The 220,038-nt window shown below is 45.7% G+C and overlaps 12 protein-coding genes across 16 annotated transcripts; 6 read left to right on the top strand and 6 right to left on the bottom strand.

The window, feature by feature from the left end:
- Nucleotides 1-889: 889 nt before the first annotated feature.
- Nucleotides 890-2,256, top strand: LOC143423467 (proteasome subunit alpha type-6). The gene is made up of 5 exons (XM_076894828.1): nt 890-1,042; nt 1,203-1,297; nt 1,451-1,532; nt 1,632-2,061; nt 2,152-2,256. Exons 1-5 carry the CDS (start codon nt 967-969, stop codon nt 2,207-2,209), a joined length of 741 nt encoding a protein of 246 aa, XP_076750943.1. The 5' UTR covers nt 890-966; the 3' UTR covers nt 2,210-2,256.
- Nucleotides 2,257-2,340: 84 nt separating this feature from the next.
- Smd2 (small ribonucleoprotein particle protein SmD2) lies at nt 2,341-3,220 on the bottom strand. Its single transcript, XM_076894829.1, has 3 exons — nt 3,060-3,220; nt 2,607-2,862; nt 2,341-2,530 (listed from the first exon to the last, which is right to left on the bottom strand). Coding segments are annotated over exons 1-3 (363 nt in total). The 5' UTR covers nt 3,062-3,220; the 3' UTR covers nt 2,341-2,425.
- On the top strand, nt 2,809-4,438 carry LOC143423466 (rRNA-processing protein UTP23 homolog). 2 transcript variants are annotated; one of them, XM_076894827.1, is made up of 4 exons: nt 2,809-2,929; nt 3,333-3,505; nt 3,603-3,835; nt 3,916-4,438. In XM_076894827.1, exons 2-4 carry the CDS (start codon nt 3,386-3,388, stop codon nt 4,349-4,351), a joined length of 789 nt encoding a protein of 262 aa, XP_076750942.1. In that variant the 5' UTR covers nt 2,809-2,929; nt 3,333-3,385; the 3' UTR covers nt 4,352-4,438. The 2 variants fall into 2 exon arrangements, with proteins under 2 accessions (XP_076750942.1, XP_076750941.1); XM_076894826.1 differs by lacking the exon at nt 2,809-2,929 and having other exon boundaries at nt 3,294-3,505.
- A 1,276-nt stretch (nt 4,439-5,714) lies between these two features.
- On the bottom strand, nt 5,715-10,423 carry Ge-1 (Enhancer of mRNA-decapping protein 4 homolog Ge-1). Its single transcript, XM_076894892.1, has 9 exons — nt 10,224-10,423; nt 10,030-10,105; nt 9,561-9,766; nt 9,107-9,483; nt 8,761-9,029; nt 7,043-8,682; nt 6,765-6,972; nt 6,418-6,702; nt 5,715-6,278 (listed from the first exon to the last, which is right to left on the bottom strand). The coding sequence occupies exons 2-9, from the start codon at nt 10,080-10,082 to the stop codon at nt 6,089-6,091; spliced, it is 3,228 nt and encodes a 1,075-aa protein (XP_076751007.1). The 5' UTR covers nt 10,083-10,105; nt 10,224-10,423; the 3' UTR covers nt 5,715-6,088.
- A 648-nt stretch (nt 10,424-11,071) lies between these two features.
- Galt (Galactose-1-phosphate uridylyltransferase) lies at nt 11,072-13,451 on the top strand. The gene is made up of 7 exons (XM_076896014.1): nt 11,072-11,245; nt 11,846-11,905; nt 11,986-12,155; nt 12,240-12,445; nt 12,518-12,746; nt 12,822-13,038; nt 13,124-13,451. Exons 1-7 carry the CDS (start codon nt 11,230-11,232, stop codon nt 13,369-13,371), a joined length of 1,146 nt encoding a protein of 381 aa, XP_076752129.1. The 5' UTR covers nt 11,072-11,229; the 3' UTR covers nt 13,372-13,451.
- Nucleotides 12,441-15,176, bottom strand: Uba4 (Ubiquitin-like activating enzyme 4). Of its 2 annotated transcripts, XM_076896012.1 has the most exons (6): nt 14,969-15,176; nt 14,676-14,889; nt 14,306-14,604; nt 13,756-14,223; nt 13,572-13,688; nt 12,441-13,210 (listed from the first exon to the last, which is right to left on the bottom strand). In XM_076896012.1, exons 1-6 carry the CDS (start codon nt 15,144-15,146, stop codon nt 13,182-13,184), a joined length of 1,305 nt encoding a protein of 434 aa, XP_076752127.1. In that variant the 5' UTR covers nt 15,147-15,176; the 3' UTR covers nt 12,441-13,181. The 2 variants fall into 2 exon arrangements, with proteins under 2 accessions (XP_076752127.1, XP_076752126.1); XM_076896011.1 differs by having other exon boundaries at nt 12,441-13,688.
- Nucleotides 15,177-15,860: 684 nt separating this feature from the next.
- Nucleotides 15,861-17,936, top strand: LOC143424127 (ras-related protein Rab-39B-like). Its single transcript, XM_076896020.1, has 3 exons — nt 15,861-16,263; nt 16,643-16,752; nt 16,923-17,936. Exons 1-3 carry the CDS (start codon nt 16,156-16,158, stop codon nt 17,359-17,361), a joined length of 657 nt encoding a protein of 218 aa, XP_076752135.1. The 5' UTR covers nt 15,861-16,155; the 3' UTR covers nt 17,362-17,936.
- A 445-nt stretch (nt 17,937-18,381) lies between these two features.
- LOC143424114 (actin-related protein 6-like) lies at nt 18,382-22,279 on the bottom strand. 2 transcript variants are annotated; one of them, XR_013101885.1, is made up of 6 exons: nt 21,918-22,278; nt 20,897-21,721; nt 20,471-20,831; nt 20,078-20,381; nt 19,696-19,999; nt 18,382-19,566 (listed from the first exon to the last, which is right to left on the bottom strand). XR_013101885.1 is itself a non-coding variant. In XM_076895980.1 (6 exons), the coding sequence occupies exons 1-5, from the start codon at nt 22,043-22,045 to the stop codon at nt 19,908-19,910; spliced, it is 1,710 nt and encodes a 569-aa protein (XP_076752095.1). In that variant the 5' UTR covers nt 22,046-22,279; the 3' UTR covers nt 18,382-19,566; nt 19,904-19,907. The 2 variants fall into 2 exon arrangements, 1 of the variants encoding a protein (XP_076752095.1); XM_076895980.1 differs by having other exon boundaries at nt 19,904-19,999; nt 21,918-22,279.
- Nucleotides 22,280-22,691: 412 nt separating this feature from the next.
- On the bottom strand, nt 22,692-34,056 carry Spel1 (DNA mismatch repair protein spel1). Its single transcript, XM_076895145.1, has 15 exons — nt 33,880-34,056; nt 33,763-33,812; nt 26,372-26,495; nt 26,026-26,282; nt 25,778-25,945; nt 25,497-25,685; nt 25,035-25,429; nt 24,751-24,962; nt 24,339-24,656; nt 24,012-24,233; nt 23,702-23,934; nt 23,541-23,632; nt 23,237-23,459; nt 23,062-23,154; nt 22,692-22,999 (listed from the first exon to the last, which is right to left on the bottom strand). The coding sequence occupies exons 1-15, from the start codon at nt 33,911-33,913 to the stop codon at nt 22,847-22,849; spliced, it is 2,763 nt and encodes a 920-aa protein (XP_076751260.1). The 5' UTR covers nt 33,914-34,056; the 3' UTR covers nt 22,692-22,846.
- On the top strand, nt 27,843-33,543 carry LOC143423814 (uncharacterized). The gene is made up of 6 exons (XM_076895395.1): nt 27,843-27,972; nt 28,127-30,297; nt 30,427-30,623; nt 30,753-31,282; nt 31,541-31,587; nt 31,726-33,543. The coding sequence occupies exons 2-6, from the start codon at nt 28,143-28,145 to the stop codon at nt 33,423-33,425; spliced, it is 4,629 nt and encodes a 1,542-aa protein (XP_076751510.1). The 5' UTR covers nt 27,843-27,972; nt 28,127-28,142; the 3' UTR covers nt 33,426-33,543.
- Nucleotides 34,057-35,612: 1,556 nt separating the features above from the next.
- Nucleotides 35,613-37,049, top strand: LOC143423659 (hydroxylysine kinase). Its single transcript, XM_076895149.1, has one exon. The coding sequence runs from the start codon at nt 35,667-35,669 to the stop codon at nt 36,753-36,755; it is 1,089 nt and encodes a 362-aa protein (XP_076751264.1). The 5' UTR covers nt 35,613-35,666; the 3' UTR covers nt 36,756-37,049.
- Nucleotides 36,950-206,091, bottom strand: Nolo (ADAMTS-like no long nerve cord). 2 transcript variants are annotated; one of them, XM_076895142.1, is made up of 24 exons: nt 205,682-206,091; nt 118,062-118,175; nt 98,670-98,722; nt 96,757-96,856; nt 71,835-72,161; nt 64,268-64,409; nt 63,294-63,426; nt 56,916-57,018; nt 54,645-54,743; nt 47,255-47,396; nt 46,973-47,063; nt 43,949-44,319; nt 43,142-43,271; nt 42,857-43,067; nt 42,331-42,641; nt 42,130-42,257; nt 41,864-42,031; nt 41,585-41,754; nt 41,320-41,415; nt 40,122-41,145; nt 39,971-40,053; nt 39,430-39,816; nt 39,193-39,346; nt 36,950-39,131 (listed from the first exon to the last, which is right to left on the bottom strand). In XM_076895142.1, the coding sequence occupies exons 1-24, from the start codon at nt 205,703-205,705 to the stop codon at nt 39,031-39,033; spliced, it is 4,662 nt and encodes a 1,553-aa protein (XP_076751257.1). In that variant the 5' UTR covers nt 205,706-206,091; the 3' UTR covers nt 36,950-39,030. The 2 variants fall into 2 exon arrangements, with proteins under 2 accessions (XP_076751257.1, XP_076751258.1); XM_076895143.1 differs by lacking the exon at nt 41,320-41,415.
- Nucleotides 206,092-220,038: the final 13,947 nt, after the last annotated feature.

Below are 220,038 nucleotides of genomic sequence, written 5' to 3'. Positions count from 1 at the left end.
CCAGGGCTATTCACGTTTTGAAATGCACCAGAACAGTACGCGGTGCTGTTTCAGTGCTGATACCGCCTGCCAATGCTTTTTAGCTCTCTCAGCACTGGCATAGGGTGATATTTTTCCATCCACATCATAAACGAATATTAAAAATAACGAAACTAAACAGTTTATTTATTTTGATTCTAAAACAGAGTGACATGAAATAAAGTTATAAGACTATACTTGCTTTTATTATTTTTTACAAACTAACTCGATTGATATAGCGATTATTGGCTGCACGTGAGAATGTAAAATAACGTATGAAAATATAAATAATAAATACTACATATTGTGTTGTCTTAATAGGAAAAGAACTTTTAAACCTCCATTGCATATCATCGTATTATATATCATTCTTATATTTCCCGCTTTAGATGTAAGAGAGAGAAAGATATATAAGAAAGCAATAAGAAAGAGTGAGACAGATGTTATCGACTTTACTGTAGAACCCCTGGCGCCATCTCTGTGAAAAGTGCTCAAACTGGTCGCACAGCGTTATCGACAGTGAAGTGAACTCAGTTAACTAGTGGCGCCATCTCTATGGAAAGTACTGAAACTAATGCCCGACCAGTTTCAGCACTTCTACAAGAGATGGCGCTACTAGTAGTATAAATAATTGCAGCGTTTGATTGTAGTAGTTACTAATGCGTGTAAACTCCACAAACGTGGATTCCGTTTTTAATAGATATTTCTGTACATACGAAATAATAAATATTAAGTGACTGTAATTATTTGTAGAATAAGAATTTTCAAATTTAATTTGAAAATTATTTGTTTGAATCGAATAAAAAAATAAAGAAGAAGAGAATATACTCTTTTAACAATTTTTGTCGTTCAATGTAAACTGGTTTAATACAGGTCTTGCATGATTTGACGTTTCGAAAAGGTGCCTGTAACTTTTAAACGCGACCATTACAGTTATTGTTTGCTAATATGGCGCGAGGTAGTAGTGCTGGTTTTGATAGACATATTACTATATTTTCGCCTGAGGGGCGACTTTACCAAGTAGGTAAGATTCGTAAAAATATTTCACGTTAAAGTACACGTTATCTTTTATAGTCGAATCGATGTTTTAACAACTTATACATGAATTCTCTAAGCGAGTATCGTGACACGGCGTGATCTGCAATTTTCAACTATTTTATACGTGATTGTCGAATATTTTGCAGAGTATGCGTTTAAAGCGATAAATCAGGGTGGTTTGACTTCTGTCGCTGTGAAAGGAGTCGACACAGCTGTGTTTGCGACACAAAAGAAAGTGCCTGTAAGATAACCTCTATTAATTTTGTTATTTTTTATATTCCTCGATAATGTCGTTCTATCTATTCTTTTACATATAACAATAATTTTAAGTAATATTTGAAGACTACTGCAAATACAATGTAAGCAAAATTTACCAGAAGATATTCATTTTTAGGATAAACTGCTTGACGCTTCGAGTGTTACTCATATCTTTCAACTCACTGAACATATTGGTTGTCTTATGACAGGCATGATAGGTGAGTAGAAAATTTCTGAGAAAAGAAGATTCAATAAAAAGCTACATTACACATCATTTTAATTACCGATAGTATAGTAACAAATGTCATCTCCTTTAGCTGATAGCAGGTCTCAAGTTCAGCGTGCAAGATACGAAGCAGCTCATTTTAAATATAAATACGACTATGAAATTCCTGTGGATGCATTATGTAGACGTATTGCAGATATCAGTCAAGTATATACACAGAATGCTGAGATGCGGCCTCTTGGTTGCTCTATGATGCTTATTTCATATGATAAAGAAAAGGGCCCATGTATTTATAAAGCTGATCCTGCTGGATATTATTGTGGTTATAGAGCCATTTCTGTTGGTGCAAAACAAACCGAAGCTAATTCTTATCTTGAGAAAAAGTTAAAGAAAAAACAAAATTATGATTACGATGAAACAATACAGTTAGCAATTACATGTTTATCTACTGTATTGTCAGTAGACTTCAAGCCAACAGAAATAGAAGTTGGTGTAGTATCAAAGGACAATCAAAAATTTCGGTAAATATATTACACTATTTCTAAGGTTCTGTAGTTACATTTCATATATAAAATTCGCACAAACAATCCATATGACATTTCTCATTTCAGAACTTTGACGGAACAAGAAATTGATAAGCACCTTACTGCAATTGCTGAGAAAGATTAATGATTTCATGTATAATTCATTACAAATAAATGTCATATCTTGCTTAATATTGTTTCATTTTAATGCCTACGATATAAAAGAGCAACGACAAGTTATTAAATATAATTGCTAATTTGAATAAACTGTACTCATTTATAGCTTAAACAAAAAAAAATTTATTTCAAATCCATTTTTTTTCATTTGTATGTTATAAAATGATAAACTTATCCGAAGTAATTATTTCCCTGATGCTGTTGCCAATGGGTTTCGTACAACTAAAATTACAGAATCCCCTCTTAAGAACATTTTTGTTACAAATCTGTCCATGTTTACTGGTTTTGCCTAGCCAGAAGTAGAATGTTGATTAAATTTTTAAGTATAAATTTTCTACAAATTTTAATAAGCACGTTATGTTTACCTTCTTTTTCCCTTTCCCAGTACGTGGGAGTTCGGTCCACATTTCTTTTACATTTTCTAAAACCATGTTACAATGTCTATCAAATGCCTTCACTCTGCCTAACAATTTCTTATTATTTCTACAGTTAATTAAAACTTGCGTATTATTTTTCACAGACTGTGTTAATACTGAAAGTGGTCCGGTGTTAAATTCTTCCTCCTCTCTTTTCGCCAGCTCCTCTGGTGTCATTTCAGACTTTGGCTTAGTTAGAGATGACCTGGAAATAAAAATTATTCAGTTAGAAGAGCAACGATAATAGTTTAGAATAATTTTACTACGAATTGGTAGACGAGCAATTCATTTAGTGGTTAAAATTTATGTATGTTAAATATATACAAACCGGTTGAGGTTATACTTTGATGTTTTAGTGCGTGAATCAATTAATATTATAGAAAATATAGTTTATATACTTACATTGTGATAAATATTTATTATAAGTGAAATTGGTAAGAAAAATTACTTTCTTAAAAGTAGTATTATCATCAAATGTTGTAACCAAGTATTGAAATCGGCGCAACGATCCGTATAACGCTACTGTTTTGGTTTGCTCCTAACTTCTGCAACAGGTTAGGTTTCCAATGTTAACTTTAAGGACAAGTTATGTGTGTACAGTGACTAATTAATAATATATACATAATACCATATACCTGTCTATTATTTATGAAATACGTATGCCTTAATGTGTAGAAAAAATAAAATTAATACAAAATATAACAGCGACACGTTTTTAAATACGTAAGATGAAGACAGTTCGCCAGAAGAAGGCAAGAAGAAATTTAAACTTCTTCATTAATAATTTTAAATTCCGATCGCCGTTTCAAGTTCTCATCGACGGTACATTTGCTTTGGCTGCATTAGAGGTATGCATGTGAACATTGTATCTTGAGTTATTGTGGTTGAAATGTACAATTTTATTTGTTTTTGTCATACGTGACGATTTTATGACCTTTGTTTTAGAATAAATTTAATATACAAGATCAATTATCAAAGTACTTTCAGTCGGAGGTAAAGTTGTTAACTACACCATGTATCATTCTGGAAACAGAAAAGTTAGCTTCATTTTCAAAAGCAGTTAGCGGTGCTATGCAAATAGTTAAGCAATATCCTATACATAAATGTGGGCATGAAAAACATTCCATTGGTGGCACAAAATGTTTGAAATCTATGGTTGGAAAGAATAATTCATCTAGGTATAATACAAATTTCAATATTTGAATAGAAACTAAAATGTTAATGACATGTATATATATTTATGTCTTACATTCTTTAGATATATTGTAGCTACACAAGATAGAGAACTTCAGGATAGTTTGAGAAAAATCCCAGGTGTTCCAATAATTTACTTACATGGTAAGGCTCCCACTTTGGAAACACCTTCACATGTAAGCCGTGAATATGCAGAAGATATTCGTAAGAGATTAGGAATGACCGAGTGGGAGAAGGAAAATATTAAAACGCTAAAGCAAGTAGCTGGTATAGCTGAAGAAACACAAGTAAAATTGAAGAAGAGAAAGAAGGGTGGTCCAAATCCTCTTAGTTGCCTAAAGAGAAAGAAGAAGCGACAAATAGAAGTAAAAAAGAATGTTAAAGGAAACAACTCTGGTAAAGTTAAAAAGAGAAAGAAAATGAAAATAGCAGCACATATTAAAGAAGCATTGGTTGCTGAAGTAAAGAATAAACAACTGGAAAAGAATACATCCAGTTAAAAATACAGATGTATGTTTCAAGAAATATGTACATGTACTAAATATTGAAATTTATGCAAATAAATTTCACTTTTATTTATGATACAACTGTCTCTTTTCTCTTTTAGTTTGCAAAATTAAAATAACTTAAATTTTAATGTATTTTTACAAGATGAGTTAATTCATGAATATAAGGAAAAATACTAACTTTATAGCTAAAAATGTTATTTGGAAATGTGTAGAGCATTTTAAAATTGTTATTTATATTTATCAAAGAACACATTGAAAGTTCGGATAGAAGATTCTCATATTCATGAAATATACATGGTAAAATTATTTTCATAACTTTTATACACATGTTGAATAGTTTACAAGACCTTTAAATAGATGATTTTATTGATGAATGATGTTCTATAATTATTGTAACATTTTGAAATATTCTACCATTCTTTATATACCTTTATATTATGAAAATAGTATTACATTTAACAAGAGTACGAAAAATAAGTAAATGGAATCACGGCTTTTAAAAAAGATGTACCGACATTCATTAAATATATTACATTTTCACTTTAACATCTAATCCTGTATAATAAACGCTACGTAAATTTTGAACTAGGAACTTCCGCATGTAGGAAATACAAAAACGTGAAAGGAATATAAGTGCATATAGATTGCACATTATTTATATTCTTTTAAGAATCCTTAAAAGAATTAGTAAAATAATAATACTGAAAATATACATTTGTCACATGATACAAATCAATATATTATTTATATATCGATTATATGCTCATGCATTGTGTTCCAATAAACAAGGTGCTTTAATATTTTCTCACTAGTGTGTACATTACAAAACTTAATGTACAATTTATTATTCATTTTAAAGTGTTTATTTTTTTTTTTTTTTTTAGTAAGAAATATAGAATATTTTGTTTTATTACATTACAGTTATCAGCGTATTAAGTAAGAAAAAGCATGTGCATGTAATAAAGTAAAATACCGAATAGAAATATTTCAAAGTATATGCAGGTTTTAAACACAAAATTTATGGAAAAAATCTCTCTTAAAGGAGTAATTATTAAAATATATAACTTAAATTCTAAATACAAATTTCATTGACTCTTCATGCTTGTGAGAAGTTTAATGTGTATTATACAATTGTCATGAAATGCACTATAATTAAAGATTTATGTAAAGTCAACGTTCACGAGAATTAAGAGAGCATATGTTAATTATATTAGAAGGTATATAAAAGTATTATATAGATCACAAATTTTACAAAAAACATGTTACCTAATCAATAATTAAGAATAAATTTTTTTATATTTATCGTAAAAATTATTACAGAACGATTTTTTATATTTATTGGTAGAATAATATCAATAATTACTGCAAATAATTAATGATTTAAATTAATCAAATAGTTTCTATTTTAATGTCTAAGTTTTATTTATATCGCGTTTTTTAATCGTATTGTATAATACATCTCTTTATTTCTTTAACAATAAGAAAATAATTCTGTTTAGTAAACTCTCGAATATTCTGTAAACGTACATACTTTGTAAAGAATCGAATTCTAGGAGCGGATAAATGAATAAGTCCGTACAATATTTGTCCATACCGTATGCAAATTACTGCCAGTCTTAAACGTGAAGATAATGTGGATACTATTTTCAAATTAAACTACTCTTTTTTAAACATAACGTATAAAATCTGACGTCAATTAGCTTTTCTCTATTCCATACGTATGTGGCATCAAGGATGTTGATTTAATAATGCACTCGCGGCCATAGCTAACATTTTCATGCGCCGAGCGGAACCATGATTTGGATTTGCTGCTACAAAAGCAGCCAACTGAGTTTGTAAGGTCATTAACACAGTACCCATGTGCTCTCGTGTCACTGGATCAATAGGATCTAAATTTAATATTGCCTCTTCAAGCCACCTGCGTTAAATAATTGTGAATGATTTCGGTAATTCCTTCTAGCTTTTAGTGAGTGAGAATTTACTGCGTTTGATATACTTCAATTCGACGGTATATACGTGCGTCTATACTACCACCGAAGCGGTTAAGTATTTATTACCTGTGTTTAAGTTCTGTACGATGTCCTAGGTCAGCAGATAATTGCTGCACAAGTGACAAAATAACAGGTTGTTGTAAAATACATCTTGTGCCTTGAGGGCCTACAGAAGAAAATACTCTGGAAGGTTCTGTCCTTTCACAAACCAGTACTACCAGGCCTAAATCACTAGCACTTAAAGCTTGTTGGAAGGCAGCATTAAATTGTCCTCTCTGAAGAAGGGACAGAACACGTGCTTGAGCATCAGCTACAGCGGGTACTGGTATAGCAGGTGTAGTGGCTCGTGAACTATAATACATGTTAGAGGTTAAGTTTATTGTTCGATTTGTGCAACATTTATATCCACCTACCGTGCATTTGTAATCTCGGTAAGTTGTTGACTTAAATTATCCCTAATAGAGTCACGAATTATACGTATCGTTCCCTCTTGAAGTGTAGTTAAACCTCTGTTCAGTTCTGTTTGTAATTCTTCACGTACTAATGCGGACAACGCTTCGCGTTGTTGTTCGTTTCGTTGTTGATACTGTTTATCCGCGATCGTTTCAACATGTTGAAGATCTAAAAAATAAAAATTTGTTATAAAATTACGTAACTTGATATTTTTCTTAGAATGTATCAAATGTCTTACATTCACAAGTACCCCTAACAAAAGCATCTTGTACTTGATTAAATATCGTTTGACATGCTTTCTCCATGCCGGGTAAAAGAACGTTTGTAAAAGCTTCTTTAAATGCCGCGTCTAATGCTGGTTTTACCGAATTCGCCACCACCGTAGCTAACGTATCTTTGATATGAATGCTATTAATTAATTCTGTCAAATTCTCTTTCAAGAGTTCGTCCATTCGAGCGGAATCTAATCTCAGCTGATACTTTAATGGTTCTACCGTGGCTTGAACAACACAAGGTAAAGCACCTTCAATTTTATCTTTGATTGTTGCTTCAAGTGTATTGAGGAACTCGTGTTGTCGTGTCACTTGGTCGTACAATGTTTGTTCTAAAGTTGCATTCTGTTGTTGTGAAGCTCTAGTTAAAGCAGACTCTATTCGCGACGAAATCGGTGTTTCTTGCCTTAATCTAGTCACCTCGGTTCGCAGTTCCCTTAATTCGTCTCGTTGGTCTTGAATTATTTCTAATATTGACTCCACTTTATTTACTACATCGAGAACATTTATATCGTTTGTCGTTTGCCAAAGGTTAACATTTTCCGCAGAATGCGTCGTCGGATTTGGTTCTTTCTTTATTTTTTTCCTTTTCTCTTCCTCGTTTGTAAATTCATCAGCTTCTTGCATCGCATTCCTACTTACATCTTTCAACAATACCATAGGAATATTAGGCCAATCCTCGTCAACAGTGTCAGTAACTTCTGGCTTATTTTCAGTTTCTGGCTCTTCATCCGGTTTTGTGAGAGACAAAATTTCTCTCACTTCCCTAGACGGACTACTACCGCTACTGGCAGGTGCCTGTTCTTCTAACTCACTTGTAGCTAATGGTGGGTCTGTTGCGTTCAAGGCTTGTACTGCTTGTGCAAGGGAGGGACTAGCAGACAATACTTTACCCAATTCTGGACTACTTGGCCGAGAATCTAATTCATTATTTTCTTTTTTGGCAGGTGAACTAAATGCATCAGGTGTCATTAGATTTAAACCAGTATTGTGATTCGTAGCTGTTTCAATTGTTGCAGATAATGAACGATCTTCCTCGCAATTTTCTCCTGAAATTCCATTGTGATTAACAGTTCCTATGTCTGGTAAGTCTTCTGAATAGTCCAATGAATCTTGAGTCAGTGTGTTCATGAGGCAGTTGGTGCTTGCTTCTGAAGCGGGCTTGAAAGCAATATGACATTCTTGTAACGATTTTGGCTGGACCAAATACATTCGGATAACAAGCTGTTCCTCAGTTTCTTCTTCGCAAGGGCATAAATCTTCCAACGATTCACCAGTAGGACGTATTTTACGTATACCAGCGTCGACAATCCCGAAGCTTAGTATTGGATACGGTAGGAGGAACTCTGATATTGTACTTACTGATGCTAATGCTTCTCCACTGTCTTTTCTTAGACTTAATATATACAGAACTTTATTGTATATATCTGATAACAAAAGATAGCCTGCGCTAAAATCTAAACCTGCTTTTAACACTGGTAGTTTACCAGTGGAGGGTGCTGGTGCAAATGTAATGGTTTGCAAACAGCTCCACAATTCACAAGACCATACTTTTAATTCTGTGTTATTGTCACATCCTGTTATAGCAAATCTCCAGAATTGAACGCTATTGGAACAAAACATTATCAAAACAATTATTTTATTTTGGTAGCAATATTATAACAATGTTGTAAAGCTTCCTTACTCAGGATGGTATGTTTTATGGTCATCGAGGAAGAACAAGCAGGAAATAGGTCTTCCGCCATGCGGCCTCCATTGATGTAAACAACGCGGTGGTGACTGATTACCATGGGAATTGCCATGCACGTAAACTTGAAAGAATTTCACTTCACCGTCAAAACTAGCCGTAGCTAAAGCTGTGCCATCAGGACTGAACGTTGCCTCGATTATTGTGTCAGAATGTTGATCAATTTCCAACATGCCACCTTTTTCCTTTACAGCTGGATCAGTTGCCTATCATTTAGTCAAACAGTTGGATACTTGTTCATTTTGTATGGATTTAACAATCTGTAAGTAAGGTATACATTCACCTCTATTACTCTGTATCTTGACGAAACAGTATTAACTGACCACAATTCTACTTTGGAACCACGAGTTAGAACTAAAAGTTTTGAAACTTCATCTCCATCTGATGGTACATCTTCAGGAATATATGGACACCATATTACACGATGGCTTGTAACAGAATCTTGCGCATCTACTTGTAGTAATAAACTACATAACAATTCAGATGGTGTTGATTCAATGTTATGTATGAAAAGGTTTCCCAAATAATCAACGCATGCTAAAATTGCATTCGATACATGTGCGAAAGCCAGATCTTGTATACCAGCGCGCATTCCTCTCAGTAGAGCTCTTTGTTCCAATTCTATGTATACAACTCTTACCATACCGCCGTTGCTACCTACTAAACAACATTAATCTATTAAACTTAAGGAGGCACTTTAGTAATTGTATCGCAATTTGAGTACAAGTTTAATTTACCTTTTATGCCATAAGCTAAATATTTTCCAGACATATGAACAGCCAATAATTGGCCAGAATAAAAATTATGCTCCCATGTGAAGTCAACAATATTTTTTAGTTTCACCTTTGAACTACCATGATTATGTCCTCCTGGTGAAGGAATAACAGTAACATTGGCACTATATAATTCAGCTGAATGCTGATCCTCTTGTCCATTGAATTCTCTAAACGTAAAGTATAACATGTAATTAAGAAATATATGCTAAAAAAAAAAGAAAGGATTAAAATATAAGAATTGCATTAAATAAACGAATCTAGTTTCTTTGTATTTATATAATGTAATACGAAGAAAAAGCAGAGGGAAAGCTTGAAATGTCGAACGTTGCACGTATGAAAGAAGGATTAAAAGAGTGTATAAGAAATATTAACGATAACAATTTTCTTCGTTCACAATTGAAACGACAACGAAGCTTTAATAAGTATTTACACTGTTTGCGGATAGTGGAGATGCCTTAGGTTATCCTCTGCCGTTTTGATCATTTTGTCGAAATTTAGAGCGTATCCTGAAAAACAGCACGATTAATAAAATTTCAGCAACTAGCATGCCGGAATTCAGATGATTTCTAACCCCAGCCGGTGGCACGCCTGATAACGATATTTTCTGTAGTAGATAACTCTTACCCTTCGTGCATATATTTGCCGGATTTTCAGAGCACCTTTACGATTACGCGTTCTCTATTTTAACACACCATACTATAGAGCTATTATTATCTCATTAATGGAAATAAGTAAAGTGTCTCATGTGTGCGTGAACATAGTTTAATGAAATTATCAAAAAATGAAGTGTCAGGCAGCCATCGGCCACTTGTCAGAAAAACGAACCGGAAATGCATTGACGGTATTTTATATACTCTGTGCTATGTGGCGCTTTACGCGACTTTGAGTTTCCAACCATTTCAACCACTATGTAATTAATTGTTTCAGGCCGCATACAAAAGACGCGCGGAGAATTTATATATTCCTCTTCTCGTTTGAAATTAATTTTCAAACAATTATTAAACTACGTGGTAGTAACTTCAGTTTCTGTTTATTACTTTATATTTCCCGCTTTAGAAGTACGAGAGAGAAAGATATATAAGAAAGCAATAAAAAAGAGTGAGACACATGTTACGGGCTTTACTGTAGAACCCCTGACGCCATCTCTGTGAAAAGTGCTCAAACTGGTCGCACATCGTTATCGACAGCGAAGTAAACTACTGAAAACTACTAGCGCCATCTCTGTGGAAAGTACTGAAACTATTACCCGACCAGTTTGAGCACTTTTTACAGAGATGACGCCACAGGTGATATCAGTATTATAGATAGTTGACTGTAATGGTGATACGTCCGTGTTAACTTCCGTGTATGTATTTGCGCTTGGCGTAGATTACTTTGTAGGCCTATCTATATTAAGTACCATCGTATGTACAGAGGTGTATATATATGTATCATGCTTACGCTTACTCTGTACAGCACATTTCGTAAGCATAAGCAATGTAAACGTTTCACAAATTACCTTACTACATGTGTTACGTGAGTGTACGTTATCTGACAAAAAATGTTGGGTTCGCGTTAAATTAGTGTTAATAATAGAAATTTTACAGCACGGCAGTATACCTTTTAAGTGATACTTCTTACTATAGTACAAATGTCTGTATCAACAGGTAACAGTATTTTAAATGCAATTAAATGTTTATAAGGGGAATGTCATTAAGAAAAGGCGGGCGTAATTAATTTATTTTAGTCAAATGTAAAATGTTACACGCGATCGTATACAATTTTCGTATAAATTTCTCGAGGACAAGTCGTGGATCATATGGTCTTCTAAAAATTTATCTTTTTTCTTTTCTCCACTAATATTAAACTAACAGTAATCTTTGTAGTTTATTATACATTTTACAACCGTTTTACTCATTTATTGAAACCAAAGTGAAGTTCGTGTTAGTCTATTTTTTTTACAATTCTCTACTAGCTTTTTACGATTAAAATTAAAATGAAATCCACGTGACTGTTCACGCTTTTCTTGCGAGTTCTAGCATTCGAAAGGTGTAAATATAGTACGTGCATACATGTATTGTTTAAACAATTCATGTCTAGTAATGTACTCTAGCATATCACCAACTTTTAATTATATAATATATGACAAACATGTTACAACAAATATGTTATACCTTGTATTTATAATTAGTTTAGCATGACATAATAAAGTAGACATAATATGTTTAAATTCCTTGTATGTATAAATATTTAATATTAATTTGTAGGTGATAAAGACAGCCAGAAAAATGGCAGTGATGCATTGAAGGAAGAATTTGATCCTACTGGTTAGAGTTTCTGTTCTTTTGTGAAGAAAGTATTCCAAATTAAAATTCTATGTTTCAACTATTAGATCAATATTTTATAGAACACCAACATATACGATATAATCCCTTGAAGGGAGAATGGGTACTGGTGTCGCCACATCGAATGAAACGTCCATGGGGAGGACAAATCGAATCAAATACAGAGGAAGATCCCCCAGATTACGATCCTGATAATCCGCTTTGCCCAGGCAATATCAGGGCCAGTGGAGAGGTGATGTTTTCAAATATGCACGTGCCCTTAAAACTGTCATTTGTAATTTATTATTTATCTTGAACATTTTTTTATCTCTTCTAGATAACTCCAATATATGAAAATACATATTCATTTGTTAATGACTTTCCTGCATTACTGGAATCAGTTCCTAGTCCATCCAATTCGGAAGATGAATTATTTCAGATGAGTGCTGCCAGAGGTACTTGTAAAGTTATGTGTTTCCATCCAAAATCAAATGTAACAATAGCAATTATGAAAATTTCTGAGATTAAAGAAGTGGTGAAACGGTATGTTAGTACTGTATGCGTTTATGCTACGACATCATAGTTCTTTGTATAATTAGTACAGTCCTAATTTAGATGGATTTTTGAGATGCTTGAATTGGGGGAAAAATGGACATGGGTACAAATATTTGAAAATCGTGGTGCTTTAATGGGGTGTAGTAATGCACACCCTCATTGTCAAATTTGGGCTAGCTCTTTCTTACCAAATGAGGCCAAAATAAAGGATGGATTTCTCAGCGATTATTACAACCGTAATAAAAAACCACTTCTCATAGATTATATGCAAAAGGAGCTTTTGAAAAAGGTGGAATGTCATTTCAAGACGAACTTCGATTTGACGTTTTAAACTTTTTAACTCGAATGTAATGTTACATTCTAGGAACGCATTGTACTAGAAAATCGAGATTGGGTAGTTTTAGTACCATTCTGGGCAGTATGGCCATATGAAACTATGGTGCTGCCCAAAAAGCAAATATCCAGAATGCAAGATTTAACAGAAAATCAGCAGGAGTCGTTGGCAGTTATTATGAAAAGATTGTGTACTAAATATGATAACTTATTTCATTGCTCATTTCCCTATTCCATGGGTTGGCATGGTAGTACTGAATATTCCTAATATATACGTGAACTAAGAAAGTATAATTATAATTAATCATGATATTTAATCTGTTTTGCATAAAGGTGCACCAACTGGTCCATATTCAAAACAAGATTATCCTTACTGGACTTTTCACGGAATTTATTTACCTCCTTTGTTGCGTTCAGCAACTATAAAAAAACATATGGTTGGTTATGAACTTTTTGCACAAGCACAAAGAGACTTAACACCAGAACAAGCAGCGGAAAAATTAAGAAATTTATCAGATTCCCATTATAAATACCCGGAAACAAGTTTAACTAGTTGCGAAATAGAGAAATATTCTAAATGAATTAATTTACTTTACATACCACGATATATTTTTCTAGATGTACATGTTATACGCATGTACATTATTTATGAAAAAATATAGCGTCGAGCATGGCTTAATCATACACAGATTAATTTTGATGAATAAAAAAATTAATAAAAAAATGTCAGTTACAATTCTGTATAATTAATATACAGGTAATGTACAATCGATTTTCTTACTCCAAGCATGAATTCCGCCAATTATGTCTTTTATGTCTAAATTGCTATCACTGAATGTTTTCTGAAGGCTTTTCACAGCTTTCTGTGAGTCATTCCCTCTTCTGCATATAACATACACTGTAACAAAAATACATATAACTAGTACATCGACAACTCTATCAAATTTCGATACATGTGTACTTACAGTTAGGTTCATTGTGCTGTTTCTGTACCTCTTGTATTTTATTTTTTATTATACTTATTTCTTCGTTATTATTTATATCATTTAATGGTATATTTATAGAGTTTGTTAAATGACAAATTTCGAACTCTTCAGGAGAGCGCACATCGATTAATACGTGAGCCTTCGTGTTTGATTTCAATGCTGTGTTGTACTCTTCTACACTTATTCTTTCTTCCCTCTTTAATAAATTCAATTTTGGATCTTTATCATTTGCTTTTGCACCACAAAATTGCTCGTAATCAATCAGTTTACGTATAGTTGAACGTTTGCTGCACACAACGCAACTTTCATTGTTGACACGCAAATTGATATTGCGAAATTGCATTTCTAGTCCATCAAATAGTAGAAGTTTACCGGTTAGTACATGCTGGAGGCGAAGTACAATCTTTACAGCTTCTAGTGCTTGTAGGACTCCAATGGTGCCAACGACTGCGATTAAATCAAGTAATAAATAATTATCCATTTAAAACGCATAGAATACATTGTATGAAAGAAATGAATTTCTAACTACCTGGACCAAAAACACCAGCGTCACCACAGTTCGTTACTGTCTCTGGCGGTGGAGGTACAGGAAATATACATCTGTAGCAAGGTCCAGCGTAATTAAATACAGACAGCTGACCCTCAAACCTTAGCGCAGATCCAAATACTAAAGGTTTTTTACTTAATACACACGCATCGTTCAATAAGTAATGTGTAGCTACATTATCAGTGGCATCTATTACTACATCATAACACTTTATTATTTCCAGAGCATTAGTACTATCTAGTTGAATTTTATATGGGGTAATTTTAATGTCACTGTTTAAGCTGAAATTGGTACAACATATAACATTCAGTACATGTTAATTATAAAAATCTATGTATCGATATACTAGTACCGGTTAAGACTTTCCACAGCTGCATCTACTTTCGGTGTTCCAATATTTATTTCTGCATATAATAATTGTCTGTGAAGATTATTAATCTCAACATCATCATAGTCAATTATACCAATATGTCCAACACCAGCAGATGCCAAATATAATGCAGCGGGACATCCAAGACCACCTGCTCCAACAATTAGTATTGCACTATTTTTCAATTTTACTTGTCCTGCAATTAAGTAACATAATATATTATTTGTCTAGAAATCTCAAATGATTTGGTCTTTTATTTTATAAATGTAATTCACCTTTAACTCCAATTTCTGGCAAAAAGATTTGTCTGCTGTACCTCGATATCTCATTGTTGCTCAAACCGTAATCTTGTAAAATTTGTTTTTCGCGCCTTTGAGCAGCTAATTGAGCTTCTTTCATGCGTAACAATTCACGCAATTCAGCAATTTCATCGATCAATTTTTTCTCATTCATCTTTATCGAATTGTTGTTATCGTATTGTTTAAAATATGCCCTTATTCTATTAGGAAAGTTGAAGAGAAAAATTAAATAGAAAAAAAAATTATTCTCTGTTTTTGTGTGACTAACAGACGACGTAATCAAGTGCGCGTATGTTACACCTAGTTTCATGTTTGACATAATAACAGTTTTTTGTATTAGTATACACGTAAAAATGGTCAATTAAATTATCTCTCGATTAACCTTTAATCATCTTGGTAGATAAAAAAGAACGCATCAATGTTTTCTAAGATCTTGAAACATTTACGTTTCAAGTCTAGTCACCTGTTAGGTGATTAAATAAGAAATCAATTTTTCATTTCAGTATTTATTACGACTCTTAATACGCATACACGTTAATAACAACTAAGAGGGAGTATAAATGCTAGAGTTTACAAATTAAATTACGGTGGTTAAATTACTCTGTATCGATGCGTGTAAAACGATGTCTTCCGAGTGTATACTATGATCACAGTATATAAGTAACAAAACTTTTTGTCTTTCTGCACATGCTTTTGCCCGCTAAGAATGAAAGAGAAAGAAGAACTAAAGAGCAAGTGAGGCAAAAGTTCAGATGGCTCTGCGAACCGGAATTTATTGACGCGCATGCGCATTAAATTTTGTGCAGTACAAAATCGTGCTAGTTGCGTTACTGTGTACTGTGCTATGATCGCGTGGTTTCATGAATGCTTGAAGAAATTGAAGAAAAAAAGAACCAGCGGAAGCCGAGGCAATTAGAAACAATTCGTTCGTCGAGAGAATTATAATGTATTTGACCACGATAATCCTAGCGAATTCTGCGTGTTTATTCGCACAGTGTCGTGCGCAATAAGCATAGTACAGTCTTGGCCAAAGGTAGCCTGATGATTAATGTCACGGTCAGCAAGATTCTCATTCCTGACAAGTGCGGATAGGAAAATCATGATTTTATAAGTGACAACGCAAATATTGTTTGTGAGGAAATTCGATCGTAATAGACGCCAAGATGGTGGAACCAATTTTTGATTACCAGTTCCGTCTGATACTAATCGGTGATAGTACAGTCGGGAAAAGTTCATTGCTGAAGTATTTTACCGATGGGAAGTTCGCAGAGGTACGCACCGATTTTAACCGTGTCGTCAACAATGACGAATGAATGTAGAAATTGTTTTAAAAAGATTATGAAACTGTCATGCAACGCTTCTACGTCATGTTTCACGATACAAATAAGTCAAATTTTAATCGATCTTGAAATCTTCTATGATTTCAAAATTTTACATTGATAGAATATATATACATATATGGTTTCCAATGTTATTTATATAATTATTTAGTATGCTTTCAAAATAAGAATCCTAGGATGATATAGTACACTTATGTTGCTATGCAACGCAAGTTGTACAGTTGTGTTTTCTTCAAAAGTAATTACTGATAGAAGTACCAATGATATGCGATATGTTTTTAATTTTCATCCTAAGCTTTTTAATGTTTAGCTTTCAGATCCTACGGTTGGAGTAGATTTTTTTGCTAGATTGATCGAAGTAAAGGATGGAACCAGAATAAAATTGCAATTATGGGACACAGCTGGCCAAGAAAGATTTAGGTTTGTATTTGATTTTTGTGTTGCCTGTTTTCATTAATTATTAACATATCAGTAGATTGCAGATATAATTGAACAGATATAAACATAATCTACAGATAGAAATTTATTTTAATAGAGATTTGCTTTCATTTCCTAAATAATATCATCTATACATATGTTGTTTACCTTAGGTCAATTACTAAATCCTACTATAGAAATTCTGTTGGAGCATTACTCGTGTATGATGTTTGTAATAGAGCAAGTTTTGAACATATTCCTCAGTGGATGATGGATGCTCGTAGACATATCGAACCACACCGCCCTGTATTCGCATTGGTAGGTTGTAAATTAGATTTGGTTACAAATGGAGGTATTCGAGAAGTTTCAAAGGAAGAAGCAAGAGCTTTTGCTGATGAACATGGAGTACATCATATTGAAACCAGTGCAAAGACTGGGGTTAATGTTGAAGAGGCATTTAGAACAGTTACAGAAGAAGTTTATAACAGAATACAAACGGGTGAATATAAAGTAGAAGATGGTTGGGATGGTATAAAAACTGGATTTGCTAGGCCTGGTGGTTTAGATTTTAATCTAGTCGAAGCAGAACCAGCAAAATCTTCTTGCTGTTAAGTTTAAAATTAATTTCTTACAAAGATTAACAAACTTTAGAATGCAGTGATGTTATGAAATTTTAATGTCTTGAATCTATCTTGTATATTAATTTATGTACATACATTAAGTTCAATTTGAATTTGTACAATATTAATTGTAACTGATAAAAAGAAAAGAATCAAAATTCAGTTGTATAATAATTACATTGCACTGCATTCTTATTTTAGAAGCAAGATTTACAATGAATTTAAAATGTGTAAGAAGTCGTGATTAGACATTTTTGTACATAGCTTGTATAAACAAATGAGTATATATATATATATATATATATACATTGAAGCATATAGGCACTGAACTAGGACTGTTTTCTATCTCATTTTTAAGGGACAGAATACATGGAGTATGAGAAAATTTCGTATTCATAATATAAATTTAGTCAGAGCGTTTTTTCATATATTCTGTTGTACAAATTAATTGTTTTGTTGTACGAAGAAAATAACGGCTGTGCTTCTCTATCGAAATTTATTTTTCATATGCTGTAATAAAGGTTTATCGTAAAATACACGAGAAGAGACGTAAAAACTCCACTACAATACCGGATATTTATTTACAATTGATATAATATATATTTAATGGTAATGTTTTCAAAATAAAAGGCATACATTGTATAATTTAGAGAAACAAGCAAAGAAACGCTTATGCCAGTTATGTTGATCTATTATTCTTTAAACTTAATGAATTATCTTTTCTTTTTAATGCCACAGTTTGTGATAATATTATGTATACACAAAGAGCCAAATTAATATATATACCAATATTACTATTGTTTATATTTAATTAAAGCCAATATAATGCATTACTAATTATAACATAGTTCACTTTACAAAATAACAAACTATTGTCTATGTGTTCTGATTTTAGAAATATCATACAATTATTTTGTACATACTTCGCATGATTATGCGTTATCTCGTTAAAAAATCTTGTTATGGAATGTTAAGTAATGCATCTTAATTTACATAAGTTAATGAAATAAGGTGTAAAAATGTCAGTTCGAATGTAACACAAGAAAATTTTATATAATCTAATACAATATTTTTAATATAACCATTTTTTACTGGATGGTATGTTTTACACTTTTTCATATATCTATCTCTTCAAAAGAAAAAAAGAAAGTAAAATTGACTTTCAAGGCATACATAAGTTATAGGAACGAAAAGATTTGCATATTTGTAAGACAGGAACAAATTAGTCAAAATACATTTAAGTAAATGTTATTTATGTGACTTGCATTTTTTTATGGCAAGTCTATTTAAGTAGAAGAGTATTTATTTCTAAAATCTACATTTATATTAATGTTGCAAGTAAGTGCAACATGGATAGAATATATTTGTGAAGTTTTGTACTCATTAACTGTGGCATAAAATGAATCTTATAGTAGATATTTTAAAAAGGAGGAAACAAACGTGATGCGATAACTAATATCTTGTCACTAAATTTGTACAGTTATACATATAAAATATTTACCTTTTTGTCAATATAGTAATAGAATATATGTGCAGTGCTGCAAAGTGCTGGTTAACAACATAATCTTTTTATTTCTCATTTATGAGTAATGTAAAACGTAATTTGACATTAATGTTATCCAAAGTTGTAATAAGTTCCTTTTTGTTTTAGAATATTTTTCTTGTACATAGACATTATCGACATGACATTAAGATTAAAAATTATTAGAAACTTCTCTGTAACATTGTTTTACTATATATATACAAGAACAAATATACATATACCTTGGGATGAATATTTTGTAAGAATTGTTTACTCATAAAACGTATTATTTTATGTATAAATTGACAAATTTAGAAATTTACATATCTTTGTGCACTACACATTTATATATAATAATGTTGGAAAATAAATAGTATGTCATAGAATTATATATTATTTTTTCATAATTTAATTGATGTATGCACATTAATTGACATTAATTATTTTTGTAATGGATTAGCAAGTTATTTATCCTCTACTAATAGTTTTAAAAAGTTAGGGAACTGATAGATTGATCATGAGGTGGTGGGAAAAAAGAAAAGTGTTTAGGTGTAGTGTAAGTATAGGAATATATGTGCAAAGTGGTATGCCTACCCAAGTGTGTTCATTAGATATATGATTGGGTGAGATTATATTTTTTGCCTTATTGTTGAGTATGATGGGCTCCAAAAGTGTCTGCAACATAATATATACATACATATTTAGATGATGTTTTAATAGCATGACATGATCGTTTAAATTGTCGAACTCCATCAAACTAACTTGTCAAATTTGTTATACGATGAAATATGATTGATTACCAACCAATATTTATGTTTGTCTGAGCACTTTATCTTGGAATGTTCCTCCAAATATCTACAATTATATTTTGCATCTAATTTAAAGGCAATTCACGAAAGAGTTCTCTTCATGTGATGGCTTTCTCTTTACTTTTTCGTTATTTTTACATGCAAAAATATTTTGCACTTATATAATAAGTGTGGTACTGATATTGTAAGAAATCACTTATTACAGTTTTATTGCTCCAACGATTCACACCCAAATAAAACATATTCTTCTCTTGACAGCCAGAATGGATTACCTTCTATATATTCTGGTGGGGTTTTATCTAGAATAGTGCATTATAAATTGGTTAATTAGTATTATTTTATGTAAATAAATATATTTTATTGTAATCTATCTATACCAGGATGCACAGCTAAAGGCACATATGTAGAACCCACTGCAACATTCCAACTATGGGTATCAGGGTAATTTCTTACTTCCAATATTTTACTATATTCTGGTAATAATTCTTGTAAATCTTTGGTTAATCTTAATTCAAAACCTGAAAGTTGTGTATTACCCCCAGTGAGTAATATGTGTGAAAGACAATCGTGTAATATTTCTTCTGATAATCCAGATGTTACATCTTTTATAACTTGTGGCAAACCAAGGTTGAGGTACATCATTTCAGGAGCAATATATAATTCAGAACCCAAGAAAACTGTCTGGAAACCATCCATAACTTTCATTGAACATGATAAATTTTATAAAATATTTTTGAATTCATACAAATGCAAATGTGAAATATACTAACCAAAAATTTTTCGCTATCAGCATATTTTCGGCCTGTAAAAATACACTCTCTAGTTTTTTGACCTACCCTCCTCTCTTCATTTTTAATATTGTAACTTAATCTACATCTTTCTTTAACGGGTAACGTATCCAAATATGATATAGGAATATGATAACATTCTTTTTGGTACCAATGCATAGCTTGTTTTAAATGATAAGCCACATGCCAACCACCAACAGGTAACAATCTCCAACGTTGCGGTATAACACGTCCCCCAATTACAACGGCTACTGTTGTACTTAAAGCACCGCTATCAACAACCACACAGGTTTCCACGTCACGCATTGCGCATGCTGCTAACGGTTTAGGTACTAAACATACTCTGAAAATTTTATTATTTAATTATTATAAGAATCGTCTACTGTCTTTAGTTTATTTTTATCGTACCTTGATACTTTAACCTCTTGAAATAAGTAATGTAATAATTGCTTCCTAAGTGTCGGATGTATAGCTAGCGGTTCGCAAAACATAAGCACCGCGTTAGGTTCTCGTAATGTCGAAGTTAATGTCATTTGATGAAATAAATGATCAACAAACGTTTTAAGAACAGAAAACGTTCCGTCGCTTAATAATGCTTCTGCTGGACTAACAAGATCGACATTTGGAATCCCAAGTATTTCAGCAGTATCTGTACAATATCCATTTATAAGTTTTTCATAAATTGGATTTCGTTTGGCATAACATGTTGGATCGTTTTGGTGTGTAACTAATCTTTTCTTTTCTCTGTATAATTTTACAGGGTTACAAAAAACACAGAATGGACCACTAGGTCTTGGGATTTTAGTGGTTGTTAATTCAGATAATTTCAATAGTTTCAACTTTTTTGCCAGTGATTTACCATCACACTTTGAACGTGTACTGCTACTTGGAGCATTTTGTGTTTGTGTTTGTTCCAAATATGTTTCATTGTTATATTTTGGTACGCCAAACATTGAAAAGTGCCGTCTTAATTCAAAATCAGGTGTAATAATCCATGTATATTTATTTCCAATTTCAATAGCTGCTTTCGCACTGGAACCTTCTACACAATTTCTTTGGCAGGTATAACCACTGCAATAATGACATTTTCGAAAGTGAACATTTTCTCCTAGTGTTATTACCATGTATAATCTATAACACATTGCTTTAAAGTTGACATTAAGTAGTTGCAGACACTTTATGTCTGGAAACCTAAAGTGAACTTTTGAACTCAATTGGAGCCATTTCATTTTCCTGAAAATATATGAATGATTTTTAGAAATAGTTGATACTAAGTAGTTCCTTTTTGTGTGTCAATTAGAAAATTGATAGAATGTGAATCTGTTATCCGTTTTATTATTGTCATATTTACAATAATGTATTTATCAAGTGTGTGCGTGAGTTATTGAACTTCAATGTAATTTTGACATAAACTTAACCTTAAACTTACCACAGGTAATCAGTATTAGATGTTTTCCTCAAGTGTTTGCACGTATTACCGAAAGCAATAATGTCAGGTACATCACAATATAATAAAATCTTTATCCAAATTTCTTCGGGGAAGATCAAAGGATCCATAATTATTAATACAAATTATACGAAAAGTATAATTAACAGTTACTAATACAAGATTACAGACACTCCCCAGAAGTAGCGAATACGTTAGTCAAGTTCAAGGTTACAATAGTGAAAATAGTGAATCAATATGTTATCAATGAATGATATATCAAGAAAAATTATTATGATGATAATACCAGCAATGAGCTGTAGAATAGAGACCATTCATCCAGTATATTTTTATGTCCCCGGAACTCGAGGGTTTTTGGAGTCTTCCATATTATTTTAGTGTCATTCGCAATGTTACCGATTCGACACAATCTGGTCGGAATAATGCTTTATCATTTGGCGGGATGCTTCACACAATAAATACACTAAAATGATATGTTGATTAATTAATTTTGTTCTTTTTTTCTGTTATGGGTGTAATGAGAGAGGAGATGTACAAGATATTTGATGAATCAATGAAATTTAAGGAATCTCTTCAGTCCATTTAAATTAGTTTAAAATTAGATTAAGAAGAGAGAAAGAGAAGGAAAAAGATGGAGAAAAAAAGGGCAATAGATCCAGTTTGAGTATTCTTGAAAGAGATGGCGACATAGTAATAACATAAAATGTTATATCTTCATACATATATAAATATTGTTGGAAAATTTATTCGACATCGTGATTGTAAAAAAGTCTGTCATTTATTTGTATAAAAATTAACTATTCAAAACGAAGTTAATAAAACAACGTTGTACACCTCCTTCATATTTGAATTAATATCGTAATACTGTTAATTTTTCACCGACAATGCTGGTTTCCTCTTATTTTAAATTGTCAAGCTGCAAGAAGTGTTTTTATGTATGGATTTTCATGCAACAATACTTCTTTTTTAAGTGACAAGATTTTATGTTTTAAATCCGCATCGGATAATGATTTATCTAAATTCCTACATTTCTGAACAAATTCTGCGATAAGAACTTCAGCTTCCTGTAAAAATGTTAACAATGAAGTAATTACAGAGTATTAATATATACAGCAAGTAGTCTTACCTTAATAATCTTTTGCTTTTTCTGTGGACTATCTGACCCTTCAAAAACTGAGTCTTGGTAATCTTCAAGTTCTGCTTGTTTACGCTTAGCAAACTAGCAGAAGTACTTGTTTTTTAACATTATTATGGCAAAAAAAATATAAGTTTCACGTATACAGTAAGAAAAATTGTATTACCTCGATAACATCTTCTGGAAAATTAGCCATTTTAGCAACATGTATACCGAAGCTTTGGTCGCATATACCTGGTTTCACTTTATACAGAAGGGTTAATTTATTATCATTAACAAGAGCTGTAACATGTTGATTTTTAACTGCACACAGTTCTTCTTCTAATTTAGTTATTTCATGAAAATGTGTTGCAAAAAGGCAGAAGCATTTAATTTCTTTTGCTAAGTATCTACAAATAATTACATAATTGTATATTATTTTAAAAAACAAAGGACTGTATGAATTTTTTAGAATAATGTCCATATCTTACTCGGCAATTGACCATGCTATACCGCAACCTTCATAGGTAGACGTTCCTCTGCCTAATTCATCAATTAGTACGAGAGAATTGCATGTTGCTGTCTATATAAAATAACATACACATTTTTAATTTAATATATTATTTCGTAAATGCAAGTTATTTAGCTTTACCTTTAATATCGCTGCTGTTTCTATCATTTCCATCATAAATGTAGAAAGTCCTTTTAATTGAGAGTCGTCCGCGCCAACACGGGCTAATATACAATCCAATAATGATATTTTTGCTTGATCACAAGGAACAAAGCTTCCAATATGAGCCATTAAAGCAGTAACGCCAGCAGATCTTATGTAAGTGCTTTTACCACCCATGTTCGGACCAGTTATAATACAAAAGTGAGATTCTCCTAGAATTTTAGTATATATTGTGTGAAATTTATACTGGTCTATTTCGTACTTATGTAAAATAATGTAAAAATATCACCTCGTTTGAAATTTACATCATTAGCTATGAAATCCACACCTTCTTGAACTTCTAGACACGGATGCCGAACTTGGGTAAGATTAAATTCACCTGTTTCGCTAGGTAGCATTTCAGGGCGAATGTATGGTTTATTAGCACTTACAGCAGTAGAAGCAAAGGCAGTGAGTACATCGAGACAGGCCATTATATTTCCAGTAGCTTTTAGTGGACTACTATAACCAGCTACGTAATTATTATAATATAGTAAAATATAAATTATATATTTTTTACTGTCAATTATTTTACAATTCAATGCGTTGTATGTATGTATATGTTATATATACAAACCTGCAATTTCCATTATTTCTGTAACAACTTTCTTTTGCTCCATTGTATATTTATGTCTGGCAGCAACGTACTCATCATTTAAATCGTTTAACTTATTACTTCGAAATCGTACTCCGCTTTTATTGGAATCCAAAATTGTGTACTGCTTTTTATTTCTCAATACTTTTTCTTCCTTTAATGTTACGCGAAAATAATAGCCGAGTTGTTGATTCGATTCTAGCTTTAGCGTTTTACCAGCTTCGATCGAAAGATCATTGGCGACTTTACTTAACTGTGCTTGTAATTTTTCCTCTATTTCATCCATGGTATTTTTTAATTCTAATAGTAAGTACCAATAGGTATAAATTTACATATAAGAATTTACATATAAATTTACTCGATTAATTGCTAAACCGAAAAATTGTACGTGTACCTTTTAATTCATCATCAAATTCCGGACGTACTAAAAAGTCTCCCTTTTCAGCAGCATCTAAATCGATAGTTTGTTCGACCATCTGTTGAAATTTGTCCATGTCTTTAATAAGTTCAGTTAAAGGATCAGTGAACATTGTTTTCAATGCTACTGTATTTAAATCAGAAATCTGTTCCAGTAATCTTGGCAAGTGTGACATACACGTATAAATCCTAAAACAAAAGTAAAATGTGTGCAATTATGAAAGTATATAATTAATATAAAAAAATATATAACTTACTTACTTGTAACAATCTTGTAAGGTTGCTTTTTTTCGAGCTAATTTTTTTGCAAGCACTTGCAAATCCGGTATACGTCTTAAGTGATCTTCGCTAAGGCTAGATCGCACTTCATTATCGTTTACCAATGCTTCAACGATATCATGTCTTTCTTTTATAAGAGATAAATCCTTTAACGGTTGCCTAACCCATTGTGCGAGAAGTCTGTGCCCCTGCGGTGTTCTACATTTATCCAAAAGGCTCAGAATGCTTGCAGGTGCACTTCCGTTTAAAAGAGACGGTGTATCGTAGCGAGGTTCAATGTTCAGTGCTTTTATAGCAGCCGCATCTAATTTTAAATAACGCGACTGATTTATCTGATTTATACTGAACTGATTCAAGTTTCCTTCATCAGATGTTAACTAACAAAAAATTATTATTGCATTTGAATCCAAATCTCCCGTTTCTATTAGTGAGTATGGTACTTACATCCAAATACTTGATAAGGGCGGAAGTAGCCGACATAGCGAAGTTCAAATTGGTTTCAGGTAGAGATTGCGCATTTTGCTGTTGAGCTTTGCCAAATTTGATTAAAGTATTTAAATCTTGTACAATTGATTCATTGGAAAACTCATTTTTCTTCCTTGTAGTGACCATAACATTATTTCGCTCCATTACCTGGAAAAGATAAAAAACTGTTAGTTATTGTGTTATATTGAAGTTGGTCGTTAAGTTATTTTGTATAAAGGAAATATATTTTAGTCATTTACTTGTTTTAGGGTTTGAAACTCATAGCTGCCTTCGCCTTGAATTAATAAACATTCTTTTGGAGCAAGTGTAACAACAAGAGATTCTAAATTAGAGAACGATTCGTTATCTTGAAATTCACAAACAGAAAACGATGTAGCCGTAGTATCTACACAGCTTAAACCAACAATCTAAAAAATATTGTAAAACATAGTAATGCGGTTTTTCGATAGAAAATATGTACATTATAAAGTCGTTCAGGACTACTCACTCTGGATTTTCCCTGCATTCCTAATTTTACTGCTATTACGCGTACGCTAACAGCAACGTCATTATTACCAAACAGTATGTCTTCAAACTGTGTTAAATTCCCAGGAGAGCCCTTGTATTCTAGCATCCAATTTTGATTTTTTGCAGATCCTTGATTAACATACACTTCTATTCTGTATTGCTTAACTAGTAATAAATCGCGTATGAACGATTCAAAATGATTTTTATTAAGAATAACACCCTCAGTTTTGTATGGATCTGTTAAGAAAAGAAACATGTTATGTTTGTGATTTTTCATATCATTAAAGATAAATTTACATGTCTAAAAATTGAATTTGTAATCATACCTGCTCCAATTATTTTACAAACAGAAGTGGTTTTGAAAATTTCCTGTGCAGCAAATAAAGCATCACTTCCATGCAATGTATAATAATCTGATCTATTGAAGAATCGAATAGTGGTGTTCAATTTCTGAAATCAAATATTATTTCATTATATATAAAATTGATTCAGTATAAGCTTGTTGAAGCATGAATAACACATCAGATTATTACCAAACCATAGTCATTACGCTTACTTCCAAGAAACTGAACATTCTTATTATATATCTGTAGGTCAATGTCTATCTAGGGTCAAAGCATCGTGAACTGATATTAATGTGTAATACATATGAGCTGAAGAAAATCTGTTATATCGTATGAAATACATGACAATTTAGAAATGCAAGATATAAAATAATAAGTAACAATTATTTAAATTGTTATTAAACAATATTTTAATTAATTTGCTTTAATTATTAATAAGATGAACTATAAAGGGATTTAACACTTATTGACCTATACAACAATTGATATAGTAACAATATGTAACACATTAAATATCAATATCATATTATTATATGATAATATTTCACTGTAATCAACTTAAATCAATCACAATTAATTGGAAAATCCAGAAATTATAATAATGATATTATCCTGGAAATATTAGTCATTCTTGTTATGATAAAAGATCACAGTTCATATTCCGAGAAGGTCAGTAATATATAAGTAGGTCATTATGACCACACATCATAAACTGTTTCATTTTGTTATATATTGTTGTTTTGTATTAAAGTTGAAATAATATTTTATCAAATATACTGTAGTGTGTGTATATAAATACATAAAATATATAATATATATAACATAAGTTAAAATGTATATTCCTTTTAAATAATATTAGACTCATTGACACATCTCAGTGGTCATTTCAGTGGTCACCTTGGGATTATACCTATTATGAAATGGAAATACATTAAAACGCCACAACAAGGATGTTACACATTGAGAATGACATCACTGATGACACACTGAATAGAATTTATACCTGTTACGTGAAACATTCATAACTATAATTAGGATATAAAAAACATGTAATGTGAAAGAATCGTGTACCATATAAATAAAATGATCAATTCAATAACAATTTCTGTTTTCTTAAAGAAGTCTGTCTTTTTTTTAAATCTTCTGATCTTATTCTAATTTAGAGATGTTAATTAGAAGCTGTTTTTAAACACAGATAATTTAAAAAAAATTTGTACAAAGCATTTGACTTGCAGTCTGTTCATAATGTTCAAATAAAAATCAAACAAAACTTTTCAATGTCAATATAAGATTCAAGCTACAAATATTTGTGAGCTTTTCTCATCACAGTAGTTAATACTGTTACTGTGAGTTATTGATAGTGATAAGGGCATACATCAACTGAAATAAATATATAAGAAACATTATCATCATGCAAGAATGAAGGAGAATGTTTTCAAAGAACTCATTGAAAAGAAGGGGGAGCTAACATAAATAGAATTGCTCGAACTTGCATGTACCACATATCAATATATACTGCTACTGAGATCATCTCAAACATTAGTTCTGTTCTTTTCAAGTGGATTCTGGTCTCCTACAGGACGGTAATAGAATTTTGTATTCTAATTAGAAATATAACAATTTAAGTGCAATTACATCTTTTATAAACTACATCTTATAATGTGCACATGTGATATATGAAAATTTATTTATTAGAAAATAATTAAATATTTTTTATGTGCATATATAACATTGCAGAGACCAACTAAGTAAGATGGTGGTGGAAAAGATTATTGTTCTATCTTTATTAATAACGCAAGCATTATCTGCACCAAGTGGATGTATAGAATCTTGCGGTTCCTATCTCAATCAACATCAAACTCAAATTTCGGGTAATATTCTCAATCGAGACGATATATCACAAATTGCATCGCAATTACAAGGCCCTGATTATTCAAGGCCTGGTACATGGACTGAACGTAATAGCTATAATGTAGATAATGGTCATGGAAAAGTGCACGAAGAGAAAGGTCAATATGTTGAAGGTCCTAAAACAGTAAGATACTACAAAAAAAATTATACATCTTTCAGTACAAGGTATCCCAATGGTGAAGGGATATCAGACCTTACATATCAGAATAACAGATATAACATGCATATACCTAATATAGAAGAGAGTTCTAATTCTCAAAATGTTTACAATCAGATAAGCACTTCAAAATCAACTGCACAGCAACACAATTATAATAGATTACAGAGTCAACAGCATACTAAATCATTGTTTGAAGAAACTAATAGTCAAAATGGAAGACTTCAAGATCTTGGAAAATATAGTGGAAATTCACAAGTTATTCAACAAGGTAGATCTCAAGGGGATTGGAATACTCAAATCTCACAAGAACCTTACAGTACTGATGGAAATTGGAGAACAGTGGATTCGTATAAAACAGATGGAGGGCGCGGTCGTGTATTTTCAGAAGAGGGTCAATATGTATCGGGAGGTAACAAAATTCGTTATTACAAAAGAAACTATACTACTAATTACAGTTCATCTGATGGAGTTCCCATTCCTAATGTTGTTAAACCTGGGGTAGTAGACTTACAAAGGGAAATGGAAAATCTTCACAGAAAAATTGGAACAGGATTTACTCCTATACCAACAGGAGAAACTATAGAATCCACCAATATTGCACAAACACATCGTAATACACATGACCTGATTGCGGATAGTCTTCGTAATGCACACAGTAACAGCTATGGAAGCCAAATTAATTATGGGAGTACTTCATCTGGAACACATCACAAAGAAGGACAACAGTTCTTAGATATAACTAATGAGCATTTACCATATAGAAATCCCACTCCAAGTAGTTATGGTGCAAAAAGTTACAGTGTATATGAAAAACATGAAGGACATGTAGTAAAACATCAACCAACTTATCAAGTTACTCATCCTACACCAGGATACACTAATATAATTGGTACTGAACACAGTGCATACAATAAAAATACATTGAGTGGATCAACATTGCAGCAACAAGATAATAATTATCAACAGTCAGGAATCCTAGATACATATCAATCAAGACATAATCAAAATCAAATGTCATTTGACAATTTGGATACTAATGCACATAGATTAAACAGTGCACTCCATTCAAGCAACCCAGGACAACTAACTCATTACAAACAACACTGGAGTTCCAGTCGTACTCAAGAAACATCTGTCCCTCATTACTCCACGGACATTTCACATATGAATCAGCACAAACCACAGTACAATAATAACCAGTATGGAAATGTACATAATACACATCACGAATCACAGGAGAGTTATACACGTCATGGTGTCACAACAGGCCCAAAAACACATTTAGGGAAACTTGTAACTGGAGCAATCGATTTAGGAATGGGAGATACAGTAGATTGTGCATTAGACTCACAACAAACCTATAGTGATTTACAACATCAAAGAAAATACAAACGTAGTGTAAATTATAATAAACGTGATACAGAATTTGATCAACTTTTTTCACAAACACATCAACTATGGAAACCAAATAATGTCGACCAACAGTTACAAGTTTTGAAAGAACAAATGGCTGCACTTGATTATATTACTCAACTAGCAAGTGGAAAATTAATGTATGGTGAAGAATTACAAAACCCATCCTGGAAGCATAATAATGGTCATCAACAATTAGAAGATTTAATAAAACAAGCACATGGATTTGATGATCTTACTCAACAAACTTCTGGAAAACTAGAATTTGGTCAAGAATTACAGCAGTCCTATCAAGCTAGGAAACCACATGGTGCCAGTCAAATATCAGATGATTTTACACAACAGACAGATGGATTTGATGACCTTACTCAACAAACTTCTGGAAAACTAGAATTTGGTCAAGAATCACAACAGACATATCAATCTACGAAACCACATGATGCCAGTCAATTGTCAGATGATTTTACACAACAGACAGACGGATTTGATGACCTAACTCAACAAACTTCTGGGAAACTTGAATTTGGTCAAGAATCACAACAAACTAATCAACCTAGGAAACCACATGGTGCCAGTCAAGTGACAGATGATCTTACACAACAGACAGGTGGATTTGATGACTTCACTCAACAAACTTCTGGGAAACTAGAGTTTGGTCAAGAATCACAACATACCTATCAACCTAGGAAACCACATAGTGCCAGTCAAGTAGCAGATGATTTTACACAACAGACAGGTGGATTTGATGACCTTAGTCAACAAACTTCTGGGAAACTTGAATTTGGTGAAGAATCACAACAGACCTACCAACCTAGGAAACCACATGATGCCCGTCAATTGTCAGATGATTTTACACAACAGACAGATGGGTTTGATGACCTCACTCAACAAACTTCTGGGAAACTTGAATTTGGTCAAGAATCACAACAGACCTATCAACCTAGGAAACCACATAGTGCCAGTCAAGTAGCAGATGATCTTACACAACAAACAGATGGATTTGATGACTTCACTCAACAAACTTCTGGGAAACTAGAATTTGGTCAAGAATCACAACAGACCTATCAACCTAGGAAACCACATAGTGCCAGTCAAGTAGCAGATGATCTTACACAGCAAACAGATGGATTTGATGACCTCACTCAACAAACTTCTGGGAAACTAGAATTTGGTCAAGAATCACAACAGACCGATCAACCTAGGAAACCACATAGTGCCAGTCAAATGACAGATGATCTTACACAACAGACAGATAAATTTGATGACCTTACTCAACAAACTTCTGGGAAACTTGAATTTGGTCAAGAATCACAACAGACTGATCAACCTAGGAAACCACATAGTGCCAGTCAAGTGACAGATGATCTTACACAACAGACAGATGGATTTGATGACCTTACTCAACAAACCTCTGGCAAACTAGAATTTGGTCAAGAATTACAACAGACATATCAACCTAGGAAACCACATAGTGCCAGTCAAGTAGCAGATGATCTTGCACAACAAACAGATGGATTTGATGACCCCACTCAACAAACTTCTGGGAAACTTGAATTTGGTCAAGAATCACAACAGACTGATCAACCTAGGAAACCACATAGTACCAGTCAAGTGACAGATGATCTTACACAACAGACAGGTGGATTTGATGACTTCACTCAACAAACTTCTGGGAAACTAGAATTTGGTCAAGAATCACAACAGACCGATCAACCTAGGAAACCACATAGTGCCAGTCAAGTGACAGATGATCTTACACAACAGACAGGTGGATTTGATGACTTCACTCAACAAACTTCTGGGAAACTAGAATTTGGTCAAGAATCACAACAGACCGATCAACCTAAGAAACCACATGGTGCCAGTCAAGTGTCAGATGATCTTACACAACAGACAGGTGGATTTGATGACTTTGCTCAACGAACTTCTGGGAAACTTGAGTTTGGTCAAGAATCACAACAAACCTATCAACCTAGGAAACCACATGGTGCCAGTCAAGTGTTAGATGATCTTACACAACAGACAGGTGGATTTGATGACTTTACTCAACAAACTTCTGGGAAACTTGAATTTGGTCAAGAACCACAACAGACCTATCAACCTAGGATACCACATGGTGCCAGTCAAGTATCAGATGATTTTACACAACAAACAGGTGGATTTGATGACTTTGCTCAACAAACTTCTGGAAAACTAGAATTTGATCAAGAATCACAACAGACCTATCAACCTAGAAAACCACATGGTGCCAGTCAAGTGTTAGATGATCTTACACAACAGACAGGTGGATTTGATGACTTCACTCAACAAACTTCTGGAAAACTAGAATTTGATCAAGAATCACAACAGACCTATCAACCTAGAAAACCACATGGTGCCAGTCAAGTGTTAGATGATCTTACACAACAGACAGGTGGATTTGATGACTTCACTCAACAAACTTCTGGGAAACTAGAATTTGATCAAGAATCACAACAGACTTTTCAACCATGGAAGCCAAATCGTAATCAAGAGCCTGGGGACATGTCTTTAAAACCAGATCCTTTTTCACATATTTATGTACAAGCAGAGAAACCTAAACTAAGGAAACCAAATTTGAGTCTAAGACCAGCAGGTAATGTACAAGTACCAAACCAAAATATTCAAGATACTAGTAATCAGAAACAAATAAATCTTCACGGTGAAAATGCAGATGCATTACATGTTTATGAGGTACCTCCAGTAGTTGACATAGATGCTGATACAGTTAATAGAAGAAGTCAAGCCATGAGAGGAGATCAGAACGTGGAAAGTACCACCACTGAATATGTTCCTACAAAGTTTAGTCAACAAACTATAGGTAGTGGATATGATGTGGAAGGTGGAAATTTGGATCCAGTGAATTTGTTACATAAATCCAATGATGCAACTGTAGGTTTACAATGGCATTATACATACCATCCAAGTGATCATAGACAATTTGTACAACAAACAGATCAAAAGGATAAGGAAGACTTGCCAAGATCAACCCAAAGAAATTTAAATGAAGGAACTCCAAATGAGTATACAGTCATTGGTTTGCATCAACAATCTCCTAATTATGTATTTACACCAGGTGTTAAATCTGGGAAGAGAATGTTTGGTCACACTCAGAAGCAGAACAAATTGATATCTGATCAACAAATAAGTAATGTTGGAACTGGTGTACCAGAACCTAAGCTAGAGCCAAGGATTTTACAAGTTTATGGTGGTGCACAATATAATCCAAATCATAGTGATGACATATATTCAGGAGTAACATTAAACCCCAGTGCTACATTTGCGCCTAATAGTAACATGGACTTATGGGATATTAGAGAAAAATTAGACAAGGATACAGTAACAGCAACGACGACAACAACAACAACAACAACAACAACAACAGAATCACTTCCACCATTACCCGTAGAACCACTAGATGTAAGTGATAATAAGGACAATTCAGAACCAACACCTTTTTGGTCAAGAGTTGGTCATAAAGTAACAACTACTTTTGACAAAGCTAAAGAAAAATTTAAGAACATATTTGGATAAATATAACTTTTCGTTTTGTCAATAAAAACATCTATTTATAAATGATTCTTTAATAATAAGTTTTTAACATATATAAAATAAGATTTGTTATTGTGAATACTATTGTTAATAAAATTGTTAATTTAATGATTCAATGGAACAAATGTAGTATTATAAAACACCTCTATTATAAGGTTATAATACATTCTGTGCTGTTATTTAAATAAAAAAAATGTATTTTGTAAATTACATTTCTTATATCTTTCCCTGAGAGCAGTAAAAAATGTCATGTAAATACAAGTAAATTCTGTAATAATTAAAGTGACAATTCAAAGTATAATACAATACAATTACTTACTTCTGGTAGACTCTTAAAAAATCTAACAAAGCTTTGTTGACTTGGTGGATCTGAAATGTATTTTATATATGATTACAAATATAAATATGTATTTGCAATTTCAAGCAGTTTACTAACCCATGTTAAATTGTTGATTTGGTTGTACAGCCATGGTTCTGTGTAGAAAACGAAACTGAAAGATTTAAGTTTCAAATATATTAAATACTTTTACAAAATAAGAAAATATTTTATGATATTATACAAATATTCCGAATAAGACTTTTGCAGCATTTACATACTTTCCCACAAAAATGTATAACACCATATACTTAATAAATTGTAGAATACGCACTCTACGTTATTCGTTGCCTACTGTTTGTACTTCTATTGGTTAAATGACATCTTTAATGACTGTAATTTACGTTCATACGTCCTTCTGAAATTTATATAATCTATGTAATTAATTATAGTGAATAATTCGTTTTCGTTAAAATCTGAATATCAAAAACAATCATTGAGTTAAATAATTGTAAATGCATGTACACGTTCTTACATGTTCTACTGTTTTGTATGTAAGTTAAAAAGTGTTATATGCGTTCTAAAACTTTTTATGTAGGGTGATTCACTACTACTGTAACAAATTTTTACAGCTGATAGTACACCTCAAAAGCAACAAAAAGTTCATACAAACCTAGGTCCGATTTGCAAAAGTGGCAGAGAAAATTGAGATTTTTGTCGTTATCGACAGCGAAGTAAACTACTGAAGAATTACTACTGCTATCTCTGCGAAAAGTACTGAAACTAATGCCCAACTAGTTTCAGCACTTCTCCAAGAGATGGAGAACAAACATTTTTTAAATATTCAAATTTCTTTTTGTGCATTTAAGCCTTACAAGGGTGAGGAAGTTTCTGGCTTGGGCTGGGGTGCAGAGAGTATTGGGTAAAGGTGATACTTTGGCTGTAGTAAAGTTAATACTGATGCAAAGTAATATTTTGCATAGCCAATTTTTGTAAGAATGTTACGCACGAGCGAATACATGCCAATCATTTAAGTTGTATATCGATTAATAATTTAATTTAAGCATTTAATATTTATTATATTTATTTAGTGTTTTATAAGTGTTTTAAAATCTCGGAAAGGGAATTTAATTTGTTTCACAAAAAATTTCACTCCTTGATATTATCAATATGATAAGACGTTGTTATCTTACGATATCAGAGTTAGTATGTACACAGAAGACATATTTTTAGTCTTTGTGCTACATCGCGAACTATATAACAAGCAATAATAAATTTCAATCACGGTACATTTACACCCTGCTGTGGAATTGATTGAGCGTCAAGTGTACTTATTGCGCATATTATCGTACAATTCACTTCTTGAACGCTTTCTATCGTGAGCACATCGTACACTTCTTACAGCATCTCTATTTTTATAGTTCAGTTTATTAAAGAAAACATAGATAATATTCAAATATTAAAAGTACCATTGGTGAGGATTACTTGTATCCTTTTATTTAAATTCATTCTTGTTTGTGTGCTTAGATGTGTATTTACGTGTAATTTTAACACGAAACGACTACTCTGCGTCTGAAACAAATGATCATCTCTGGAGTAAGTAGTTTGCATTTTTTATGTGTTTGACTGTTTGTTTTACTGTATTTGAAATTAATATCAAATCGATGGCATTAGAAATAACATGTATCATCATTGGCAAGTTTCAGGTGGTCTCCTCAGAATGTAAGCCGAATAAAGATTGTGTTAGTAAAGTAGTGTTAGTAAGGTGGTAGTACTAAATTCGTTTAACACATTGACCATTCATTTCAAGCTTTGCGTATAAAAGTTATTTTGCAAAATAAATGAGTGTGCATTAATCCATACTTAATTCGGGTAACTTGACAATTTTAATCATTTTTAAAAATAAAATGGAAACTGAGAGTAAAAATGCTGTATTGATACCGGGTCAACGGATTCGTCCGCCTGGAAGCAAGCAAATAGTCTCGCAGCTCCTAAAAGAGCTTTACAGTTTGAATGTAACGAGCATTACCGAATTAAACGCATACGACGACAGGAACTATCGTGTCCTTTGCGAGGAGTCGCATACGAATCCTCACATAACGACTGTGAGCAAGGACGGCTACGTCTTGAAGATCGTCAATTCTTTGGATTCAAAGAAACAGCATGTGATCAAGGCACAGACCGACATGCTGATCTTTCTAAATCAACGAGGTATTAATTGTCCTCTACCAGTGAAAGACGTACACGGACAGTATTATACACTAGTCAAATTGAACGTCGATGGATGCACCGAAAGTTACGCCGTGAGGCTGTTGCTTTATTTACCTGGCAAAATATTACACCGTGTACCGATCACTGGTGAACTGTTTCGAAGTGTCGGTAGGTTTACGGCGAAACTCGACAATGTTTTAATGACCTTTTCTCATCCGGCTTATGATGATCATAAGACTTTATGGATGTTGAGCGCTGTACCGAAATTGCGCCAATTTATATACGCTGTGAAGAACGCGCTTGAAAGAGACCTGGCTCACGAGGTGATACTTGCGTTCGAAGAGAACGTGCTCAAAGTCACCGAGCAACTCGAGCAAAGTATAATACACGGTGATTTAAACGAGCAAAATTTGGTGATGAGCCCGAACGGGAAAGAGATAGTTGCTGTGATTGACTTTGGAGATTCCCACCGAACGTGTTTAATCTTCGATCTTGCTATCACGCTGTGCTACATGATCTTGCAGGCAGCCGACATCGGTATGGGTAAACACGTCGTCGAAGGTTATCAGGATATTAGAAAACTGACGGACCTTGAAAAGAAAATTCTTAAGGTTACTGTTTGCGCGAGGATCTGCCAGAGTTTGGTCATGGGTGCTTATTCGCACCTTCACGATCCGCAGAATGAATATCTGCTTAGCACGCAGAAATCGGGATGGACGTTGTTGAAGAAATTGTGGCCTCTTAGACAGGATGAGGTACTTCGAAGTTGGGGTTTGATGGATTGAATTTTTTTTTTACATATCAATTACCTGCAAATTTAATATAACGTTAGTGCATAAATTTCTTAATGCTGTCATATTGTTCAGATTATCATAGTCAATTCTAAGGTCAATTATATTTAGATACATTTTTATAGCACCTATTGTCAATTACAAAAGCAATAAACACGAATTTGCATCTCAATTGAGTTGAATTGAGGTACTGTGCAGTGATATATCCTCTGGTTTTATTCGTATTTAGGCAATTACATATGTACATAGATATAATGAATAATAATGCTCTTCGTACAATAGTGTAGAGTCACTTTACATAACTAGATCATGGTATATACAAAAAATGCAGGTATCAGAAATCAGTTCACGGGAGGAATGTGTGTTACTGCTAGAAGAAAGGAACGCATATATATTTCTCGTAATTAGTTGAATCAAATAACAATTATACCGTGGATTTAACACATTAACTAAATAATCATTGTGAAATATATCGGTAATGTACAGAATTTGTTTATAAATATACTGTAGGACAATATATTTCAATTTTTTGCATAATACACTCATACCTGCGCTTAAGGTGGTGAAGTCATTTTTATCCGCGTGCGCTTTCAGATTACTTACGTAGCTTGTAATATATATATTTATATTAATATATATATATATATATATATATATATATCTTTTTTATCTCAATTTCAATAATATACTAATTTATTTATATCTCATTTCATTCACGTCAGTTCGTTTTGGCAAACTGTCTAGCTGTGTTGAGGCAAATTCGTTGATAGCGAAAATCTGTTCACAGTATTATAGAGAAAAGAAAAGTTGACGTAGATTAGAGCAGTGACGAATATTTTATGCGATGATTTTCATTAAAAAAGACTCACATATATATATTATAAAAATAAAATTAGAAGTATCATAAGAATCAGATTACAATAATTGGGTTACAAGTAAAAAAACGATCATCCTTTTTATGATCGCGTGATCAGAGGCACACAAGTAAATTTTGTTTGAGCCGTCTCGACCTAACGATGGAACGTCATGTTAACGAATTTTCGCCAGAGGTTATTAACAAAATAGTATATTACAGTACCTATATATTTTATTGCTTAGAATCTATTGGCTTACGTACGCCCGATGAGGCGCTTATAGGCGCGTAATAATTCATTTTATAACTTATACCGTTAGTAACTTTTATATTTTTATCATTCGTTAACTTAACATCTTCCGTTTAATAATTTATATATCGTGTATCGTCGAACCTAGAGGTAACGTTGCAATAAATACAGATATATTCAATATGGAAACATAACAGAACGCCTGTAACACACCTCTATTCGGAAGGGTACAGCGGAATGTGTGTGTTTGTGTTTGTGTGACGATTCTTTGGAGTGTATGCAACGGAAACGAACATCTCGATTCTCGCTAATGTCCGATGGGAATACGGTGAACTTTGCTATGTTGTACAGAAGAAACGTATAGCACTTTTTTCAGTCTTCGATAGAAATGACGAAAACCGCGTGCGTTTTCGATATGCGAACCGAGAGGGTCGATCGTGCGTTATTCAAGAGGTACGCGTAAAAAAATAAAGCCTCGAAGAATTAAATTTTTCTGCCGCACTTTTACAGCGCGATCGATATTACTGTTCCGTTCACCTCTTCCCACCCGTAAGTAACGTTGTCTGTCTAAAATTTGGAGAGCTTCGTGGAGCTCGTCTTTCGTAACATCAACGTTCGACGAGCTTCAACGATACATCGTTCCACTGCGAATACGACGCGTCGCAGTAGTTCCTTCCAGAATACAGAGTATCCTTCTTTACTATTCCGCTCTCATTGAACTTCAACAATATAATTTCTCAATTTTTTTGGACGAATGCCGGGATCTCCTCGTTCTTCCCTTGGAGTATGAGCGTGCGCAATTAGGAGTCGTGCCAAACTACACGTGATACACGTTCGGAAAGTTATAGCTTTAATTAGCACACAATTAGGAATCAGATTCTTAGCGGGTGCAAGAAGAATCCTGTGCTCGAATATACGAACATTAGTTCTGCTCGAAGTCACGGACAAAAAAGTTGGATGGGGAAACAATTACTAGCAGCAGTAATTTGGTCGACACCGTTTCTTCAATATTTTTTAGGGAGCGTTTCGTCGAACGTTCGCAAAGATAACCTTTGACTACGTTCTCCCGACTGTAACATCCTCTTCCCGCGCACCTTTTATTAAATCATTTTTTACCTAGAACATTTCTTTTTTCGTACTAGCAATTGCTATCCGATTCCTTGCGTCTAATGACACGATTGACAACATTGCTTCTCATAAAGGGGCACCTTGCACATGTTCATCGTTTTCACTCTGCTACACAGCTGCGAGTGATCCTTGCAATCATCTAAAATGATAATAATTACTTAGATTGAATACTTGGAAACTTCACATCAAGTGTATTTTACCAGGTGTTTGAGGACAGGGTGGACCTCTACACGTCTTCATAACAGGAGGTCGTGGTATATCTCTGCACGCATTACCAGCTGGTTTCTTTGTACCATACCAAACGCACTGTAAGATTCTGTATTTGATGCCATCTTCCTCGCACGATGCTGTACACTACGAACAGATGATCAAATAACAGTTCTTGATAAATTGTTGCAAGAGATGAAGAAAAACATATTGATTAATTATATCGATACCTCGGACCATTCCCCGACTCTCCAAACTCCCTTGCAGGCGTCGTTATAACACTCTTGCCTTTGAAGGGGCCTAATAGTGTCGTCACATTTGTTAGGATCAAGTAATGTAACATTCTGTTGGCCATTTTCTGTATCTTCGAGCAAACGACAAGTAACGTCGCGCCTCTGCATCGCAGTCTTCCAATTGAAGCATCTGGACGTCTCGCATGGAGTCCATTCGGTCGTGTGCCACTGTGGACATTTACCAAATCCGCAAGGTCTCACTTTTTGAGGCACTGGATGCCCGCCGTCTTCGCATAACGTCGCTCCTATAACTGTCCGAGGTGGTGTACGAGTTGTGTTCCCAATTGGTTTTGCTGCGCGAACTGTACACTGAGCTCCTCGCATCTTAGTGAGTAAAAGAAAATATTGTAATAGGATATTTATCATTTATTTGCATGTTTTTCAACTCCTTGCCTTATGATGATCATCTGCTTTACGGATCAGACAACTGATCGTTAATCTCAAGGCAAGAGATCAAAATCCAAATTTATTAAGTTACCTGAAATCCGCTTCCACCGCAGGTTTGGGAACATTTTGACCAATCTGTTGTTACCCACTCGAAAATCAGGTCGTCTGTGGTATCTACACATTTTATTTATTTAAAAAACAATATATTTTCTTATTATTTAAAGAAAGCGAGTTTTTTTTACCTAAAATACTAAGGGACGCGATTGTAGAATCGATGGTGACATTTGATCCAACGAAAGTGGTGGTCGCATCTGAAGACTTGTTTGGTTTTTTCAACTCTTCACTAACGGAAGTTGCGTTTTCGGACGAATTTTTCCGGTCTTCTCCATTTCGCAACAGAAGCTTTACATCCTTCTTCATTTCATCGGATCTTCGGTTTTCTGTTAGCGCTAGATCTATCAGATCTTCCTCTAGATCTCTAACGGTTGTGACGCGAGTGACACCGTCTTCAACTGTGTCATTGTTAACGTAAACCCTTCGTTTCTGTATTTCTTCCTCAAAACTTTCTCCGTATTCTTCCGTTCTATTCGAAACTTCTGTTTTCTTGTCACCACTGTCTGGTTTTGTCGAAACTACGTCCGTTTCTTTAAGCGACATAGTAGGAGAAATCTGCTCGGTTCCTAAACTGTCGTAATCATTCCGGTCAGTCCTTTTGTCGTGAGATTTTTCAAGCTTCTCTGTATTGTGACCAACACTCGAGTCTGGAATATAGTACACCTCTAAATCAACGTTATCCGAGGTGGTAGCAATGTTTCCGGGTTCTTTATTTTGATTTTTCGGTGTGGAACTCCAATGGTTCTTAGCCTTCGACGTATCCTGCCATTGTCTCTTAACATTCTTCAGGGATTCTTCAACGTAATCTACATCGGATTTTGCAGGGGTTACTGGACTATCTTTTCTTGCAGCAGTAGTGATTCTCACTGGATCACTGTGCTGCATTCCAAATATGGACTCGTCCAGATCATACGGGTCAACGTCGATGAATATCCTTTCTTCGTCTGGGCCAAAGGTTTCGTCCGGGATGGCGGTGTTACGGTATAGGGTATCCAATTTGTCTTCGACATTTTGATACCGGAGACCGGGATTCCCATCGGGCACGGTCCGTTTTGTCGCTACTGCTTCTTTTTTCACGTCATCGATAAACGCTACTGGGGCTGTCCTGTGAGATCTTCCCACAGAGCTTTCACTTTGGAATGGCCAGTATTCCTGTAGAAAAGTTTTTTAGGTTTTCGTTGTAGTAAGTTAAAGTCTCTAGAAGATGAATCGAACTGAGCAAAGCTACGTAGAGCTCACGTAGAGAGAAACTCAACTTTCAAGTAAGGAAATTGTACAGGGAGGGGTGTATTAATCTTTTGTGAACAGCTATTCAGAGCATCTCACCTTTAATGTCGTTATAAAGTAAGTTAAGTGCGGTACAAGAGTAGAGGCACCTGAAGTTGCGGGTGCAGTTGATTCTACGGATTCGTGGTAACCTGGCTGATATATTAGACCCCAAATATCCAACACCACATTAAGATAATCCATGTATAGAAAGCAGCAAGGTAAAAAATCATCGACGAGTTATTAGTTCATCATGCAGCTACTTGTACAGATATGAGTGATTACGGAAAAATTTTAACTTTGATCCCTCATCCGATGATTTTACCTGATTTAACGAAGTTACACTGTGTTCCTTATGGATCATCGTAGAATCCGGTGGTGTCGAACTGGTCCGCTGCTTCTTCGGATGCGGTTTTCTCGTCGGTTTGCTCGGAACCGTTCGTTCGTGACTCAAATCTTCACTGTCGATGGGAACAAATCGGTTTCCGTACGCGGCTATCGGAGGATTCATACAGATTACTTACTCTCGCGAAACAAAGTACAGGATGACATGATTAGTCGTAAACATGGAACCTTTGCTATAGGGCGCGAAAATGATTTTTACCTGCTCGATCGGTGTAAAGGCTCTCGCCGGAATTCGCTGGCGCGGAATCCAGAGGCACGATTTGTTGTCGGTGGACGGAATTGCTCAGTCGCAGATACTCTTCGCTGCTGATCTGTTCCTTCGAACGAAACTTCACGAACAAATGTGTCTCTGCTTGGGAATTTCCGGCTGCAACGCGCAAGTTCACGTTGTATTCTGTCATTTACAATGGCGAGCACTATGCTCCCGGTAGCTAGTACGATTCGAAGATGAATCATTTCATTTACCTTTGCACGCGTATATGCCAGCATCTGAGGACGTTATATCGTTTATTTTCAATGCCCCTTTCCTGCTGATCTTGTATTTTCGCGATTTTCTTAATTCCCTGTTGTCTTTGGTCCATACGATTTGTGCTCTGCAAGCATTTTGATCTCAATGCAAATTCTTCATTGAGATTTTGAAAAGTATATAACCAACGTGGAACTTACGTGTGAAATTTTCTAACGGGGCAACGAATTTTGATGGATGACGTGCCCTGAAACACTTTCGCGATACCGCCAATCCTCAAGTCCACTTTCGCGGTCAAGTCTGTCTGGTTGTACGTTGTGTTCTGACTGGTAATTATAGGCAGAGAACTGGCGTCCATGTCGTGACACGCTCTGGTGTTGCAAGGCTTCTCCGTGGCGGGCTTTTGAGACTGGCATTCACGATCTTCTCGACTCTGTTTACGGCCCTGGGCCATTATTTGTTGGCAGGAAACATCGCGCTTTTTCACGCCCCCTCCGCAAGATTTTGAGCACTGAAACCACCGTCGACTAATCTTAACTCTAATTCGCGTGTTTTTAACGCTGTAATAGATTAAATTAATTTCCATAACGCCGCCGTCAGGATCTCTGAACAACTTCAGTTTAACTCGATTAATGCGGAGAACCAGGATTAATTGCGGCGAGCCATGGAGAATCGAGTTCTCGGTGTCGTTTAATTTATTTAATTTACTGCGCAAAGGTGGATTACCTTGCTCCATTCGCCGACGTTCCATTTCACCGGGCAATCCAATACGTTGCAGTATTGTCTGTCCGCCGGTGGTGGCTGCGGGCACATGTAGTTCGGCACGGGTACCAATTTACCTGTGCCACGCGTCACCTCGTGTATGCATATGACATCACGTGTCTGAATGCCGATCCCACACGGGCTCATGCACGGCGAGAATTCGCTGAAATTCCATCTGCGGACAAAATCCAATCATAATGACAAATAGATTATTACTATTTGTTTAACTACATCGCCTGAATATTTTACCTCGGCGGGCAAGGGTGGTCATTACAGACTCTTATCCTAGCTTCCGGTCTCGTCTCAGAGGAGCAGAGAAAAGGCACCGCAGTTTTACCATTGTCATCCCTCACGCAATTGATTATCAGTTCCTGAACGCCTGAAAGACAATTACAAACAGGAGTAACATAAAATTAATGGAATCGATCAGCGGAGCGAATATGTGCGTAGCTTGTCAATCGACGCGAATCGTATGACTTTAATCTATCGGCAGAACGCACGATTCAGTCACTAACGAATTATCCTGGCTAATTAAGCCTACTATGCGGAACGGGCCTAGGATTCGTTCCGTTAATCCTTGCTGATCTGATCGCCGATAATTCCCTGACTTACGTTTGTGACTGATTAGAGCTGGCTAAATATAGTATTTACCGAACGTGGGACAGATAATTCCATTAAAAGGAATTTTCCAGCATCGAAATACTTTGATCGAATTAACAAGGACGTTTAATTATCGCTCGGTCCATTCACTTTAACGAACAACTATGTTTGCGTGTCGAACGCGATTAAGAAACTTGTCTACCTTTCCATCCCCCTTTGCCTACCCTTCCGTTCGTCGTCACTTTTGAAGTTTCTTGTTTCCCCAGCGAATTTGCATTCTATTTTCATCGCGTTGTCCCGTTAAATTTCGAGCCCTCGCGAATTCGCTCCAGTTTTCGTTTGCACGATTCAGAAAATTCTACTTAGAACAACCCTCCGCCCATACGGTAGTTACAGGTTCAGTCTTCGTACGCGTTTAATTTTCACCGAATTTGTCTTGGACCGAATGTGTCTTACCTCCGAGGCAGGTGGCACTGCAAGGGGTGTAACCAGTCTCTTTCCACGAGTAGGTGGTCTGCACGTCGCTACCCGGGGCGACCTTAATCCCACCGTCGTAGCCGCCTCCGCTGGAGCCACCAGCGGGCGATCTGTAGACGTCCGGCTCGGCGTATCCGCTGTCGTCACCATAAGTAAGGCTGTTCTCGATCATGCTGCACGGTTTCATTACGCACGTCTCCTTCTCGATCGGCTTCGGGCCTGAGCACTGTCTGTCGGGCAGACTGGCGATCGTTCGACTGAACTCGAGGAATATCGTGCAACGGACCTCGCGGTGTCTGACGCCCTCGCCACAGGTTACGCTGCACGGTGACCATTTGTCGGCGACGAACCTGGAGGGTCGTTCGATCGTTGATTTCTCGGTTCGATATCGATCCGTTCTTTTCGATGTCCGCGAGTTTTCGCTCGAGGACCCTGGTTGTGCTTACGTCTGCAGTACTTTATAGCTATTAGCGCGGTTTCGCGTTCGGCCGTGCTCGAGCTTGAATATTCCGCGTGTTCAATAGAAATTCGAAGTATTAAATTTGATGAAATTCCCGGAGGCTAAGCAAGTCATCGCAGCAGACTTTTTCTATACAAAAGCGAGATCCTTCAACGCGTCGGATATCCGCGCTTCTTTTTCCCCTTTCTGCCTCGAGTCAAACGACACGAATCTCGCGAAGCAGAATTTTATCGGTTTTCCCGTTATTCACGGTTCACGAAGCGAACCGCGTGTCTGTCCTGTCATCGATTAGATCGGGTAAATAACTGCCGGTTGTTAGAGGATTACGATTTAAAACCGCGACGTTCACTGGCCTTCCCTTCCTCTATTCGACGCGATTCAATTCGGTGGCCCATTGAAATTCATCCGCGAGTACCTACTTTAATCCATCGATCAATGACTCCTCTCGCTGAGAACTTTCTCAATTTGTTTTCAGTGTAGCAGCGAACCTTTATCACGTTCGTATGGCACGTGTCGCGATACGTGCGATCGATGTACGTAAAATGGAAAAGGAAAGAAACGCCGTACGCATGATATAACGACAATCGTGTATCTCCCTAAAAGGTGTATCTTTTTCAACGCGATACGTTTCTTTCGTCCCTGGAAACGGCGACTACTTTGCGAATCAGAATGTGTTTTCATTTAATTCCCTTGAAAAGGAACCGGCTAGCGTGTGCCTTTCTGTGAAGGGAAGGCGCGATTTTTGTTCCCGAAGTGGAGCCTGGGTTGAAACTCTTGTAAAATTCGTCCGACAAGCACGGAGACAGTCGGACAAAAAGTGAGAGAGAGATAGAGACAGAGGACAGTTCTACGCTCTAAATTATGCATGCTACTGGGGTAACAATGGAATAACGCAAGCCAAAAAACGAGAGAAAAAAGCAACACAGACAGACACGCAAGCGCGCACACACACACACGCGCACCACTCGGCATAGAAGGAGCAAAGGGAACGAACGTGATAGTCTACGTAATATCATCGTCGTAAGTCTATGCTAATGCTTGTTCTACGGCATTCGCGGTATGCGCTAATTAAATCACGGTAAATCTCGTAATCTCCATAAATGCATTAGGGGCAACAGCCAGGAAAAAGTTAGCGAAAAAACAGGGGAGATTAAGCTCCCCGGAATTTAAAGCGAAGAAGAGAGATCCAAGTTGGGAAACTGTTGCGCGTCAGGTAGGAAACGGGGCCTGTCGCGGGGTTGTTGTACCATTTTATCCCTCGTGGACAATAGAAATTTCACTATACCACGATATGGGTCGAGAGAGAGAGAGAAAAAAGAGACATCCAAGTACACGTACGATGCGCAGATACGTCGTAACCGTACAGATGTACGCGACAGACGTCGTTTTCCTGTCTACTGCTGCCGCGAAAAAGATATTTCCGCTGACGCATCTAATGTAAGCAATGCCAAGAGGGAGGAAAATTATACACTAAAAATATGCCAAGAGACCCAGAACAAAACTAATCCGAAAGAGAGTTCGTCTACCTTAAAGTTGGTTAAGAGAGGGGTCGATAAACGAGAAGGGGGTAAAGGGAGTGGAGCGATGCATTCGGTGGAAAGTCATCGTGCAGAGGCGGAGAGGCTCGGCGAGAGGACGAGGACGCCAAATGCTTCTAAAACTCGCTTAGCCTTGATTTCGTTCCAAAAAGGAGAACAGCGTCCCCGGACTTCGCAGCTTTGCGGTGAGTTACAAAAGCGTGCGAGGAATCTACCAGAGTGGGATAGAGGGTGTCTTGGCAGTGGTGGTTAACAAAGGGGAGCAGAGAAAAATCCAGAAGTGGGGAAGAAGAAGGAGTAGGTAAACATCGGTTTGCTTTGCTCTATCCTGGAAGCAAGAAGCGACGGAAGCTCTTGGGATACGGGGAGGGTTAAGGCAAGGAGTCCGAGGTAAAAAGAACTTTGAAAGAACAAAGAGGGAGAGAAGAGAGGCAGGAAAATTGTAAGAGATAAAGAGAGAGAAAGAGAGAGAAAGAGAGAGATAGAGAGAAAGAGAAAGAAAGAAGGGTGGAGTGGGGTGGATGGAAAGAGGGCGGGTGGATGCAAGTGGGATGGGAATCGAAGAAGTTAGAAGAAGAAGAAAAAGTAAAAAAGAAAAAGGAAGGGAAGAGAGGCAGAGAAGTAGTAGAGTTAAAGTGATAGAGAGTAGAAAGAGACACAGTAATGGGATACCTCAGATACAACCAGCCACAGGCAAAGTAGATCGTATATCTGTCGGGACAGAGCAATTGACGTCAAGAAATGAATGCTTTTAAGAAGGAAGATTTTCTATCTAGCTTGTAAGAGTTTTGTTATTCTGTACGGTGGGGAGGAACAGCGCAACGAGAAGCACTACGAGACGATCTGTGTTCGTGTGTGATCGTGTGCGCGCGTGTAACATTGTAAATATCCAGCTACGGATCGAACCGACTGAATATATAATATATTACCATATCGGGTGTATATATATATATGCCGTGTATTCGCATATGTGTGTGTTTATCAATTTTCAGAGCGGTTACTTACGTGGATTCCGAGGGCACCGGCTGGCTCAATTTCTCCGACACCGGCGGAGGTGGATACGGCTGCATCAGGGGCTGCGTCATTTCTTCGCCGTCTACAATAAAACAGTTCACCGATCGCATAATCTCCTTTCGACGAGCTCGTGGCAGCCATCGTGACGAGAATCGTCGTCGCGGCGTCTCGAATCGCGCACGCGAGAAATCAGAAAGGCTTCGCGAACATGTCTCGGATGTCACCGAGGTGCCGGTGTGCCGGTGCATAGGAATGCTGCTCGGTAACACTTACATATCGGACAGGGGATGTTTGTTTTGCACTCTTGCTCGGTGTGCGGTCGTTCGACGGGATCGCAGTCCTTGGAAATGGAACCAACGGCGTCCCTGCACTCGATCGTCCTGGTCCTGACTCCGTTACCGCAGGTCACGGAACACTATCGATCAGATCCAGAAAAATAAGTTTCACGTCGCTGGCGAATCGTTGCGAAACGAGGCTAATGACTGTTCGATAATCTGAGCATTTTATATTCGGTAGGTATACTATGCACTAAGCTACGGAGTTTCGTTCTACTGTGGAAATTATACGGTGTTACATCGAACTGCAGAAGAGGATCGTACTTGTAATGCAAACGAACGCACAATATGGGCAAAAAGTTTTACGAAATTCTGAACACCTCTGGATCATTGCAGTCAAAGAGACACGAAACGCTCATGCGAACGCCAACTTCCTTCCATTTTACACTTCCCTTCATTTTCGACCTTTTATTTCGTCGAATGTGAACAGCTTTAGCCGGAGCACGCTTTTCATGGCAAGCAGGGAATACGAGAGTGAGATAATAATGAAGTCGGTACAGGATAATTCCATGGAAACGGGGATGAAACGGGAAAACGCGAAGGAAAGCTACAACGAAGGAACAATAAAGTTCCGCGACGTCACCGTGGAATCTAATTTCGCATACTAAGAGGTATTTGCAATGTTCTATTCGAACGTTCAAACGATTTCAATGCTCCTTTCAGAGCGACTGAAATCCTTCAAGATTATTATCGCGTTCGGGTCGACTGGCAAATTTTGACCCGGAACAATTTTCATCGCTACGCGTCCACTTTTTAATCGGGCCTTTATTCTCGAGAGGCAAAGTTTAACGAATAGAGTATATCATAATTGGAAGAAATATCGCGGGACATTTTTCCATTTCCGAGAAGCGGTTTTTTTGCTTCATTATCCATCGAATGTGTGTGCCTCTCGTACACGCGACGTGACATACAGAAATATCGAATAAATTTCCTCCCGCCGTGTTGCAAATCCGGAAACAAAGCACAGAGCCTTTGCTTCCTGTCACGGAAGACATGAAGTAATTGCTTTCGTTGATCGCTTTTGACGTAGAAACTCTTCTTTCCAGTCTTTTCGTTACGGGTTTGCGAGTTCCAAGAAACACGATACAACACAGATATAATAGGACGATGAGTTATCGATTGAATATTTCTTAGGCACAAAACGAACCAATCTCTGTTATTAAATTACGTGCATTACCGTAATGGATCCGATCTTCGAGTTTCTTGCCTCGATGGAGGAGGAGTCCGATTAGAAGGAACGTCCGTAGGCTCTGCGGGAATTGATTAACGCGAGGGTAAGGTGATTGAAATCTCATTTCTCGACATACTGACTTCCGTATTGCGCGCTCTTTTACCCGGACCGATCAGATTCGCTTTTACGCCGTACCAAATCGCAGAGCCGAATCTCAAGTGGCAGGTACCATTTCCAGCGCGTCGTCTCTTTCACTGAGAAAGGGGACTGGCGAAAGGAGCCAGAAAGAGCAGGACGTCTCGTTCAAGCTGGCACGATGGCCTCAAACTTCTCTCAGCCAGAATAAAGTCTGCTGATCGGGTAGGTAAGAACCGGGAACGGTTCTGAGCGGTTTAGAAGCGCGAGCGAGAAGGAGGATGAACAAAAAGCCCGAATGCCGGAGCTATCGTTCAAGACGTCGAAGGTGGAAAGGTGACATGAACGGGAAAAGTGGAAACCCACTCGACTTAGCCACTCTACCTTCTACTTTGCCCCCGCTGTTTGCTCCTCTGTCCTCGTTTTATCGTTTCTCGCACCTACACAACTTCCCCTTTTTTGTTTCTTATTTATTTTTAATTTTTTTGCCCGTTTCTCCGCACCCCTTCCCAATCTTTTATCCGTTCAACTAGTTCAACTCGTCTCCATCGTTTACTTTATCTAGTCGCCTTCATTTCCGTTCCCTTCACTTGCACTTCTTTGCTATACCTTGCGATTCACCCTCGTCTTGGAAATCGCTGTTTTCGCTTTCTTTCCCTCGCCTCCTTTTTGCTCCGGTTTGTTTTCGCTTCATCCCCTTTTCCCGCGACCTCCTTCTCGTTTTTTCTCTTATTTCCTCCCTCTGTTTTTTAACCCACCACCTCCCTGGTCCCGGCATATATTTCCCGTGTCCCCTCCCTCTCAATCCTTCGTCCCTCCACCCTTTATTCTTCGGGAGCATCGAGAAGGAGGTCCGATATCGCGGGAGTACTTTAAGGAGCCCTGTGCTTTCAGTTCAATATTTGCATGGCTCCTGAGCTCACAAAAGAGAGAAATCTATCAATTCCTGTCTTCCGGTGGTGGCTCTTTCACCCTCTCCACCCTCTTCTCCTCCTCCGTTCTCCTCCTTTTCCCTTCTACAGCCTCGGACGAAATCATTACCGTGCTGACGGGTATAAGAGAGGCTGCCTTTATGTATCGCTGGCAAAAGGATGCCGAAGCCATCTCCTCGCTCCCTGGCATCGTGCACCGTTTCCTTCGTCAGCCGTAGCGAGACTATTGTGTATCGATCAAGCATGAGATGAGCCGTAAATCATGCCGCGCACACTTTTCCTTACACGTGACTAGGGATATTTTCGTATCCGCTTTCGAAAGCGTGCTGTTTACCGCCTTTGTTATCGAGCCTGATAACCACGAGATAGCCCCGTATCGTACGCCGCCTGTCGTTCTTCTATTTTTTAAGATCGACGACAAGATGCAGCCCGTCAAGCGTTCCGCCAGCCACCGCTCGATAAAACTTGTTGTATATAAATTTTCTTCTGACCGGATTTTACGAATAGCGGAGGATAACCAGTAAAGTACAGGAGGCGTAGTCTCTTTAAGTAAATATCATTCTAATATATTCGTTTTACGGCTACTTTATTCTGTTTTGAGTGCACACGTAGCAACGAGGGCGGCGGACGGGGGGTGAGCGCGATCGTTGTCTCCTGTATTGATCGGGGAATGAAACGTCGTAAATCACACGAACCCCTTTCCTCATATACGTGACTAGATTCCTCGCCCCCGCGAACCGTATTGCGCGTAATAAACCCCCTCGACGGTTCATTCAGCGGTACCGACGTGTAGAATCCTCCAGCACCGTTCGCCCCTGGCCAAATGAAATTTTCTCAAATCATCGAACATCTACATTTCCCAATCTTTCGAGCACATTGCAAATCATCCAACAGTATCAAATGTATAATACTCGGCCCTACAATTCATCGGTACGTAAATACTAAGACAAACGTAGCAGTGGACGATTACTTATTCTACCCGATTGTATACACTGCCCCGATGGCGGAAATAGACTGCAAAAGGCACGGAAGCAAACCGGTAATCTCCAAGCGGAAGGGAAACGAAATTTAACTTTCAATTTGCAGCTGGGAATTCTTTCGCTCTTCGTCCTGCTTTTCCCTCTCTCTCTCTCTCCCTTTCTTTCTATTTCCTTTCCTCTTCGTCGAGGACGCGGATCTTAAAATATTCCAGAGGAGCGAAAAACCACGCAGCGACCCGTCGTTACCGGCCGCGGTTATTATGAGTCCGCACGATCCGCGAAATACCAGCGTGCTCTCCGCTACGTATCGAGGAGTAACAGTAATAAATACGTATCTGGGATGCGCGAGTGCATTTAGCGGCCCTCATGAATAAGGTATAACTCCGCTCCGGCGTATCCCGTCGGGAATTCCCCCGTTGATTTTTCCCACTTCGCGTGTACCAGTTGAAAAGTTTCGCCTCGTCCTCGGCGGACAGACGCGAAAGAGAGCGGAAAACGGTTGAACGGGGAGAGATAGAGAAGGAGAGGTTGTTCTCACTGGGAAGCATGGGCTTCTCGAACAACTTGTCCCTTATTGTTGCGTCTCTTTGCACCTCTTATTGCAGCCTCGTTCTTGGTTCACGAGGCTCGCCATCAGCCGGATAATCGGGAACCGCGCGCGAACCCGACTTCACTTTTCTGCCCGGGCCGAATGCATTCGGGAACGGTCGCTTCCCTTGTTTCGCGCGCGGCAGTCTTGAGATACGATGCTGTAAAATTTTATCGTTCCCAGAACTTTCTTAGCGTTTCCAGTTTGTCTCTGAATATAAACGGAACGGTCTCCCGCGTCGAGTTTAACAGCAAAGTTACTTTAATTTCACCCCCATCGAGAGAACGCCGTCATACCCCGTCCGCGTCTCCGGCGGTGTTTTTGTCCTTATACCGAACGTGCGGCGTTCCCAAAAAGCGACAGGCTATAATTGCCATGCGAAGTTGTATAAATCGCTCCTTTGTGCTCGTTTCCTACGCACCTCTCCCCCGTTAGGCGGAACGTTGCAACCCCAACGACGGTGGCTCTAGCTGGGAAATTGCAGGACGAACGGAGCCAAAGTTTCACAATTATCGTGCCCTCGTATATAACCGCGACAATCGTATAATACGAAAACTTTTCAATGCATCGAGCTGAAACAGAATCGGAATGAAATCCAAGGGGCCGGTGGAAACGGGGACTTAAATTTCCATAAACGCATGAAATCGGACGTCCCCGGGACCAAATGTCTGGAATGCTTCCAGCAGATATCGCGATTTTCAGAGCGGCACAGTTGCCCGACCGGAGAAAGAAATGGCAGCACGAGAATATGAGAAGGAAAGGGGACAGGAGGAGGGACGAGAAGAGTCGGTCATCGAGCATCGTGCCAAAACGAGCCCTGTAACTCCCATGGGTACCATCGGGTCGTTCGAACCTTCCCGGCACAGTATGCCATCTTCTGTATCTGAATCGCATTTATTACGCGAGGAACGCGTTACGAATTCCGTGGAAACATCGACGCGAACACGTGGATAACGTGGTGCATGCTGCAAGCCGTAACGCTGCGACGCACTTGGCGGCGAGCCTCTTGATGCCGTGTCTCGAATCGATTTGCACTCGCGTTTGTACGCGTGTCTGTGTACGTGTTTATATCGGATTGGTGTACCGTTTCCGCGTGACACAGTCAGTGTACGTGCAGGCCCACCACAAACGCAATCGGCAACGATGAATTCGTCGAGCAACGCGAGGCATTTTCCGCGAGAATGCACCCTCTTATCCCCTGTTCTTCGTGCACCTTTCTCGCGGTTTCTTCCGTCTCTCCTCTCGAACCTCTTATCGCGACACTATTTTTTTCCCTCCTCCGTTTGTCTCCACAGTTCTGGCTTCTTGCCTTTCAGCTCTTGCAAAATGTCCCGCTAAACGTCCCACAAAACCGCGATTCCTCCTCTTCAAGTACCTTTAACTTTATTTCCCATTTTACTCGCCGGTATTAAAATTCCAAGCATATAACGTGCTACGCGGTGATATTGAATTACTCGTATTTACGACTCGTGCATTTTTCAAAGATGCACATGCATCCTCTTTAGTATGGTTTGCTTATATGGCGTTCCATCTTACTCACCGCAGTTACGATAGATATATGTTCGTATTATCGAAAACACATCGAGCATTCTGTTCTCCGCCTCTCTTATAATCATACTCTTCTTCCCCGCCGTGTTTCCACTCGATCTCGAAACGATACTCGGACAGTGCGCGGTTTTTCATCCTTTTTGTACAGACGAACCTGTCAAGAGAGTCCTTCAAGCGAGGCGCGCTGCGCTTTTTGCGGAATCACTTTGTGGAAACGACATGCGTACGAACGTACGAAATACGCGCAGGGAAAACTTGTAGAGGGCAGTATACCAACGAAATAGAAGATGGGGCTTATTTGACGACTGAATTGTCCTGTTTGATGTCAGTGCTTGATGCGGCCTGGAACTTCTTCAAAGAGCCTCGAAAGATTCGAAGCCTGGGAGACGGGGAAGGGTACCAGGAGGGGTGAAACGAGGGAAAGAGAAATTTCACGTGGAAACACTCGAAAAAGAGACGGAGGGTATGGGGCAAGTGTAACCAGGTTGCGCATTTATCGCGCAGAGGAGCTTAGACGCCTGTAACGGCGGGGCATCGGCGCGAAGGTGAAAATCTACCACCGTCTGCTTCCACTTTTACGCGTTGAAACGTGTCGTCTTTTCCGCGGGTTATTGGCGGCTTCGCGGTGGCGGTTATGCTCGGTCGAGTTCCTCCGGGTTTCGAGGAAATCGGATTTTAGCGAATTTCTGGCGCTCGTTCGACGCCAGACGGCGAGGAGTTCTTTGGGTTTGCCCGCGACACGCTTTACCGGGGCGCTAATGTCGTTAGACGCGAGGGGGTGGTACGGAGGGTGCAAAAATGTTTGTGCAAATTAAGTGCTTTCCGACCACTGAACGACGGGACCGGATATGAAATTACTGGCGCAAAGGAAACTGTTTCGCGGCTCGTTTCGTCATTCGCCAAGGGAAGGGCGAGAAAAAGTTCCACGGAACTTAGAACGATGGTCCCTCGAACAGCTAATTTTGCCGCATTCTTTTTCTCCCTTTTCCCGCTCTTTGCCTTCGACGGCGTTCCCGGTTCGAAAACTTCTTTTTATGAATCAGACGGTTGAGAAGTTGGTAATTTCGAAGTTTATCTCGCGATCTGCGCAGTCAAGTTTTGCACAAGTACAGACATTTGCGTTGTAATTAATATCTTGATTACAGTTTTATGGAAACGGTGTTATTCGGTTCGTTTCGACGCGCGCTTTCAACATTCATTGGTACACCATAAAGCACTTGCACGAAGAATAAAGAAGATTAAACGGTTTTTTACGAACGATTCGGTTGGGGCGATTCAAAATTTTACGCTGATCAAAGAAACGTGAAACAGTATCCTGTGGCTGCTTCAGATAACGTTAACCCACAGCGAAACGCGATAACAAAATATCCGGCTCGCACAAAGCAAATTGTAGAACGAGTTTCATTTCCCTTTGCAACAATCAGCGTGACCTGTTTACTGTTCCCGGAGGAAATCGGATTTTCTGATGCGAATAGACAGATATAACCGGATAGAGGAAGGTTACACGTTCGTACGCCTCATCTTCGAAGCCTGTTAACGTCCTTTTAAGAGACAAAAGGTCCGTCTAACTTGCATAACGATTTTAACCTCGCCAGATAGAAATTATTCCCCCGATGTTTATTCCACGCAAAATTACGCACGTTTATCGTGTGCTCTGAAATCGGACAATTTTGTCACGTGGAAATAATCAGCTTTTATCGATGCGCGAAAGAAGAGCGATTCAACGTCTGTACCCTACTCATCTTGAAAGGGTATTTAATATTTCTCTGGCTCAACCGACTGTAGGTCGAAATACCGTCACACTAGGTGGCAATAAATACTCTTCTAGTTTCTAGAGTCTCGTAGAGCCCTAATTCCGGACGGAACATTCTGGCCTGTCTGCACGGACACCAGTTCTTGTGCTCGTTTCGCATACTCACGAGCTGTGCGAGATGGTCGCGAAGTTCCGGTACCAGAGATCGCCTCGTACTTACCTCGCTCCATTTATCGGTCTCCCACATAGGGCACGAGACGGTGTTGCAAGTCTCCTGATTACGGGGCCTGTGCGAGCTGTTGCACTTGTGGTCGGGTAGCTGGAACAATGGAAATTTAAAATTCTTATCAAATTCAATTTGCGAAGGACATTTCGATCCTATCGTCGGCTATGTACAAGGAGAGCGTAAGAACGAAGAAGGGAAGAGAGAAAGGAATGAGCGTTTCGTCCGGCGCCTGTTAGTGGACTCATCGGTACTTAGCCAACCCTCGTTGGGTTATTGTTAGATGCGCGGGTAGTGGAATCGGGTCAGAAGGTTCTTTTATACTAACTGAATGCTTAGGCGAGGATTCGCGGGAAAGTTGTAGCGTTGTACGATTCTCTCAGGGACGAGTGTAGAAGGCTATATTATTATTACACGAAAAGTAGTACGTTCCCTTTCTCGCTACAATACTTGGCACGTTCGAATGCATTATCACCCGGAATGTCGTCTGTAACAAGGAAAAGAAGCATGCCCGGACGGTTGAAATATATTTTCGTACACGACAAACCGATTTCGTACAATTTCAGTATTATATTCCAGATATTATATGCTCGGAAAAACATATGTCAGGCGTATTACATCCTCTTATCGCGGCCATTACATCTGCTATTACCGTCAGGAGAACCATCTACCCGTTGCTCGGTAGAGGCACAGAGGGGCCATCATAGAAGAAAATGCAAATCCTCGCGGTGCACGATACACGATGTCTAACCGTACGTATTTCCAGCGGTACGTGTGTTCCCGACCGTCCTCCGCCTCGGCTCTCGGATGAGAGGATTTTACGGTGGTTGACAGAGAACCGCGAGCGGTCCTTGCAGTTTAAACGAACCGAACTGGGTTAGGGTTCGTCGGTTTTCCCAGGTTGTCGTAGGAATGGACGGATGGACGGACGGATGGATGGATGGATAGACACGTATCCGCGCGACAGCTCCATGGCAGGCGGCGGGCGTGCTCCGAGCACGTCGTAAAGCCTCAAAGACGAAGGAAATTATTAACCTATTTATGCCGCGAGTTACCGCCGTGGATCCGTCCGGATTTATACGAAGCGAATTCAAGCCGGGGCCAGCGGATTACGAGCCGTAAAAGATTCTATGCACCGACGGGAACGAAACTCCGGCGATAAACCGGGACGAATTTTCGATTACGTTATCGTTATCGTGGCTCGCACGATCGGACCGCGGAAGTACACTTCGTGGCCGTAAATTTCGCAGACGAGTCTAGGCGAACCATTGAACTTTCGCTAAACCGAACGAAGCCACGTATTATACAGTGAAAATAAAATCTGATCGATTTCGCCGCCACGATGTCTTACTTTCTTCCGGTGCCGCTTGAAAAGCAATTTTCAGTCGCGCCTTTCTTGCGAAAAGTCAGTCGCACGCTCGGATTCGCGGTAAGATTGTTGAATTTTCTCATTCCGAGATGAATATAAACAGAATTATTATTGATACGTGTCCTGTTTTAATTTTATGAAGAAAGTTTGCTTTGCTTAACCCCTTGCGCTCGAATGGCGATTCTCACTCGCCACGATGTTTCGCGTGGCAACTCGAGCGGCTGTATTTATGTTGACTTTCGTTATCTTCAATTGATAGATGCGAAGTATTGGTTCGAGAATGTGGTCCCTTAGGCTGTTTATGTCTTCGGTTGGAAAGTGACATTGTGACGTAAAATTCTACGACTGTAGTCCTGAATACGATGTGTCTAGCGTTAGTACAGCTTCGACGGTCGTAGGAAGCACACGTATCGCGAAATTTTCCACCACCCGTTTTTAATTTCGAGCAAGTGTAAACAGTGTATATGACGTATCGGATGTGAGAAATAGAAAAATTAATGTAATAGACAGTGAATCCGGAAGTAGCAGCGATGACCCACAAGATCTTCAGACTACCTTGACTACCATCAAGACTTCAGAATACCTTGGTAAGTGTTTTCTAAAATATTACAATTACACAGAACTTGAACTCCGATAATTATCTTTTTCAAGAATGTAAACACAGATAATATATCAATATATAACACTTTCGTATGTTAATTCTTCTGTAAATTCATTTACGCGCGAAATTGTCTCGAGTTGCAACGCCGCCGACCAAAAAAGTCGTCGAGCACAAAGGGTTAAAATTGGGAAACTTTTCTTGGAGGTACGATTGTATCGGAAACTCCTCGAGGAACGTGGTTAATATAAAGGGATTCCGCGTGTTTAAATTACCCATATCCGAGCTCTTATCTGCCTACCTTGGTAGTCTCATTGCCGTTCTCCTCGGTACAGAAAATGGTTCTGGTTCTCGATCCACCTCCGCAGCTAGCGCTGCACATGCTCCACTCGCCGGCTACCCATCTAGAAATGTAAAAAAGAATCAATTGAAACGCGGGTCGCCTAGCTGGCAAGAAGCTCGGTTGTTACATAATATTCCGCGTTTACGAGTTCAAGCTCGATATCGCTGTTCCTTCTGCTAAACATTACTCTCGGCTGATACGAAGCACTTTTTCTCCCGCGCGAGGAGGGATACGGGGTGTTAACTACCAGTGGTACACGTCACGCTAAACAAGGGTTAGAGATATTATTCATCGAGAAGGATTTTCTTTTAACGATATACATAAATCATTAACTTATTATTCGAAGAGATGTATGAGGTCGTTTAAAATTCGTGCATCGCCCTCGATAATCCTAACATTTGCATTCCCTTTTTCCAGAGAGGCGAACACTTTTGTCGACGAGTAGAAAGGGCCGGGAAATGGCCAACGCGGACGGCAGGTCGGTGATATTTTTAATATTTTCAGAGGTCTCTGGCTTGGAAATCCGAATTACACGGTTTCCACGAGCACTTTGAAACCGTTTGAAAAGCCCCGACAGTTGAATTAAAATCGAGAGCTTTTCCTTCGACGAGGCTCTCGTTCAGTCGGAAGTCATCTTTGATACCGTCGGGGTGATCGGGTCTCGGGATTTTCGTCGTTAAAAGCGCGCATATACAAATCGCGGACGAGAGCGTTTCAATCGAGGATCGATATTTACAACGCGAAGCTAATTGGTAGCTATTTTCGCAAGGGAACCTCTTTCCTGGTCAAAGTTGCTTTCGACACGTTCGACGGAATTTCCGATCGAAAGCGGAAGTTCGCAGCAAGCAACCGATTGACGTCGAATCACTACATCGTGAGCTTAAATTAAAACGGTGTACGAATACGGGCGTACATTTTTAAACGTTCGAAATTACCAAATGACCGTTGATCGAAACTCGTCAGGACCAGGTTTGGTTCGATTCTAACTCGACGGCGAGTGCTCGTCTATTTCGGAAGCGATAATCAACGGGAACTGGAAACGGCTTCTTGAAGCAATTGAATCGACATTAATCGCCGTGGGCTTATTCAACTTCCGTTGTATCGCGTGTCGAGTAAGTAAAAGTGTTCGCAAGTAGTCAGACAAAGCCATCGATCACCGCTAACGTGAAACTTTTGCTCGATACGCGGCGAGTCGTGTCGCTTTCGTTCGCATGAAACACGTGTACAGCCGCCTCGATTATCCTTCTGTGTCTACGTGTTTACCACATATATTATAATCATGTCTCGCGTCTGTAGTGGCTGCGTCTAAAATTGGATGCTTTCTGATTACGGAAAAGTTGCATATGCGCGAACAGATTGTCCTTTTATTCCTCCAGACTACTAAAGAGAAACTGTCCCTCTTTTTAATTCGCGTTACCCGGCCGATTGGACGTCTCTGGTATTTTTCCTCGCGAACCGCAATATCCGTTCGTGATTCCCCTCTGTTTGTCGTGTACAACTGTCAACCAGATGTTTAATTACCCTCTCTGTAGAGATTATATGCCCAGACGGTGTACACGGTTCTGGCCGATCGATGTTAGCGGCCGGATCGCGAGATTAATCGTCAAATGTACCGGAAAACGCTTAATGGAATTTAATTGGGCCTGTATCCCTGGCACGACATGGAATAATAGCCGTTGAAGTATTCAGTGGCTTAATACACAGTTGCGGTGGTAGGCAGCGGTTTAGGATCCCCGGTACTCCTGGGGGATGGCTGAAACGCCGACCACTTGCCTGGCCTGGCTGAACCGAATTAAACTAAATTCTCGGCCGGGCCAATTAGCACCAATTTAACGTTGACAAGGCCTGCTCCACTCGCGATTTATTAACCATCGTTGCCTGTTAACGTCGCAAAATCGCACCGCCATTTCTACCGTGCGTTCCTCTCGATTTTTCACCTCCGATCGAACGATCGTCGCGTCCCGCCGTTTCGCCGCAGAAATATTTGCGATTAACGAAGAAGGTCGCCCGTTGAATTATTCATAGCCAATTACGATGATTGCAACCTCGCTTCGGAAACCATTCTATCGAACGCTGCTTTATATTGGCAGTGGAGTAATATATATTGTTTTCTTTTTACTATAAAATTATTCTAAAAATCTCGGTAGAGTATTTGAAGGGAGACGGGGTTCTTCGATGTTAAGAGTAATAAGAGGGGTGGGCAGATAGTTAGAGTTTGCATAAAAGAATGGAAACATGAAATTCAGGCGAATCGAGTGGCACGTTCGAAAGGTAGCATCGTAGGAGGAGCAGTCTCTTCCTCGCAAAGCATCCTCGTAAGATCGGACAAGGCCAAAAAAGAGAAGACTCACGTGACTCGTCTTTTGCGAGAAGTTCGAGAGTTCTGGTAACTCGAGCCACTCGAGATTCTAGTTGGCGCAGCGTTAACCGCGGAGTTCCTACGGCTACGTGGATCGTCCAACCGGCGAAGTTTCCCCGTTCTGACTGTATATAATAACGTTAAACAGCGACCAGGGCACAACAGAGGATAGAATGCTTGACGGAGTTTTCATAAACTGTCTAACAAACGTCCTCTGTTTGTCGAGCATCTCGCGCGTGTCTCTTGGAATCGAGCGAAATTACACACGAAACTGGACAAATTCGTCGAGCATTAGAACAGGTTCGTTTCGCCGCCGAGGGAAATAAAGGGCCCCTTTTCCATCTCCGTTCAAGACGGCTGGACGTTTTGAAAATGGCGAATTCACGCTTGAAACGAGAAATATTGTGGCGCCGGAGACGAAAGCATTCGCTTCCATTTATAGGATGGCAACGTATTTTTCTTCAGCCACTGAGCTTCAGTCGGCTATTGTGGTATTTTGTTCTCGGTATTTGAATGAAAATAGATAAAGAATTACCGCGATATTTCTTATTCGAGCGTGTCCAAAGGAACGAAAATTTTAATAGTTTCCCGCCTTGAAAAATGTTTCCACAGTCAGGAATTGCGTCAATACGTTAATATTTTTTCTATAAATTCATAATCTCAATATACAGAGTCGAAGAGCGAATGACACATGATTATTGACCGATTCAGTTTAACGATAACATTGTTATCCAGTTTGACAATAATATTGTTAGCTTGCATCGATGCTTCAACGGCAATCCTTTAATATCAGCGATATAGTCAATATTTGTCGGTATTAACAACGTTATTGATTGGGCACGGTCGTCGGGGAGCTTACATTTCATCGCTAGATCGCAGATGTTTATGCGTTTGCGCGATATTTGAATGTACAGGAACCATATAACATGGAGGAATACGCAAATAACTCCAAATAAAATACAATTGACAATATTTAAAGGAAGGAATCTTTAATTGAGAGATCTATTCATTGGACCTTGGTAATATCGATTTCGCAGCCGTTCTATTAACAAAATGGAACGAGTTCACCGCTAATGGCGAATTCGATCCCCGCGATAGTCGAATAAGTTCGAATTGAAACAGAGACAGAGGGCGAGCCAGCGGAAAGGCGAGGCAAATTCAACGAGGATAAACGTCGATTGACAAGAGATCCACTTTCGTGGATATCGAGCCATAATTTCGATCACAAAGGAGCGGGTCCGATACGTGCACGCCTCTGCACGTTTCAACGACGTGCTATGTTTCCATCCGGTGCTGTATATCCAGTAAGAATGGTTCGCGGCGAGTTTTTTGTTCGGACTTGGTCGTGGACGGTAGTGTCTCCCCGTACGGAGAACGATTCTCATCGGGAGCGAGCTTTAAAGCGCCGTTTTTATCCCCCTTTCCTTTATCCGGACAAAGAACAGGCCGTATCATCCCGAGAACTAAGATTGTTTCTTCGAAAAAATATCCTCGGGACGTCTTCCCCCTCCAGCCCCCTGTTTCCTTCTCGTTATCCTCGCTCGATCGTTACGCTTTATCGCGAGCAGTTTCAGCCCCGTCTGGACGTCCGCGGTATGAATCAGAGAAATAAGTTTGTCTTTCTGTGTCCAGTACGTCCTCCGAAAGGAATCAAATTTGACGATTGAAGAATACGCGAAGAAACTGTTCCCCTCGTTTGAAAATATAATTGAAACATCACGGTAACACGAAGCCAATAGCTGTTTGTTCGTTGTAGCAATTCCAGTCCCGAAATCGTGCATCAAATGTTCGCCGGAAAGGGAAGCCCTAGTTAGCGGTAGCATTTATCAACGCGTTTAACAGAGGTTTCCTGGGTTTCGTAATTTTTCGAATTTCCGGGTGAAAAGGATCCTCTTCGGTCGGCAATAAATTTGCTGCGAATTTCTGCATTACGCGGCCACCCTCCGGGGTAAGAACAAAAGCACACGCTCGCGCAGAAACCGAGGGGCTGTGGGAAATAAACTATCCGGCTTGTACTCCGTGTTGGTTGTATCGTCGGCGGGAGAGGAGCGCGGCACAACAGGAGTCGCCGTTCGCGTAAAAGTCGAAAGATTCCTCTAAATAACTTTTTCAGGGGCTCCGGGACGAGCGGATCCAACGACGCGCCCCAGCCCCCGGGTTCTTTATGGCCGTACGGATCGTTTCGCGGAGTTACTCTTACGACGATTCTGATCGCGATGTCTGGAGGAAGAAACGCGCTTTACGTGCCCGCGATCCGCTGGCTCCCAGGAAAAACAGTCATATCGCCGGACGAATTGTTTGCCCGGGAGTCAGCGAACTCTTGTTTGCCCTGGGCTGTTCGCCCGTGTTTCATCGACTACGAGACGCGGATCGGTATTATGGTGGGAAAAAAGCTGAAAAATGCGAGCGACGTAAAATGTTCTAAGGGACGAAGGATATTGAGAGAGGAGGAGCGCGGCGATGTGTCTTTTTTCCGGTTGTTTTTTTACGATGTTTAATGAAGAGCGAGGAGCTGACAGAAAATGCCGTTGAAATTTCGATGAGGCGAGGGACGCCTTTGATATTACACGGGATAGTGGAACTGACGGGCGGAGTTAATGATTTTTACTGGGGTATCGCGAGTATTAAAAAATATTCGATGGGAAAATCTTCCGGGAAGTGTGTCAACACGAGTAACTTGCCTCTTAACGCGATATCAAAGAGCCGGGATCGGAGAATGAAGAAAATAAAAAATCCAACCTCGTATCAGCTCGAGTTGCCGGGAATTCGTGCATCGATACTGTCGAACAAGTAAACTGTCACGCCTGACCGATTTCACTCCCTTGCTATTTCGCGGAGGCCACTGTACCAGCCCCGTTTCGATATTCAGCGAGCGCTACTCGCGGCTAAAGTGTTCGCAATCGGTGCTTTCCACATAGAGAAAAGGAGAATGGAGGAGAGGAAGAGAGAGAAAGTGGTGGAGAGACCAGAGAGAAAGAAGGGTGTGCCTCTCTCTGGGTGGAAGGGACTGGGAGCTTGTTTTTCCAGGTCTCTTTCAGAAAGAGGCCCGGCGGGCTTTCGCTCTTTCCCTCTCCGCCGACTAATGGCCGTTCAGTCCGCTTGAAAGCTCCTGGCCATCGTTTCCAAGCCCGTATTGCGAGTCTGAACGGGCAACGTATCCATTTCTGCACGATCCCCCGTTGCACGCGTGCAGGTGCATAGCCGCGCGCCACCCACCCACGCGGGTTGTTCAACAATAATCGGGACTGGTTGGCTGCTTGGTCGGTTGCTTTGTTCGCGGGGCCCGCGGCGAGGAAATTGGTCAGAGTGGAAGATTGGCCGGCGTTAATTCCAAAAGTGGGAGTCGCGATTTCACGAACGGCACGTGGGAAATACGGAAATTTCCGGAGCAGCCGAGCGAACGTGCTCTTCGAGTTTAAACATTCCTCGGTCCGCTCGTAACACGGAAACGCTTCGATCTTCGACCGGGTCGCGCGATTAGAAAGGCTTTAACGAACGAAGTTGCCAATCGTTTTCAATTCGACACGCGTGACTCTCTCGGACGTCGAGCTTTCGACGAACGATACAAAAGAAAAGCGATCGCGAGCGATTGAATCTCGGAGCTTCGAATTCCGCAATTGCCACCAGGTCAAAGGCATCAGTCTCCTCGCAAGTGCAGGCGTGTAAGATCGAATCTTTCTCGTGGCGACGGCGGAGCAAAACGACGTGAAATCGGAACGCGAAGCGTCAGCGCCGGCCTCGACGGAGCCGGTGGCTTTTCACCAGCTGGTGGCGTACTAACACGCGATCCGTGACGCGCGGAAAAATTCGCGGAACAATCCGTCAAACGAAAGCGCCCTTTGTGCCGGCTCGCGCACCCGTATTCGAGGGCACACCGCGTTCCATTTCGATACGAAAATCCGTGCCGTTGGTCCGCAGCGTTCTTTGACGCGGGCCAATGTGTGCACGCAGGCCAGACGTCAGGAAAGCGTACTCACTTTGCGGTGCAGGGGTGCGTGTTACACGGCATCAGAGTCTTCTCCGGTCGGTTGTCCGGATCGCAATAGCTATCGTCTACCACGTTCTCGTCCGGTCCGATATCTTTGCACACCGCCATCGCTATGTTGAAGCCTACGGGAAGACGAGAAATTGCATTTTAACTTGAGATTTACGGACGATAAGCTCGAAGAGTCTACTCTCGTCTCTTCTCTCGTACGGATCGCGCGTTTATTTCGCTGGTTGTCAACTGGCGCGAGGAAATGTTACCATCGTACGCGATAAAATGACACCGGGCACGCGTTAATGAGACACGCGATTCGACATTGATTGATTGGTGCATCATCGAGCCGGAATGGAAATGTAGAACGAACTGTTTTGATGGAACTGACGTATCTCCGATAAAGTTTCATCGTTTATGAAGCTTTTCATTTCCATCTTTACGCGGACCGTCGACGAGACTGTTTATGAAAATCTATGACGGTTGAAGTTCGCGCAATACAGCGCGCAATTCCGCCGCGAACGATATATCTCCATTTGAGGAAGATACCAGGAATCTCCTTTAAATTTTAACGGTATTTTCCACTTTAGAAAACAGTGCCATCAATATACATAATCTAGAACGATCGCATTAAACGTTTTAAACCGAGCACGAAAAGGGGGCGGTTGAAAAAAGGAAGCGGAAAAAGTAAAAAGAAAAAGCACAAATGAAAATTTAATCCCCCCGCGATCTTCTATCGCGAAACGAGAGCTCTCCTGCAGCGACCAAGGAGCAAAACAATCCCGAGCCAAGGCGTATTATCGCGATAGGTGGGGAAATCAACCGGGCTAATTATTAATTTTGGCAAAGGGCCTCGTGAAACGCTCGAAGTTCATTAGAATTCATTGGCTCCCAGCGCCGATGTAAATGGACTAGCCGCCGGGTGAACTAATTGTAAGTGCTCCGAGCGAATGAACTTCCTAACCGACCACTCACCTCCGCCGCATGATTTCGAGCAAGCGGATATCGATTCCAAACTCCACGAGTATCGCGATTGGCAGCTCGATCCGTTTCCGCCGCACACGCCGCACGCGTCCGTGTTCTTGTTGCTGCCGACTCGCAGGTCGCAGCCGACTTTCTGAAACAGAAATTCCAAGCTCGATTAGTATAACGATCGCCTTTCCCCGCGCCGAGTGCCACTCGCATGAAAGTGCTTACTTGCGCCGCGTCGGTTTCGTTAACAACGAGAGAAGAAACGCGATGGCGAGGATTTTTCATGAAATTTCAACAATTTCAGATTTCGCAGCAAGAAGTTGCTGGTAAATCAATATTTAAATTCCACGGTCCGGGCTAAGGTCTCCGTTTTACAGCAAATCAAAGCGATAGGTCCTGGCGGGCGCATAATCTAAGGACGATCCCGCGCTATGTCACGTTCCCTTGGGACCAATCGCTTCGACTCGCAATAAACTAGAAACTCTAACTCGGTCTCCTGGTACCAAGCTGGTTGAAACGCGAAACAAATTTCTGCTGTTCGTTCTATAATGTTTTGCGTCTACAATTTCCCCTTATCGCGGGACCGAACGGAAAAAATGAAACGAATCGCGTAGCCCCGACCAGTGGTGACAGGGATTCGAACGTCGACACGTCAAAGCGTGAAAGATTAATCAATGAAACGAAAAGCCGAACAGTCGAACATCGCTCTGCAGAATCTGAATGCAACCTCCCGCGTTACCGCTGCCTGCGCTCTTCCAACGTTGTTCTGTACAAATTTAGCAGCATCTTTCGGGAAGAACGAAGAAGCAGTAAGAAGGGAAAAAGGAAACAAACGAGAAGCTGACGTCGATTCCTGACCTGGCTCGGACGGCAAACTGATTTGTCATTCAGGCTGCATTGAGGTCTGCTCCGAGGTCGGGAAGTACATTATTCATCCCTTATCCAGGCGAGAAGAGCGAACCAAACTGGTGGCAAAGGTGCCAGGCGAAGGGCGAACGAGGCGAGGAAGGATACGGATGGGACGGGAGGGTGAAATGGGGAGACACGAGCCTAACGAGATTCCCTGAAGCGGGATCGACTCTGTATGCGACCGGATGATCCAAGATTTCGACAATTTTCGCCGATTTGAATAAATCTTTGCAACGATCGTCCCAACGTTTACCAAATATCGAACGTATTCTACAAAACCTGGTATCGATATCGCAGTGGACGGGAAAAGCTCGCTGCGTGAGTTTTGCCAGTGGCTAATATTCAATTCCGAGCTTGGCGGGAATTTTTCGCAAAATTCCGTCAATCTCTTGTCTGGTTTAAGTGAAAGCTGGCGTAACGCGCACCCCGTCCTTTCACCGGGAGCACGTCCGCCCTTCGCTAGCATTTAGAAACTGCATTCACACTTCAGCGAGAATTCTTCGACAGTTGGAGGGTGCGTTCCTTGCCAGGGGAATTCGCATGGGAAGTTACTTTAGCGAATCATGTTCCGCGACGTGAAAAAAGGTCGAAAACGCGGAAAGGAGTAAGAGGAAAAAAGAAGGAAAGAGGAAGAACGGCGGAGGAAAGGTTGGATACGAGTAAAAGAAAAGGAGGGGGCACTTAATGGCAGGGGAGTTTACCCATTCGCGTGAACCATGATTTAACGGAGCCGCTGAATGGTGTCATAATTCCGGTTAAAAAGAGCTTGTGCAGCCTCGAGAAATCGAACAGAATGCGGACGAGTGTTCGCGATACTGGCAGGACGAATTGAGATTTAATTTTACACGAGACCGGATTCGTGCCGCGACCTTTCTTCCCTCTATGCACCGTTGCACGTATGCATCCATTGTATACGTGTGCGGTAGGTCGATCTCGAGTGCACCGCTGGGAGTTCGAATGGAGTTTAAATCTGGGATACGCGATTTCAACAACACGCCCAAACAACGTTACTCGTTTTGTCTCCTCCTGTTTTTTCCCCTCTTCTAACCTTGTTGTTAAAACTGAATTGTTTAACCTCGCTTACCAGGAATACGATCCTGGAAAGCGTTATTCGGAGACTCGTTATGAATCGCGTGACGCGCGTCACGTGGACAAGATTTCCGTTCCAAGCTTTTTTCCCGTCTGCTCTTTTTTAATGGAAGCTTCGTATCGAAGTAGATGGGAGCTTTTATCAGGCAGGTCGTGGCAATCGGTGCATACGTATTCGCGTTATTTTAACGCCATTGTCGCCAACGTTTATGGAAGCAACAGTTATGGAAGTACTATTTTTATGCGGGCAAATACGATTTTTGAGCTCTCCGAACGAAGAAGCGGTGGATGGCTAAGATAAGCAGGGAGAATTGGAAACGACTCCAGCGAAAGCATTTTGGAGCCGTAAAAAATTCATAGGGATTCTTTGGCTGTCGTTGAATTTCGACCGGAGTCTGGCGATTTTTAGACTCTGTCAGGGACAAACGTGAAAGGGACAGGTCGCGCTTGCACACGTCGAGCGTATTCACACGTACGCGGTCGCGTGTCTCTGTCCATAGCGGGCGAGCGCGCGCGCAAACAGAATGGGGGAGACACACAATATGGACGGCGCAGGATTAGGTTTACTTTGCCCGAGAAGTGGAAACCTGCAGCGGAGCCCCGTAATTGAAGGATAGGACCATCGAAGCAACCGGTTATTTCTCCAGGTAAACAAGCCAAGAGAAACGGCCAGCCGGTCGGGCGTGCAAAATGAAATATCGCGGAACTTAACGGCGCCGATCCTCCACTCTCGCAATCCTGGACTGTCCGCGCTCGATCCGTGCAAATAATGCCTTTACATCCGGTAAATACCTCGCCAATGACCGTTTATGACCCGGAGAGTAGAAGCGCTCGCCTCGAAACTCCACGAGATTCTTCGGATTCCACGAGAAGGTCCGCGAATAAATTATCCAACCGGGAAAGGGCTCGTTCCGTAGGAATTCAATGGTCGAACACTGAATTCGATTACTCGCCTTGCCTGAAGACCGAAGCTAACAAGGGGAGAATTTTCTTCCGCAGCATCCATGCACCATGCTTCGTTTAATGAGACCAGTTGGAACGGATAAATAAAACAAATCGATGCCGATACGATGGAGGGCGTTGCGGATACGATGGATTCGGCTATTGCCTCGAGGAGAAAGTACGAGACCACGGGAGAACTGCGGAAAAATCGCGATCGACAACCCCTTTCTTCCACCGTTAGATAACAAGATCTCGGTAGGAGGGTTAACCGGTGACTCCCGCGACTTTCCGTCCCTTGGCTATTTCGTTACGTAAATTTGACTGGCTTTCAATTATTCAAACCGGCTTTCAAGGTTCCATTCGAAACTCTGTACATCTACCACGACCCTCGCTGCCCACTGGAGTTAGCCCATTACGCTCGATACACCCTTTACCCCGCTACGAACTCTCAGCACCGTTCGCGTTGCGCTTCCCCGTCCAACCATTCCCCCCTCACCCCCAGCGCTTCTTTTCTCTACACTTGTTTCTCCCTTTTAACACAGTTTCCGGGAGAATGGGATTTTCTAGCTGCAGACGGGCTCGATCACTTTGTCCGCCTTATTCTGCCCGTTTCCACTGAAACGGCTGAATTTATCGCGCAGCCGCCAAACTACTTTTGTATACCCGTTAATTCCACGCGTGCCATTTTACGCCTACCGTGTCCTTCTTTAAAATGTGTTATGCACGTCAATCTATTTGTTGTATCTACGAGCCATTGGGAAGTTTGAGTAGTTGAGTAATTTGTGGTACTTTACATTATCAAGTTTGTAGTTTAGATACTTAATGAAGGCACCTGTTAAAGCGTACTTCCACCTAAGTAGTTAGCGTAAACTATGTGTATATCGTAGAATTATTGGACGAAACTATGAATAATTACCCATTTAGCGCAATAAAATTTGCTCGTGTTCTAACAGCGAACCCATACTCGGCAAGTACGTTGGTGGAAGTACGCACAGACATCATGGGAGATTTGCATTATGAGTTATCCAAGCGTGCACGCGAGAACGGACGCGAAACAACTGGAGGAATTTCCGGGGGTGGAAAGCAAACTCTAACGAGTCGCGATAGCACAAAAGCGTCGCGCACTTATCGAGCATGTCCAACGTGGGAGAAGAGAACTCGCAGGCGCTTTAATAATGCAAAACCAGTTTGCGTTTACCAGAGCTCGGTTAGTGCTTAATTACGTAGACGCGTCCGCTGATTAGATATTGTCCTTCCAACTTCGCCGCCACTGTCGCCGCTATGAAATCCCGTTAATTATTTCTTGGTGTCCTCTTGGATACTCGCGTGAACCGTCTACGCGTGTCTTTAGTTCCCTCACGTTGGTCCTCGATACCGGAAGAACTTCTTTACCTAAACCTCGTGCTTCGAACTCTCCCACCAGCTTTCAATTAAACTTTTTTAATTACACCGAGGGACGTTAGGTTTTCCGATTGACTCGTTAGCTGCCGGCGAATTTCGATTCGCGAATCTCGCAGGTCGCGTGAAAAGTCCGCGCTGTCTGGTTTTACCAAGAAATTCCACGAGTTGGAAATTTGCGATATAACTCCGTGGACAACGAGGCATCTTTAAAGTGCTTGGTCGGAGTGGATAAAACAACGAACAATATCAATATTGATAAACGTCATTTGCTGCCAGCGTTCGCCAAGTTGCGACAGGTCGCGACCACTTAAGGAGCTAATCGACCAAGTAACCCTCTCTAGACGTGGTTTGTCTCTCGGTACACAAGCTCGCCAACGGTGCAAAGTACGATCGAATTAATTTAATGGACGAGAAGTGCGGGCGTCTCGACGCACCCAAGGCAAATATTGGCCGAGGACGAGCGGACGGTGCCTCGTTAGCCCGCCATTTTAGTTGCCCGTTGAAAAACACGGTCGCGTAGAATCGTGGACAGAAAAGCAAAAGTTATAAATAAGTTTTGTACGAGTCCAGCCAAGAGGGCAGGAGGATAGAGGGCGCCGCTGTATGCACCACCTGAGTAAATTTCCGGGCCTCGAGTTTCCGCCGGAACTTTCGTCTTTCTTCGCCAAGTTTCGACAAGGGACGCCGCAATTGCGACTTAATTCTTAACCGACGCTTTCGCCGTAATCCTGAGCAGGGGGCTCGCGTATTTAAAACTCCTATCTACCTGCTTTTCATTAATTATCCGTCAGTCGAGTGGCTTCCGCAATTCCTAGAACGCGAATATAAACTAGGCGGTTTCTACGAACGGGCGAAAGAGACGACACGGATAGACGGATAGATAATACCTGGTTGGTCGGCTGAAAGCACTATTTTCACGTTTTCCCATGAAAATGTAAAGCTCGTCGGAAGATGCAAATAGATGTTTAAATATGGAAATATTTCAAACACTGTGCACACGTTTGCGTTACATCGTATTACGATCGCAATTTTGACGGTTCGCTTTCTGATAAATACACCGTCGCACTCTAGCGTTCACTGTGTTGGTTTCACGGCTCGAAAGAGTTTGGCAAACGTACGATTTAACACAACTAAAGAATTTTGTTTAGAAGCTCGCAAATATGGCACTGTGTGAATTTCAAAGACATCTGTGCATCTACGGTAGATGCAGTTAACTTCAAACGTAGCGAAAATATGTGCGAGTGTGTAGGTGTACGTTAAACGTATATTAATGGCACGATGAAAGTTGCAAATGAAAACTTCAAAATTTTATCGTGTTCCACAAGCGCATGCATTATTAAGCGCTCGATGAGAACGTGTTTTCCCCTTGCTTTCAACGCTTTTAAAAAATCAGTATTTTGTTATAAACTGCGCTGTGATCATGATTTAGTATCGCGCGTTCGAAATTAGTGCGTTGAAATTCACCTGTTAATTGGACTGGTCAGTTTCCAAATTGTCTGACATATTACGCGTTGCGATCACTTCGCCTGTCTGACCATAGCGTGACCCATATCACTGCGCGCGGTGCAGTTGCAGGGTTTCGACCTAAACGTATCCTTTTATTACGATATGGTTAATGATAGGAGCAAGTAATACGCATTAATTATTAATCATTAATTATTAAATAATACGCATTAATTATTTCACCGTAGCTGCTATTAAATTCCGTCGTCAGACTATATAATTAGAGACAAACGGAACGAAGAATGAAGATAAGAATACGGGGACAAAATTTTCGAAGATGAAAATAGTTTTAATATTATGGTAAGTACAATTATAAAACTAGATATTTACTGTGGGTACGTTGCACGTTCGCCTTTAAATAAGCTACTTCGTTATGTACAAAAATGCATTGTATTTATATACGATGCATTATTGACGAAGCTCTCGTTAATGTTCTCGTAGATAATGTGTGTAACATTTCAAGCGGAAGATCAACGGTAACGCGTTATTATTGTAACGGAACGTGATAAACCTGGGCCGGGTTATCGACTGTTTAATTCCCAAAACGCGAGAATGGAGTTATTTTTGAAATGAATAGAGGAGCTTAAAAAGTACGGGTGGTTGTTTGCGCGATACTACCCCTTTCGACCCCGTCCGACGAATCGGTGACATTATTTTCGTTCGTTCCGGCGTTGTTTACTCGTTCACGAAATTACGGCGGCCGGGGAGTGTAATTTGTTCGCTGCAAATTTAATAAAGCATAATAATCCATCGGGGATGTCCATTATCGTTAATCAATTCGAAGACTGTTACACGTTTCAATTAGCAGCGAAACGAAGTTACATCCGGTCAAAGCAAATCGCGTCGAGGTTTCGCAGAGTGTGCGACAGGATCGATACGGGAATTTCTAGCGTGCCACGTCATTCAGGTGGTCCGCGTTTCGCGTCTTAAAGAGAAACTTCGCGATTGCAGATTTACAACCGCATCGATATCGTTTAATTAACACCGTCGTTACAAGACTGGTATTGATAAATTAAACAGTGGAAAGCGCCATTCTTTAATCCGATTCGATGACATTCTCTTTAAATATCCACAATTCCATGGACTATGAATTATTCATCGGGATGTATCTTCAACGACGAACCGAATGTATGAATGAATGATCGAACGAACGTGCGTACGAATAAGTGAACGAACGAGTAAGGTTTCAACATTTTTCTAGCTGACATTTAAACTTTCTACATCGAACCTTTATTTTTTCGATGCCGGCATCCCCTGGTTACCCTTCGGTTCTTCCCCGTGATATTTTTCAATTAATTCGTGTAATCGAATTTGTACCGTCGCGGCGGTTTCATGCCACGGTGCACTATGCTCGATTAAACGCGAGCCAGAAATCGCGCGTCGGGCGTGTGTAAAACACAAGATTGGATGGAGCGCGGTTTGGCAGGCCGAACTCGCAAACTTTCGCGCAAAGTACAAAATATGGCGCGTCGGAAGGGATACTGACAGGCCACAAAAATTGCTCTCTCGCGGGAGATAAACGTTTCCGGTAATCCACGTTCCCGGCGCCAACTTCCCCGGCATCGAACGAGCTACGACTCGCTTATCAAATTGGACCAAACGAACCTCTGTTGCTTTATGTACGAAGCGATCAGCGCGCGTTGTCCTCGGACAAATAAAACGACGGATAATCGTCACCCCTTTCATTTCATCTCCCCTAAGTTTGAAGAAAGTTGTATCCACTCACCATGCATTCACCATCGATGCAGACATCCGTGCCATCGGTGTAGCACTTGGTGCCATCGTCCACTTTGTCCGCCAGCTGGATGACGATCGTCTCCTCGCTGTCGAGCTGCAAAGCCTCGGTGGCGTCGCGCGGAAGCGTCTTTTCCGCGGACGTTTCCTGCCTGAGTCGATTCCCGGTGTTCTCCAACGATTGTTCGCCACGGCAGATCAAAGCGCACGGCCTGGCCGGATCGTAATGCGGATACCATTTCAGCAGCTGCCCGCTGTACGGCACGTCGTCGAACGAGGCGCATTGCTCCGCCCGGAAATCGTTCGCGTTCTCGCAGGGCTGCAATCAAAGGCGCGGATTTCGTCTTGAAACAGATCCCTCCAGGGGGTATCTGGATCGAGATGTAACCGTTATTTCGTTCTTTACATCGTGATCAAAGAGATTGAAATGGCAGCGTGAGGGGTTCATCTGAATGGCCGCATGATCCGATAATAAAGTTTTCTAAGAGAAATTGTTGTTCGAAGGACTGGGTGTCGTATTGTATGCGCGCAAAGTGCATTCATGCCACCGTGATCTGTACTTTGCGAAATAAACTGTAGCAGTTATTCACTAAAAAGTTCGCGTTTTTTTTTATCACCGCAGTCTAGGAACTTTATTATCACATTTGAAAGCGTACATCGTATTGGAAAATAAAGGGGATAGCGTCAGTGAACGTTGATTTATACAATTTTTATCTGCTGGGTATTTCGGAACATTTTTCGTGGCTGTAAATTTTTGCGCATTCCGCAGAGCGGTAATCAACTGCATTGTTTGATTTGATTTCACCCAAACAGTCCAACCGCGTAGCGAAAAGGGAAAAAAGCATCAACGATAAAATTGCGCGACTGCTAGCTTGCGAATCGTCCATTGTTCAATTTGTATCGTTTACATGGAAATTATTACGGCAACAAAGGGTCGTTTAAATAATTTCAGGATTATTTAACCGAGCCGGGGCAGTCGATACTTTGTCATTACGACTTTGGTTATCCGCAAACGCGTTAAACGAGGCGCGTCGACCAGCCTGGAAATCGTCCGGGATTTTCGCAGGGCGGAAACCAAAGGAACAGATTTCGCTGGGACGGATCGTTGCCCAATTAGGTCGGAGTATATTATCGACATTTCAAGACGTCCACTCTTTCGACGCGACACTGTTCGAGCGACGCGAACGTCCCCTTTAAGCCAACCGAACGATCGAATATTCCTGGCCAACCGAAACTAACCCCCGTCGCGTAATTTGCGGATTATTCGTATCTCGCTCGAAATTATTTAATCGCCACGATATAATACTCGCGCAAAGTTCACCGTGTGTTCGCCGTTGCTTTCGTGTAATTTCGAACCGCATTCTGTTCCGTTTAATCGGTTCGAGCACCCCTATCGGTCGCGCTGTCTTTTTTCCGTCCGCGAGAGCGAACATTGCGAGAGAGAACGAGAAGAGGCTCGAGCGTTGAACGAAAAATTAATTTACGGGAATGCGATCGTAAACGGGCACGTTTGCAGCGTGCGACCGGATTAAAAAGCGGTAGGCATTTCGTTCGTGTTCCATAATGTTCGATCGCGCGGAACCAGGGACGAGCTAGTCAACAAACTCAACCGTGCCGATGCCCGCTAATTATCGACGTAATTAACGGTCGGGTAATCAGATCGGATATGGCTCGGGGGCATTTCGATTGTGGGCACGTTTTTGCCCGACGCTGCTCGAGTTCGCTTCGAACGCTCCACTAGGAGCCGACGAACAGCGATGTAAATTGACGAAGGCAAAGGGTACATTCATTGTCGACCGTCCCATTCATTGTTGCGTCCAGTTTTCCAGTCGCTCTGATCGACTAGAATCGCGGAAGGGATCAAATGAATCGCCTTGATCAATCATCGACCGCAGCTTCTTTGCAGAAAAAATGACGGACGAAAGGAACGTCGACGTGCATCGAGATTCTAACGAGTACGATTATTTGTATTGTTTTAATCGAACGACGGGACGTGAAATGCCTCCGATATCTGGCGACGGAATTATTGTTCGCAGGGTTCATTGTATTAGAAGGTATCGAATACCCTCAAGATGTAATCCAGTTGTTCATCGATAGTTCCCAACGCAATGAGAAGTTTCAAATTCACCGCAGACACGAGAACCGAGTTGCATTTCGTGGATCCGGAACTTCGAGATGCGCGAACGAAGTTAAAACTTCGACCAGCGATACGACGAATTAACAAATTGTAACGCGCGTCACGTGTTACTCAAACAGCTAATCTGATTCACGTGTCCCACGAAGCTCTCGAATAAGGACGCGTTCGCCTGTAAAGAGGAAATAAGTCATAAACGCGCGTGACGACCCTCTCTGTATGGAAAAACGGTGCGCGACAGCCTATCTTTTCAGTAATTACTCGTCTCGACGAAAAATATAGAACGAGTACATCAAAGTTCCCTGTCACTTTCCGCGTTCTAACGAACCTGATTAACAACGCTGTCAATGGTAATTAATTAATGTGCTGGGTCGGCTGCAATTTAATTAGATCAGCTCCCGATTACGTAACTGCCCCTTTCCTCTTTCGTTATGAATTAATTCGGGATCGGAAACACCTCGAGTCCAGTTTAAAATACGAGCATAGCGAGTTTTCTATAAAAATTCCATGCGATATCATTCGAGCGATATCCTTTATCGTTGCCTCGATATCGCGGCTGGGGGAAAGCGTGTTTATGAAATCGATGGGTTATAACGTTTTCAATGGGACGACGGATCGAGACTTGCCCGCGGCCATGGTTTTTATTTCCGCGTCGACTCGCGTATTTTAGGCGCGAAAAATCGCTACCCCCGTTATTCTCTTTCATTTTATTTAATTTACGCTATTCTATTGCCAACGGGCCGTTTAATCCGCATACCAGTTTCTCTCCGTTCCGATTTCGATGAAAAAAAACGAGAGGGGGGGAATAACTTCTATCGAAATCCTTTCATTGCTACATTACATATTAACGAGTTAAATGAAATAAAGCAGATTTCCACGAAATATCCCTTTCAATGATCCGATTCCATTCAGAGAGATCGACTTGAAATTATTCCGCGAACAATTGCATTCGATCCTCGACGAAGATGAATGGAAAATGTCATTCAGACGTTGTTACAGTGGCGGCCATTTTCAGGCTAAAATTGACTCCATCAATGGGAAGCTTTTTTCCTCCGAACGCGTAACCAACGGGAAGAGCTGAAGCGCGCGGGCACACAGACGCGTTGGCTTTTGCATTTTTCGTCCGGTTCGTTTTTGCGCGGAAATCCCTCTCGTTTTATTTCACCCTCTACATCTGTCCCGGACCGACTCCCGCTCGCGCCCCGCCTCTCTCTCTCTCTTTTCACCCTGCAGTAGCTTCATCGTGGAACAGTGGCGTCGAATTACCCGGCGATCCATCATTTCCCGCATCCGGAATGCAAAACGCTACTTACGGGACACCTGTTACTGGCCGTTCCAAGCTGATAAAAAATTCGATGCATCGGCGGAAATAATGTCTGCCGCTAACTTGAACGAAGTACGCTCGACGATACGTGGCGCGAGGGTTAAACGGACAAGTTGTCTGTAAACGAGGGGATGCTAATGAAGGATAATCACATCTCGAGGGTAGTTATGTAACAGTCGTGGATCGCGTTAGTTCATCTCTCTAGTATTCTCGAGTGAGACGTTTCGCGCTCAAATTCCTGTCCAGTTGAATACAAAGGGAAAGAGAACGTATATCTCGAAAGGGCTGGGTATTAAAAAAATCGTCTGGAAAGTTTGACCTAATTTAGTATATTTTTCATCCTCTCCCGATCGTACCACGATCCCCATTGTATTCGGTACATAGATCTCGACGGTTCGCAGGATACCGTCACGGTAACATTGTCGCGCGTAGTTGGTTGGACGAATTTCATCGCGAACCCTGTTTCACATTCAGTAGCGGGGAAGAAGAAAGAGAGAGAAAAAAGAAAAACAGAACACGTTTCAGCATTGCAAAGGAGATCTCTTTATCCGCGAAACAGGAGACGGGGTGGACTATTCGCGGATTAAATGTACTACACGAGCATTACTCGCGCCACGTCCCGTGGATATTGCACACGGTATCTTTCATCTGTTATTTCAAAGAATTTCCGCTCCGAGGACGTTGTTATTTAGTCCACGGCAGTGAAAGTAATTTCGCGTGGGCTAAGAGAGGGTGACAGTTTCCCTCCGCCGGTCGTTCACTTTTCCTACGTTTACGCAGACACTACCCCCGTTGTTTCACCCGCCGCGGTCGACGTAGTGGAGCGGTTGAAATTCTTAATCCCCACGGGATTATATCATAATTATAACAATGGAATTCACCCACTGTTACTCCGTGTTAACATACTATTATCACCTCACTCGCGACAATTATTCAACGCTTCCGTTACGAGACAGAATTCTAGCTGCACCAGCTGCACCATTCAAAAACAAACCATTGACTTCCGTTCATGTTAATGTCCCCGAAATTTACATCCGCGTTAACCCCTCACTTTGATATTTAAATCGTTCTTTTCCTCTTTACTCCATCCCTCCGCCCCTCCCTCTTGTTCAGTCCGAATGCCTTAGAATTATACTAACAATATTCCATAGACTATGTGTACCCTTTCACCGAGAGTCGCAAGATTAGAGGATAAGCGCAGCAGAGACCGGAGGCTTTTTCGTCCAAGATAACCGACAGACGACGTCGCAGGAGACGCATTAGCCATTGTTTCCGGTTCAGGCAGGCGTAATCGGCTAAAACATCTGGCAAATGCCCTGCGGCGATTCGAGGGAACGATGGATGTAGAAACGTTCTCGCGTAATGAGTAGTTGAGATTCCTTGTTAAGAAGCGTCTCAACTCTGCACTGCGGCTTTCGCGGTTCCCAACACGGTTTCCCCCCCGAGTTCGCAAAGTTCCTACCCGTTACGCGCCTCTTTCGCTCCGTTTTCCAACCCTCGTTCCGCAAAGCAGGTTGCCACCACCCGTAACCAGACCCCGCGGACGCGCGTATCCTTTTCGACGACCGACGACGGTGCGGAAATCTGTCCGCGATACATCGTGGCACGCGTGCTAGTTTCCGTGCTTCCTTGCGTACCTGGAAAGTTTCGCGGATGAATAATTTCGCGGCTGAATTAAAAATTGAACGTAGCCACGAAGGGTTCTTACGAGGGTGGTAAAAGTTGCCGAAAGGGGAGCGAAGAGCGGAGGTACGGGAAGATGGGTTCCTCCTGGTACATTTTTAAGGCTGACGTTGTCTTTGCTCTGATTTTAGCAGTCTCGCGTCGAGTTTATGAAAATTCGTTTACTCTGCATGCGATAAGAAGTACTTTCGATCGGGTACAGTCGAAACTGTGGCCTGGAATGCGAGCGCTAAATATTTGCAACAGCACCGGGGGTGGGTATCCGTTATGCTAGAGCACACTTTGCTCGCATAATAGCAGGACGTATGTACGTACAGCGGATAGTTTGAACATCGAGCTATTCGGATAATGCCGAAGGTAATTAATAATTTCGGATAATCACGGACGTTCCAGAAATCCGAGTGCCCATCGTACGTGGGGTACGCGTTCGCGGGGTATCGACGTCAAAGGTAAACCCCGTGTAACCGGCGAAAATATAATTAAAAGCGGCGTACCGCGACGACGGGGATTCCGCTTTCCTCCGGCCCTTTCAGGAATTCGTTTCAAAGTATAAACGCGGCCAGGCGAGGCCAGCCCCGTCGAAAGAGAAACACAATCGCGGCGTAAATTACCAGAGGAACGTCGCTTCAAAGCGGACAGAAAGTAAGGAGAGAGTGCCGTGGCACGAAAAGCATCGTCCGTCCCGCGAACCATCCCAGGCGGCGGCGAGGGCGGTGGCGAAGAGGAGACGCGAGGAGGAAAGAATATGATTCACCTTCGACGATGTCAAAGTCGCGGAGAGTACGCGAGCCCGGCGAAATAGCTTATGAATAGCCGCTCATTGAGGCGCGGCACGAAATAAAGCAGAAAGCCGAGAATACGGCGGCCACCGCGGTTGCCTTCGTCGTCGTCGTCCGAGAATCGGACCTCGTATCTCTCGAGAAGATGGAAGTACGCCATTGGAGGCCATTTTCCTCGTACGGCGACCGAACGACGTCTCCACGACGACGGTATAAAGAGAGACAGACACAGGTATCCGTGGTCGTTGCCACCTTCTATGATAACGCGATATCACTTCCTCCCTTTTTCCTCTTTCTCTCTCTCTCTCTCTCTCTTTCTCACGTGGACTTGTCACGAAAAGAAAAAAACAGAACCAATGGTTGGAGGGAGGGATGGCTGGGGAATGCTCGCGAAAATGAAACGTTTCTAAAACGCGTCCAGAGCAAGTGGCTGCGAGCAATCCTGTTACCTGCACACGGGATTATTCGGGAAATTTGTGGAAATATGGTTTTCCGTCCAGTAGCCCTCTCTTGGTCGGGAGCAGTCGGGAATTTTCAGCTTCGTTTCCAACTTCGAAAATTACCTCCTGGGTATTGTACGGGGAGAATTGTGACGTATCGAATTCTACGATTGCCTGAAGAATTCCGGTTATTCACGGTGGCTCGAATATTTGGAAAATGTAGAAATTCTTCCGGCGGCAGGTAGTACCGAGCGTCGGGGGAAGATGGTTCCGCTTTAAGAAAACCTCTCGCGGCTCGAGGGGGATAAAAATGCCGAATACGCTCGCCAATTTTTACAGTGCCCTGTTCAAAATCGGGAATCGAACCTCGCACCGAAATTCTCCTCTGTAAACAAAATTCTAACTCGGGATCCTTGTATTACCGTTGATCGATAGTTCGCAACTGGGACCGGTAGGATGTTAGGGAGAGGAACACAGAGGGAAGAAAGGGCGACTGAGGAGTCCGGCACGTTTCTCGATTATCCGTATTTACGGAAATTCCGTGCACGTTACACCCGATAACTTTCGTAACGGATTACTCGTCCAAAGTTTCCGCCAGTCTGAGAGGAAGAGAGTAAAGACTAGATAGGGAAGGAACGGAGCTGAGGGTGAGAGAGAGAGAGAGAGAGAGGAGTTCACCCCAATAAACTACACCGAACGAATCGTCAATGCAGTCAAATGGACCCGGAGGGTTGCCATCGGTTCAAAGGGATGGGAACGTGTTCGTGTCCCAGGGAATTTTCATTCCACGGAATTTCTCGGTGACTCGGCTCGCCTCCGAGTAGTTTACACGGCGACCGCTCTTTTTCTTCGTCGGATGCGAGCTGCGAGCACGTTGGCCAGCCTCTTAGAATGTTTTCCTCGGTGAATACGCGAGTCCACTCTCGATTATGGAGCACAATGAGACGCTTCCGCTGGGCTAAATCAAGCGTGCGTGCTTCACAATTCGGGGTTGGAATTAAACGAAGCCCGCGCGATATAATCGAACGAAGGGCGATAAATTTATTCTCGTAACGGTCGTCGGAAAAGCGACGGTGTGTACTTTAAGAAATTTTCGTGGGATTTTTTGCTGTCACGGAATGTTAAAATGGCTCTCGCGAGCAAAAGTTCGTATAAAATTGGAAAACTTCCAAGGGCGTAACGAATGGAATGAAAAAGCTACGAAGTTACATGGGTAAACTGCCGTTAATGCAGTTTTCTTTGGTGGAAGCCTGCATTTTCGTTTTATATATCTTCGAATCTATTTATTGCGGCGATGCTCGCGGTTATTTAGCGAAAGTAGCGAAGAAATTATCTCGGTAGGAAATGAACGAGATAGTAAAAAGTATACGGGCAACTTCGCGCAATTACGTCGAACGGGGAAACCTTTCGTACGACCTTTCACGTTTCGGTTGTTAGGTATCGAGAAGTTTCCCCGTGTGTTGTAGCAATATCTGAAAACGACACTTATCGCCGACGATTGAGGATCGGAACGTGCAAACCCTCTGGCTCGCTATTAAAGCTACTAGACTGGAAAAGGAATGAAGCTGAGATAGAGGCTGATCCTACGGTCAACACAATAAAAGCCAGTTCCATTAAGAAAGCTTAAGACATATCCCCGTTTGAGTTAACGTCAACATTTTCCTCTTTACGGCCCATCAAAAAATTCTGGAATCATGTACGCCCCACTCGACCACGATCTCCAAATTTTCCCGCGATATTTCATCCGTTTTCCACCCTATTTCTCATCGATACCAGCACAACCCTTTAAAACTGTTTCACATTTATCAAATATCGTTTAACCTAAAATCTACTGCGAACCGTAATTCGATGTCTGCGAACAGAGACCTGATTCAAGGGGTTTGCGATAACTGGTTAGCTGTAACGAGGAGAGGGGTGTCTCTGTCGCAGGGCAAACAAGAAACGAAACGAAGATGCATCCGGCGAACATTGCCAAGTTTACACTGCGAAACGGTCGCGTTAATTCCAAGGACAGATCCCTCGGATAACGAGAATCGTCGATCGTAGAACCGTGCGGCAGTTCTTCCAGACGACCGCGGATTTCGAAGATTTTAATCCTTAGAGCCTGGATTCGACTTGATCCACCAATTCCCGCCAGCAGCCCGCCAGTGCAAACAGATTCAACCCCGATCCGAACCGCGTTGCAACGCCACTCTGATTCCCGCCGATTTGACCCGATTCCGATTCGCGTTTCTTGTTAATTATCCTATATAATTATTCTCGTTAATGTCAGAGAGCCTACAGATATTTAAAAGGCTGTATGATCGAACCGAGGGTATGTGTATGTTGAACAGGAAATTTTATTCTCCATTTTCCTGTTCTCGATTGATGGATCACGTGTTCCGTCACGTATATTCCGCGCAACAAGTTCAACTCCATTTCACGTTGCGGTGTAATTGACTCTGGTTTCGTCGGATTTGACCTAATTGAGGCTATTTGATACTCTTCGTTAGCTATTGATGTCAAATCATCCGTGTACTACATTTCAATTACGCCAATTACATATTTAACTCGTTACTGTTTTTGCTCTCGTTCCGGTGATCTGTAAATACGTAACCCAATGTTCGAGTAACATTTTCGTTTCCATGCTCGAGAATCGAATCGATTTTTTTCACCTCCTCCGCGAGGCATTCGTTCATTTAATTTTTAACTTCCACGAGAAAACCATCGCGGCTAGCGCGTCCGATCTCAGTCGACTCGAAATCAGTTCGCGAGACTTACTTTGTACGGGATACAATAAACCCCCGTTTGATTGACCCTTTCATTCGCGCACCGCAGGATCATTAACTTTAATTTTCCACTTTCCTGGAAGACGTTATTCAGCCTCATAAACCATTCCGCGGCAGTTTTTATCCCCCTGATTATTTCTGCCTCCTACGAGAACGTATCGATCGTGGCACACGAGTACCGTTTCAAACGAGGAAACGCCGGCCGGCTGAATGGGCCTCTAATTAAAGCACGAGGACATCGATCGAAGGATACATGCATTAGGGGCAAATGCAACTTTGTTATCGACCGGCCGACGGCTGCCCTTGGTCTCATGGAAACTGACCTGATTTACCATTGCGCGTTCTTCGTCTGGTATTGACGTCAACTGACCTTTCGCTTCCTAGCCATGGCACGTTGCATCGCGTGGATGGTTTAACACACGTTTATAGGCCGTGGACGCATAACTAATTTTCTTCGATCGATCAACCACCGCTTCCTTTCCCCTTGATTAATAAAAAAAAAAAAAAAGTGAAAAAAGTTCCATCGCTGACGCGTCACCGAGCAAGGAGCACGGAAATACGACGGACGTTCGTAAAAATAATTCTCAGCGCAGACGATTTTATATCGCGCGATATTAACCGCGGAACTTCGGGTTTCGCACTGGCTACGTTTCGACGAGAGAGTTCGATAAATAAGCTCAACCTCGTTCCGGGCCACATTGTAATAACTCCTGGTTCCGCCAAATTTGACCCGGTTTTACTCGACCGGCTGCCAGTGGACCAATGACGTCACACGATCCTTCTCGTATCGACCGCGAAATTAACACAGCTTTAATCTCTCTCCTGCGGATGCAGGCCGCTTTTCATTAAGCCATAACTTATTAATATAACAGAGTGGCTTTTCACGTGTACGGTATTCGTTTGTGAATAAAATTTTCGAAATTACTTCTCAGTCTCGCGTGAAAATGTTCCTTTAATTCGGGAACAGCGAAAAGATTCTGTTTCCAGTCGGACAATTAAAGAGACTCTCGATCGGCATCCTCGAAACTAACACGGACACACGTAAAATCGTCGAATCGGAGGGTTTCGTATCTGAAAATCCGTTCTAAAACCCGCATCACCCTCAATTGGAATCAATTTGCCTCTCCTATATCGGTGTTCGTTCCTTTCGGACCCCTATTTAATTCGCGTCTGCCGTCCATTGCTGGGCACCGATGATCCAGGCTGCGGTCGCATAAACGCAAGTAGATAGAGACACGTGCGGGTCAGGATAGGCCAGACACACAGGGGATTCGCGCGACATCGGCCCCTCTACACGCGTGCACGCACAAAGGGATATATTCACGTGGCAGGACGTCTCGTTCACGGAAATGCAGCACTCCGCGCGTTTCGCGGAATGCATTTCAGTGATTGCTATCGGAGACGGGACCGTAGCTCGTCAGAATGGCACGTGGATTCGGATCCTGATTCAGAATGTATCTCGTCCACGCTCGCTCTCTCGACCTTCGAGCCCACTTTTCCCCCCGTTCCTTTTGTTCTTCGCCAGGATACCTCACGCCACGGCCGACCACCGACCAGCGGGTTCCTCGCGTTCCTTTTCTGCGAGTCGGAGCGCCACTAAAAACGGTTGTTTATCGATTCGTAGACGCCCGGCTCGTGTGGAAGGGAGAAATAAAAACGGGACTCGTTGCTCGCGCCGCGAGGCCGCGTCCTCGGTAAAATATTTGTCTTTGTCCCGGCCGCGTGAAATACGGTGAATATTCCCAAGTATTTTGCCCCGCGACATGCGTAATATCTCGAGGCGCCCTCGGTGTTTCAGGAATACGCGGGGATTCGGTCGGCTACGAAATCAGATTATTCTTTTGCGTCGCGGTGGCAACGTGCCGTGGAAAAACGCCGTCGCGGAATTTCCGTCCCGATGTCACGTAGCGATTGCCGGGCAACTTTTTCGCATGTTTGCACGACACCGTGAAACTTTAATAGGGCTGGTATGTAACGGAGGGCGAAGTCGAAATTTACGCCTCCTTCCGTCCTTTCGTCTTTAATTGAGACCGTAACGAGTCGCCCTCGGACACGTCACTTCACGTGCGACTACCGTTCAATTTTAACTTGATAAATAGCCGCTGCCAGAGATATACCGGTTTCGCATGCAAATACTGCACGGCTGGCTTGGAATTACCTCCAAGTATGCAATTTCTAAATGGCGTTTGCAGTACATTTGTAACCCTTCATTTTCTAGCAAACATACAGTTATATGCGTACAATTAGACGCTAATTATTATGTACATCCCCGCGCATGAACCTCGTCTCGCAACGATAATCCATCGCAGCTACGAATTTCAAAAACGTCAATTGATAGTCACAAGTCGAGTTGCGTTCCCGAATCCGCTCGGAAAACGATGATTACCGTCGATCGCATTAGCAGCGACTTTACACATTTCTCGAGATGGCACGCGATGGCAACGATTTCGACGAACTTCATGTGACACCGCAGTGCCGTTGAAACCTAATCGAGCCGAACCGCAACCCTCTGTCGTGACCGAGATTGCGGTTTTCGCGGCATGCATACGAGCGGGCTGCAACCCATCCTCGACGCCGCTTGTACACGTTAAGAAAGACAAAGACGAACGATTATCGGGGCATCGATGAAAAATATGCCCGTGCAACGTCCCCGACACCGACGATACTTCAACGTCCGGTCGATGCGCGAGAACGATGCTTCAAGAGATTTAGGTGTCGCGATGCCGCGTTTCGTACGCCTAACTTCTCGCAATAACACTAATAACGCGCTTCGTTCGTGTTCTAGCGAATTTTTAACCACCCCTTTGAACTCTAATCGTTCGAATACCTTTTACCCGGGGACGAGGGATTTTTCTCGACGTTAAAAATGGAGAGGGAGAGGCACTAAAATAGAGGTGGAGATTTTCCATGTAAACGGGTCGAAAGTTGCTCGTACCTAGCCTCTAGACGTATCAAACGCGATCGTAAAAAATTAATCGCCCGGAAAGCGGAAGTGTGTCGGCAGTAGCCTGTTCTCCACGGCAGTTATACGCGCGTCGCGTCGCGTCGATGCATTACCGGGGTTGTTGCACCGCTCGGAGTTCGATGACGGTTGCGTCGAAATAATCCTGCTGCTTCTTCGCGCGAGACGAGGTGCAACGATTAACTTGTATCGAAACGGAACGTTAAAGCAATATCGTTATAACTGTTCATATAATCCTTTTATTTTCACCGTTTCAATTTTCATCGAATTTATCCAGCCCCTCCAAACATCATGAACACGGGTTGCGCCAGGCATTAATAATTCTTCGCTTTAATTTAAATCTCGTTCATTATTGTAGCGGCGATAATAACACACGCGGCTGGTATATTGTTTTCGTTTCATAAAATAATAATAATTCTGCCAGCAACACGGTTCGACTATCGGTCTCCATTTAATTAGATCACTCGGGATTACGATATCTAAACAAATTTCCGTGCCTCTCTGGTGTGCCTCTGCGATCGAAGACTGTGCTTTAACAATTTCAATAGAAACGTTTCCGCCATTGTACAACCATACGCATCGTATCGATTTTAGTAACGATACGAAAGCGTTCATTTTTTAATTGGATATCGTGTTCGAACCGTCGATGTGTAAATACGTGCATTCGGTTTTAATCGGACGCATTTGAGATTCAAATTAAGGATTAGAGCAACGTCCATCAGCTTTTCGAAGTCGTTCGAATATAATTATGAGAGCGATAGTGTACGCGTTATTATCAGGGGGACAAGTTGGTCGTGGCTCATTATTGTACAATCCGGTGAACGTAGTGGGTAATAAAATCACCGGTAACTGAATTACTAACGCGATAATGCCCGATTCCGCGGCGTCGCCCGTACGCGTTACACACGACAATAATTAATTAACACTCTCTGCATCATCGTTCGCCTTTATGCGACCGGTTCATGCGTACTTTCGCAGCCGTGGAATGATCGCGCCAACAAAGGGAGAAACGCAACAAAGGGAGCGCATTCGTTCCGCGAGGAATATCGTAATTTGTAAATCACGCACGACAATCGATTTCTCCTTTCCCTCGCTGTTTTTGCTTCGACGTCACGATCGAACGCGTTGTTAGAGCAACGAAAATGCGCCCTCGTTATTTTTGGACATCCTGTTTTACGGATTTACATAATGCTCTCGTTAAACGCGCTTCTATCTGTTTTATTTTTTTCTGTTTTTCACGCGCACTTCAGATGACGGCTCGCAAAAACGCGTGTTCTCGCGTTTCGTTAATCGCGTTGCGTTCAATTAATTTCCGAGCGTCGAGCGATTTTCGATGGGGCAATTGTCGCGGCATTGTCTCTCGGTAACGAGACGTGGCGCGAGGGGTGCGTTTCGCGCGAAATAATATCAACGTCACACCGAATTCTCGCTGCGTGAAAGTATCATAGGCGGCGAGCAGGATGAGAAATGAAATGGCGAAAAAATAACAGAAATTAGTAGCGGCTTGGGGGCTTACACGGGAAGCGGTGAACGTGTGAAAGGGCGGCTGGTGACTTTTAACTAAATTCGAACGTACTACCGGCCGGGCAAGCTTGTCGTAATTTAAGGCTGACCGCACTTTGAGAGAAGTTTTAAGTACTATTAGTCCGACGCGGTTCAACGAGATTTAAAGCAGAGAGAATCTAAGTATAATATAGTATACTCTATATGCCATTATTTCGCGTAAATACAGCTTTAACTCTGCAGTTACGACGTTTTGCGAGCTCACAGAAATCGTTTACCCGTCTAACGAGCGAGTCGTTTCGCGTATTCGATCGATTCTAACCAAGTTCTTTCGGATACTTTCAACTAGTTACCGCGAATCGTGCTGCTTTAACGATAAGACGATAATAGAGAGATATCTGGTTTTTTCAGTTCGAGCGATATTTTCATCACTGTCGAGGAAATAGAATTTTTTCCCGGAGATCGCTTGAATGCTTAAAATGAACACGAGTTTCATTTTTAATTTAGGGTAACTGTATGAGCGTCGCTCGATTCATTGTTCAAATTCTTTCCGCTCCCGGAACGAGGCGATCCTGTGACCCTCATTTTCTCTGTAATAAAGTAAGTCGATTTTAGCCGGTTCGCTAGAAAGCTCCGTAAAAATTCCATTTATACGCCGCCGCGGACCACTCTAGAAACCGCTTTAATTTTACTCTAAAATTCATACACTAAATTTCCCCGCTACTAATTACGAATTACACACAACGTTCCTCGACAATCTTTAATTCCGGCTGGAAAATCTCTGCCTTTCCTTCTCCGCCGGATCGTTCGATGCAAATGAGGCTAATTAGAGGCCGGGTACATTGCGATATGTAACTATAGTTTTCAGAACGAACGAAACGCGAATGCATTTAAGGTCGTCGCGTAGTTAATTACACCGGTTGCACTCGCCTGAATTTGGAGCCGTATCAAATGCATCCAGGTATCGCAGCATCGAATTCATTGCCAAATTGGAATACCCTTCGTCATCTTTCTGAAAATCTGCTCGCGTTTCACATACGCGTCTAAGCCTCCCAATTTTCGCAATCCCGTTTCTTCGCGCAGAGAAACGCGGTTCGTTTTACAAGAAGCGTTTCATTAAAATTTCAAACACTCCGGCTCGCTTTCAATTAATTGTTGGACGCGCAACATCGCCGGCGATTTCCTTACGTTTCCGTCGCCCGGCGAAAATTTCCATTCTTTCCGGCGCGACCGAAACGGAGAGGAGTCGCAGCCGTGAAATACACACTGGGCCATTACCAGCGTTAACAGAGTACGGCTTCGAGGTAGGAACGGGAGCGGAACCAGAGGGCTCTGGAAATCTAAATTCACCGCACGCCTCTCCGTTTCGTTATGCTAATGATGTTGTGGTCCCTTTTTCCACCCGTTCGTTTCATCCGGCCCGTGATTCTCTTACCCATTCGGTCCTTTTGCTGTCCGCGTTTTTCCTCCGTCGTACTCGATTGCGTTTCCCTGGCGCCAGTGTGAACCGCTTGTTGTGAAACGCGAGGTACGTACGGGTACACCGGCTCGAATATTAATGCACGGAAATCCGGGCAGCTTCGTCTCGTCGCAGCTCTTTTCGTTCGATAACTATGCGGCCCCGTCTGATTCTCGATGCCCGCTCGATTCGATAGCCTCCCATCCCACTGTTTATTGGATTGTTTCGGGCAGAGAACGCCCGGGAGAGTTTCTTAAGAGCGTGAAATACTGTGACCGTATTTGCGAGGCGAAAGAGCCCGGCTCGAACAGTTATTACCGATTATAAACGAGAGAGCTGGCGGAGATACTAAATTTCTGATTTTATCGAGCGTTCCTTTATCACGTATAATTTCCTTTAGCGTTAAATATGAAATACTTTGCCGAATAATTTACCGCGATCTTTCGTAACTTTTCATTGAAGCTGCGCTACCACGGTGGCTCGAATTGACCCTCGAAACGGACGGGGGGTGGAAACATTTTTCGAGGCCGAAAACCGAGTATCGTTACCTGATACTACTCTCGTGTAACGAGCCAGCGAACGGCTTCGAAACGCGAACGGAACAATAATTTTCAGCAGCCAGTAATTATGCCAACAACGCGGGAACGGAAGGAACGCTTTACATGCGAGTTAAACACACTTTGCGCGGCAAGGAAGTTCTATTATTTATAATTACACCGACGGAACAGAGATCAACAATCGCCTCGCCCACGTAGAATGCGATATTAATACCTCGATGAAGTTCTAATTGCACTCGCTCGGAGTTCAAAGCAACGAGATACACGTTGATCCTGCAAATTATACGATCTACCACTTTTAATCATTTCTCGTGCAACTTTTAACCGCGTGCGTCGCAATCCGCACGGGATGGACAGCCGGTTTACGGCGAATCGATAATTAGCGAGCGTATAAAGTGGCCGGTGCGAAACAGTTACGCGACTTTACGGGGCGCTGTCGTGTAACAAAACGCATCATCGCGACGCGGCACCCCTAAACGCGGCGTTATCGCCCCATAAACTTTCAATTACCCGAACGGAACTTATCCGCCCGTATTTTCCAGCATTTTATCCGCTCTGTTATTTTCGTTTCAATCCCATCGTGCCTCCTCCCGATGAATCGAATTACGTATTCACACGGTATTGTCCCGATGAAAATATGATCCCTGTTCAAGCCTAAATTATCTGTAGCCGCGCGAACGTCCGCCCGATTCACTGTCCGGGATGAAGAATTGATTTGGAATTAGAATTTTATCGGGGCCGACGTCGGGGTTGCGCGCTATGACGAACGCAATCTGCATGCAGAATGCATCGGTAGCAAGTAAATCGAGACTCGAGCATCGAGTTGGCCCGTCGCCCCTCTACGATGGGAACAGGTGAGCTATCGCGTCGGATATCCGCGAATGATTTATCGCCTGATGCGACGTCCACGTCGACCGAGGCGGCACGTGGGGATCGATCGATGTTATATTTTTTAAGTACCCCGGAGTTGGAGATAAAAATCCGCGTTTTATCGTGCCACGTGCGCCGCAATCGAAATGTTTAGGGCGGTTCTCCGCTGGTCCTCGAGCCTCCCACGTGCCCCGGCTCTCCATTCTACTTTATGGGAGGCTGGTAGTAGCTTCTCGAGGAGGCTCTCGTGGAATCTGCGCTCGCGTTCTTTCTCTCGGGTTGTTCGAATTTATTATTGTCTTTGGGTAAACGCGACGCGCATCGAACTTTACGACACGACGTTACTCGACCCGAAGCGGTTCGATGCCTCGGGAACGGGGTTCGTTTAGGGAAAGGGCGCGGCGCGCATTGTCCGCCAGCCTATTTTCGGGCAGCTGGTGTGCGCCGATGAAAGAGGATAAAAATAATGGACGAACAGACGCCTCGAGTGAGGATAAAGAATTTGGAACAATTTGCGGCTAGGCCGTGAAAGACTGGGAAATGGAAGGCACTCTGTATTCCCTCCTCTTCACTCGTATTCTACTCCCCTGTTTGCTCGACTCACGGACAGGGTGAGTCCACTTTTTATTCGGGAAGTAAGAAGAAAAAAGGAGATAACGACGCCTCCGTCGATCCCTTTCGTACGGTTTAGAATTTTCCCCGCGGAAGTTCAAGTCAACTTCCCGTTAAAAACGCTGACTTTATTGGATCGCGTGGCGGAAATCGGGGAATTGCACGGCTGAAAACTAGTCATTAATAAACGTCGAAGCGCGAATCAAAATTCCACGCCATTCTTTTTATCGCCGATCCATTATCGCGGGGCGCGCATTACTCCCAGAAATTAAACGGCGCCATCGATATTGCCGGCGTTTCCTTTATTCCACCCGGTTCTCTGTCGTTTCTTCCCCCCACTTTCCTCCGTTTGCCGCTTCTTTTTTTCTTTTATACGCATGGATCTGGATATTGGAGTTTTAAAAATTCACTCCGGCCGTTATGCCGTCGCGCGGATTTAATATAACCAGCAGTCGGCCCGCGCCCGAGCGCAAAGAATGAAATTGATACGCAAAGTGCGGGAATTATTTAACGTTCCCGAATCTGAATGCATATAAGCTTTTTGCCCGCGACGAGAGGAGAACACGGGTCTACAGAGAGAATGAAAAAGCACCAACCTCTGCTTGTCCCACTCGATGTAACTGCCTTCGGAATTTCAACAGAGTCTCCCGCTACAGAAGCTTTATGGTTTTACAGGGGGTGGTTCGCGGCGATTTGAATATCCGCGGTTAGGGTGCGACAGAGTGCTAGAAATTCAGTACGCGAATCGAATCGTCGTCTCTTTCATCGTTGGCTAATTAAATAACTTCTATTTTGGAACGAGAAGGATTGGAAGAAAGAAAGAAAGAGAGAGGTATATAAAAAATGCCTAACGTTTCCTAGCTCTTGAACGATTCCAGGCGAAAAACATGCAATCCGATGAATGACGAATGCGAAATTGAAAAGACACGCGGATCGAGGGAACATGATATACGGAGTGAAGCAGCGAAATCTGCGAAGGGGGAAGAGAAAAAGATCAGGGTGAAAGGGACAGGCAGAGGGGAAGGCGCGAACGTCGGAGTCCTCTCTGGTAGCCCGCGAACGTAAATCCCTTCAGGCTGGATTTTAACGTGAAATTTATCGTAGCGCTGGTAAATTATTGTCCGTCACGTTGTCCCGGAGGATCCTGGATCTCCGATAGGTAGAGAGGCTCGCGATCCGGCATGCTAGCTATTAATATTTCGCGAAGCTAACGTGCCTTCGATTACTTTATAAATACCTAGGGAGATCTATCGATGCATCTGCACTCGTTCGTGATCGCGTGCACGTGTACGAGCGTGTGTGTATTCTACACCAACGTGCCGGCAGGTTTTCATAAATTTTCCAATTTCGCGGTCGCCTGCTCTACGTATATATATATATATAATCCTTCCTTTCAGTATAATCCTTCCCTTGGTTTTGTATTAACCGCCGTTGGATACCGCTTTGCCAGCCAAATTTACATTCAGAGACTGATGAGTCCGCTGAAACTTATCGTTACGCCGGATCGTCGACCACGCACTAATATTTCCCATTTTATTTCCGTCCTTTAGCAAACTGGTACGCTAGAGAATCTGGTTCATCAGAGCGATGACCAATTTCTTTGGCAAAACTTTCCGTTCGATATCAATGCTCGTCGAGTATTGATGAGTATAAACGATCAGTTTCTATACGAAATCGCAAGTAGTTCATTAACCGAAAGATTCAATTGTTCGAATTCCCTTTACCTTTTTACTCTTCTACCCATTTCTGTTTATTCTGTCCTATTGTTTCTCTAACGAGTTTCGTGCGCGCGCGCGTATGTAAATCTCTCAGCCTCCAAGTCGACGATAAACCCCGCGTAATCTCGCGTTTTATTCCCAACGCTGCGGCCATAAATTTATTTCCTTATCGCTTTGATTTCGGGCTTAACCCGCGCTCAAACACTTCCAGATTTTATCCATACTTTTGTTCCTTTCGTGGCTTTCGTTTTCGCGGGAACGTTCACGCGATCCTCTTTGATCTCCGTCGTTTGCGTAGCGAGCGTCGCTCGGCGTCGACTCGTTTGTAATCGAGGAAATTTTCTAACGCCCTGGCGTGGTTTCCGCACGCCTTCAGTTTTCACGTGCGTTTTGAGCAGCGATTATGAGCGGAAAATAAAATCGTCCTGTCGCGTTCGAGGCTTGCGACGAAGCGGGTCGAATTGCGCGAAATGCAACGGGTGCACTCCGCTGGAATTGGGCGCTGCTGGGTTGACGAGTCAATTACGCTTAATTCGATCCACTCGGCGATCGTGCCTTATTTCGGGTAAATGCGTTGCGGGATGTGAAACAAAATTCATCGAGCGATGTAAAACATATTCTTCGATTCAATTTTACCCACGTCTACGATTATAAATATCCGTTCTTAGAGTACTACCACTCACAAATATATGGATATTTTAGTCGGTGTGCAGTAAAAATGCATAAGTTTCCCTGAAACGTCTGAACGTGTCAATATTCGATGTAGAAGCATCAGTAGATTCACTTCTCGCATACTTTCCATAGATTATTAATACTGCGAATTCCGTATTAAGAAACTTGTCGATTATACATTAGAATTAAATACTGTGATTTGTCAGAAGTAGACTACTTCGGGAATAGTATAAAGAGTCAGAGCTGTCACGCGGGAATTTGAAAGAAAACCGATTGAAATCGTCGAGAATTGATAGCTTATCTCGACGGCAACAAATCGCCATTTAGCCAGGTTCGATTCGTCTTCCTTCACGGCCGGTTAAACGGACGATCATTCTCCGATTCGATACTGAACCCCGTCTGTCATCAACACCCGATCGTCCGATCGAACGCCATCCCCTCCTGATCGCTATAAAAAATATACCGCCGTTGATCCACGGTGCACAGATAGAAATCGTCGCGATATCTGTCTTTTGCTGTCTCTTAAGAACGAGTCGACGGTGCGCAAGGGCGACGTTCAGCCCGCTCGGATTTGTCGTCGAGCCGGCCATCGTTTATGCCGCGAGGAGTAGGTGCGCGTCGATCTGCGTGGGCCGATACCGTGCTCGGTCAGATTGGATGTGACATCATAAAAAGCTCAGTAGCGAACGAGCACTTACCAGCCCCGGGGAAAATTGTCCATCAGCTCGAATGAGAGATGTCGCGTAGAGTCCGTGTCATTTCGCGTACCGTGAAAAACGTGACGGAACTCTTAAACGATCCGACGTCGAACGGTCCCGATGGCTACGCCACCGCCTCGAAATGAATAGCCACAGCGCACGGCGATCACGATCCGCGCGGATAGAGCTGAGCGACGCCTCGATCGCTCTCGATCGTCCTCGACGCAACCCTCTGCTTGAAACGCGCGAAACGAGTCATTTTCTCGACGGGGCTCGATAGATTCCGCCGGTTTCGCGTGTTTTACGCGCGCGAATAGTTCGCCGACGGGGCACAGAGCGAGGGGTAGTATTCGCGTTGGTAAAAAGTGGACGCGACCTGAGCAGGGGTGTCGCGACGATAGTTCGATCGTCGAGCAATTTTCGCGAGTCACAGTTTTTCACGGCAAATAACATCCGGCTTGGTATTTGCGGCGCAGACTTTGCAAAACCCGCGAGAATCTAATTTAAAGTGCAATCAGAGCGGTGATGGGGTAAATGAATTTACAAGATAGGCTCCGCGGTGTGTACCTTCCGAACGGTTAATTTTGTGAACTCATTAAATCACCGTGTATTTCGTGTTCAAGTGGAGCCGGAACACTTCTTTGCGATGGTCTATAATTTCGAAGACCCGCGGCGGAAGTTAAATTGTGTCAAGTATACGTCGAGATAACTTGTGCGTTGAAAAAAGTTGAGATCACATGGAAACCGCGTTTTATATTCTATCCGCGTACGCTACAATTTTCATCCCCGATTCTCCCAGCCTCTTTCATTTATCCTACAATCTTCCGCGAACCTCACCCCGTGCTATCTCAGTCCACAGTCGAGCGAAACTGAAAACAACTTAAAACAACGTTCCACGGTCAAAGCTACCCGGAGAGCAAAGATCACCGAACCCGCAGATCCAATCGAGCAACGATTTCCTCGAATTAATTCCAGCATCGCCGATACCGCCGTTTCACCCCCGGTTACCCTCCAAGGCAAATTTCACGTTCGCTCGAGTTCCTTCCAATTCTCTCCCTTTGCAAGCGGCCGGTTTCGTTTCGACTTATTTCCCGCTTCAGGCTTCTCTATTCCGCGAACGTAATGGACAGCGCGTTTGCAGGTCTCTCTCGCTCTCTTTCTCGGTAAAGTTGGTCGTGTGAAAAGGAATCGTTCGTTGCAACAAAGCCCCAATAAAGCCAGGTTCCGGCCCGGTTAAGTGAAAGAGATATTACGCGTTACGTATGCGGCGGTGGTAGCCGCGGAAAAAGGGTGGCAGAGATCGACGTTGCCTTTGTGGACGGGTGCACACCCCTATTGATAGCTTTGTTGGCGGCGCATTTACGAACGTCGCGCGCAGAGGACCTCTCCACTTGCTGGAATGGCTGCGCCGCGACGTCCGCCCCAAGGCGAAATGTCAGCCCGGTCACACGACGACGTCGACAACGTCGAGGACGGAGGTGACTACTACCAACGTTGCATCTCACCTGGGACCACTCCCAAAAGGGAGAGAGCGTTTCGTAGAAATTCCAGATGCAATTTTATGCCACGGCGACGCGAGCACTGTGCCTGGAACGGGGGGTGCCAAGATTGCCATCGAGATCGAGTCGCGATCATTCCGAACGCGTTTAACGCATCAATTTGCTTGAATTTTGCCAATGTTGCCTGAGTCCACGGCGCATTGTTCGATGGTGAAATTGGATTTGGTGACAATCTCCGGCTTTACTTGCTTACAACATGTGCTTTCATCTCGCTCTTATTCTTTTTACTTTGATTCTCGTCTTGCCCGAAATCGTGCGTCGCTCGTTGTGTAACTACTTTTGCTAAGTCTTAATAACTTTGCGTTCTTATGAAATCGATTGTACGAGAATTGTATAACATCTTCCGTTTTAGTTCGAGTTCTCTTTTTTCTTCGATTCATTCCAGTCTGCGATACAGCGAGTAATTGTTTCACCCCTTTACCCGGCGATCGTGGTAATATCGCGGTGTCGTGAATTTTTATGCTTAAAGACACTCGATAGTAGTTATTCAGGAATTTAAAGAACAAATTGCCGGTGGAAATATACAGAGGTCTCGATGAGAATATCGAGTTCGTGATGCGCAGAGGAAGCGAACGATTACCCGTCAATCAATGGTAATTACCATCGCGCAATATTCCACGGCCAGAAGTGCTTCGATTCGTTCTGCAATATTCATGAAGCGATCGATCCACGGAAAAAAAAGAATCTCCCCGCAACGAAATGCGAACAGTCGAGTCGTATAATCGTGAATAACGAACGGCAATTTCTTCCCGGCGATTCCCAATAATAAGCGTTCATCGTTCATTGCTAAACAATCAGCTACGAATTAACAAGTTCTCGGGGCAGACCACGAATTTCACCGAAACACTTTCACGGCGAGCCAAACCGCAGCACCCGCGAAACACACCCCGAACAATTCCCCTCTACGTTCGAATTCCTCTCTTTTTACAAAGTACAAAAAAAAAAAAACGGGCAAGAAAAAAGGAGGAAAGCCACACGTTCACCCCTGTAAAATAGAATACGACCAACAGGAAAATTAATCAGCGGTATCGAACACTTTTCAGATAAAGACAGACAAACGGGACCGTTTACGGGAGGGGTGAAAATATCGAGGGCAAAAACTGCGGATACTTCTGTAAGCTCGACAAAAGGACACCGGGGGTAGAGGTGGGTATCGATTTTCAGCCTCGAATTTACGATCCGCAACGGCGCAACTTTTCTGCGGTTCGTTCGTCAACCACCCTTCCACCCCTTTTGCCCTACGCCGTTTCTTGTGTTTTTTTTTTCGTCCTTAGGGACCCGCGTCGTCCGTCGAATGTAGCGCGCATAGCAGATCAGGGAAAGCCGCGAGACAATATGCGACCCTCCGTAGTTTTTTGTCGAGAAGAGAGGAGGGAGAGAGAGAGAGAGAGAGAGAGAATGAGAGCAGAAGGAAGAAAGGGTAGAAATGGTCCGTGTAAATTCGACGGAATATCGAGTTGGCAGATATCAATGGAAAGGACGGGCCACGTGTGCTCGCGGGGTCGAAACTCGGCCCAGATTCGGAATGTGGGTCGGGTCAGCTGCATCCGTGCATCCCCCGGGGTATGGCCGGGGTGTGTGCCTGCAGAGTGGCGCACGTATTCGGTGTGCGCTCGCAGGAGGCAACGGGACACGGTCATACGTGACAGCCGCAGCTGACCGTCACGCGTCGAATTTGAATTGATAATACGCGTAATTTCTGACCGGTCCTGTTGGCATAAGGCCGTAATAACGGGGACGAACAATTAATTACGGAGCCGAGCGGCTCGGCCTGTTCTTTGACATATGAACCGCTTGTCCGTCCACTTGACAATGATGAGTAGAGACCGCGCCGACTTTCGCGAATTGGTGTACGCGCTCGAGGTATTCCGTGTACGTGTACGTACGATACCGACGGCGACGCTGGCAAATTGTTTGTCGAGCAGATTGAGAGTAGTACAACCGCGCGGTTGCTCGTCGAGAAGTGTCACGGTGAAGAGATTTCTTTTGTTCGCGCGCTCTCCGAGCGGTAAGACAAATATTCCGAGCTCTTGCTCCGTGGTCCACGCTTCTCCCGGCTACATCCTCAGATAGATACGATTCGAGAGAATTTCTCTGACGATACGACTTCTAACTTAATTGCTCGAAGTTTCAAAGTTTTTCGTTTCCAGAAAAGTCACCCCTTCGATACGCAACGAAACCTAAACGGTTCGCCCCCGGCAATGGTTAACTTAAAGCCCGTAAGAGATCGCGAATCGAATTGTAATCGTCTTGCAAAACATCCGAATCCCCAAAGAGGAACACGTAACATCGTCCCAAGCCCCGTCTCATCCGTCCCGGTTGGCCGTTACCCAACGGCGTTCCAGTTCACGGCGAAATAAAAGGCGCGCCTCGTAATCGCTAAATTCGCCGCGGTTCATCGAAAGTTTCCCCGGAAAGGTTGAGCAAGACACGAGGCCGTGAGGCAAATCCCGTTTTCCACTGCCTACGTAAACCTGGCGACGGGGATGGGGTGCGCGCGAGGCGAGGGTGGGCTGGGCCGGTTGAATCGAGGTCGGCGCGTATCGCGGTGGAATACTGCGAGGCAGCTTCAAAAGTTGCCGGTTAAACGACGGAGTTAACTTCGTTTCGTTGTTTGCGCGAACCACAAATTTCCTCCAGTTACTCACAGACCCGTACAGAGCCCGGTTATAATCACACGGATGTACGTGTTACCGGAGGAGGCCCGATGAGGGGTGGGTGGAACAGAGAGAGGATAGTCGCCAAGCTCGTTCCCGTTCGTTCCGTCTCTGCTCGCGTGACAACTTGCTCTCGGCGTACGCTCTACCCGCGATAAAGGATAGAGGAGGAAACACCTGGCGCAAACCGCTTCGCGGGCCGAGCTTCTATCTCTCGTCCCTGTTTCCTATGCATTCGACTCGTTCAAGCCGGTTGAATAGAATTATATTGATAAGGGAGCCGCTTTCGGGGTAATTGAATTTAGGCTAGCGCACAGCAAGTTCGACGTCGGTATTTGTTCGTCGTACGCGGCTACGAACTTGCCGGTTACTCTTTAAATACGTACAGTGGTCGGAGGGGTGCGGTAGATGCGAGCGTTCGGACTGGCGAGAAATGTTTGCAGCGTGACGGATGCACCTCGATGGTTATCTTCTATGTGGAAAATAATGAAAAAATGTTACGTTTGTCATGCGACTCACCTCCGGATTACAGATCTTGTATTTCGTGTTCCACGATCTACCCTTGCACGGTTTCCTCCTGCAGCGTCTCTGCTGACGAGAAATCCCACCGCCGCAGCTCCTGCGAAGTAGGGCGAGTATAATTAAAAATACAATGTACCTGGGACTAACAAGGAGCGTACGCGAAATTTCTGACACCGGTTTTTATGGACGGGCATTTGTGTGAAAAAAGAAAAAGGAAAAAAGAAGAAAATCGAGAGGCGTGTATTCCTGCCATTGGCGAAGATTTTATAGTAATATAAAATGCAATTTTACGAGCAACCTCTCGGGGGATGATGGAACAGTCCGATGTCATCCATTTCCGTGTTTCTTGGTTTCCCAGTAAAAATTTTCACGTTTTATGGAAGAGTAGCGCGAAATCAGGACGTGTAACAAGGAAATTCGAGACATCGAGCAAAATTACGTCATATGGTCTCCTCGATCGCGAGGCGACTCTCGTTCCGAGAGTTTAAGTGGCACTCGTGCTTCCGGTACTCGCGGCTTGGTTGCCCGCAGCGCTGACGTCACCATTTAAAATTTGTTTCGAACGTAGCCACGGTTGAACATTTTCAAGCCACGAAATACGGGGAACGCGCACAACCGAGAGCATCAATTAAACGAAGAGAGGATCCTTAAATTTCGCGACAACGAAACGTTTCGGGGAGCTGCTTTTACCAGAATCCTTTTCTACTGACGTCCTCCGTCGTGCCTTGATATTTCATTCGTCATTTAACTCCCTCGAAAGCTAATTAACAGTAAAAAGCTAGAACGTTCGAAATGGAAATCTGCGAATTCCCTTTCGCCTCGCTGATAAATAAAATTATTTTCAGTTTAATTAAGAAAGCGCGTTAATAAATTCCTCTTCCGTACCGATGTACCAAACGTGTTATTTGGGCTAAATTAAATCGCGAGAGACCTCGAATTGAACTGTCGTTTACGTTTGGATCTGAATTCTATTGGATACATAAAGTATGAATCTTACTTGCGGAACGATCACCCGTTAAACGTGACGCGTTTTATGAAATGCCATGTCGTCGTATCGCGTTATCGCGTTGACGCGAAAAAATTTTAATAATTGTATCGGCGGGGACGCGAACGAAGATTTAGAGAGGCTGGCCACGTCGAATGTACGGCGTCGTACATCATACAATAAGCTTCTACGGGAGGGCCAGCGTAGTTCACCAGTGGTAAGCGTCATAAATTATTTGCTGGCGCAGTCTGCGCCGTTTCTGGTCGGCTGAAAAACGAGCTGGCCGCTCCGACAGCCGCCACCGGAACTCTACCGCCGTCGAAATGAGTTTTGAAACGTTTAACATTCCACCGGCGTGTTCCAGCGTCGCGAGCCACGCCGATAATCGAACCTTCGATCGGTTCTATCGCGCGATCCAGCCACCAATTTGCGACACGAACTCATCTCGAGGAATCGTCGTGCTGATCGTAAATGTAAGGTGCCTAGCGATCTACCAACCCCTTTTTAATTTAATTTTTTCACGAAGCCACCATGCGATGATCCAGACAACAGTTGCGTTACGTATCGACGAGCATTCGTTTGCTTTCGAAGCAATTAACGTTCGATAAAGCCGTGACGCTTGCAAGTCGTTGCAAGCACACGTGACGCAGATAACACGAGGATCATGGTCATCGAATCGCGAGTAAAGTAATTGAACGATAGTTGCAACGGTGATAACGTCAGTTATCGTTCTTTATGCCGTTCGGAACGTTTCGTAACTCGTCCCCAATAAATCAGAAATAGGGTCACGAACGATTAACGTCAGAGGTGACGGTTACTTCGGACGCTTCGTTATACATACGAGTATGTACTTAACGAGTGATAATCGAAAATGATGTTTGATGAATGTTAATTGTACGAGAGCGAAAGAGATAAAGCTTCTTACCTCGAACAGCCGGACCACTTGGACCATGGTGACCATTCGCCCCAGGTGACGGCCTGCAAGCAGAGAACAATTTGCCACGTGATTAAATTGCACAAACGAACAACGCGATCGCCTCCGTGCGGGGCGTGTTCGATAAAACGGGCGATGGCCCCCGTGTTTATCATTTTTCGGAAAAATCCGACGTTCAATTATTCGCCGCGGCGAATTAATCGGAGATCGTATTTGCGGAGCACGCGACCGCTCCCCGTCCACCCCGTCGGCCGCTACTTTTAACGAAATTGGAGGACTTGTCGCGAGCGAATGAATTCGTTAAAATGCTGCCCGATGCACGCAAGTATTCGATAGGTAATTGAATCAGCCATCATGAAATTGTTGGACAATTAATCTGTGTAACGACAAATTTTCCTGCCCGCTCGCTGCGCGTTCGTTAAATATTTCCCGTTCGTGTTTGAGTTTGCAGAGAACCCAATCGAGATCTGGACTTCGTTCTACGCTCGATACAAAGTGTAGATGCGGTTAAAGAGAATCGTAGTCTTATTAATTGACAGATGCGACGATTAAAGAGAAACTATCGCGAGTAGTATGCATCCGATGCAACGTCTCGCGGTTTAGAAGGGGTGCGCGTTGGAGGAACGAACGGACAGAGGAAAACTTGGCACCGATAAAAGTGCCACCGTAAGAAGACCGATACATCAAAGTATTTAGCGTCCCTCCACGGCGTGGAAACAGAAAAATCTCGTCCGTGGGGCGGACAGGGGTTGGCTTGCACATCGATATCCCTCTCGGAGCAATAAGTTCGCCGTGAGACGTGATAAAAATTTCGGCGCCCCCGCAGCGAAATGCTAGGCACGTCCGCAGTCGAACCGAGCGGATTTCGAAAATTCACTTTTACCAGTCGGCTCGAGGCTCGTCGAGCTGAATTCCAGTCTGGATATTTCACGCTGCCGGGGGGTAGTCGCGAATAGCTCTCAAAGATCCATAGAAATAGATTCGAGCGATTGAATCGGAAACTGTCCTTAGAGAACGAACGAGCCGTTATCTGCTCTTCTGTTTTAAACGCCACGCGATTATTTCTTCTTTACCAATAACAATTACGCCCCCGCGATTTATACGACGAAGGAACGAAATGGTCGGAAAAATATCGGCGATTTAACATCGACTATCGAGTAATCGTCTGATTTATGTTACGTCGGATAGAATACCCGTGGAGCATATTGTTAGTTTTTCCAGATGTTCCGCGTTGACGGAGAAAATACGCTCGTCACGTTCCGCGGTTGCGGAGGGCTTAACAAAATACAGAGCCCGTTCATTCTTCCCCCTTCGTAACGAGGTTCGTTCGGTTATTGCCCTCCATTATTTCAGGCCGGGTGGTTTTCAATTTTTGGGAGAAATCGTTTAGAAATCTCCGCTGGACCGCTGCTATATTTGTACGTGTACATATTATCGCTTCCTTTTTTCTTAAAATCCGTCTCTAACACGCTCAAAAATCTGTTCTGCGCGTATCTCTTTCGCACTTACCCGTCAAACGTGAGAAAAATCTCTGCGTATCGGAATCGAAGTTTAAAGGGCGCGAGGTATCGTAATTGCATCGTTTCAACGGCATTATCGCGTGTGATTCAATTACAACCATCGAGCTTGAAAACTCCAACAGATTGTTCGTAGCTTCGCGTCGAATTATGTTAACAAGTCTCCAACGTAGACGCCTGCCTCCAATTAACCGACACGGGTATTCCCGTCACGATTATTAAAATTTACTGACCGCTAAATCCACGCGGAATCGTTAACACCCTCGCGAGCCGGGCACGAGCGTAGGGACGGAATAAAATATGGAATATCGTCTGCTCTCTTTGGACGTGGGCGCCAGATAATGAGCTGTTGTATCGGCTTTTCGTCGAGGGAAAGAGCATCAAGGGGAGCCGACAATTAATCCTTTTTATCTGATTATCGCCCCTAAAGAGCGAGAGCGAGTGAGACAGAGGGGTAGAAGTTGGATTAACGAAAAGAAGAACAGGGCGAGGAAAAAGGGGTGAAAGAGAGAAGGGATTGGGTCGACTAGCCGAGAATTCAGGAAAAAATAATTTAGAGGGAACGAGAAGTTCCGTAGGAAGAGAGTTCGGGAGAGTGATGGAAGAACAAAAGTAATGGAAGAAGTCAAAAGAAAAGCTCTCAGCGCGCTAATGGCCATCGATTGTTTCCATTGACTTGTCCGATGAAATTTATTTTTGGCATCGTACACGCTTTTAATTCTACCGCTCCCGAATTTTATCGAATATTTTCGGAATTTCCTCGACAGTCGATGTACCGCCGGCTGGAAATGTTTATTCCCTGGCACAATTAACGCCGATACGAGCACGATCGAGAGCGATGGGCGATAATTTCACGCTCGAGTAAATTATAATGGCGCGAATTCGAACGGGTCTGCTTAGTTTAATACCTTTTTATTCCTACATTAATTGACCGATAATGCACGCGCGTGTATTCCGATACAAAAACGTACTCCGCGTACCAGCTGCCTCTGGATAGAGCATCAATTTTTCCGCGAACATAATGTAGCGTGCGTGGTTTGTGCCCCGTTCGTATCGAATTTTCTCGATGCGGGAGCAGCGTTCACCACGGAATTATTGAAGCGTCGATCTCGTCGTCGCGGGCGGGATGAAACGCGGACGAGTACGACCGCCTCGTTCATCTTCCCACCCGGCTGGCGGCCGGTTATTTCGCGAGCGGCCGCAAAGTTTGCACGGTGCAACGAGGCGACGCGGTGACAGCAGTCGCGGATACGTGGCGCGTTAACATTCGCGGAGTTGGTTCATTAAAAAAGCGCGGAACAAGCTCCGGGGCGCGCTCATTTGTTAAAAGTTCGCGGGCTTGTTCGCTGTTTGAATCGCTGATTAAAGAAGTGGCGGTCTCTCGTCTCATTTTTTATACCTCCCCTCCCGCGCCGCTCTTTTTTCTTCTACTTTTCCACCGCGTTTGTCCGCTTTCTGTTTTTTTAATGAAACCGCTGGTTTCAAGGATTTCAGGATGAATTTAACGTTGTTTAACGGGGGAATTTTGACGTTCAGAGCGACAAAACGGATGCGACGAATCGTTTCTCACCCTTCTTTTTCTCTGCCACGTCTTCGCTTCGTTACGATCGAATCCACGAAACCGGGGCGCGAATGTATCCGTTATATCAGAGGCGCGACGCGAGCTTCCCTTTTGACCAATCGAGCGTCACCTGAGCGGACAGTTCACGGACATAGAAGACGAATGCGAACCGGTCAAAGATGAACTGCTAACATTCCAGCTGCCATCTGGATACACCAATTACTGTCCGCTGTCACTGTCGCCCATAAACACTCGAGCTAACCCTTATAGTATTACATCTATCGCTCACAAGTGGCGTGCGGTCCCTTCGACGATTCAACTTGGTCTCGCAGCAGTTCGAGGAAACCCTTGGTGGATCGGTGGTTTTTAAGTTTCTGATCCGCGGGATGAAACAGTCACGAAAGTTCTCGAGGAGCCGAGCGATCGCGAAGCGTAACGATGGTAAGAGCAAAGTGGCTAGCAACGCGGTGCCGTACGTATATAGGGCGGTGCGAAAGCCCGCATTGCGGAATGAGAGATCGGCTATCGGCCTCGTCTGTTCCCATCTTTCTCGCCCGTTCCTCTTTCGCCTCTGTCCGGCTATCCCGACTGTCTGCCCCTGTATCTGTCTCTGCTCCGCCATTCACCGCTTCTCTTTCGTTGCCAATTTGCGACGTGGTTCGCAGCTGGAGGCGACGGTTAGGTATGCGTGCGCCACGATAAGAATCGGTTCCGCCCTCCCTCGGGTAACCGTTGTCCGGCCCGATCGATCGCATAAATCGAACGATCCGATCGACGTTCCAAGATTTAACGACGGCGAAGCCGAGGCCGGGGGGGAAGTGTCACGCGATTTTCCGAGATTCTTTATAGGCGAACCCTCGATAAGCGCGCGATTGTTTTTTACCCGGCGTGAACGAAGGTGTTCGTTTCGAGGGAATTGAAACATTATTCTTGGTCGATTTTCACGTTACATCGACACCGGGGTCGTTTCTTGAAAATTGCATATTCGACGGACATCGGTCGCGGGGATACGTCTCGTGGCGCGCTCGCGTCGTGGTTGTACTACTCGAACGCCATCACTTCTGCGACTGAAACGTAACTTCTCCCTTTGATCTTCGTTACGCGGCCATTTGGTCTCGCTCGTTCCCATAAACACGCGTCTTTACCTTCCTGGTTAAGTGTAAACGATTTCGATGAAGATGTCGAGAGTTACACGCGAAAGGGTGAATCAGCGGTAATGGCTGCGTTAATTCAGCAATTAATGGGCAATTTCCACGGGCTGCGAAAGAAGCGAAGTTGGTACGAACGACGGGGGAGTATCGCTCTTCTCCTCCTTTGCATATTCCGCTTGTACCTGGCGACGGTCACGGTTCCCGTGTCTGTTCGCCGCGATTCCGCGAGTATTTATGCATGCGAGTCTTCGCGGTCGCGTGCAGTCGCGGACGGCTTAGTTCTGCGTCTGCCGTTCGACGATTTTGCATATGCATGCGTAAACGCGCACGGCATCAGCGCGTTCGATGCACCCCATAACCAGTCTGTTACTCTCAGCTGTTTCGCGTGCCTTTCCGATTACGATCGCGTGACGGAAGTTTACCGCGAAACGACCAATTCACTTTCGTCTCGATATCGAAGAATTAAACTATCGCGAGTCTAAACAATCGGTAATTCTTAGTAGAATCACGTTTCTAATGAAATTTTATGCGGACTTTATTCGATCCACCGTTCTCTCCGGGGCGTAATTTTGAGGCTGCAACGGCGCGGTAAAGTAATCTCTATCGTGCACGGGTTTCACCCGAAATTCGGCCAACTTAAATTCTCAATTTTCCCAGACAGCGGGTCGGCGTAACGTTCAACTCCTTTATCGAGTCCCCGGTGGTTAGAGCGGGCCAGTCTCGGTCGAAACGTTGCCGTTAGACGTAATCCAAATTCCGCTGAATTTTAAGCGGAAACGGACGCGATAACGGGGCGGTTTAAACACCGCGCTGCGCCCCGCCAGCCGATCTTACACCGGCGAAATGACTTCACGCATTCCGCGGCCCCTCTTCAAAGCATTCCGGCAATTTACATGCATACAAGCCTACAGCGACGCCGGACCCGGTGGGGGGTTTAATAAAATCAAGCAGAACGGAGATAAAAGCATCGACGCCGGGAAGGGTTGCGGGAAAAGGGGTCGTGGTAGTAGACAAAGACAAAAAGAAAGAGGGGAAGCGTGTTGCCAGAGAGTAACGGACCAGCTATTCCCAATTCCCACCCAATCTAAAATCAATCTTAGTTCGTGCTCTTAGACGAACTGGAAGTAGGATTCTAAAGGGTGGCGCGCGCGCGAAGGGTTGCGACGAGGGGGCGAGGCGGTCGGACCGATCACTTTTAAGCAGGCTTGCAAGTCTGCATTATTCAAACTCCACCGCCAACCGAGCTAGAGTTCCACCGGCACCATCTACCGTCTAAAGGACCCCCTTGTGTCTTTCTCTGCGACACCCACCGCATTTCCACCTTGCCCCGTTTCATCCGGTCTCCGCGTCCCTCCATCCATTCTCGTTTCAGTGACGCGGCAGACCGCGTTTTTTAATCGTCGTTCCGTCTTTGTCGACGGTCGCCCACCAATTCGCGATGCGACCATTTTCCCCATTCTCTCGCGACGACGCTACTTTCCGTCCATCGATGCGGCGCGCTGTCGAATCGTTGCTGGTTCGAATGAAATCCGGCTAATTTCGGAGGTTTTTCGCAAGGAAAAAAAACGTCGCGAGAACACTCGAAAGATGTAGGCTCGAGAAAGCTCTCACCGCGCGTCGACAGATGGTCGCTGGTTTCACTCGACAACCTCGTCGCGGTTTTTTTCAGCCGACGAGTCGCGTCGAGTGCGTCCCAGGGAACGCTCGTCCCGGTTCCGTCCGGTTGTTCCCCGTCCCCGAATCTTTCGGAGGCGCGCTCGCGAAAAAGCAGCCGCACGAATTACGAGTTTAAAGCGCGCGTCGCGCTCCAAATGTTTGCGTTCCCTCTCCGGCTGGCCGCCTGCGGAATTTTCAGCGGGCACCGCGTCGCCGGATTACCGCCCTATCCTTCACCCTTGGGCCGCGTGCAATATAAATATTTCACAATTACGCGAATACCTCCAACGATGCCTCGCCCACGACTTTCTCCCCATTTCTCGCGCCCCCTTTCCTCTAAGCTTCTTCGCGCTTGGTGTCGCGCAAAAAGACGCCGAATAAAGGTACAAACACTCTCGGAGAAGCGTCCCACGCTTCCGAGCACGATCTGCTTTCTGTTACTTGGTGCACAGTAATACAGCGGTCCACAGAAATGGCGATAAGTTTTTTTAATTTTGAACTACACGTGGTTAGCTTGTTAAGTAGCTTCGTCTATAATAAGGTAACGCGAGCTGCGTGTCGCGATACTCAGAGAAGAGTACTTCTACGTGATCGCAGAGAAGATTTTGCTTAGGTGCAAATATTGAACGATGGAAAATTTCCCGAGTTTAATAAAGGAGAAAATAGTGCTTGCAAACTGAAGCGGATGGCATTGATTAAAAGAAAATCTGGGTCCCGTAGCGATCGTTTCGCAAAAGCGGTAACGTAAATTGAATCGTGCCATAGGATCGCGAGTTGAAAATAAACTTGGTCTACTAAAACAATCGTTGGGATTGTGTTACTTCCAGGTTATTGGTCTTTCGCGCAGTTAAAATTACCGGAAAGGCTCGTAAATCGATCCAACTGATATAACCGCGGTATAATCGCGCAGACGTGTTATAATTACGATCGACGAATCGACGAATTAGCTTGGGCATATATTATTCATCGTTCTTAAACGCAAATCGAGGTTTCGTTCGGCGCGTTGTTTCGAGAGGTCCGACGAAATAACGTTGTCAAGAGTAGCCAGAGATTACGGGAGTTTGCATGGGACGCGAGCCCACCGAAACCAGCCTCGAAAGCTGAACGAGTCGAGTTTCGTGACGGTGTCAGGTTAAAAGGGGTGCGTAATAGGCTTAAAAAGACTGATGTCTTAAGCGGGATAAGGAGTAAGCCGTGGAAATAAATTCGTCGGTGCGGCTCGCGTCGGTGCGGAGTGCCTCGATCCGGATCAGTTATCTCCCGCGTAATGATATTCGGAAGCGTTTATGAGTTTCGGCCGTCTCGAAAATGAAATTCCGATAAGCGATAACCGGTCGTGCGCTGGGCCGTTTAAAAGGGTGTCGCGCCACCCTTCGGGGCATTTCGACTCGGGCGACGGGTAATGGGGTGATTTTAATGACAATGGGAGTATGAATATCGAGGGCAGCAGGAAGAATGGGATTTGGGACACGCAGATTTGGGGCGTCTACTTTAAACGCAGCGTTTAAAGATAGCGCAGCACCTCTTTGTATCCGGCGGAGAAATTTATAATTGATTCGAGGCCTTCCGCTCGGGAGAAGAAGACGAGATTTCAGATACTCGGTTCCACGAAATGCTATCACGTAGTAGGTGGGAGGAAACGGGAGTTTGGAAAAACACCGTAAGTGTTTCGTCTGCGCGAGAGTGCCACGGGGGCTATGCATAATTACCGGGACAGAGTCGCGAATCGTACGCCCGCGATCAATCCCCCAATCGAGGGGAGGCGAGAGATGGTCGATAATGTCTCCGAGTGTTATCTTTTCCACGTCGGCACGGCGAGAGGTCTCGGGACGCTGGGAATAGAACGGATGATCGGACTTTTAAGCAGGATCCTCGCGGCGTCTGCATTATTCACGCGTTCTCCTCCACCTCGTCGTCGCTTTCGTCCTCGCCACATCCAGCCCGGGACTCGATTCCCGCGTGCAGGTGTCAATTTGTCCCTCCACCCTCCCGCTCTACGCCCACGCCGCCTCGACTTCTTCACCCGTCTGTTTTCGGCTCGAGTGCCTTCTCCCCGTTCGATCTTCGCGTTCGCCTCTCATCCCATTCGCTTCCCAAAACGCTCTCTACCTACCGTTCCGGGGTGGCACATTAGACTCCCAAATTATTGAAAGCAACAGCGGGGTATCGAGAAGGAGAGAGAGAGAGAGAGAGAGAGAGAGAGAGGGAGAGAGATCTTCTTTTCCACCGTCTCGCTCTCTTTAAGCACGCCTGTCTCAACGTCATCTCCGTAGAATTCCATCCGCCACGTCGATCCATTGCTAATGGAGGTCCCCGGATCGAATCCGGAGATCGGTATCACCGACGGGGCGAGGGCATTTTCGTAGTCGTTTCCAATATAATCGCGTCCTCGAGGCGGCTGGTACCGGGGTCCTGGAAAAGCCGGCCGTTGGGTGTCACCCACGGGGAACATCGTGTCGATGGCTCCGTGTTCGATCGGTGCCACCTGTCCGTTCATTATCGATGCAAACGCCTCGAGTGGGACCCGCGGCGATCGGTTTTGTCGGGCTAATGCCACGACGAGCCCTGACCATCCTCGAGTAGGAGACCCTAAGCGAGAAGCGTGTCGCCGTTAATCGTTCCACGGGAAATTGAATTAGGCCGAGAACCCATTTGTGGAACGCCTTTTGCTTGTGATAGGTGCTGGAAGGCGGGCGCCTCTTCCTTTTCTATTTTCTGTCTAGCTTTCTGTCGTCTAATTTTTTTTTTTTTCATAGAAACGGGACCTTTCTTCCTTCGCGCGTTCATCATCCTCGTTTCTACGCTCTCTCATTCGATTCGTCTGCAGTTCGATTGAATTCTATGCATTTAAACAGCTGTCACGAATTGATGGAAACGTGTATCCAGGTTGGAAAGGTACTCGTGCGACGAGTGTTCGCCGGTGTAATTTCCGGGCAATCGAAGGGCGAACAACTCTCGGCCGATGTAAAACAGAAATTTCGATGGTAAAAGTGGACGATAGCAGGCGACCGGGTCGGTCAAGTGTGCGTATATATACGTTAAACGCGGAATGATTCTCCAACGAAGCACTTTATGGCCGATAAAACCGAGAGCCTGGCTGATAGCGGAGGATTACCGCTAATATTTATGATTATTCGCGGCTGCTCCCTGTCTCACCCTCGATTTCGCTCCACCGGCTTCATTAACTTTTCTCCGTAATTAATCTCTCAAGGATAGCAAAAGATATCTACTTTTTTGTTCCACAAATTTGCGACTTATAGATTTTTTTCTTCTCTCGATAGCATTTTTAGCGAACATTTTTTCGTTCTTTTCTCGATCATTTAATCGAGATCCAAAACTAACGTTCCGCTAGCATTAAGCAGCATAATATTAGCCAAACGTTCATGATATACACCGAGGATAATGAAAACGTTGTGTTTGACGATCATACGACTGAATAACGCTTGGCATTTGGACTCAAAGCAATGATTTATCGAGGCTTTGTTTCATCAGTAGCATCTCCGATCCGTATTATCCAGCCAGTGCTACGTCGAACGATTCTCTGCCCTCGATAATGAGAATTGTTAATTAATTTCGATCCTCTCTGAATATACCGAAACGAAACACTGCTTTTGTTAGAGAGCATACCTCCCTCGTTCTCCAGGACCGAACGAACCTTCTAACAGGATGAATCCCTAGTTCTATGCGCGTTGGTATCATACGCTCCCTATTCGTACACCTTGCATCCTACTTTGTAGGTAATTACAATTTACACGGGGCGCGATTCGACAATCGATAATCCGCGAACGGGGAGAACGAGGTATCGTGGCAGCCCTCTAAATCCGAAACATAATTTCCACCGAGTATCACGGCTCGCGACTCATTCAGATTACTTGATTAAAAGCCGCAGTTCCCCGTTTTAATGAAACGCTGGGGAACAGATATTATACCGGTCGGCTTTTAAATAATGGTTTCCGATGTTTCACTGCGCGAAAGGCGACGGAGCGTGGAACGAGGGCAAACGGGGACGAAGAAGGAATGGAAAAAAAAGGAAAAAAAAATGAAAAATTGGAAAAAAAAAGCAAACCTGTAACGCGAGGGTGACAGAAAAAGAGAGAGAGAGAGAGAGAGGAAGCGGGAAAGGCAGACCCCGTGGGTTAATTTAACTTGTCCCCATCGAGACACGCTCGGTTCCTCGAGGAGCGAGGGAAAAAAATGGCTCCACTCCGGGGTTAATTTGTAAGCGGTGGTTCGGTTCAAGCAGGAATCGATGCGTGGGCGCTTGAAAAGCAACGGCGCGATCGCGGTGGATGGGTGTGTTCCAGGGTGTAACAGGGAGAGGGCGAGGGAAAAGGGAAAGTTCGGGGGGGTGGACGAGGGCGCAGGTTTGGTGGAAGTCGTCTCGAAACACAGTTCGCCGGTGGCGCAGGGGTTATTACACGTCAGTCACACCTCTCTCAAAATTGCCAAAGTTTTATAAGACACAACGATCCACGAGCCATTACGTCCCCCACGCCGCGGGACTTATGACCGGGGGCCTTTATTATCGCGGCGAGTAGTCTCGTTTTATATTGCGCCGCGAGAAACAAATTGCCTCGGCGTCTGCCTCCACAGTTGCTCGATCCTTCCGTCCCTCGAACTCCCGCTGCGCGTTATTCCGATTCCGGTCTGTTTAATTAAAATGTATCTGCCGTTGCTGCAGCTTTTCGAATCGGTTGCCAAAATAGTATCGAGTGAAAAGAAAAAAAGAAAGAAACGAAAAAGGCATCGAGGATAACGATTACTGCATTCGTTTGAAGTGTTCTCACGTGAAATGGTTAACGACCAGCGCGGAGTATTGTCGAGCTTTAAGATCGTTCGGCTCGAGGCCAATATTGAAGAAAATTGAGACGCTTGGAAAAAGTGGTCGCTTTATCGTGCTGCTATTGTTTAAAACGTATGCATATTCAACGAGCAGTCGTGTACAGAGATAGGGAAAAACGTGGCGTATATCGCGAGCATATGACGGAGAGGTTTATTGTCCGTTCGTACGGACTTGGTGCATACGAAAAGAGGGAGAGAAAGAGCGGAAAGCATCCGGAGATGAATGAGAATCGAGAGAATTGAAAGTAGCTCGGGAAAAGAGCCGTAACGGTGAAACACGCTTCGAGAAATGTCGCGAAACTGAGGAACAGAAGAAACAAAATCGCGATCGGTTTAATAAAACTTTCCATAGTCGTTTATCTAATATCGTTCCGTCAAATTGACGAACGTATATCGTTATTATCGTCCCGCGTTGAATTCTAATGAATTACTCGGAATCGTGCAGCGGATGAGTCGCGAAATTATTCAATTAGACTCCGCTGTCCCGTCGGTTGACACAGTCAGCCATCTTGTATAATTAACCAGCTGCGCTAAGAACGGCGAAATTCTGAAATGGGAAAAGGAACGTAATCGAAGGATGTGGTCGACGTATCGTCGATGAGAAGATAGAGGACCAGAAAAGAAGATCGGTAAGACGGCAGGGAGGCGAGAGGCAGGACGATATAACGGCGTCCAAGTTTCGTGGCAAGAGCCGCGCGGTCGGATGAGAATTATTCAAGGATTTTCCAGATAATGCAATAACGTAGCGGCGCGCACCGCCGTGAGAAATTAGCGGCATGAATTATGAATGAGACCGACTTCGCCGGCCGTTTATCTTCTTTAATGTTTCTTGGCGTCTTTCGTTGGATGAGACTACCAACGGTGTGTGTCGCGGTCCTCATGATTTCTTGCCTCTTTGTTCCCTGGTTTCAGCGCCTCCCTCTCTCTCTCTCTCTCTCTCTCTCTGTGTGTATCGCCGATGAATCGCGCGGGCTCGATTATTTTTCGGATAAGTGGAACGGTCGTTAGAATTTTAATGACGTATTTGTCCAGAGAATTATAGTCCCGGTGTTATGGCGCGTCTGGGATTAAGTGGCTATTCAGAGTTGTCGAGCACCGAACCCCGTCTGAATAGGAAACAGCAAGTGTCACTTCATTCTCGCGCTCTACCTACCACCACCACCTCCTCCTCCTCCTCCTCCTCCAACCGAGCACTCGTGTTTGCCAAAAATTCGCCGGATCGATATTCCCCGCTGCTCGACGATACACCTCTTTCCTCCGAACGAAAGTTTCGTACGCGAGAACGTTAATTGCGCGCGAACGATCCGGTTGTTTGCGTCATCCGTGCAATTTTCCCGCGTCGTTCGAGGGGAAGAAGAACGCAATTAGCGTCAGCCACGATAATTTCGAGGCGTCGGACCTCGGTCTACCGCCATTCCATGCGAGTCGCTCGCAGCCACCTTTGAAATCGAACACCCGTTAAATGCAATTAGACAATTAGCCAGAGGGGGCGGGGGCCAGGATGGCGCGGCGAGTGCTTCGTCGACGCTTTTCACCCTTCTGCCCGTCGAGAGAGCCACTAGAGGCCAACGTCGTCGTCCCAGCGACGACGACGACGACGACGACGACGAGATAGGAATGCTCATTGTCACGGCACGCACCGCTCCTCTGTCCAGGGGTTACTCGACGATCGCGACCCTCCTCTCCCGTTGCACTTTCTTTGTGGCCGACCGATTTCTTCTCCCGTGGATCGGGACGGAAAGCTTTCAGCCCTAGCCTCTTTGACTCTTGTCGTTCCATTCGAGCTTGCAGCGGTTAATTAACGAGAGCCATCGATCTCCTCGCCGGAAATTGGAGGATTTTAAAGGAAGACGCTAAAGAGGGAGGGAGGGAGAGACGCTGCTATCGGAATACCTCGGAATTGGAGGATGTCTTATAATTTCAGATGTGAGATTTCGAGTATTCAAATATCGTTCCCTTTGAGAGGAAACCGGGGCATTTTAAAGAAAGACGCGGGCAGCTATCTTTGGGTCACCTGAAATAGCTCGGGAAATGTTTTGTAGTTCGAGATACGTCGGTTCTACAAATAAAATTGGTACTTTCGCGTGTTCGAATCCCGAAAATTGGCGGGATACATCCGCCGTATGAATAATTCAGTCGAGAGTTATACGTAATTTGGTTATACGATCGGTTCATAAATATTCAATCTGGATCTATTGTCGTTAGGGTTTCTTTTCTCCGATTTAAAGTATTCCGATCTACAAATCATAGTTACTCGTTTACGTAATCGCCCGATGAAACGAATCTAAATGCGAGCCTGTTGAATCTTTACGTAATAAAAAAAAAAAAAAAAAAGGGAGGGAAAAGAAAGGTTGAACGGGTGGCGGGAGGCGTTCAATAGGTAGGCTCTCAAGCTTCCATTTTAAGCATTGATTCGGTTCCGCGTGAATGCCTTGGAAGCCGATGTCGGGAATGAGAGAGAGAGAGAGAAAGGAAGGAAAAAGAGAAATTGGAAAGGCGGGACGCTGTTTGTGAAGGAACAACGGTGAATAATTCACAATGCGAGGCTAACGATAATTTATTAATTCAGCCAATTATGCGGGCACGATATTCAGGGATGATCGAACGAGACCGGCTCTGAATTGTTAATATAACGCAGGGAAGAAAATTTCATTGCGAGAATCGTGTAATTATCGTCTCTCCGCGGCCGATTATTTACGCTTTAATGAATTCTCGCCAGAGCATTTAGTATAAGTACACGTTTCTGTATTCGCGCGCGTGTCAAATTGAACGTAACGCAAGATTAACGGAATTCCGAGTTCATTTCTTCGCAAAAAGGGGCAAAGGTGAAGCAATTATTCTCTAATTAATGTTATCCAACGAACGATTCCATTTTTGTAGGTTTCACTTTCCCCGTGACACTCGGGATTAATCAGTTAAATGCGCGGGTGCATTTCATCCGGATTGCGCGACGAAAAAATGTCGGACGACCGGCATTTTTTCGCAACGATGGGAAACACGCAGGAGCAAAACTCGTTCCCCCATTCTTCCTTTCTTCCTCATTTTTGTTCTATTTTCATTTACGGATCGCGTATAATGAAGCATCTGTGTTTCGAGGGACAAAGGCCCTTTTGAAACGATCCGATACCGGCTGTAACGATATATGGATGCCACGCGTCGCATATTATAGTTTAAACGGGACGTTTTGTTCGTCGAAAATATTTGCGATGCGAATTTACAGTCGCGTGTCGCGTATTGTTTTAACTCGGTTTCCGAAACGCGACGCGTTCCGTTCTAGTTGGTCGTTCTAATTGCAGTAGGGGCAAACGAGAGCGCGAGGTTGGACGAGGACGGACAGTCGAGAGGTGGGATGGAATTTTTCTTTCCAAATTGAACGACGTTGCCCGATGAAGAAGCAATTAGAAAGTTCATCGAGCTGTTTCAACGGGAACACTTTTGCCGAGCGAAACAATCGCTACCGACCGATTACTATCCCAGCTAATAACCATTCTGGCAATTATCCAAATAATTCGTGTTAACATGAAGCTCATCAAGACTTTCCCCCAACTTCGAGCTTCCACCCGGGGAACCTGGATAGAATTGCAGCCAATCGAGTAATCGACCATTGCGAGCCCAATTACAATACCTCTTCTTTCTCTTTCCACTTTTCTATCTCTCTTAAAAAGAAAAAATTCATTAGAAGTAATCGTTCCAAGTGTCATTTTCTTCCACTTCCGTTACTCGTTCGTATCTATCTAAAATGTTGCCATCTCGATATAACTCCGATCGATTCGGATATTCAAAATTTTACTACCATGCGAACTATATCCAGAAGAGCGCACGGATAGTCTCGATACCAATTACCTATCGTTCTTCCTGTTCTTTTCAATCAGTGACACGCGATGGTACCCGAGGCGAATTTAGTTGCCAAAATTCGTCGTGTAGCCTGTCGGAAATTCGTCGATTCGGTATTCGCGAGTAGAATTTCCGGAAAATACAACCGGGACAAACGTTATTTCGATACCGCCGCGACATCCTAATTCGGTCGCGCAGCGGGGCTGTTCGCGAACTTAGTTTTACGCTCGTAGCCAATGCAATCACCGACCGAAGAAACACACCGGGACTGTATCCGATCTAGCACGTCAGGCACGATTTCCTATACCGGGTACGACCTTATTCGTCTTGTCTGTTCGTTGGATTCGTATCAAAGGTATTTTTGTACGCGCGCCCGAGAGACACAGTTGTCTTACAAGATTGTCTCGTTGCTCGCCTAAATTTTGCCGACAGTCTTCTTGGGTTCGCGCTGAACTCGCGCCGTTTGATTATGCGAGAATCCGATCGAGGATGGATCGAACGTGTCCGTCGACGAAATGGAATCCTACGTGTTTGCGGAATACCAGATAATTCTTTTCGTGATACGAATTACGAGATTCTGATCGAATGCCCCGATTGGCGGTGAAACTCAGACTTTGGTGTATTTTAAAATCGATAGGGAACAGAACGGTATTCCCTGCCTTTGCCTATGGAATAATTTTATTTACAGTATATATTCGTATAATGCACAGTTTTATATGCGAATACAAACTGGATTCGAATGGGATACGCGAGAGCCAGGATAGCACGGTCATCTTCGAGGATACGGTTCCCAGCTACATGAAGCACCCCGTGCACCGTGACGTCCAATTCATAAATTCTGATTTCCACATTCAAAATACGATAAACTGCGCGTTCGGTGATATACGTACGTTAAGCTAGAACATCCTAAATTTCTGATAATCCACTGTTCCGATTCGTCGCGAGGGCTACTTCCCATCCATCATTCGAATCGTTACTCCGCCTTTTTTTCCCGACGAGCGCACTTCTGGACAAGGATAACTAATTAGGATAATCGTGCAACTCTTTTCTCTTCTCCAGGAGATGTTATCGAACCGTAGACATATTCTCTGGCCATTTCAGTTCGAAACGAGCCGTACACTTTACATCGTTTAGATCCAGAAACTTTCTTCCTTGATTAAATTCTGATATCGTTATATTTTACACCAACTGCGATATATTCCAGGCTGTCCTCCACCTTGTCCAAACTTGTGCCCACCATAAATTATAGTACTCATCTCGGAGACTTTACGTCGGAAACGTCCTCGATCTCGCGTATAAAATACGCGACAAGGTCTAACCAAGCGTCGATAAAAAAAACACCGTGAAACAGCCATAATAGGGAGATTCATTCCTCCCTCTTTTTCCCTCTCTCTCACCAGTAGCTATTGATCGAATCATGGATCACGAGGACGCGACCATACGCGAAACGATCGATGGAGAACGCGCGGATGGGTGAAGCGGTCGGTGGTGGCCGAGCGAGTTTTACGCGCGACGCGGAGGACTTCCGGTCGCGCCTGGAACGGAATAAAATCGCGTATCAGCTCTGCACCCCACGGGTCCCATCGCTATAAAACCGGTCGCACATTTTTCGCGAGTGTTTCGCGACGCCGTGACGCTCGAGGACGCGTCGGCAACGTCGACCGTGACCACCCTCCAGCGGCTTCCGGTCGGCCGGGGGATTTAATCGGGGCGACGCGAGAAAACAACGTTGTAAAGTTTACGCCACGGGAGACAGCGGCCGTTAGCATTTTTCCGGGACGCTCGTTGAATTAGGATGGATGAACTGGCGGGTGTGCGAAATTTTTCGTACACATTTTCGTTTGTTTGTTTATTATAAACGTCTCTTTTGGCGAGTTTTTCTAACGCGCGCAGAGAGGCCCAGCGAGAGGTTGGTGTAAAATGGTGCGTGTCGCTGACACGTAAGGACCGGGTTCAGCTGGGCCCGTTCGCGTCAAAGGAAAACAACGATACTGACAAAAAATGTACACAGTACGAGCACGAGTCGAGTCGATTTAGTCGGAGTTCGCGAGGGAGTTTCTTTTATTTTTCACGCGAGGGGAGAGGAAAAGTGGAAGCGTGCACGAGAGGGTCGGAAAGTTTTAATCCATTTTTCCGACGAATCGAAAATTGGTTAAACGTCGACCGGATAAGAGGGCAGAAACTTTCTCGGAGGAAGGGTGAAAATTACCGGACCGACCTACATACGGATGACGAGTGCTCCCTCTCTGTTTTTACTATGTATAACTTCATTCTCCGAGCAATTGTTCCGTGTCGAGTGTCGGTATTTAATTAACGCTCGGCTCTTGCAATTACAATTAATGGCACGAAGATAACGCCGTTAAAAAGCGTTGTTTCCCGTGTAAATGGAAACTCCCGGCGTCTCATGCATGATGCACAACATTCAAGCCCAAGAATTACCTGCATTCGCGAGAATTCTAATTTTACGACTCGCAGCCATTTTGATTGTGGCGCAACGAATGGTAGCCCCGCTGAAAATACTGCCGAGTTAATTACCTCGTAAATTAAGATCGGTTACATTAAACAGAATCGGACTTCCGCGAAAAATTGCGCGCATTTGCCAGCGCACAGTTTCTATTATCTCCTCTCCCTTCGCTATTGTGCTTCGCGGACGGCTCGCGATCGACGCAACGTTCGCCAGAGAAATCCATGGTCGACGGTACCCGCGGAAACATAACGCGGCGAAAGTTTGAGCGATGAAAGCCTCGCCAAGTTAAACGTTACGATCTCCGGCCTCGTCTTTTTTTCTGGCGTGAAAACGCGTGGAAATTCTAGAATTTCCCGACGACGATCCGCGAACAGTCGGGTGGTGGGCAGGAAAAAGCGAGGGGTAGCGGTGGGATTCTCTCATCCCGTCATTTACGTACCATTCGACGCGGGATTGAGCGTAGACGCGTTTAACTTTCATGTTTGCTGATGCATTCGCGAACGCTTGCGGGAACGCGCTGCAAACGCGGCGAGAACATTTTTCCGGGATTATCGGGTTCGCTGGTCCTCCGAGCCCTTCGCGGCGGTTTGCATATTATGAAAGTCGAAACGGCAAGATGCTCTTCGAGATGAATCCGTGTTCCTTGGTGGCCTCTTTATCCTCAACATTTTCACTAGATCGATGCGTTCAGAGATTCATTTTAATGGCTCTCGCGTAGCGAAATGGAAACACGTGCGATTTCTAATTACTTTGCTCCGCGATATTCGTTGCACACATGCATCATCCAACGATCCAACGAGAAGAATGCAGTTTCTTCACGGAATTTACAACCGCGAAGCTTTAGCCCCGCGGTGAGATACCCGCGGTAAAGTAAGTGGAAAACCATCGATCTGACGGAAGTTCGGGGCCGAGCGATATTCAAACCGCGTCCGAGAAGGAAATATGAAGAAGCGTTACACGTGTATCGACTGCGGTGCATCGAAACTAGGCCACCGTTGCCTCTCCGTCCGGGTTCTGTTCTCGAAGCTCTCAAGGAAAATGGAAATTCCTCGAGGTAGCGAGCCGGTCGCAAGAAGGCGCGGTCGCCGCGAAGCGTCGCCAGGACCACGGCGATCTCTTCGGCAAAACAGTAATTACTCGCGCAAACTAACACCCCTGGTGCACGTGCACGCGAAGGGCAAGCTAAACGTGGCAAACGAGAACGTCGATGCAGTCGCAACCATCGCGATTAACGCGACCAAAGTCGAAGAGCGTGGACGTATGGATCGTTGGAACCTAATTTTTTTCCCAGCACGTTATCACTCCGCTTGATGCGCGAGTGGTCGAGGTTGGTAATGGTCAGACAAAGGTCTCCTTCTTTCGTATCTCGCGTTTTGAATTCGTAGAACAACTGTTTCACTGCAATTGACATAATTAAGCAACGCCAGCTGCCTCCGAGTGGAGGGCCAACTAAATTCGCATAGAAAGTCTCGCCGTTTTGACCTCGTGTATAAAAACGGGAACGTGAATCGCGTCAAAAGAAACAAGGCAGAAAAAGAAGGCGGGCGGGGACGTATGGAATTAACTAGACAACGCGGCTGCCGGTGGAAAAGAGCCGGTGTAGAATAGCATCGTGATTCAAGGGAAAATTCTGCAAAGCAGACACAACGTTGAAAAGGGGAACGAGAGCCAGGAGGGTTTCGCGTTCGCGCGAATCCCAGAGCGGTTTCCGTGCCGTTTCGCGGCTCTATTTCGGTAAGAACGTAGAACGTAGACGACGACGGCGACGAAGAGTGCGTCCGTAACGTCATCTTGAGATTAGTCGAGGTCGAGCAAGACGCCGGAAGTCTCCGTTGACGAACAGCCGCGACTAAACAGAGCACGAAAGTCCAACGCGGAGGTGGTGGGTAGAGGGGCGGGTGGTCTCACCGAGCGTAAAAGACTTTACACCCGTCTGCACCGTGTTTCGTCGGGGGCGGCAAAGAGAGGAAGGTGGAAAGAAAAAGAAAAAAGAGGGGAAACAGAAGAAGAACAAAATGTTGGTAAAGAGCGAGGGGGAGAGAAAGAGTGCTTTGCCAGGGTTCAACATGGGTGTAACGGTTTCTGCGACCTATTTCCGACTGGCTGGCACGGATAAAGGTGTTTATTTTTCCTGCAGCTCCAGCGACGCCTACCCCAATTCTTTCGCAAATCTACAGGTACCGAGGCGCATCTAATACGCGCGCGTACAAACTTCCTCGTTCGCGTCATCGAGCGAGATTGATAGAGGAATTCGTTAAGATACGACGACCAGCGATGGAATCAAATTAGAGACTGTCGCGTTGCGAAGGACTTCGAGGTTCTCGCATCGGGGAATAGCGTTGCCAATCGATTTACCTGGTCTCCTGAGTCTGTGTCGAGGTTGTTGGCTTCCGATACCTCTGAAACGTCCTCGATAATCGAGTCGCCGATTGTGCTGTTGTCGCTTAACACCAGGCCCACCAGGCATATCTGAAACAATCGTATATCAATGAGAACGATTGAAATCGTTGCTTCCATCGTTTCGATTAAAAAATGCCGTTTCGTTGGTTGATCGCACGGTCGATGGAACAGAAAAATAGCGCGCACGATTCTCCGCGTAAAACGGGGACGAAGGGACGCGCAGCATCTCCCGGCGAACGAGGGCGGCGCAATTTAATTGTAGCTGCACTTCCGCCCCGAAAACGGACACCCACTTTCTGGTATTACCGCGCAGAGCCGGAACTTTCGTAACGAGTCCGCGGCCTGGCCGCTTTTTCATCGCGCGTACACCTCCGTCCCGACGTGTTTCGCGTCGTTGATTCCCCCTGGGGACCGGAAGCGTCCATATTCCGAGGCGGTCATGAATTTTTGCCGCCCCACTCGTGATTCTATCCACCGTTTCGGTTGTTTAAATAACACCTTCCGGGACGATAGCGTCTCGCGAGGGATTACGGAACGATTCGGGACTACACCCTCGAGTTTCCCGGGCCGCGAGAAATTTAAGGAGGCTGGGAACTTGTTAACGCGCGACGTAACCTGTTTCAGCTCGAAGAGGTGGAACTTGTTGGGTAGTTTTATATCTTTCGCGTGCGACTGTTCCAAGTTCTCGATACGGCCGTTATGTTCGCCGAATTAAGAAGTTGAGAACAGTCGGTGATTCCTTGGCAGGGGGCGAAGGATCGAGGGAGGCGAAGTACGTGTCACGCGGAGGATCGCGTCTAACGTTCGACGCGCGTTATTAGCGATAAATTCAGACGCCCGGGCCGCCCTGTAATTAAAGGTTAACGATAGGCGCCCCGGGCGTTCAGAAAATGAACTCGTACAACGTGCTGGATTAGTACAACGTGGCAAAGATACCGTTGCCTCATTGATTTTACGATCATGACGGCGTGTTTATCGGCTTGTTATTAGTCGGCACGATTACATTCTAACCATCCTTTACGACGTACCATTTCTAACCTTGGGCTAGTCACGAGTTTCGGGAGGAACCTCGCTCGCGATCACTCGAACCGATAAATCATTCTTGGGATCACGTAACCGAGGACGGTACAATGCACGGGAATTAGATTCGAATGATCCATCGAGAACGAACGGGGAGAGATGTCGGTGACGTCATTGGTTTCATTCAACGCGTCCTTCCTGCTCGTTCCAAGTTTCGCGACTATTAATTAGGTCACAATGGGATCGTTAAGGTTACGTAAACGAACCTCGACGTTTGCCCGTGGCCGTTCGAGCGATCATTAAAGATATCGAACGAGGAAGTTTCAAAATATACGAAGAGCGTAATCCCCGGTGGAAATTGATCAAGTCGTAATGGCTGGTAGGGGCTTCCTATTGAAACTGGAAAGTCATTATTCATCCTGCGATCATTATGATTAGCCAATCGACCACCTAGGGCGTACGCCGGCGAGCGCGTACAATGTACCCTTGGACGAGGAAAAAAAGCAGAAAATTATAGTGATCGAGGCCGGCGATCGATTAACCGATCACCGTTATTATCTTGCTAGTAATACGCGGTGCTCGACCGGTGCTATCGTTTAATCGCGACAAACATGCCCGCCTTCGACTTCAAAGGCGTAACTCATACAGAACTTAATTTATTCCCCCGGAGATTAAAGGCTAAGGTAATGCCATTACTTAGCCCCGGTGATTTCGGTTAAATCAATTTCATTCCCAAAACTGTACAGAGCTGATTGCTACTTTAGCGATTCGAAGCGTGCAACTTTCCTATTCATAATTATCGGAACGCGACCGGCCGACGAAAAGAAACAACGTCGTTCGAGAATTTAATTGTAAGAGCGTCAGAGCTCGCCCCCGAAGTTTCCCACTTAACCCTCTCACGGGCTTACCGTCGCAGAGTACCTCGAGTACGCTAACAAACGCGACACGCTAACTTTTATACCTCAACTTCCGTTAATATACATTTCCTAGCTGACGACAAATGCTTCTCGTCGGCAATTATTAAGATCATCCTGTTCCTCGTTTATCTCTCGTACTGTGAAACATCCCACCCCTTTTATTCCCCTCGAGTACGAAACGATGATGCAGCGGATCAAATGGAAGAATTCACGAGCCCTTCGATATTATTCCAGCGATTAGGTGCCTAACAAAAAAAAAAAAAAAAAAAAAAAATACCAGAAAAATACTTTGATAAACGGGTTAAGAGAAACGCGTCGAGGACCGATAGGAGAACGTGACGTATGCGCGTCACGCTTACGCTCGCGTCCAATGGACAATAATATCGATGAATAACCGAGATTCCAATTGAAATACGCGGCGATACGGATTCGAGTGTACATACGCGTACGTAGATCGGGCCAGGAAACGAACCGACTTACCCGTGGTGGAATTTATGCCCGGCACGGCCCCGGCTAACGAGGCGTCTGCGTTCGATACCGTTTAATTCTTATCTGGCCCCTTGATTGGCTCGCGTGCCGCGCCTGGATTAACGCCACCAGGCCGCATTAATTCTGGTAATTAACTTAGTCTCCCGACTCGACGCGACCTGAATCGCCGCGCTCCGCCTCGACACCGACTCCGTGAACTTCCTTGGGTGGGCAGGATCAAAAACGCCTCGCTAATTGAATCGATCGCGGCTCGATTAATGACCCGTCACACCTGTTATCGACTTCTCCTCGGTGGATCCGACTGCTCCATGAAATTTCTCTTTATCTATCGGTGGCTCTCGAGTCTCTTAAACGCGACGCCCGAAATTGCATACCTCGACGCGGGGGAATATAAGGAGTGTCGAATATAAGCGTCATCGATTGAAATTCCGTTCTTTGGGTAATGGCGCGTCTCTCTTAGGAAGCGATGCACTCGTGCGCGGAACAACGCGTGTCTCGTCGATGATGCTTGGCTGCTTATCGATGGCTCATCATCGATACATGCAAATTCCACTTTCAGCGAACCTTTGAAGCCCTGTTTGTTCTATTTCCCATTGGACGCGCAGCGTCGAAGCAAAATGTACGTCTTGAATAACTGAACTTCGCGTTCGTGAAATATGCACCCTATCTCTATACGGCAACGATAGTAATAACGCTTTTAAAAGGGGTAGTAGAAGAACTCTGTGGCAACCGTGGATTGACAGAAGAGTACCGCAAGAAAAAGTATCGAGGAAGAGGTTGGCTTCGTTGAAAGGAAGCGGCGAAGATGGTCCGCGATCGGCGTCAGCGCGAACTGGAGGAGCGGCGTGCATCCAGGATACGGCGCGCGGATCATCGGTGGTCGTAAACGTTTCACGGACAGAATCATTTTTCAGTGTTCGCCCCGGGGGGATACGGCGGCGATTTATCTCGTCAATCAAAGGGCTGCTTTATCGTCGGAGAAAAATTGATATTCGATTACGTGGCCCGCGCAGGGGGGTTCGTTCCGCGGCGTTTTCCGAACGAGGCGCGCCACGGAAGATACCGGAGGAACACGGGACGCTACTTTGCGCCTCCGTGTGAATAACATCCATTTTCTCCGCCGTCGTTAAATTAATATCGCAGGACGGAGGAGGATTCGAGCACGCTAAAAGGCGACCCGTGTCGACAGATTAGATCCTCCTCGAGGTAAGGCCTAATCTTTCTCCCGTCACGCCTCTGAACAATGCTACGCGCTCGATCCACACCCTGTATCGCTTAAGATAACTTCTTTATTTATGATCGCGGTTGGTGGCTTCGCGTATTGCAGGTAGTCTCGCTGTGAGACGGGTGTTCCGAACAGCTGTGGACTTTTAACTACTCTTCCGGCGGACGATTTCTCGAGAATACTTCTCCTCTTTCTTTTTTTCACTTCTAAAACGTCGCGATTGAATGGTACGACAGTCGCATTATTTCACAAGATTCTATTGTGGATCTTGATGCACGATGACACCCTGTATTTATCTGCAGCTGGTAGAGGCCGATATCAACTCTGATGGCCGCAATATATCCTCGTTGTCATTTCTCACGTGGCGATGATATTCAAACAGGATAAGACCGCTTACGTATCTATGGAGATTTATGGTCCAGTTTTCGTACGATGCATTCGCATCATTGTAGATAAAGAACCCGTTGGTATTTATTAATTCCCGCGACTTGCATCAACGAAACACCAGCTCAAAGGAGGAGGCTCGATTCGAAATAACTCGGGTGGCGTGCGCCTCGCGAATCGATTCCCGATTTATCGCGGTAAATTCGCGCAACGTGCAGGCGTAAACGAAGAAGCCCGGTTATCGCTCGATCGCGTTTCAACGACACGGGTGTGTTCCCCTCCGGGGGTGGGTCGCGTACTCGAGGCCGATGGTGCTCGCTGGCGATAATCAACGCTTTTTACCGCGGCGCCCCAGGTATGAATCAAACACGCCCGGTTCGAACGCTAATGAAAAACGATCCCTCCGACGCTCTCGCAACGATGGATCCTCCGAGCGAGAAACGGCGCTGGTAGGGAGATTGATTTAATGCGCTGCGCGCTGCCAGCTACCACCGCCTTCCAAGTTGCACCGCCACGCGTGATTGCATAAAAGCGTGCGAGGGGCCGCTGATAAATGGCCGGGAGCTACTTAAGCGTCCCCCGACCACTGTTCCGGCGTAATTGTTTCCATCGATTCCGAAACGCTCGCCGGACGGTTACTAATTAACGGGCCGTCACGCCGGCGGGATTCAAGTTCCCTTGAAGAAATTCGCGAATCTGGGTCAACGACGACCGCGGCAGCTTGTTTTTCCTGTCGGCGAGTACGGTTCCTAGGGGTTGATTAAGAGGGCCGCTGGATTAAAAGGCCGCGCGATGAGGTGTGCAATTATCGGTGGCTCGATATCAAATCGATCGATGAGTTGGATAAACGCGGCAGTTCGAGCGTCTCCGGAAATTCGTACACGCGAGGAAGCAGAGCGAGGGGTGGGATCGTTGGAAACATTTTTTGCAAGAACTTAGAGGTTTTTCAAGGACGCGATGGAACTCGCGGAGGTAACAAATAGACCGGGGAGAATAAGGGCGAGTTGGGAAGTTCCTCAAGAGATGGATACGGAACGAAAGAATTATTTTTCCCCTCGGTATCCGATTCGATTAACCCCGTTATTCGCCATAATGGGAACAGCGCTTCCTTCAATTTTCTCCCTCCTTAATAAAATATCATTAGCAAAAGTTAATCCTCGCTTGGTTCGCGAGCCATTTCAACCATTCCCCTTCCGTCCACGTAGAAGTTTAAATTAATCAGATTACCTCACTGCCATTTAATTAACGACCATTTATTTATTTGCCTTAGTTGTCGGATCGAATAGGGTAATCTTATTAAGCCATTTTCCTCTCTCCCTTATACCATTTTAATTGTCCTTCGTATTTTCCACAAACTGAAGATTGTCCAACAAAATTTAACTTGTTTTTTTTTATCGACCTTAGAACTCTCTGGCACCGAATCCCTCTTCCTCGCCGTGCGCGATTAATCGTAAACCAAATGACGCCATTTGGCCGACATTATGGCGGTCGGATACGCGAGCGTATTAGACGCGTGTATACCGAACATTCGATGTTCGTGCGCCGTCTAAACGCCCAATAGTTGCGCGATAAAATCTTCCTGGACCTCCCAGGGTAAAGGTGTTTTTCTCCCGCTTAAACAGGGTTAAACCAGCCTCGCCTATCTGCCGTCCATCTATAAACCCAAACACCTCTCCGTCCCTTATCCCCATAAAATAAGATTGATCCGTCTCGAACACGCTTTCCAACCTGGTTCTTCGTGTCTGCTAGGGACTTCTCATCTTATTGCTTCTTAAATGCGGGATGAAATTTCGAGAGTCGTTCGAACTGAAATTCTTAAATTCCACTTTTCCCAAAATATTTTTTAATCAATTTTTAGAACAAACAATGCGATACAAACCTAACGAACGAACATTTTCTGTAACTGTTTTATATTTTGAGAATATACCCAACCGTTCCGTTTCCAACGAAAATCGGACTTTATCCACCGGTTATCATAATCACCGTTCGATCGTTCCACGAATGAAATGTCACGTAATTCCCAGAATCCTAATCTTCCGGCGGACCTTCACTTTCTCGTTCCGTGCGTGGAAACAGAGGACAGGCCAGCACCAGGAGAGGTGCAACGATCTCTCGATTATCCCACGACCCTTATCTACCTCATTTACCCTTATCTCTGCTCAGACTAAGCCAATTAAAGTGGCCCGTGAATTTTCCGGCCAATCGGCTCGCTTCCCGGCTGAATAATACATCGGACAGGATCGCTGTCTATTCGCTGTCAAACTTCCCGGCGTTTCTCGAATCGATCCTCCTGATTCTAATACGCCGCGCTGCGCAGTCGTTGGCACAAAAATAAGTTTTGCCCTCCTCGAAGACGTCTAAGATTCGCGACAGGATCTTCAACTTCCCGTCGCGGATTCGCCTAATGAGATCCACTTCAGTCTGCGATAGGTGTTTCTTTTAATATCGCGAAACGTCTCGAGCACTTAGAGGAACCGGCAAACTTTCGTGCATTTTACGAGGGATTCAAACGAACGAGGATCGGGAGAATGTAAAAAGGCGAGACTGGAATCTAAAAATAACTGTATCTCAGGTTTTATACGGTTTAGATGTTCGGACGAGTTCCTCTTGTTAGAAATTTAGGCCATGCGGAATGGGTTCGATACTTTCGTTGCGAGAGTCGTTCCGCGGAGAATCGTACGAATACGTCGAAACGATTCGTGCGGTATTGAAAGTAACGTTTATGGCATCTGCATAGAGGAACCAATGGGGACACGTTCGTGCAGTACTCTGCTCGTGGCTTTATGACTATGTTACCGGGGGAAAGTTTATACGCAGCGTATCCACGTTGACATTTTCTCTCGGGTGATTCAGATTTAGGTGGTTTATACATTCAGCGGGAGAAAAGGAATCTCAAGTGTTCCGGTTATCTCGTAGGAACAAGTGTGTAGCAGCGTCAAGTGCCCTTGCCAGTCTAGTACCTCTAATGGCTACCTCGAGTTATGATTCATACGTTCGAGAAACGAAACCACTCCTCTCTTAAGTATACAGATTTTCGTTTCGATTCCGTCCAATCATCCCCCGGAAGAAGGTCACGCGCGGAGCCGTGTAACAAGTCCGTCGATCCTTTCCGCCTAGTTCGGTTACCAAGACGGATTCTGCATATCGGATGGCGGTGATCTAAGCCGTAACGAACGCTCGAGCGATAGATAGGAGATCTTTATTCAGGGGTACACGCGGAATCAAGCAGTCGGAAGGGCGAGCGACCGCGTGGGAGAGATTGAAAAGGGTACGTGACGTGGATAAGGAAACTCTCTTAATTTACGATAGTCTCGCGGCGGTATCGGTTTTCATTATGTACCGGCGGACTTCGCGGGCGGAAGTTTCCGCGCGTGCGAACGCGAGGACGTCCCAGGTCCGTTTCCCCGTCCGCGATCGTTTCTGCATCCCAAGCAGAAACCCACCGTCCGGATATTTCCCGCGAACAGATCTACGGGGATGGCAGTCGGGGGAGACGTCGGCGGGGAAAGTGTTTCGAAAAGTGGTTTCCTCGCGAGGGCTGGGTGGAAATTTCGACGGCGAACGGAAGTGTCCACGGGGACCCGCGATAAATTTCACAGAGCGTCGCGTCCCGGGAAGACGAAGGGCTTTTGGTCTCGCGTGGATAAGATCTTGATGATCCTGCTCGCGATAAGAGCTTACACGAGTGCGCCGTGCTAGGTTTTAGTTTAGTTTCGGTTGATCTATCGCGTTCCTTGTACCGATCATGGTCCCACGGCTTCCCGTGGAATTGGCTAATTTTTGCGCGAACAGAATCGAGAACGACTTTCACAAATTACTTTTCCGCCGTTTAATTGCCATTCGCGTCACGCCTCGTCGGGTTTCTCTTCTATTTCGGGCTCCCGCGATATTTCTGTTTCGCTCGTGCCCGGTCCGTGATCTGCGAATCCGTCGGAAATTTACTTCTTAAGAAGACTTTTCTTCGCCCTCGTGCATGTAAGTATATACTGAACTTTATATCCAACTTCCACTGTCTTTTATACTCGTCCCTTTCTTTCTTAGCTCCCTCCGCCCTGCTGCTACATCCCTCTTCATCTCGCTTAATTTATTCCTTCCTAACTTCCTTTTGTTTCGCCTCTCTACAGCCCTTGTACCAGTTTGCGGTTTTATTCTTGTCCTACTTCGTTACTCTTTCTTCTCTTTCATTTTCGTCCCACCGCCCCGTACTCCATGCTCCTGCTCCTCGCTCGACGTCCTCGCGTTTCGTCGCTCACGCGGAAGCAGTACCGATCGCGGTGGAATTCTCGTTTTTTTACAAAACAGAAAAAAAATGCCGCGATGGACGACAAAACCAGTTCGAAGCGCGTACAACGGCTCTCATCGCTTCCCAATTTCCCTTCGTATTTTCTCAATTCCTCTCCCACGCATCTTGACCTCGTTCCCCCGTCCGCATCCACGGTCCGACGCCGTTTTCTTTTCATCTGGTTCGCGTCGCTCCGCACATCCGGCCGTATTTTTCATCGGTTCAACCTGCCAGCCAGTTATATCTCCGCGATGGCTGCTCGCGCGTACCTTCATCCCCCGTTCGCACCCCCCTCTGTGTACAGCCGCGGACGGAGAGGGACGTCGAAGAAAAGCGTTTCGTTTAATCACGCTGGCACACCGGTAAATTGAATTATCCCCGTGCGGAGTGCGCGAGCAGCGCCGGTGTGGAGGATGAACAGGGGGTAGAGAACCGAGCCTCGAACGACGAGGGGTGGGTTCGTCGAGGAGGCCGCATAGACCAGATCCGCTAATGATAGGTTATAATGGAGCTGCCTGCGCCACTGGTTAACCTCGAAAATGGAACGAATTTAAGTGGAGCAGCCCGGCATGGAATTAATTCTCAGGTAATCGGAAGTCAGCGGCGAGGTCTCGGGCAGCGTGATCGATCTTCGATGAAATATGCCCCGCTTCCACCTTCTTCCTGCTCGCGTTCCGCCAGCGATCCAGCCATTGATCGATGCACTCGCCGGGGCTGCGGAACGGGCGATCGTTTTCTTCCCTTGGAACGTACGGGGGTAGTTTTCGAGGGACGTTAAACCACGATTAACGGCGGATTAATTTGCCGGATGATAAGCGGGATGGTAACTTGTGTAGTTTCTCAGCCGGAATTCACCGGTTGTACAGATACGCTGAGAACTGTACGCTGGACTTGCTCGCAATCAGACATTAACGGCCCTAGCCGAAGGGATATATATCTTTGGACAGCCGGGAAATAATAACGACACGTATATCGTCGAAACAGAGATTTCGAGCTAGAGAGATTGGAATGTTTCGCCGCAGCATTGTGGCTAACTTCTTCGAGCGTTAAGCGACGTATCGATGTTCTCGCGTGTCTGACGATTCATTGACTGGTACTACTGGTAATATAACCACGTAATAATACGTTAGAAAAATTGCGATCTTTTTCCATTTATCGATCGAACAATTACTGTAATAGAAATTAGATACGTTTAAGTTATCGTAGAAGTACTACGTGTCCCGTTTTGTCAAACGCATCGCGTGTTGCAACAGCGTTGGAAAATCAGGCAGTTCCAGTCGATGAAAGAAACGAGCGACGTCCGCCTAGGCGCAATTACCGATTCGAAAACTATAAGATTCAATCGGCGGACCGTTCAAAAATCGATTCCGCAGGGTCGCCGTAAATTTCCCGAGGAACGATCCGGGCTGGTGGTCCGCTCGTAAATTCTCGAGCGGCGGTTTTTTGAAGGAAGCCGTGAGAATCGAAACAAATCTCGACGGCCAATTAGGTGGCTTGTCCAAGCGGACTCGTCTTCTCGCTCTCGCTCGCTGTTGCACATGGCGTGTCCCCCGGCGTGTTCGTCCGTGGGATCACCCACTCGGATTAGAAATTTATTAGAGCCCCGCTGACGCCCGAGCGGAGACCGCGTGGGCGCGACCAGCGGGCTTTTTACAATTTCCAGGGAGGAAACGGGGGGCGTGGCGCGAGAGGTCCTTCTGGCCCTCGAGTGTGCCGAGAAAAGCGCTCGAATTTATAACCTGCTCTATTGTCGTGTTTTCCCGGCGACGGGGTGGGTCCGAGGGATGCGTCGCACGCGCGCCCTGGGCGTCCGCCTAATGGAACTTGATGTTTCTTAACGACTTCTTAAGGGATACGCGTGTGTAAGTTAGTTGGCCTTTGCGGCGAGCGTCGCTTCTTCCTCGTCGTACGCTGCTGTGAAATTTATTTATTTCAGAGCACGCGGGTGCTTCAGTTTAACCCTCCATAAAGATTCCCGGTGGAGATATCCATGTGTTTAGATTTGTACGGTCTTATCTTTCCTCCCTTACGAGAGGGTGGACCGGCGTACTTTATTCCCATGCAGCTTCGTATTCCACGGTCCACGGAACGATTCGAAATAATTTCGAGTAAAATTCTCCGACACGCGTTTGTACCGTTGCGTCCTCCGTTAAATCTCGAAGGAATCGAATTCGAACGGTACGCCTACGGTCGAAGAATTTTGTACGACGATCGGGACAAGCACGAAACGAAAGGTAACCACCGCGTCGAAATTTATGTGCGACCGAGATATTCGTTTATCTCGGACATTTCCGATACACTGGCGCGGAAGAACAGGAATATCCACGGGAATGCCAACGCTCGCGTCTCTCTCTCTCTCTCTCTCCTTCTCTTTCTCTCTCGTGGCACGAGGGAAATCCCATCAGGATAGGTGGAACCCAGGAATCGACTTAAATACCAAGAGGTGTTAAGGCGCTTAAGTCATCAGGCTTTCGTCGAACGATCAGGGCCAAATCCAAGAACGTTTTGTTCGAACCGGTGTGATCAGATAAGGTGGAACGATGAGCGCGGTATTGCTTTCAAATTGGTTTCCGATTCGAGCGCACGATAGTACCGACCCACGCCTCCGCTATACTCGCGTCTATTCATCTACTCGAGAGGGGTTCGCGTTATTAGCAGCTTGTTCGTTTTTCTACCGCCTCCTCCGCCTCCGTCGTCCGTTCTCGCTCTATCCTTTCCTTTTTTATTCGGCTCTACGCGATTCGGTTCATCGCGTTGGTCGATTAGACGGTCGATCGATCTCCTCCGACCCGTTCGTAATCACTCACGAGAGGAGGAGAGGGTAAAGGGGATGTGTGTTACATCGTCGAAACTAGGGTATCATCGCGAATTTTCTGGCTCGACGACCTCGAGCCTCCCCCTATCCGTTCGCGTGATTTACGCGAGCCTACCGCGGGGTACACCCTCTGTTCGGGTTTGAAGAATTCCTGTAAATGATTCAAGGGATAACGATCTTCGCGATGGGATTATTCCGATTTGTGAATATTCCCTGTTATTCGATGCCTGCTGAATGTAGTCTGGAGAACCTGGCTACTTTTCGTTGTACTTGTGAATTTACCGCTTCGCCATCTTTCACGTCCCCCTTTTACTATAATCCGATATGTTCTCCGCGCTCGTTCTCTTCGTACAATCGTAGCCTTCGTGTTCGTATCTTCTACCTTTCGATTCTTTTTATATTCACTCGTATCGTACAGAGTTCGACTGCGGGGGTCTCTCGAGAGCGAAGATTGGATCGAAAATTTGCGACGATTCGAATTCGTTCCGGGGAATTACCCTCGCCGATCGAAACCCGGCGTCTGTCCGGAAAATACAATAGCTCGTGTCGTAAATTAATACCGATAATATTTCCCGGAAGGGTGACCAGGTCTTACGGGCAGAAGCGCGGCTAATTTCATTAATTTCCGATACAACGATTATCCTGTCTTCGCTGGAGGGTAAAACCGCTGCGGATCGCGTTAACGACGCCCACGGGACCGGTAAATATACAAGAACGTGAGAACGATATAAATCGGCATTGTTCGAGCGCGCGGAACCGCGGTAAACCACCTGTAGACGTCGAGCGTATGAATCTAACGCGTTCCTGTTGCCTCAAGATTGCTGATACTTCGATTGAACCAGCGACCGTATCTCGTGCAGGCTTCCTACCGATCGAGGCTCTCTATTTTGTAGCTGCGCGCGATTCCCGTGAACTGCGAAACTTGTTGCGCGCTCCGCGAAATTAACGGCCGACGTATAATTAGACAACGGCGGGGCTGTTGTTAATCCGTGGAACGCGCGAATTGCGCGAGTATATCCTCCAGCGGAAGCGCAGTTTGATAATTGACACGAAATATGAAAGCGTTAGGGCGATTTAAGATCCGCGGGAAAGAACGGAAACAGTTGGGGCAGCCGGAATTTGTTAATGAAAGATTAACGCTCCCCATCGTTCCCTCGTTACGGGGCTAGTAAACTGCCCTCTACCTTTGTTCCGCCACCCCCCATCTACGCAAGGTATCGATAGCTTTGCGCAGACCGGACGCAATCTCGAGGCTAACGAGCAGTTTTAATTGCGTATCGACCACGGGATCCCGGGGAAGAGGCATCCGAAAGCAAATAGTTGTCGACGATCGTTTTATAACGCGAAAAAGGTTGATAACCGTCTAACGAGTCACGTGCGCCGTGCTCGTCAATGCGACCGACTGGTTTTTTAATCGAATCAACTTTGCCAACGTACTCGCCAGGTCTCTATATGGGGACGCGATCGTTTCCACCTGCCCCCTTCGCGGGAAATTGGAGATTCTTTTGCGCTTTTGGTTTTACTCGTGGAACGACTTCCTGGTTTCGAAGATCCTCGACGCAACGTCGAGAGGCTCCTGTCGCGAAATTCATCTCACCTCGCCGTGAGAATCTGGTATTTGCCTCTCACGGCGGCGGGGGCTAAATCGTGGAAAGGAACGGGCATTGTTGCGCGCGCGGAACAATGACTACTTGACAGGGGAAAAGATTCGAGAAGTTTCGCAGCTGCAGCGGCTGGGTTGCTGTCCGGTCTTCTTCTTCTTCTTCTTCTTTTTTTCCCCGCCGCGACTCGACGGAGGTTTCGTCTTTTCATCCGTTCGGCAAGTTTCCGCGTTAGACCTCCGGAGAAGGGTCGAAGATCCGAGAGCCGACGCTGCCTCGTCGAAAGTCTTAACGATCACCAACATTCCCGGACTTTTACCTCAGCCAGCGGGATCCACCCTTCGTAGGTGGTTCGCGGTACGAAACTACAAAAGTGCTGCGTCCGAACCTTTCCCCACCCCCTCGAGGGTTGCCCGCTGTTTATTTTAAATTCGCAACGGCCTGGAATAATTCCCAGGGGATCGTCCAATTTTTTAATGGTTAATCAGCGATTCTTTCTTCCCTTCGGTTCTCAAACGATTTCATTTTCGAAGATTGCTAAAACCGCAATTCTGTTCTACTTCATTTTCCGTATAAGCGATTTGGAGTTTGGTAGGTGTTTGATAAAGGAGCGATGACGTGCATACGACGCTGCGAAGGGTGGTGAAAAAAATTGGAAACTATGACAGGGGGCAGTCGGCAAACCGATCGGCATCGTGTACTTTGGCTTAATGGCATCGATCGGCAATCCCCTTCACACCGTAGACACCAAACAGTGTTTATCAGTTTACTGGTCAGCGGAGGTATACCAACGCGGCATGAGGTGTGCAACGAGGCTGTACGCGTACTGCATATTTGCCGCTAATCCGATCGATACGGCAGGATTATTCAATTTCAATTTCTGTTCAGCGGCCATTATGCGTAGTTACGCTGTAAGCAGAAATTTCATCCATCGTCGAACAATTGGAGTCTTCGTATAGCTGATTGTCGCGTTCATTTTTGCCAGGGCACCGCACGACGGAACTATTTAATTAATTAATAACACGATTCCCCGCTCAAAATGCGGAGCTTCATATTTCGTTGGCCGGCGGTTGAACGTGCAATTCCGCGAATATCGTATGCATAAACTATCTCGCAGCCGTTAGAGCCGCCGGGGCAGCACGTAGCGTCGAAACTATTCGTTAATTGCATTTATCTTTATACGGGGTAGTCGTTCACGCGTGGCCGCGTCGCCGGTCCTCGGGACGCGCAAGAGCCAGCCGAACTTATTAAAATGCCAGCCGCGCACCGGCCCGTGAAGAACAATAACATTTGTTCGTTACGTACGGGAAGAAAACAAATTGAAGCCAGTCGCGCGCGGTCGTTTTTAACTTTTAATTGGATCGCGCGCGCGCGCTATCCTGACCCGGTGCCCGGCCAGGGAACGGTGCCTCGGACCTGTCTAATTAATTCGCGATCTCATTCGAAACGACCCCTTCAACGGTCGATGAAAGCCAACGTGAATGAATTCTTGCCACCGCGAATCACTTTATTCCTCGCGTTTTCTCCGCGAATTTAATCGTCGCCCGATCTTCTCGTGCGAACGAGTTTCACCGACTTCCCCTCGTCCTCGCGATTTCCTATGCACACGCGTAATCCTCTTCCCTAAATGGAATCTACGTATCGTTCTGTAAAAGAATTTTAAAAGTAGACAGCTAATGGATCGCAGGTACGAAACGTTCTGGGTTCCACGGTTTCGGTTCGATTTTTTCCGTCCACGGTACGGTTCTTCTCTGAGGGAAGTTTTATTTTTAACAGCGTTATCGATGGCCGCCGCGCACGAAGCTGCACGAAGCGGCACCGCCACCCTCTGGAACAGCTCTAAACTCGATGAAAACGCGAGAAGTCATCGCGGGGAATCGTCGACCGCGGCAAATCTTATTATCAGCCTGGCACCGCTTCAAATGATATCTCGAAACGGGCAACGCCCGCTCTGCGTTAGACGCGTCCGATGAAATTCCCCCGGCGTTATCTTTTCCCGATGATTCCCGCGTCGGGTTCCCGGCGTTCAGAACAACTCGGAGAACCGAACGGTGCTGAAATTTCGCTACGAAATTCCTGACGTTAATGGCCGAGTGGCAACGCGTAGAGTGCCTCGAACGGACCTGTCGATGCGTCGATGCGACGTCGAATAAACGATCTTTCGATACGAGTAGGAGATCCTACAAATCCATCGCAACCCCCATCGTCGAATAATTACTCGAAAAATTCCACTTCGTAAAGACTACAAACCGTTAAAAGCTGAAAATTGCGAGACGATCGCTTTCGAGCCGCGACGCGATCCAACAGCCGCTGATATCCAGCACTTGGCTACTTCCGGCTTAAAGTTCCGGCGTACCCTGTTCGCGAAACATCGAAGCGAGCCCTACCACCGATCGATCCGCAGCCCTGCCGCTGCCCGAGCAGAGGGGAATTTGATATTAATCCGAGATGGAAGCCTGCGGACGACAGGCTTGATCTCGCGTTAATCAACCGCGCGGTAGCGTCGAGGAGCATCGACGTCGACGATCTGTCCGGGATGCATGCCCGGTATATATCACCGGGAGCATCTGCCCGCGCGATAATGTAACCTTAAGCCTTCGCATACGATTCTACGTGGACACGGCAGGGATCGAGGGGATAGGCGTTAGGCGTACGCCAAGCTTCTCCGCATCCACTGGCCTCCTCTGTAAACGCGTCTTTAAACCGTCGACCGTGATACATCGCGGACACCGGACTTATCCGGTCCCGCGATCGATCTAATTGGCCGTTATTTGCGCGGCTACCTGTCGCGGCATGCATCGACGCGATGATAAATCCCACGCAACCCGTTCCGGCTAATTGGACGGGCGAATTACAGGACACGCACTCAGGCGACGGCTACTTCCATCGCGATGTTCCAGGCGCGTTAGGCTCGTTTGCACGATCGAAACGGATTTTCCATTCATCCTGCTCGGTGTATTTAAATCCCAAGTCGCTCGTCTTCGAAAAATTCTGATTCTAGTCGAACGGCGTCTGGGAGGTTGCGGATGGGCTACCGATTTAGCTCGAAGGGGAGGCTATCCACGGGGTGGATTTCCGATTTCGAAACGTTAACGGAGAACAGTCAAAGTTTGGAACGTTCAAAGAAGTCTTTCAACTTCGCAACGAAACGTCGATGTCGAAAATACGATGAAACTTGATCTAACTATCTCGAGCAATTTCCTCCGGCGGCAGCGAAATTCGCGCGCAATATCCACTTACCATCCGGAGATGGTTCGAGAGGAATCTTTCAGCCTTTCGAAAGTTAACCGTAACCCTTCAACGTCGGAGGACTTTCAACCGCGGCCGCGCTGTCCGACCGGGATGAAACTTGTACACCGTTAAAAATGATGCTCGTAGGAAAATAACGCACCCACTACGTTGGTGGACGAGCGGAGGGTAGTTCGTAAAAGTGAATTCTCGGTTACTCCGGGGTCGAACAACCAGAGGTCTTTGATACCGTCTCCGTGCGAACTCGAACGACCTCCTTTTCCTTTCTTAGACACGAGATGCCAACTTTGGATCCGAGGCAAATCGAGACAGAGCAATTGGATTTGCAACAAATTGGTGTCCCAAATGAAGAAATTGGGACGTTGGCTTGTCGATGAGAATCTTCGATTCTGCTAAAAGAAACGAATTAACGAGAGGTCCTCTATTCGTTCGCGTATGCCTCGAGCATGAGATGGCGGTCGTTACGTTGATCGCAGATGAGATTTCCTTATCGAACGAATCCACGGGATTTTCCTGCTGGAAGGGGACGATTCGAATCTCGCGATACACGTGCGAGCGTATAGCACCATCTGCCGCGTTTCGTCCCGGAAGACGGCAATACCGGCACAAATTGGGCCGAATATAATTTTTAAGGAATCGAGCGGAAATGTACGGAATTCCCGTCGCGTTTCCATCGGTGGCTGATATCGATACGCGTGTGCGCGAATGTATACCCATATTCCCAGCGTAGCTGCGCTGTATCGGGGTAATATCGAATTCACCGCGGGTATAATACCGGCCAATTCGGGCAATCAGGTAAATGCCCGAGAACGTGAGTTTCCCGCGTTCTCCAAGCGAGCCATTGCTGACGTATGATCCTCGTGGTCCTCGTTTTCATCCCTTTATCGCAGTTCGCTACTGCGCGCGAAGCTTTGAAAACGAAGAGATAAAATCTAGAAGTTTCGACGTCACCGGTAATTAACGAACAAAAACAACAATGAAAAGTATCAGAAACTTTGGCCAATTTCTATCCTGGACGTTAATCATGGCTTGGTAATTGTTAAATTCATCGCACCCTCGCGAGAAGTCGTTTCGACTCGATCGATCGGTTCTAGCGTGAAAATTGTTTCGTCCGAACGGTTCAGAAGGAACCAGAGAAGACAATTGCAGACGTGGAAAGTTGGATAGGTCGTTGCCAGTTTATAAAGTACGAGTTATAGCGGTTTGATTTTGTGGCTGTCACAGAGCGTCGTCCGCGAGATACGACGCGCTGTCGAAGACACTATAACTGTAACCGGTGATCATTATACGTAGATACCATCGATTCGATGACAAACCATGCATACCTAATGGCAGTTATTGCCCTGGTAATTATTACCGTTTAATTACCTTAATTTATCGACGCACCAGTCTAATTAGCGTTTATACGTTCCAGGGGATGGCGTCGATGGATCCAGATATTCAATACGCGACAATTAGATGCGTTCATTTTACCCCGCCGGGCAACTGTTGCCGTTCTAATAAAGCGATACGAGCATCGACGGGATCGAGCTTTTAATGCGAGATATAATAAAAGAAATTCTCAAATCGTTCCGCGAAAAAACGAACCCCTCGATGAACCGACCATTAATCTTGCGAACCCCCAAGATATTCGGTATTCGATGGAAACGGATTTTCTGGATCCGTTCGTTCGGCAACAAAAAAACCAACTTCCTCCCTCCGTGCACATTATCGCGGAATGGATTATTCACTCGCACTTGTTTACCCCACAGGGCGTAAAACTCGCCCCCGCGTGTCGTTCGCGTACGCGCGATCCTTGTTCGAGCCGGCTGGATCGTTACTTTATACGGTGGTCGTTACCTCCGTCGTTGAAGTTATGCCGGTCGCGTTCCTGGAAAGTGTATCGGCGACGTCGAAAGAAAATTACGGCTGGTATTATTGCGCGGAACGAGTGCAGCTAACTCGAGCACGGAAACACCCCTGTCGCGCGCCCTGTCACCCCGTCCTCGTCCACGCACCGGCCGATTAATTATCGCGTGCCGCTTGTTGTTCGACCGGCCGTGAATTTACTTCGCATGCTAATTAACACGTCGCCGACGAAAGGATTAATCTTCGCGAGCGTCAAGCGTGGCACGCGTGCCAGTGGATTGCGTACGCGCGCGCGATGATAGACTTCTCGCGTGTCGTTCGCCAATCGATTGTCCCAACCGTGAATTACGTCGCTGAAAGAAGACATTGGTAACGCGAGAGATGGAGAGGATCGTGGCGAGTGATTTGAATGCCTCGAGGAGAGGGCACGCGTTCGAGCCCCGCGGAGTCGATAATCCAATAATGGCGAGGGGACCAGCGAATTTTCGTCCGCATTGTCCTGGAACAACGCGATCGAACCCGATCGATTCGAATCGCAAATACTACCGGGCAGCAGGTGTCTAAGAGTGAAACGCCGCGCGACAATAGCTACGCTGGTTCTCGTTACACACGCAGCCAATAATCACGGTGCCTATATGCACGGTCCTCGCCAGAATAATCGGCGAGTATATGCACGCGCGTTCACGTGTGCGTTCACGAGCAGGGCGGAACGACTGTGGAACCTGGGTGTATCATCCAAGAAAACTGGAATAGGAAGGCAATGCTCCCGCGTCGCTGCCGCGCGTCTACTCGGCTCTAGAACGCTAGACGTTCCATATTTTTATCGATTTCGTGTAAATCCAGCGAAACAATGGCCGGCTCCTCGTAAAAACCACGAGCATCGTTGCTATGACATTTGTTGTGCGCGTTTGGAAGCGTGGAAGCGCGTGTTCCACGATGGATCGTTCTCTCGTAAAAAGCACCGGCTGACCCGACTTTTTTTCCCCCCTATCGTTCCTCTATTGTCTTTGTCGGTTCGTGTTTTTCTTTTTTTTTTTATATTTTTTTTTTACGCTCGAAGACCTCCGTTAACAGCGAATTGACCTCTTGCTGACCAAATTAATTTTTATCGCGTACCGAATTTTTTGCTTCCTGCTCGAAATACTCGGTAACGTTCAAATCGTACATATGTTGCAATTACAGGAGAGCGCTCGTTTATTCCTCTCAAGTTTTCGTTGGTTCTGGCGTTAACCAAAGATCGTATCCGATGAACATTTATTTTACTAACCCGCGACTTCCAAGAAACACGCCAAGCTACGGTCGCGGCCAGTTACTTTGAAAAATCCATTCGTCTCGATGAAAATTCGAATCGAACCTCGTATATTTTACTATTCTCACGTATAGAAAACTCTCTCATTATTTGGTGGAAGAATGCCGGGGGAACCTTTGAGGTGTAAACTAACTCCAATTTCAATAAAGAGTAAATAGATGCATCACGAATCGACGAGCGTGCCCCGTTTCCGTCTTTAATCAACGAAATGCACGCGGCGCTGTGCTCCCCCGACCGAACGGAATATCGAATCGAATCGAATCGTCGGGAAAATTGGCGTCGATCGATTACCCCTCGGCGGAAACTTCATCGCGGCTCACGCGGGTATATAGAAGGGGGGGGGGGGGGGGGGGGTAGCGTCGATTTTCGAGCAATCGAGCGAAAGCGCGACGCCGCGTCTCGCTCACCCTCGTTTCCAGCCTGCTCGATTACGCAGCCCTCGTCTTAAAACACTGCCACCCGTCGTTCAGACCTTTGAACGGTTTCTGGATCCCTGCTGAATCGACACCGGGGACAAAAGGAAACGGAAGGCATCGGGGAAATCTCGTCGAATGAGTCAACACGAAGTTTCATTGCCGCCACGATGATTCCAATCCGCTGTTACGTATACTATAAAAAGAAAATTCTCAAACTTCTACCAAAACGATATCGATCCTTCTCTTAATTGCTCGAGGTAATAGTTCCTCTTTTGGAAATACTTATGACAGCCAGACAGCAACCGGCGAGACTCAACGGTAATTAACAAAATGAATTGCTGCGAGGGTTTAACGGCCTTCATCGCCGGCTTAGATTGCGACCCAAATACCGTGCAGACACATCACGTTTGCAGTAAAGTTTAATTTCAGCTCTGAATGCAGCCTTGATTCTTCGAACCAAAGCGGACCAATTGCAAATTCCGCCTGTACAAGCGCGTAAGCGTCCATAATTTTCGAACGAGTTCTCGCGGCACAGGAGAAAAGAAGGCCCGCTCTCTCGGTTCGATTTCATTCACCTCGATGGCATCGATTCAGAGGTTTCGCGCGTACGGGCATATTGTTGCACTGCCTGCAGCTGCAGAAGCCCGTACGCTACTCGAATTTCCCCTGCGGGAGAGGCTGGTCTGACGGGCGTCCGCCTTGCAGGACGCATGAAAAGCCGGTCCTCCTCGATTCGCCTCGAATCGGCGCTGTCCCTTCGCCGATTGAATTCGCACGGGTCCGATTTCCTGGCCGCGATCTGCGGCCCTTTTCAGCCTCGACAAAGGTTCGAGGGATTCCTTTCGCGGCGGACAAGCCCCGCTGACAACGCCGCTTGATGGATGCCTTGTACGTGTGCCGGAATATCGCCGGTGGATTTCATGGGAAACGCGTCGCGGGGGTGGCGTGGAGCGGTGTCGATGTCGCAGGCACGAAAGTAGGATTAAGCGGGAGCCCGTTTACAAAAATTCAATCGACTGTTGTTATGCCAACGGGGATGGATCTCGATATGCTCTCGTCGATCTTCGATTGGCCGGGGTGAGATTGCTAGGGGTTGGCGAGGCGGCGAATGCCGATGGAAATCTGGAAATTAGGTTCTCGAGGTCGATACACTTGATAGAGAACGTGAGACGAGGAGGGTGGCGGATGGATGCTATCGTGGACAGCCCTAACGAAAGATCAGGGAGTGGATGAAGTATAGCGGACCTCTGAAAATGATTTTCATTCGAGTCTACTTATATTCGTAGCTGTGAACAGATTACGACAAACACGTCCTTACTGACGTACAGTATCAACGCATTTTACTCGATCAACGTATTAGGATGAACAAATACAAACCATATTCTGTTATCTTCGACATCGATTCGCAGCGATGCTCAAAGTGTCGGCAACTGAAAATTTTTGGTTTCGCCATTCGATGTTTTTCCATTACATTTCTTTTTTTTTTTTTAATCGTTCCGACACGTGACCACGCCGCGTGCAGATTTCTAAAGGGATAGCTGCACTTTTTTTCAGAATCACGTCGATTCAACGTCAACACTGATATACATGTACGCCGGATATCTGGTATAACCGAGGCAAAATAAAAGCGCGCTATCGTGACAGGTAACGAACAAAAATATCGTCGGCCACCGTCGAACCGGGTACGGACCGCTCGTCCGAGCGTCGTTCGCGATTATAAACGCGAAAGTCGTCCGCGCGACGTGACACGTGCCAGACGCAAATCGTGCGGAACGAAAATAACGTGCCTCTTAAAAAAGAGAGGATGCGAATTGTCATCGACGCGTAATCGAGCGACTCTTCCGTCTATTCAATTTTACGCGGTCCCGCGTCGCGTATGCTAATCGATCGACGGCCGCGCCTATCACTCGTCGAGCATCGCGCTCGAAAAGCTTGGGAACCGGAAGTGCACGGTGCCCACCGCGTCGAACGTTGCCGCGCCGAATTTCGACGGGCTTTACGCTTTTTTTTCATTTCACGATATCTTGTTCGTTGATTAAACTTCTGGCGAACAAACGACAGAGCGATGTAAGCGATGAACGGTTTCGAAGATGGATACACCAATGCCTGAATCAGGGATTAAATTGTCGATATAATTGGACTGGTTGCCTGTACAGACGGTCGCTGTCAGAAGTTCTCTATAGTTTTAGTAGGTATAAATGACAGGGTAACGTATCCAGTGGCGTATTCAACTGGGACAGCATAATCAGTAATGGATTATCGCATAATCCCAAAAGGGAAACCGTACTAAGCACTGCTCGTGATTGGACAGATAGCAATCTTGATTTATTCTTCGCCAGCTGTCTCTTCGATCCGATTGTAGGCTACTCTGGTAATTAGCAGAGGGAATAAGACTACTAAATTTACATGGCTACGCGTAATACAATCACCACTCTTCCTTCAGCATAATAAAACAAAATAAAATAAAACAAAATAAAAGGCTGGATCAATTTTTGTTATTAAGTAATAAAAGATCCATAATTTCCAGGCGCGCCTCGCCTCCACCAAGATGGCCACGGACCGACTTCCGGAAGCGGCGGCCATCTCTCGGACTCAGCATTCCGCGCGACATTTTCCAGCGGAAGTCCGCCATCCGAGCGACAGCCTGCTCGCCCATCCCCCGGCACGATGAAACGGAAAATTGCGGCTAAAGTGAGAAACGACAATGGCTCGCAATCGTGTACACGAACGACCAGGTGAAGAGGACAAGGACGGCGTCCTACCTTCGCGACGTGGAAAAGTTCCTCGATCCAGCCGGATGTACGAAGAGAGAGAGAGAGAGAGACTCGCGGATAAGTGTGCGGCTCGGCACTTTTGGAAATGAGGACGTTTGAATGCCACCCCGAAAAAGGGGTTATCTCGTTATCTTTAGGACCTTGTCTCGCGAAGGTTCAGCCTGAGGTGGGGAGGTAGAAAAGTGTATTAGTTTTCGGACCCCGTCTCGCCGCTTTACGATCGGACCGCCCAATCTGTGTGGGTTCGGGACAATCTTTCGAGGTCGATGCACACCGCTGGAGTACCGCGGTTTCGAAGGGTGTTTTCTGTTTCACCCTCGTCTCCCGGATGGCTCGACGCATGTAAATGGCTGGATCCTCGTAGGGGTTGCTCTTGATCGAGTTCGCATACTTTTTACGAACGATTCCACGCAGTGAGAGCATTCGTCTTTCTCTGAATCTTCCTGTCGTTTCGTGCGTCACTCGTCGGAATCATCGTGTCGGTAGTCTAGACAGTTAAACGGTTGTCCGTCGAACGACGAATTTCGAATATGAAGTTGGAGTTTGGTTTATTGCCGAGAGGATCAATAGGCTGAGTATGCACGTGGTATTCGCGGAATCTCTGTCGAAGAACGTGCAGTTTAAAGGTTCGTCTTAGGAATGTTCGCGGGGGTAGTAAAACTTCATTTATCCGAATCCGTCATCCGAAATGAAATACAATTCCACGCGAGATACGAGAGAAATCAGTGAGAGTTTGTCTCGCTGAGACCTGGTCGCAAGTAACGAGATCTCCATCGGAATCCTTCCTCCAAAGCCTCCAATCTCGATCGCTTCCTCGGGCCACCTCTATCCTGTCACCTTCTCGGAATATCGGTCCGATTCCGCCATTTGTCATCGTTCGCTTGCACCCTCGTGGCCTTGGCTCTAACCTTGCCGACCTTCCATCGGATCCGTCGACTTTGCTTTCGTTTCATCCACTGGCTAACCGTCCCTCGCTCCCCCTAAGTTTCCACCCCATCCCTCGATCGTTGCGCTCGATTTCGCCCTCTTTTTCACCGGGACATCGCAGCCGACTAGACAGAAATCGCGAACAGCCCCTGCTCGGTTATGGCTCGTCGATCGGGATCCACGCGATCGAAGCAACGGGACCACGGTTGATTAGATTAAGGCCAGCTCGTGGGCGTAAGGAGAATAAATTCCTAGCCCTCGTTGTTTCCCTGCTAGCCGGCAGGATCTTTTTTTTTTTCTTTCGAGCAGCCTTGTTTTCGCTGCTGCTGGCTCGTTTCGGGGATTTATTCAACGCCGCTATCCTTCGATTTACGCGCGCGCCGCTCTGCCTTTCTCCCCTCGCCGGCGGCGGGCAAATAAATTAAAAAGAATTTTCGAAGCGAACAGCGGAGCCGGGGTTTCCGTGGGAATTTGAAGGAAATTTGTGGGTCATAAATCGCCGGGTAAGACGGCTAGCGTTACATGGACACGTTCAATTAATAAATAGTGAAAAGTACCGGGGCTGCGTTTTGTGTGCGTTCGATTAGCGTATTCAGCGAGAATTTATCTACCCCATCGATGGGTTTCTGTGAAGGAAATCAATTAAACAGAGTTTCCACGGAATATTCGAATCGATTGCAGACGAGGGTGCGTGTTTGTCGAACTGTTCGCGAAAAACCGCGTGAATTTGATCGAGGCCAATAAATTCGTGCGAGACAAGGGGCCACTCTCTTACTCCCTTCGTATTTTAAACAGACACGGGTCTCGATGAACTTCCCATCGTGTTGCGCGTCGAATTTTGTCCACTGGAATTTCGATCGATAGGGGATCCTCGAAAGATTCTCGGAAGCCTTACAAGATTTTTTTAGGGAGGATTAACCGGCGCCAGGGCGCTTGTTCGTGGAACAGGACTTCGCGAAGGGAGACGGTCGAATTTGCATGCGACCCTATCGTTCGTGGAAACGCGTTTCGAGGATACACAGCCTTGGAAACAAAGCGAGGGAAGCAGAACGGAACGGCGGAGGTATCGGAAGCGATATTAAAGAGGAAGACCCCTAATGATACGGTGCTGTAACACGAATGGCCAATAAAGGCAATATCGAATCAGCTTTGTGCACGCTTAAGTGGTATACAGAGGATTGGCAGGTGTAATTTTTCGCTCGCCGGATGTTACTTAATATCTTGATTCCTGAACCTTTACAACCGTGACATATCTCCACGGTCGCGTTTATTAATAAGAGACAGAGATCGATGCACGGCTTGTTACTTTCAACTGGGGCATCTGGCGTTTCGCGATTGTTATGCAACAATGGTAATACAATATCTTGTAGTCGTTGCAGCGTGGTTGAATTGTTCCCGTAGTTAAGCGAATTGCGGGTGTAGCGAAAGAGATATACGTATGCTTTCGACTGCAGCGTTCACCGGCTGCTATATCCTCCGCTTTGTTAACGCTGTATTATATTTCAGTTTTATCGGGTTATCAAATATATCGCCAACTTTGTGAAAAAACTAACCGTGAGGAAAATACGGAATGAATCGATAAAACAGAGTAATAAAATCTCTAATATGTTGCCGATATTTTTTAGCAGAACAACGGCGATTCTCTCTTTGTATCCTCGAAATACAGCTTCCTATCGAACGAAACTGCCATCCGCGACGACGAACCTACGCGTTGGACGAACAACGAGAGGACCGTCTGGCCAAAATCGATTCCTCCGTAACCGCGAACGGTCGAAAAAGCGAGGAACACGAATAAACAATGCGAAGACGGGCAGTGGCTCGAGGAACGGCGGTCATGCGTGAAGCGGCGAAACCTCCCCCGGCCAGATTTATCGCGGACTCTTCCCTTTTCGAAGATTCCCTCTGTTCGAATCCTAATACAGACCTGTCGGTCGAGCGCTGCCTCCTTCGACCATGGAGACGCGCGCGAGAGAATCCGAGCCTTTCTCAACCGGGCTTTGACGGTTCGTTGGCTTCGCCATTCGCGGACGATGCATCCTCGACCGCAGAAACCTCCTCCATCGACGAGCCCTTTTCTCCTTGGCTCTTTCAACGTGATCGCGAACCGTTCGCGGGCAACGAGCTGTTCCTAACACCTCGCAGCACCGCATCACGGTTTCCGTTGGCGGCTAATCCGTGGGTGGTCAGTTGAATTTTTCCAGAAGCCTTTCCGGGTTGTTTATTTATACAATGGTGGCGATGGTGGTTCGAAGGTGACGCTGGTAATTCCAGAGATTACGAAGGATCGAAGATTCTTCGGGGTTTCAGAGACTTCTTCATTGAATAACGTTGCAAGGGTGAATTGATTCAACATCGAGATCAAGATAACGATGTCAGACACGATTTCAATCGATGCCACGCCTCTTTGGGATATTTATATGATAGGGGTGGAAGTTCGAGATCGGTCGCGTGGAGGGTTCAAGTTCCTTGGGGCTCGCGAGGGTTCTTTGTCAAACTCTGTCGGGATTTTTCTACTAATTTAGAGGAGTACCAAGAGGACTCGTGAATTCATTTAAGATGGATATCTACGGTATTAGAGATAATTGAAAGCCGTTAAAGGTCCCCAATCGGACCGATCAGACAATAAACAACCCTTCGTGGACCTAGATATTATCTCGAGTTCCGGAAATACCTGCATCCACTCATAGTCCCTGGCATCTCCGCAACTAGCCCCTTAGCCGAACCACTTAACCAAATAGCCGATATGAAGTCTCCTCCAGTCAGCATTTTCGTCGAACCGGATCCACTCCTCCCTCTCCGCTAAAGCTCATCCTGATAGAACGCGTTTTTTGAATCGAAATAATTACCATTCGAGGAACGCGGGGCCGCGGAACGGTCCTCGAGTTTCCGGTGCGGATGGGGACGCTGGGGACCTGGTGCCGTTCCGCTTCATAATTTCTCGATGACTTCCGGTGTATCCACGAGCCGGCAATAATAGGCAAAAGTTGCCTCGTACACGTCCGTATTAACTTTGAATAATTTCGGCAACTTCTTATCTCGCGGACGTTGTGCATGGTGCGTGGCCAGACGAGGCCGGAAGCGGAACAAGAAACCACCGCGATTCGCGTCCCGCTTCCGCGAAATTAACGTCATCGCGGGTCTGAAATGAATCTCTGTCGGCTGTTGCGCAGCAATTAAGATATTGCGTCCGTGTTCTTTCGAACGATACCTTTCGCGAGGCTGTTTGCTAGACAGATTCGTGGAATAGCATAATTTCTAGGACAATTACGTTTGTAACTCGATGGCAGCTGGGCGATGAATTGTAAATTATACTTCTTGCTTTTCGGATGATCGTGTGATAGAGCTTGTTACATCGCGAGTGGCAACGCGTATCAAGGAATGTGTATCAGTGAAGTGTTTGCGAATTGTTATGCCTGTTACTACCGACGCTTTGCAACGCAAAGATCCGAGTTGCATAACAAAGGAATTACTCCTCTGCATCCAAATACGATGGCATCGCGACTGAAGGGTTTATACTCACGCCGATATAACAAGTCCCCTAGTCGTCGCGCAACTCACCTGAAGCACCTGGAACAGAAAATAAAGTGCGTTATTCAAAATAGTTGCGCTGCGAGAACGTAGCGAAATCAAAATTCACTGTTCGCCGGTAGCCAGCGAGTTTACAATCTATAAACACATTCCGCGTGGCAATAACAATTTCTAGCGAAACGCTCGGCTCGTAAAGAGGAGGAGAGTAGCCCGGGCAAGTGCCTCGGATGAACGGCACTCGAGGAGCAAAGAGGTCTCACGGTTTCGGTTATGCGGAGCTTGTAAAGCTCTCTTTCGTTCCCATAAACCGGCGGGCGTGCGCGTGCTCTTTTTCGGTCATTGCCGCCTTCGGCCATTAAAGCCCTAACCCCCGTGTCTTTGCAACGCGGCGAGAGGGACGCCTCCTTCGGCTACTTCGTGGCCGAGGACTCGTCGTACCTCGCGTATCCGGATCCAATCGAACGAACAGTCATCGTTATCGTTAAACGATGCTGTAATCTCCGCCCGCGAAACCATCGACCGGCATAAAACGAATGGATTCCGTGAGAGAGCACGGAGGACCGACTTAATGGGGTATTTACGATATTGTTCGCCGTGGTCCGACTGCTGGCCACGCTCTTCGTCCGCGATTATACGGTTCACGTAGAAAAATGAACAAATAAATCTGCCGCAAGAATTCGAGCGAGGAATCTCTTCGTCATGAGAAAGTGCCAGACGAGTTTCCGTTGGACAACGTTGCCACGGTTCATCGACAGCACCTCGCGGAGAACACGTCTTACGTAACTCAATATAATTACGTAGATGAAGAAAATGGATAAAGCGGCCTGGCTCGCCTCCAATTGGCTACCTGAGAAAGAAACGACATTTACCGATACTTTCTCGTGGAAGCGTCTCTCGTATCATCGCGTGTCTCGCGGCGGAACGGCTTAAAACTGCGCGTGGCGAAAGCGAGTCGAAGAGGCAACGAAGCTCGTCGGGGTCTCCAACGGCAAGAAACTTCGATAAACGATGTTCGAACCATTCCCTTCGTAGCCGCGACCAACGCCGCGAGGACGTGTCACGCGTCATCTCGCGAGATCCGTGCAATTTCGCGCGCGGAACGTAATCTTCCGCGAGCTCTATTCCCCGTCGATCGGTCGTTTTTCTCCTACCTTGGCATCCCCCAGGTCGCGGCAGGTTTTTCACGTTGCGACGATTTCGCCAGCGTTCCGCTACTGACATTTCCAGCGTGCGCGTGATCGAATGAATCTTTGGAATACGAGGGAAATAATCTAGGCAAGTTCTCCGGTTGCGACGACATCCCCGTGGAACGGCTCGAGAGTTTCTCGATCGATCGCCAGGGGGGGAAATATAATTTAGCAAATTTATCAATTCTCATCTGGAACTTTCGAATGATTTGCAAGTCGAAGATTCGCGTTCGAATAAACGTCCACCTCCGCGAACAGAGATTCTGGTGGGTTCGAAAAACGTGTGGGAGACGGTCGCGCGGATCGGTCGGGCAGAGGGAAAACAATTTAGGAAATTTCGTTGGTCGCGTGCCACTGGCAGCGGCTCAATATGGCGCTCGCGATATAAATCATCGCGCGGTCGGACCTCTTCCGGGGCCGAAGCAGAAACGGCGAAATGGGCTGTGTTTTAACCGAGCAAATAGCCAGCGATGCCGCTCGCCGCTCGTTATAGGCGGAGAAAGGCCGCGGGCGCTCGTTTGCGAAAATGCTCGGAAACTCTCCAGACGGACAATCATTTTTTTTTCTCGCTCCTTCTTCCCCGTTCCTGAACCCTACTATTTTTTCTTTCATCCCCTTGTATCCTTGTTTCTCTTCTCCCTTTTTTTTTCTGTTTTGGAGAGCCCAGACCGCTTTCGCGGTAGTATCCACTCGAACCGTTTGCTGGGTGGAATATCGCCCCAAGAGTCACTCCGGTGGATGGAGGAAAGGGGTGAATTCCACGCTCGCTCGCGGAGATTATTCATTTAATGTGTGACGAGGAGGTTTTCGTGTTCGAAGGGCATTTCACAGGAGGCTCGTCGCCGGTTTGTTCGCGAGCACGCCCGCAGAGAAACTTTTGCGAGGAGTGCGGCACGCTAATGGGGTAAAGCGAGCCACTTTTGCGCCGCCGCCCCTCTAACAGCATGAAAATAAATATCAAAAATTGATCGAGTTACGGGGTGCCTCCCATTTCTAGTACGCGGTTATTTTAAGCATTCCTCTTGCGTTCGAGTCTGGCCATTATTACCGGCTCCTCGTAATATATTAATCTTCAATTTTTCCGCTGGCATTTTAACCAACGCGGAGGAACCACCGTTATTCGAGTACATTTTTCAAGGGATATCGATACGCTCGGAGTAACTCCGTGCGATCGGGTCGCGATCCACTTCGAAAACTGCGGACTATTACTAAAACGATTTACCGAACCAATCAGAATATCCATCACACGGCTCGGGGATTATAATATAATTTCGATCCATCAGCTGGATAATATCGGGCGGGCGGTTTCGTTTCGCGATCGATCGATGATTCGATATTTCTTGCACGAAAGGCGCGCCTCGACTTACCCCGATCCCGCTCTTAACGGGCTCCAGCCCCGCCGCGAAAACTTCTCTATCCACGAATTTATGTCGTCGAGCGGACGGTAAAATTAAAGCACCGCGGCGAATCCCTTGCCTAGGGGGTAAGCAAATCTCGGCGGCGCCGCTCTCGAGGCAATTTTTTGGAAATCACGACCTCTCGTGCCTTGCCCGCCGCCGCGAGATACCTTAAATTTTGCACACGATCGTGCCTGTGAAGCGTGTTGGCGTGAGAGACCCCGCGAATAAGTGGAGGGCAAAAATTTCCCGGCCGCAATTTATGGTAATGATACGTTCGTTAAATTTATAGCAATAATTTGCGTAATAGATCCGATTTGATAATGGTTGATTTATTAATTCTAACGAGGGGACGACTGCTGTTTTTACTTAACGACCTGGCGGCGGTAAACGGGGCTTTTGAAGGGTAGTTAAGATTCTCCGCGAGTACGCGTGGAAATTAGAGAAATTAAGCGATGTCCACGAGCGTGTGCGTGGGTACGTTCCGCGGAGTGTCCTTTTCAAGGGTAAACAGTGCATGACGAATTAGAGAGAGTTTTACGGGGTGAAAAAGTTTGAAGGGGGGAGAGAGAGTGGAATATTATCAAAACGGGAGGAAAAACCGGTTACGTTCGCTTTGAAAAATTCGCCGTAGAAGAATTCCTTTTCCACGCGGCTATGAGCAATCGTGGAACGACCGATGCGTAACGGAGACCTCGCGAATTACTCGTTCAATAAATTACTGGAGGATTTTGCGTTACGAAGTAACGATAAAACAGGCGCGCGACCGTGGTTTCCCGGCGCTAAACGATAACGGAGGGTAAACGAGGCGGACGAAAAACCGGACAAAGTGAAACAAAGAACGGGGAACAATGGAAGGGGAGCTTTATCGTCGGACTAGCTTGTAGGAAAACAATTTTGCGTGGGCCGTAGGTGCTCGACCCTGATTACGATACAAGCGTAACACCGTGCTTACATGAATGGCTCGTACGAGGAAACGGCTGTCCGTGGCGGCCCTCGAATCGATAATTCGATTCGAATATAACCAGCTACGTGTCTGTACCTGTGCACGACCGTCTATGTATAATGTGCCGTCGCGACTAACCGGCCGTGAACGCTCGACTATTTTAAAATCCGTTAATTTTACGCCCCAGATATTCGACAGCCCATTTTCGTTCGCGCTCGCGCACTTACACGCGGTCTCGTTATGCTAACGAAGAATCGAAGGAAAGCATGGTGGAAAAAAGAAAGAACGGGAAGAAAATAGTCGATCGCGTTAGTTTCAAGGCGGCTCGACGAAATCGATTTTCAAATCGGCCAGAAAACTGGATCTCCCTCGAGCGTTTTAATTAAATTACAACGCCGAACAACAGTCAGAAGGATCGTTTATTTTTCCGTTACCCCCGTACAACCACTGGCGGTCTTTGTTTGGATTATTATGCGAATTATCTGCGCACGAACATTCGGCTGTGCTTCAATGAAAAGGGAGAAATAGGGAAGTTGCGGGGTTGGAAACCGCGTGTCCACCGCTGGCACGATGGAGAGGTGGATAACATACCGTATATTTTTAATTAAACGCAAGTTAATCGGTCGCGTCTGCTCGACGTTACATTCGATGAACTTTCGCGATGTAAAACCTTTGTCAAGGTGGAGCTTCGCGGAGGGGGTGAAGACATTTATAAATGAACGGGACCGTAGCCTTTATACGCGACCGTGTAAATGTCACCAGTCCAAGGAAACGGACGCCTTCCAACGTGGAAATACGCCCCGCGGCGAATTATAAATGGAGAGTATTAAAACGAGATAAGGGGAGGATCTTTGTAGCGGCGGGACGAATGCGTCCGCTTAAAATGGATCATCTATTCGAAGAGACGTGACTTATGTGCTTTAAAGCGCCCCACGCCGCGCGGGCCGGGTATTAAAGTTTCAACGTTTCGACATAATTTCGAATCGGTGATTCATTGTTCGACGCTCGTCAAATATTGATCCCCCTCGTTCGACGAAGAACTTACTTCACGTGGTCAAATATTACCGTTCAAACAGCGGCTTGAAAAATACATTCGCCGCGAAAAACGATTGCCCGCCCTTCGGCTGTGAAGTTTCAATTTTCGACCGACCGATCTGGTACCGATTCGGTTGAAAACTTCAGCTGTGAACGACTGCAGAGAGAGAGAGAGAGAGAGAGAGAGAGAGGGACACGCTCTTAAATGGGAACATCGCGAGCGATCGTCGAAAAGAAGAGCGAACCCTCTCCGGAATTCAAACATTTCCCAGGGAGCTGTTCTCTTTACGTTAAACGCGCGGCGCTCGACACAACTTTCCCATTGAGCGTCGGCCGCGAGTGTTACGTTTCGCGCAAACTGAACAAAAACGGACGAGGAAAGAGAAAGCGGAAGAGCGCGGGCGAAGGAGGAGGAAAAGGCGGAGGGAAGAAAAATCCGGCGCGCGAGCAAGCTTCCTCGACTGTGAAACAAAGAAATCTCGTTTACTCGAACTCTGCTCTGCATCCTCGCGGGCCGAAGGACAAAAGCAGGATAACGTACAGCTGCGAAAAACCGCCGCGGTCGATCCTTTTTAAAGCGGACGTGCGGAAGAGCCGTGGCCCGTTTCGCCTGGATTCAGCCTGAACGCTCGCGGACATTCCAGCCCTTTTATTCCGCGTGAACGTCGCCCAACCGACGTGCTGGTACGCGAACGCGAAATTAAATCCTCGGTTACCACCCAGCGGTGCCTTGCCAGCCGACGGGACGGATTCTGGCTGCTAATGGAATGACAGATACTCGATAGGCGCGATATTTTTTAATGAATCCAATCGGGGATGCGGTGACGGGATTCGATCCGTCTGAATCCGGGACTTTTTACTACGTTTCTTGAATAGCCTGACGGGTATGAATGGCTAACCAATTAAATTATTCTCCTTCCCATATATACCTTGTTATCTATTCTTGCTTCCCGATATAGCTTGTAATAAGTTCACCTTAATGAACCAGTATAAACTTCATCGAGAGATAGCTTTAAGTTTCTCCGTCTTTTTTTCCATATCGCTGACAGACGAGCATTAAGGGTGTTCAATGTATAAATCGAGGTGAAACGGAAAATTGATTGGTTATTGTGCTCTAGGAATAACGATAAGACGAAATAGTTCGTAGATGCGCGATGCTCCGCTCTGCTTCCAAAGAATGGAATAACAATGAGACCAGTCTAAGAAAAGGAGAATCTTCATGCAATCCAGATTGTGCCGACGCGACGGTGAAACGAGGACAGAATAATCAAAAGGCCAGGCCACTTAACAAGGAAGAAACATTTAAGCTCATTACCAAACGATTGCTTGACGAGAAAACGAAACCAATGACTCCCTGTATTCTTCTCCTCTGACGAACGTGATAAATTAGTCGTTTTATATGCAAATCCGGCCCGTTTTACATCGCTCGCGAGAGCAACGACACGTGTAACCAAGCAAGAAAGATCGTCCGCGTCGAGGCATCCGACTCGGAACCTTCATCGCGGCCGATCGCTCGATTTAAGACCGAGTCGTCGCTGTTCCCGCGCACTGTTTTGCATAATACGTATTTTATGCGTCCACCGAATCGAGTACAAACGGCGGGGGATAAAAACGATAATGGCCGCGTGTACGATACATTTATCATCGCCACATTCCCAAACCTACTATTATCGTTTCGCGTCGGTACAATGAGAAACGAGTCAATTACCGTTTCCCACAATTCAGGGATCTTAATTGCAGCCAGTTTTTCATCGAGCCAGCAAAAAAAAAAAAAAAAGAAAAGTAACCGAGTAATCAGAAAACTTTCGCATTCGTTCCTTTAATCAAGATTAACCCTGCCGTGACCGTGTCGTTCTCCAGCTACGCAAACGAACATTAGAAACGCGAAGTAGTCGTGAAACGCAGAACCATGACGAACGTATCGTCGCAAGAAGTACCAACCCGATGACAACGAAGAAAGCTCCATGGGCGAACCATGATCGTAAGAAACTATGAATCAGGCGAACGCTGGTGGATAGATGTAGAGGGTCGCGAACGGAGGAACGCGACGGGGTAGGTTGTACGCACAGCGCGGAACGAATCAGAGGAGGGTGGATGCAGACGACCGAGTGAAAAGTGGGAAGAAGCGAGCGGATCCTTGGCGCCAGTGCGGCGTCCGCGCGCGTTCGCGTAGTCGTTGAAATGCGACGACCGAAAACCAAAGGTGCATTAAACTTTGGCAAGCGTGCGGGGTTAACGTCGCCACCCTACCCCGACTCAAAGACGAACCGGAGCCAGCCAGTGTACCGTCGAGCGTACGCGTTCGGGTCGCGAGACACGAGTCGCTGCTCTTCTGGGGGCTGTGACATCCCACCACCGCCACCGACAACGATCTTACCCCCTTGACGATCGTTTGCCCGATACGCCGCGCCAAGTAATTCCGTGCTCTGCGTCGTTCGCCTCTTTGTCCACCCTATTGCAGCTGGCTGTCTCCTTTTGCTGTCTTCCGGCTGCTTTTTGTCCGGGAATGGATCCGTCGTGGTGTACACGATGATAAGATGAGGTGGATTTCGAGTAGGTTTTTTGAATTTCTTTTATTGCCGATCGCGGCGTCCTCTTTTCGTCGTTTCGTCTATCTTGGTGGCGACGTTCTATTTACGAGCGAATCGGTCTACGCGAAAGCCCCTTTCGTAGAAGCTCCACGCGATGTGTAACGTCGGCACCAAGTGGGCGAGGGCACTCGTGTCGGGATACCACGAATAGCCGCGTACTCGACGGCACGAACGTTCACCGGGTATGTCGGAGCGAGTCGAGGCACGCGTGAACATCGATTCCTGATCGTTTCGGTGCCAGACACCACAAGCTTCTGTCACGTGATCGTGGATCGCACGGAAGAGTCTTCATTTCCATCGTTCCCTTGACAGGCATTTCCCCTCTACGTCGAGCGGAATTTTTCATTCTGATCTCTGTCACTGGAAGCTCGAAACCAACGACAATTAACCACCATCGAGAACAACTCCGTTTCGAGCGATAGGTTAATTGTCATCGACGACCAGCTTTCGTTCACGCAATCAAAGTTCCGTAGGGGGGCAAGATAATTGCTCGCAATCTTCCAACTTCGACTGCAGATCCATCCGGAGCCATCACCCTCGGAGGAATACGATACGTCGACGTAAGTTTCGACGAGGCACGAAAGCCGAGCAACAGCGGCAACACCAGTCTCCGGGTCCGAGTACTGTCAGTCGCACCTTCCGGCTGCACGCGATTCAACGACGTTTACAATTTCCGGCAGACGTCGTGCGGCGTCGACCCCCGCGATCCCCTGACGGCAATCGGTTGCGCAACACCTGCCGGGTAAACGGCTTCTACGCAATCGTGCTGTAATAATCCGCAAAGCTGCATTGACAGAGGATGTCGGTTTACCGCGTACGTGCTCGTTCCACCCGTACACATCGAACCCCTAGCGCGACCAGAGAACTCTTCTCTCTGGGACTTATAATACGAATCCTGCGGTTTCTACGAACTCCACCTTTGAAACGTGGCTATCTTCGACTCCCAAATAGTACCGTTACCGGAGAAGCATTCCAGTTCTTGTCCGTTGCGCATCGAGAACCCTGCACGATGTCCCTTCCTCCGATAGTCCATCAGCCACGGCCAATTTACGCTCTAATGGCGAAACGGGCGCAAGCTGATATCGAAATGGGTCTATTAAACGGCAAACCGCGAGACAACCCCGACGTGCCCATTAAGCGCAACCGTTCCTCCTCGGCCAAGATGGAATCGTACGGAACGCGCGCGCAAGATCCAATTAACAGAAGATGACAGGTGTCGCGCGCACGCTGAGACGGCCCGCTCGTCTAACCGAGTCTAGTCGATCGCAGTCGTATCCGGTGTTGCGTATCGGATGCGCGATCGATGAATCATTAACGCGCGGCGTGCGCCCGGTTGTCGCGGACAAGACCTTTGTTCGTTGCTTAATTGATAATCCTCACTCGATGATGGCAGTCAAGTCGAGCGAGGTGAGCCACCTGTGCGATACCAGTCTGACAGCTACTCGATGGGGCCAGCCACCGATTAACTAAACGGGAATCGAGCGTCGCACCGTGCGCCCTTTCGCGCAAGATCATACGGTATCGTGTCTGCGGATGACTTGGCGCAGGGGATGATCGTCTGGTGTGCGTCTCGCGCGTTCCACCCGGTGGATACCGATCCTCGACCCGTTTCAATTGATACACGCTCGATCGAACCGTTCGAATTGCACCGTCGCGTGGATCGAGGCAAACTTTCCCCGGATCCTCGAAGGTTATTCAAGTTCGCGGCCTTCGAAGTCGAGGAGGATCCGCTGTTCCTTTTTTCCAGGGATCACAGGATGTTTTTTTCCCTTTTCTCTTTTTCGTCGAGCTCCGTGGCAACACGGTCCAAGGCAGGTGTCGCCGCGCTCTCGAATTTCCCATCGAATCGGTCTTCCTTCCGCTTTTCAGCGCCTGCAATCTAATTGCATCTCTCTCCGTTCGCTTGGCGCAAACATTCCCCACCCTCTGATCCTGTTCGGTCTCGCCCCGACTTTTTCCTCGTCCCCTTTCGCTTCGACGGAGTAATACCATCGGAGAACACAGACGCCGTGGCGCCAGAGCTCGAGCCGCGTAGTCATCCTGGGGTGGTTCCGCGAGCGTTCCCCAGGAGCCGCGCTCCTCTCGGCGATCGCAACGATCTCATCGATACCCGTGGCCATCTATCTGATCGTTCTTCGCCGGAAAACTGCTGACTGTGCGCGCGAAGCCTGGCTGCCTCCTTTTCGTCCGGTGGTTCTCGCGAATCGACGTTTTGGTTTACGAACTGGATGCGCCGGCTCGTAAATATCCGTGCGGAATTTACAGTCGCTGGCAGCCAACGGGATAGAATGGAACGAAATACGAGCCGAACGGGTGACAAATTTGCCGGTGAAACGGGACGGGGATTATAAGATTCGTCGATTTATTCATCGCTATTTTTCGAACGTCCGCGCGATAGCTACGATCGGGGACGCGACAAGTGTTTTTGACGATACGAGCTTAAACGAGCACACGGTGCATTTGTTCGAGGTGCTCTCAGCGATCCGTTTAGCTCCTCGTCCGACGACACTCGCCGAGACACGGAGACGTTCGACGGAAGCAAACCCAGTCCCTGGAGAAACATTCATATCCGCTGATATACGCTTCATCCGTGGCAGCAGTCAGAATGTTCCAAACAACTCCTAAGCTTCCGAGCTTAACCAGCAGCTTCTAACGTATTCCTGACATAAATCATACATCTACCCGGAAGAGACGCAGTCCTAGCGCCTAATAGAGAGGCGCCCCAGCAACGAAATCCAAACGCTCGATGCTCGATACGGTATTTCAATAACTCAACAACGTCCGTTTCAATGACCGCACGTTGGGACGATTATTATTCACGGGCACGACAGAACGTAACCGTCGGGAAGAAGGAAGGAGGAAGCGATGGGACATGGCGCGGGCAAGGAAACGACGGCGGCAGGAATAATTCCGCGAGATTAATGAGTCGGATCAGAAGGCTCACGTGTACAAGACGGAATTTTGAGCCGCGGCGCGTTTCGAAAGGCGAGCCGGATAGGCATCGAGCGTGCGCGAGCTGCGCGCCCCCGTACTCATTTGAATAAGACGGCAGTTAGTTGTGTTTACGGTGTACAGCGGCTGACAAACGATTACAAATTGTCCCCGTGACAAATCGCCGAGCATTACTCGCGTGCACTTTTGGCGCGCTTCGCCGGGCAGCCACCCTCTCTACGCCGCCCACGCGTCGAAACGACGTGCACGATCCTTCAACGGGGATACAAAGTGACGATGCGTGAGACTCTTGTCCCGGTTACGAGCCGCGGCGCGCGTCCGGCTATCGATGATCGCCGCTCGTTCGACGAGCGACACGTGATGGACGCACCGTTTCGCTGGGATCGCCGGAAAGCCGCGAGTTAGTTTTATGGATACGAGCCTTCAATTTCTGTACGATCCGCAGCCTCGAACAACGCTCCAAGTGGATGACGATTTAATCCCGCGGAACCGAAGGCAGCCGCGCGGTTCGTAGTCAGACATCTATTATTCTTCTGGCAACGAGAATGCACACGTGAGATCGCCCCATCAACGCACAGAATGTTCCCCGGATATTTATGAAAGTCCGCGAGAGCCAGTGTATCAATCTTCCCACGCTATTATTCTCCATCGTCTGCATCTCCTTTGCATTCCGCCGCGCGGCGCAATACCATTTATCTTCCATTAACATCGACGATCCATGTAAACCAGACAAATTCTCGTGGCGACGATCCGCCGCGTTACGCCGCGATCCACCCCTTTTTACGTCCCGCCGTCGCCCTGACAGATATACCGCGATACTATTGATGCAGCTGGCGTTACTCGCGTCCTCGAGCGCCACTCGTCTGCGATTCTCGAACCCTCCACCAAGAGCGGACGCACGGGGGTAGAAATTTTCGTTCGACGGATAGTTACTCGTTACACGTTTCGCCGCGATTCATAAATTAAAAGCGAACGAAATAGAATAATAGAACCAACGGCGAAAGAAAAGCAATTTCTTCCACGCCCCCTATTACCACCTTACCCCGGAACAGCAGCCGGACTGAAATCTAGCCGATACCCACTTCCACCGGTGCAAAAACTATAGCCCATTAATCGATTCCCGAGGCGGCAGCGGCGGCGTTGCATTCAGCTTCCCGACCCACTTTCCTCGGATAATAGCGGCGTCGGTTGAGTACGCAAAACTGGTCTTTTCAACGTCACGAACGGAAGCACGTAATTTAGCAAGGTGTACGATGAGAAATAGAGATATATGTGTGCGCCTCTTACGTACACATGGGAGTGGGAGAGAGAATAGAGATACGTAGAAAAGGGGTTGCAGATCGCGATATCCAGCGGCGGAAGACGCGTGGTTATCGACCCTCTCGGGGACGAGGACGATGCTCCGCTCCGACGGGGGTAGCCGTTGTGGCGCCTAAAAGACCGCTCGGACGCCAACTCACCCTCCGTTACCGCGGGGTGCGAGCGGGGGTCGCGTTGGGGCTGAGAGAAGAGGGTCGAGCCTCGGTTACATCATCTGATACGTCGAGGCAAAGTCGATGATGTCGGGCCCGCGTGTTCTTTAAAGGAGCCATCGTCGAGGAGGCTCTATTATGCCAGCCCAGACACGATGTAGCCCCGACGGAGAGGCATCCGGTCAGGCTTTATGAGAGCCATGCGAGTACGTGGATGTCTGCGATACGTTTGTGAATTAAGCTAGAAGAAGCGAGCGGGACGAGGTAATTTTTTTCTCTTAGATTACCACCGTCCTTTTCATGGATATTTACCATGAGGCACGACACGCTTGGCTTTGGACTACGGGGATGAGGCGAGGTAGAATGATTTCTAGTCCTATGATGGAGCAATCTTATTTTCTCGCCTCGATGTTGATCCTCGGACGGGATGAATCGGTGGAAATGATTCTATTAATGCGTTCAACCGCAGGGAAATGCTACTCTGTCGGTTATTATAGATGGGGATACTCGCGCGGGATAATTGATTCGCCGCGTTCAATTGCTCGCGAGGGTGTTTGTTTCTTCGCGCATGCTTACGGATTCTGCGTTTAATTACTTAACGCAGCTGCACGGTCTCGGGAATCGTTTGATATTACACGGTTCGATGATCAAGTCTGAAAGAGCGGGTATTTCTGACTTTCCGGAGTGCGTTGTACTCTTGCTTTTTAATGACGGTCAATATTTAAAAGAGTTGTTCTTCAAATTGTTTGATAGAACTAGCGTTCTCTTCGAGACAATTTCTGACGGTGTTATACTTATTGCCGGTAATTGGCTCTATCGCTCGGTCTGGCCAACTCTGAGAACTGTTTCTCTCGTGGGACATTTTAAGTCACTATAAATTCCCGATCCTTCAGCTTATCTTTCGTTCCGAGTTAAACGCCACGCCGACGAAGGAAGTCTGATTTACAGCTCGGTTTGGGTAGGCACTGGATTAAGGGAATGTCTTTCAAGAGACAATTCTGTCAGATTTATCGCATCTTTTCGTCCACGCCGTAGAGACAACGATCATTTCCCCGGCTGCTTGTTTTTCGAGAAACAGGCTACTACGTGGGTTGTGTATCGGCTCCAACTTCCCGTTGAGAAGATAAAAAAGAAAAAGAAAGCTGTACGTACTACGAAACACGATCGAAGTCCACGCAATATTGTTCGCTGATTATATAAGAAACTTCTCGAGGAGTTTCCGAATAAAAGGGAGCGCAGCTTCTTGGTTGAATTTGCTTGGAAACAAAATTGCTTCTTTCGGATTACTTATCGCGAAGAAACCCCACTGGCAACTGATTTTTCACTTTGTACAACGAATAAACCCCTTGGCAACTATGCCTGACGTACCCTCCTTTCGTTGAAAGCTTCGCACAATAGAAAAGAAGAAAATGAAATGGAATAAAAATACTATTTCACGTTAATATTTCGTATTTCAGCTGGAGGACGTTTAAATCCGCGCATAAACCGAGTCGAGGTGGGCGCGTGGTCGCAGGAGGAACCTGAACATTACCGGATATCGTAAAAATTTCTCGCGGCTAATTTCCCCTCGACGGTTCCGTCCGCGAAAGTGGAAATTGGACGTGACGCGAGCTGCACCGCAAAGATGTTACCATTAATGGTTGTTAATGGACTTTCCATCGAAATCTTGCTACCAATTCGATCTTCGATAAACAGTCGCGTGCACATGGTCGCGCGCTTTCGATTAATCCTTTTCCTCGGGCTCGCGTTACCCCCGGAACGAATGAACGAAACGATCGAGAAAATTGATAAGTCCAGCAAGGAGTTTAATACGAAATTGATGTTTCAGCCGGTAATTCGCGTTTCTGAAATTAGTTATATGAGAAAAGTTCGCTCGGTTGGCGTGATATCGTGTATTTCCGTGGAACCAGTTTGAAAATCCCTTATTCACGATGCGAGGGCCCGGATAGGCGAAGTCCGTGCATATTTGATGGCTACATGTGTGGACGTGAAAGTGGAACCAGTCGGTCCGTGTGTTATTTATTAGGAAAATTTGCCGGAATTTGCGAACGCGACTTCATATTCCCACTCGAACCGGGCCGCCACGCCGGGACATCAATATTCCATTCCCAACTTTTAACTTTAAATACGCCGCGTATTTAATTTACGTTCCCGGCGACGTAAACACGGAATTTACCTCGCGATATAATAAACAGAGCGCGAACTAATTGTAAGACTAATTAGCCAATTTCCCGGGCACGACTGCGCGGCCTTCTATTACAGGACGCGAGGGAGACAAATGGCGTCCTACTCGAGCGGCACCCGTCCCAGGAAGATTCCATAAATTTCCCGGAAATTGATGAATCCGCGTTGGATTATCCGGGAGGCGCGTGTCTGCCGGTCCGAGACACGCCAAATTCTATTTACACCGTCCAATAAAGATCACGCGTCCCAGGAACCTCGGGTTCGAGAACGACCCGTGATTAATCGTCGACTCCTAATGGGCCCGCGTCGACAAACCGTCTCGCGTCACGCCGCGGGAAGAGTGTGAATTCGTTGAAAAACGCGATTAATCAATAGCTACAGTTATTAATTATCCGTTGCACGCGAGAACCGTAGGAACCGTTGCAGGCAACGCGGCGAGAGGGTGCGAGGGATGGAGAGAGTAGGCGTGCGTGCAAATCGATTCGCGTGCACTCGGGGCTAACGTGCTATTCGCGTAACAATAACACAGAGACGTTCGTGAATGACGGACCCGGAGAACGTACGCTGCTCCCGTTTCGAGCGCAAGCGGCACCGTCGATCCGCTCGTTACGACCTAACGAACCCACCCACTCGATTGTTTTTTTTTCCCTCTTTTTCCCCTCTTTTTCCCCTCGTTTTTTACCTCGCTAAGAAAGCTGCTAGGATATCGAGATAGTTAGGCTCGAGAGAGGGCGCATAAAGTAACCCGCGGAGCAAAGTGGAACCGAGAGGCCTCACCGAATGGGTTTCGGAATTGGAATTTTTCGTACGGTTTCACGGATCTCGGTTTAAGCAGAGGATCTGATCAGGCAACTTTCAAACTCGAGGAATATCGGGGCTGTCTTTACATCTGTTTGATGTAACTCGATGTTCCATTGAACAACTTTTTATCTGAGACGCTACTATCCAGGGATTTCAGCATCTATGCCTGTATCGCGAGTGCCATCCCGGGAAAGTCGAAACTCGTGAGCTTCCAACGTTTCCAAGACTTTAAATAAACTAATTCTTCTCGTAGGAGAAACTTCTTCGAGTCTCGGGGGCGGGGGAAAAAAAAAAAAAGCGTAACGCGAGAAGAAGCATCCATCTAGTCTAGCCAACTGTTATTCCACCGACTATCCATGTCGACGCGAATTGCGCCGCGTTATTCACCTCGTATTTACGAACCGCTGCGATCGTCCGATTTCATCGAGCAACCAGTCGATCCTGATCGATCGATCGGTGACGCCTGTTTCCTTCTTCGACTCATTTTTCTCGCTCTTTTCAGCGACGAGAGACGCTCGCCTGGAAAGCCAGTCGACACAATGGCCGACTGGAATAAGCTCCGCTGCCGCGTAAATTGAATTCGCTTCGAGACGCAGTAATTGATCGCCCCCTTTGATGTCCGTTCTGAATATCGCGGTGCCACGATCCGCTCTCGCGAAACGCTCGTAGAGACGATTAATTATTCCTCCACCGTCAAAGGTAATCTCGATATTGTTTCTTTAAACGGGAAGACCCGGAACGGCTACTCCTGACTTTTTCCAATTTCATCGCCGGTTTCTGAATAATAAAATTCCGTCACCGACTAATTCTCGTCGGTGAGAAACTCGTTTGCGGCATGATTAACGTACACGCTCGTTCTGGAGCGGAGAAGTACCAAGAGGATCGAATAAATGAGCGTATAACTCTTTCAGCGAAAGGTTACGCGGTTTTTTAGCTCTACATTGTTTTCGACGAATTTGTACCTTTAAATAACGTGGTTCGATTAATATAACATTAACAGTGGTACGGACAAATTGAAACTGCACGCGGAACTGTTATGATACGATCGTGATAACGAAACAACGAATTCCCGCGATCGCGAGAGCAGACGTTCACGATGTTCGCGATCGTAGAAAGTTCGTTAATTAACGGTCGTGCCGAGTCAACTTCCGAATCGAGTTCTGTGCGTATCCCACGAACGAATCGCGCGCGACAGTACGTTTTATGTTATGCGAGCGCGGGTAACCGTTGGAAATGGAAATTCACGAGGATTCGGCCGGTCGCTTATAGGCATAACCTCCGCGTCGCTTTCGCACTTTCCATCCACTTCCGTCCGTTCGTGCAACCACCTCTCTAATCCCCTTTAAACTGGTTTAGCGCGCGTAGCATTATCATTCCTCGAGGCATTCGACGCGTGTCGTCGTTAAGAAAAGATAAAAAAAAAAAAAAAAGGCCACGCTTCGACTCATCGTACGAGAAATCAGTTGATTCAGAAAAATAATTACATTTGTTCGAGCCAGTGGTAGTGACAAATAGGAATCGATCGCGGTTGACAACAAGCCTGTTGTACGCGGGGTGATCCACATAATTGGACCGCCGTGCGTGCGTCGCCTAATTGATAGATCACAAGATATGCGGTTATAATAGTGCGTTAAACATTTTCCAACGGTGGTCGTGTAATCACAAGTGGCGCGCGTGTTGGTCGGACACCGTGAAACCCGGAGCGCCGTGATGGTTACGGGTAATACCGCGGCGGTTCGATCGGATTCCCTTTAGTCACGCCGGCAAACAGAATGGGGAATTATTCTAAAATATGATTGATGTTACGCCGTGCATCTGAGCCCTGTTATATCCCCGCACAATGCCAATGAGTTATTGTAATACCGGTGGAACCGCCATGGAGCGGTGGAAAATTAAATCGCGCAGTCGATGACCCGCGAGTTTCATCGGGAGCCAAGTGTGACAACAAATTTTCAGTGGCCTGCGCGCGATATTAACGACCGCACGCGAGAATAACCACCCCCTGCGAGGTGCGATCGAAAGTTCGAAATTCACGAAAATAGAACGGAGACAGAAAATTGATATCGCGTTATAGCGTCCTCGCGAGGAGAGCGATCTTGGAGCGGGGAGGGGGCTCGTATCAGCGAAACCGTCTATCGAACACGCGATGCGCACGCGAGAGTAATCAAACGTTGATTTCCGTGATGCATGCCCATTTCATTAGCAGCTTTAATTGCCGTGCAGGAGGTCGAGCCGGCATCGAGGGGTTCGCCTTCTTCGAACGCGACACAATTACCGACCGGCAGCTATTTTTATTCCCCTCTAATTATCGCCGACTCGGTTCGAGCGGTTGTTTCGAGCGCAATAAATGGTTCGCGTATAACTGCGCGTCAGCGAGCCGTTCGCGCATTCCTCTTAAAGGGAACGACCGTGGAAAGGAAAATGTTTTCACCGACGAGAGGCTTTAACCTGTGGAACAGGCCGCGATAAATGTCCGACATTCGGTGCGAGCGTGTGCAGGTGGTAATGGAAAACGCGACGCGCGACATTTCTCGATGGTTCTTCGATCTCGTAGAACTTGATAACAAGCGGGCAAAAGGGGTATCGGGAAAATGGAGGGAGGCGGGGCGAAAAAAAAAATTGAAAGAATCGAGTTAAAAGTTTTCGCAAGCTACCGGGAACTTTTAATAAAGACTTTACGCTGGAAGAAATCCCGAAGAATAATATCGACCAAGTAACCGTGGAGAGGTTCGTGTAACCATGGAGGAAGTTGGCCGTGGCCGACCGTTCGGCCACGCTCGATTTCCTCTATTTTTCCTATCCGGAATTATCGATCCTGAGGAGAGGGGCGGATGAGAGGGCGCGTGCAGCGAAATCACGTTGGCGGTTACCAGCTAAAAATCGTTTTAGACCGTTTAGCGAGCGTTTCGAGAGTGGAAAACGGTGTTTTTAGAAGCGGAAGGATCACACGAAGGTGATCGCGCCCGCGCCCGCGTTCGCCTCTCGTCTCTTTCTCCCGTTTCCGTCTGTTTCCCTTTCGTCAGCGCCAAAAGTCACGGCACGCTCGTAAAATCGTGTTTGAATTGTTTTAAGCCGAGTGCCACGAACGCTTTTATAATCTTCTCCTTTTTCTTCTTCGCCGCGAGTGTGTTAAAAGCGTGGGGGCCCGGCACAGAGGCGGAGCGAGCGGCACGAAAATTCCTGCGAGCATTTAATCCATGTCCTCACGGATCGAGGGTGCTGGTTATTCGAACTGGTTACATCCATTTAACTTTTAACCAGAACGATGATGAGGTAGGTAAGTTACATGCACGCGAAACGTGTGTGATTTCAGTCGAAGTGCGTTACGTTAACGGATTTGCTCCACAAAAATCATGAGAACAATTATCTGTCGCCTGTATTTTTATACCAAAGACAGAGGATATCGCTTAAGCGTAACACGTGCATTTCGATGAACTTAACTTCAATTTTCGAATACGGTAAAATTCTATGTTTTTTAACGACGAATTTATTCGCGTAATCGGTTTTTTGAAAAAAATCCATTCGTTTCAATAATACCGGCACTCTTTTGTTAACTTTTTTCGTAAATAAAACATTGTTCGCAGGAACTCGTTTATATGGGTTGCGCAACATGCCGATACAAGCTAGAGATGAATCGGAATTTTGATTTCACGCAAATCAACGAAAATAATTGTTTTTAAAACGTGGCCAACGTTTCCACGTTTTTCACGGAACCCAAATCCGTTTATACCTCCAGCGTATCGCGGATAACAGAAAAAATCTACCTTTTATATACCGAGTCTGACCAAACTCGTCATGCATTGGGGCCCCCCGCACGGAATATCAAAATTGATAGAGAATGAAAGGGTCAGCCAGAGGATGAAACGTCCGGAGGGCCTTGACGCGGGCCATTTAAATTTCACGAGCGAACTTCTCGAGTCGATAATAAGAGAACTGGAACGGTCAATCTTTTCGATCGTTAGAAATCAAATATTCCGGGCGTGGAACGAGAAAGACGACCGGATGGACGGATAGCCAGCGAGGGACGGGAGAAAAACGGGGGTTGCGACAGAGGGGGTGGTAAGAGAAAAGTTGGATGGCTGCGAGGTCGGCTTGCCAAATGGCGCTTAGTATTCCGCGGGACGGACGGACTTCGCGAGTACCTGCGAGCACTGCGACGGAAGTGCCAACTACCTCCGAGCCGGAAGTGCTAGCGAGAAGGTTGGCTGACTTGAGAATAGGCAAGGGGATGTGACCAGCAGTTTTAAATCGGTCGAGGGGAGAAATTAAGCGGGCTAAACGAATGATTTAGGGTGGCTGCCAGGCTGGTCCCGTCCTACCTCGCGGAACTTGCAATTAAATTAACTCATCGGTAGAAAAGGGGAACTGGGTTGCGGGGATGGAGGGTCGGTCCAAGTGTCCGCAAACTTGCTTAACATTCGAGCGACGCGGAACCAGTTCACGATATCGATCTGTGCGCACGTGCTAGGAGCCAATCATATTCCTACGCGCGTGTGATTACGCTTGCTGCGATGGGTTTGTCAATTCCAGAGGAGAAAGGTGTTGGGTTTCGTTTCTATTGTAATTAAGGGTGATTGATTGGTTTCTCGGCAGATTCGGAGATCAGTTAGAAGAGGAACGCGCGATCTGACAGAAGTCGAAAGGACGTGTAACGGAAGGTCGACAAGAGCGTCAAGGGGGGTCGTAGAAAGTTCGAGAGTAAGAAGAACCGTCGGTGGGTGTCTCTCAGGAGAGAGATCTTGTCCTAGTTGGAACGGGCCGGCTGATTCGCAGGTTAGCGAGCGAGTCCCAGAACGGATCTCCCCGCTTTTAACTACGTCCCGACGCTGATTGCTTGCAAATTGCCTTCCTTTACCGGCGCACCATCTTTCCCGAACGACGGAGCGATCGTGACGTGACGCCTTACGATCAAAGTCTCGGCTCAAAGGTAATTATACGATCTACGGACTTCTGTCGGCGAACGAGGAAAAATCGAGAACCCTTCGGCTTCGGATGGCCCCCTCTTCGGCTTTCAACGACGCTTTGTTCGGCGATCTGATCCTCGCGATTGTCGTTCATCTTTTCGGATGGAACGCGAAGATTTCGAGAAATTAGTCGCAATATTTTTTTTCACCAAGAGATTATTCGAGGATGAGACGAAATCTTGAAAGGTGTTGACAGTATCGCGTTGGACGAGGTTTAGAATTGCAACTCTTATCACGTAAGAACGGTTCGAGGGCGTATTCTTCGACAAGTTGTAATTAAACGACGCCTGTCCGCGAACTATCGCGACCGCGGTAACAATCGGCGAGCGGAAACGTTTTGAATGCAATTAACGTCGGTCTTTAACGAAGTTTCGCTGGCTGATTCTCGTCCAGAGAAAAGAGACCACCGACGATGCAATTTTCTATTGACTTGCCGCCACTGAACCAACAGCCATCCCAAATAGAAATTGTTGTCGACGAAACGTTCGGTGATTTAAAAAGTACACAGCGACGATGCCATCCACTTTCGCAAATTATTTACGTAATTGACTTTCAGTCGCAGGTAAACTCAAGAAATCAGAGATCGACGATTCGCTGACATCGAAGGGGCAATCTACTGTAATCAATCGCAACGGAGAAGAAGAGAAAAAGAGAGGCGGCGAAGAAAAGTTTCTTCCTCCTCGGTTACAGGAAGGGGTGGGCTAATTACGAACTAACCAAATCTCGAGTCAACTGAATCCTCTTTAGGCCCCTAATCCAAGAGCAACTTTCCTGGAAGTGGAAGGGGCGAGAACGCGTTGTCGCCACGGAAAAACGAAGTTCACCTAAGTGCACGATTGCTCATTCCGGACGCATTCGCCAATGAAAACCGTAGTTAATCGCGGGGACGATCCATTGGAGGGTGGTCGTGGACCCTCCAGGAGAACGATAGAATCGAGAAGGACGGAGAACGAGCAAGTTGGCTCTCCTCGAGTTACCCTTTTCGATAGGAAAGTTCTTCAGCTCCTCGGGGTTTCCATCGTTCCTTCGCACGGTTGTCGGCCCCTGCCTCTAATGCACCGGCGAGAAGGAAAACGGGGATCGAGAGGGCACTCCGCGGAGGAGGCTTGGCGAACTGTTAAAAGAGTTTGGCTCGGTTACAAAATTTGTATCGCGGGACTGACTCGACCCACCCTTTGTGTGCTGCCGGCTTATTGAAAGGGTCTCCTCGGCTGACTGGCGGACGATTTTACTGGAAACACCGCAAACCTCGGCTCGCTCAAGGAGGATGGTCTCTGAGAGGTTCTCTTTTGAGAAACCGAGATCCCCCACAACATTTGACTTTTTGACACACGCTGCTTCCTTTTTACTGCTCTGGTTAATTGACTCGATCTGTTCAAACAATTTTTCGACACTCGCCTCGCGAAGCGTCTTCGAACGAACGCCGCATCGCCGCCAAAGGACGCCTCTCGATTCGACTAGAGGAGAATTATCAAACAGAATAGAGACACGCGCGCGTGTTACGAGCGTGTAACTAACGCTTCGTGGCCGCGGTTTCATCGCGGTGTAAATCTCCGCGAAGGGATGGAACAAGGCCGCGAAAGGAACACGATAGAGCCTCGACAATGCCGGAATTCGCGCGGAGCCCACAAAATACGAATCGTTGCTCCGTCGAGGTTCATGAAACACTCGACCTGTTCCACCGGTACCCGAGTGAAAATGAGAGGGCAAGAGAGGGAGAGAGAGAAGAGGCTATTCTGGTTCGTTCGAGCGTTAAGATCGCCCGCTCAATTACCAACGGAACGGACCAGCGAGGTCGAAGAGAACCAGAATAGAGGGCAGACGGCCACGCTTCTGACCTCGAAAGGCAAGGACGCCCTTCGAGGGGCTGGTCGAAAATTGACGAGAATAAACGCATGTCTTTTATGTCGTCGAGGGATGTTGTATGGGACAGCGAATGGCTGTCGTTCGAGGCGATTCTGTACTACGCCACAAAAGATTACTTTGATTATACTTCTCGGTAAATAGAGGGAGGGTTGTGGCGGGGGCAAGATTTCTGCCTTTTAGTGGAGCCATTTAGTTTCTTCGTAGACTTGCTAGTTTACGTGGAATTCGATTTTTTCAAAGAACACTTCGCAATGTACGATCATTAATTCTTATTTATGTCTGAATTGTTCATATTAATCTTGCCGATTAATTCTCTACGAAAATGTAATGCTTGTATAATTTTCAAGAAGCGACGACTAACCGCTAGAGCGAGGAAATTTTTTGTCAGGAGTTCTAAGGGATAACGAAGTGTACACACAGGATCAGAGTCCAAAAGGAATACATCAAGGGCCACTTTTACGATATACCCGCCGCCGACAATTTTTATTCTATCTCTTTTTCTCCGCCGCTTCTTCCTTTTTTTTTTCAATTTCACAGGAGGCGTTTAAGCAGAAAACTGTCCGAAGGATAATTGCAGGGAGGACCGTGTTATTCGAGAGTCTTGGCAGGGGTGAAGAGGACAAAGGTGACGCGGAAGTGGTCACTGAAGAAAAGATGAGCCAAGCAGAGAGGAGGGGACCGAAGAAAGAGAGGAAGAAAAAGGCGTGCCTTTTTGTAAAGGGTTCTAGGCCACAGGATGTCTATGGAGCATTGGCTTTCACGTACCCAAGAGCGTCAAGTATACAGTTTTAAAACTGACGCATACTTCAACCTACTTTCGTGGATATTCGATAATTACGTAGTTTTCGAACATGGAAAAGCTCGCTAATTAAAAATGAGAAATAAACCAGCTATTTTTTATGACACTCGCTAAATTCGATACGCGAGAAGCGGTTCGTGTCCGTTAACACTTTCCGTTAATTTCAACGCGGATTGAAATAATCAAAGAATCGGTACTACGAGAGGTCCCATCGCGGGACTTTATCACGGTATCAAAGAAGCGAACTGAACAAGACGACACGGAAGTTCGTCGCGGTACTTTCACCTCTAAGATTAAAAGAAAGAAGAAAATAGAGGGAAGAGAAAAGAAGAGAAGAAAGTAATGTAAAGCAGCGTTCTCACCGTGAAAAGGCGGCGGGCTCAAAGTGTCTCGTTCGCTTTTGAAAAAGTAATCGACAGGTCGCGGGGAATTGCGTTTCTTAAAATAAGAGAGGCCGTTTCGACGAGAAGTGAAACCCGGTGTTTCATCGATCCGAGCGGTGGTCGAAAATCAAAAAGCCCCGTCGAATGTAACGCGTTACGCTCGCGGCAAAGGTTCGCTCGCAGCTCGCAATTACCCGAGGTGTCGTTTAATTTCATCAACGATACGCGTTCGCCGCGTGTTTCCCCCGAGTTCTAATTGATTTTCCGCCGGCACGGTCAACATTAGGATTCAATTGGACACGCGGACCCTCCTAAATTGAGTCTGCGAATTTCACGCGAAAAACCGTGGCCGTCGCGCGCACCGCAGCTTAAGTTATGCTCGTCGATAGGCGGAGATGAAATTGGGACGATGCGTTATTTGCTACTCTCGAGGTGGAACTCGAACGAGGGTGTTCCTTTCAGCGTAGTCGGGAAAAATGGAACTTTACAGCCTCAGTGGCGCGGCTTGAATTAACCCTTTGCGCTCGACGACTTTTTCGGTTGGACGGCGCTGCAACTCGAGACGATTTCACACCTACATGAATTTATCTACAAATTAACACGCACAAGTGTTATATTTTGGCATATTATCTGTGTTCACATTTTGAAAAGCATAATTATCAGAGTTCAAGTTCTGTAGCTGCGTTTGATGTGATGTTTTATGCAAACACTTACCAAGACATTCTGAATTGCCAGAACTTTGTAGGTGATTGCTATTACTTTCGGATTCACTACTGTCTATTACTCTAATTCTTCTATTCCTCACACCCGATACTACATCACTGTTATGGATAAATACGTTTCTGATCAATTAAAACTGTAAAACGAGTGGCGCAAAGTTTCGCGATACGTGTGCTCGCTACGATCGTCGAAATTGTACTAACGCTAGGCACATCGTATTCAGGACTACAGTCGTAGAGGAATTTTATCTTAATCTCCATTTGACGTCACAATGTCACTTTCCAACCGAAAACAGAAACAGCCTAAAAAACGTATTTCTCTTAACTCTTCAACCCTTGGTAACCCTTGCGAGAACGTTCTTCTCTGGCGTACCATGATCTTCTCTGATGGCTTAAAGGATTTTTGATCACTTTTTAAATAGTTCTTAATTCTGTACGTAGCATACGTAGCAAGTAATGTTCATCTGACGGTAGCCTATTTCCCAGTCTTTGGAAAGAAGATTAAATAATGTTTAATTCTTTCATCTCTGCTCGCACCCGGCTCAACGTCAAACAGAATTTCAGATGTTCCTGTAACGTTGTCTTGACAACGCGAGATACCCAAGTGCGGTCGTTTCGCGACACAGTTTCCCCAGGATGTCGAATCGTTCCATGGGGATGACGAATTCAGTGCCCGGGGGGGGCGGTGTATTCTCGCACAAGCTCTATCTTAACTGGATGCACGGCTCGGCTGGAAGCCTTGGCAAGGGTGGGACGGAATGAAAACGGGATGAAGTCGTTTAGTCAACGGTGGAAACCGCAGAGACCCGTGCCAGACCGAATTCATCTGATCGCATAAAAATCCAAGAAACGCCGCGAAAATATCGTCCAGAAATTTAATATGCTCCGGGGCGGTTACGAGGGGGGCCGAGCCGCGAACCAGAGAAAAGGGAGAACGCAGAAAAAGAGGGATAGCATGTAGGTTTCCGGGTCAAAGGGGATCACGGAGGGAGAAAAGCGGATAAGACAAAGTAAGCCTCTCGTTACGATTTCGATCTAGCCGAGGGAAATGGAATCGCGCGCCGTCTGTAGTCCGGTTCCCACCGAGATATTCATCGTGCTGTTTTTTATCTGACGGCTCCTCAACCTTTATCCCCGGCCTGCGTCGGGGGCTAATATGTATGGACGCGTGTACGGACGTTTTCGTTAAACCGTCCTTTTATTTTCTCGATTTCTCCTTGTAACGCGAGATGAAACGACTCGAGCTGGCCTAAAGTGGCCGTGGGACGTGTAATTTTCGAAATCTTAAATGGAATCAGCGGTGGATTTTTACTGGTACACGTTTAAGGAAAATCGCTTTCGAAGGCGCCCAGGCTGGAGCGGAGTGTCTGACCATGGACGGTCCAATTCTACTTATGCGGTAGTCTCTTCCGCGGTACCAGAAACGTAGTTGAGGATATACTTATCGGCCTACGGCCGCTTGGCTTGGTTGTTACAAGAACCGAAATACTGATTGCATCGAGGAGCTTACGTAAGACGTTTCACTTAAACGGTACTCGAAGTTCTGGACGTTAAGTGTATTAAAAACACGAGACCCGGTTCCCACAAATGGAATTACAAAGGACGCCGAAAAATTGCGTCAAGTATTTTGGCGCCAGGGCAATAGCAGAGAATACCTTCTTTTTAATACTTGGCATCGAAAATTCGAGTTGACGGAGTGGCTCGATCCATTCCGAACTCCATTGTGGCTCGCTCTAAGAAAAGTTCGTTGAACCGCGGCAACTCTGAGAACTCACTCGTTGCAGAAATATGTAGCAAAAGCGTTACGGTGCAGGACGACTTTTTTCCCTATCTAGCCCAGAATCCTTCGAAGAGGACGTGTATAAACAGGAGAAACGAAAGGTTAAACTTGATTAAACTCTGTCGTAGAAATTCCTCATTCAACAAAGAGCAGAACGATAGAAATTACCTCGAAATATATCTTCCATGATCGTCTGCTCGAAACAACGAACGAAAGATGCGAAATCGGATGAGTAGATAGGGGACGATAAAAAGGAGGCGAGGACGCGAGCCTCGGGGTGGATAGTACGGTTTACTCGGTTTAACTTCAGCCTCCATTCCATGCAAATCCTTGGAAGGTTCTCGAGGAAACGCGCGTCACGGTTTTATTTTAACATCGATGTTTACCATGGATTCGCTTGTTTGCATGGCTTACCCCTTTTGTGGCCAGCCACGGAGCCAGCAAGGACGAATCGACTCCGCGGGGCGGCTTGGCTATCCACGACCAGTTGAAGTGACTAGTCCAAGGCGATCCTTGATAGGTAAAGAAGGAAAGGGTGCGTAAATAACTCGGGGCTGAACTGCACGCTCGCGTGGAAAGGAAACTGGGTCGAAGCGATGCAAGATGTTTGAAAGAATAGCATCGGTTATTTTTAGCTTTTTGTCCTTCCATGTATCGCTTAATAGTTCGTAAATAATACACCGCCGAGCAAACAGGGGGTACCTTTAAAACCCCTGCATTCTTTGGGACGTGTAGCGGTACTAAACATTTGATCGCTGGTGTACGTAGCAGAACAGCACCTATTTTTCATTCAAAATCGTCGATTCGGTCTGATGCGAGTCTCGTTCGTGAAAAATAGAGGAACGCCGACGGTACGAGCGGTTGCTAAATAATTCACGTCTTCCAGCCACGCCGGAGGAACGTTTAAAAAGTTTGGAGCGAAGAGGTGGCGATGTAAATCGGCACAGTACGGACAAGGATCGAGGAGAATCGAGGCTCCGCGTTTTCAATCGTCGCCGACGACGACAACCGGGTTGTAAACGTTTTTATAAGCGCGCTTGGAAATATTTTACGACGCGATACCCTCGCGCGACGCCTAACGACCGGCCTCCGTCGTCGCGGATGGAATTGTCGAAATCAAAGGAGGGGTTGTTCGCGACGGAAGTAGGTACTTGCAGCGATACGACTTTTGCTGCGCTGCAAGATTCGTTTAATATCGTGGAACAGCTCGATGCTCCCAATAAATAGAACGTGGCGCCGATTATCGAGCTCTCCGTTACATTTTATTCCCCCCTTACGTTTCCTCTAATTTTCCATCGCGTCGAAGGATCGCGATCGCGCTCGAGCCTGCGTGGCGAGCAATTCAGAATCGCGATCGCCTGTTTAATTATGATATGTACACTGACGAGGGGCCACGGAAGCCCGTGTACACATTTGGCCGGGTCGCAATCACCGGATCGGCCGATCGATTTCGTTCGACGTGAAACCGGCCGGTGTTAACGCGCGAGCAAACCGCGATCGGGTCGGTTGGACGGGCGCTGATAAATCTTACGGCTGTTTGAACGCTGCCCGCCGATTACTGTCACCTCGCCGGCGAACGCCCGAAAAAATAACTTGTTGCGCGTTCGTCGCGCGACGCGCCACTCGGAACCCCTACGCGTGAAAGCATTCCCTCTATTTTTTTTTTTTTTTTTTCCCCACCGAATTCACATCGGACCGCCACGAACGCGCGAGGAAACGCGAACCGTGAATCGAACCGCGCATCTGGGAGCGCGAAATGCGAGCATCAAATTCGAATAAATTGTACAAGAATTTGTTTCAAATTCCGGATACTTTGGGCACCTCTTGGAAAGTAGGACGTGTACCATTTGATCTTTGATTGGTAATCGAGGTAAGCGCCACGTGTGTCGGTATAATTAGCGTATCAGAGGTATTGGCTACGATAGGATTTGTTGCACGGAATAGCATATTCGTAGCCCGTCAACCCTTTTCGCTGTGTATCTAGCGGCACTTAATTACCTAACTGCATCCCTCGAATACGCACGAGTACGCAGGATGGCAAGTTCCTCGAGTTTGATGCGGGGTGTGTGTGTGTAGAAGAGCGTGGCGGAAATACGCCGCGCGAATATCGAAGATGTTTAATATGACATTCGTTATGCGGGCGAGTTCGTGAATTGTAAAATGTCTGATATTGTCTCTCGTTGCCCCTTTTCCGAATATTCGTCCATTATGCATCCGCTGTGCAATTACACGCGTCAATTTGTACGAGCGCATGACCAAACGGTGCTGATTATGAGTAATCAGGCTTGCGCTAATGGCAACTGTTCATTATTAAATAACGAGAGTTTCGACGGGTCAGAGCTGCGCCAAGGGAAGTCACAGATTTGCGGGTACCGCCTCTCTAGGAAATATTTGTCGATAAATATTTGCCCCGAAAATGGAGCTCGATATATTTGATAGTAATCAGACGGGCCGTGTTAATTGCGTAATGACGCAAATAAATGCGACGGGGCGTGAACGCCTCGAGAATGGAACGGAAATTGCTCCTGCTCCTTGATCCTCGTCAACGATGTTAAACAAGATTTCTATTACTTTTTGACAATCTATTCTTTAATCGAAAAGAAAGCAACGAACGTTCATCGCTGGATGGGACATAAATCCTCGAGTAGAACTTTGACATACTGGCGCGGGGAAACGGAAGGCTAAGGTCGAGATTCATCCCCAAAATACCACTGGCTTCTGGTCGTTTATCCTCCCGTTACACGGTCACGGTTCGCACGGTTGGCATTAACGTTTCACGAGCTGTCTCTGGTCTTTAGAACGCTAAATCCGCAGCTGGGCGTAATTGAACCGGTTCGATTAACGTCATAAACGACAAGGGTGTTCGCCAATTGACAGGCGAATTCGAAGTTCCCTAGGAAGTCAAATTCATATCTCATATCGGCGCGATTATAAATTGCGCCCGTTAATAGAATTACCCGGAGAATTTATCCGAGCGGAAAGTGGTTCGAAAAATAGAGAACTACCCGATTCATTAAGAACGAGGACCCGTAAGAATTTCGCGTTTAAAATTAAGGAACTGAAACGTGAAATTAACGATTCACGCGAAAGCGTAACCGCGGTCGGTACCGGCAAGGATTCGCCTCCTCGTCGTCGCTCTATTTTCACACGTGCGTAAATCCAGCCAGCTCGGTGCGGCCAGCAGGGTCCAAGTAGAAATTATTTTCCGAGAGCGAGTTAAGTCTGACAAAACGGAGTGGGAAGACCGTGGCGTTTCGCGAGGAACACCGGGACAAGAATTAAAACGCGCGTCGAAAAAAGAAGAGCGTGGCGGAGCCGAAAAGAAAGGAAAAACGTAGACGAGATGGGTGTGGAAGAAAACGAAATTAGGTGGCATCAAGAGATTAAGCGTAAATTAACTAGCGGTACGAGGCGGTGAACTGGCCGGCTCTCTGCTCCTCGGTAACACAGTGTTATCGGGTAACTTCCAAACGAGCGACGGAACCGACGCCTTCGTGGTGCCGTCTACACCGACGGCTACCCTCGCGTTCCAACGTATCAGACATTCAAAGTGGTGGGTATTAGCGGCGTATCGTAAATCTCGGACGAGCTTAACCCCGTTGGAAAAAAGAGGCAGGGACGGGCGAATCGGTGATGTACGAGGCGCGAGCTCGCCACCCGGAGCTGACACAAAAACCGTTTAATAATACTGGCCAGCGGGAGCTTAAAATACAATTAAGCCTCGGTCGACGCGCGATTGTTCAACAAGGGACTCTCGATCGTCGCGTCGCAGGAAATTACGGGACACCTATACCCTCTCTCTCTCTCTCTCTCTCTCTCTTACCCTCTATACCATTCGCCAATCGAATAATCGATTTCCCGCTGAAAAGGAAGTTCCTTCGGTTGCGCGACGAGAGCGAGAGTGACTCGATCATTTTCCATTCGTCGTACGAGGGGCTGAAATATTTGTTGAAAAGCCTCCCGTTATTGCATCGCGGACGGCTTATTTGTATGGAGGTATTAGGATACCGTGGAAGAAGAGGCTGTGATCTGGCCTGAATAATTGAAGTTATTGACATGGATTGGCGGGAGTACGCTGGTAACTTTTAGATGAAGTTTGTCCGACGTCGGCGAACACTTGAGAGATTCCAGTCGGCACGCGATATCTCGGCAATATTAAACTCAATTTTAAAGGCACCGGAGTTTTCTTGCACTCGGATAACTCTTGCCGGACGTCCGTTAAACTTCAATAATTACGCTCCCATTGGAATTTACAATACCGGCGTTTAACGATACGACTGGCCGGCCGGAAACGAAGGGAGAAGAGGCGATAGAAGACGCGGTCGTTGGCCATCGGCTACGGAACGTTTATTAAATTCACGGTGGCAATAATAAATATTGCCGTAGGCGACGTAAAAACGTTTGTACTGGCGGAAACTTTAATTGCTCGCGGTGAATGCTAATTAGAGAACGTCGCTAGTCGAACGAAGAAAAACTTCGTTGAGTAAACGTCCAATCGTATTACAGAATCGATGCGTGAATGCGCAGGCCGACCTTACTTGCGAGTTTCTTCCCCTTTTTTCGCGAATTTCTTTTTTTTTTTATCATAGCTCTTAGTGTTGTGCTTGTGAATGAAATTTACCGAAAGTTTCGAAACTCGTTTCCGAACGATAACAGAAACGGAGACGGCTCTCCCACGGAACCGGAAAGGATGAAAGAAACTTTCCCGCGCGAACATATTGTCTTTTGGAAAATTGATTTTAAAAATTCACGCTGCACGCGCTCACCGGGATAAGTTCGTATGTTGTCAACCTTCTCACATGTCCAAACAGCTCGTGTGTATGAAATTCTAGCAAATTTGAACAAATTCCCCGGCGACCTCTTTCCAGAGAGATCGCGTCACTCTCAATCGGACCGTATACTTTCTCGCTTCTCTAATCACACTCCGCACTCGTTTTCGGATAGACGAGATTCCGCGCGATAAGAAGAATAAATAAATAGATTCGAGTAACGAAGCCAAGAAGGGGGGAAAAAACGAAGATTCCTCCGCGTCGTCGCTGAAAGAAGAGGAGGAAGAAATCGACAGGGCGCTCCGAGGCTGGCTGATTCAACTTCCGGCGGCGCGCGTGCTGCGCCACCAGAGGAGGAGCCTCTCGTCGCCGTCTCTCCGGTAATTTTGAATCTGTATGCAGCCGAAGAGGAATCCACGAGCCAATAACGCCCGAGTATTATTATGCAGATTACACGGTAACCCGTATTAGTTCGTTATCACGCCTACATCTTGAGCAGCTCGCGCCCTCAACGTCGAACCCCGCGCCGTCGTACAGATTGCGCCCGGGAAAGAAAAAGGGAAGAGAGTCGGAGTGGAGGTCATGATGAAGACACCGAGGTGGTACGCGATCAGCATCCCGAGCTGCTTCGCTCACGGATCGAACGTTTACCCGAACAATTCCTTCGAGGCACGTCACGGGACTTCTGGCTACGCTGCAGTGAGAATTGTGTATAGACTTGGGGGGAGGATGTTTAAGATTTCAAATGATTCTCCTCGACTGAGAATCTCTCGTTATTTTTCTCATAGCGATGAAGTCGTCGAGTTTGTCTTTTCACGAAAATCGTACGGCAGTCTCGCGTAAAATATTATTCGTTTGAAAAATTTCTCACCGCGCTTCAAACTCGACCCGGGGCTCGATAATTGTGTTCCGATTAAAAGTGCTTTCGCCCAGTTTTTCGACCCGATTAAACTGCCAGGAGCATTCTTCTGGCGCGGCGCTGCGTAACGTAGGGAACTTTTAAATTAGTTTGATATTTCTAGCCGGGGTTGCGCGCCGTTGCATATACAAAGTGAAACGGGTTAATCGAGTTCGTTGCTAGGAAAAGGGTCCTCTTCCCGCGACCTCAGCGGCGGGTGAATCAACCGGGCGACGGGTGCCACTGTCTCTTACTCGTTCGATCGTGAATCGTCTCGAGTATTCCCGAAACTATTAGCTGCAGAATTATTCCCCGATCCATACGTATTTTCTCCTCCAACCGATTTTTAGAACCCGCCAGCCTCTAGCATTCACCCGCTTTATCGTGTAAATCGAAGAGACCAGTCAAATAAATAGCAAACCCGAGAAGCTTCTCAGAGTTAGGCAACTATAATCCGAGCCAGATGAATGTCCGCTGTAAGTTTACCCAAGAATACCAACGTATAATATCGTAATGGACTGGTACGTCAGGTGAAACTGCGTTGATCTTGAGTCTCTAATTTCCATCTCCGCGATACAAACTCTTCTTACATCCCCCGAACATTCTATCTCATCCTACCCTGAGAAATAGTACCCTCTCAGCAGAGGGATTGGAAAACGCGAACAAAAAGTCCGCTATCGTATGACTTGGCGTGAATTAATTGTACTCGTCGCGTGTTATCGACAACGTTCCGCTCTGGTATAGCCTCTTCTGGGCGGCGGAAGCTCTCCTCGCGAGCAGGAAGGAAGGACGAGGCCAGAGGCTGCCGCAACCCCCAGACAAAAGCCACGCCGCGGCATCCGTTCGGGAATTATCGATAATAGAATGTACGCGTTACCGCGACAAAAGGCTCGTTACTCGCCCCGTTGATTGACGAGGATCGATCGATTCCTCGCGACAGGAAACGCGAACGTTCCAATTATTTTTCTTCGATAACGTTGGAAAAGTAGAAGAAGATGATGACAGAATCGCGGTCTCTGCACCCTGAGGCGAGCATCGGACGCCAGACACGACGCGTGTGCATCCGGTTCCACAGTTGCTTCCGTCACGGAACCGCGTTGTTTGCGCTCGACGCGCGTCGATCACGCAGTTGCGTGTTTTTCGATAATGAAACGGGTAGGACCAGCGGGTACAACGGGCGCCGATGATTCCGCATATTTGTACGAGCGGAACGATTCCGTTGTGTAAATCTGCCGCGCGAACGTGCAAATAAATGATCGTCGAATTGCAGTTTAAATAACAGCCAGATTACAGAGAGTCGCGGCGCTGTAGTGTTCGAATCGTTGAACCCACAGGGGTGGTGGCATCGTTTCGGCGCATCATTGAAGATCTAGCGAAAGCTGTTTTTTTTTTATAGCCACAGGATGGTATCAGATTCCGTTGAGACTTACGAGTTCATTTTTTTCCATATTCCACGTTAACCGCGGAAATTTCAGAATTGAACGTAGAGAAACTGCAGAGAGCGCAATAGAAGGAACGATCGTCGTTTTAATAGCTTTACCGATAAAGTTGCACGGATGATGTCTGTATTTTTAAATAATTCCCCGCATTTCCGGCCAATGATTAGAATACGAATTTGTCCAACGGTCGCATCGATGTTTTTTTTTTTTACAGTTGTATCGAAATCGAGGTTCGACATTGTCACCATCACGCGCGACGAATCGAAAAAACGACGAGCAACAACGATAAAGCGGAATATAAATTTTCGCTGCGACGAGCCCATTATATTTCAAAGCGTTCGCTTCGAGGGAAAGAGAGAGCATGATTTAGATACTCTCCGCGTGTCAGCCGTGGGCTCAATAAAAAATTCAAATTACCCCTGCCGCCGATATCGAGTTCGGAATGACGCTCGACAAAAATCTCCCGTTACTCCCTCCGAGCGCAGCCGTCGAATCGAACCGTTCTCAAATTTTTCAAAACGAAATATCCAGCGAGACACAGACAGAAGGGACGCGACTACTCTCCTTCTTCATTTTGCAATAACTTCCGATACGGCGAGCCTGTCGCAGCAGCGTGTAGACACGATTCGAGGTATCGCCCACGAGACTCGTGCTCTTCGCGATACTTTGTATTCTATGTGTACGCTGGAAAACGGTGTTATGATGGTGGCTTTTCCCGTGGGATAGCGCGATAGAGGCGGAGGGCTCGAGGAAAAGAAGCTCGATGGATCCGCGAGTAGGTCGAACCCGGGACGATACGGGACGCGTCCGTACGGGGCGAAGAAACGCTGGCTCCCGTTTTATTAACGAGTTCCACGAGTTAAAAAGCCAGCGGACGAAGGTCGAAGCTGACGCTTTCGAGTGTAATTAAATGCTTCCAGACGGGCGTAACACGGTAATTTGAACGCCGCGGGCGACCGTTTTTCTTGGTGCGTCGCGAAATTTAATTGCGACCCCATGGAAAGACGCGGTACGAGATAAGGATAAATTGTGGCTGGGCTGGCAGTGGGAGAACAAAACGGCTAACAGAGCGACACCGAGAACCTGACACGATTATAATGCATGCGAGCAATATTTTCGTGCAAGCCGCGTGAAATACAGAGTCGGGCTGTCCGCCGGTTTTGCTCGTTCCCGGGCAACTTCTGCAGTAAGATGCGTCGCCAAGTTTCAACCGTGCAACGATTACTCGAAATTTCCGACAATTCCTCGCGCAAGTTCCGGCTGTTTTCGCGGTCCCTCGCTCCCCGCTACGTAAAGAGCTGGCAAACGTTATTTCGGGCACGAGATTCAATTGTCGGTAACTTCGAAACGCGAAGTAAACCGTTCCTGCCTCTTGTTAACGGACGATATTTCCATCGAATCGTTCCAACGGCGAAATTTCCAGGGAACCGATTCGCTAATCGAGTACGTTCCGGCATCGGTCGCAGCCAGAAACTGGAGACGGTGGCTGAATTGTTATATCCGACGGAACTAACGTTCTAAATTCCGTCGTTAATTTTATTAGGAGACCGATAACATTTCCATTATCGATCTCTTAATCGGTGGAGTTTCATCGATTTCCGCGAACGAGCGCGCCCGTTCGTGCTCGTCGAACATGGCAAAATTAACCGCACCATCCTATTGTTAATTTCCCTGTAAACGTAATTGACGTGTAACGTTTTCATCGAGGGCTTCGATGCATTAGTCGATACAAATTCCAACTATTCGCGAAGCCAATAACCGTTAATTCAATCGATAAAACTAACAGCCTACGATATTTCCATTACACGATTCAATTAATGAAACATGCGGTATCGTTCCGTTATAATCAAGGTGGCTCGATTAAAACCGTTGGTAATTTCGACCGTGATCGTCGAAATCGTTCGCGTACGACATTCGTAGACCCTATAATCACAGTAGATCAAGTTTCCATTGCTCGGACGTTACTGGGTACGATCGCCACTTTTCCAATCCCCTTCGACTTCAACCCCCGTCGAAGTTCCATCGACGCTCCTCGTTCCTCCGTGCCGTGGAAACGTCGCGTTTGGGATGCGAATCTGTCGCCACTTCCGCGATACCGTGCAGAGTATCCGGTATTCCTTGTAAACGGCGAAGTTTCGCCGCACATTAAGTCGCGAACGCGGCCGACTTGGTCTGCGGTCCGAGCTATCTTCGGCCGCATGCTGCACCGACCGGGGTGTGCAACGCGCGACGGCTGCAGCCGCAGTGCAACACGCGCGCACGTCCGATGCGAACGTCCGAACCAGTGGGAAGCCGCGTGTTTCGGTCGCCGGATCGAATTCGCGGGTCAGTTGGTTAAAGGTGTTGCATCGAGGAACGAATGTTCGACCGATCTTCTTCGCGAAACTAAATGTGGCGGGGGTTTAATTCGAGCTGATGCAGTATAACGAGAGGGTGCTGTTTATGTTGTTTCCGGCCGTCTGTTAGCTTTGCAGTCGAACGGTGGAGGGTTAATTTTGTATGCAGGTATAAACTTGCAGATTTGGTTGTTCCAGGTGGTTCGAGGCACCGCTAGCTGCAACGATCGCTGCGCTTGACTGGGAAAAGGGAAAAGTGGCAGGTGGAGAATGACAAAGTGGGGGTGGCTGAACGGAAGAAGAAGGAAAGGAGGGAAACAACGATGTCGATTCGATATTTCGTAGGTGAACGGGCGACGAGCGACGATACGGGCAGGGTGGAGATTCGTGTAGTATTTTGCGATTCAATGCCGGGAGATTGACTTTAAAATCGAAACTGCTCGATCACCGTTGGCAAGCGCCTCGGCTATGCCTGGTAACTCCTTCGAAACTGTGTAAGCCCGCGGTGTATATACCGTTTGTAGCGCGGCGAGTTCTAACGAGGATGGTTTAATAAAAGTTTAAGAAATTGCGTAAAAGCTGTTTGCATTTTAAAGCGAGCTCTTACCGGGCGTAGAACGTGGAACGCATACGTGTATAAAGCGAGTCACGGTTTACAATCTCGCCGGGGGGGGAGAGACGCGTATCGATTTTGGTTGGCTCTCTAATCTGACACGTAAAGCTTTAACGTTATTGATAATCCCGGTGCATCTTCGATACCGGTGGTGTTGCACCGTCAACGTTACCACCGATGATTCACCGAGCCGAACTGAAATCCCGGAAATCCCGCGAGGGGTTGCAAAAATCAGTCCGAACGAATCAATTTTCCCGGTAGGTACCGCATCTCCGCATCGGACAGCGCGCGTTCACCCGCAAAACAGAAGCCAAGTGCATCGACCAGCCATGTCACGAACAGACTCCTCGAATATAGGAGGGGTTCGTGATCGGACTTTGTACACGCGTGATTCCGCGAGATGACGCGGTCGAAACCGGGCGGGCGCAACACACGATCGCGGACATCGAATACCCTTCCGCACGGATCAGTCATGCCAGTCACAAAGGCAATGGACCGTAGGGGCCGTAGACGTCGATTTGCCTTGGCACAATAGCCCAATCAGAACGCAAACAGCCGGCCCGCCGGTTTCCACCTGCATTTTAAATCGTCCCGAGCCGACGCGACGCGTCCCCGCGGTTTCCGTGACGCGGCATGCGATTAGCTTTCGCGCGGCTCCCACTTTTTAACGGGGCTGGATTCTACGGAGATTTATGCGGGAGCATTCCCACCTCCTCTCGGCTGCGCCCGGGTCGAGGATTAATTAAGGAGCGTTAATTAAAATCCGGCGGGAAATGTAAATCAGACAGGCACTCGCCGGCTTGTTGTTGCGCGGCCGGCCGCTGATCGCGATGGGCATCGATTTTATTAATTTCGAACGGCGAACTACCTGCTGTTCCTCCGCCGAGCAATTTTCGACGGCTACTGATGGGAATTTATTTTTCGAATTGTTTCCGCCGGGCTGAATAGATTTCGCGACTGCTGGCCTCGTTTACGTGCAAATGTCGCGATATTTTTTCGGTCCGCCGTAAATTGATTAAATATATATCCCATCTTCTGCTTTTTAATTCAATCAAACGTATAAGCGACGGACTGCTTTTCGTCCAACGGGATCCCCGCATCGAAAGTTTACTTTTCGGGGGTATCTCCGCTCCCGATCGAGCGGGGATTTTTAATTAAAGCTTTTCCTCAGGTGAGGCTCAGAGATATAAATTGTACGTATCCGGTCGTAACGAATCGTAAAAGTTGCAGGCAATTTTCCGTTCGATGAAATCGAGCGGAAACGATTTCAAGTAAGCGAAAAATAATCGCGCTTGAAAATTGCATCGAGATATCCATCTCCGCGTTCCCATCCGCGGCACGACAAATGATTAAATTTCTGCATGAATATTGCAAAGGAACGAGTCGCCTCTGTCCCATCGCCAAGTACAGATCGATATCGCTTTTCATACCGATATTAATACCGATCCCACCAAATTTCCGCTGCGAAATTATTTTTCCAGAGACGTTCCATCGGCTGCCTTCCATTTAATATGGAGTACGTCCCCGACCACGTATACCCCCACGTACACGGTACACCTACGCGCACCTATCCTCGTTTCTCGATTATACTCGTTGGCCTTCTTCTTCGAGCGTCCGCAGAACCGAGCAGCCGGCAGTAACGTTAATTTTATCGCGGTACGATCCGCCACGAATTCCTTCGTTCGCCCGTCGACCACGTACCGCCCTCCGTTCGAGACCAAAACGGACGCCTCCATTTTTCCCTCGACCCGAGAGCTTCTTAATCGATAACTGATTTACGGGACGGTGATTGGAAGAAACGGGACCGAATCACCGGAGTAGTTGATCGAATTAACCGCATAACCGCGCCTCGTCGGTTTAACGACGTTATTTGCCGAACAGAGAGAAAGTGAGAGAGAGAGAGAGAGAGAGAGAAGAAAAAAATGGGAGAGAAATCCGGTTTCCACGGACAAAACACGATTCGCGTGTACCCTCGCTCTACCCTCTGTTTCGTGAACGTCGTTCGAGGCACAGGATCGAGAGAACCGCTTTATCCCCTTAAAGATGTTCTTCGAGCGTTCTCCCACGCAATTACGCTTAAGTAGCCCGAACAATGGCGAAAGAAAGAAAAAGAAGGGGGCAAAGTACTTCGAATTACAATTTGCCTGGTTAAAACCGTTAGTTAGTCGTCCTCGATTACCGACACGGTGCAGTATCGAACTGGATAATGGGGGACGAGTGTTCCCGGTTACACCGAGTGGAACGGAGATTTAATTCGAAGCTGTTGGGCGAAATTTCGCAGAGGTAGAGTTGCGCCAAGATTTTTGTAAATAGGATTTAATGGCGGGCAGGCCGTCTGCGACGAGATTCAACGCGAAATAAACGATCGACAAAGCGGATCGTTTGCTCCGCGGAAGGAACTCCGTGTCCTCCTTTAAGAGCCGGCTACGATAGAATCGGGAAGGAATTGACCCAGATGTTGCCTTAATCGACGACGATTTACCTTTTCAAGGCGAGAGGTACCATCGTTCCGAAAGAGGGACGGAAATGTATATAAATTTTCGCCGGTTTCTCTTTGCTCGCAATTTCCTTCGTCTGGTCTCGCTTTGCGAAACACAGCAATCGTCCTGGCCCCCTGGTCGTTTCAACGGGTTTATCGGTTTTTCGGCCGTGCTTTATCGAATTTCGATTTGATTGTGTCGCGATGGGATCGGACACACTTTCAATTGCGCGCAATTTTTTTATAATTCAAAACAATCCGGACAGAGATTGTTTAAGGCGAAGATACAGGTAGACGGTTCGCTTTGATCGAACGATGCGGTTGAGCCGACAAAATTGGAAGCAAACCGAGCAGCGCAGGCTATTATTCGATCGAAGTGTTGCGCCAAATTCGCGTTGCCCGCCCTGTCTTCGATTTTGTCGAATCGATCGTATCGCTCAACCACGCGGCGATAACTCGTACGAATAACCAGGAGATTCAACGTCTCCGAAAGTGTCGACTGGCCTCGAATTTATTTAAATTCCAGTGTATAATCGCACCACGGTACGCGAATATTAAAACGATCCTCTTAAAAACAGCAAGAATTGGATCACGTCTCGACGCGGCACGAACCGGAAATCTCAACTTCCGCTGGAATTAGTACTTGGAGACCGGCAACAAGACCATAAAAATGCAACGAGCTTGACAAAAGTTGGAAAATACGAGGGTCTTCATTGGCTGCTCTCGGATATGGAGCAGCTCGTAGAGCGCGGCACGCAATCGCGTTCTAACGAAAGATGGTTCGAGCGGAATCGATCTCATTTGTAGCGGCGGAGCGCTCGATGGAAATGCGAGGACTATTCCGCGACGCGAATCGGCAAACTTTTCCTACGATCTCGTCTTCGAACCTTCGTTTGGCCCGTCCTACGTCCCGTCTGGTAATCGCGGCTCCCATACGAAAAGAAAACTCCCCCGTCGAAGAGGATGCTTTATGAACCAAAACACGCTCGTTCGCCGTTTAATTTCCATCCTAAAATCGGAACTAGCCATTCCGGAACTTCGTACGAAGACGTCGAAACGGCAGCCCGCACGAAGTCTCGATTACTCGCCAGCTGGTAATCCGTGAATCGATATCCTCAAAAATTTCAACGAGGAACGCGCGTACGTAAGGAAACAGCGCCGTTATTTGCCTTGAAAACATTATTCCTGACCGTCTATGTGCGATGTTGGTTAAAGAAAAATGTTCGTATCAGTGGTACGTACGTTTTCAACCCCCGTGGAGGTTATTCTTCCGCCGCGATTCGTTCGATTCGAGAAGATCGCAGATTCGTTCGATAAGCAAATCGTCACCCTTACTCTTTTCCATAATTGCGTAATCATACTTCGGAAAATCAATAGAGCCCGATTCAATAGTCGACGGTGGAAGGGTTCTTAAACGATCGGGAAAACAGTTAACAGAGGATATTTCAGTGGCGCTGGCGAAGGTAGCGACGGGGAGATACCTTATACAAGTCCCTTGCTCACCGATCCCTCGATAGTAGATTGGGTAACGAAGGGTTTCCTGATTCGATTCTGATTATTAACAAGGAGCAGAACGGAGTTTATTTAACTGGCTTTATCACGGTGTTTCGCAATTACCCGGCCTCTTATTACCGCTGGTTTGCCAGCGACAAACACCGACAGACGTTCCGCGCGGAAAAACTTGTCCAACTGCAAACAGTTCAATGAACCGATCGCTTCCTTATCAATATTAACGCCGCGATGAGCTGAAAGCTCGAGACTTTTGTATTACTAGCCAGACGGGTCTCCCGATGGGATCTTGGATATCTCTTTTTTTCTTCTTTTCCATCAAAAACTACCTCGACCACGAATTATGATCGATAGCGAACGAATAATGTAACAGCGTATGAATATCTGATACTATCTGAAAGTAGTATCAGACTTCGATTATCCTGAAATATACCACTCGCGTTGAGTACGGAACATCGCTGGACACCGAGACGGTTCGAAATATCTTAAATCGATCGGATCGTCCCGAGTAATTAACTTTCTCCTCGAAGGCAACGGTGACTAAATTCGTGGAACGTTCAATACCACCGTCTCGAGCTGTCGACGAACGAAAACGCGCGTCTGACGTTAATTTCGCGCGTAGACCCCCGCGAAAAGACAGCGGGGCGCAGAAGCGCGACGGGAAATTATTCCGGATGTGTAACGACGGTCGCGCGTCGTATATATTCGCAACACGAGCCCGAGACGTACGTACATTCGACAGAATGTACCGAACTGGCACGCCGCGTCGGAACCAAGAACGTGACACGAACAGGTGAGTGCTCTGTCAACATCGATAAATTCTATGCGGTTCAGCATGCAGACTGCTCCCGATCCGAGAGGCGCCTCTGTTCACGAAGATGCACTCAAAATGCGCATGCAAACGCCTGGACCGACGAAAGGTGCACAAGAATGGATCCTTCGGCGGAGAGCAGGAATTCTTCGGTGGTTCGCGGTAGGTAGCTCCGAGGAAATTTCTCAACAACGCGTGCCACGTTATTTTCGTGGAATAGCATTAGTATTATTCGATACAGGGATGTGTCGCTAGCTATGACGGAGTGTTTCAACGATTTTTGCTACGAGAACATTTATCCGTTGCTCTTTTTACGGCATTTTAACGAAGCAAGATTAGTACTAGTAGATAAAAGCCTGTCATCGTTGCTTGAAAAATGTAGGAACACAAATTTTCCATTTGCAAACAGTTTATGAAGAGATAATGATAAAAAGCGGACTGGGCGCAACTCGTTGCTCGGATGGTGCAAACACGGATGGGCTACGCGAATGCGTCAAAAAGGCGAGACATGACGAAGTGCGCCAACGCGAGCCGGCCACAGTAAACGAATATAATAAAATCAAGCGGAATGTTTATTTTCGTGTTGCACCCTTTTTTTGCCTTTACTACGATAAAACATTCGCAAAGCGAGGTGTTGCACGATTGGTGGCGGCCGCCAGGTAGTTATTTAACAACCGTGGTAAAAAATGGAAAAAGAAGAACGATGAGACTAAAAAACACAACGTCACCGTGTAGCATTAATGTAAAACCTGTCGCCTCTTTCTTTTTTTTCTTTTCGATATAACCAATCGTAAAAATCAATGTACCTGAGACTACAGGAAGGGGGGGATAAAGTGAACGAAAGAATTAAAAATTAACGCAATTTTTATAATCAAGCACTTATAAAATAACTCACAACGCGATTGGATAGTCTTTGAGTAGTATGATTTAAATATATCGGAACAATAAAAAATGCTATTGCAATGACTAACGCGTGAGCGATGGGCAAATCCTGGACCATCGCTCGAAACTTCGTTGTTTGAAATATTTCGAACCTGTTCCACTGCCTAATCTCCCATCTTGTTGGAAGCATTGAGCTTCCCACTGGAATTCCGTTCGACGACTAAATCCTGGCAATAAATAAAAAATTGACAGCAAACCTCGCTGAGAAAATAATTCCCCCGCATGCATATTTAACAAAGTACAGAGGCAAAGAATGGGTAACAAGGAAAGCTGGATGGCAAGGAAGATACTGTGCGCAGGCGGTGAACGAATGCAAATCTAAACGTCCTCGGCAAAGAAATAGATTGAATTTAGTGGGTAAAAAATTGCGCTCGTATCCGTGCCCATCGAGCCTTGTTTTCCAGTCTTTTAAGCAAGCCAGGCAAGCGTTCCGCTATGGCGAGCCAGTCGGTCGAGGTCGACGTCGTCGCTGCGGACACCCCTTTCCCATCGAACGGAGTTCAGGGAACGTCGGAGGGAAGAAAATATCGGTCCATCGAGATAGATAAATCGTTCGCGTCAGCAAGCGTCGCGTTGCTCTTCGTGAAATTAGCCACGATACAGATTAGTAACCAGATAATTAATCCCCGTCTGCTGACAGGGTTGTTGCTAATCTGATCGTTTCTACACCGAGAACACGATAAAGATGAACACTTCCGATACGTACTTTGGTACGATGTCTTTCCTCCCTGAGAAAGAAGTCCTCCAAGATTCCACTCAGGATTATTTCGAGCCTGGATAGTATCCGGATACGACCCAATCTTAGAGTATGATTAATCTTTACCGCTGAACGGAAGAACGGACCACGGGAGATGAAGAAGCGCTGTTAATCTTTATCAATACAAGCGGAATAGCACGCTCCAATAGTTTCTGTCGGCTGTATAATATAGTTGATTTCTGACATTTTCAGCGAATCGACGGTTGTCCCGAATATTCCACCGCATTGCAGTTTCAGCTTATACAGAAATATTCCTCGAGTGATTCTAAAAATCAACCGAACGTACGTGTATGTGGTGTCAAGGAAAGCTAACCCAACCTCGGCCGGGTTACGGAAGTTAAACCCGAGGTCGTCGCCCGACGCGACAGCGAATCTGGTTCCAAAAAGTCTCGTCTGTCTTTCGTTGATGGTGGCTGAGCCGTCGCGACGAAGGGGGATGAAATTTTCGCGTCTGTCGCGGTGGGGCGGCACGTTTCGTCGCATTTATCTAGATGTATCTTCCAGTTTGGCGCGAGCCAGAAATATGGGAGCGAGGATCGAGTTTGGTGCGGGTGGCTCTCTCGCAGTCGTCACGACTCGCCACCCTCCTGTGTTCACCATCGTCCCTTTGCCAGTTGCTCGACGATAACACTTACGCAGCGACTGCTGTCAGGACGCGTAACCAGCCGTGTCGCTCAATCGCCGCGAAACGTGTTAATTTCCTTTACTAACCGTCTCGTAACCGTTCCCCTATCTGTATCAATCTTCCGCGCACGGTACGGTGGTGGTTGATTCCGGGTGGTGCGCGGTGGCAGGCATAGGGGTTGAAATTTTGGCTCGGATTGATTTGAGCGGGAGCATTCAGGAATTGATACGATTATTCTGTAATTATAATCGGTTGCAAGGATTAGACAGAGTTTCGAAGTGTTTCGAGAGGAATTTTGGGAAATATAATGCCACGCGTTTGAGAATAGTATGTTGATTTGAAAATTGAAGAAGACTGCACCGTCTACTCGTACACGGTTCACGCGGGGCCCGACAAATTCCCTATCGAGTTTGTTCGAGTTATGCGTCGGTGTTTCTACTCGAGTAGGTGGAAGCGATTCCGCGGGTTTATGTAGAAGCGAGATGGAAATTGTGCAGCGGCTAGGGAGAAATTGCGAATAAAAGGCAGATCGACGCCGGCGTTTCATCGCAACTTTTTATCCGACGGTGAAAAGGAATGAAGAAACGATCGATTCGAGCAGAGCTGCAACACCGTGTGTACAATGTGTAACAAAGGGGCCGGCTAAATAGAACGTGATCGAAGGGACGGGCGGGCGCACGTGGAGCCGGAAAAAGAAACCTCCGCGGCGGCTATTGTCCAATTTCACTGATTAAAAAATCATCGATGGCACCGACGGGCACGGAAAGGAAAATCCCGATCGACGCATTCTGTTTACTCGGATTGTTCGGCGCTGGGTGTTGAATCCGAATTTACGGACACGGCCGGAGGATGGGCGGACGGGAGACGATGGGAAAAATAGAGAACAACGGGAGGAACCACGCGGCAGAGGGAAAGAGAGAGGCCAGTTAAACGGGCAAACGGAAAAGCGGCCGTGGATAAAAAAAAGTGGAGGCGGGGAAACACAAAGAAAGACGCAGAAAATAGAAGGAGGAATCAGAATAGCCGAGTCTGCAGGAAACTATTTAAACGAAACAAGCCGATGCCGATCTCGTCGGATCTAACTTTTCTCCTCTCAATTACCCTTCTTTTTTTTCCGCGAGCCGGCTAACTCTGATCCATGTTAAGGCTCGTTCTCATTAATCGAGTTACTTGACTTCGAGTATCTTCGGAGTATTTCGCCGACGCGAACCTACTATTTCCTTGACTCGAAATATTTTTTCAAGTTTCGTACAAGGTGATGGCCCTTTCGACTCCTCTTCGCACTGAAGCGCGAAGCTTTCCAGAAAAGTGATACGTCGAGAATCACTCCGTGCAACTTTGTCGGCGCGCGACACGATACTCCCGGCTACAGAAAAACCGATGGTACCGATCGGTAACAATGTAAGGGGTGAACGAGCAGCGAGCCGCGAGGAGCTCGTCGATCCCGGAACAGCCGCGTCGGAAGAAGTATTGACTCGTCGAGACGGGAATGTAACTTCAGTCAATTGAATCTATCAACATTCGCGTCCCGCCGTACCGTCTGCGCTCCCTTGAATATTCCCGTCGAGCGCGCAAATGCAGAACAGTTTGTTCGTGCTCGGCGAGCTTCGACGGCGTGTAGGCGGCCTTACTCCGACGCTAATCCACCGATATCGAATTCTTGATTTCCGGCCGTCTATTTTCGTGCCTCGATAGACAGTAGCCGGCGAGAGCAGTCTTGGGCGTCTCTGTGTATCGAGCCGCCTTTGGGAATCGATGCGAGAATGTCCGCGTTGATTGGAAGACGACCGATCATTCTCGACGAATCTGTTATCGACAGAAACGCGACGGGCAGAAATTTTTAACCGAATATCTAAAATTCTAGACCGCCCTGTCCCGCGGATGAAACGCTCGCGTTACAAACGCCAAGTGCGCGCGAGTAAATCGAGTTTAAAGTTCATCTGCCTGCATTTACCAGCATGTAACCAACACCCTTCGTCCTCCCTGTTTCTATATTCAGCGAAATGGGACAAAATGAAAGGTGGTGCCTTGCGAAAAGATATCCCGTACAAGCTTTAGCCATTACGCCAACGCGATTTTCGGGAAACCATCTCGCAACCTCTTCCTACACACGCGCTATAAGGTTAAGAGAACTATCGAAACTAGCTTCTAATTACTAGAAAAAGACACCAAATTGACGTAGATTCATCGACGTCTCAGTCGCTATGGCGACATCAATCAGCGAACGAAATTGCATTTGCATCTCCGCCGGCGTCATCCGACCATCCGCTGGACCTACTCGCTCTATGTAGGCCAAGACAATTTATTGGATGAGGCAATCGGGGATCGCGCTGAACGAATAAACAAGACCCAGGGCAGAAGGGATGTTCCTCGAAATATCGACGAGAATTCCGCTTGATTTCGTTGCTCGGAACAAAGTAAACACCGGCGAGAGCCTGGCGCTCGTAACCGTGGGGAAGAATTTCTTCGCCGGAAGATTGATGGACTTATCCTGTGCGCAACACCGTTTGCATGATGCAGCGGGATACGGTCTGGCCTAAGATCCGACAGACCTACCACACTTGCTCGGATATTATGTCGGCGATCGGAATGAACCGGGCGCATTGCTATCGACACTTACTCAGGAAAAATGGAACGGGGCGAACAAGCGTCACGCAAAACAAGTTTTGACGTGCAGCGCGATGCAATTGATGCTTGGACATTTTTCAATCCTCCCTCGCTACTTTTTTTTCCCCACAGAGATCTGCTGCGCGAACTCGCGATCAATTGCACGTACAACTTCTTAAAGAATTTCAACCAACATTTTTTACCAATTCCAACAAATACCCGCGGAACAATAAAACAGATACGCGTGTCTGCGATCCGAGCGACGAATGCTGTTCCGCACAATGTTTCCGCAGCTGGGAGGAATGAAAAATTCAGAAGAACAGTGCGATTGCTCGTGATTCGATCGACAGCGTGCACGAAAGGCACAGGGTTGCTGGTAGCTGTCGCGTGACTGGGGGGTAACGCGCGTCCCGAATAAACGCGAATTAATAATTTCGCAGACGCGGAGCGGAACGCGTGTAAATTCGCGAACGGCGTGGCGAGGGTGGGTGTTCGCAGGGGCGAAATTCGCGCGATAGCAGGCGCGACGAAACGAACACGGCTGGCAACTTCGTGGCCCGTTTATAATCCCGTGGCGCGCGCGAGACCGTTCGCGCTTGTACAGGTTGATCAATAAACGGTTCCCCTATCTCTCTCTCTCTCTCTCTCTCGCTGGTTTCCTCCGTTCTCGACTTGCCGGCCTGCCGGCGTGTTCGAGGGACCCGAGGCGGAATTTAGAACGATGCTGCGAACGCGCGACTCGTGGAATAAGGATATTCGCTGCGCCACGCAGACGCCCCGGCCACGGAAAACACACAGCCCGCGGCGAAATAACGCGGCGACGGCGGCGCGCGTTAAATTTCCGCACGGACCGCTTTCAGTGGACGGCAGACTGCACTTTTTTTTCCAAGACACCTTTGCACCACTTCCTCTTTTACCTTCCCCCGGGAGGATAGCCGAGGAAACGCTACGAGATAGACCGTGTGGGTAGTTTACATTTCGACAGTCAGCCGGTGTCAACCCCTCGTTGCGAGAATTTTTCAACTCGACGATTTCTAACAAATTTTTACGCACGCACGCGTGCCTGTTTCCAGGTGGTCTCGTTTCCTGAAAAATCGATCCGCACACATTCCAAACTCCTGGGAGCATAACAAATGACTCGGACTCGGTTTGGAGCACTCGAATGCCCGCGTGATTTACGTCGGCTGCGAATCGCTTACGCGGAGTACCGGTATTGAAATCGATGCAAGGGAGAGGAAACGCGCACGGGACCGGAAAAAAGGAACGCGTCTCGGGGTGTCTCGTATCTCACAAATCTCATTAGGTGGTGGCTGAACTTTTCGTTCCACGGAGAACCGTGAAGTCAGCGTCTGGCATTTTGCGAGCTGATGCGAACGCTTCTCGGAACCACGACTGGAGACCGGCTAAATATGCGATGAGACTAACAAAGTCGCCGATTCGATGACATTTATACGAACCTCTTCGACTCTATTCCGATCTTCGGCTTGAAATACATCTAGGTTGCCAGCTAGAAAGTACTAGGGAATACACAGAGTCCCGCGCTGTCCATAGAAAATTCATCAAAAGTTGAGGAAAACGGTGTCGAAGCATGATTCTGTTTCGGTGCGAGGATATAAATAAACGAACGAGAAATCGGACGGGGATTTCGCTGCGACCTGGTCGCGTGAAAACGACGATCCTTGGGTAGCTCGAACGAAACGCGGTGCCGGATACGTTTCAGTACGCTTGACAAATTGACGCCAACTCGAGCACGGTTTCTCCCTTTTTTTTCCTCCTCCTCTTCTTCTTCTACTTCTCTCCGCTCGTTCGTTCGCGACCCCCGGCTAGCCCCGGTGACGCAAAGTTAGCGCATTACTTTGCACGGGAGTTCACGATGCCGCACACGATCGCGCGCTCCTTGTTCAACGTCACGCCGGAGTCCGGGTTATTTCTCCGCGAAGCCAGACCATTTTCGGTTCCTATCCGATAAAGTATGACTCGGCGGGGAAAACTTGGAATTTCATATTGTCAAAAGTTGCGTACAACTACGGACGCGGAACGTCGGAGAAAACTGATAATAAATGCCCAGCCGCGCGTCACGCGTTCGGCCAAACTTGCTCCCCTTCGCGCAGGGGATGGTCGTTCGGGGAATCGCGAACCGTTCGGTTCGTTGTTGCACGCGATCGATTAGTCGACGTCGTCTCGTTAAAATAAATCGCGTTATAATTGGTTGCGCAACAGTGAAATTGCCCCGTCCCGAATGTACCTCGATCGCCTCGCGGTATTAATAGTTTTCTTCGAGGCTGTCTCATTTTGCCAGGGCGCAAAGATAAACGGGTGTTGAAGTTTACGCTCCCGAGGATTTCAGCGTTATTGGGCTGTGAGGTTTCACCTAAATATTCGCCGATTACACAGCAGAAGCTTAAAGATGCACACGTTTAGGATACATTTAACCCTTTGCACGCCGAGTGTTAATTAGGTTGGCTTTGAGCGCACGGGCTTTTGCGTTTAATATACAAGGCGACACTATGAGCGGTTACCCTAGTCGTAGCTCGACTGCGACAACGGCCGGCTTATTTGCACGCTCGTGGATATTTTAATACACCGAAATATAATCCAAACATTCATAACGCCGGTAGAAAAATTACTTGGAACCGTTAAATATGCAACGCTATTCCCAAAAGTGGAACAAGTGTTCCTTCCCTGTGGGCCAGCTGAAAGAAATTGCTATTCATCTTTTATGAGCTTTATGTACACCGTGCCAAGGCGAGAGTTAATTTCAAACTTATCAATTTCTCGGATTTATTTCCCCCGTCCTCGCGTAAAAAATCTAAAAATGTAACCAGTCGATACAGAATCCAATATAGGTAGAATTAACTGGAATCGACGCGCAGAATACAATTGCGAATATCGAATGAAACTATTTACATGGATGTTGTTCCGATATTTAAATGAGAGCCAATAACGACTCTAAATACGAACAATATTTCACTTTCGTCTGAAAGTACAGAAGCAAAGTGAATCTCACCGATATAGTAGCTAGAGAGTCCCTACCGCAGTGGCGTGTCACGCCAATGCTAGGTCATTTGCGTAAAGGTAATTAAGGCCGGGCAGGCGAAGAGGACCGACCACTAAAATCGACGCGTCTCAGCCTTCCAAAGGGATGCACCGTCAAAGGCAATAATAATTTTTGATTAATTAAGAGCCCTGTGACGAAGGAGCGAAAGAGCCTTGTCAAGGCTCTAAAGTTTCCTCAACCAAGGCGAATCTGTCCGCTCGAGAGAACCAACGAAGGAAAGAAGTCGCTCCACCAACAACAGACGCTAATGGCGAATCCTCCTACGCGACGATTGACCACGATCGATCCATAGCAATTTCATCCTTCTCCCAGACTTCCCTTCACTGCCACTATTTCGCGCGATCAGCCTCGAAGCTCGCCCAGCCCCCGTCAGTACGAGGACGAATAGCGAGCGCCTATCAGCTCCAACTTTTCTTCGAAACCGCGACCGATGCGGCCGATACATGGCGTCGATATCGACGGAACGATTATTCCTTCGGTCGTCCGCTCTGGTACCCGCGTGGCGTGTATCCCTGGCTCCAGGGGACACGAACGTTTCTCGGAACCCTCGTGTCCGAGTAATTGCTCCGACGACGTTCTTATGTCGAGAGATCGGCCGAACGAGCGGGAAACTTCCTAATAACCGGGTAAGTAGCCGCTAATGGTACTCGACGGTTAACCGGTCGAACAACTCAATCGAACCTGGGGGCCCCCGTTCCTGTTACGCTCCGGATCGATCGATCCTGTTTACGCGCGGACGCGATAATTGTCTCTCGCGGGTTAACGAGCCTGACGAAGAAGAAAGTGCGCCAATAAGGCGGAGGGCGGTCGTTATTAACCCCTTCCCGAATCGACCGTATTTCCTCTCGAACAGCCGGGTCCAATTAGCGGGCCTGAGATATTTATCAGTTTTATCTGGTCCATTTGTTCTTGAAAGAGCGCGGCTCGAGGAATTCTCGAGTGTCCCTGGTGCAGATGAGAAAGTCGTGCACCGTCGGTTTGATATTCGTTGTTCTATGTATACTGATGCGTTAAATCGGGTTAAAAATGCACGTTTCATCGCATTTACGAAGAGCGTCTCTTCCTCAGCCTCCTTAATAAACTTCGTCAGACTCGCGGGACAAAGTGGCCGTGCTCGTTGCGCAGCGTTTCGCACACGTAACCACCGCGCTGGTTGCGGTGATACTTCGCATACCGTCGGGCAACTATGGAAAGCCACGGAATCTCTCAATACAACAATCTCTCGCGCAACCTGCAAGCTTTCTCCCACTTCCGCCACCCTTACTCGTAACCGCATTGAAAACAAAAACCGATCCTCTCGCTTTCTGGTCGACTTTCGAATTCCGTTCAATTCACCTGTTTCGACGACGATTAACAACAGCGAGAATAAAAACTCTGGCGTGGCTAGATTCCAGGGAGAAAAATTCATTCCACGGAATCTCTTTGTTAACGCGAGAAACGTAACTGTTACTTGGCAGTGGTCGGGATGTATTTCAGAATCGAACGTGTATCGAATGGGAACGGGCGAGCGGAGTTGACTCGCGGGCTCGTGCTAATGCTGTAAAACGGTCGTTCAATCAGAAATTCTCTATAAAAATTTTATATCGCGTCGTCGTGCCCTCGATCTTCCTCGTAGTCGCCTAGCGCTTGTGCTACGTCATGTAATCGGCTGCTTAAACCGGCAACGACTGTTCGTCGTGGCCTGTAACGGGCCAGTGAGACACGTCTTCCAGCTGGATTCTACGGAGCATCGTACAGGAATGGAATCTCTCGCGAATTCATTTCCCATACGTGACAACAACTCTATCGTGGTTTCTTTTCGAGTAGGAGGAAAGTAGAGGTCGCAGAGATGTGGAAGACGGTCCGCTAGTGGCTCGTGAAACTAATTAGAAACGGGGGACGGGAATGGCGACGATTATCGCGATCGAAGCACCTCGCGGAGTAATCCGCAGATTCGAATCATGTTCGACCATTTGCATAATCCCGTGAAAGACAATGCAAAACTTGGCTTCGTTGAATTATTCTTCCCGTAGCTAAGACCGCGTAATCCCATGCATTGCCTGCCGAGAGAGGAATTATCTCGAACCATCGAATCGATCCCGGATGGACTTCTATGCTCGATGGATGCGCGATCCAATAGCAATCGGAGTTAATCATGGATCGCGCGATATTTTCAACGGAATTGCCGGTGTAAAACGTGCGATATTGCTAAGCGGACAAAGTGATGAAGAGACCGAAGTGAAAAAATCATTTTGAAAGCCAGAAACGTGTGACTCAAACTACGCAGCGATCGTTCTATATATATCGCTTGTTTTACTGGAATAAAAATACCATATCGAATGAAAATTGTTCCACGGTATCGCGTCGAGTGAACGGGTCGTTGATTTTTTTCCCCTTTTTTTTACGAATGCGTGCGATATTCATTTTAACTGGATAAATTGACGGGACAGACGCGACTACTATTCAATTATTCGACCACCTTTCGCTCTTTTTTCATATAACAGCTAATCTAATTACGCTCGACGTCCAACGCGAAACCGCGATTAGTTAGGTTTTTTTTTCCACCGAAAGCTATCTAGTACGGACGCGCGCGGAAATTCGACGAAGACCGTTGAATGAACGCGATCCACGGAATTAATTCAAAGGGGCCACGGGGATAACAGGTCGGTGGAAGCTTTTTGCCCTACCCCGGCACCGAGCAGTTGCGCGATAATAATGAAGCCAGCCGTTGTAATCGCGGACCAACGTGTTATGGTTGCTGGATTGTCGACGACGCGAACCGTACGCCCGGCGAGCGTTAATAAAGTGCACGCTGAACCTTACAAACGTCCCTCGAACAGCCGGTATACATAAGTGCGCGTACAATACGCTCGCCGGGGTGTGTATACGGTGAAGCGTGCGGCACGGGTTTGCGAAACCGAGAGCTCGCGGTAAAATACGTCGCGGACGCGTATCGGGCTGGCCATAATCGGGATATTATTCGTTCCGGGGGATAAATCATTTTGTAGCGAGGAGGCGTCACCGATACCCAGTTCCGATAAGCTTCAGCTATAAATTCAACTGGAATTCCCCCAAGACCTGGACGCTTATTTAAACTTCACGCGGAATCTGGACTTTCAGCTCGACCTTGATCTTTCGAACTCAAACATTTGTTTAAGCTCTCCGCGGGAAAACAGGGCTTCCGGTTTGGCAGAGCTGCGTTCCCAAGGTCAAACATTTATTCAACCGTATTCACGCGGAATTACAGCTCTCGATTCGATCGTGGGTGAACAATCGAGGGCGCAACAATTTATTTCGAACGAACACGCTGGTTCGTGCCCTTCGCTTGTTCCGGAGAAAACCGTCGGGAAAGCAGGGAAATCCAACGACACGTAAGATACGAATCGTTCGCCGCGAATAATGTGGCACGCGGCGAGGCACGTTCTAACCGAGGCCGATTATTTCCCGTTGTCCCATCGATAACAGCGAATCCCGTAGTAATTGGAGCAGCGCGCGGCCATTGCGAAATCAATTTGCTCCGTTTCACGCCCAATCGAGAGGAAAACGGTCGCGCGCTTGCTGATATAAAAATTTTAATTCCACCGGTTATAGGGAGCGGTAAAAGCCGCGGCCTGCCCTCCAACTGCCTGTGTACACGCTTATTCTCCTATAACTTCGCCCGTATCTCAGAGTGGAATGCTCCCGTTAAGAGAAATATCCTCGACGCCTGTCTACAGCCTCGCGCCTCTTTTCATCGATCCGGATCGTTCGTTAATTGCGACCATTACTTCCCGAGGGAATGTCGAAGCGCGGCGTGCCGTATCGCGTCGAGAGCCACGGAGAGCAAGGAACGCGTCCGACGATGGGATCGACCGAAATCGTAATAACGGAGAATTGAAGGGGCGAAGGGAGGGACGGTGTAACGACTTCGCCGATAGGGCGGTTCGTGCCTACTCGGCCAATGGTGTATAGCACGCTCGTGAAATCTCGATTTTACGGGTGTAATTCCGTTCCGTGGCCCGTGCATTTTCCATCTGCTCTGCCTGTTAATTATGTTGCGCCGTTTTCCCGGACGAGCGCTAGTAAAGTGCGCAATGTCGAAATTATTCCGAATCTACCGAGTCCAACTAGGAGAGGAGTCCCCTATGGAGCGCGCGCGAGCTCGCCTGTACCAAGTTGAACGTAAGCATCGGTATCGCGGCGAGGGTGCCATCGACGAACATTCCCGGTTCCGGTGGTGCTCCCATGAAATCTTCTACTTTAACGACGTAATCTGGTTCCACGGTTCGCGATTGTCTCGTTAACCTACGCTCAGCGTCGCCGCGCGGAAACCGGCGGCGCGCCACGGACATTTTCCTATCGCGAAACTAGCCACGAATTATTTCAACTATCGGGGAACGATTTCGTAACGGCTGGATAGAAACGGATGATCGTAAAGAAGGCGGGACAATCGCGAGCACCGCGAAACAATCGAAACAACGAGCTGGACGATAGATAAGAGGATGTGTGGTTTGTCTTACGGGTAAAAGGTCCTCGTACAAACGAGGTACACGATACCCGTGCGCACCCTAAGCGGGTCGCTACGGTTGCCAGGAATCATTTCCTCCAACTTCCTCGACGGCGACGTCGCTACGACATGCACGCTACTTATGTACACGCGTCTTATCGTCGCTATCGGCTCGTCTAACGTGACACCCTCGAGGAATCCTCCGGTGAGATTAGCTCCGCCGGTTACGTAGGTGAGCGAGCGCTGCCTTTAAGGCCCCTTTCTCACGACTAGACTCCTACACGTATCGCCATCGAGATACGACCGCCTCTTCGTTGGATGTTGCTGACCTTACGACCCATGCTTCCACTACACAATCGGATACATTGTTCCGTGTTCTCATCTCAAATTTCTAATCGAACGGCAAAGATTCCTGCGAAGACCAATTTCCCCTCGCACCAGACGGATGAAATTCAAGTTTCCAGAGAGCCATGAGGTATCTCCGAAAGTGGACAGCGTCAACCATAGAGCCGACGACGATCAGCGTCGATAAGGAATCCCCTGTCAATAATAGAAACCGAGCGCAACAGGACTACGATCTATCCCATTTCCATCGAACGATCGGGCAGCATAGCCTGCACGAAGTACCGTCCCATCTGCGATGAGCGACATCGATATAATCGATATCTAATCTCGTCTTCGTTACCAAACGACGAAAGACGAAATTCCAGTTCGAGATCGATCGACGATGAGACTGCTGGAGAAGACACGGACATCGAAGGAGATATGAACACGCACCCTTGTACGAGGTTTCGTTGCGTTGCCAGCAAAAGTCTCGAGGAACGTCAAGATTTTTCGTAACCTTGCAGCTTCTCCGACTCTTGAATCCATGGACGCGTCCAAGGGAAATACCATTTTCATAATACGTCTCTCCTCTCTTTTATCCGGTATTTCTGTTTCGCGGGGCTATCTCTCTGGAGAGGCTTCTCTCCACGGGACGCGCAAACATTTGTCCATAAACGGAACAGGGAAATACTTCCCCTTTCGTAAATATACCGTGTATTTTTACAACTGACGCCGATCGTTACGAAAGCTATCGGTATTTAGAAGACGGACGCGTGTATTCCCGCGGGGTAACGGTGGTCGATGGTAGTCGACCGAGGAACGAAACAGTCGTGGGATCGCCGGCCGTATAAACCTGACCGGGACTATCAATCACCCAGGAAGAAGCTAGCAAGGGCGAACTTCACTTTGAACGCGTTGTTTCGCCGGATGGCTGGCGGACGTTTACGCGGGTAATTGCTTTCTCGACACCGTGCGCGCGGCCGGCGACCGATCCTTCGAACACGGGACCGGAAGAGCGACGCTTAATCGCACGCGATAAATCTAACCGTGGATGCTGGAATCGCCTATTGTTACGTAACGCTCGACGCCAAGGGGAGTATCGTCGGATTGCCGGCGATTCAGATACGACTGCCGAACTCGAGGGACTTTATTTTCGATTCGGAAACAATCGCGATCTAAATCACGGGGATCGATCACTGTCCGGAGATCTAAACGTTACGCCGATTCGGCCATGCCGATCTTGCGTGTCCTTTCGAGAGGATCTCGCTCGAAAATCTCGATCGATTCGCAGCGATGCTTGAAACGTAATCGCAGCTGAGATGTTACATTTAAGGGATACATCCGTTGCATACGGCAGACTCGGTATTATCGACTATGCAGCAGCGAGCCAGCCGAAGGAATCGAGTCTACGGAACACCCTGACGGCACTGGCCCATTACCAGCTCCGGATGATGAAAGGCGCGTAGGCACGAGTGCTATCTTGCTCGGTGGCCAAGCGTACATACTTGGACCACATCGCCCGAAACGTCTATCGATTGACGCTAGAGGATCCATAAAACGCGCTAGAGGCTATTACGTGAAAGAAGCATCGTGGTTCTTTGGCACGTAAACCGGTCACAATGTTGGACGCATCTATATTCCTTCTTCACCGTTACGATCGTTCTCGACTGTTGTTTATGCGGTCTCTTGTGTCACGTTTTAATCCGTGAATCTCGACTACGATCCGCCCTCGAAATTATTAGGCCGTACGATCGTAACATTCGCATGAATACTACTTACGGCTAAGAGATATCAATCTGCTAAAGGAACAATACGCTCATTTGCTGGAACAACCGCGCGGCTCGGCAGTTTTACAAGGAAACGTTGCGTCTAAATGCCAACGCGATAATGAGGGCGCAACGAGATGAGGATAATGGGATCACTTAATGCCATGAATTTTCATTTTTTCGCCAGACGTTTCCACCTGCAACGTCGTGGCGAGAGTATCGTAAAGTTCTGACGCAGGGGATGAAAATCGAGGAACGCGCTCCTTTCACTCCCCTGAAATCGCCCCCCCCTGAGGCAAGGCGCACGGAAGCAACATTCCAGACGGCGCTACCAAATGATTCAGCGTCGGCGAGGGTAACGGGGAAACGGCGCGTAACGCGGTTAAAACGGATCGAACGTGTCGCTTTGTTATCGTTCGGGTTGATTCATAGATCGTTCCGTAATCTCGGAATCCGGCGATGGTCGTGCGCGTGTGCTCGATTGGCGGACGCGACAGGTATCCGTGAAACGTCGCGGGTAGAGGCAGACAAAGAAAGAGAGAGAGATAAGCCTCGAGCGGTTAAACGGAGTCTCTTGCGCGGCTACGCGCGCCGGTAATCCTTTTAGGCTGGCAGCCGTTTGCTTCTTAAAACATTTTCCTGTACAGCACGGGGCTTAACGGCTTACTACTCGAGGGCAATCTGTAAAGTGGCCTGCTAGGACCGGCCGAACCGCTCCTCGGCCCATTAACGGCCCACTTACCGCTGAATAAAGACTGATCGAAGGGACGAAAGCGGTTCGCGCGCTTGCGATCGCTGCCCCCGCTTCCAGGACTTCGGTAACGAGCCTATTTTTTATCGCGAACCACGCTCCTGGCCCCGTGAACGTGTTCAATTTGTATTTCCGCGCGGCGAACAAGCGTTCTCCGATACGTTCCAGACATAGGGATAAGGTTGGCCCCTTGTATCGGATGCGCTCGATTCCAGCTAACGGCGGGCCACTATCGTTCTCTAGTTTCGCGACGATGGCTTCATTGCCAGGGACGGTATCGCCGAGGGAAGAAGATATTCGAGAATTTAGGGACACGGGAGAACCTGTCCGGTGTACACTGCGATTCCTGCTACCGATAGCGAGACAATTGGGACATTAACGATATCGATTCGATTTCGTCTTCGTTTTACGTAAAAGGATGCCCGTCGAATTCCAATTGCGGAGGTTCCTCTCGTAGCGACGAGTCGACTGATGATCGTGGCAATCGTGCGAGGAAATTACTCGAGGGCCACGGGAAAATTTCATCAAAAGACTCGATTGGCTAGGACACGGGACTGGAATATATTCGGTGTCCGCGACGCAAAAGGAGCGCCAGGCTGGGTCAGGCCCGGTCCAAGGAGACCTCCGCGGGAACTCTTGCAGCCATTACCGATCTCGTTGCACCAGTCACTCGCAGAGACACGAGTCTATAGAATGTTTCCTTATGTCGAGCGGCTCCTCGAGTTATAGAAGATGCTCGTCGAGATTTCCCATGGGCAGCCGTGTAACCGAGAGACGGCCGGGCAAGTCGGTCTGTTAGGCCTTTGACGTAACCTTACTTTGCATAGCGTCGACGTGTGTCACCGATAATACCGATTTCAATTATCAGAAACAAGCCGTTAATTAGAAACCGTCGACCAACTTTCCACGAATCACGGTTATTCCCTGGCTGACCTGGCCCGACCCCGGTACCGTATAATTTTCGAGATTAATTTCCGCGCGAACCGTCACATTTTCCATTCTAATTTAACTTCGACGCGAGAATACCACTCTTATTCGGCTATACGGCGTATTTAAATTCCGATAACGAAAATCATCGCAACATGGTTTGCGTGTCGCCTCCAATTCGATCGACGGAAGCGACATTAGCTGCGCGAGCAATGCAATCACGCTGGCGCATCTCGATTTTGCCCGAGAATTATCTGATAGGAGGACGCTGTCGATCCTCGTCCTGGAGTCTCTAATTACCGCGCTCCAACTGACGCTTCGATCGGCAAGAGACAACAGGTTGCGAGGCGAGAGACAGAGACGGACCGGGCAGAGGTGAAAAGGGTTCCATCGCTTGTAATTCTGTCCACGAATCGAGCGTTTCGGCTCGTTAGAAAACGAACTTGCTACTCGAATTTGTCGGGACTCGAAGACAAAGCACGAAATCGTCGCCAACCGACAACTTTTCCCGATTCTGCCAAAAGCCAATGTACATCGCCTGGTAGAAGTATACGCGAACGAGCTGTACCAGAGGACGCGACGAATTGTCTCACGATTGGGGAGAAATTGGCACCCTGCGCTGGGTGATCGTATAGTTTGTCCAAAGGTTTGCAAACTCTGTTTGAAGCACGTGTGTCTACCACCTACGTGTCTACACAGTTCAGTATCATTCGTGGAAGAGAAAAGTAATTTGTGCAAAATTTGTATTCCATTTGTCTCTGTTTAAGAGTTGTAGTACCATTTCTAATAAACCGACCACGAGTCCGTGCAACCGGTCCGCAAAACACCTCTACTATCGCGTGAATCATTTCCGTCTTGTAAATAACCGCAATATGGTCACTTTCAGCGTGTTTTCAACGAATAGTGGAATATTTCATGCGATATGAAAATGGTTCCGTTTCCTGGTCCAATGTGGGTCGAACGAACCTTATTTTCGCGAAACTTGTCGCAGTGTCCCCTGTGGTAACCCACAGGACGCTGGTTTGGGTTTTAAATCACCGTATGAATTTTAATAACCCTTGATTTATCGAAGAAAACCGAGCTATATTAAGTTGTCGTTGCTAGGTGCAGTCTTGCTGCACCAACAGTCGACGTTCAGTTTCGTTCGCAGAAAGTATTCTCGAATATTCCATACGACATTCATTCGGGACATTCTATCCCCCCGATTGTTACGTATTCTTGTTACCAGGACCTAATACGCTCGTTCCTTTCTCTTGACCCATCTATCGAAGATACGTCCAAGCGTCGCGATACGTTCTATCCGCAATCGTCCTCGAAGCAGCTGATCGATACAAAGAAAGAGGAATAAATTCATGTCAAGCATTACTTGGGGAGATCTCCCATACGTAGTAGAATTGGCGAGTGCTACTACGAGTGGCAGCGGCTGTAGAGTGGCGTCGTCATTAACACGGCAAGCACTCCAACGTTTTTTCCACGATACCCGGACGTATTCTATAGATCCGATCCGCCCTTCGACTTATCTGCTTTCACGCTTCCATTATCTGTTCATCTCGTCCGCGCTCACGAACTTCTATTTGTCGGATGTGTTTGCGGCCGGTTGGCTCGTGCTGATTCCGAACCCATTGTCTGAGACGCCATCCCTCAAGCCCCTTCGACCAGGTATACGCGAACGAGACGAGAAGAAAGAGAAAGAGGGGAGCTAAAACGCTCTTCCTCGGCGTTCACCAACACGGTCTGTACCCCGTCTACAGGGGTGGGCCAGGGCACGCAAAATCGACGAGGCAATAAAGCTGACTTTTGTCGTTCCGGTATGACAGCTCGCTCGGCTCCCTTCAGGAGGTGAGAAAATTCTACGACACGAATAACAGAGATCTCCGCATTGTCCTGGGAGATTATAACCTATCACCTTCCGCTGATTCGACGCTGGAGACAGGGTCGAAAGATTTTTCGGGGTGAACAGGTAACATTCTTGCGACACCCCGCAGGGGAAGGAGAGATGGGAGGCGTTCGTGAAATATTCATGCAGCCTTAAAACAAGGGACCAAAACTGAGATACGATCGGTCTGGACACCGAGCTTTATTACGCTGTGTCACTACGGGAATGGAAATTGTAGCGCGGCTGTCCCGACGTTTCCTTGTCACTGATTTTTGCGTTGTTCCCAAGGAAAAATGTCGTTTCACGGTTTTAGCTGAATCTTCGGCTGAAAGTTTAGTCGGCTCGAAGTCGGGAAAAAGCTCAATCCGAAAGTTCGCGTCCACCGTGGTGTATTACGCGAGGCGTAATTTCCCGTGTGAAACCGGGCGAGGAGAGTAAATGAAGAGAAATCGCCGTGTCAAAATTTCTTTATCTTTCCGCTCGCGTCGCGTCGCGTCGTTTGCACCCTCGGTTTTTCCCAACTTTTTCCCTGGCTGGCTGTAAACAGACGGCAATGCAGTTGCGCATGACGACAACCGTGGATTGTCGTGGAATGATTCACAGCCAAGTCGATGGCACGAATTTTCGACGGTTCGAGCAGCGGAACGGAAGGTAAATAAAACACGGGTAAAAAGCAAACTTGCCTTTTGGACCGCGAGACTTTCACGTGAAAATTTAACAAACAATTGTTAAAACCGTTCGACTAATATTTTCAAAACAATTCGATGGTATTGAACGGTAGTATTGTAGTCTACTGAACGTGAAATAATAAATAACCAGATGGAATTTAAATTATTTACATTCAGCCACTTGCATGGAATCTTTCGATTGGCTCTCATAGAATTCGAAACGTAGAATGCTCCATGACACGCATTTTCCATTTGCGAAGGTATTGCTCGCGATTCCATTTGCAACGGTGGTGCTCGCGACAAGAATTCCGAAGGAAAAAGGGATGGTTCGTTTGAACGTTTCGATGCTAAACGCGAGAATCGTAACGCGAGGCGTTCCGCTCGAAAAATCAAAGTCATCGGAATCAGAGAGCTGTCCAAGGGATAGCCATACGTTGGAATATTTGCACGTCGACGAGTTCTTTTGGAATTGTTCGTTCGCAGCTAGGGAAACGTTCCAGAAGCTCTAGAAGCTCTTTCTCCCCGCTTCCACTGTCCCTCGTATTGTACGGGGCGAAGCTTCGTTCGTAAGTTCCGACCAAGTTTCTGCAGCAACAAACAGCAATGCCCCGAAATTCGTACAATACGATTCGAAAGGTATATAACTTTCTTCGGGAACTGAGGATGCAGCCTCGAATAACTACGATTCCGTTGATGCGAAATCTAACGCGGCTGCCAGCCAATTTCTCGACATTAACGGAAAACATTAATTAGAACAGGGAATGGAGCCCTTGGTGATACCGTTTCAACAAATTAAAAACACGTTGTTCCTTTAATTTACACACCTTTTCGGTCCGGTTCCTGTGTTTCCAACGCTCGAAGCTAGACAGAGGCATCAAACGTTAAATTGAAGTGTACCTACTTTGCGGACGATTTCAGGCGTGATTTTTGTAGAACGCTTTGGACGGGTAATTATTTGTTTCGTAACAGCGTAATTGCCGGAGTTTGTTGAGCGAGGCATGCTTTCGTTGTGTACCGAATGCACGTTTTCGTCTATTAGCTCGTGTGACGATTCCAGGTACAGCTTGCTCGTGACCCAAATATCATACGACGAGCCCGAAAAATTTATCATTCCTGCCTGTGCCTAGGCTTTCAAATTCTGATTTTCCGCAACCCATATTTTTGACCCGACGTTTCAGCCGTAAATGCGACCCGTACGTTCGAATTTGACATTTTGTTACGCAGAAATATACGGGAGGAGAATTTCAGATTTCACGCGCGGTTTCACCGGCTAATTAATACTCGTTAAACGTTAATAACCCGATACCGACCAGGCAGGAATTGTAACGCTGTGTGCAGCTATTGTTGGCTCGAATCAATTTTCCAAGTGGTCATTTAAAAGTTCACGGACGGGAACGGAGAGGGCCGCGCTCGCGTCCAGAGGTCTCAGGTGGCCGGCGAAAAGCTCGAATACCGTTCGTAAAACTTCCGGATGGAACCCTTAAGCCTCGAAAAGTCTCGAAATCGACATTGCGCGGGTCGCGTGCACCGACTGACCTCGTTCCCCCTTCGAGTCGAGAGAGTCACGTGGCCTCTCAGTTAATTTCGCCGTCCTCGGGTCGTAAAATGATGGACGAGGAGGGAAAATCGCATCGAACGAATGTCAGGACGAAGGATACGTCCGCTCGTGGGACGGAACGGGATTCAAACGGCGCGCGTCCTCCTCAACGCGAAAAGAATAAGTGGAAGGAGGACGAAAGATGCGCCATTCCGACATTGGCAGATTAAAGTGACGTCGTTGGTCTTTGATCTCCGTTAAGAAGCAAGAAACGCCAAGCATTCGCGTGGCAGAGAGTGACAAACTCTCCGGAGAATGCAGACTCGCTTTCACCGACAACTCGAGAGTAATGACAATCGGGCAGGGGAAGAAAACGAAGAAGAAAACGGCGAAGAAGAAGAAGAAGAAGAAGAAAAAGTGGAAGGGTCGAAAGTACCAAAGGCAAAAGAATCGCGAAAAGAACAGACCGCCTTGCCCGAAAACACTTCAATCAGTCGTCTTTCCGTGGTCGCCGCGCTGATACCAATAATGAAAAAGACAGCCTTTCTCGATACTCACAAAGATGAAGTAAGACTTCTTCATGGTCCTCCTAGTCGTCGATCGTCGAACTTGTTCTACGCTCTCTGGCTCCTATCGTAGCTATTCTGCCCTTACGTGCTCTCCGAAACTCTGCGCGTCCTGCGAGCTTTCGTCAAAGACCGTCCACTTGCCACCGCGTACAGGTTGCGCCCTCCAAGGAAGGGCGCATCGAGGAACCGGTCCAGACCCTCGCCAAGAGGATGGATCGCGCGCCGCAGTGTCTCACTTGATATTTACTCGTTACCGGTCACACTTTCTTTCTCACCCTCCTTTGCGGTGTGTTTCACACATCGCCACCAAATAGCTTCGCGAAACCACGTGCCGATCGAAGCGTCTCGCGTTTCCTATCGCGGTTGCTGCGAAACCGTGCTGACTTGCCTGGCGGCGAGTACGAAATTTGAAAAAAACTCGAACGAGTCTACACGAATTTCGATACCACGCGAGAGGATGTTACGACGTAAAGGACGAACCGATCTCGATGAAATGTCGAGGAACCAGGAAGAACCGAACTCGTGCCGCGACGCGAGGCGAACACGTCGATCTCCAACGATCTACAGTGGGGAACCTACCCTGCTACCGAGGGGTAACTGCACACGCACGTGTCCACGATCCTGGCCGATGTCGTCGGGCCGAAGTGCGCCGCACGAGTGTCGGCCTTAACGTCTCGAAAGCGCTTGACGTTGGCGCCCGTGGCGGCGAGGGTGGGGGCTGGAGGGGTTCGCGGAGAAACACACTCTGCCCTTCCCCTCACCGCGTCTAACCAACACCAGCACCAACCCTCGTGCACCCCCACCGTGCGATTTCCTCGCCCTCTCTTTCTCCGTTTCTCTTTTACCCTTTCTCACCCCTCTTTCTCGCGCGCCAACCGACCCCGCGCGTCCGAGGTTGAAATAAAGTGCTGCCGGAGGGATGGTTCGCCTGCACGAGAAGGGGTAGGAGCGTGGAGGAAGACAGTCCGACGGGAAGGCTGAAGGAAGACGGCCGATGTAAGCCGCGAGGTTCTGACGATCACGCGGACCAAACGTCGACTCTGTTTCACGTATCTCTCCGTTAATGATATGCGACTTTTTTCTAAGTATTTTTTAGTGAGTTTCTGATCTGTCAAATCTCGACACGAAACGACGCAGCACGAGAGAACATGATTCTTAAGAAAACGGAGAAGAAGTGGAATTTGTGGGATTCCTTGGAAATGTTCATACGTCATTAAGCGAATACGAGATAGAAAATCTATTCTGCGCGACGAGGAAAGATTTGATCGACAAAATTCGTACGGATAATGATGCATAACGGACGAAATAAAGACTCGGAAACAGCGGAAGAGACAAAGCGGTGCGACAAGCAAGCAGACCAAGCAAGATCCCTTGCTTGACACGTATTGACATTATGGACAGGTGGATGAGAAAAAGCGGCTGTAAATATCAGCGGGACGATCCACGGGCGATGCGCGGACGGGAATTTTATAGCTCGACGAATTTCCTGATTTACCAAAGGAAATATCTTTTGTGAAAGGGGAAAGATGAATTCCGGGTGACGGAGATTGAGACGGGCCCGATGGAGATTTATCGGCATTGAAAATCCCAAGCTGTCGAGGCTGGGAATGGGTGGGTGGACGGGGTTGCTGGGCCATTATTTGAAAGCTTGTCAAAGCACGTCAAAAAATCGGTCAGCGCAGAGAAATGATTACTGTCGCGCAGGCCGATGCGTTCGTTCGTTGTTTGATGAACGTTAATCGAAACGTTGACCCGGTTCGCGTGCCTGTATGCGTCTGTTCCACGTTGAATCGAGCGTCTATTTGTTCTGCGCGCACGTTGCGTACATGAGAAATGATGCGTGCGACCTGCAGCCACCGGCGTTCGATGGGAATAACCGGGCGCAAATTGTTAAACGGCCTTTTTTTCGAAAATACAGCTCGTAATACGGAATTGCAATTGGAAACGCACGGTTTCGTCTTTCTGGTACCGACTCGACCAGCATCAGGTCGCGCGCGTTACCCTTTTTACCGGGTTAAACGGCGATGTTCGGATTTACCGTGTTTTATCCCACGTCACTGGGAACCCATCCCTATCATTTGAACTGCGACACTTATTCGTCAAAGTAAAAAACATGTATTCATGTTGGAAACAGTAGGGAAAATGCTATCGTCGAGATTGTTTTTCTCTTTTAAGAAGGATAGATCGGATCGCAAGCGTGATTTGTTAATACAATCTGCTAATATACCTAGTCAGAGATCAACTTAACAATACGGGTACGGAAATTCTGCAGCAGTGGAAAATTATTTTGATCGCATCGATAATCCGAATTACAACGAATCGATAAGTGTAACGTATGCTCGAATTCTCGCAGGACGTGAGCTCGATACAAGACAAGGTCGAGCACGACATACCGGTAGACAAGATCCCGTATACCACTTCGGATAAGCCGTATTCGGACGATCGCCGTTTTAGATAAACGGTATCCGGATAAACTGGATCCCCCGGCATCTTAAATCGAACGTACACTCTTCGAGAGCCACGTTTTTTCGCGACTTTCTCTTATTGCATAGAATGGTCGGCGAAGAAAAGTCAAGCGCAAAAAGGCGAAAAGTCGATTTCTCCGCTACCAACAAGGAAACCTTTCTTCCCCCTTCTAATTTACGATGTCTGAACGATGATGCAATTTAAATAGTAGCTTCGATACCTACGCTCCTATGCCGACGTAATCGCGGTAATTTATGGACAGCCGCGTAATATACCAATGATTGCATGATAATACAGCCATACGATCATCAATCATTAAGTCGTAATTAAATATTAACTTTCGATACGTGGAATTAGCTGCACTCGATATTTACGCTGGATCTATTATGCCCATTCCGCAGCTAATTAATACCCTTGAATTATTAAGACATTTATATTCAAGATTTGCGAGCGTTAAATATTCATACTCGATCGCTTTGTAACTTTACTTCCTACCGCGTCAGTTATGCCAAAATTAGATCGAACAATGTTCGTTAATGCTAAATAAAAAAAAAAATGGAGGAATCAGAAGAATACTATTTGAGTAATAAGAACGCTTCTCGATAAAAAGCGGATGAACTTAAGTGCCTTAAAGACTTTGGCATCTATCAAGACACAAAATCCCAGATGAACGCTTGCCGCAAGCTAAGGGTACCATCTCATATAGAACCCTCTTTCTCTCTCTCTTTTCGCTATATTTATTTCGATGAACGACAGCGTGCATCCAAAGACAAGGACAACGAAAAGTAGAGAACGGTTAGAACTTGCAGAGAATACATAGGGAGAATAACGGATGGGACGAAAGTCTAGCGCTAAAGCTGCTTCAAGCTTATTATATATTTCTGGTTATAAAAAGTTTTCTATTTTAATATCTCTATAGAGAACAAGAAAGAGAGAAAGAAAGGGGAGGGAGGGCGGTAGAGCGGCAGAGAGCACGAAAGGGGATCAGAAACTTTTCAAGTAGCGCCAATTACCGAATAAAAATGGAAATCTCATTATATCTGGTCTTCGTTGGGAACGTTTAATATCAAAGTCAAGGAAGACCGCTTCCCCTTTTCTACGGAAGAAAATTACCCTGCTATAAAAACGGTGTATCCGCGTACAATGGTCCGAATTTACATTGCGCTTTAAATCGTACAAACGGAGTCGTTAAACGAAAATAAGGAGAAAAGTCGTGTGCACTAATCAAAGCTACCGTCATTCGATTGGTCGAGTAAAAATTTATCGATTTCCTCTTGGCAAACGGTAAGCTATTCGCGCAACCGCTTTCCCCTTGGAATAGATTCAAAGAATAAATGAAAAACCCTGTGCGTCGGATGGAAGTGTGTCGCCGATACAAAACTAGAGAGAAAAAACTTAACGCGGCCAATGCGGACACGGGGCGGAACTGGAATAACAGGGCGAAAAAAGGGGCGAACCCGGGGAAGAAAGGAAAAATAGGCATTTCGCTTTTTACGGTGAAAATGATCCGATGCGCTCGCGAAATGCGTGAAACGCAAACAGAACTGTCCACACGCGCGCTCTCGGCGTGAAATCGATGTCTATGCGAGCCGGACTTCGAGCAAAGCAAAATTCTACCTGCTTTAACTGCCAGCTCACCTGTAGCTACCCGTACACGACCGTTCGTTCTGTCCGTTTTGCTCGTCCCTATCTCGCCCCGGGATGAACGGAACAGTGCCATGCAGTCTCTGGTTTATTTCGTGTCGGCCAGCTGCGGAAGACCCCGCACCAATTTCCTTTTTCTTTCTTTCTACCGTGTACACGAATTTCCTGTCCGTATTACGTGTCCGCGTTTACGAATTCGCGGAACGATGATTCGTAGAAGACAAATAGATAACGCAATGTTTGAAGAGGGATTTCAAATTCTGTAACCGAGGCGAATCTATCAAAGTTTCGTTACTCGAGTGGACTGAAGGATTTTAAGTTTACGATTCGATAATATCGGGCGAGAGAATTCCAACTGCCTAGTTTTGTAAGTACCGTGAATGAAGTTATTGTCGTCGGGCAAGACTTAACTCTTGACAGACCGCAATTGCGTACCAAGAGAATTCTAAACGTTTTGTATTACAGTCTCGTTGTCACGCGTATTATCCATTTGTCACCAATTGAATCTCAAGTACCGCGCTATTTGTCTTTCCTGATACCACTGAGACAATGTAATCGAAGAATAGAAAAATAATTTTCCTCCATTGAATTCGATCCACGTCCGCCCACGCCAAGAGCGCTCGAGAAGTAGTAACAGAAATCTGCAATTCTGCCGTCAGAGTCGCGAACGTTTCCGTTCAAAATACCACCGCGCGACCACCTCGCAGAGGGAAAGTTCCTGTTGCGTAACGCTCGAATGCAAAAATTCTGCAACCACCGATAATAAAACCGTTCGCGTCACCGCGTCGTATTTCCATCCCGCGCGTACAAATCCGTCGACGATTTCTACTTCTCTACACCCCCCGACGATGCTCGTCGTCTGTCGACGGCGGAATTGTCGCAGGCAAGAATTGATTGTCCTTGTCCGGGAAAAATTGATGTTGCCAAGAGGCAGACTAGTCGAGGGTGTTGAAGAATTCGCGACTCGCGTACATCTACGTCTATGTCCTTGTCCTCGTCAACCTTGGCTGACTTCTGCCGCGCAGATCCCGCGGCACCGCGTGAATTTCCTGACAAATTACACGATCGCAGCCGTGATTTTAAAATGCAGCTGTTCGTATACGTGCACCGCATAAACGGCGGCATTATTAGAACGCGAGAACATGAGTAACTTGGCCGTGTCACGTTTTGGTACGTGTGAGCCGCTACGTTTGCCGCGAGAGCCGGCTGGTAAACGCGTCTGTGGATATAAGAAGATGAGGTCTATTGTTCATTGTGCCTCGTTGGCAGAGCACTCGTGTTTGCCCGCGAACGGCCAACTTGCTCGCGTAAGTGAATTTCCGCAGGTGATTTCGACCAGGTAGAAAGAGATACAGTCTCGGCTATGGTCTGGAACCAGACTTAAGAGGGCTAGCTTTTCGAAGGAGAGATATCGACGCAACGTTTCGATAATCGTTCCAATCATTGAACAGTTTGAAAGGACTTCACGTACGATGTATTAAAAATACAAAGAATCTGGCGAATATTAAATGAAAGCTGAGCAAGGAAGGGCGCGTAAAGCGGTTTCCAGGGCATACCCTGGCAATCTCGGTTTACTTCATTCGAGGGAAACGACGAAAGCGATGACGCCAGATTATAAGGTGCACGATGAACACTGGAGTTTTCTCCCATCTACGGGAATGTGCCTCGCACCGAGGGAGATTTCGAAAACTTTTTTAAATCCCAACAGCGAAATTTTTAACTTTATCCGCGGAATCGACGTAGTAACGTTTGTCAGGACGAAACTACGGAAAGGAACGGTTTTTAATTACAAATGTAAAACATCCGTCAAACCAGCTTGTCAGACTGGAAAATTGCTACCGTTTTTTCTACCCGTAGTTGAAGGCACGTTAAATGAAAACTTAATAATGTATTCCGCACTGCGGTATGCATGTTGAACGTTGGATGAAACCTGACCATTCCACGTATTTCGATTATGCACCATAATTATGAATTTCAAATCAGACCGTCAATGAATTCGTGCTTTACGTTTTCCAACGGATACTTTCGCAGACAGGCAACCGATACATCCACAATTTAAGTCGAACAGTCGGCCACTGTGATAGAAATAATCGATGCGAAAGATCCGAGTAACAAGTACGAAATGCTAATAGGTTCACAGTAGTAATTGAATTTCAATGGAAACACTCCATTCGTTTCGCATTCGAGGCCGTTTTAATCGTTCAAGACGTACACCAAGTAAAGGGTTACTAAACGTTGAAAAACCAGAGAGAGAGAGAGAGAGAGAGAGAGAGAGAGAGAGACGAGAGAAAAAGGAAAAGAATCTGAGAGGAAGTGAAGGGGAAAGAGTAACACGAACGCAAGGGACATCGGTGTACCGATTACTTTTCCGGGGTTAAAGACCCCCGACCGGATCTAAAAGTTCCCTTCGTTAGTAGAGTCGGTAATAAAGGATGTCTTTTTTGCATTGAAAGCGTTTACTGTTGCCTCAGCTAGTCTTTCAGAAAGGCTGAGACCCACTTGCGTGGCAAGACCCTTGAATTCGCTAATTAACGCGGCTGACTCATGATGTCACTCGTCAGGTATACACTCTTGTAAAGGTCACGTCCAGTAGCATGAAACACTTGACCGACACTATGTTCCGGCATTATTCTCCGGGAACGAGCTTTTCCCTCGCGCTGTTTCCGGAATATAAGGATAAAGCACAGGCAACTGCTCGGCTGCAATCGTAAAGTACACAACGGTACGCCAAGAAACTCGAGACACCGTCATATTTCTGGTTTCCACCCTGGCTCCTGAGTGCTTAGGCGTTCACTTAATTCGTTCATGCTTCCCGCCTAAGCGTTGATACTCTCTGAAAATCATCCGCGCGCCGTCTTGAGTTCGCCACGAGTGCGCTGGTGTTATACACGTAAGTACGTGTGGTATACTTTCGAAACAAAGTGCGCTGGAACGAGGCGGTCGAGGAAATGCTTTATACCGGCGAATCGTGGAAACCGCGGTTTTCTTGCTCAAATTATTTTCAACAGATTGAAACTATGTGGTAACGACGCTCGTTGCATCAAACATTCGTTTCAGATTACAACGATGATATTTTATATGTACACGGTCCTCGTACGTAACTGGCCTTAAGCATTTTCCTAAAATCTTTTGCCTCGTACCAAAAGTAACGTTTATTAAAAAGTTTTCCAAATTCTTCGATTTATATTTTCAACGTGGCGGATGCAAAAGCTGCACCACGCAGCACTCCGCAAATATCTGGAAGAAAGTTCGGGAAGTTCAGCGGTCTACACTGGCCAAGACTAATTTGAACTTTTCCCACAAGTTTCCGGTGACAAATTATCCCTGGCGAAAATGGAGTGCCGCTTGAGATTCAACGAGAAATTTTATTACATTACACTCGTAAGGGTACGCCCACGCACGCGTTCGTGAAAGCTCGAGAGGTGGAGACAGGTGTATATGTAACCGGGAGGATGAAAAATGAAAGCTTTAACGACGACACAGAAACGTCCTAACGTGTAAATGAATTTGCAGCAACGTAACAGCCAATAATGTCACGCGCAAACATCGTTACTTCGCGCTGCATTTGTCGTTACGCGACACTTTATGAGAGAGTGCAAACTGTTACACAAATATTTTCGCTTCAAATGAAAATTAATGTTTCCTGTTAACGTTTTGCCGTTCGTCGAGCACAGATCACCCTCTATCCTACCTCTATTTTTCTCGAACCGCTGAACTTTCTATTATTCGCGAAACACGACTATTGAATTTAGTAATAGAGCTATATCTGGCCCACTGCTGAAACAAAAATTTCGACTCAAGTATCCGTCGCTACGTCGTCCCTTCTCTCGAGGGAAGCTTGCAATTCTACGAAGAATAGACCCAATTCTAACGCGAAATAATGCTCGATAAGCTTGTTAGAGGAATTTCAAACGAATTTTGAAGCTAGTTTCAAAGTTAAATTAATCTTAATATAAATATGCAAATTCATTAATATTGTATAACCCAGTTGGTTGTCAGAGTGTCGAGTAATTTGCTGGAAACTTTTACAACTTTCGGAAACGACATTCAATCTACGTAAAAACGAAACCAGCTGACCTTTTCTATGTCAAAGTCCATCCCCAAAGATTTACAATCCGTCATTATGCAAGACTAAGGAAATAGGCGTTGAGCATTGTAAAAAAAAATGAGAATATCACGTATGTATCCGCGAACAAACGAGTTTCCGGGAGACGCGGGCGGAAGTCAAAGCACGAAGCAATCACGGCGCTAGTTGAATCGAGTTTCGAACTGACAGTAACCATCACCGTGTAATTCCACTTCCGTAAATGAGCTAAGCGTTAAGTTATCCCTGCAGGCTGATAAATCGATGTCTGATTGAATGCCTCGTTCAGCATCCTGGAATGCTGGTTCTCGTTTTAAATCGATCATACTCGTATCGTTTTCTGCCGCGGTACCGTTGCGAACTTTTCCGCGATTCCACTGCGCTCTGCAATAAAAGCGGGCATTACCGGTGTTGGCAACAAACGCGTAACAAACCGTAGAATCAAAAGTAATGCTCGAAAAAAGGAATGCGAACATTCTGCTTTTAATTCCGATAGGAAAGGAAGGAATTCGCGGAATTATTCGGTCTAACAATGAATATCGAGATTAAAAGGAACGAGTGGAAGAACCGAGGCAACGACGTTTGAGCGGTAGGAAAATTTGGTCGCAAGAATGGCCGAAAGAATGGTTGGTGACCGCGATGGGAAAATCACTTGGCCGTTCCGAAACGAAAACTGGCCATGCCGCAGAGCAGTTTTCGGGTTAAAGATCTCGTTGGAACCGTGGCAAAAAGTCGTAGTGAGTGGTGGATCGATGCCACAGCAGCGACAGCGTGGCTCCAGCCAGCAGACGTCGTCGTCCCGTACCACCACCTATATACAACCGTACACACCCCCATACTCCCCTCTATCCACCCCATTGCCATTCCCATTCCAACGATCTCCTCATCTCCATCGCCATCTACGCTCATCCCCCTTTCACGTTCCGCTCCTTTACCTCCAGGCTCTGAGGGCGTCCTCGTCGCCCTGTCCTCCTCTCTTTCCACCAACCCCTTTCAACCCCCTGCTAAACCCCTCTGCCCTCTCATCGTTCGCCCGTGGGCGCTCTAATACGGCTACGAAGCGCCACGACTGTACTTATGAGAATGTAACCTACATTTCGACCTAACGTTACTTCCGGTTTGCTCGGGAAACGTATTGTGAGTTACGTTCAATGCCGTTTCGATATCTGTCACCATTAACGGCATTAGAGATCGGCCCGCGACGCTTCGAGGGGAAAGTTTTTGGTGGCAGTGGGTATTAAGAATGAAACGAGGGATGAAATTTCGCGAACGCTACGGATAAATCGTATCGGAGCCGTTGCCTTTGATTTACCTGGAATAATTAGTTTTGCCTCAACGCGCAAATTAATGGTATTCGCGGTTGACACGTCTTCGAAGTAGAATTTCAAAGGGTACGACGCGGGACGCGACGATTTCGCAATGTCGTCGCCCTGTAGTTCTGTAATCCGATCTATATTAGCCTGATGTCTACATGGTCGTTGCCTAATTTCGCGACACGTAAATGTGCCGCGCCCTCGAAGCGTTGGTACCCAAAATATCATTCAGAAATTCAGCCGTTCTTTTGGTTACTCCTGATTGAGGATAACTGTTATGTCCGTACTTCTTTGATCCTTCAACGAGCTGGATACTCTTATAAGGTACGCTCAATATTAGCATGACGTTGATTAGAAGCGAAAGGCCAGGGCGTGATTTTTAATTTATTAACGAGCGACCTAACGGCTAAGTGGAAATTGAAGAAAACGTCGACGCTCTAAGTAGAGCAGCATTCGCAGGCAATCTTGATAGGTTGAGTTTTGACGTACAATTAAAGTAGGAGAAAGAAATCTAACACAACGCGACCCTCCGTACGCCCGTAAAGGAAATAAAACGCCGCCGAGATGACTCTGTAGCAATATATCGACAATCCATTTCTTACATCTACGTGATTTGTTCCATGAAAGAATACAACCTAATAGCAAGAGCATTTATCGAAGAATGCTGCTCGTTTCAAGAATCTCGTCTCCCCGTTTCTATCCGACCCATTCACGTCTCCCTTGTCCCATCTCCTCCCCTTTCAACCCCTCACCCTTTTGTAGGCGGCGTTCTTGTCACCCACCCCTACGTAATGCGGTCATAGTACGTGTTAGGAAGTATTCCTCGGAGAAAAATGTAACCCACATTCTGGCAGAACGTTATTTCAGAGACGCTCGATAGCGACTGCCAGAGAAAAGAACTGAATGAGATACGAACGTTTCAAATTTAATGGCGAGAGAATGCCGTCTGAATACGCAACGAGACGGTAGTTAATAACTGAGAGCAGCTCTACGCCGGTCCGCTATGTACAGATGTATATTTATTAATTTATTTAATGGAAGAATGGTCGACGAATAGACGAATAAATTATACATTCGAGGGTAACGAGCGCTAATTAATACCAATCTCGTATCAACATAGAGATTCCGCCCCTTGATCTTCAATCTCCGAGGGTTTCCGTAAGAAAGTATTTAATTAAGGTAAGAACAGCGAAGGAAAAGAAACTGGGCAGCTCCGAACAGAGAAAATCCTGAAGCTCGTTCTACGAGGTTCGTTTAAAAGTCCAACGAGCTTTGGACGACGTTTGCATTGCTGCAACATTTTTGGAACTTCCCCCTTGAATGTAACAGCTCCGCTGGCGAGTCCAAGGGATCCAGAAAGGTTAAAAAAATGTATACCCTTGAGAAATTCGATCTATCAAACGAGCTCCAGAAACTTTTTGACAATTTAAAGATTGCTAAATCTCCTAAATTCTGAGGTTCAATGTTAAATTATGAATTCATCGGGGATCTATAGTTCACGAAGTTAAAATCTTTCGAAGTACACCCTCAAGTTCACTCAGTCGTAACTATCCAACTATGGAATAAAGTTACCAAGCAAACTTCCCCTGTGACACGAAGAAAACCGAGTAAAAAAAGCCATAGAGTGTCACGGACCCGAAGGAACTGCTTCAAAAACAGTTAGAGATATCGATAAGCCATTTGTACTGACAGAAAAACTGTAATGCCCGCTCGCTCGTAATAATCCTTGTCTCGTGCGCGCGTTAACACCTATTACCATTCATGGGACCGTAGGACTTTCACCGCAAACGGAACGTCTGCACGTACGAGGCAATTTGAATCTTATTTACGCTCATAACAGCAACAGCCCGCGGGACGTTCCGCCAGAGCATAGTACAACGCGTAAGACACGAGGAAAGGTGTAATAGCGTTGTCTTTTACCCCTCGCCACCCCATAAATATGCCACGAGCACCGCCATTATGGTGGCCTGCGCGCGGACTTCATCGGAGTAAAGCGTTTCTTCGTCGTAATAATAAAGGATAATGAAATAAATCTTTGTTAAAAATTAATCGATAATTAGGGTTTGCGGAATGAATCAATTTTTCGTGTGAATACTTTAAAACGATTACGACCAGCCAGTTGTTCATCAGCCGTCTTTAGGCAGAGTAATATCTCGGTTGTAAAGAATTATCCAACGGTTTATAAAACCTTGTAACTGTCCTGGATTAATAAATATCCTACGATAATAATCATTTTTCCCTTCTTCTTCCGTTCTATGCTCGCGTCCCGAGAAGCGTCTGAGTTTATAATTAATTTTCACGGGGTCGCCGCCGTAATATTAACCCTTCCAACCGAGGGGTGTTCTCCGTTAATCTCCAGCGTCAAGAGGGAAATTTTGACCTTCACTGTTAACATACTAACCTGTATTCCGGCAGGCAGCGCGCTTTATTACCGGCAAAGACCGTTTCAAGACGAACGGGGGAATTTACGATCGTCGCGAACTTCCCCACGCGATCCTACTTCGATTTACGATAGATCCGTTAGCGGAAAATAGTTTCTTAAGCACTCTGTGTGCCGATGATTGTATAAAGGGGTACCCTCGTCAATTGATCTCGCCCAATTCGAGAAACGGAGAGCTCGTTAAAATTGCGAAGCATCGGGGGATATAAAGTTACCCTTGATTCATGATTCTATTCACGTCGGACGATTAATTTCATTTTATTACAAATTCTGAATTAAAGACGTGATATTACCAGCTTTATTAGCTGATGAACGTAGATTATAAAGTACTTATTGCGTCGTTCGAATATCGTACAGATTAGTTAGTCTACGTGATAATTAAAACTAGTTCCTCTTTATCGTCGATTGATTGTGATCAGCGAATAAATTCGTTTCTCGGCGTGTTCTCTTAAAATAATGAATGGAAACGAGATTCAAAAAGAATAGAGCAGGTAAAAGGACGAGCAGCAAATAGAAATCCTACGGTATTCTTAGCATGTTCTAACTGGGTGACGTTATCCAGTCAGATCGCTATTTCGCGCCTCGCGTTCGGATAATTTATTATTGCAACCCCCGTTGGATGTGTTATCGATCGACGCCGGTGCATTTAACGTACCGTCGAAGACGAAATTTTGGCGAGCCTGTTCTCTCGATTCGACAATGTCAATCCTTTCAACGGGTACGCTGACGCTTGATCTGTCGCGTTTCCCTCGCAACTTTGTTCTCTAATTTCCATATAAATCGACATGTTTTTCATTTTTCAAGAGATACAGAATCCGTAAAATTTATCTCATTTTCCGCTGAATATTTCGCGAGCATAGAAGTGGATGGGGAAAGAGGAAGCGGAAAAGGGAGAAATTGATTAAAATAATCGCCAAGTAACAAGGCTGCACTTAAATTATACAAAGTATGTCAACATGAGCGCTTTGATTGCTCGGAATCACGATAGAGTTACATAAGCGTCGGTTCAACGATCATGCTGCTACACCATTTTATTTCATTTTTAAGTGAAAATCTTTATCGCGAATGGAATGTACTTGCTTGATTTGTATAATCGTACTCGTTGCTATCTGCGCGTTTTTATGAAACAGTTTATTCGCTTTGGTGATAATCGTTTTCCATGGACCTCTTTCCATTATTACCACCGCGAAGCACTTTTGCTTTTCCCTTTCTCCTTTACACCGTACCTCCGTGACATACGGGTAAATGGTAAATCGCTCCGTCGTTCTAGTTCGTCGCAATCAGAGACACAAATGACTAGAGTTCTTTTACGCGAATATTTTAATGAATGCGGCTCCTGTGACGATACACAGATCCGTGGCATTTCTCTCTTTCCAGCGATACACCACTCTTTCCCTTTTCCACTCCTCTTCCTCTACGTCTCGTGCCACGCTTATTTTTCCATTTCAAGAAAGAAAGAAAGAATCAACAACAGATAGCGGGGAAGCAGAACAAACGTGGAACAGAGAGAAAAGAGGGAAAAACCAGCGACGATTCTTTCAGCCCGGCGGCTGAAAGGTTAAAAAGCACAAGACCAAAACTCGATAGGCGCGCAGGTATCTGTGTGAACATCTGTCACAGATACGTGTCGAACGACGGACGAGATTAAAGAATCTCGTTGCATCGTGAAGCGTTTCCTTTTTTTTTTTTTTTTACCCCCTTTCTGCGCGGCACACTTTTCTCTTTTTCCCCGTTCCTGTTCCTCCATAACTCTCTTTCCCCTTTTTTGTTTTCAAGCCGAGTCCGGGAAAAAAATCGAACACGCGACTCGCGGAACACGCGGAATATTCGTCGTCGATCTGAAAGTGGTAATAGCGAACACTTGCCAGGGTTTGTCGCGGTTCGACCGCTCGGATTTATGGAATGTAAAAAAGATTCATGGCCGTCGTTCGTCGTAAGAGCGGAATCGAGGATTCTGCTCGGGAGAATCGGGACCCGTGAAAAATTATCGCCAGCATTTCCCTTCATTCCTTAACGCCGTGGAATTTCACGCGACACGGATCCTTATCGGCAGAAAATTCGTGGCTGACGATACACGGTTGGCCTGTTAGCCGCCACTTGACAACGTCAATGGGAAAGTTCCGAGCGAACCGAATAAAAATTTCCCGACGAAAAATTTCGCCCGGAAATGCTTCGAACATCTCGAATCAACTGGAACTTTTTATGAACTACAAACCGGGACGCGTGCACCTGAATTTCCTGCTGCTTTCCTATCGATTTTACAGGATTATATCCGAGATAAATTCACAGATTTGATCGCACCGGGAGTACGATCCTCTGGCAGAGGAACGAGAAATTAAAGAAGCACGTCTGGAGGAAAATAAAGGAGTCTACTCCAAGTGGTTGACAACTTTTTCTTT

This window comes from Xylocopa sonorina, chromosome 5, assembly GCF_050948175.1.
Source record: "Xylocopa sonorina isolate GNS202 chromosome 5, iyXylSono1_principal, whole genome shotgun sequence".
Taxonomy (NCBI): domain Eukaryota; kingdom Metazoa; phylum Arthropoda; class Insecta; order Hymenoptera; family Apidae; genus Xylocopa; species Xylocopa sonorina.
The sequence above is the reverse complement of the archived record's forward strand: the minus strand, read 5'-3'. Positions and strand labels throughout refer to the sequence as shown.

What these genes read in the sequence shown, in the direction of transcription:
- LOC143423467 (XM_076894828.1), top strand. Translation starts at nt 967, where the DNA reads ATGGCGCGAGGTAGTAGTGCTGGTTTTGATAGACATATTACTATATTT. An exon ending in GGGGCGACTTTACCAAGTAG is followed by an intron (nt 1,043 to 1,202) that starts GTAAGATTCGTA and finishes AATATTTTGCAG; the next exon opens with AGTATGCGTTTAAAGCGATA. An exon ending in CGACACAAAAGAAAGTGCCT is followed by an intron (nt 1,298 to 1,450) that starts GTAAGATAACCT and finishes ATTCATTTTTAG; the next exon opens with GATAAACTGCTTGACGCTTC.
- Smd2 (XM_076894829.1), bottom strand. An exon ending in CTGGGAAAGGGAAAAAGAAG is followed by an intron (nt 2,531 to 2,606) that starts GTAAACATAACG and finishes ACTTCTGGCTAG; the next exon opens with GCAAAACCAGTAAACATGGA.
- LOC143423466 (XM_076894827.1), top strand. Translation starts at nt 3,386, where the DNA reads ATGAAGACAGTTCGCCAGAAGAAGGCAAGAAGAAATTTAAACTTCTTC. An exon ending in TTGCTTTGGCTGCATTAGAG is followed by an intron (nt 3,506 to 3,602) that starts GTATGCATGTGA and finishes CCTTTGTTTTAG; the next exon opens with AATAAATTTAATATACAAGA. An exon ending in GGAAAGAATAATTCATCTAG is followed by an intron (nt 3,836 to 3,915) that starts GTATAATACAAA and finishes TACATTCTTTAG; the next exon opens with ATATATTGTAGCTACACAAG.
- Ge-1 (XM_076894892.1), bottom strand. Translation starts at nt 10,082, where the DNA reads ATGATCAAAACGGCAGAGGATAACCTAAGGCATCTCCACTATCCGCAA. An exon ending in CTCCACTATCCGCAAACAGT is followed by an intron (nt 9,767 to 10,029) that starts GTAAATACTTAT and finishes CTTTACGTTTAG; the next exon opens with AGAATTCAATGGACAAGAGG. An exon ending in ACCGAGATTACAAATGCACG is followed by an intron (nt 6,703 to 6,764) that starts GTAGGTGGATAT and finishes CATGTATTATAG; the next exon opens with TTCACGAGCCACTACACCTG.
- Galt (XM_076896014.1), top strand. An exon ending in GGAAGAATTTGATCCTACTG is followed by an intron (nt 11,906 to 11,985) that starts GTTAGAGTTTCT and finishes AATATTTTATAG; the next exon opens with AACACCAACATATACGATAT. An exon ending in ATTAAAGAAGTGGTGAAACG is followed by an intron (nt 12,446 to 12,517) that starts GTATGTTAGTAC and finishes GTCCTAATTTAG; the next exon opens with ATGGATTTTTGAGATGCTTG.
- Uba4 (XM_076896011.1), bottom strand. Translation starts at nt 15,146, where the DNA reads ATGAATGAGAAAAAATTGATCGATGAAATTGCTGAATTGCGTGAATTG. An exon ending in GCCAGAAATTGGAGTTAAAG is followed by an intron (nt 14,890 to 14,968) that starts GTGAATTACATT and finishes ACTTAATTGCAG; the next exon opens with GACAAGTAAAATTGAAAAAT. An exon ending in ACAGCACAATGAACCTAACT is followed by an intron (nt 13,689 to 13,755) that starts GTAAGTACACAT and finishes TTTTTGTTACAG; the next exon opens with TGTATGTTATATGCAGAAGA.
- LOC143424127 (XM_076896020.1), top strand. Translation starts at nt 16,156, where the DNA reads ATGGTGGAACCAATTTTTGATTACCAGTTCCGTCTGATACTAATCGGT. An exon ending in CCGATGGGAAGTTCGCAGAG is followed by an intron (nt 16,264 to 16,642) that starts GTACGCACCGAT and finishes TTTAATGTTTAG; the next exon opens with CTTTCAGATCCTACGGTTGG. An exon ending in GCTGGCCAAGAAAGATTTAG is followed by an intron (nt 16,753 to 16,922) that starts GTTTGTATTTGA and finishes TGTTTACCTTAG; the next exon opens with GTCAATTACTAAATCCTACT.
- LOC143424114 (XM_076895980.1), bottom strand. Translation starts at nt 22,045, where the DNA reads ATGGATCCTTTGATCTTCCCCGAAGAAATTTGGATAAAGATTTTATTA. An exon ending in CAAGAGGTTAAAGTATCAAG is followed by an intron (nt 20,832 to 20,896) that starts GTACGATAAAAA and finishes TAAAATTTTCAG; the next exon opens with AGTATGTTTAGTACCTAAAC. An exon ending in CTGATAGCGAAAAATTTTTG is followed by an intron (nt 20,382 to 20,470) that starts GTTAGTATATTT and finishes GATGGTTTCCAG; the next exon opens with ACAGTTTTCTTGGGTTCTGA.
- LOC143423814 (XM_076895395.1), top strand. Translation starts at nt 28,143, where the DNA reads ATGGTGGTGGAAAAGATTATTGTTCTATCTTTATTAATAACGCAAGCA. An exon ending in AGACAGGTGGATTTGATGAC is followed by an intron (nt 30,624 to 30,752) that starts CTTAGTCAACAA and finishes GGGTTTGATGAC; the next exon opens with CTCACTCAACAAACTTCTGG. An exon ending in GATGACCTTACTCAACAAAC is followed by an intron (nt 31,283 to 31,540) that starts CTCTGGCAAACT and finishes CACTCAACAAAC; the next exon opens with TTCTGGGAAACTAGAATTTG.
- Spel1 (XM_076895145.1), bottom strand. Translation starts at nt 33,913, where the DNA reads ATGGCTGTACAACCAAATCAACAATTTAACATGG. An exon ending in ATTTGATGATGAATTAAAAG is followed by an intron (nt 24,657 to 24,750) that starts GTACACGTACAA and finishes ACTTACTATTAG; the next exon opens with AATTAAAAAATACCATGGAT. An exon ending in AAACAGCAGCGATATTAAAG is followed by an intron (nt 23,633 to 23,701) that starts GTAAAGCTAAAT and finishes TATTTTATATAG; the next exon opens with ACAGCAACATGCAATTCTCT.
- LOC143423659 (XM_076895149.1), top strand. Translation starts at nt 35,667, where the DNA reads ATGGAAACTGAGAGTAAAAATGCTGTATTGATACCGGGTCAACGGATT.
- Nolo (XM_076895142.1), bottom strand. Translation starts at nt 205,705, where the DNA reads ATGAAGAAGTCTTACTTCATCTTT. An exon ending in ACACAGACTCAGGAGACCAG is followed by an intron (nt 98,723 to 118,061) that starts GTAAATCGATTG and finishes CTCTGCTTGCAG; the next exon opens with GCCGTCACCTGGGGCGAATG. An exon ending in GTGTAACTTCGTTAAATCAG is followed by an intron (nt 41,416 to 41,584) that starts GTAAAATCATCG and finishes CTAATATATCAG; the next exon opens with CCAGGTTACCACGAATCCGT.